Consider the following 247,211-nt stretch of genomic DNA (forward strand, 5'->3'; position numbering starts at 1 on the left):
ACTGAAGTTTTCTTGAGAAAAACACCAGAATTAAAGAATGTTAGTTTCTGTTCTCTGTAGTAGTAACAGTTCTGGGCCCACAGAAGCCCGTCAGTCCCAGGGTGCCTTAGAGGCATCCGCACTGCCCCCAGAAGGTTTTCTAGATGAAAAGCCATCTGCTGACCACCTGGTTCCCAAAGGCTGATCCTTCTGTTCGCCTGTGTCTCTCGTATCAGATGCAGCCACTTCCTGGGTGTGTCCTGGAGGGATAGGAACCAGAGATGTGGCTTTTTGAACTGCAGCTACCATTCATTTCCCGTGGAAATTCATTTCCTAAGCCTCTTGCTGGTTCCCTCTAACATAGACGCCATGTCTGCTTCTTGCCTTTTCCTGAAGGCTTGATGTGGACAAATGTCATACCCATAGATTTAAAATTAAAAAAAAAAAATTTTATTGTACTTTTTGGCTGCATTGGGTCTTCTTGCTGCATGTGGGCTTTCTCTAGTTGCAGTGAGCGGGGGCTACTCTTTGCTGGGGTGCGTGGGCTTCTCATTGTGGTGGCTTCTCTTGTTCTGGAGCACAAGTTCTAGGCGAGTGAGCTTCAGTAGCTGCAGTACACGGGCTCAGTAGTTGTGGCTCACAAGCGCCAGAGTGCAGGCTCAATAGTTGTGGCACACGGGCTTAGTTGCTCCGCAGAATGTGGGATCTTCTCAGACCAGAAATCAAACCCATTCCCCCTGCGTTGGCAGTTGGATTCTTAACCACTGTGCCACCAGGGAAGTCCTTAAAATTATGTTAAGTGATGTTTTACAGAAATGAAAGGTATTATAGGTAAGATTTTTTTTTCCCACTTTTTTAAAAATTAAATCTGTTTGCACAGGGTCTTAGTTGCGGCAGGCAGGCTCCTTAGTTGTGTCCTGCAAACTCTTAGTTGTGGCATGCATGTAGGATCTAGTTCCCTGACCAGGAATCGAACCTGGGCCCCCCTGCATTGGGAGCACAGAGTCTTAACCACTGGAGCACCAGGGAAGTCCCTTTCCTCCTCTTTTAATTTCTTATGTCTGTTTACATAAACTTCTTACCAAGAATTTGAAGTGGTGATCATTTAATCAAGAGAGGCTGTCCAGTCACTTTGTAGAAACAGCTTCTAGCCTCTGGACCAGTTCCATCCAAGTGGTGTCTCATGTCAAGTCTCAGCAACACACTTGATGCCAGAAAAATGTCTTGTCTTCCCTGGAAGACCAGGATCTGCCCTTGGTGGGGCCTCCTGGTTCTCCACTCCCCTGAGGGCTGGCTGTGAGGTGGGTTTGAGCTCAGGGAGCATTGTTTTTCCTTTTCCTACACAAGCGAGGTCATTATGCTTTTGGCCGTGTGTCAGAGGGCCTCCCTTGCCAAGATTCTAGCACCCACGTCGGGGTCAGTACTGTCCTGAAGGCGCCTGGCATCTGCACAGCAAGGTGACAGTCAGAGTTTCTGACTCAGGTTCAGGGCTTCCCTGGTGTTTCCCATCCTTGTAACCTACAGAGGTACTGGCAGGTACCCTGTCCCACATGGGTTGGCCTGTGCCCCAGGGAGGTCATGGGCAGCAGGTGCTGAGCCAGCTCTACGGGACCAGGTCCGAGAGCCGTTCATCCCAGCTTCTCACCACATGAACCCGGTCCTGCCAGCCTGATGTCTCCTCAGCTTCCTCAGGTGACATCGGGGCCAGGGGCCCATCTCTCCCATTTTCCCTCCCCCCAGGCTGCAGAGGGCATCCACTTGGGCACAGGTGCCTCCTGCTCAGAAGCTGATGCTGGGAGCGCAGACTAATCAGAGTCAGTCACTGAAGTGTCGATATGCTGTCTCCCCTTCGCACAAGATTATTCTGCGGCCCCTGGATCAAAGCCAGCCTGTGTTTACACCGCAAGCACCGCTATAGCCCAGGGGGCCATTCCGAGAGTGTCTGCAGGGCCACCAAGCCCATCCCCCACCCTCTCTCCTGGCCACACCAAGCCCTCCCACACCTGTTTATTTAGAACAAGTGTTGGAGATGACAGGTGATGCCTCCCTCCCCAGGAACAACCCACAGGTGGAGTCCCCTCCCCAATAAGCCTGGATGTCAATTTCTAGCAAAAGAATTGTACCAAGTGGCTGGGTCCTTAGCCAGCACCAAAGGAACAATTTATTGTTTTCCTAGACCTGCTTTTCCTGCTGTCACAGTTGTTCATTTCCTCTTCCTTCAGATTAGAAGTGCCTCTTTCTACCTGACTCGTTCCTTGACTGAGGTCTGTGTATTATAGATTCTGATGCTCCCATCCCTCCAAAGTCTTGGGGTGAAATGGTCACCCTGGTAACTCCCTTTCTCTGTGAGGCCCCCCTGCTGTCCTGCACAGCCGATTTGTGGGTTATTCTGGCTCCGCTTCCCTCCCGTCATTGGCCTTCTGTGCTTGACATCAGGGGAAAGCAGCAGAGCTCAACTCTGAATGGTGCTCTGTTGGAAGTGGTGTTGGGAAACTTGAAGACACTAACCACTCATTTTCTGTTCCCACAGTAACCCCCGCCTTGACTCACGAGGGCTCCTTCCAGACTATCAGCCTTGTTGTCCTAAGTACATAGCTATGTGGTTTGACTGCAGGTTCTCAAAACATGCTCACAACACCCAAAGGCCCAGTTGGCACAGCTGGTGAACTACTGGCCCCGGGGCTATGACCCTAAGAGGTAGCCCAGCAGTCAGTGCTGGATCCCAAGGAGCCAGAATACACCGAATACACCTTTGGACTTCCAGTGATGCCAAGCATCTTTTGTTCTCTATCACTTAATAAGCAGCAGAATGAAATGTTCTCTTAATTAAAAATGTCTCAGTTCTGTCCACGAGGATTGTGACATAAAATGCGCCAACTTCCGGGATGTGCCCAAGTCATGATGGCTGGGATATGCTTGAGGTTGGAATCTGTGTGTCACTGGGGAGAAGAGCTGGTTCTCTTGCTTTATGACCGAGAAAGGATATCTGACTTGGTCTGGAAAAATCAACACCAAAACATGTATAAACTGCATTTAAATGGTGGCTTACTGTGTTAATTTAAGCAAAACAGTGGCAGGTAAAGATGCTATGAAAAATTCAAAGTACTGTAAGAGATAGTCTGGGGTTATTTGGTGCTTTAGAGCTCCTTTCACTTCCATTAGTTTATAGAGTTGACTGAGTGTAAACTGCTTCTGGAAATCACACTGTACTGCCTGGGGTGTGTGTGTGTGTGTGTTTTTCTGGCTGTACTGAATGGCATGTGTGTGTGCGCGTGTGTATGCCCACAGTGACATGAACCCTTTAGATCTGGAAGATTTGTTTCCAGAGGCACAGCCATACCCACTTGCTTTCAGGAATTGCAGCATTCTGCAGGTGTCAGCCTGAGACCTAGCCTGGGGGTGCTGTGTTTGATGCTGAACCCTGTAGTCATTTTCCTTTCTGGTAAGTTTAAACTCAGGGAATAGAGGAGTGGTTTTGGTGACAAGAACATATTTATTATTACTTAATTACTCGAGTTCATGTCCTTCCGCAGAGCATCATGGTCACAGTAACAAGGGTGTTTCTGTTCCTGGTGATGTGAGATCTGGACCCGCACCCACCATCACACTTGGATGCAGACCCAGTCCTAGGAAAAGCCTACCGCTGAGAACAGACTGGGCTGTGCTATTTCTAAAGGTAAGTGCCCCCAAGTGATTGCTTTTGTTAGTACTTGTATTCTGACTGTGTCCCTAGAAAAGGGAACCACCCCAAATGCTGAATTTTTAAGTCTGTTCTTTCATCTTCCATGCCTAGAAACCTGTTCTCTCCATAAGCAGTTTCATAGGCACGAATGAGCCGGGGGCATGGCTAGAAGATGGAAGTGTAAGATTATTCACAGCCAGCCTTTCCCCATGGGACAAGTGCAGCAGATTCTCCAGCAGCTTAAAATTTTTATCAAAACCTTCATTTCTTGGAAAGAGAAAAGGGTGCATTTAATTACACGATTTTGGAAACTGGTTGACATGGGCCTTGAAATCTCTTCCACACCTTTTAACTGCATGTGGTTCTTGACCCAAGTAAAAGGAAGTCAAAGTGAAAAAAGTCAGACACATTTTGAGGCCTGATTTTTCCTATTGTTTGAGTCCAGAACCTCTGTGCTGCTTGTTTTCTCTGGTTGTGGTGAGCGGGGCTACTCTTCATTGCGGTGTACAGGCTTATTACAGTGGCTCCTCTTTGTTGTGGAGCACATGGTCTAGGCATGCAAGCCGCAGTAGCTGCGGCACTTGGGCTTGTGGGCTCTAGAGCACAGGCTCAGTAGTTGTGGTGCATGGGGTTAGTTGCTCCATGGCATGTGGAATCCTCCCGGACCAGCGATCAAATCCATGTTGGCAGGCGGATTCTCAACCACTGCGCCACTAGGGAAGTCCCATGCTGCTTGGTTTTTAAACAGGAAGACTGCACTTCCTTAGTATGAAGGTGTCCCTATTTCAAGGAGAATTTTTCACTTGTAAAGAGGTTTGTGCATCCCCTCTCCAACCCCTGGTTCCCTTCAGACACGGCACTGCCTGTGGTAAGACCACCCCCAAGGTTGCACTTTTTTTTTTTTTTTTGTACCACATGGCATGTAGGATCTTAGTTCCCCAACCAGGGACTGAGCCTGGGTCCCCTGCAGTGGAAGGCGAAGTCTTAACCACTGGACCACCAGGGACATCCCAAGTGGGTTTTTTCTTTTTTAAACAACAACAAAAAAACCCATTAAGTGTGTTCTTGTTCTTCTTTTATTTGTCAATCTGCTTTTACTTTGTTCTTTTTTATTTTTTACTTTCTGGCTGCGCCGTGCAGCTTGTGGGATCTTAGTTCCTGACCAGGGATCACACCTGGGCCCCGGCAGCGGAAGTGCAGAGTCCTAACCACTGGACCGCCAGGGAAGTCATGATCTACTTTTAGATGTGATTTTCAGGTGGGGACCTTTCCAGTGGACATTAGGTAAAAGGCACAGCATGTGGATGGATGTAGATGATGTGAAACATTCATGCGTGCATGTGAACGTTTTCATTCAAGTACATTAATGCAGAGATCCCTGAACGGTTCCCAGCTCTAAAATGGTGAGACATAGCTGTCATCTCCTGTCTTCTCTGAGCGTGTTTAAATGGCTGAGGCTCCAGCTCTGTGGAGGCAGCTACACTGCTGTCACCGTGTCAAGTTTTAACCAGTTGTGCTCTGCTGAGTCGTCCATTCAGTCCATCTCCTGGATAAAAGAAAGGACAAAAGCAGGGGTTAGTTGGTCTCCCTTCCGAGCCAGGACCCCGTACCTGCGCCTCTAGGGCCACAAGCAGCAGAAGTGCAGCTGGGGCTTTGCAAACACAGCTTTCACCAAGTCACTTATGGCGCCAAGAGGCATCTCAGTGGGTCTGAGGACCAGACCAAGGTTCTGTTTCAGCCCCACAGGGTCTGGAAGCTATTAACAAAGGCTTATCTCCTTCCAGCAGTTCAGCCTGGTTTCACAACGAGGTGGGGTTTATATTTCCGTCCGGTTTTTAAATGCTCGTGTAACTGAAGGCCACGCAGAGAGAACGCTTTTAAGGCTCATCAGAACATATTGAGGATCACGTGCCTGAGCAATGCTTCCCGACACAGAATCCCAAACACCAGTATTTTCAAATTTACAGGTAAGGTACATCCACTTCCCTTCCAGTTGGTCTGTGAAGCTGAAGCACCAGAATTTCTAACATCGTGGGTGGAGAACAGATGTGTGCATTTTCTACCCACTTTTGACAGCTCATCCTCCTTGGTAAGCATGCATTTTAATTTAAATTATACTCATTTTGTGACAAGGTGAGGCAGAGAGCAGAGTGGGGAAGCCCAGCATGCGCCCCGCCGGCCCCTCTCTCCTGTCCCCCCCACCCCCCTGCCCTGCCCCCAGCGGCTCTCACAAGCCTGTGAAGGGTGCACAGTCGGCCTCTGCCGCCTTGTGACAGCAGCTTGTTTCAGAGATTGCGGGACTCATGGGCATAGAACCAAGCCTTTCCTCTTGAGCAGGAAGGGCCGTGACCACCTTCCCTGGGGTCTGCTCCCAGCAGGCAGCCCTGCAGCGAGGGTCCCAGAGCTCAGAATAGGCCGAGGTGGGGAGAGGCGGAGACCAAGACAGGTTAGCAAAATGCTAAGGAGCTGCCACCACTGGCTCTTACGTTTCGGACTAAGTTCCGCACGTAGGCGAGCAGGTTCTGATTGATGAAGGTCACTGTGGTGCAAAAGACGTCTCGGAGCAAGGCTGGCGAGTGGTCGACCACCTTTTTGGCCACGAGCATGGTCAGCAGGAGCAGGGTCTTCTCGCGGTCCACGTCTGCAGGGTAGGGCCGCATAAGCTGCTCCAGCACGGCCACCAGGCACCGCCTTCTGTCCTGCATGGGTGGAAGCAGAGATGCAGTTACCACGCACTTCTCTCGGTTGGGGGGGGGGAGGGAAGTGCCATAAAGCTGAGGAGGCAGGAGGAGAGACGGAGGCAAAGCCAAGGGCAGGCGAGCCCACCCCCCGCACCTGGCAGGTCCTCGTCTGCTCAGAGGTACCCTAGATCAAGATCAGTCACCACCCAGGGGTCTGGGCCCAGCACACGGGTGCAGGGAGGGGATGGAGACCGCCTGCCAGGAGAGGCCTCTGTGGACCACCAGACCTGAAAGGACCTTCCACACGCCAACACGTGGCAGCGAGAATGGCACCAGTGGCCTGTGTCTGACCCACGCTGGCCAGTGAAGCTCAGAGGGAGGCGCTCTGAGCAGACGGGCCTCTCCAGAGGCAGAAGGCTCAGTGGGCTGGGCCCAGCACAAGGGTGTTTCTAGGTCTCAGGGCCCATGTGGCCTCGGCAGTCAGAGGAGTGGAACATGTTGTTGCAGGAGGAGTCACATCCATCTGGTTAATCTTTGGGCGGGTTTTGTCCCCAAACTCTTGAGTCTGACTTAAGGTTTGTTTTCAGATGCCAAGTGACTTAGTTCTTCCGAGAGACAGTTCACCAGGCTAGTCCTCTCGCCAACTTCTGTGACGAACTGTGCCAGCTCCTCTGCCTGCCAGGAGGCAGAGGACAGACCCTGCGTGCTAACCGCCTGAACGGCCGCTGTGGGTGTCTCACTCACCTCCTCCGACAGGCTCCTGTTCCTGAACTGTGCGGCCAGGCCGGCCACCAGCCCCGGGTGGATGCTGCTCTCTATGCTGTCCCCAATCTGGGCGAGGTGCCTGGCGATGTCCCGGACCGCTGCTTCTTGACTTTCAGAATCTAATGTGCAGACGAGATGGATTCATACGATGCTCCACCCACACCCTCCTCCTGCTCCAGGTTCCTTCTTGGACACATCTGAACAAAAGCTTCCTGGGGGTGCTGGTGTTTCCAGCTTAGAACACAGCACCGTGCACGGGGTGGGGGGCGCTGAGTGACCCGCTGCGCGCCCCGCCCCAACCCCACAACACAGCACGCCCTCGCTGTCCTCATCCTCCCCACCATCAGCCCCGCGGTGGCACCGCCGCCTCCAGCCCACCCCCCACCTGTCACGCAGATGGAAGGTGTGGCAGCACTTTTCCAACAGCATTTCCTCACTTTGTGTCACATTTTAGTAATTCTCCCAATATTTCAAACTTTTTCATGACATATTTGTATGGTGACCTGTGACGTCACTGCTGTGACTTGCTGCAAGCTCAGGATGGTTAACGTAGCCATGAAGTACTTTTTAATTAAGGCATGAATGCCACTAAGCCAGCACTACTGCACACGACATGCCACCGCGTAGCGTACACATAACGTCTACACGCATAGGGAAACCAGGGTGTCCGTGTGCCTTGCCTTCTGGTCTGCACCCGGACCCCCATGGGCAGCTCACTAACTCCAGGGGGCTGGCGTCCCTCACACGATCACCTCCACCTAATTTAATGATGCCTGCGCACAGCACATTCAAGTCTTGCTTGGGGGAACTTTTTGGAATTTTCCCCTGAAGTATTTCCAGCCTGAGGTTGGTGGAACCTGCCGACAGTGCCTGCACAGCCCTGGGCCCTCAGACTTTTGTGGGCCTGGCTGTAGCCCTGAGATGTGTCCATGTAGCCCCCATAGCCCTCCTCTCCTTGAAACCTCCTCCCAACCACCCACCTCTGCTAGGGGCCACGTCCCCACCCCCCTGCTGTGACCCCCGTGTTTGCTCCAGCTATCGCTGTCCCCCTCCCCACCCTCCCCAGGGCCGGCACCATGCACTTTCCTGATTCCCCCCCCCCACCCCCCCGCCACCTTCTCCACAGCCCCTGACACCCCTGCTCTCCCACCTCCTCCCAGTCCAGCTGAGCAAACAAATTCACCAACAAGTGGCAGCCAGGCCTCTGTTCTGCCTTTTGCTTCCAAACCTCGTCAGGCTCCTGACACACATGCCAGTTTCCTACCTGAGGGCCCACCCTGGCCCCTGCCCTGTGCGTCCCGTTAGGCTCCACGTTCTAAGGGGGGGTGCTGGTGTAGACGGGCCGCCAGGTATAGCAGCCCCGACGACAAAGCCACTCCTGCTCCCATACCTTCCTACTCTTCCCAAAGGTGGCCCAAGGCAACCCTGGCTAATGCCACATCCCTGGCCACCAGAGTTAAGACAGCTGGAGGCCCAGAGGCCAGAGGGGCCATGAGAGGGCAGTAACCTCCCCCTACCTGGCAGACTCCAGTCCAGGCCTCCCGGGGTCATCAGGAACACCTTGGAGCCTCCCTCCCAAGAACAGGCTGGTGTAAGAACTTGAGAAAGTTCCTCACGGAGCCCCAGGGTGCGCTGTTCCCAGCCCACATCCAGAGGGGCTCCCAGACGTCAGGTTGTCAGCTCCCAGCGGCCTCCGTGGAGGCGGCACTGGTGGAAAAAGCTGAGGCTGGGACGACAGGACGCAAGCCTAGAGTCTGCGCCCACGGAGGATGGCCTGGCCTGAGGAAAGAGCCCCGGGTGCCCATCATCCTGGTGACCAGGTAGATCGTCACGGCCATGACACACACAGAAGTAGCATGTGGGGGCTGCACAGATCCAAAGAATCCTCAGGAAACCAAGTGGGTTTCATCTGAGCAGACTCAGCAGGCCGCCTCCACTGGACACAGGGTGGACCTGAACCCAAAGGCCCTTCCAGCATGAAGGCCCCAAAGCTCGGCTCTGGGCCGCAGATGCTAGCTCGGCACTTACCTGTCTCCGCCGCCCCCTCGAGGCGGCTGCACCTGTTGCCGTCCGTCTGCAGCTCATCATCCTGGGCCGTGTGCACAGACAGCTCGTGGCCCAGCGCCTCCAGCTCTCTGTGGAAGCTGGAGTGGGAGCAGCTCTGGAGGAAGCTGAACACGAGCAGGTTTGTGGTACGCTCATCCTGGAGGCTGGCGCCGTTGCTGACCTGAGAGGAAAGGCCTGTGGGCATGTGGTCCTGGGCCGGGCACCCGGGCCCAAACACCCTCCCAGTGGGCAGGGGCCACTCCACAGCGCCTCCTGCAGATGCCGAGGAAGCTCCAATCCACCTGCCCCGATCAGGTGGTACGCCTCCAGGGAAGGGAGGTCAGGCAGGTACACGTTTAGGTGCCATCCTTGCTCCACACGCTTGTGCCAGGTCCCACGTATCTTTTACCAATCTGAGCCCACGCTCACTGGCTGTGCATCCAGTACTTAGAAGCTCTTCCTCTTCCATCATCTCCTTTGTGGGCCCAGGATGGTGTTGTGCAAAAGCAGATTTTCAATAAATACACCCTAGGCAATAGTGACTACAGACAACACCAGCAAGGGCAGGCCTGGCTGACCTCAGGTGGGTAAGCCCCTTGCCAAGCTCACAAGTGGCACTGGGGGAACCAGGAGGGCCACTGCACATGGCAACAAGAAGAGCACGTGCAGAGCAGGGCCAGGTGTGCTCAGGTCACCCCCGACCTGGGATGAGAGGGCATTGTGAGAGGTTAGGGGTGCCGAGAGCCACCCAGATCAACACATGCAGAACACAGCCTGGGCTGGAAGAGGTCACGAGGAGAAAATGAAGGTTCAGGTAAAATTTACTTCTAAGTCCGTAATACTTTTCATTAGAAAATATTAGAGGGACATCCCTGGTAGTACAGTGGTTAAGAATCCACGCGCCAGTGGGGGACACCGGTTTAATCCCTGGTCTCAGAAGATCCCACGTGCCGCGGAGCAACTAAGCCCGTGTGCCACAATTACTGAGCCTGTGCTGTAGAGCCTGTGCTCTGCAACAAGAGAAGCTACCACAATGAGAAGCCTGTGCACTGCAACAAAGAGCAGCCCCTGCTCGCCACAACTAGAAAAAGCCCCCACACAGCAACAAAGACCCAACACAGCCAAAAAATAATAAAGTTCAAAAAAAAAGCTTAAAATGGTAAATTAAAAAAGAAAAAATTTCTGAAAAACAATCTGATTAGAAAAATCAGGGACATCTCTGGTGGCGCAGTGCTTAAGAATCTGCCTGCCAATGCAGGGGACACAGGTTCAAGCCCTGGTCCAGGAAGATCCCACATACTGCAGAGCAGCGAAGCCTGTGCAGCACAACTACTGAGCCCATGTGCCACAGCTACTGAAGCCGCAAGCCAAAGCCTGTGCTACACAAGAGAAGCAGCAACAAAGACCCAACACAGCCAATAAATAATTTAAAAAAAGAAAAAAATCATAAGACTTTTAGGGGACAGTTTTTAGAGGGCAAATTGTCTTAAATAAAATGTATAAAATAAGGTGCTTATGTATTGCTATTCACCCTTTACTTCTCCAGAATTACTCATGAAGGGGAAAATGTATGTAACAGGTGTACTATATTAAATCTACAGTGAGGCCAGTGGCACAAGGCAGCTGAGAAACTCAGGAACGGCTTCCTCTGCCTCAGGAGGTGTCCTGGTAGGGATAAAAGGGGGGCTGAGGCAGGGCTGTGGCTGAACCGTGCCCCCCAGAGAAAGGCCCAGGTACTGACCCCCAGGACTTGAGAGCAGGACCCTGTTTGGAAATGGGGTCTTTGCAAATGTCACCTTAAGGCCAGGTCATCCTGGATGGAGGCCCTAATCCCATGACTGGTGTCTTTACAAGAGAAAGGGGCAGATTCACAAATACCACACAGGAACACCAGTGCAGAGGGGCTGGCGCTGCAGGGCCGAGCACCACTGGACACCTGGAGAGGCCACAGCAGACTCTCCTCAAAGCCCCTGGAGGAATCAACCCTGCGACACCCTGATCTCAGAATGCTGCAGGGGAAATACCCAGTCGGTGGGGTTTCGTTGCCGCAGCCCCAGGAAACTAAATCAGCCATCTGCCAGGCCTTCCTTTGTCGAGAGGTTAGTAGACAGGGTCTGACGTCTGGGTGCGCAGCAGTGGTTGCCACCAACTACGCCAGGCCAGGTATCAAACCTAGGATTAGTGACTTCTGCCGTTCCCACCAGGCGGGAAGGACAGCATCCCATGTTAGAGGCTGCAGGCCCTGGCCAAGCGTTTAGCGCCAGCCGATTGGGAAGCGTGGGGACAGACTCCATTCTGAGCATGTCAAGAACAGGCTGGACCGGACCCCCCAACAGGCAGCAGGCCCAGAAGACTGACTGCATTTAACACCAAGAACAAGCAAAGCTGGTGACATGTCAGGGATGGACTAGTGATAAAAGCTGAAATGAATGTCTCAGAAGGTGGAAAGTTTGATAGTTGTTTACCCTTTTAGACCACAGGAAAAAAAATGTTAAGAGAATGATCAAGCCTTAGGAAATCTTCCTGGACATATTACAAACTTGATCTAGAGGAGGCAAAAATAACTCTTGTGCTATAAAATCAGTCCCAGTACAGAGAAAATGATGGAAAGCTGTCTGATGTATGTGATAAACTAGACTAATTCTGGTGTCCAAACCTGAAGAAAACAGCACCAAAAAAATTAAACAAAACAAAAACCCAACACCAATCTCACTTATTTTCTTTGTTTTTCTAAATATCAAAAAACATCAAAGAAGAATGGCACAGTATGGATGAACAGTACCAAGTTAAAAAAACCTAAACCAAGCCATTATGCTCAGGGAAATAAGCCAGCCACAGGGACATGCACTGCTCCACCCCTCTCATCTGTGTGGTCCCCAAAGTGTGGACAATGGGGCTGAGGGAGGGGGCAGTGGTGGTGGCACGGCAACGTGAATGCACTTAACGGCACTGAGCTGAACACTTAAAAACGGTTAAAACAGTAAATTTTATGCTATGTATATTTTACTGTAATTAAAAAAACAAAACAAAAAAAACCCTGGAAACAAAATCAAAGGAAAAAAGTCAGAAAAATCTATAACAGGATGAAAATCCTGATGTGGGGAGGGGAAGAGGAAGCTGCTGGGCATTCCTGTGTCTTGGTTTTCTCAGCTTGAAGGGAAAAAAGGGAAAGCAAAGCCCTGGGAGCGCGTGTACCCCGCCTTCCGCACTGTCGTCAGGAGAAGCGCACGAGGACAGCTGCCGAAATTCTGCTCAAGTAGCTGTTTCTCCTGAGCAGCCTGCAGAGGGATGTTTGAAAAGCACACACCGAGCCCCCAGGCGCTGTCTGCTTAGAGATTCAGAAACCTGCCCGAGCTCACCAACCAAGTAAGTTCTCAGTCCCGAGGCCACCCCCGCAAGGCTGGTGGGGACACGGAAGGGCCCTGGGCTGGGCACCCAAAGACACCACACAACCTGACGAAGACAGGAAGGAGGTGAATAAGAGCTTCTGCTGGGCCAGGCTGCCACTTTCTCTTCTAAACTCTCTCAAAGTACAAGGCGCCGTCTAGGCCCCAACCTGCCAGGCAGGGGACAGGCCATGTGACCTCGGGTGACTCTTGGGAAGCCTCCTTGGGAGTAACAGGGCACAGGAGCAGGCAGAAGCCCTGAGGGGACGAGAGGCTCCTTCTGCAGCCCCCACCCCCACCCCCGCAGGCCTTCCCCCAGGACCACCGTCCGTCTGACCTTCGAATCCATGGCCCAGGCAGCCTCGCGGGCTCTGGCTCACAGGGGTGCGGGTCGGCAGCCTGGAAGAGGACACACACGTGGTGGGTGCGGGGCTCCACAGGGACACGCCCTCCAGGACCCCTGGGGAAGGACAGGGAATTGCCTGGGCCCTGCTCCCCTTGCCCGTCAATGGTGCACGACCCAGGCCTCAGACCTCCATTTCCTTGTAACTGAGACCCCCAACCTCAGGTCCAACCCCCCACCCTGAGCTCACTGGCCAGGCACAAAGGGTCGTCTGTTCCCGAACTCTTTCTAAGGAAATACAATACTTTGAGCACTGGGCTTTCTCCACGAGAAACACCTGGATGTTTCCAGGGACCCGTCATGTTACTCCCATGGCCCCATCACAACTCTCCCTGCCAACCCTCCCCAGCTGTAGCCCCAGAGCACCACAGGGGTGAGAAAACGAGGCACGGCCAGGCCCAAGGCCACATGGCTGCAGCGCAGGAAAGACCAGTCTTCTACAGAAAGATGTGTATAAAGAAAAAGAAAGTGTATTTGACAATCACACAGAAGATTAAGGCTTCTGAATGGCATATAATTCCACACTAAATAACCCGGCATAAACAACTAAGCAGACAGAGTTTTAAAACATTATGCCCCCATCATGGAAAATATAAAAGAATAAGAGTTCTGTGTGTATCGTACGTAGAGATGTCCAAACAGACACGTTTCTGCAGAGCAGTCGCAATAAGATAATCCTGTGTTAAAATGTATGCACCAGTGTGTGTGTGTTTACACACAGGATTCGGCTAAACCCAATGAACTGGTCCTTTTGTAGGGCAAAAACAGTCAAATTTGGCAATTCCATATGGTTCCTAAATACACAGGAGGTAAAAACAACACGAAAGACAACCACCTTATCTTCAGGGACAAAGGGTGAGGCTCCCACCCGAGGGGAGGCAGCAAAGCCAGAGCAGTGAGGAGGGCACGCGGGGACCTCGGGGGTCCTGCATCCCCAGGCCGCCCACCTGGAGCTGGAAGAGCCTGCCTGGGGCCGGGGGGCTGTGGAGGCTGCAAAGGACTCAAGTGAACGTGGACAGATGGAAGCAGCAGGACCTGGCTCGGGGCCTCCACAGGTCTTCAGGGCAGGAGGCAGAGCTGCAGACAGAGCCAACAGAACAGGCCCCTGGGGGAAAGGTCGCAGAAGCCGAACCACGTCCATAGTCACAGCCTTGGCCTCTACGTGTGCTAGCAGGAACTGGCTTCAGAAACCCGTGGGGAGGCCGCCATCCAGGCATAACTCACACAAAATCTGCCTTCTGCCCAGACTCCCCCTTCCCCCCCTTCCGCCCACAACCTTGATCCACGTCCACATCACTGACACTGTGGTCATTTCCCGCCTCGACAGATATTTTCACAAGATGTCTTAATGCCTTTATAGAAGTGACTCTTGAACAACGCTGGGGATCAGTGGGCACAGAATTTAGTTATACCTGTGATCTGCATTCTCAAATTCCACCGACCACAGAAGTGGGGCCCATGGAGTTCAAACCCATGTTGTCCGAGGGTCAGCTGCGCACGTGTGTCTTTGTAGCTCTCCCTCTGTTTATAAAGATGTGGAGTCAGAGCAGAGCACCAGTGCTGCCCAGACCGGATGGAGCCACAGGAGAAAGCACCACTGCAGGATGGTTGGGCCCCGGGGTCGTCCTCAGAAAAAGTGGGTGTGGAGAAAGGGGATTTCCTTTTTTTCCTTCTGAAATAACACTTATTGAAGATTTTATGTAACTCATTTATGGGGAAAACAGAAATGTTAAAACCACTTGAAGAGACCCTCACCCACAAGCACCTGTGGCAGAGCATCTGCATTTCTACGGACACATCACCTGCATCAGCAGTCGTTTTCTGCAACTTACGGAGGCATAAAATAGCTCAAAGACAAAACCAGAAACAGTGAGCTGGCCAGAACATCCAGGCTTTTTGCCCATTTCAGAGTCGTTCAGAGATTTCCTGACAGTCTCTGCCTGGTAATGATCTCAAAGATGATACTTTGACACACAGAGGACGGGTCTCACAAGAATGCTAATCAACCAGCCAGGCCTCCTATGTTTCTCTTGCCAATTTAGATTAAACAACTACTAAGGCCACAAGATCACCTTCTGTCCGGAAATTCTCACCAGGAGCTCAGGCTGGACTCTGCCACCCTGAGGGCAGGAGCCAAGCCAGGCAAATCCCCAGGCTCCACCTGCAGCTCCTCCAAACATGCGAAACTCGTCTGTGGAGAAAAGGAAGCCCAGCCGGGGGGACAGGGGCCGCTGGCCCAGACCCTGAGCGCAGCAGAGGCTCCGAGGCAGGCAGAGGAAGCCGTGGGGGGAGCCGGGGGCCCCCACTGGCTGCGGCTCCCTGTGCGCTGGTGTCCTCTCTGTCGGTCCCAAGTTGGAGGCTGTCGGGTATCGAGCGAGTCCTGAAGTTATTTTTAGCTTCCTGGACTGTCCCAGAGAGCAGTCTGACCTGACTTCCCGGGCTGGTCCCTACGGGGTGGGGCGGGGCGGGGCCGGGCAGGCTGCTCTGCCCTTACCCACTTGTATATTCAGTCCTGGCCTCTCTTACTCGGGTCCCCAGTAATCTCAGGTTCCCTGGCCCACCGGAAGCGAGCTTCCCACCATGGTGGGCGGGGACCCCAGGGCCAGACTGGCTTTCCTGGGGGGCTCTGCAGGCTTTGCTCCCAAAAAGGCAGCTCAGCTGTGTGACAAGTGGCATACCACAGTCAATCACACGAGCATCATTCAGAAACAGGACATTCTGAGGAAGGCTCTCAATTTGTCCAATTTACTACATCCTGGTAAAAAGAATGGTAGGCAGTTTCTCAAAAAAATTGTACACAGAATTACCATTTGCTCTAGTAATTCTGCTTCCGGGTAGTGTACAGAAGAAGCGAAAGCAGGTATTTGCACACCCATCCTCCTGGATGTGCCACTCACAACAGCACAGGTGGAGACAACGCAAACGTCCACCCACAGGTAAGTGGACGGACACAGGATGTCCATTACACAGTGAGTCTCGTTCAGCCTCAAAAAGAAAGACATCCTGGCACCTGCTGCACAGGGAGGAGCTTAAGGACCCTGTGTCAAGTGACATGAGCCAGACACACAAGGGCAGCTGCTCCGTGCGTCCACTTCTCTGAAAGTGGACTACTGGCCTGGGACAGGGGCTGGAAGACAAAGGTTCTGGAGAGAACGGCAGGGTGGTGGCACCTCAGTGCAGGTGGACATTCAGAAATGGTTACAATGGAAATTTTTATGTATGTTTTAGCACATATACACAAAAAGAAGGAATTTTGGGACTTTCCTGGCTGTGCAGTGGTTAAGAAGCCACCTGTGACACGGGTTTGAGCCCTGGTCCAGGAAGATTCCACACGCTGCAGAGCAACTAAACCTGTGTACCGCAACTACTGAGCTTGTACTATAGAGCCTGCGAGCCACAACTACTGAGCCAGTGTGCCACAACTGCTGAAGCCTGTGCACCCTAGAGCCCGTGCTCTGCAACAAGAGAAGCCACTGCAGTGAGAAGCCTGTGTACTGCAAAAAAGAGTAGCCCCCACTCACCACAACTACAGAAAGCCCGCACACAGCAACGAAGACCCAACACAGCCAATAAATAAAAATAAAAAAAATTAAAAAAATTTAATAAAGAACCTATTTTAAAAAAAGAAGAAGAAGGAAATTCTGGCACCTGCAACAACGTGGAGGAACCGTGAGGACGTTACACCCAATGAAACAAGCCCAACGCAGAAGGACACACAGCATCTGGCTCCACTTATACGAGAAATGATGCCTGTTTTCTAGAAAACTATTAACTCCTATTAATGCCATCAAGCTGTACGCTTGAAATGATTAAAACGGTAAAATTTTACATCTATTTTACCACAATAAAAAAAGTCTGGAAAAACCTCCACAGATTCTTCTTTTTGAGCCTATGCAAATAACTGTACCACCACACAAAATGAGAAGACTTACCAAGAATTCTGTCCGGAAGAACCAGTTATCATTTCCGTGTACCAAGTTTTTATGGGTTACGGACAGTTTAAGAAAGAAAGTTTCCTTGTGTATCTAGAAAACAGAAATTGTTCAGTCTACTGTTTGGACCAGAGCTTGCGCTGATGGGGATTGAGCCTCAGCTGCTTTTTGTAACCATCAAAGCAGTGCTGTTGGTCACTTGGAAAGGCATGACTAGACAAGAGAGGAAAAAAGCAAGAGCATTCTATACCTCAATTCCTGTCAGATGGGCCCATAATTTTTCATTCCACCTTCTCCTCTAACCCCATCAAAATATTCTGACAGTACTTTTTATCTACAGTTCCTTCCCTTCCTCTAGACCTTAGTTATCAGATGCCTCTTCTTCTCTAGATTAAAACGAATTTTCCCTCTTTCCTCCCCTCTCTGCAAACCAGAGAGGGTGCAGACACAACTGTGGAAACATACAGCTTAGCAAAGAAATACCTTGGAAACAGGGAATTTTGCGTGAACTCAGAACAGCATCTGCGTCTCCCTGCCCCGTCCACTCACTGTCCCCCACAGCCTCGATACCTCCCACAGGACGGCAGTCATCTCACAAATCAGGAAAATCTTAGAAAAAGATGAACTTGGCTACTTATACATAATATTTCCCAGACACATTTTTCACACACAGATTAGCCATCTTTCAGGAATGGTTTAGATACTGGGTTGGCCAAAAAGTTCATCTGGGTTTTCCGAAACATCTTAAGGAAAAACCCAAATGAACTTTTTGGCCAACTCAGACCTTTCCTATTGGCAGCAGAAGCATGGAAAAGTTGACACTGGGATGCCTGGAAATCTTAAGACTACATAATTTACTAGGACATGATTTAGGAGATCTAGACAGATAGAGAGAGAGAGAGAGAGAGAGAGAGAGAGAGATAGGTAGATAGATAGATAGATAAATTATCCACAGAAACTAGAGCAGTAGGGGACTTCCCTGGTGGTCCAGTAGTTAATCTGCCTTCTGACGCAGGGTTCCACCCCGGTCCGGGAACTAAGATCTCACATGCTACGGGGCAACTAAGCCCACACACTTGAGAGCGCTCGTGCCTAGAGCCTGTGCTCCACAATAAGAGAAGTCACTGCAGTGAGAAGCTCACGCACCACAACGAAGAGTAGCCCACTCTTGCCGCAACTGGAGAAAGCCTGTGCGCAGCAACGAAGACCCAATGCAGCCAAACAAAAAAGTCAGCAATATTCCAAGCAAACCACCAGTTTCCCGCCTTGGTCTGTGGGTCCCAGCGGCTGGGTCCACACCACCTGCATCCAGAAGAGCCTAGAACCCCCAACACGCTCTGGGTGAAGCTCTGAGTTGTTGAAGCCAGGAAAGCACAAAAACCCGTTCCTGAAGTATCACTAGTATAAAGTGCCTGGTACAGTCCTTTCCACAAGGCTCTGATTCTGTCCTCTGCTGAGGATACACGCAAAAAGCCCCAAGTCATCCCCAGAGGCTCGAGGCTGCCAGGGGTGATTCATGTATTTCTCTAACCAACATCAGAATGGAAGGCAGTCCTTCTCTTTTGGGGTACAGCATGTAACAAATGTGATCAGTGTTTCTCCTGGGAATAAAGGCGTCCCCATATAGCATGCAGTTTCTGAAACATTTATATGAGTATGTAACCAAGGAAGCCTTACAAAAGTAACACTACAAACAAATCTAATTGTCTAATCGCTCTCTTTTTATGAGGTAAACAGCCTTTGGGATTCTCCAGGGGCACTCTGGGAAGTCTCAATGATAGTTTTAGGTGTAAAAGATATCTTGAAAACATTTTTTTCTGCATTCAGGGTCCAACCTTTGTAAGTGCTGTCAGAGTCCACCTGAGCACTTAAGATGGGGTCATTGATGCCTGAGAAACAGGATGTGGTTATCAATGAACAAAACTAAGATCCTCATAAGTGATCAACCTTTGTTCTTCGTGGGGCTGTTGTTCCCCTTAAAACATACAGCATCAAAAATTATTATTTTCAGGACTTCCCTGGCGGTGTAGTGGTTAGGACTCTGCACTTTCACTGCAGGGGGTCTTGGGTTTGATCCCTGGTTGGGGAACTAAGATCCCGCAAGCTATGTGGTGTGGCCAAAAGAAAAAAGAATTTTTTTGTTTTGACAGTAAAGGCAAGACCACTGAAACAAGCAAACTTTGCTAAAATTGTGAGATTTCACTGCTTCTTCTCAGACTCAGACATCTAAGAGATTTGCAAAAATATGAAACGATGTTCTAACTAAAAACATTGTTTTGTAAAATACAGTTTTTTTTTAAATTTATGTTAACAAACAATGGAGGGGCTTCCCTGGTAGCACAGTGGTTAAGAATTCGTCTACCAATGCAGGGGACAAGGGTTCGACCTCCGGTCTGGGAAGATCCCACATGCCATGGAGCAACTAAGCCTGTGTACCACAACTACTGAGCCCACGTGCCACAACTACTGAAGCCCATGCGCCTAGAGCCCGTGCTCCGAAACAAGAGAAGCCACTGCAATGAAAAGCCCACGCACCACAACTAGAGAAAGCCGCGCGCAGCAACAAAGACCCAATGCAGCCTAAAAATAAATAAATTAATTAAAAAACCAGAAAACAAAAAACAAGCAATGGGCATTGATATTTTCAAACAAATCAACAATATTTAAAAATTTTCTCCAGTTTTACTTTCTCACACAGAAAACAGATAAAACCCACTTAAATCAAAAGATTTTCAGTCTTCAGTAATTTTTATGTGTAAGAGTCTTAAGAGACCAAAAAGTCTGAAGGAAAAAAAAAAAAACTACCCCTTTTCCTTGAAAATAAAAGCATATATACAACAGTTTTTTGAAAATAAAAGCATATATACAACATCCATTTTAATTACAACTCTTAACCCAAGTGACTGACTCTATTTCAGAGAACCAGCTGCCTGGGTGTCACACAGTTCAGACACACTCAGTGACACCAGCCGAAGAGAAAGAGTCTCCTGAGTACATTGAAAACACTTAAAATTACACCTGGTACCCAATGCTTCAGTATCCTGTCTTATTTAGAAATTACCTAGGTAGATAATGATTGCCGTCATTAACTCAATTTAATGTGTGTCCAAGCTGTGCCTTGGAATACTGTTAAAATAAAAACATTGCCAGAATTCTATTCAATTTAGTTGAAAACAAATTTACATTTCTCATAACTTTAAACATTATGTAAGACTAATATATTAATGGATTTGATAAATAAACCTGTACAAGTTTTGGAGAAAACCAATTAGAATGAAATGTATTATATCAATATTATATTGATTATTACATATAATCAATATTAAGTATAATACTGATAAATCAGAGAAAATACACAGCTTTTTAAAACCCCAAATTATTAATTTATTCTCATTTGCCAAAGATTTATCTTAATTATGTGAACCTATACGCTTTTTTTAATTGAGATATAGTTGATGTACAATATTATATGTTACAGGTATACAACACAGTGATTCACAGTTTTTAAAGGTTACACTCATTTATACTTACTGTAAAATACTGGCTATATTCCCTGTGGTGTACAATATTATCCTTGTAGCTTATTTATCTTATACATAGTAGTTTGTACCTCTTAATCCCCTCCCTGCTTCTCTCTCTCACTGGTAACCACTGGTTTGTTCTCTGTATCTGTGAGCCTGTTTAATGAACCTGTATTCTTAGAACATTTCTGAGTCTGCTTCTGTGCACTTTAAATTTTTTAAGTCTAATGCATTTCAGTCGTTAGAAATGAGATTACCTGATTTTCTGGAAATTTTAGAAATATTTGATTTATATAAGCATTTATTTAGGTCCACAAGCAAATGAGAACAGAGTTCCTCCAATTTAAGACACTTCACAACCTAAGTCCCCAGTGATGAAAAAAATGTTTCCCACATTCACACACGGAGAGGCAAAGGCCTCTCTGAATCACAGACACACACAGAGCACATGGCATTGATCCTACAACTTTAGTGCCAGGTCAAGAGTAAACACAGAAACACAAAGGCTCATGGGTCCAGATGTCAAGGAGTAGTACTCTGTGGTGGCACAAAATTCTGAACTGAGCTCATAAAAGACCAAGGACACAAACCACCTTCTGACCACCTGGATTCTCTGTCCCCGCCTGTTCCACACAGAGCAGACCTTCAACACCTGCCCACAAGGACCACAGCCAGTGAGGCCACCAACCGAGTAACTGGTCCATGTGCGCAAACCCCAAATCCAGCCAGTCAGGACAGAAGGGGCTGTTCCACCAGCCCTGAGACGTGGCCTCTGGGGACTGAGACTCACCAGGCACACGTTCAGGGATGACTCCCAAACTGCCAACCAAAATACAAATACAAAACGATAAAATGAACACATGTCCAAGATTTTATTTAGCTCATTAATTAGTGAAGGAATACTAAGATGATACAACCGGTTTCTAGATAACGTAGATTTCTAAGGCGGCTGCCAGTTCCACTGAGGTCACGTAAGAAGGGGTCAACGCACAGCTGCGAAGGCCCAGGGCAGTGTCCACAGGGGTTCCTTCTCACGACTCGTGGCGGGGTGGGAGCTGCCGCTCACGCAGAACATACTGCAGCCTCACTCCCAGCCACTAGCCCCCTGGATTGCCAGGACAGAGGCTGGAGTGTGGGACGCAGTCCCTCTGCCTCTCTTTGTGCTGAGCTCCCTGCCCCTCAGGCCTCCCCACAGAAACTGGGCACATCTTCAGAAACCCCAATGGCTCGTTCCACTACTCGGTCCTCCCCCTCCATCTCCAAGGCCTGGGAACCACTGGTTTTCAACCCTGGCTGCACACACTGAGATCAACTGAGAGGCTTTAAGTGCTGGTGGCACTCCCCAAACACCCACAGACTCAACACAATTCCCCTCAAGCTCCCGGCTAGCTTTTTGCAGAAAGTGACAAATGGTTCCTCTTTCATAAGGAAATGCAAGGGGCACAGAATAGCCACTGTAAAAAAGGACAGAGTTGATGGACTCACACTCCCCAAAACTTATGACTGAGCTACAGTAATGGAGACAATGCGGTACTGGCAAAGGATAACATCATAGATCAATGGACCAGAAATAGTCCACAAATAAACTCTAATACCTGTGGTTCACTGACCTCTCACAAAGAGGCCAAGATCAGGGTAAAGAATAGGCTTTTCAACAAATGCTGCTAAGACAACTGGGTATTACAGGAGCAAAAGCATGAATTCTGGCCCTTACCTCATATCATATACAAAAATTAACTCAAAATAGAAAACAGACCTAAATATAAGGACTAAAACCATTTAAAAAAAAAGAAAAGAAAAAAAAAACCTCTCAGAAGAGAACAAAGAAATAAAACTTTATGACCTTGGGTGAGGCAGTGATTTCTTAGATACAACACCAAAAGAACAAGACATACAAGAGAAAAATAAACTGGACTTCTTGAAAATTAAAAACTTTTGTGATTCAAAGGACACGATCAGTGAAAAAACCCACAGAATGGGAAAAAATGCTTGTGAGTCATTTATCAGATAAGGGACTTGTATCCAGAATATATAAAGAATTCTCATAACAACAATAAAAAAAACCCAATTAAAAATTGGGCAAAAGATTTTAATAAGCTCCAAAGATATACAAATGGTCAACAGGCACATGAAAAGATGCTCAACATCATTAACCACCACAGAAATGCTAGTCAAAACAATGAAAGGGAATTCCCTGGCGGTCCAATGGTTAGGACTCTGTGCTTTCACTGCTGGGGCCTGGGTTCAATCCCCAGTCGGGGAACTAAGATTCCCACAAGCCATATACAGGCAGCGTGCCCCCCCCCCCCAAAAAAAAGAGAGAGAGAGGGAGAGTCAGAAAAGAAACAAGAAAGGAGAAAACCCCACAAGGAGATACCCCTTCAACCCTTACTAGGATGGCAGAATCAAAAGGATAACAGCACGTGGTAGCAAGGATGTGGAGAAGCCAGAACCTCACACAGGTGTGGGTGGAAATGTAAAATAGTGCTGCCACTTTGGAAAAGTTTTGCAGCTCCTCAAAATGTTAAAGCGTTATAAGACCCAGCAATTCCACTCCTAGGTATGAATATATACAAGAGAAATGAAAACACACGTCTACACAAAAACTTGTACACGAATGTTCATCGTGATGTTATTCAAGGCCGTCAAAAGCCGAATGTCTATCAACTGCTGAATGGATAAAGAAAATGTAGTACATCCATAAAATGGAATATTACTTGGCCATAAAAATGAATAAAATTTGAAACACTGGATGAACTTTGAAACATTATGCTGAGTGAGAAAAAAAATCTAGTCACAAAAAAACCACAGACTGTATGATTCCATTTATATGAACTTCCCAGAACAGACAAATCCACAGAAAAAACATGATTAGGGTCGCCTAGGGCTGTGAGGATAAGAGAACTGTGGGGTGACTGATAATGCGTATGGTTTCTTTTGGGGCTGTTGAGATGCTCTAAAATTAGATTGTGGTTATGGTTGCACAACTCTGAGAATATACTGGAAACCACTTTACATGGGCAAATTTTATGGTATGTGAAATATCTCAATAAAGTGGTTTAAAAAAAAAAGGCACCCCAATGGAGGGTGGGATAAAGAGGGAGGAGCCATCCCCTCACACAGGCCCTTGAAATGCACCCCACCCCACCCCCACCCCCGTGCTGTGTGCTAGTCTCCCACTGCTCCAGCCCCTGAGAGAGCTGTACACACAGGGTGGGGCAAGATGGCCAGCAGGGGCCAGGTGTCCCGGGGGCCACTAAAGAGCATCGAGGTTGGCCTCTGTCCCAACTGAACTACCTTCTCATTAAAGCCAGAGAGGAAAAGGATGTCCCCAGGACCCTTCTGGTGACCTGTAGCCCTGGACCCAGAAGAGGCCTCTCTCCATGCATGGCAGCCCCACTCCCAGCCACCACGTCCTTCCTCCAGGGCAGAAGGTCCCCAGGCCCCACGGCACTCATGTGCCTGAAGGTAACCAACCCCTCTTGAACCTGCTCTGTGACTCAGAGGGGACTTGTTTCCTCCCAGCCCGAGCTGACAGGTCACTGAGGGGAGAAGGTAACTGCAAATGAACCACTTCCTCGCTGTCTAAGTGGTAGCTTCTAGGACCCTGGACACAAATACACAAAAGCCAACCAAGAACTGAATTTGCAGCACAACCTCCAGAAGCAGCTGGTCTGTGGTGCGTCCAGATGATGACATCTGCTGGTCACTGGAAACTTCCCCATTTAGCCCAACACAGGCAGGAAGAGGGAGGAGAGGAAGGAGGGAAGGGACCAGGTCCGGGTGGGGGCTGGGAGCCCCAGGAGGGTTCTTGGGGAAAAGCCCCATTGAGGGTCCACTGGGGCCGCCTCAAGCTTACCCCGCCTCCACTGCTACCTGGAGGGAGGGTGTGTGCAGAAAGGCCAGGGCCTCCCCACTCACCCCTCACTTCCCTAGGTGTAATAGGTGCAGGGGTGGGAGGCAGGGCAGCAGCCAGGAACCCAAGCAGCCCTGTGGGGAGAGCCAGGGCTCTGGGGTCATAGATTACCCAAGCTTCCCCGTTTCTGATCAGCGTTTGTACGGACACAAAGCTCTCCGCCCGTGTTTCTAGCACAGTGAGCTCTGTGTGTCACAGCTCATCTTTTTCAGACCTGTTTTTGGGCGAGCACATGTGTGACCTCTGCGGGCCCAGCCAGGTGCAGCAGCCCGGGTGCTGCTGTCAGATCCTGTGCAAAGGAGGCCCAGTGTGGTGGGGGACTGGTCTGGGGGCCTGGGGCACTCCAGGCCTGCACTCTCTCCACAGCCCCCACCTGACACCCAGCCACCAGAGGTACAGCCACAGAAGCACTTGCCACAGCTCTGGACTCAGGGCCGACAGCACAGAGGCAGTGTCCTGGGCACCCCGGCACAACACATGGTCCTCGATCAGAACACAGGCCCCAACCCTCCCCATGCAGCAGGCGGAGAACAGCTGGGATACCGCTCACTGCTTCTGCCAGGCCAAGACCACTGCCCGGGAGACCCGTCACCCTCATCCTTCCTGCTCAGTGCTCGGGCTCCTGGGCAGGCCACTCTCATCTACTGTGAGTGGCACATCCAGGCCTGGGTCAGCAAAGGTCTGGGAGCAGGGCCCCCTCCCCCAGCACTCCCCCACTGCTGGCAAGCTCCTATTCATCCCTGAGTCCACCTCAGATGACCTGACCTCCTCAGACAAAACTAACAGGACCCAGCTCCTGTTCTGGCAGCTCTTTGTTCCAAAGCCTGAATCCCCTTGTCCCACAGTCGCCATTCCCACCACACAGCACGGCGTCCCGCGGAGCCCCAGGGCCCAGCCCAGAGAAGCCCGCCTTTGGACCCCAGCAGAAGGGCTACTCCTCTTCGCCACGCTCCTCCCTCGGGGCCGGAGGCCAGAAGCCGCCCCATCCTCTTCCCCGCGGCGCCTTCCTAGAGTCACCTTAGCCCATGCAGCCGGAGGGCTCCTCCCACCCTCCCCCAGCTCAAGCACAGATCCTCTTCCAGGAACCGTCACCAGTGGTTCCCGGCGGAATCGCGGGCCCGGACTCACGGTCTGCCCGAGGGTGGCAGAGAACCAGACCCGGGAGAGCACCCACCCCGACCTCCCTGCGCCCCGATGGGTGGGAAGGGATTAAGAACCACGTGCCCCTGCAGAGGCCGCCGAAGGAAGCCTGGGCAGCGGGAAAACCCGCAGGAAGGACATGTCCTGGGGTCAGTCGCCTGAAAGTGTCTCAGGGGTGAGGCCCCCCTCAGTGAAGACCACCCCCTCCCGGGGACGCCTCCCCCTCCCCCGTGAGGGCCTTCCCACCCCAGAGGCGTGTCCGGCTCGCTGGATGAAAGAAACGCGCCCCAAGCGCCGCGCCCCGCCTGCTTGCTGAGGGTCTCGGACCACCTAGGGTTTCCGGTCACTAAGTCACTCCACAACCCACTTCCGCCGCCGGCAGCTTGTCCAGGGAGGCGGGAGCCGGGGAGCTGCCTCGGCCCGGACCTGCGGCCGCCTTACGCGGAGGGAGCGGCGGGACGGAGCGCGCGGGGGCGGAGAGAGGGGTCCCCGAGGGCAGAGGGCCCGGCCGGGTCGCGGGGACTGCGGACGCCGCGTGGTACTCACCTCCCACCGCGACGCGAGGCGGCGGGATGGCGAGGCGCGAGGCGCTAGGCGCGGAAGGCAGGCGCGAAAAAGCCGAAGTCCCCGGGGGCGAAGCGCGCAGCCGCTGCGCGCCCACTTCCTGTAGTTCCGGCCCCGCCCCACACTGCCGGCCCCGCCCCCACGAGGCCCCGCCCCCACGCTGCCGGCCACTCCCGCTCCGGCGCGGCCTCGCGCCAATCCCATCATCCCCACCTGGCGGCGACCACGCTTCCTGGCCCCGCCGCCAGGTGCCCGGAGGCTGCGCGCGGAGAAGCAAGAACAGAGGCCCGAGAGACCAGGGCAGTCGCTGCGCGGGAACTCAGGAATAGAAACTGAACTTTAAAAAGAAGAAGAAAAGATCGGGGAGAAATATAACCAGAAACCATAGGCTTGTTACAATAAAATCATAAAATCATAGGATTTTCTACTTTTTTGTACTTTCCAATTTTTCTTAAATGACTGGCACCAATTTTACAATGAATAAAATCTATGTAATAAAGATCACATAATGGAAGTTTTTAAATCTAGGCGGTGTTATCTATGTCCCAACTTGATTAATCAGAGCTGCATATCCAAGTGATTAAAGTATTAAACAGCAAGTAGTTCTTTTAAATGGGGCTCCTAGCAGCCAAAACGAGAGGAGGAGGGGTAATTTCACAGCCCTGCAAGGAAAGGATGGAGCTGATAATTTCCACTTGGCACAAGAGAGTCCAACCTTATCTCACACCTAACTTTTTAAATGAAATTTCTGGTTTTTATATACAGCTCTGAAGGAAGTGTGAACGAGGACAATTTAGAAAATTTGAACAAGAGCAGGTTCATCCCAACAGACCAATGACTGGTGTGACAAGCCACCCACCAGGGGTCCCAGCTCAGCCCACTCTCCCCGCAATGGATAGCCGGGGACAAACCTCCTCACCTGGCTGCCCAGGCAGCCTGTGTAAGCCATCAGGCCTGCAGCGAGGAGGAGGTCAAGGCTGACATCTCACATCTCGAGGGCCACAAAAGCCCAGCCATGGAGTCCCACACCACAGCATCTTTGATCCCCTTTTCAGCCCCACAACCACTTTCTGGGGCAAAGAGCGAGTTATTTTTCCATTCTAAGGGTAGAAAATAGGTATGGAAAACCACAGCCAAGATCAGCCAGCCAGGTAGTGGCCAAGCTGGGGCCAGAGGCCAGATTAGATTCCTGGTCCAGTGCTCATGGCATGGCCTAGTGGCCTCCAGTAATTTTCTCCTGGGGGTGGGGGTCAGGGAGGGCACAGGACCCTTGGGATTACCTTTAGGGGAGCATAAGGGAAAAGGGAGGGGCGGGATCATCCTAGTGGCTTGTGGGGGAAGGAGGATGGGAAATGTCTTAAACACCCACATCCCAGGGACCAAGCACACCCCTGGGACCACTGGCTCCCCTCCGGGCTGGAGATCCAGCCCCCGTCCAGCACTTAGTCCCCACCTCAGCCAGCAGACCACCCAGACCACCGGGCAGGGCCTCCTCCCAAGAGTGGTTGTGCCTCTCAGCGCCGCACCGCCCCCCCACTTGCAGAGAGGAGGAGAGGGCAGGGTGGGGGTGGGGAGGCCTGAGAACCCTGCTCTGTTGCTTCCACTCTCTTTAAGCATCAAGTTCACCACCCACCTCCAGCTCTGGACCTGGTGGGAGCAGAAAGCCCACCATTCAAGGCTCTGCATGCTCTAGGGGCTGCACCCCGCACAGGGCCCCCAAGTGAAACTGGTGGGCTCCTAATTGTTCCAACATCTTTTCACCCCTAGCCCCTCCCACCCGGCTTCTCCAGCAGCAGAGGCACACTCCCCTCCCACCTACTTCCTGGGACCTGCTGGAGGTGCCTGGAGGAGGGGGCTGTCCTCAGGCTGGGCAAAGAGCTTGGGGCAGAAGACAATGTTCCTGCTGCCCTGCCCTTCAAGACCTGTAGGGGGAGGGAGCAGAGGGCGTTAGTTCTGGGTTTGGTGGGGGGGGGGGTCTGGGAGACTCTGCAGCCTGGCCCTGCTGGATGCCCACCTGGGTGGGTCGGTCACTGGCCTGGGGGGGCAGGTGCTTTAACAGGCAAATCCCTGCCCCGAGGGTATGAATTTGTTTACTGAGGGGGAAAAAAGATCCTCTTCCACACAGAAGGAAAAATAGTGCTTGATTTTATCTTGGCCCCTGAGTCACTTCCTCTCTGCTTCCCTCCTTCCTTCCCACCGAAAATGACCCAAAGTCTAGACCAGGTCACATCATCCATGTACCTCTGCGCCCCTCCCCAGGCAGGACTGGGAAAGCTGTCTTTTCTCAAGGCTTCTTCCGACATCTCCCCAAGGACCTGGCAGGCCCAGGCTGCTCGCCGCAGCCTTCGCTGGGTTTTCCGCCTGAAGCCCTCCAGCCCTCCTGGGTGCCTGTGAACTGCAGCCAAACCCTGCCTGTTTCCAGCTCCAATCAAGGGGCCACTCTGAGGGACAAAAGGGGGGTCAGCACAGGTGGCACAAGCCCCAGGCCCCCCACAGGCGTGGGTCCTGACGCAGACTTCTTTTGAGGAATCTAGGGCCACGCTGCTTCTTATTTTTCAACCCGACACCCAGGTGGTGCCGGAGGCTCTGGGAGGCATCTAGCCAGGCACTGAACCCCATCCGCTGCCACCCCGGAGAGAAGTCCTGTGCCTTTGGGATTAGCTCCGCAGTGATAGAAAGGCCAGCCACGTGCCCCAGGGCCAGCGCACCGAGGAGGGCACATAGGCCTGAACATCAGGCCTCTCCAACACCCTGAGCTCTGAATGTACTTGGGGTAGATTAAAACATCGCAACAGCTTAGGCCTGGAGGCTGCAGACCCCACGGCACCGGGCTGCCAGGACCTCGGGGTCACCCTGACAAGGAGGAGACTCTGCTTCACAGAACAGACATCTCTCCAAGAGGGTACTGGCGCTGCTTTGGAGGGCAGCCTCGTATACCCTGGGTTCTCCACACACGTTCTCAAGGCATGTCAGAGGACGGCCAGACCAGGATAATAAACAAAAATAAAGTTGGCTGAGAAAGCACAAAGGCTATATTATATTCTTGAAACACACACATATGCTGATAGATGCCACCATGGGTGGACACCACCCACCGAAGAGGGTACCCTGACTCATGCCAAGTCCAGGACAGTGACTTAAATACACTCTGTATTTCTTTTAAAACTTTTATTGCGCGTAAAATGGCCCATTCCCCTTTGTAGGTCAGTTGTTATCACCTTTAAAATTGTTTTCTTTAAACTCTCTCCACTTTCTGCCCTACTGAAAAAATTCTGCTCTTTAAAAAGATAGAGAACAGTCTATTGTTGCTGGTCAGAGTGGCTGGAAGTCGGCTCCCGGAGCAAAGGCCAGAAGACGCCACCTGAGCAGGGCTGGACCCCCAGGCGGAGCCACTGGTGACCTCAGACTCAGGTGAGGGGCACTGCTGCCCTCCCTCCGCTGAAGCTGAACCTGGTCGCCCCTGAACGGGCCTTGGGCTCGGGCTCGCTCACACTCTGGCATTTTAGAGAGCTTTGCAGCTGCCCTCCCTTCAAGGGGACTGACAGGAGATGCGTGCATTTCCAGAGCTGGAAACACTGCAGGCAGCCTGTCAGCAGGACACACAACAACCTGCAAACTAGTGGTTATAAAACGGGAGCTTTCTGAAAAAGTGCTCTACTAGAACCTGAAGTCGGAGGCCTGCCAGAGGGAGCAGGGGAGCATTTCCGAGGTTCTCTGCAGCCTCCAGGCCATGCTCTGCAGGAGCAGGTGCTGCGTCCCTTCTGGCCACTGTGTAACTTGTCCTCATCTCGGGTGGACAGGGGCTCTAGGGAGGGGACCTGGCAGTCATGGTACACGCGGGCGGTGGGTAGGAAGGGTAGGCAAAGGCCACAAAGGCAATGAATCCTGTCCCAAGCCCAATTTTATTGGCAGGCTGGGGTTTAAGGATGGGATCTAGAACACCCTCCACTCCCCATCTAGGAAGGAGACTAGAAATGGAGGCTCTGCCTCATCTAGCAGGAGGTGAAGGTCAGAGCCGTGAGGGCTGGAGCCGCGTGTCCCCTGGATCCCAGCAGGGGACAGACGGCAGCCTTGGGACAGACTGAAGAAGACATTTCTTTGCTCCTTTGCAGTGAGAATGACTGTGTTGAAGTTGAGGCACGATGTGGTTCCCCAGGGACATTCCAAGGTCAGTGTGGATACCCCTTGTCCTGTCCTGAGGCCTCTCTTCCCTACTCGCGGCCCTGCTCCACCAGGAGTTGGCTGGAGGGCCTCAGGACTGGCCTGGTGCTCCTCTGTGGACAAGCATGACCCCTGCAGATTCTGACAGCAGCTCTGCGAGCTGGACACAGCCGGCCTCTGGCTGAACCATGGCACAAGCCGGATCCCCGGTGCTTTCAGCCCAAGCTTCCCCACAAAGAGGTGCAAACGGGGAACTGGGCCAGAGCTCTGTGTGTGTGTGTGTGTGTGTGTGTGTGTGTGTGTGTGACCCCAACCAGAGTACTCCCGTGTGCTGTCACTGCGTCTCCAGTTGGCTGGGTCTGGGTCTCTCTGGGCAGGGTCCCACATGTTGGTGCAGCCGGCCTAAAACTTTCTTTAATAAATGTGTTGTGGGAGGTGAGACCTTGGTACCAAAACAGAGGAAACAATGGTTTCTGCAGAGCCAGGATTCCAACAAAGAGGGCCGAGTGGCATTTTTTGGTACCTCGGGGCCTGGCCTCCAGCAGCTCAAGTGCATCCTTGACAAGCGAGCAGTGTAGATGCAGACACCTGGTGCCAGGCGAAGGAGGGCAGGGGGCCCACAGAGGGGGACTCGCTGACCTGAGGGCTCCCGTCAGCCCCACGATGAAGGAGTAACAAAAGGAGTGACAGCACAGTCAGCTAGGACCCAGCTCTGCCCCCTACCCAGGGGCCAGGCCATTAGTGTCCCGGTAAAGATACAAAAGTGAAGTTGCTTCTTTTCAAGTATTAAAAAAATAAGTTAATTGACAAAGAGTGTCTGAAGCGGCCGCGTCTCCTAGGCTGTCAGCTTCGCTCGGTGCGAACACAGGAACAAGGCGAGGAGGAAGGCCTCCCACCTGACGCCCATGACACGGCCGGCCTGTTGGCGGGGGCCAGAACGTGGCAGTGCGGGGAGGGGGGGGGAGCCCCGCCCAATCCCAAAGTCAGTATTTTCCAGTGTTGTGAATTAAAAGCAAATACAGCAGCCTCAGGCCTCAGGCCACAGCCAGGAGAGGCCTGGGGTGTGGCACTGGGCCCATACGGAAGGGGCTGGGCCCCTCACCTGCTGGATGAATTCTGCGCTCACTCTCCCGGGCCTCGGTCTCACCTCAGCTGTGGTGCTGCCTCAGGGAGCGGGGAAGAGAGCTGCGTTCCTCCTACCAGACGTGCCTGGGGGGTCGCCACACCCTCACTGGGCATGCAGACGTTCCTGCCCACGCCCCATGCTCCTGTGCCTCCGAAGCAGGAGGGCAGGGTGGCCTCTTCCGAGGAGGCTGAGCCACCGGACGACCATCTTCACCTGGGGCTCCCCACAGCTCAGACGCCTGACTGCTTTTCAGAGCCACGAGGACGTTTTGAGTGCAAACTCCCAGGAGGCGCCAGGCCCACTCGGACCTCGGATCTGGGTGGTCTGGGAGAAGCCAGCCAGGGTCAGAGGATGCACAGACCAGCCAGCACCAGGGTGGGCACTCAGGACCAGTTCAGGCTGAAGCCTTTGGACAGCATGGCGGCCTCCAGGTCCTTGTCTTCCTCCTTCTCCCGGAGCCGCTGCTCCTCTAGCAGGGCCACCAGGGCGTCTCTCTGCTCCACCACCTCCAGCATCTCATTCAGGATTCTCTTCTCCTCCGAAAGCTCCTCCTCTGTCTTCAGGTGATCTGGGCAGAACCAAACATGTGAGTCCGCAAGGCCAGAGGCAGCGGCCCACACCCGCCTCCCCGCCCCCTCCTACCTTCCACGGCCATCCGCTCGCGGAGCTCCTGCTGTAGCCGGCTCTGCCGGTCCTCCAGCTCTAGCTCCCGGGCGCTGGGGTTTCCGGGGGTTTGGAGGGAAAACAAGCAAGTGATTGGTGGGGGTGGCACACCTCCTCATCCCCTGAACTAGGAGGGGGCTGCGCTCCTGCTGTCCAGGCCCTGAACCCACGTCCCCCAACCCGAGGCCACTCACAAGATCATCAGCTCCGACTCGTAGCGCACCATGGCGTTCTTCTCCTGCACCAGCTTGAACCACTCCTGCATCAGCTTGGGGTCATCCTTCTTGCCCATGCCTGTCAAGAGAGGGTGTGTCGGGGCCAGCAGCGCTGCTGTCTCTGGCCCAGGCGCCTCACACTGGGGCAAATGCGCAGAGAGCCCAGCAGGAGGCTGCCTGACGCCCCTGGGCCCGGCCCAGTTCGCCTTTGGCCACGAGGGTGCCACGCTCCCCAGGGCCCCCAACGTGCACCTTCCTCTGTCCCTCCAGCCGGCCCTCACCCCCCAGCAACTGGAGGTGGCCAGCCTGGACCTCTCCTGCTCGACCGTTTGCTTTCTCTTGGGATGTTTTCAGTGCTCTGCCCTCCTTTCTTTTCTTTTTCATTCCTTTAGCACGTATTTGGTACTTGCTAGGTACTAGGTCTGCTTTGAGGAGACCAATATAATGAAGAGGTAAATGGGAGTTTAAAAGTACACTTGGCCTTCTTTTCCGGGGACACTCACTAGTCAGCTCTTTGCTGGACTATTGCCCCCCTGGGGCCACTGTCCTCAATTCTTACATCCTGACCAGGGAGGTGCCTCTCTCAACTTGCAGCCCCTCAGCCTTCCTGACAGATGCTCCTGTGACCCCTGCATGGCAGAAGCAGTACATGCTCAGGAGGCATGGGGACTCTCATCAGGGCAGGGGACTGCAGGCTCCACACTTTGATCCACACCTAGCAGCAGCTTCTGGGGCTGGTGCCGCCCACACTTGCCTACCTGCACCCTACTTGGCTGACTCTCAAGTTTCCACCAGGAGGGGCCTGACCCTCTCAGGCTCAGCTGCAGCAGGAGGGAAGGAAGACCTGTCCAAGGAGCCACACCCCACGGAGGGGACCCAAGGAAGCCCACGGCTGTAGTGGGTCCTGCCCAGACACAGAAGCCAGACTGTGGTGACTCTTTGTTGTTTTCAGATTACAAGCCACTCAACAGTGTCAGGAAAGCTGGGGACTCTTTTCCTGGAAAACTGCATGTGAACACAGCCAACAACTCTGCCAAGGACTTCAGGTGTTCACGGGCCCCTGAAGTCCACCCACAGCCACGCTAAGAGGCCGGGACAGGGAGGTCTCTCCAAGTGCCTCTGCTTTATGGGTCACTGGTCGGAAGTCCTCCCCCAGTAAAAGCAAACCCAGAAACACATGGGGTGACTCTCAGGGAGCCTGATCCCCCACTGCACGCAAGAGTAGGGGCCATGTCTGCATTGCACTGTCCTGCGTCCTGGCCACTGTGGAGCGCATGCCAGGTGCTGGGGCCAGAGCGCTTCCGCCCACCCGGCAGCCCCCATCCAGCTCCACGTTCCTTCCTGAGCAGCTCTGCACAGGGTGCCCGCGGGGCGTGGAGGAGAGGGCCCGGGGCAGGCAAGCTCTCCGGGGCAGCAGGACACCTCCCGCACCGTTAGAGCCAGCTCCGGAGGGATGGCCGAGTTGGACGCGGCTGGTGGTGGTCAGCGGTGAGCGAGTGCCAGGGAGAGCAGAGGAAGGTTAGCGGGTTAGCCGTGGTCACACTCCCCGGCCCCGCCCACATGCCTTGTCAACGACAATCACCACCACAAGGGACTGCAAACCAGACAAACTTAAAACACACACACTCAGCAAGACACAGGGCAGAGAAGTCTGCTTTTAGTGGTTGTTTGGAAAGAACGGGGGCATCTGTGTAGACCAGTCTTTGTAAGGACAGTATTCCTCGACGCCACCAGCACAAGTTGCTGCCACACGGGACGGGGCTCTGCACCGCGTCCCTGGCCCCTCTGTCTGCGGGACTGGAGACTGAAAGGCCCGACCACGAGTGGTGGCCTGGAACCGTGGATGCCTGCAGCCCGAGAGGCCCCCAGACCTGGACCTGCTCCCTGGCTTCACCCCACCCCCCAGCCCCCACAAAGACAGTCGAAGGGATACTGTACCTTGTAAGGGACTGCCACATACTGGGGGGGTGGGGGGAGTGGGCTGATTTGTAACAGGGCTACCAGGTGTTAGAGGAAGAAAGAGAAAGAGCTGGGTTTCAGATCCCTGTTTGACTAGTGTCGCTATGCCCCCAAGAGGCGGTAGGGAGGAGGTTGGGGGTTACGTTACCTTCCTGGACACAGCAAGGGCAGAAGGAGAGAGGTCTACGCCGTGGAGTCCCGCCACTGGGCTCAACTTCAAAAAGGGCCAAACAAGGAGAAGGAGACGAGACGGACAGAGAGGAGGAGGAGTTCGGAAGTGGAGAGGGACAGGGAGAAGGTGAAATAAATGAAAAACAAGCAGAGGACAAAAAGCATAAAAAGTGAGAAAGGAACAACAGGAGGAAAAGAAAAAATACAAGAAATGGAAAAGCAGAAGCAAGGGAAACATGGTCTACAAATGAATTCGGTCCTTTATCCAGCACAGACACTGAGCAGGAGCAGCCCCAGGCCCGGGGCAGGAGGGCACCCCCTCCTCCTCTGGTCCTTGCTGGGAGGGCGGGGACAGCTGGGAATGACCACGTGGGGGCCTCTTGGGTTTGGGGATCCCTCTGTGAGAACACCCAAAGTGCCAGCAGGCCTGCCTGCCGTTGTGGAGTGGCCAGGCCCAAGTGAGAATTCTCAGACGTCACCACGAGGGTGAGTCTACGGGCTGGGGAGTCTCCAGTGCTGAGCCCACAGAGAAGCTCCCGGCCACGGAGGCAGTGCCCAATCTTTAATGGGCCTCCAGGGCCGACGTCTGCAACGCTCCGACTCTGAGCCAGGGCTCGTTGGTCCAGCGCATCCCCATGGAGGCGGCCCCCACTCGCCCAAATCACTATCCCCCCAGGGCCAGAGAGAGCTGACACTCTTCTTCTGCCCCCTCCCTCTCCTCAGAGGGTCGATGCCACAGGGGATGCTGTCACACTGTGGACTGCACGAGAGAACATGCCAAAAACTCACAGAAACAAAGCTGGGAAGTCGTGGACGGGGCAACTGAGAGCAGACGGCGTGCAGAGGACATGGCTAGACTCGGGGCCTAGGGCTCTCAGGAGGCGGCACTGCTCAGCAAGGGACCATCACAGAACCACAGGGCACACGCAGGAGCCATGGCCCCAGGCAGTGAGCAGGGGCTGGGACCACTAGAAACAAGCCTGTTTAGGTGAACACAAGGGCCAAGCAGACGTGTGTTGGTTGAGAGGCCCTTTACTTTGCAATCGGGTGAGTGCAGGTGCCAGCTTTCTCTTTCTTCTAAGCTCTTCTCAGTGTTCTCCACAGGGCTTTGTGCATGAATCTGATATCGGGTAAAACTTCAGGACTAAGGCCAGAGGCTTAGTGTGTATAGTGCATGTGCGCAGAAGCTTTGTGCGTGTGTGGTGGGTGTGCAGAGGTTGTGTGTGTGGTGGGTGTGCAGAGGCTGTGTGTAATAGGTGTGCAGAGTCTGTGTGTGGTGGCTGTATAAGGGTGGTGGGTGTGCAGAGGCTCCGTGTGTGTGTGTGTGTGCAGTGTGTGTGCGGAAGCTGTGAATGTGTGGTGGGTGTGCAGAGTCTGCTTGTATGGTGGGTGTGCAGAGCTGTGTGTGTGTAGTGCATGTCTGCAGAGGCTGTGTGTGTGTGTGTGGTAGGTAGTGCCTGCACAGTGATCACGTCCAGCGTTTTGAACAGGCGTGGCCATGACCGGCTGGTCACTGGGGCAGGTGCGAGGCTCCTTTCTTAGCAAACACACTTGGCTTACAGCTCATCTACATCCAACCCTCTCTGTCTCAAGGCGCGTGCTCGGGACACCTGGATACGCCCACAGACAACAGGGTCCCGGCCTCTGCTGTTTCCTGGGACAGACGTTACATGCAAACAGGCTGTGGTGGGAGTGGAACAGCATCTGTGCTCATTAGCAAGGGACAGGGACATGACACGCAGCCACATGCATCCAAAACAAGGAAGCATGTGCCTGCAGGCGCAGGTGAGAATGTGCTTCCCCTTCTGGACGTCACAAAACACAGTGTTTAGCCCCCTTTATATAGACCACGTCTTCAGGCGCTCTTCTGGTACAGAAGATGGCAGGAGATCACAGAACAGGACTCAGGACAGAAATCAGGAATGGGGCACCCTTGTGACAACAGGCAGCACAGACGTGAAATGGCCACAGACCCTTAAGGGTGGGTTGTGACTCTTCCATAGCCTTCCTGCGTGCTCTGATATTTCCATAAAAATGTATACTTTATAATCAGAAAAAACACTCAATAAACACTGTTCTAAAAAGCAGAAATTGAGGGGGAAAACCAGCCAAACAAGGGGAGTTCCAGCCCAGACCTATCCTGAAATGAGCGTGCAAGCGGGGCACAGAGGCGCTGGTTTTGATGTGAGAGAGATAGATCTGGTTCACTAGTTGTAAAGGCAGAGGGGTCATCACACTCATGGCAAACAGAAGTTGTCTGCATTAGTTTCTGTGTAACGTCAGGGGGAGGGGCTCCCGTCTGTGTGCGTCACTCACTCTGACCCCAGCCGCCACACCGAGTGCCCAGAGCCTGCATGCTGGGGCAGTTCTCAGCAGCAGGGTGGTCTCGGCACCCACCCTCCCCGACGTCCGGGCAGGCGCCACATGTCACTGAATCTGAAAAGCTGTAGATTATCACTGTGCAGCCAGGCATACCCCATGGACTCCAGAGGGACGTGACGTGCGCATGGCCGTGTGTCAGAGCGCAAAACAAGAGCACCTTGGTGGCTTTCTCCGCCCCCTGCACTGGCCCTGGCGGCTGCCCCGCTGGAGAGGCATCAGCAGTTCTGCTGTCAAAGGAGGGACCCGAGGCTCAGAGGGTCGGACGTGCGCAGCCCGACTAGGACCTGCCCTCACTCTCCCGCTCTCAGCGCAGAGGGCCTTCCAGCGCAGAGGGCCTTCGCAAAGGATAGACAGAAGCTCCAGGCAGACAAGACAAAGGGACGCAGCTCGAAGGACAGGGCTCACACACGGAGCGCACTCGGGTGCCAGACCTGGAAGGGCCACCACGCCACCTCTGGCCTCCCTAACGGAGATGCCCAGGGAGGGCGAGTGGCGGGGCCAGGGACTCAGCGAAGCGGGCCTGAGCCAGGTCTCATCTCCCTAAGTCGGGTGCTCTCCAGCGACCACCCTGCCTCTCTGGTGGCCCGGGGCTGGTTCAGGACCCCGCAGGCTGTGGAACAGAGGGCAGCCGTGACCAGTCCTGGGGCAATTCCCGCCCTGCCCCAACTTGTTCTATCTATAGGATTGGGCAAAAAGTTCATTCAGGTTTTTCCATAAGATCGCATGGAATATATACATTCCACCTTCCCTCTGCTTCCTCATAAAGGCTTTGTCCGAAGCACTGCATCTTCCCTCCCACCCGATCACCTAATTGCAGGGAACATCAGGGTAGCTGGAAACAGTGTAGCTGGTTTGCAAGTTGCAAGGTGGCACGCCGCATCTGACAGGGTGGAAGGCCCTGCCCGGCAGGCCCAGCCGACAAATATCAACAGGGCTGAGGCTATGCCTTGTTAGGAAAACTCAGTATGGAACAAACCTCTAGATTGGGGGGAAAACAAAGGAAGAAAAAAGCATGAGAAAATTGAGATCACACACACACACACACGTGTGTACACACACAGGCTGGGACACACACACACACACACACACACACACACACACACACACACACACACACACACACACACACACACACACACACACACACACACACACACACACACACACACACGAATGCTGGGGAATCTCAAGGATTTAAAGATTCTGAAGCAAAACCAGAGCCAGGCTAATGCTCAGACCAACAGACCAGCCAAAAATCTGCCAGCATCAACTAAGGGGGGCAAACAGCACAGGCAGAGAGGCTCAGAAGCGGGGAGTGGGCGGGTGGGGTGGGCTTCCCTGCCCTCCCATCACAACCCACAGCAAAAACGGAAGCCCCCTCCCCAGCCCTTTATGCTACGTTTCTAAACCATTCATGCTCTTTCAACGTCCCCTTGAGAAGTACAAATCAAGAGGTGAGGTCTTTGAAAACTAGAAATCAGGTGTATATATTTCAATTTTTTTTTGTTGGCTGCACTGTGCGGCGTGTGGAATCTTAGCTCCCCAACCAGGGATCGAACCTATGCCCCCTGCATTGGAAGGCGAAGTCTTAACCACTGGACCACCAGGGAAGTCCCCAGGTGTATGTATTTCTAATTTAAAATTCTCCAGAAGAGATGTAGTCAGTCACCCACCTGGTCTAGTGCAACAAGACTGGTGGCTGGGCAAGTGAGATCCTGCCTCTGTCTTTTAATGGGTCCTTTGAAATCACAAGATTCAGCTTTGTGAAAAGGGGACCTTTATACTCTGTGGCTCAAAAAGAGACTTTTAACAGGTTTGGGGCCTTTGAAAGTTAGCTGAGAGCCATTGTAAGACCCCAGAGAAGCAAGACAGTGTGGTGGGCAGAGGCCGGGCAGGGATTTGGAGACTGGCCTCCTCTGGCAGGGTACCCAAGCCCCCTCTTACCCACACAGGAAGTAAGTCAGTGCCAGGTTTCCCTGTGGCCCTCTGGGAATGCAACAGTAGAGAAGCAATCAGGCTCTACATTTCAGGCTCCGGATTTTAAAAGGGTAAAATTTCCCCAAATAATGAGATTACCAGGCACTTCAAGAAGGAAATATCAGCAGGAACTGAAAAGGGAACTGATTCTGGCATCTACGGCAGCACCTCCACGTGCTGAGCAGAGTCTGCCGAGGCTGGACTTTAAGCAGAAATCACAGTGAGCCACATAGGAGGGAATGCATCGGGCAGCAGGGGTCGTAGCGCATTTGATGTGGGCGTTTACAGTTGAGAGATACACTGGGTTCCTTTTCATATTTATTTCATTTTCCCCTGCAATTTGTTGGAATTCTAAACCCAGAAGGCCAGAAGCTGGAGTCCAGGAACACAGAAATGGAAACAGCTAACATCTTACCCCTTAAGCAAGGAGCAAGGAGAACAAAAGCAGCCACGTGAGGCAATCAGTGTGGCACAGTATTCAGGCTGGGAGGGAAGGGTGAATGCCATGTTAAAGGAATGAGTTTGACAGTTCTTCCCAGATTTTCAATTAAACAAAAAAATCCTTTTCACATACTTATATTAGTTTGGAATCGACATGAACATTTCCCAGGGGTGTCAGGAGGAGGGGAAGGAGCCCAGGACGTTAGTCAGGGGTGGGGTCCATTAGTTGGGGTGCAAGCACCAGCCCTTTTACAGCACCAGTGGCCACGAGGTGGCAGCACCTGGACACCAGAAGCTCAGTCCCTGGAGGACCATGCAGACGCAAACCCATGGACACGCAGGGTCAGAGAGCAGAGCAGAGGCCAGCGACAGCCCATCCCCAAGGAGGCCAGGAGCCTCATTACTGGTGGAGCCTCTCTGAGACCAGGGCTCTGTCTTAAGTTGCAATCAGAATCATGCTTTGGTTTTTAAATGAATGGGCCAAGAAGTGAGTCTCTTAAAAGGATGAGATTACAGTAAAAATTGAGAGAGGATGATCTTTGCCTGCTCTTTTAAGACCACTTTCAGGCATGGAGCCTGCAAGGGGAGGTGAAGAGGTCGGACCACCTGACCCAGGATGCAGGACACCAAGAAGGTGCTGGGCCCCGGGGGCCTTGGGAGCAGCCCCCCAGCTCGGCTTCAGCCTTCCAGGAGAAAAGCTGCATGAAGTCTAGAGGTGAGACTCACACCTGGGCTGTTTCTGTGATCCCACACAAATGGCGAGCTTTGTATAGCAAGACAACAAGCATGCTGAATTCCTTTGAGATGACAGTTCTATTTGAGAAGGCATGAGAATGGCCTGGAAGGCTTGTTAAAGCAGGTAACCAGGCCTCACCTCCAGAGTTCCTGGCTCAGAAGGTCTGGGGCAGGGCCTGAGAATCTGCACTTCTAACAGGCCCCCAGCTGGTGGCGTTGATGCTGCCACTCCAGGGACCACACGTGGAGGACCACTGCCTTAGACTTTTCCTGTCTTTGTTGCAAAGTAGGTCCCTGGGCACAGCAAGAAGGGAGGAACATTCTCAGAGGCATCTGTCAATACAGCTTCAGATCTGGTGAATCAGGGTAGAAACTCCCATGACACCTGTCCAGGGCACCTGGATCTTTGAGGTGGGTGGGGCACGAGCGCGCGCTGATGGAGGCCGTGGAGGCCAAGCTCTCCATGTGTTCAGTTCCCGAGTGTGGCTGGCAGTGAACTTCCTGGGGGAGTTGTGAGGGATGCAATTCTGGGGGAGGTCATGGTGGAGCATGTGTGCATGCAAGCGTGTGTGTGTGTGTCCGTGTGTTGCTACTGTCAAACAACCAAACGATATCAGTGGGACCAGGATGCAGATTTGAGGTTGACAGGCTGGGATAGCTGACCTATCATTTACAAAAAATTAAAATAACCCCGGGCAGCAAAAGCTATCTCAGGTCTCCCCCTGGAGCACATACAGGCAGGGGGGAGGGTTGGACATGCTGCTCTGTTTGAGCTGGAAAAGGGCCTGTGCTTTTCCCATCTGGTTATGGGGCTGACTTCTCGCTGTTGGTGAGCAGGTGGGGTGGGGGCATCAGCAGGGTTAGTTCAGCAACAGGGCTGCATACATACCACCCAGGTGCAAGTCGATGAGGTCAGTGTAATAAGACTCTCCCCAATAGTCTACAACAAGGAATGGGTGAAGAGAGTTACTGGAGCAGATAACACTCCGGTTTCCCCGCCGAGCCCCGAGCAGTCAACAGCGTGAAGCGTAAGGAAAACCCAGAGATGCAGCAAGAGGGTGACGGGCAGCAGCCAGAAAGCGCGCGTCTCCCCTAGGCACCACCGCCCAACACGCGTGCTGTAGCCACAGACCTCCTGGGGTGAGGGGTGGTCAGACAACCACAGGTGACAGCGCTGACAGCCAGCAATCGGTGAAAACACAGGCCTCGGCTTTGTCGGGAACCCTGTTGGGACTCAACCTCATCTAACTAAGATTTTAAAAAATTCAAGGGCAGAACAAAGGTACAGACTTCCTCAGTTTCCAAATAATAGAAGCCCCAAGCTGAGGGGCTGAAGGCAAGACGTGAACACCCTTAGAAAACTGTCAGGAACCAGCCCTCAGCTTGCCCCATCCACACTAACCTCACCGGGAGCAGAAGCACTTTTGCTCGACGAGTCTGAGATGAAGGAGACCCTGTTTCTTCTATGTTCAGGCCCTCAAGATCATCAGCCTGCTAAGAGCAGGAAACGGGCGGCGACGCAAGAAGCCAGCATTCACATTTGTCACATGCCAGGACCCCAACACGGGTGCTACAGGCGAGGGTGGCCCCCAGGACCGTAACAAGACAAAGCGGAGTCACCGCGGTTTGCTACCCTTTCCTCCACATCTCACAACATGATGGCCAGTCCTGGCAGCCTCTGGTTCCACATGAGGGCTCCCCCTTCAAGAATACAGGCACCAGAAAGCAGAATGAGGCTGATCCAGTAGGTTTCAGAAATTAAGAGGGCTTCCCAGCTGCTCCAGACCAGAAACCTCATGAGTCACCGTCTTATCCGAGGCTCTGAACCCAAATTTGCTGTCTGGACATACATGAGCCTCGGACAAGTTGAGGTCAATGGGCTGGCAGGTCCATATCAGAGCTCTTCTCTGCAAGGCCGCTCAGCCACCAGTCTGACCCCTCAGAGAGCCCACTGGGAGAGACCGAATGACCGGTTCAGGGAAGGAGCTGCTGACCAGCACTGCTCAGACCAGATGGCCTTCTCAAGGGCTCGGCCATGAGCAAGCAGACTGGGAGGAGTAATGGGACACAGAAGCCCAAGAGAAGATGGCGTGCGCAGTTGAGCCTCAAAGACAACCTCCGCCAGGGGGGAACAAAGCCCCAGGGGCTTCTGACAAGAGAAAGCCCAGGAAGTGACGTGCTTAAAATAAAAAAAGGGAAGTACTAGGTTCCTGTGTCAAGCTGCTCCATCCTAGGTGTTTCCCAAATGCATTGTGGGAATCTCCCAATGGAGGAGCCACAGCCCATCTTTGAAACAGGAGATGCATATTTGGACGGAAGTGCTGGGAAGCTTAGCAGACTCTGGACCAGAACTGTGGGTTTCAACCTGCTCTCTGGAACACTTGGACTCTTCAAGGGTTGTTCCAGAGTCTCCCAAATACCCAATTCACAACTACTTTTAACTTATCAAAAAACTTAAATAGGACATACCACCTTTGAATCTTTGATCTGCCAACTTGTAACCCACTGAAGCCCATCAACGTGTTAACCTGTGCTGCCAGGTAAACTTGCTTCTGTAAGTCCTGGGACCAGGCTCCTTCTGCCCTCTGGGTGAGGATGTCTGCCCTGCCTGTGACACACGGGAAGGCAACACTTTCTTCATCCACTTCAGTCCTGGCCTGAGGGCAGAGTCTCACTCAGGGAGCCTGTTTCTCAGAGCGTCCTGCCAGGGTGGTCCTCCAGGTGCAGGGTGGTCCTCCAGGTGCAGGGTGATCCTCCAGGTGCCAGGGTGGTTCTCCAGGTGCAGGGTGGTCCTCCAGGTGCCAGGGTGGTCCTCCAGGTGCTGGGGTGGTCCTCCAGGTGTCGGGGTGGTCCTCCAGGTGCCACAACACACAGCATAGGTTCTGGGTTCACTATATATTTGGGAGCATTTATCTGAGATCCATTCTTCATGAGGAATCTGAACTGCAGTTGGATCTGTACCAACTCCACTGTGAGAGCAACTCTGACTTTAAACTTCAGACACCCAGACCGTTCTCACTGTGCACGTCCTGAGATTCTCGTGACTGTAAATGACCTGCCCCCACTTACAGCCACGACCTCTGAGCATCAAGGTGCCCACCCCTCCAGGGCTGGACTGGACACTGAGCAGCTAACCCTACAGCTCTCCACCACAACCTAAAATTTCAAATTTGTGTTTATTAACATTGAGTAATTTTTTTTTTTACTTTAAACTTGAACTCATAATCTGTCTTGTAAAAAAGGGTTCTGCTGCTGATAAAATAAAAAGTTTGAAAACCACTGACAGATGAAATTCTGGTTGTATATGTTTACAAAAAGGTAATTATCTAAACAACTAGAAAGAGGAATTTCAGAAAAATCCCAGACCAATCTTCAGTGGTCCCCTTCCTCTGGCCCCTTGGCCGGCAGCAGCCTGAGCAATGCGGCCTGTTACGCAACTGCCGAGGGGTCGCGCTGGACAAACTGCGGCACAGCAGACAGGTACGTGAGTGCTGTGCGGAACCATCAGCTCTAGGCATGCACCTGGACCTCAGAGCCCTGTGAGGCGCAGGGGCAGAACATCTTCCTGAGCACTGCTGCTAACTGTGACCACTTTCCACCTCAGCAGGAGGAATCTGAGGGCCCAGGGCCCTCCTGGCATCTTCTGCAAGGAGAGAGAGCAGCAAGGATAGGGTCTGTGGGTCTCCATTCCTGCGGGGTGCAGGGCAGCTCCCTCCAGGTGGTCAGGCTTGACCAAGGAGGCCAGGTCAGGGCACACAGGGCAGGGGCCCTGTCAGGTGAACCTGAGTCCCCACTCCTGTGCACAGGGGCCGGCTCGCCTTGCGGGTCAAGTTCTCACGTTTCATCTGGTGGCACAGTGAGTCCAGCATCAGGCACAAGACATCACAGCCTCATCTTCCTGCCTGCCTCCTCTCTTCACCTGAAGGTCATCCTGAGTTGACGGTTAGCTGCATTCCGTAGCCATGAAGGGCCGGGACAGGAAACCTCCTCTGCCTGACCCTGGTTCTCCAGAAGCCACAAACGCATCCTGACACAAGGTGTTCACTTGGAGGCCAGCCATCAGTCAGCCTTCCAGCAAGATTAGAGGCAGTTATGGGCTGCATTTGTGGCCTCCTCTTCCTGGTTTGTCTTCAGTTTATCCTCAGCCTTCCCTCCAGGAGCCCCCCCGCCCCTGAGAAAAACTGTGTCACAGCCTGTCTTTATCCCCGGCCACAAAACTCAAGTGCTGACCCTGGAGGCCTGTGCTCTCTACAAAGGGATGGAGATTCCAGATTCAGGGACTCGGGAAGGCAGGGAGGAGTCGCTCATGCCTGGGATGGTGCTACAGGGGGGCCAGTCCAGTGGTTTCAAGGTCCTGAACAAAGAACGCTTCCTGGGCCCTTGGCTGCTACTTGCTCTCTCTGGGCCCACCCACAGGCTCTGGGGACAGTGGTGTGACTGCACGGCCCCCGTGGCTCTGCCCCCGAGGAAGGGCAGTCACCAGCACATGGCCCTCATGACCACTTCTCAGAGTCTGCTCTGCACGGGCTCTGCCCCAAGTGCCCAACCTCTAGGACAGAGCCTGGTCCATCTGGGCTGTCTGTGGCTCCACCCACAGCAGGGCCCGTTGGGGAGAGGGGCCTGCGCGTGCAGTTCTGTGATGGTTCCTTGTGCACAGCCTGCCCTGTTCCCAGTCACTGTCTTCTCGAGGAGAGGAGATGATGGGGAGGGGAGGGGAGGGAGGAGGCCCAGGGCATCACCAGCAGATGCCAGGACCCTGAGGGCACGGCGAGGACGCACGGTCTTTCCCCTCCTCTGCTTAACAGAAGCCCCAGCTCTCAGGGATGAGGGGACCCAGAAAATCCTGCCAGATACTAGCTGACTCCCAGGCGTGGACGGGAACTAGCCTCCCGCAGGGACCACGTCTCCACCAGGAGCCCAGCTGGTACCTGCTTCCCCACGCAGCGCCTTTTCCACGGCGACCCCTCTCTCTTCCAGCTGCCGCTGCTTCTCCTCCACCTGCTCCAGCTGCCGCTGGATTATCTGTGGGAGACACAACAATGTAAAGGAGGGAGGAGAGTGAGGCAGGCAGGTACCTAGAGCACGGCTACTGCAAATGCACCAGTGGGGGCACCTAAGAGTCTCGAGGAAATCCTGCTTCTACAAGATTAAAAAACACCCAGCACAGAGTTGTGGTTGTCAAGGTGGGGGGCGTGTGGAGGGAAGGACTAGGAGTTTGGGGTTAGTAGATGTGAACTACTATATATGGGATGGAAAAAGAACAAGGTCCTACTGTAGAGCACAGGGAACTATAGCCAATCTCCTGGAATAAACCATCATGGAAAAGAATATGAAAAAATAACATATATATGTATCACTGAGTCACTATGCTGTACAGCAGAGATTGGCACAACACTGCAAAATCAACTATACTTCAATTTTAAAAAAATGGCTCCATTCTGCGTGGAGTGAGGCTTCTCGGGGATGATGGACACCCAGGAGGACCTTCCGCCCCGAAGCAGCAGCAGGGACGTATTTTCACATAGAAAATGAAATAAAACCCAGGGATCCAGTCACACAGGGAACGTGGATCCAGAGTAACATCCAGGGAAAGGACAAAAAGACTGGTTTTGGATGAAATGTGGGATTCAGAGGAATATCTCTGTTGGGATTTGGATTTGCTATTAATGTTTCTTGTTGTTGTAGAGCTTTTGATTATTGTACTAATCTTTACGAACACAACTATATACATATGATTTCGTTAAAAAACCACATTGTATTTAGGTATCTTTTAATACTTTGCAGTAAAAAATTACTTGTTGTTAAAAAAAAAAAAAAACCGGAAGGACTGGGACCCTGAGGACAGCTCATACCTCTAAATCTCAGGCACGCCAGAGGCCAGTGGGTCACAGCTACCTCTTGCTAACAGCTCTGACAGGGAAGCTGGTTGGATTTACAGTGGTCACTCCAGAGCTACCAACCCAGGAAACGCAAAGCCTGGCTCCTCCCTTTCTACCAACAATGGCCCCCACACCTGCCCCCACACAAGGCTTCTGTGGTTGCATCCAGCCAGGGGCTCAGATAAGGGGACAGCTGCTCTGCTCCGCCAACTCCTGCCCTCCTGCGGCCTCCCTGCCACTAACCTGCGCGCGGTGCAGCCGCTTCAGCTCCTCCTGCTTGGCCTGCCTCCGAGCTGCCTTCTGCACACGCCGGGTCAGCTTGGCGTTCAGCTCCTCCTCCGTGTAAGTCCTTGGCTAGTGGGGATGAGAGGGGTTTCCTGGGTCAGGGGCACAGAGGCTGCAGGGCAGGCGGGGCGAGGTGTGCAGACACGCCCAGGCCCTCGTCCCTGTAGGAGCCCCAATGGCCGGGGGAACCCAGAGATCCACAGGAGATGCTCCCCATGGGGCAGGGACAGGAGGCTGGCTGCACACTGATTGCTGGGCAGTTAGGAGGGCAGAGGTGCCTTTACTGCTGAGATCACCTGTTTCCTGTGTAAGGACATCTGCTCTCTTTAAGACAGCAGGGGTGAACATGTTGGTCAATGTTTTCCCCAAGCCTCTTGCTTGTAAGGGGCTCACAGGGAAAGGAAAAAGAAAAGCCAGGATCCTTTTACTTTTTTGTTTTTAATCAAAAGCCACTTTCTTCAGATGAGCACTACTTACAAGGTTTTTTGAAGAAGTCATGCCTGAAGTAAACAGAGGTGCTTTTAAGTCTGAGTGAACCCAAACTAACTAATGCAGCCAGAAGACAGGTGCAGGCGAACTTGGACGGACTTGGGGGTCTGCACACCGAGAGGGAGGACGTGCTCTGGCAGGGCTGTGGGACCTTCAAGAACGGAGAGGAGGGGGACTTCCTAGGTGGCGCAGTGGTTAAGAATCTGCCTGCCAAAGCAGGGGACACGGGTTCTATCCCTGCCCCAGGAAAATACCACATGCTGCGGAGCAACTAAGCCCGTGTGCCACAACTACTGAGCCCATGTGCCGCAACTATTGAAACCCATGCACCTAGAGCCTGTGCTCTGCAACAAGAGAGGCCACTGCAGTGAGAAGCCCGTGCACCACAATGAAGAGTAGCCCCCGTTCGCCACAACTAGAGAAAGCCTGTGTGCAGCAATGAAGACCCGACATAGCCAATAAACAAACAAACTTTAAAATAAATAAATAATAATTTAAAAAAAACCACCTAAAAATAGAGCTATCATATGATCCAGCAATACCACTCCTGGGCATATAGCCAGAGAAAACTCCAATTTGAAAAGATACATGTACCCCAATACTCACTGCAGCACTATTTACAATGGCCCAGACATGGAAGCAATCTAGATGTCCATCAACAGATGAATGGATAAAGATGTTTTATATGTGTGTGTGTATATATATATGTACATCTATCTATATATACACACAGACACCATATACACACGTACACACACACACAATGCAATATCACTCCACCATAAGAACGAATGAAATAATGCCATTTGTGACAACATGAATGGGCCTGGAGATTATCATATTAAGTGAAATAAGTCAGAAAGAGAAAGACAAATACCACATGACATCACTTATATGTGGAATCTTAAGCACCTACTGTATAACACAAGGAAATCTACCCAACCTTCTGTAATAACCTATAATGGAAAAGAATCTGAAAAAGAATATACACACACACACACACACATATATATATGTATAACTAAATCCCTCTGCACACCTAAGACTAACACAACATTGTAAATCAACTACACTTCAATTAAAAAAAAAAAGACGGCTGGTGGCTCACTGACTTCTGGGAGTTGAGCCCTAGGACTGTGGAGGCCAGCCCCGGGGCCAGCGCTCACGCCTTCAGCTGGGCCACACAGTTTGGTTGAATCTGAAGTCTGACTGAGGCAAAGTGGGAAATGTGAGTTATCTCTTGTTGGCAGGGCTACAGGCGATTTTTTAAAAATCTGTATTAATTTTTCTATATAAACACTTTAAATAAAAATAAGTCATTTTCAGTTAGTTTTTTTTTGCTTTAAACAAAATAAAACTCGAGATTTGTTTCATAGCCGCGTGACACAGGGTTGAGGAACCATGTCCCCCACTGAGCAGCCCTGGGGCTCCCATGGGTAGGGGGGTCCGCAGGAGGCTCCCCCCGCCTTGAGGTAACACAGCCCCATGTTCTGGGGGTGTCCCACGCCCCTCAGTTCTTACTGAAGATGCTCAGACCCACAGAAGACTGAGAGGAGGACGACACCCTCACCAGCCTAGGCCTCTTCTCCTGAGTCGCCTGCAGACACCATGGCCCTTCCCCCATAGACTGCAGCTTGCACCCTCAGTACACGGTGCTTCCCGCACAGCTGGGGCTCTCGCGGGATCCTAGGGCTGGTGTCCGAGACTCGCTGTTGGTGTGGATGGGGAGGGCACCTGAGGCCCTGGGGTAGCTGTGGTCAGTGAGATGTGTCCCCCCCAAGACTGGCCTTGGCACAGGCAGCTCGGGCAGCCCACCACTCGGCGTTTGCAGGATGTTTCTCTAATTAACAGAGCCCTGACCACAGGACGGATGTGACTGTCCAACAGGAGACAAACTGGCTGCCACCTGCATGTCTGCCTGCGGCAACAGACTTCTCAGCCAAGCTCCCCGGGTGCAGACCCCGGGGCCCCCATAGGGGCAATGCCGCCCCCATGTCGGGACGTGCGGGGGTACTCACACACATACCCAGGAGTCATGCTCACTTCAGCGCCAAGGATACTGAAGGCACAATAGGGAGCCCCTGCCGGTAGGAGGGATGGTGGGGGTGGGGGACAGCCAGGTCCCTAGAGAGGCCCTGGTGCAGCCTGAGCACAAGTCCTGGAATCCTTGCAAGAAGGAACCTGATGTTCTGCAGAAATTTACTCAAAAAGGGAGCTGAAGGAGCTGGGCTGTGCCTCAGCCCGGAGGGCAGGAAGTGCAGACCACCCTACTCCCCCCCACCTCCTGGGCCGCAGCCTCCATCCCATCACTGTGTCTGAGACACTGGGGCCCCTCCAGTCTCACTGGACCTGAAAGAAGCTATGGGAGCCCTTGGAACTCAAAGGAGGGGTTAGTGATGGGGGTGCCCTGTACACTGAGGGGCCACAGCGTCCCCTAAGCCTGAGCCGTGAGAGGGGCCAAGGCAGACCCACGATGCCCAAACTCAGCACAGAGGCCAGGCGTTTCCCGGACCAGTTCCTTAGAAACAAAAATGCCCTTCAGACCCACAAACAGATGCAGGAGGTAGCATGACAGTGAGCTGACCCCATCTACTGTCCGAGCCCTGTCGCCCCACCCCAGCCTTCACAGTCCCTTCTCCTGTCACCCCAGGACTTCCTAGGACAAGGGAACGGGTGGACAATGCCAGCTACTTCCTAAGGATTCAGTGACTCTCTGGGCTCCGAGTGTCCGTCTACTGCTCTTGCCCGGAGGAGAGCTTCCTCCATGTCTCGGCCTAGATACAGCCTGGATACAGGGCAGGCTCAGGGCTCAGCTGCACGTCGGCTGGGGTGGGAACGGGGGAGCTGAGCAGGGGACCCACCTCTCTCCTGGACTTCTGGGAGGTCCGCTCGAGGACATCGTCGCTGGAGAGGTCCGAGTCCTCCGAGCAGCTCAGCGGGCGCCGGGGCCGCAGCTCTGGGGGGCAGAGGCAGAGGAGGGACAGTGACCAGCAGCCGCTCTGGCGCTCTCCCCACTTCCACACCCCACGTAGCCCAGGGCAGGGGAGCGGAGGTGTGGCTCTCCCCAGTTTGGGTCTGTCCCACACCCGGAGCCACGAGCCTGGATGCTGACGTGCGTTTAAGCGGGACAGGCCCACGTGTACTGAGAGGCCCCATCCAGTGGCAGCGCCCTGGCCTCTCACCTTCAGACCCTCCCTGGGGAGTCACAGACTCCATGAGGCCCCTGCCCTGCTAAGTTTAGTTTCCTTCTCCCTAGGAAGCCCTGGGGGGAGGGGGGCAGCATGGGGAGTGTGTCTTTCGAGGGAACTGTGGGGGCTGCAGAGCTTGCACCCTGCACCCTGCCCAGGAGGGGCCCCCGTGCCGCCGCACCTGCTCTCGTGACAAGAGACGCCCCGGGCTTGCCGGTGTCCACAGTGGCCCCGCTGGAAGGGGTGCTGGGGCAGGACCTGCCATCGCCCTTCTTCTTCCTGTCCTTCCTGTACCCGGAAAAGACGGACTTCCACAGGGACCTGGGCTTGGTGGCTGCCTCCTCCAGGGCAGTGGGGCTGGGCCTCTCCTGGGGCCGGCCCTCACCCTTGGGCTTCTTTTCTTTCTTGTTTCTTCGGGGGGAGAAGAGGGACGATCTCTTCTTGCTCTTCCCGCTGGAGCCCTCGGATGAGGTGATCGAGCCATCCGGGCCCCCCGAGTCTGAGGGAGGGGACAGAACCTCCTCACTCGTGGCTTCGGGCCTTGGGGTGGGCTCCTCGGGGCCCTTGGGGGACACAGTGGTGGCTCTGCGGGGCACCGGGGTCCTGGGGGCGGCGGCCACTGTGTCCATCTCCTTCATCCTGCTCAGCTGCCGGGCCATGGCGTCCCTCAGCGCCTGGCTCCGCACCGACTTCTCCCGGGCCCGCATGCGCTCAGCCGCCAGCTCCTTGGCCTCGGCAGAGACCAGCGGCAGCTTCCGCTTCTGCAGCACGATCCCGCTCTCTGCCCCTCGGCTACTCTCCGGCCCCGGGCCGTTCTCCTGGGCCAGGGGCTGCTCGGGACGGGGCCAGCAGGAGGGGGGCGTGAAGAAGGGCTCCTGCAGACTCGAGTCCTCCGTGCGGTCATCATACGTGTCCTCCACGTCATCCGCAAAGGGGATCTCGTCCACGCTCTCCACAAATGACTTCCGTGCCTCCTCCCGGGAGGGCTGGGTGGGCTCCCGTGGGGGCCGCGTGCAGGGGGCCGGTGGTGGGGGTGCCGAGGCTGAGGGCTGTCCCGCCAGGGCCAGCTTCCTGTGCAGGGTGGCGGGCTCCTCATCGGGCGGCGGGGGCGGCGGGCTGGAGGGGGGTGTGAGCATGGTGGAGTCGGAGGTGTTGAAGCTCTGGCTGCCTGGCGTCCTGGTGCGGGAGGAGCTGCCCTGCAGGCCCAGCCCTGAGCTGCTGGACAGGTCTCTGTGCTCCTCCCGGGAGCCCTTTGGCTCCCTGTCAGGCGGGGACCCCGGGGTGGGCAGGGAGGGCTGGGCCCCCTCGGCTGAGGGCAGCCCCAGCTTCCTGGGGACCGGTGGGGGTTTTAGGAGCTGGAGCCCCTCGCCCTGGGGGGACTTCTCAGCTGGATAGGCCTGCAGAGGCACGGGCTGGAAGGTGGGCTCGGACCCTGAGCCCCGGCGCACGGGTGTGAGCCCCAGGCTGCGGCGGATCTCGGCGCTCTTCATCCAGAACTCTGCCACCAGGTCACTGCGTTTCAGGGCCTCGTCCCCAGGGAAGGGGCTGCCCACTGTGTCCTTGGTGACCCCGTGGTTCTTCGACAGGAGGGGGGCCAGAGGGGTGGAGGTTCTAGCCGGCACGGGCTGGAAGCGGATGGGGGACGCGGTGGGGGATGGCACGGTGGCCTCGGGGGACGCCTCGGGGGACGGCTGAGGCTGGGAGCAGATGGGGAGCAGTGCCGGCGGGGCCAGTGGCTTCGGGCTGGCAGGCGAGGGCGGCGACCTGGCTTCGGGCTGGGATCGGACAGGTGAGCTGGCTGTGGGCTCCCCGTGGAGGGGCGAGGGCTCCGGCACAGGGTTCTCTGTGGGCAACCCCACCGCTGCAGCTGCAGAGACGAGTGGGGCTCGGGCACCCTGCGGGAAAGCAAGGTGAAAGGAGCTGCTTAGAAGGCGGGGTTCTGGCGGGCGCACTCTCCCACCAAAGGCCTGAGCTTTCTGAAACACCTTCTCCATCCCGGGGCCCACGATCAAGGGCCAGAAAGATGCACCCCTTTCTGCCCTGTCAAGCTTCAGAGCCCCTCACCCAGTGAACACGCGCAGCTTTCAGGGTCGGTTCACCCCAAACGCACCCAGTTCTTTGGGCCCTGAACTGACACCGGCCAAGGATGCTAACAACCAGCCCCAGAGCTCCGAGGTCTCACATCAGTGAGACTAGAGCAGCATCCGTCAGTCTGCATCCCAGGCTGTCCTTCCTGCCATGCCCTGGCCTCATCTCAGACCAAATCTCTCAAATCACCTTGCTCCTCAGGACCCAAGAGACCAAGCCAAGTAGCCCCAGGCGTGAGCTCCGGCCACCCTCAGACAGCTTCCCCTGAAACGCACTCTACAGGACACAGTGTTACTATCTATTTACGGAGCACCCTGCAATGTGTGGTTCAAGTACCACTGGTAACTTGGACAAGTATTTTTAATTCAGAAAATCATACATTCATTTTAACATAACATTAAGAAAAAACACATCTGTTATACCAAACCAGTGATTCCACAGATATTATTCTCTTAACTTAAAAGTCAATTTATTTTTAAAATGGTGTGCTGTGTGGACACAAAGACGACAGTGGCGGGAAGCTCAGCTGTGGGACTGGTGTGCAGCAGGCCAGATGGGGCCGGAACCCAAAGACCACTCCTGTTTTCAACAGCCCCATCAGCACAGGGAGCGAAACACTGGGTTCACACCAAGGCCCCAAAGGGGTCCCATCAGCTCTGCCTCCAAAGTGGGCCCCGAACCCTTACCTGTGCCCCAGGGCTGAGGGCTGGGGAGGACAGGACCACGTGCGCCTCAGGGGACTGGGTGGGGCTGGAGACTTGGGAAGGACCTGAGAAAACAGATACAGTACTTGTGAGAGGAAACAACCCCCTCCCGCTGCAGCGAGGTCGCTCCCAGGGCATCCCAGCCTCAGCTGTGTCACAGGTGCAGGACCTGTGTCCAAAGGTGTGAGCTGTACAGGTAACGCAGGGGAAGGGGCCATGCAGGGAGAGGAGGGGCTTGCACTCAGACCTCTCTCAGGGTGCCTTGCCGAGGCTGATGGAGGCTCCTCCTCGCCTTCAGATACCCGCAGCTCCAGCCCCGCTCCCGCCACCACCTGGTGCACCTCCGTGTCTGCCTCCGACGGGATGTCGTCCGACCAGTGCTGATCTGCCGAGAGAAGTGAGCACAGACCTCAAGTGAGGCTGTGCTCCTTCCTAGGCTCCCACCTCCTCGGAGAACAGTCGCCAGGCCATCAACGGCAGCATGAGGTCCAGCCGGCTCTGCATCCAGGCTGAGCCCTAATCACGGGTCCCCCTCCTGAGACTTGGCCAACAGCACAACACCCTCTGCAACACGGAGCCCAGGATGCCCATGACGCCCCCTCTCTTTTGAGGGTGTCGGACCCTTCCTGAGCGCATGGACAGCCCTACAGTAAGGACCAGCCTCGGGGACTTGAGGCCCACCCAGCTCAGCCTTCTGCGCTTCCCAGCCCTGCCGCTAGCCCCAGGCTCCTCTCAGCCGGGCCTGGCCCATTCTCACCCCCAAGCCCAGTCCCTGTCCCCCTTCCGCCACAACACTGTCTCCTCTACCAGCTTCCAGAGGCAGCGGCTGGATTAAAGGCCGTGCAGGAAGCCCTGAATCTGCTTGGTTTCTCCCTATCATGTCCAGAGAGTGGGTGAAAGGACATGCCTTCAGGTGAGTGGCAGAACAAGGAAGGAACCAGGAGCCCTAATGGCCACTCCTCTGAGCGCCTTGCTTTTGCTTCAATGTGCATTGTTCCATCTTCCCTGAGCTCAGGTCACTGTGACCCCGTCCCCAGGGGAAGAGGGTGAGCATCATGATTGGGGGAGGCTCTGGGGTCCCTGTACCATCATCCAGCTCTGCACCAGTGTCCCCCGCATCACCGTTCTCCGCTGCCTCCCCTTCGATCTCTGCCGGCTCTGAGTCCACATCTTCCTCCTGGTCATCCTCATCAAATGGGACTGCAAGGCAGAAATGTTCAAAGGAAGGAAGAGGAGAGAGATGGATCTACAGACGCATAGGCAGGCAGGAAAGCGGCAGTGGGATTCCCGGGGCTGTCACGTGACGACCGCGAGGAGAGGGGGAAAGCCAGCCGGGCGGGGTCTGGGTGGGGGTCGGTGGGCCAGGAGCTCTCTGAGAGCAGGGGAATGAGGGGCCAGGCCAGGCGGGGCCTCTTGAACACACGGTCACAGGGCCAAGCGGGAGGGGAGGAGTGGCCCGGGCCAAGCCGGCTTTCCTCTTCCTCCAGCAGCTGCTGGGAGAGCCTGTTCGAGAAGCTGCTCCTCAGGCCCAGGTTGGCAGGCACCCAGCCGCAAACGTGGCATGAGCTGCTTAACCCTCGAGGAGCACGACGAGGGGCCACTGCTAACCTTGAATTTCAGGGAGGACACAGAGCCCAGGCAGCTGGGGGGAGGGGGTCTGTTCACGGCCCCACGGCTCAGCCTGGCACCAGTGCCGTGTGCGGGGGGTGGGGGGGGGTGACTGGATGGGCACAGCTGCAGCCTCTCTTGGGAGAATTTAGACACGTACATTGTTTAAGCATAAGAGAGAGTAATGAGGAGATACGGAAAATTCATTTTTTGGACTTAAGACCAGTCCTTCAATGCCGCAAAATGCAGCAAAGCTTCCTTTCTCCTGAGGAAGAAGCCTCACACACGCTCACACACACGCACACACGCCTGCTCCCAACCCCGCACACGAAGAGCTCAGACTACAGCTCAGGGTACGAGAAGACAGCAGGAAGCAGCCACAGATGCCATGGGTCCCCGTGCTGCCTGGACCAGCGGTCCCTCCTGTCCGGGCGCCCTGGGGGCTCTTCTTGGATCTCCTTTCAGGAAAGGGGGCTGGCCTTTGACCTGCACATACTTGGGCCTGAGGGTCAAGCCTGGCAGGCTGGGCAGCAAAGGAGCTCACTGACATGTGAGGCCAGGCCAGGGGACCACCAGACCCCCTGAAGGCCAGCAGCCCAGCCTCATGAAGCTGCGTCCCCAGCACCCGGGGACTTGCAGGGACCGGCGGTGACCATGAGCAGCCACAGGTTCGGAGCACAAGGAAACTGGGAGCCAGACACCCGTGACGGCCACTGGAGGCAGGCACCTCTAGGTGCTGGGATGTATTTCTTGACCCAGGTGGCAGGTGGGTGAGTTCTGTTGTTTTTAAATAATTCCTTAAGCTGTTTATTTATCCTCACCACCCCTGCCCTGCACTCAGCTTATTAAGACGAAGTGATGGTGCACACACGCTCTGGAGAGCACGACGTGATCAGTCTGGGGTGGGCGAGGCAGGGTAGGTTGTGGGGCTGGGAGCCCCACGTGGCTCCTTTTGAGTCGCCAGCACAGCCCACAGAGCAGGCAGTGCCAGGACGCCCTCCTGTGTTGATGGCATTTGCCGGGAGAAGCCTGGGGAAACCACTCAAGTTACCTGCACAGACTGAGACCTTTGTGTGTTAGCACTACTGCTAGTCACTCATCAAACACCAGAGGAGGGGAATTCTGAGGCAGACAAGCCCCTGCACCTCGTGCTTTCTGTGGAACAGTGAGCTGGCCACTGAACAACACCATTTTGGAGAGGATCTGATGGGGACAGAACCCAGGCCCACCCCACAGCAGGCGCCCACCAAGCCCACACGTGTGCTCAAATCAGTCTGTGAGCAGCTGGGCATCTAGAGGGAATTTTACATGTTTGTTGGCAAGTCCACTGAAGCAAGCGTGACATGGATTCCCCAGCCTGGCGTGGCTCCAGGCACATGACACTGGACAGCCTGAGCCCAGTCCTGTACCCACGGCCCCCAGGGGTTCTCCTACTCAGAGAAACGTCTGCACAGACTCGGGGGGTTAAGAGTCTATGGTCCTCGGCGGCACCCTGAAAGGAACAACTGTCACACAATTCAAAATACATGAGAAGCATCAATGTGGCAGCAGCATTGCTGAAAGAGACACAGCTTGAGGGAGGGAACTGGGGTTCACACAGGTTAGGACGGAGCAGGTGCCAGAAGCAGCCACACACATGGAAGCAGGCGGCACCACACGCTCAGCTCTGAGCTACTCAGCTGCCGCTGGGGCATCCCGACACCTCAGCCTCGTCCAAACATCCTGGGGACGAAACTAACTAGGAGACGGTGACCGGCAGCCTCCCTATGGCCCAGCGTGAAGGTGCTTCCTGACCTGTGAATCAAGGACAGCAGGTGGCTGGCAGGTGACTGGTGGGGCAACCACTGTGCCCGCCCAGAAGGGGTACCTGGCCCTTCTGCCTTTCACGACCGGGGGAGGCCAAGGGTGTCCCATGTCTTGCTGGAATGCCAGAGCCCCTTGCTGAGAAATGACCCCCAGAAAAGTGCACTGAGGACAGACGAGGTCTCTTGACAACCTCGTGGTCTGACAGCTTACAGAGAGCCCTGCACCCCGGCCTGCGGACCCAGCCCAGCCCCCACCTTCAGCTGAGCAGCACCCGCACCCCCAGTACTGACTGCCTCCCACCGCGATACTCCGGCAGGCCTGCTGACGGCTATGTGAATCCTCCAACTCACACCCCGCCGCTGCCCAGTCTCATTTCTGCAGACTTTGAACCTCAGGGCTACACATGGCCCTCCGGCTTCAGTCTCACCCGATCTACACGAACGGAACAAGGTCTGTCTCCGCCCTGCCTGCGCTACTGCTCTGCTCTGGTCTTCCCAGGAGGGCGTGGGGTGAGTGTCTGATCCATGCATGGGCGGTGGCCTGAGTGAGGCATGCATGTGCCCCCACCCTCCGCCACGCATGCACGAGCGGCAGGGCCGGAAGTCCGGTGTTAAGGGACTAGCAGCGCTGCCAAGAGAGTGGTTACGGCGAGTGGGCAGAGAACAAACATCAGCAGACTACCTCCGGACACCGACTCCAGCCAGGCCTGCACTGCTGCACGGCGAACGGAGGGAAGGTCGGGCACTGAATTTAAAACAGACGATAAATACAAAGTTACACAGGAGTAAGCGTTCCTGGTGAGAAGAGCGGAGGTCCTCCTGGAGCCCACACGTTAGAGAGACAGATGATGTTACGGCCCAAGGCCCACCCGGCACCGACGAGGGGCAGGCGCTCTGTGTGTGCTGGGCGTCGGGACAGGGAGAGCAGAGAGAACACAGGGGTGTGGGGACAGGGGCGGGGGGTGGTCAACGCCAGCACAAGGCCAGGCTGGCGTCCCTGGTCAGCAGGCTCTCTCTCAGCTCCTGCAGAGCTGCTGGGCCTTTACGTGGCTGCAAACATGGTTAAAGAGGTGAGTCTTGCCTGGGGTGAAGGTGGCTAAGTTTCATGAAGGCAGGGCCCACCTGCTCCACACCCTTGGCGCCCTGCAACATGTGCCCCCTACAGGCAATGAATGCAAACATGGAGACAAGTGAGCAAGAGACAGAGGGTGAAGACACCGAGGTGGGCACACCAAGGCCAGTGCATGGAGAGGGACGCCCCCAATGGTCTCCAGGTTTTCCTTTCATTCCTTAAAGGAAGCCAGAACAAGGTTCATCATCATCCTGCCTTGGGACGCAGACCACCTCCCCTAAAACCTAGAGCTGGAAATGATGTTACTTCGGAGGCCTCCTTGATATAAATTTTTTCTTAAAAACTTCATTTCAGTGCAAGATGTGGTCCCTTGACCCCATCCTATCTGTGCACACTCACACCCAGACACACTGCATGAGGAGAAGCACAGGACATTCCTCCAAGGGGAGAAAGAGGAACCCTGCCTAGTGACACAGGCAAAGACAGCAAATTCTCAGTTTTCCCAAGGGCAAGTTCACTTCACTGTTTTGCGTCAGTGGAGTCTCTTACCCCACAGAGACTTCACATATCCTTCGACAAAAGCCCAGGGAGCAGACACGCTCGCCAGCTCTTACTTGGGACCATCCTGGTGGCCCTGCCCTACAGCAGAGTCCTCGGCAGCCCGGGGGGACGCGGGGCCAGAGGTAGTTACCTCTGGAAGGAGGGGACTCAGGGGCCGGTGCTGCTTGCTCCTCCTGGCTCTCACGAATGTGCGTCCAGTGCACGTCAGCCTGGATCTCCAGGGGATCAGCTGGATTTATGAGCTGCTGCAGCCTCAGGCTCCCGGCTAACGTACCAGGTTCGAGGGGTGGAGGAGATGAGGAAGGGAGAGGGGAAAGGAGGGAGGGAGGCAGGGGAAAGCAAACAGTCCGGAGAAGGAGGGATCAAACGCCACAGAAGAGGAAATAGAAGGAAAAGTTACTATATTTACCAGGATCAGTTTGAATCAGAAAGAGACAAAAATTGAGAATAAGCACACGCACACACACGTGTACACACATACACGCCTGACTTCTACACGTTCAATGTGATTCAGTCCCTCCAAGCCTCATGTAACTGTTGATGTTGATGAAGAGAGTCCTACGCTCCCCTCCAAGGCAGAAAGTACATTCCTTTCTGCAGCTCTTTTCATCTTAACTGCATCTTAGGGACCCAAATGTCCAGTTAGGAGAAAAGAGCAGGTCACAACTGGCCTCTGCAGCACCAGCCTCCTGAGGTCCCGAGTACGTGGCTCTACTGGCCACACAGCCCGTGCCCGCCGCCACCTGCTGTGTGGACAGAGAGGTGGGGCAGGACAAGGCCTTCCTGCCATGAACCAGCTGGCTCACACAGGGCAGACAGTGACTCCGTTGGGACTCTGATTTTTATCTTCTGCAGCTAGAGAGAAAAACAGCCCCTTCTATGACAGGCCTCACGCAGCATGCTGGGCTGAGGCGGGGGTGGAGTCAGCGGAGGCTGGGGCTGGGGAGGAAGCGGAGTCCGTCCTGCAGACCCCAAAGCGCTGGGAATTCACGGGAGCAAGAAGGCAATCCCTCTTTGCCTTTTCTGAGGCCGAAGCCCTTTTCCCTAACACTCTACTGGTGCCCCGCTGATCCCCTCTGGACAGAAGACCCAGCTTCTTAGCCAGGTAAGACCTCACCAGTGGCCCCTTCAGGCTGTTCTTGCTCTCAGGGCCTAAGGAATCTACGTGCACCCCTGCCCTGCAGGCTCCCCATAATCAGTGCTTGGATCATGCCGTACAGCTGGGTTAAAATAAGGGACAGCCAGCAACTTGGGGGAGGGGACCCTACAGGAGGGAGGGTGGCTTTTCAGGCAGCAAGAGCAGGTGCCACCTGATCTGAAGGACTCTCCACGGTCTAACTGGGCTACCTGGCTTTCGCTTCATCATAAGAACAACAACCTCCTAATCTCCAAGCAACAGGGAACGTAATATGGGCAGAAATCACCGCTAAAGCCACCAAATGTGGATGGAGGCTGTGCTGGGCTTGGGCTTGAGGTCGAAGTCCATGTGCTCTAGTGGGAGCTGCTGGCCTCTAAGGACTTTCTTTAGGGTCCAGGGCCCTTGGTGGTGCTGGACGGTGATGAGTCACAGCAGTCACTAGAGAGGATGACTGTCTTCAGACCAAGGTGATGAGTCAAAGAGGAAATGCAAGCCCCTTCTCCACCTTCCAGGAGAGCTGGGGAAGAGAGCGAGCCTTCTCCCTGCGGTATGCCGGCATCCTGCCAGTGCATGTAGCCTTGGGGACTTACTGCCCAGGCACAAGAGAGGGGCTCCGGGTGGCTGTGCTGGCCCCACCACTTCTGAGAGCTGACTGGGACATGAGGTGCTCGGCTCACGTAAGAGGAGGAGCCAAGTCTTAACCGGATGAGGGACTGGTAGCAAATGGTCAAGGGGCACACAGGGGCCCAGGGGTGGCTGCCTCGCCCACCGCTGCAGCTCTAGGAAACCTCATCTCTTCAGGTGGGACCTGCTCCAGGGGACTGGAGACTGGATGGCTGCCAGGGGCCAGGGAGGAGGCGGGAAGAGCTACCTTCACATGTACCCATGTCCTCTTCCTCTGGAAGGTGCCCGAGCGGCTGGCCTTGCAGGAGTTCTCTGTCCCGGGGCCAGTACTCTCCTTCCACACCCACAGCAAAGCACCATGTGGGGGCAGACGGGGAGGAGAGGACAGAGAGAAGAGTCATCTCCGGGCTCCTCTAGTTCAAGCCCATTCCCATGGGCTGGAGCTTGATGCTACTTCCATGTCCAGGAAATCAGGTCTCGGGAGGGAAGCAGAACCAAGCTCCCCTGAAGAGGGGACATGCCCTGACCCTCAGCTGTGTCTGGGGCCACAAGCCACTGAGTGACCTTCTCCAGGGTGGGCTGTGCATGTGATCCCCCCACTGACTGGCCCTGGGCCACTCGGCTCTGCAGAAACGGCCGGGCAAAGGAAGGAACCCCAGACACTGCCTCCCCACCGCTCCTCACGTAAGGTGGGGTGCGTAGTCCCCAGGTGCTGCCTTGGGGTCCTGCCCCCGCCTCCAGGTGGGAGGGAGGCTTACAGGAGGACCAGGGCCAGAGAGGGTGCTCAGGGAGCCCGAGGAAGGCCCCCACCTCTGGGTGACACCCCTCTTTGAGCACCACTGGTAATGCGCACCCTGCCTGGTCAGTGCCTGGCCCGCGTTGAGCTGGAGCAAACGACCCAGGGCTGGAACTAGTCGCCAAGCACAGGGAGCTCCAGGAGGAGCAGAGACAAGCTTGCAGGGTGAAGAGCTGTCTAGAGCCAGCCCCGCAGGCCGGGCTCCTTGGCTAATGGCTCACGTCCTCCTCACCCTGTCGGCACCCCTGGAGGGAGAGCACGGCCTGAATGGACACGAGTCCCTGGGGGACTCAGGTCTCTGCCTGCCTGGCCCCTGCTCACCACTCCAGACCCCGACCCGGTGCAGCCAAGACAGGGAGAATGGCCTCTGAGAGAGGCCAGAAAAGGAGCCCAGGAAGCTCTTCCTAACCACTAAAGGTCACAGAGCCAGACGAGACAGGACCCAGCACCTCGAATGCGAGACAAGAGGCATCTCAGCGCCAGCCTGACTGACCTACCCGGACACAGGCCCCGCATGTCACCATGCACCACGGGTGACCCCGCCCAGGAGGCCCCTCCCTCCTCAAGGCTCTGCAGCCTCCGACGTCGCGGACCAGGAAAGCCCCAGAAAGCTAAGTTCCCTTCATTCCTTTAGCTGGAAAAGGAGAGGAAAACGAGTGACCTGACCTGGAGGAGGCCCTTGCCCGCCTCCACGTCCAGCTCTACTCGGACGGCCTGTCGTGGGTCCCCTGGGGCCTGTGGGAGGCACGTCATGTGACCCAGGCCACAGAAACCTCCCACACCAGAGCCAGGCATCAGGATCAGAAGAGGCTTTTCTCTGACCTTCACTAGACTCGTCCTCCTCCTCTTCGTCCTCCTCTTCATCCTCCTCCTCTTCATCCTCCTCCTCCTCATCCTCCTCCCCAGCCTCAAAGCTCCTGGAGGCTTCTAGCTCCTCTTCACTCTTTCCTTTCAGAAGAGCGTGGATCCTCACGGCCTCCTTCCAGGGAACACCACCCAGGTCCGAGGTGGGCAGCGGAGGTTCCTCCTCCTCCTCCTCCTCCTCCATGTCGGACTCAGAACTGCTGCAGGAAAGACACAGAGCCCAGTGAGGGGACAAGAGACTGAGAAGGGGGCGGCTCAAAGGCAGGGGCACAGGCAGAGGGTCCTGGCAAGGCACCCGCTGGGCAGGAAGACACCTCGGAGGCAGCACGCGGGGGTAGAGAGGATACATGGAGGGCAAGATGGGTCACACGGGCCAGGGCAGCCCCACTGAGCACGTGCTCAGAGCTTGTGACCCTGGGGACTGAGGGTGAAGAGCACCTCCAATCCCACGGACACACCGTCCGGTTGGAGGATTTCGGGTAGGGAGAAGGGCCAACAGCAGGAGGCAGGCTGGCGGAGGTGCTGCTCACGGGAAAGGGAGCCCCAGGCCCCGCTCCCGACCACCAAGGCCCGGTGTGCAGCCCCGAGGGTGAGGGGTGCCTGTGCAAGCCCCCCGTCCCATGGAGAGGCAGTCACTGCGCGAGGGCCCAGGTGCCCGCTCCCAGGGCTAACAGCGCCCACCCTGCTCAGAGGGTCTGGGCCGGCCACCCGTGTTTGGGAGGGAGATCCTAAGCCCCAAGGTGCCCTGCCTGATGGGAAGGCTTGACTTCCTGGAGCCTCTGGTCATGGTAGAGGGTCTAAGAATGCTGTTTGGGGTGAAAGCTTTGGGTGGCACTGGGGACTCCGTCACTTTCGTCAGGTCAGAAGTGAGGGTAGTCTCCCGGGCTGTGTCCCTCAACCCCTCACTGTGCCTCACGGCTCTGCCACGACAGCTGTGTGACCATGAGCTGGCTGGTCATGCTCTCCGAGTCTGCGTCCGAACCGGGAAGGGGGTGTGAATACCTGCCTGTAGGGGTGATGTGGTGGAGTCAGAGATTTTATCAATCGCCTCACACGTGTGCTACACGCTGGTCCTCCAGCCATCCACTCACTTGTTTACACATTTACACAGTCATTTGTTCATTCAGCAAATGTTCTGAGCACATGCTAAAGTTCAGCCAGTGGATTTAGAGAGAAAGAGCTGCTCCTCACTGTTGGCAGCTCAGTCTGGCAAATCCTACTTCCTTCCTTCATTCAAATTCATAAACTTTACTGAGTGCCTTCTGCTCACAATGCCCTTCCTTGATGTTGCAGGGAACACAAAGGTGCCACAGAAAAGATCCTCAGTCTCAGGGGAGGTAAGATGCAAACATCAGGACTCAGTAAGGTGGGTGGTAACTGCAAGGGGTGGGGGTCTGTACGAGGCAGTTTCACGTGGGAAAACACAAGAATGTGGGCCACAGAAAGCTTGGCATCTGGAGTCTGATTAGCTTTCAGTGTTTACTTAGCCATGATTTTTGCCTTATCGTTGTGGTTTAACTTGCTTACTCTCTTATTAGCTAACAACAATGCATAACCCCGTATGTGCCATTTAACATCTTTCAAACATGAAATCAGGATAGAAATGCCTTCGGCACTCATCTCTAACCTCAGGTCAATTTATAACACTTCAGGTGGGACAGGGAAGGCCAGCCTGCCCTCCTTCATGCCGGGCACAACAGGACCCCAGCTGCTGGCTGGCAGCTCTCCGTGTGGGGCTCAGGGCAGCCCCCTCCCCGTGCCATGTCACAGGGGCGGCTAGCATGGTATGGCCCCGCTCGAAACTGTGACAGCTCAAGGACCATGGAGAATAGCAAGGCAGACACAGAGCAAAAAAAAACAGGGCAGAAAGGTCAACCCTCGCCTCTCGTCACATAGAGTGGCTCGGTCCCCTTCTGAGAAGCTTTGCCACGTGCTTCTGGAGGGTGATGCAGGCAAGCCAGCCTCCCTGCCTTCTGAAGGACAGAGATGGACAGGTGTTGCCTGCTGTTCCTCCACGGGCCCTCAGAGCCGCTCTCTGGGTCTGGCCAGGCTCCTCACACCATGTGAGATCCACAGCGTAAGGTCAGTACTCAAGGCTCATTTTATGTTCTCCAGCTGCTCCCTGTGCCTGAGTTTCTGGGTCTGGCCCTTGAGAGGCAGGAGGAAGGATCTATGTGAGGCAGACTCCCCGCCTGGACCACTTTCTGGTGGGAGAATCCTTACAGCAGAACAAAATGCAACAAGACGACTGACTTCCCTGTCCCTCGGTGGGGAGAGAGGACCTTAAGACGCAGCCTCCTAGGAGACACGAGGGCCAGAAAATCTGGTCGTCAAGACTAGCTTTCCACAACAGCAGGGATCTGTTTCCACATTTGTAACTACATCCTGCCCCGTGTGTAGCTATCTGATCCAGGCGGCCTCCCCTGGACCATACCCTCTCTTATCACGGGCCTGACACAGCCGAGACAGGCAAGAGCAGACAAGGGACAAGGCCAGGAAGGCCACACTCGAGCTCACAGGGTGGGAGATGGTCCCTGTGACGTCCCATGGCAAAGCCCATCAGCAGAGCTGACGCTACCTGCTGGAACCACGAAGCAGGAGTCTCCCTGCTGCGTGTGTCCACAGTACTCCTCTCACAGCGCCTTCCCCAAACCTTCTTGGGCGCCATCTTCTCACAGAGCCTGTGGTGGGCTGGTGGGAGGACACAAAGCCAACAGACCAGCTTCTTAAGGCCAAGGTCTGCTCCACACTTAAAAGAGCCAGCGGAGGTGCAGATCCAGGAAGGAAGATGTGCACTTCACTTGGATCATCTCAGCTAATCACATAGTAGCCCAAGGGCATGGCCACTGTTATCACTACCGTTTCCACAAATGGGGAAGCCAGGTTTCCAGAGGTTGGATGGTCTGGGTAAGAAGTCAGGAACCCCCAGTGTCCTGGTCACCACGTCAAACCCAGGAGGAAGGTCATGACCCAGCGCCTGGCTGCCATGGTCGACCCGGGAACTCTGGCAGCTGCCGCGTGGATGGACACCACCTGGAGCTGCTAGTGGCTTCACTTTTAAATTAACCCGCTCACAATCAGACCATCTCCAAGCAATGCTCAATCCTGTGTGGCCACCCCGAGGTCCCATCCTCCTTACCAACCCTGTAAACACTGAGCAGACTGTGGAGGAGACCTGCCTGGTCCTGAGATCTGCACGTGGTGCAGACCACTCTACACTCAGGCCGGCATCCTGCTTGACAACAGCTGACGCTGTCACCCTTTGGGCTGGCCTGTCTTCCATCTTTGACCTTTGGTGAGTCCTTTGCAACCAAGGCTGCCCGTCTGGGAAGCACACCTGGGCTCCGGCCCTCCCTGACATAGGAAGGGGAAAACAACAGAAACCACACACCAGCCTCTTCCTGCCCCGGCACCCGGGCTCTCCTGGAGAAAACCGAAGTGCCGTTTCCAGGTTCCCCTTTGGAAGATGCTCCTTCCCCTGCTGAGGAAGGGTCATGGAGCTTACTAGGCCTCAGCCAAGATTCTGTGCTTATGTGAAGGAAACCACGAAGATGACGGGAATCACCTGGGTGTCCATCAAAAAGCAAGTGTTCCTGGTCCCTGCCCCACACCCACTGAGTGAGACCCTGGTGGAAGGTGGGCAGAATTATCTGCTTACCAAGTGTCCCAGGCGTTTACCATCAGGGAAATTTGGGAAATTTAGAGCAGTGGTTCTCACAGCATAATCTCCAGACCACAGCACCACCCAGGAGCTTCTGAGATGTGCAGATCTTGGGCTCTACCCCAAATGAACTGGGGCAGAAACCGCCCTGCTGTCTGTGCTCTCATGAGCCCCCGGGTGATTCTGATGCAGGCAAAACTTGGTCACCACTGCCCCAGGGCAAATTAGAGCCAAGCCCAATTTCTGGCACTTAAAGCACCTGTTTAAAGAAACCCAAACCGGAATTACTGCCCTGCTTCTCCTAGTGAGGGGCGCCTGTGCTGTGCTTGGAGCCACAGGTAAGATAGTGATTACAGCAACTCTCCACTAGGCACAGACACTCTGCTCACTATTTTATTTAGTTTAATCCTCAGAACAAACCTCTGAGGTGCAGTGTCCTTTGCAGATGAGGGAAGGAGGGCAAGAGAGGGTAGGAAACTTGCCCACAATTAGCAGGAGGTGGAGCTGGGCTTCAAGTCCAGATTGCCTGCAGTCACATCCCAGCAGCACCCTGCGCTGCCCCCACCGCAGACGCCCAAGGTAAGAGGAGAGTGAGTCCCCACCTGGACCAGTCAGTTCCTGAAAGCTCTGTAATCTCTCATCTTCAAGTCCAATGTCTCCCCAAGGAAGGACAGAGGCATCTGACAGTTTCCCTGGGGAAATAATCCAGCTCTGGCGCTGCACCCTTACGAGACCATTGTTATATTTTACATAGCAGCTATGCTTAGTGCTTTTTGAAACGTGAATCTGAGTACCACGGGGCACTTACTGCACCCCTGGGTGCTGACTGACCTATTCTTCCACCACACCTGCTGACTCAGCCCAGGCTACATCACCTCCACTCTTGCCCTGTAATCTTTCGGTTTACAGATTACAGTCTACAGATTATATGTTATTCCTGCAGGACAAGGTGTGCCCCCACATGCAAGCCCAGCGCTCCACTCCGTCCCACCTCAGGGAGCTCTGAGTCCTGAGGGCACTGGTGGGGGAGGCTCTGCAAGGGGGGCTGTATGGGGTCTGCCCGTCCTGACTCCACTCCACCTTCCTGTCCTGTTCTCTTCCAGCCTGTGGGGGTCTCCTGCTGAGCCCTGACATGGGCAGGCCTACAGGTAGCAGGAAGGCCCAGATTAGGACAGAGATGAGGGAGCGTGCGGGGTGCTTTCCCCAAAGGTGCATGCAGCTCAGTGGGGCCCACAACCACCGTGCACTGTGCAGGGCTCTGGGACATGGGTTTCTGCTCCTTTCTACACAACAGGAGAAGGAAAGAAGCCCAGAAAGGTGGGGCAGCTTCCCCGAGACTGCACAGCAACCCAGTGGCTGAGTCACCACAGAGCTTCCATGGAACCCACCCCCAGGGGCACTGTTGCCCCCAGCAGAAGCCCCCTCTCCCAACACACCTGTAAACAACCAGCCCAGGGCACATATTTTCTGTTCCTTTTCAAGGGAAGAGCAGTGTTAAGGCCTCAGTACATGGTAAGTTATGAATCTCTGAATTAAGACAAACAAAGTGGTCCTTTCTGACTAACAAGACAGGGAGACGGAGCACCAGGCAGCAGGGGACACAGAGAGCCCGGGACGTGGACCAGAGATCCTGGGCTGGAATCTCAGTCAATCCTCCATCCTAGCCCTGGTCACCATCAGTTTCCTTATTACAAGGGAACAAGATCCACACCCTGTGTACATCACAGGCCCCAGAGGACGATCAGGTGAGGAGATGGATGTTGGAGTCCTGTGTAAATGGCTTGGCGCCTGCCAGGTAAAGGAACAGCAAGGGCAGACGCTGCCTATGAGCACTTACACGTGCCCAGTTCTGTCCCAAACACTTTCTACCCCGGGACGCTCACACGACTCTGCAGGAGGTATTGGTGCTGCCTCCTCACACAGACGAAGACAGAGGCAGAGAGGTCACGTGGCCCGTCCAGCCACAGCCACAACGCAAACCCAGACTGTCTGGCTCGGGGCCCCGCTCCCCCCCCACAGTGAGGCCCCACAGGCTGACCTGCTGGGCGCGTCCTCCTCTGTCCCCGTGTCCAGCACGCTGCTCAGGTTGTGCTCGGCCTGCGTCTCCTCGGGCACCTCCTCCAGCCCCTCCGCCTGCCGCACCGACAGGCGGTAGTTCTCCAGCTCAATCCTCTCGGGGGTGCCCCGAAGCCTCTTGGCAATGCTGGGTTCCTCCAGGCCGTTCACGCTGGGGCCTGCACAACAAACAGGAAGCAAATTTCTAGGATCAGCAACAGGGACGACGGGAGGAACCTCTCCCCGGAAGGAGGGGCAGCTGTCCCGTGAAGCCAGGGAGCTGGACACAGCAGCGGTCAACAAAGTCGGGGCCCCAGAGAGTCCAGAGGACGCTGATGTGAGGAGGCAGGAGGCAAAACACCCCAAGTCTGCCCTACAGGAAAGCGACAGCCTGGGGAGCGGCATACACTGGCTGAGGGGGAGGACCTAGGAGGGGCCTCGAGAGAAAGCCACCTGTCGAGAAGGGAGTCCTCCCCGCTGTCCCCACCCTCTCAGTCCAGGACCCGCTGCCCCCACCCCCATGGCCCAGGACCCCGTCGAGTTTCAAGCACCACATCTGGCTGGTCCCCTGAGGTGTCCAGGTAGCTGTCCTGTAGAGCTTCTCGCACTGTGGGTTTGTCTGTCTCATGCTTAGAGTCACTGTAAAGGCTCTTTTTTTCCACAGGAACACCGCATGGGTGACGCTGGGCCCCTCCCACTGCACCCACGCAGAACAGTCAGGCCCCCTTGTTCCTGGTGACACCAGCTGGACAGCTTGGTTGAGCTGGTACCCACCCACATCTCTGTTGTAGAGAGACCTTTCCTCTTTGTAATTAATAAGTCATCTGTTGGGGGCGGGGGGTGATGCAGGGAGGCCCTGGACTACCTGTTCCCAGCACCCCTGCATCCAGGGGCTGAAGATCCACTGGTGACCTTGCCTGCTTAGTTACTGCTCTAAGAGGTCCACGATAATGGTCTCTAGAGTCTATCAATCCTTTGTGAAGGACTCTGAGGACCTCAATGGGCTCGCAGACTCTGAGGGCTCAGGTGTCTGATGTCACCGTATGCTCCCCCTCCCCCCCATCCCCCCATCTCCATCGTTACCCTTCCTGATGCACCTTGTGATCCTATGTTCGGGCAGAAGAGGCCCACCGACCACTTTCCTATGCCCACGGTGACAGGACGTCACATGTGGGTACACAGTCAGACCAGTTGAGACACCAGACTCCACCAGTGACCAGGTGAAGGATCTTAGGAAAATCACACAACCACTGAGAGCTCATTTCCTGATCCGTAAATGAGGAAAACCCCAGCCGCAGGGTGAGTATGAGTATGAAGTGAATTATACACATGTGCACACATGTGTGCAGGCGCCAGCGCTGTGCCCTACACACATTGCCTTCCTTGTCTGTGCACACCTGGCACACGGCAGTACTCAGCACAAGTGAGTGAGCTGATTCATCTCAGGGCCAGTAACATTTTCACCACCAACCTGTATAGGTTTCTGGACACAGAAAGCTGGGAAGAGGTTCTGGACTGAGGGAGCAGCACAGGGAAGGGGCCCAGGTGGCGTGACACAGGCACCAGGGTGGGGCAGGGCATGGAGCCTCACATCCGGCCAGGGCAGGCACCTGGCTTTGGTGACACTGTAGGTTCTAGGGAAAGACACTGGGTTTGGCAGGTGAAGTCACACCAGCCAGTGTCAGGTGACAGGTGGTCTTCAGGAGAAGCCCAGAACCCCCCGATGAATGGAGTGTGAACACGGATGTAGTGACTTCTGTGATGTGAGAGGTAGTGCAGAAAATGTCTGGAAGCCTGGTCCTTCTGCTGTGCACAATGCTCCAAACCTCCCCCACAGTATCATCAGAAAGACCCCTGTGAAACCAGGCAGTCCACAGAATAGTCTCAGCACGTGTGCTGGAACTACCAGGATTTCCCTTCAAATCAGTAGAGATTCCTTTCTGAAAAGCAAGACGTGAGGCGTGTTCCCGTGTAAATCCAGGTAAACATATAACTGTAGGGTCTGAGCACACACCCGCCTGTCCCAGTCTTGGCACCCTGGGAGCCTCATTTTGGACACCCCCAGACCATCCTTCAACACCCAGCTCAGGGCCCCCGAAGTGTGAGCCCTGATGCTGGATGAGGGCGTGTGCAAGGTTAGGAAACACGTGGTCTCCAGGTAACAGCACGAAAGAGGCAGGGAGCACAGCAGGTGAACGCGGGCTCGACAGTCTCTGCCTGCCGCCAAGCCCTTGGAGGCACAGGCTCTGACCTCGGGGCCAGCCTTTCCACACACCGGCCTTCCGGGCCTCTTTCTTAGTCCTTATCAAAACCCTGCTCAATGAAGACAAGGCCGAGGGTGCCCGACTATAGCACCACTTGGTTCCGTCCTTCCCGTCATGTACTTCTGACAACTGCGCTTCAATGGAAAGGGAAATAAATGGGAAGCAACTGCCTAAGCACAAGGTTTTAGAGAACTCCATAAATCTGGAATAAAAACCAGCATTTCTTTTAGATGGGAGAAGAAAAACAGAGTAAGAACTGTCACTTCAGGGACTTCCTAGGTGGCGCAGCGGTTAAGAATCCGCCTGCCAATGCAGGAGACACGGGTTCGAGCCCTGCTCTGGGAAGATTCCACACGCCATGGAGCAACTAAGCCTGTGTGCCACAACTATTGAGCCTGTGCTCTAGAGCCCGTGAGCCACAACTATTGAGCCTGTGTGCTGCAACTATTGAAGCCCACGCGCCTAGAGCCTGTGCTCCGTAACAAGAGAAGCTACTACAATGAGGAGCCTGTGCACCACAATGAAGAGTAGCCCCCGCTCGCATCAACTAGAGAAAGCCCATGTGCAGCAATGAAGACCCAATGCAGCCAATAAATAAATACGTAAATAAATAAATAAAATGCAATATAAGTTGTTTTTTTAAAAAAAGAAAGAACTGTTACTTTAAGGAAAATAACTCACATCACCAGTTTGGACTAAGCAATTTCAAGGTAGAGAATGAACACCCTCATGGAAGACTCTCGGGGGCAATGCACACCGTCTGCCAGGAATTCTGCATGAACCTGGGAAAACTACGCAGGCGAAAACACTTTCTACTCTGAGTGTTGCAGGCCGGTCATGGCAGAGACAGTCCTAACAAGAATGGGTCCAGGCATGTAACAGGTGTCAGGACTGGAGCACACACACGGGGGATCATGGGAGCATAGAAAAGGGGTCGTGGCCCACCCAGGGATCCAAGGAGGGCGTTCTGGAGGAACACAGAAGTAGCCACCAGCTTTAAGGTAGGTAACCGGTTTGCAAATGAGGTCACTGAAGTTCAGAGACAGTAAGTAATCGGCCCAAGGTCACACAGCTAGCAAGTGGTGGGGCCGAGATCTGAGTCCCAGGAGAACAGCATCCACTCAAAGGCTTGGCATGCTGTCCCCGAGGCACGTTTCCTTAGAGTCCTGCTCTGCCTTCCCTGAAGGGGTCTTCACCACCATCTCCTCGCCACAGTGACCTTCACCACAAAGGACACAGACTCCATGGGAACATCCTGGAGCAGAGCATCAGGCGTCTGGAATGACATTCTGTCCTCCTTACAGGGTCATTTCTCTGGGGTTACCACAGGCTCTGTGGAACAGTGGATCACCTAGCCACAAGCCCAGAGTCTGGGGCTTTGGGGAGGGGAAACGTTACTTTAATTCTGGGCTTGGCCACAACCAACAAAAAAGAAGCCAGAAACACTCACTCAGATCATTCACACATCAGTCCCCACAGAAAGGCTGCTGTGGGCCATGAAAACTGTAAGATGTTCCCACTGGAGACTGTGTAAAAGGCGGAAAGAGTGCAGTCACTCAGTGGTCAGGCCGCAGGCCCCTCTGGTCTTCATCCATTTTCAGTGACCAAGAAAAGCAGGACATTCCTCAGGGCTGGGTCCCCATGGAGGCCATTTCCCCAAAGGAAAGGTGGCTCAAAGAGGATGCTTGTCAAGCGCCCAAACTCACCAACTGCCAGAATAAACTCAGTGTTCCTGGGCCACAACCCCAAAATGCCATGGGAAATTAAAACAAAGAAACCAACAAAATCAGCATCTTTGATTCTCTGTCCTGAGCAAAGGGCCATTTGCCAGATTAACCAGGTGGTGACGATAAATTAAGATACTGAAGGAAGTAACGATCGAAGAGGCCTCGACAGCGGCTCTGACACCATGACAAACACAGGACTCTCCCCACCCTTCCCCAGGTCTTCACCGTCTCATCATCTACAGAGGAGCCCAGGAGAACGGAGGCTGTAGGAGGGCAGTCTGGAAAGTCAGAGTGAGCAAGGGGTCAGGCTAGCCGGCCAAGACCCCCAGCCTCTCCGTGTCACATGCTTTAGATGTGGCAACACACAGGGGCTTCCCAGCTGAAAGCAGGACGAGAAATCTGGAATAATTCCTGGACTGACTGTTCACTAAGTCCAGGCGGGCAGATATCAGGTCACTGGAGGCCAATTCCAGCTCCACAGACCAAAGGGAAACAGCTCCACCCTAAATAGGAGAAAGGCTCTGGGCCTGACCTACAGGCCCCGTTTTGGAACAGTCACTGCCTGCATGAGCGCCATACATCATCTAGAAATAAATATTTCCCTCACTGGACAACCTGCTCTCAGCTGATGTACAACAGCTGCCAACACCCTCAGCAACATGCACAAAATCACACTGGGGAAGAGGGCACCCTCCTCCCGCAGAGCCCCGTCCTCACAGGATTGTGAGGGGGGGATTCCCTGCTGCAGTTTTGCTGCTGCACGCTCCTGTTCTCCTTGTCCACTGGGAACACAGAGGAAACCTGTGCCGTGGTGGCCGCTCCAGGACAGGACTGCTGTCCGGCCCAGAGAAGGATGCCTCTGCAGGGCAGGGCCTTCGGAACGGACCCTGTGATGTGAGCAGCCTGGTGGCCTTGCAGTGAAGAACCAGCCCAGGGACCAGCCCACTGCTCCCACCTCACTTCCACTCAGGCTGCTGGGTGAGTTGCTGCTCAGCCATCCAAGAAGCAGGCAGCCGCTCTGCCCAGGACCCTGTCACTGCTCCTGTCCAGCGGGACAGTGCAGTCTAGTGTCTATGGGAGGAAGAGGAGGAAGCCCATCTCGGGAGGAAAGGTTCACTGGGGCTGCTTCTTAGAAGGGGCCTGGGACCACTAGTTTGGGCAGATTCTGCTGGGCCAGCCTCACACTTGAGGCCTCGCACGGCAACTTCTCACTCCAGAGGATACCTCACACTTGGCTGGCACTGCAGCTGTGTGTGGAGAGGGCGCCCTTGTCCTGGAGGCCAAAGGAGGGAGTTCTAAGCACTGCCTCCGCATGGTGACTCCTGCCCCCGCACGTGGACCCTCTGACAGACTCTTCTACGGCTTCCTGCTGGCAGGGAATGGGGTTCACACCATCTCCCGAGGTCACAGGACATGAGGGTGTCAGGTGCTTCTTTGCTCAGGAAGCAGGTGATGAGGGGGTAGGGACACCCCCCGCTGTGAGAGGACTATGACAGGGGCTGCATGCCCGGCCGCCAGTCCCACAACACTCTCGTCAGTCGCTCCGGCGCTATTACCACCCAGAGATCTCACATCCACAGGGTCTAAGGAGGCTGGCGCTGGACCACACTCAGGGCTGTGTTACTGCGCAGGGCTCCTTCCTCCCACCCGTGTGGGATGGGATCACCAACTGCCCCTCCACACCGACCGTCTCCTCGTCATCCAGGGGGACCATGTTCTTATGTGGGGTACAGAGAAAAGCAGGTCACATAGACACAAGGGGGAGATACTGAATTACCAAGAGTTGGGCAGTGACTGAGAGGCCAAGGAGGGGAAACGCAACGGGGACAAATCAGAACTGTCCCAGGAAACCCACCAGGTGGGAGGGGGCAGCCTGTAGCCTGGGCAGCCGCCTTAGGAAGGCCAATGGGCTTGTCTATTGCCACAGCCATTGGCTCTCCGTCTGCAGGACCCCAGAGACCTTTTGCTTTTATTCCAGTTTCCTAACATTACCTAACTTTTGCTGTTATTATTACCACATCTCCCAACGGTGCCTTTTTGGCAGGTGGAAATCCTGGCACACGTCACTCTATCTGGCCAAGGCAAAGAGGTTTCTTTTAAGGCATAAACCCTACTCTCCATTAAAAAAAAAAAACCTTACCAGGGCTTTATGCAGTTCTTTTGACAACATACCTTTCACATGTTGAAATATCTTGCCGTTGAAACTTGACATAACCCTTAACAGTCAGCTTGGGTCACCCCGCAGAACAGCCACCTCTTTGCTGTCTAAAGCGCTGGGGTTGTCCCTTAAATCCCTGAGAACTGAGCTCTAGCTGAAAATGCTGCCAACCCCACCGGGCTGCCCACCTCCACATACCTGTGCACAGGTGCAGCCAGCAGATCAGGAAGGTCCCTACAGCTCAACGTAAGTGACCTGTCCACCAATCCACTCGTGGGGCTGATGTCTGAACTCTTCAGAGGCAGGTAAGGAGAAGAACGGCCCACAGGTCAGCCCAGCCCTCCTCGCCTCCTCCTCCTGCTGGCCCCTCTGCACCCCCCAGGGCTCCAGCGCATCTTCTTCGCGCCATCTACCTCCTGAGCACACCCCAAACCGGAGGCTCTGCTACAGGGGTTTCTCCCAGCCGCCTGTGACTCTGGTGCCATCAATGCGGCTGAGCAGGTATTCGATACGGTGTTTAGAGTAAACAATCAAGATAAAAGTTCTCATCCTGTATCTGAACTACAACAACACTTTACTACACTTGTAAGGAATTGGTTGAACATAATCTGGTCTTGATTTCCTCATCCTAACACACAGTGAGGGCCCCTGCGTGTCTCAAGGAGCTCGATGTTGTCCCAGGCCCCAAGAGGCAGGAACACCACCTCTGTGAAGACAGTAGCCATCCCCTTAGTGCCTGAAAAAGAGAAATTCCTGTGAAGATGCCAACGTCTTACAAGATTCCATGCATGAAGGCTCTAAAAAGACACCATCTCAAAAGATGTCCTAAATGAATGTCTTCACTTCACTGTGGAGAGCAGTTGAGCTCTAAGCAGCTTGCTCATTGGCAGACGAGAGTGCGAAGAGCAGGGCCGGGAAGGCAGAGCAGGACCACGAGTCTGCGTGCCAGGCACTGCACGACAATGTGCTTTCCCCAAGATGTACCCTCCCCCCCCCACCCTGGAGGCACTTCAGTTCAGAGTGTGTCCCAAGCTGGCTGCAAGGGGCCCTCAGGGGGCCAGCTGTTCAGCCCCAGAGCTGGCCTGGCCTCTGAGCCGTCGAAAGTGGGAATCGAGGCCCTGCCTGTAAACTGTCAACAGGGACAAACCCACCTCCCAATGGCAGTCCCTCTGCTCTGCAACAGGTTCCTTTAAAGACAACATCTCACAAACAGCATCCCCTCAGGCACTGAAGATCTGTTTTTGGAAAGGAGCCAAGTACTTCCAGCAATGCCCACAACCACCACCTGAAATGCACATCTGTCCTGTCACACCTGTGCTCTCATCTGTCAGCCGGTCCCTGAGACTGGCCTGGAAGAGAAACACGTGTCAGGGGACAGGGGCCTGCAGTGCTTGTGCAGGAAGAGTGCAGAGCCCTTTCCTGCGACCAGCCAGGCACCCACAAAACACCATCCCTGTGCTGACTCCATCCTGCAGAAGGGCTGTGAGGTGGCACGGAAGCCCCTGGGGGGTAGGGGGTGGGTAGAACCAGACCGTCCCTAGGCCCATGTGTGACCCTAACTCTGCTTAAGAGAAGCTATAATCCTGCTCAGTCCTCTGACTCTCAAGTAGGTGCTGAAGGTTCAGCTTAATGTAAACCCTGTCTATGACTGCTTTTCTTTCGTTGCTATAGTGAAGAGCCCCCAGGGTGTCATGGAGTTAGTAAGTGACCTCATAGCCCATCCAGGCAGACTGAGGAAAAAGCAAGGCCAAATTTAGCCAAGCCCTGCAGAGATTCAACGTGCTATGTGGGCCAACTCCCCGCCCACTGTCTCAGGACCAGACCCAGCAAGCCCTCCTCACTGTTCTTCCTGCTTCCCCAAATCTCTGTCGGCTGGGAACACATCTCAGCAGGCCATCCGCTCCTAACCCCGCAGGATGTATCTCCCAGTCAGCAGAAATAATCCTCACTCACTCTCAATCTGATTATCTCAGCATTTTCTGGAATCCCCACCAACGATCACAGTTGATATTCCTGTAATCCTTGCAAATAAATGAGTTTCCACACGTTTTAGCTTATTTGCTCTTGCCAACAACCTTATGAGGTAGAGAGGAGCAGAGAGACTTTCTTCCATTTTATGATTTTATTAGATGGAGAAACTGAGGCTCAGAGAGATTAACGACTGAAGATGGCAAGGATAACAGGCTGCAGGACTGGAACTCAAATCAGCATCTTCTCAAGATCCGCACTTGTTCCCTTTAGACCCAGCTCTGCTCTCTGAGGCTGTGGTCACCTCAGAAGAGAAGCACATTCTGGGGAGCAGAGCGATTCACTGTGGTTCAGGAAAAACCACTGGACTCCTGTTCTAAACCGTTTCCTCAGTGTCTGACTGCTCACACAGTACCGGCACAGGTGCCAAAGTGTACACAGCGTCACGTGCTGGTAGGTGTGTGTCCACAACCTAACAGGGGTGGGCAGACCACCATTGCCCAGCGTGGTCTGTATCACTTTCTTTGTTCTCACGCACTCGCTTTCCTGGTCTCCTACAGGGAACAATCAAATGGAGGCTAATTTTACATCTGTGTCCTGTCCTTACTTCTCCTGACTTTAGTCTAGAACGGGGGTGGTCAACCAGGTGATCTTTTCCTCAGGGGTCACCTGGCAATGTCACAACCTGGGAAGGGGGCTGTCCTGACATCCAATGGGAAGAGGCCAGGGATACTGTAAACAGCCAACAACACACAACAAAGAACTATCCACCCAAATGTCAACAGTGCTGAGTGCAAGAGCCCTGCCTGGAAGTCACAGCAGACTATCTCCCACCACTCACTGAACAGGCCAACCAGCCAGCCAGATGCTGGACCATGGCCCAATGGACAAGGTCACTAGGACAGAGCAGTGATGCTGCCAGAGTGAGAGGTCCTGACCTTCAGAGGGCAGGGCGTGGAGGGCCCACCGGGAAGGGCTACACTGGGCACACAGGCCTGTGTGGATATGCCCGGGGCTACCGTGCAGACGCCCCGCCCTTCGCCATCCTCCAAGACAGCTCCAGTCACGGGAGTCTCTGCCCATCCCTGCCACCCACTCAGGGGCTGCCCGAAGACCCGCCCGGCCCTCCAGTGCGGGGCCTGAGGACAGAGGCTGGGTACAGGAAGCTGACCGGTACGTCAGAAGGTCTGCTCACTAAATCCAGGGAGAAAACCAGACTTGGAGACACGACATGGGAGAACACAGCTTTTCTGTGTCCCCAACTCTCTTTTCCAAAAACATCCTCTACGAGCTCACAGGGCCTGTCACAACACGCCTGCCCGAGGCTGGGCCTGGACATGCTCAGGCCTCTGGAGCTGCTTCTGTGCCCAGCCCAAGCTGATCCAACATGGCAGAACCGAAACTCCTCACAGCAATGACATGCACGCTTAGCCCGGATTTAAGTGTCATTTTACATGAGTGGAGTCCAGAGTGGCCCAAATTCAGACAGGTAAGAATGTCCGTGTTTATCTCTTGTCATGAGTGCTTCTGCTCAGTGTCAGGGCAGAAAGAGGCAGACCCTTATCTCTCCCTTTCCTTCTGCCAACCTCACTCGGGGCTGGGCCAGGCAACTACTGTGAATGGCAGCTCTAAAGTAGTAAGAGAACGAAATCGTCAGCTCCACCACCCCCGGACCTTTTAGAGAAGTAGAGAAGAAATAAGCAACAGATATACGAGTCAGAACTAGCTACACTGGGGCCCTAAAGGCCTCCCCAATACTGAAGAGCTCCCCAAATACAAGCCTGTCTCCTCTGGACTGACAGGAGGGTTCCACATGGAGGGACTGCTCCAGGCCTATTCTTAATAACACGACTTTAGGCTTCATTTCATTTAATTGATCAAAAAGAGAGCTGATACGGAGAAAACGAAAAGGAGTCGATTCAGCGTCATTATTCTCTTCCTCGGTCTCTTCTGATCGCCCCCTTCGTGGACCAGAGATGAAACCTTTTGCTCTCGAATCTACCCACTTTGCAAAGGCACATTCCCAGCCCTGGGGTCACTGCTAAAAAGCTGGGGACACGTATTTCCTGAGAATAATCAAACGTGTGCTCACTGATGACATGGGCTTCATGCATGTTTTTAAAAAGTCCTCTTCGTGGAGCCGACACGCTGCCCCGTGCGGATGAACTGAGGCTAGAGGACAGGGGAGCGGAGGGGGTGGCACTATCCGTCCTGTTTACAGACTCCACCCAGCTCTGCCCGGGTCAGTTACGTGGCCCTAATCCAGTCTGCACAATGCTACCTTCCTCACAGCCTATGGTGACATCAGACGAGGGGTGCACGTACAGAAGACATCTGGACAGTACCTGGCACGCAGTAAGCGCTACATGCTAGCTGTATCGTCACTATGCACCTTCCTGAATTGTCCTCTATGAGTTCGCGTGACATCACTTGGGGGAGGCTAACAGGAGTGAGCACACTTTGCATTTCTCTCCCTATTGCTATCTGAAGGGGACTCCAGCGGAGGTGGGGGCCCTCCTGGTTGCAAACACGACAGCCTCTTGGCATGGTGTTTGCAGCTGCCCAGAACACGGCTGTCAGCTCTCAGCAGCCAGCGAGGGCAGCAAGACTCTGGCCTTTCCCACTGGCAGCCGGCTGAGCCCCCTCACCCCGGGGCCCCGTGCTATGCTGAGGCCCTAAGAAAGGTGGGCCCCGCTGAAGGCAGGCAGGGAGCTGCTTTAGAGTAATTCACAGGAGACAGAACTTAGGGCAGAACCTTCTCTTTTAAAGGAAGAATCTGCTAACCAGATAAGTCTGTCGGTGGCAAATGGTGGGAGGGAAATCTTACAGCTGGTCTCTCCAACCCTTATCTTCTCAGATCCTAACTCAGTTCTAGAAAACTGGGAAACAAGAATAAACAGGCTGTTATAACCATATCATGACAGCATTAGCTGTTCTTCTGCACTGGGTTGAGCTCGGGCGTCTCAGACTCTCTGTCCCTAGGTCCCTGATCACACTTCTTAGGTTTGATTTCCGAGCAGCCACCAGGTGCCAGGAGGACCACCCTGTCGGGAACTCACTTCCACAGATGCCCAGCTTTTTCACCCTAGAAGAACACGAGAACTTAACGAAAACATGTTTATCTAGGCCTCTGCACTGGAACAGCCCTGATTTTGTCTCGTGTTTGCGGCCCAGGTGCTTCTGAGACCCCGGCCCTTGCCTGGCAGCATGGGTCTGCAGGGGCCCCCAGTGGGGCCAAGCTTTCTCAGGGAGTCAGCTGTGATGGAGGCCCAGTCACACCGGGACCCGGGGTGCAGGAACCTCAGAGAAGCAGGCACCTGAGTGTTGGGCCTGAGCTCTTCCCGTGACCAGGGCCCCTTAACACAAAATAACTACCGCAGACCTACAATTTCAGGCAAGGACACTATGAAATAACACCAGCACAGTGGAAACAACCCTGACATTTTACAGAAGTACAGGTTAGGAACTCAGTCACTTAATGCACACACTAGGGAGAGTTTCATGTGATTAATGCATAGTTACAGTGAGCTGGCAAGTACAGGAATAGAGGTAAAGAACATATAAGAGGCAACAGAGATTCTGACTCAGTTGTAAGGATTTTTCTAGTAATCACTAGCATGGCCCCGGGAGCCTGTTCTTAGTACGCAGAGCTGGGGCCCTGGACCCCCTTTTGCCGGAAGATATCCCCAAACGGCCCTTTATGCCAACGAGGGGCCTCTGTGAGTGATGGGGGCGCTGTGACCTCACCTGTGGACACCATCAAGGGCGAAGTCAAGTTTGCTTGGCTTGAATTAGGGTTTGGGTGTGGGGGCAACTCAACCTCTGAACCATTGTCCTTTTTGGAGCAAAGCCTCACCTCCCCCACCCTCTGTCCCCAGAGCAACTGTGGAGCAAGAGGCGTGACACCAGCACACACACCCTCCTCCCCAACTGGCCAGCCCTGAGCACAGATCTACTTGCTGGCACTTGCTGGACCTGAGGTGCCAGGTAAGGACTGGTTTTGGAGTCTCGGTGAGGTTGTAGAGTTCTGTGAAAGGCCTGGAGCTTGGGGATGAGTCTTCCTGAAACCCTCTGTTGGCTGTTACACCTCAGAAAGGTGGAGGCTTGTCTTCAGTGGGTCCCTCAGAGGATAGGACAGAAACAGAGGACAGCCGATTCTCACTGCCCATCTGCACACAGGAGCCTTCCCGGGCAGTGTTCCCAGTGAGGGGAATGGCCAGGGAATTGACAAGAAAAAAAGAGGATGGGTTTCAAGAAGTTTCAGAAAGAAACTGGACCCAAAGGGAATTCTCCAGGGTCTTCATCCAGAATCTTTTTCTAACAGCTTTTTTGTAGGGACCAGGACAAGCCTGACTGATTTGGTGGGGGGTGGGGGGGTGGCGAGGGCAGAGCAGGCCAGGAGAGGCAGGTATTCTCCCTGCTGGAACAAGTTCCCAACCTAGTGATGGTGCTGTAGCTACACAGGGACCCAAGGGGGCCATCAGGGCCAGGCGCGGGGGGCGGGGAGGGGCGGGCGGCAGCCAGGCAGTCCCTTCACACCTGGCCCCCGTCTCCTAGAGCACAGCATGTGCAGACTGGTGCTGAGTGCCCCCCATCAAGGTGCCCACCCTTGGCCCCATTCAGCACCCAAGCCGGCCATGCTCCTACAGTCGGCGGGCTAGTCGGCAGGCCAGCTGGTGCCAGAGGTCCCGCTGCCAAGGTCACAGTGTGTGTGAGAAGGGGGCTCAGCCCTCCAGGCTCGAGCAGCCAAGCAGAACTGTAACCCCTGGCTTAGTATCCAGGTCACAGAAAGAGACAAGAGCTGGGAGTACAGAGCAGGACTGTCCCTGTCACCAGACAAAAGCCTCAAGGCAGAGGAGAGGCACCTAAGTGCTGCGGTCCCCATGGTACCGGCTAGTCAGAAAGAGGAGGGCACGGCCCGGGCCCAGGCAGATGCGGGCTTTGCAGGGAGTTTCTGTCCCTCACCTGCTCCTGCCTCAGGTCCCTCACATGGGCTGATGGAATGGGGGACACAGGTGGCATCTTCTTCCACAGAAGGAGACAAAATTCTTCCACATGGCACCCCCAAACAGGGGCCCTTCTGCTAATGGAATCTATATTTTAGGTATAAATACCCTGTTTCCCCATTTTAATACACCTACACTCTCTTCCAACCCCAGCCCAGGAGTGAGAGTCCTGAGACACAATAGTTTCAAGCCCACTCCCGAGACCTTCCTGAGCGACCCCTCCCCGCCCTCCAATCAGAAAAAAGGGAGGAAAAGAAATACTCAGAAACCTGAAGATTGTTTGGAATTTATTCTCTTAAATAAGAATGGTAACATTTGTTAAAAAAAAAATTAAAAGCACAACAGCTTAGTTTCACAGTAACGGAAAAACAAAGTTACACAATTAAATAAAAACAACTCACAAAGAAACACATCAAAACTCACAACAGCACAGGTTAAAAACAGAGGCAGACAGGAGGCTTCATCGAAGGAGGACGGGGGTGGACAGGCGCTCCTGCACAGCCCTGGCCTCTGCACCATGCCTGGGGGCCCCCTTGCTGCCTGCCCCCCACCCTCTACCCAAGCTTAACAGCCCAGGAAAAGTGGGCTGCAGAATCCCTTAAGGCCATGAGGAGATCCCTTTCAGGAGGGACTAAAGGACTCCACCGTCCTATAGATACACTTAACACCAAAAGACAGCAGGAAGCTGTGGTAACGGACCCGGGGGAGCCAGACACGCCTGAAAGCAAAGCAGTCCTCAGGGTCCCTGAGCGAGGGCCTGCTCTCCTGGTTTGCCTGAGCCCCTCTCTGAGGTTGGGAGTGTGCACTGCTCACTTTCCTGAGACACTCGCCCCTGCCGTCTCTGCCTCCACCAGGGTGCCTGGCTGCTCTGCTCGCTCCAAATCCCGACCAGAACACCGAGCCAGGTCAGTGGCATGGTCCCCCCAGTGTAAACCAGAACCAAGGAATAGGAAGCTTTAGAAAAGCTTCACTAGTATGGTTATTATTACTTAGGGCACAATACATAAACATGTACCTGTATATATGAAACTAAACCAGTATAAACACCTATGTGTATATACATAAATGTTCACACATCACCATCTACTGTGACTCAGTGTTGGGGACTGAGGCTGGATTCTGAATTCTCTTTGCTTTTCTAATAGGTTTTCCAGAAATGCCTATAAGGGAGAGGATCTGGGAAGCAGTGGGAAGATCTTGTAACTTCCTCCTGACGGCAGGAACCCAGGATTGGACGGAACTCCTTGTACCACGTGGCTATTTCAGCTGGTGTGGGAAACACCTGTGCTTCCTAATGACTCATTCAGCATCCAAACTATGGAGCCCGAAGGTGACCATGCAAGTGTGTCTGGGGGTGAGGCAGGCACCGGCCACAGCTAGGCAGCCTTTAAAGATCATCTTTGCGTAAGATGACAGACAACAAAGCCTTTCTCCCATCCCATGTCTGTCACCTGTACTGGAAGCAAAGCTCTTCTGTTTCCTATGACACCCCATGCCTGTACACTTCAGTTCTGGTTACCTGCTATATGAGGTGTAAAGGGAATTCCTCTGGATGAAAAAAGGATCTAAAAACCTGCAACTGAGGGTCTTGTATTTAAGGGGGAAACATCCTATTTGGAGGTTTTCTTTCTCTGCCTATTGTTATCCATGTGTTTCCTAAAGTCAGGACAGGTACTATGAGGCCAGGGTAAGAAAACCTGTGCCACGTCCACTGACTTGCAGCAGTAAGTACAAGAATCTTGGAAACAAAGCACTTACTGATTTTGAGAACAGAAGAAAAGGTTTCTACATTAAAGCATGTTACAAACAAAGATGCTAAACTAGGCAGCAGCCGCAGGCTAGGCTAACAAAGACAGATGATGCTGGACTAGGTTCTAATTCACGGGTTGTGTTTGTTTTTTTGGCAACAGCAGTCATTTTGGTATAAAGAGGGAAATGCCACAAGATAAAGGGGGCATAGAGCAGAAGCACAGTGGCATCTGGTGCCAAGCACATCCCAGCTCCTCCAGTCCTGCCTCCTGAGGATGTGGACCTGGGCGTGGACCACACCCCACATATGCTTGCTCCTGCTCAGACTGCAGCCCAGGGGCCATGCCAGGACTTGGCCCAATGACTGCCGCCCACAAGACACACCCTGAAGCCTGGAAACTCCTGAGTTTTTCTAAAGGAAGTTCCAGTTAACCAATCAAAGCTTTAGTTTAGAATTTAAAGAAGGAAATCCCTACTAAAGGAGAAAAAGAAATCAATTTCATGCCAACTATAACGTATACCCACAATCCTGCTCCTCTTCTATGGAGGGAAAAGTGCTGGTGCTCTGGGACGTGCCCACACTCAGAGCCATGCTCTCTGAAAGCTCAGGTCTCCAGAGGCAGGTGCTCATTGGGCCCCAGCGGCCCTGGGCACTGGCCTTACTGCTGCCTACAGGGCACCTCTAACTGGGGTTCATATCTTGAACCCCTTGTGCTGTGACAGCCATGTCAACTTCTGAATCAAGAAGGTCCTCAGGACTTTGATTCTGTCACCACAACTCCAACTCTCATCTTCTCTCCCTGCTTCACAGAATGTTCCTCTTTGTGGAACCCTTAATCCTCCACAGCTCCTAAAAATCTGAAGCCCACTACACTTTCAAAGCAGGCAGTCAGACGGCAAACTGAACCAGACCGAGTGCACGACCTTGGCTCAGGAACAGCCTGACCTCCGCTGGCTTCGTTCTTCTTCAGATGCCCACAAAGAGAGCTGAACATCTTAGCTGTTTGCTGAGTGCCCAGGTGGTGCTCACCTGCTCAAAGGCACACACCCGTGTCTCTGCCAGCTCCCCCGCTGCAAGGGCCATCAGCACTTCTCCACAAAGACAGATTATAAAGGGGTTCAAGGGGTACCAAGTCATTCGTGGCTTAACCATGGCTGTAAAAGGTTGGCCCGACCTGCAGGGCACTTAAAAACTTGCCTGGATCATCCGGGCATATGTAGCAGCAGAAGCTGAGTTCACCTAGGCACCCATCACTGCACCCAGGGGCACCACCCAGCCTCTGGGCCACCTTCCTGCCCCAGAGCAGCACCATGGAGCTTGCGTTAGCTCTGAAGCATGGAAAGCTGAGTGGATAATTCTTCTCTTCTCCCATTTTGGTAATTCCATTACCAATTCCCTCTCCATAGTTTCTGGCCTTAGCTGATAATCTTTAGTTTTCACATGGTCATATCTATGAGTTTGTAAATGGCTGTTTGAGACCTATTTGCTCTGAATGGGAGGAAACTTGTGACAAGTGAAAACAAGGCCCTGATGACTTCCTTTCCTACCGGCTACAGTGACCCTGGGCTGTGACCAGTCAGGGGCTGTGCAGGGGATTAGGACCACCCACGTCTGTGGAACTGTGGACACACCTCACAGGCTGGTTTGGCAGGGAGTAGGAAGAGGCGATTTTAAGGAAAAAAACCCACAATTCTTTACAAGTCTGGTGCCCACGAGCCCTTCCTTATCCTGCCCTTCGAGACCAGAATAAATGTGTTTTTAAAGGTAGGGGTGGTGGCACTCACCTCCTGACACAGGAAGAGGTTAGTGAAAGCGGGATGAATTAGGGCCTGATCCCCATTAGGAGTTCAAATGCCCCAAAATGACCAGGACAGGTTATGTCCTTCAGCAGCTACAGGTGAGATGGGAGAGGAGTGGCAGCTCACCTAGACACCCGAGCAGGGAATGCTCTGCCCAAGGAGCCCACAAAAAGGGTCATCACTTTGGTAAGTGTTAAAAGCAGCCTGTTCTGAACTCCTGTTCCCTAGACAGGGCCTGGGCCAACCCCCCACAGTGTCTCATAGATGTGGACAGGTCCCAGGGCTCCAGCAGTAGAACTCTGAGATTCTGAACAGACGGTACCAAAGCTTGGGTGACGCCGCTTATCAGACGGCACCCCTACTGGCTCACAGTCGGCCAGTGAAACTCCCCTCTGATTTGTACCAGCACCTCCGATAGGCCATAGAGAAAGGGGACTCCAAATGCAAGCAGCTGGCACATGAAAAAGGAGTCCAGAGGGTTTTGGGCCACCTGATGCCCAATCGAAGAAATGTTGCTTTGGAGGTGCTGGCTCATCCCCTTGGCCTTGTCACAGAGGCCGAGAGAGTGACGCGCCACCCAGCCAAACAAGGAAGTGAGGCTACCTGGAGTTCTCTCGGCAGGGCTGGCACTGGTGCCGGGCCGTCCGTTGGTGTCTGCGGCGGAGCCATCCTGCAGGGGTCCCCTGGCCTCCTAGGAAAAGTCCGCAAGAAGAGGAAGAGTGACTGAGTGACACACCCACATCTCAGGAGACAGTGACACCTGGCTGCCCGTCTGCTGCCCTCACCAGGCAACCCAGAGCCACAGGAGTCAAGACCTAAGGTGCCTTGCACCCTGCCCCCCACAGGTTCTCCGCAGTCCACAGAGGCCCTCCTGGAAGCATTGCTCAGCTGCACGCCCACACAGCGATACCACAGGGCGGAGAGAATACCCAGCTCACTTGGAAAGACAGGTGGGGGAGCTGATTAAACCCCTTTTTTTTTTTTTAAAGAAGGTTCTTAGATAAGTAATTCCCAGAATAAAGGAAGTTAAAGGAATTGGCTGCAGAGCATTTCTTTCTAGCCAAGTCCTTTTCTGGCATCCTTCTCTCAGGAAAGGTGCGATTTTCAAGGGCAAAAGGCTTTTTTTATACAGAGTGAGCAGAAGGGAGGGTCTGGTGGTGCTGGAACATTACCTTCCTGAAACTCAACATTAGACTAGACCTGAAAAGTTCCTCCCTCCCCAAACCGGACTATGACCATTTCTCAGGCCCTCCCACTCACAAGAAAGGCAATTCAGTGGCCATTCAGGGCCTGCTGGCCACACCCTGACCTGTCACCACACTGAAACAGCACCTGCCACCCCACCCTCACCCCCCTAGCAGCTGATTACCATTACCTTTCCAGACCGAGGAGCCACTGCTGGTCTCTTCCTCTGTGCGGAGCCAGACAGCCGGTAACAGTAGTGTGGTTTGCAGTAGAATTTACCTGCAGGCAGCAAGGGGCAGGGGAAGAAGGAGTGAGAAAGTCTCTGAAATTCTCAACTTGACCCCTGGTCTTGGCACACTCATTCCCCTCGCCCTGGCCCCGGCCTTCCCCAGGCCCAGAGTTCTTGTCCAGGGAGGCCGGGCCCTCCTCTCCCTGTGCCCGGATGCGTGGAGGCCACAGAGCCATCACCCAATCAGAGCCCAGAGCAAAGACTGCAGCCTTTGCACAGCAGGGCCAGCAAACAAAGTGGCAGTGTGTGCAGAACAAAGATGTGGTCACATGAAGAGCCAGAGGAGCATTTCTGGGGAAACCAAGAATGAACACAAGTGGTGGAGGCAGGAAGGCTGCCGGGGGTGGGGCAGCACCGAACATGAACTCTGCCGGCGCCCTCCCGCAACCACCCGTGAGCCAGTGCCGGTCAGACTGCAGCTTTGACCCTTAGTGGGTCAGGATCAGCTTTAAAAACAATGCAAAACAAACCAAAAAATCCTACAATGGATTGTGACTAGAATGAAACAGAAAAAAGCCTAATGAAAAGCAACAGCATGCACAGTGGTGTCCTCAGGGTCAAGTAGTATTTCTCACAGCTCAGCTGTGCCCACCTGGGCTTTCCGGGTCCTAGGGTAATATATATGTCCTACTGAGGGCATGATCAAAAGTTTGAAAAACACCAACCTTGGCTTTTCCCATGATGCTGGTGGTAGGATTCAGTCACAGTGGGTTGTTTTTCCCCGACTCTTTTTTCCCACTTACAGCCAAGGCTTTTGAAAATTAAAGGATAGACCCTACTACAGAAACTGTCAAAACAGGAGTAATCCCACTCATCTTTCTCACTTGCAGAGAGTGGCTCCTTTGACAAATGAACTTTCTTATTCTCAAAGTTAAAACAAGAGGACTTAACCAGAAATACAATAGAAAAGATCAATGAATGATTTTTTTAAAAAAGATAAACAAAATTGACAAACTTTTATTAGACTAATTCAGAAAAACAGAGAGAAGACTCAAATAATAAAATCAGAAGTGAAAGAAGATATTAAAACTGATACCACAGAAATACAAAGGATCATAAGAAACTACTAAAAACAATTATATGCCAACAAGCTGGATAACCTATAAGAGATGAATAAATTCCTAGAAACATACAACCTATCAAATCTGAGTCTCATGAAAAAACAGAAATTCTGAACAGACCAATACTGAGTAAGGAAACTGATCAGTAATTAAAACCCTTGCAAAACAGAAAAGCCCTGGACGAGATGGTTTCACTGGTGAATTCCACCAAACTTTTAAAGAAAAATTAACAACAATCCTTCTCAAATGCTTCTAAATAACTGAATGGGAGGAACACTCCCAAACTCATTTTATGAGACCACTGTTACCCTGATACCAAAGCCAGATAAGAATGCTACAAGAAAAGAAAATTACAGACCAATATCCCTGATGAATACAGATGTAAAAATTCTCCACACAATATTAGCAAACCAAATTCAACAGCCCATTAAAAGGATCACACACCATTATCAACTGGAATTTATTCCAGGAATGCAAGGATGGTTCAATACCCATAAGTCAATAAATGTGATTCACCACATTAATAGAACGAGAGAGAAAAACATAATCATCTCAATAGATGCAGAAAAGCATTTGACAAAGTACAACATCCTCTCATGATAAAAATGCTCAACAAACTTGGTATAGAAGGACAGAATAAAGGCTGTATATGACAAGCTCACAGCTAACACCATATTCAACAGCAAAAGGTTGAAAGCTTCTCTTCTAAGATCAGGAACAAGACAAGGATACCAACTCCCACCATTCCTATCCAACACTGGAAATCCAAGCCAGAGTAATCTGGCAAGAAAAAGAAACAAAAGGCTTCCAAATAGGTAACGAAGAAGTAAAACTGTCTTTGTTTGCAGATGATATTTTCTTATATATAGAAACTGCTAAAGACTCCACCAAAAAAAACTGTTAGAACTAATTTAGTAAACAACAAATTTAGTAAAGTTGTAGGATACAAAATCAACATATAGAAAACAGTTGTGTTTCTATACACTAACAAAACATCAGACAAAGAAATGAAGAAAAAATCCCATTCATAATAACATCAAAAACAATAAAATTCTTAGGAATAAATCTAACCAAGGAGATGAAAGATCTATACACTGAAAACTACAAGACTTTGATGAAAGAAACTGAAGAAAACACAGATAAATGCAAAGATATCCAGTGTTCATGGATCAGAATTAACACTGTTAAAATGTTCAAATTACCCAAAGCCATCTATAGATTCAATGTAATCTCTATTAAAATTTCCATGGTATTTTTCACAGAAACACAAAAAACAATTGTACAATTTGTATGGAACCACAAAAGATCACAAATAACCAAAGCAATCCTGAAAAAGAAGAGCAAAGCTGGTGGCATCATACTTCCTAATTTCAAATTATACTACACTAAGCTATAGTAATCAAGACAGTATGGGGACTTCCCTGGTGGTCCAGTGGTAAAGACTACGTGCTCCCAATGCAGGGGGCCTGGGTTCGATTCCTGGTCAGGGAACTAGGTCCCACACGCCGCAACGAAGATTCTGCATGGCGCAACGAAGATCCTGCATGTGGCAATGAAGATCCCATGTGCCACAACTAAGACCCAGCGCAGCCAAATAAATAAATATTAAAACAAAACAAAACAAAACAAAAACCAGTATGGTGCTGACATAGAAACAGACCAATGGAACAGAATCAAGAGCCCAGAAATAAACTCTGTATACACAGTCAACTAATATTTAACAAGAGAACCAAACATATTTAATGGGGAGAGGATGGTCTCTTCAATAAATGGTCCTGGGAAAACAGGGTAACCACATACAGAAGAATGACACCTATCTTACACTACTCACAAAAATGAACTTGAATGGATTAAAGACTTAAATGTAAGACCTGTAACTATAAAACTCCTAGAAGAAAAAAGGGGAAAATCACCTTGACATTGGTCTCAGCAGTGATTTCCTATATATCATAGCAAAAGCACAAGCAACAAAATGAAAAAGCAACCTATGAAATGTGAGAAAATATCTCCAAATGATGTATCTGACAATGGGTTAATATTCAAAATATATATAGAACTCATATAACCCAAGAGCAAAGTACCTAACAACCTGATTAAAAAATGAGCAGAGGAACTGAAGAGGGAGTTTCCCAAAATAGACACACAAATGGCCAACATATAGATGAAAAAGTGCTCAACACCACTAGCCATAAGGGAAATGCAAATCAAAACCACAAGATATCACCACATATCAGACAGAATGGCCATCATGAAAAAGACAAGAGGTAAAAAGTGTTGGTGAGGATGTGGAGAAAAGGGGACCCTTATGCACTGTTGATGGGAATGTAAACTGCTGCAGCCACTACGGAAAACAATATGAAGGTTCCTCAAAATATTAAAAACAGAACTACCACATGATCCAGGAATTCCATTTCTGGGTATTTGTCTGAAGAAAACAAAGACATTAATTATAATAAAAGATATGTGCACCCCCATGTTCATTGCAGCATTATTTACAATGGCCAAGATATGAGAACAACCCAAGTTTCCATCCATGGATGGATACAGATGTATGCGTGTGTATACATATACGTATATTACATATATATACATATATATGTACACACATATATACACATACACATACATATACATGATGGAGTATTATTCAACCATGAGAAAAGAGGAAATCCTGCTATTTGACAACCTGGATGGACCTTCAGGGCACTACGTTAAGTGAAATAGGTCAGACAGAGAAAGACAAATACTGTACATCGCCTACATGTGGAATCTACAAAAGACAAACTCTGAGAAACAGAGAGTAGAATGGTGGCGAGCAGGGGCGGGGGTGGGGAAATGAGGAGATACTGGTCAAAGGGTATGGACTTCCAGTTAGAAGATTAACAAGCTTGGGGCTCTAATGCACAGCATAGTAATCAAAGCAAATAATACTGTGTCGTATACCTGAATGTTGCTAAAAGAGTGGGTCTTAAATGTTCTCACCACAAAGAGTTAGTAACTCTGTGATGGGATGGAGGTGTTAACACTGGTTTTAGCCTAGGTCACAATGTGGTGGTAATCACTTTACAAATCAACACGTAGTACACGTCCAATTAAAGCTCAAAAAATGTCAAAGAGATAAATGAGATGGCATTTTTCTGCTTCCCTTCTCCTGGTGATCTGATTACATCCCTCTCTTTTCCCCTCGAAGTAACTGACTTCTATTCTCCTTTTAGTGGTACTTCCTCTCCCAACACTACATAAATCTTATAGAAAAATAGAGCTTGTGGACTTTCGTAATTTCAAATAATATTCATATACATAGTATATTTTCTGAAACAGAGTTTCCCACTAGCTCCTGGCACGTAACCAGAACTCAGAGAAAGACACCTCCTGTTGGGCACTTGAGAGAAGAACCATCAACCCCACTGCTTACTTCTCTACAAGGGGAGTTGAGTCGTGGATTATTTTTAGCAGCTAGGACACAATCTCCTTTTACAATCTATAAAACATTTCACTTTTGTGAATTTTGGCCAAGATAAAATGTAATTAGGACAAGACAAAATGTACTGGTACTTGGATCACACACTACTTTTACTTTTTGCCTGGTTTTGTGTCTCATTCTTTAAGGAATACCCCTCCTTCCTCCACATGATTCTGACAGGGCTGCCAACCACATGGCCTGACATTACCCAGCACAGAAGTGGGGTCAATCATAATATCCTCTTTCCCTCCAGCCCACCTCAGGACACAGTGCTCTAGGATATGGCATGTGGCTAAGTCAGGCTAACCAGATTCCTAGGGATGGGGCAAGAGAAGGAGCAGCCCTGCTCCGCAATATGTCGATCTTATGTGTAAATTTTAATCTCATCTGGGTTTCCATGACTTGTAACCAAGAGTCTTGTTTATTGTAGTATGAGAAAACTACAATCAGTTACAGTTACATTCATTCCTTTCTTTTACTTTTTCCCTGCATTAATTTGCTTTTTTTCTAGTAAAAGCAGAATCCTAGATTTAAAAATACAACTCAATAGACTGACCTACCAGGGAATCCTTTTTGAATTCTGCTATGGTATCCTAAGTTAATCAAGAAAAAAGGCTTAGGTTTCAAAAACAAGTCCCACAAGCCTGACCAAAATGTAAAATAAAATTCCAAAACCTTGTTTTCTCTAGGAATGCAGCAAACCCGAAGGGAGGAACACACAATGAAACCGGAGCTCAATGCTGGCATTGTCCCAGCCACTCGGTGGTACACGGGCCTCTCAGCCTCGTGTAGATGTGAAGACCACACTCATCTCGTGGGCTGAGACCCATCAGAGACATCATCACATGTTCTGTGTTGCAGCATCTCAGTTAATGCACCTCAAGCCCCTTCCCAAACCCAACTTGGTAACACTTTTTGCTTCTTACGTTAACAACAAAAAGAGCTAGTTTTCATCTAACATTTTACCATGTGCCAGACACTGTGAGTGCTTTACAACTATCAACTCATTTAATCCTCAAAACCCTGTGAGGCACAGAAAGGCTAAGCCACCTGCCCGAGTCCCACACTAGAGAGTCTCAGATAGAACCCTGGCTCTACACAACAATGCCCGTCTCAATCAGCAAGTATGGCCACACTAATGTCACAAACCAACCACAAAGCACGGTTGATTCAGTCAAGTCACTGATTTTAGATGGTCTAAGCAAATTAAGGAACCTTGATAATTAAATGTGGGAGTGACTGGAAAATGGAACTGTAGAAAAGAGACGGCTAAGGGGTGAGCCCAAGGGAGATGGGCTGCGGATTCCTTCCCCCAACAACTCATAGAGCCGTCAGGACAGGTCAGAGCCAAGGACACTCTGGTCAGGAGGAAGAGGAGCAGGAGGGGGAGGGAACGTGTGGGTGACAGGACGCTGCCTGTGACAGTGGGAGGAGCACATTCCAGCAAAGGACACAGTGAGTGCAAAGTCCAATCGTCTCAGTGCAACGGAGAAGCACACAGGGGACAGACGGCAGCCAGGAGGACGCAGGGAGCCATCAGCCTGGGGATTGCGGGCTCCACCTGTGCTGTAGGGGGTGGTCAGGGTGCTAGGCAGGAGGCTGGGAATATCTGCGTGTCTCTTTAAGATCCCTCGGGTCACCCTGTGGGAGCAGACGCAGGGGGTGGGGGAGGGGGGCAACGGCAGGGGAGGCAGTGCGTTCCTTACTCCTGAGGGCAGCCCTTCACAGACCTCCTCAGCAGATGGTGTCAGTTTTCTCTCCTTGAGAGGACAGGAAAGACTTGATACTCCGATTTAGAGCTGTTGTCTTAAGAGCTGGCAATAGGCAAAATAAGCTAGGCTGTGGCAAGAGAAAGAGTGGCTTAGGTTTAGGACAGACAGCATCCTTTTACAGGGGCTGGAGAGACCAGGGTAAAACCTGGACGCCTCTCTCAGGTGAGTGAGTCCCCACTGACCAGGCTGGAGTTGATATGGGCCAGAGGTGCTAATCCCAGGATGTCTGACCTGAGATGCCTCAGAGGTCAGTGTGTGCCCATCACACTTACTGCTGTGTGAACCTGGACAAGCAACTTACAGCTTCTCTGAAATTGGTTTCCTGATTTGTAAAATCACAACAATACAACTAGCTACCTTGTGGTGGTTGTGAGGATGAAACGGCACAATACATGTTAAGGGCCCAGCACAGGCCTGGGTTAATTCCCTTCTAAGCCACAAATTCCCTGCCTTTTTCTTTCTTACCTGAGGCTCTTCGGTTAGATTTCTGACCCTCATGAGGCTAAAACCTCGGGAACCCTAAGATTCTGTTCTTTCCCCCAGTTCAGCTCTCACTGAGGTGGGCAGAGCTGAGGAAAAGTTCACCTGGGCTGAAGTTTGGGGAGCTGGTCAGGCCCACTGTCAGGAAGGCCACACTCAAGCAAGAGGGTCTGCTCGTCCGGCCCTCACACTGTGGTTACTCCCCCTGGGCTCTGATGCCCTCTCACTGGGCATGCTGGCTCCTCCATCCTTCTGCTAAGCCCTCACTACCACTCTCCAGAGCCCAGTGCAGGACAGGTAAGCCCTTTCTGATACTCCTGAGCTTCACGGGTCCCTCCTCTTCTGCACTTTACAGAGTTACAGTCTGCACCACGCACTGTAGCCCTCAGTCACTCCCTTATGCCATCTGCTCCAGATCCATCACTCCACCAGGATGCCAGCCCCTCTTACACCCCCATCCATGCCCTCAGGAGAATGTGGCAAACGTGTGGCACACAATCTGTGGGCAAAAACACTTGTGGATCAATTCAGTGGGCCTGGAAGGGATCTTTCCAAGCAGACCTCGCAGACAGAAACACTGGGTAGGCTCCATGTGCCAACCCCATCAGGGAGATCAAAGGCATTATCCAAAGACCAGGTGTGTGGGAATACTGATGCCTAACAGTACAGGCAACTGTCTTACCTCTTCCCTCACTGGCTATGGTTTTCATTAATGTAACAAGAGGACGAGGTGCCCCAACAGTAAGAGTCCGCTTTTCTCAGGTGAGGCTTCTTCTGGCTCCTTCTCACTCACTATTCAAAGAGCCTGATGACTGGCTATTTCCTCACCGCAGGGAGTCCCTCTCCTGTGTGACATCACCCTACAGTCTCCTCAGTCAAGGAGCCACCTGTCAATGCAATAGACCTACTGCCACCCCACGAGGATCTACTCCCCCCTCCTATTAATCTAGGTCTTTCCATTACTGTTGAATCAGTAAGATGGCCTCTCAATAAAAGCTCTTCGGCTTCCTGCAGGAAGGGGCCTAGGAATGATCGATGTCCTGGGTGACCTTTTCCAATGAACCCCACAGGGTCCTCAGGTGGCACACATGCCTCTCCACCAGGCTTTGTTACCTGTCTGCATAATTCTCCACCTTCTGCCTTACCAAAGCCATTCCACTATAAAACCAACAAACATCACAAATATTCATAACACAGTAAACCAGACTGAGGCCTGAGCAACGTGCTCTCAATTCACCAGAGACACTGATGCGAGAGAGAGCGGGTGACATGGCATAACTCAGGCACCCTTGGGAAGCCGAGGTCGGAGAACAGTGGCAGGGGACACCTAGGCAAGAAATGTGGCTTCTATAACCTTGTGATTCTTCTCTAAAGTAAATACAAAAAAGACTTATTCTCCTTGGGTCCCTAAAGGTTCCACCATGAGATAAGACAGCAGGTGTCTGTGAAGCCAGGAAAACGATTTAGGTAAATGCATGTCCTTCTCATTATCATAGTCACTGAGTCATCTACGATACAGCCTGGTGCCTCTGAGGTTATTTATATATTTGTATTATTTGTATTATCATAAATAACAGTAAAATTAACACATTTATTTATTTATATTATTTATATATTTCCTTTACTTATAGGAAAGAGTCTTGGAGAAAACAGACTGGGGGTTGGATGAGAAGGCTCAGGACAGGCAGAAAGGAAACCGCCTATGTAAGAACGCAGCGGTAGGCCCCGCCTCTGGGTGCGGCCCCCAGAGTGGACTCACCATCCTCGAGGGCATAGGCATAGGCCGAGAGGCGCAGGGTAGTGGCGCAGAACTCGCACTTGAAGCAGCTCCGGTGGAAGAACTTGCCCTCGGCGCTCAGCCGCTCCATCACGTAGACCCGCTTCTGACAGAAATAGCAGGTGTCGCTGCCTCCCACGTTCTGTGGGAACTCCTTCTTTATGGAGCCCTGGGGAGGGGGGACACAAGTCAGGCAAGGCCTCCCAGGCCCCTCCCCAGGGTACACGACCCTCACTAAGCAGTTCTGCTTGGAGATGGGAGCCTCGCACCAGCGCAGGCTGGTGCCTCAGGTGCCCACACAGCCCTTGGCACCAAGTCTGTTCTACATAATTTCATAACAATCAAACCAAATTCTCTTGACAGATTCTGATTTGAAGGTGTTCCCGGAGTTTTCCATGGACACAGGCCCCTGGACTCTAGAGCAGTTTAGAGATACTGAGTATGCTGTTCGCACAACATTCCAAACAATGATTTCAGTCCTAGAAGTTCAGTTACAAAATTCAGACAACCTCAAAAAAATTATCACATGGCACATAGTGGCCACAAGTGTCACTGAACTACTTAGAACAAAGCAGGCTGTTCACCAGCACTGTCTTATCGAGACAGTGCCCTTAGTGTATCTTACCAGTTCCTTCTTGTCTAGAAGGGTTTTGGGCTGTTCTTTCCTTTGAAGCTGATTGGCTATCTGCTCAGCCAATGAGCTCACTCCGCCCGTGTACATCTTTATATACTTCTATTGGTTGGAGATTGTAAAATGACCAGAAAGAAGGGAAATGAGAAGGAAAAAAAAATAAATTAAGAAGACAGGAAAAAAAAATCTTTGAATGAATACAAGGTGCAGCAACAAACATGCCAACACAGTGCCCACGAGCAGGGGACTAGGTGTCAGTGTCCACACACTGGCGTCAGCACAGGCGGGAGCAATGGCTGCAGAGACAGCGAAATTCAGGAAGGAGAACCTGGTCTCTCACGTCTCTCTGGACCAAGTGCGGGGGATGGGGAGGAGCGACGACAGGATGGATGCACACAGACGAGAGTGAGAAGGGCCTACGACCCAGCGACTCAAATGACATAGGAGAAACCTAAGAGGACACCTCCCTCCAGACAGTGGGCACCAGCTTAACGGCACATCCCAGGTCTAAAAGAGGGCCTGGGGAGTTATTTCCTCATTAGAAAGAAAGCAAGGTCAACTCCCTGTCTGGGTAACAAACGCCACCAGCCCAGTGTCACTGGGGATGACGTCCATCCTCATTACTAACCACCTCGCTCAGAGCCCCCGTTCTGTGTGCCAGACGCTCCAGGCTTTACCAGGAAGAACCTTCTCTGCCCATTCTCCCTGTGGAGAGTTCTGTGCTCCCCCAGACCCTGACACCAAGCCTTCTGGACCCACTGGGACACCGCTAATGCTGCTGCAGGAGGCTGCACGGCTGCTGAGGAAGGCAGAATGTGTTTCTAGTCCAAGAGGGATTATTTCTTCATAGGTTGAATCAAGATAAAAGAAAAATACCCAACTACCTCAATCCTCTTCCTAGCAATGTTGGAGAAGAGGCAGGAGAAAACTACAAATTTCAATGGCAAGCCTTCCTGCGGGAGCCCAGCTTTGAGCCCGTCCCCAGGGAATGAGGCCAAGCCTTGCCCACAGCCCATCAGGGACTCTGTGTCCAGGCTCCCTCCCTTGCGCACAGCCCAGACACCAGGTGTGTGTGAGATGCCTCTCAGCAGCCATGTGCCCACCGGGTCTGAGGACCCCCCACTCTAATTCCAAATCCAAAATGTGCCGGGAGAAGTTGTGCTGGAGATGCCAACAACCTGTCAGGAAGCAGTTTGAACACAGGAAACCATGTGTTAAGAGAATCACAGGCCCGAGCAATCGCATGTCCCGGGCCGAGCAGAGCAATGCTCTAGGGGAACTGACCCTGCATAAATAAGAGAACAGCAGCACCACAAACAAGCAAACGCTTCTCCAAGGTTCAGCAGGAACTAAGGAGTCGATTATATTTTCAATTTAAAGTAAGGAGATTTCCAAAGATAAGTGCCATTTGCTCATTAATTCTACTGCTTATACCCATCAGTGGTCGAGAAACACTAACGGTTCTTAGACCTAAGCCTTCTTTAGATTAGAAACATTAGGGCAGTTTAAGCCTGGAACAGACAGACACCCAGGTACAAGCCAAGCAGTGCATCTAACAGCTGACACCAGGGAGCAGAAAACTGCAGCAGACGAGTGAGGGTGGACCAGATGCCACATCTGAGGCTGGAACACGGAGCAAGCCCAGGGGACCCCCATGTTCAGCCAGGACTCTGCTCTCCCACCAGAAACCAGCACTCTCAGCAAGCACAGCCCAGGATGCCTGGTGCAGAGGCACTTGTCACCTTCAGTTCTCAGCGACGTGATAGTAGTGACAAGCACACCCCTAAGAGAGGTGGAGACTCAAGTTCTATTTGTTTCTGGCATGAAAAGCAGATGATTTTCCTCTCCCCACTCTTAAGAAACAGTCAAAATGTAGCAATCTCTAGACTTATACTGTGGCCACCACATCATTCTGCACAGTCTGCTACCAACCCAAGAATAGGAAACAAATAGAAAGGGCAAAAGACCCTGCAATCTCTCTGTAAAGTCCTCCACAGCTGGATCAGTTCCATCACAGGAAATAGCAGAGTTCATTCCTTAAATGATTACAATTCAAGAGGCACTCAGAATACTGTGTATCCACCCTCCCTTTAAGAGATTTAATTATACTATGGTTCATATTTTATAACACATTAACAGGAAGAGATCTGGAGTTAAAAAAGCTAATGGCTGAAAAAGGCTCTATCATTATTTGATATAGTTGGAATACAATGAAAGTGGGTTGACTTGGACAGAACTTGCTACCGTGAAGCTAGCAGCCTCCTTAACTCAGGTGGACGCCTACCAATCTCACATGCATGGCGGACACACACAGCTGGACTCCTAAGGAGACGGGCTGACATTTGTGTGGGTGAACAGAGTGGAGGCTGAAGAGGAAGCAGCTTTGTCAAGCCCGGGGCCGTGCTACCTGTCGGAGGGAGTCAGAGGAGGGAGAGGCAGGGCGGCTGGCGGAGCGGAGGCTTAGAGAAAGCTCCCACTGGTCAACAAAAAATCGACGAGAAGGCTCAGGTTCTGGCTATAAAATACAAGATGGAGAAAAAAAAAAATCAAAGGAAACATTAAATTAAAAGTTACACGCTGCCCTGAACATAAGGAACTTGGCAGTTTCAGAACCTTCATCTGGATAACAAATGCAATAAAGAAACACTCTTAGCTCCAGAAGCCCCAACGGCTCATTCCAGGCCCCCACTGTGCCTCACGCTCACAGCCATGCCCTGAAAGCCTTGTCTGCACCCCTGTTCTCCAGTGCACAGTGATGCCAGCCAGGAGGCAATGTTCTGCTTACACGTTCTGTGTGCCCTGCTGAGCCCTCATGGCCTGAGCTGGAATTTCTCTTGGGCAGAAGAAGACTCCACCAGCTCCTCACCCTGCCATTCTCATGAGAAGCAGGTAACGGAGACAGCAGATCTCGAGCGAAGCTCGCTCTTTCTACATAAAAGCCAGGAAAGCAGCGCCCCCTCCTCCTGGTGGGGCTCAGAGAAACCGAGCTTGCCCTGGAGCCAGCCCCTAACCCTCTGCAAGGCCGCATGCAGCACGTGGAGCAAACATGGGCCCAGCAGCCAGGCACCCTCTGATTCCCGAGTGAGGAGGGGCTGAGAGCTCAGCCAGCAGAAACTATTTTGCTTCCTGCAGGTTTGGGCTGAGACACCTGCGGGCTGTAGGGAAGAGTCACCCACTGGCCCTCAGCTCCCCTACTTGAGCTCACACTAACTTCAAAGCTTCGGGTGTGATGGGGTGATGGGGGGGTATCATCAGCCTCTGCTCCAGAGGCTCAGGGAGAAACTCCCCAGACAGCAGAGAGCAGGCGAGCGCACAGCTGGACTGGGCATCGGTGGAGGGAGAGTCCAGGAAGGAACAGGAACAGTGACCCCCAGGAGTACCTGGACTGGAACCATGCACCAAAGAATGTGGAGGCCAGCCCATTGGGGAAATGAAAGAAAACTCCTGCCAAACCTACTGCTTCCTGAGCTCCAAATCCCACCTCTCCTCTGTGCCCTGCGGCTCCAACTTCTATCAGTTTCTCCCACCAATCTCTCTTTCATTCACCAGACTTCCCTCCATTCCTCCTTGAGGCACTGTTTCATTTAGAACCATCAGGACCTCATCAAATAGGCATTCCCCAAAACGGAGGGCATTGCCCTGTTCAGTGAAAATGCCTAGTGTTTTTGAGAGGAACCAGCTTGGGAAGAAGGAAGAAAGAAGCTGGGCACAGGCAGTGAGGCCACAGGTGACACAGAAAGCCACCCCTCCCCCTCCCCCGGCCTGCTTCCTGCCTGGCAACGGGTAGGAAGACAGCTCTACCACTACTTTCCTAGTGGGTCCAGGAGGGAACCAGACTTACTGCTCAGCCATGAGGGCATTTCTCAGAGAGCAAAGGCATAAAGGGAGGCAAAAATAATGGGAAAAGGCCCGTGTGAAATGAACAGTTAGAGATGATTCTTCGCTCTGGCTGCAGAGCTACACCCACTCAAGGATCAATTTAAGGGTAACTTTCATAAAGTTAGCAGGTTTTAAAACAGGTATCTCTGCGACTCATTGGATTACACGATGGCCAGGTGTGATAAGTCGTCCCTCTCTAGCTTCTCGACCAGACGAGCTACAGCTTTTCATTACAGATCCCACATCTGGTGGTCACCTCCCTTCCCTCCCCCGTCCTCTTCATACCTGAAAAATCCCCAGGCTCCTGGGAGCTTTGGCTTTCTTGGTATTTCTACCTCAAGACTCTGGACTCTGAAAAGAGCCAAGCAAGTGCCTCCTGCTTACTGACCTCCAAGACCCTTCCCCAGCAATCAAAGGCGCATATCTGGGCGTGGGGAAGGGGGGGCCACTCACAGGGGCACAAACTCTCAGGCTTCCTATCTGGTCTGACGCTGAGTGGCTGGACGCTCCACCCTGAATATTATTTCCATGGGTCATCACTGCCAGCGAAGAGAGTTCCAGCTCTTGGCTGGGTGACCAGAGTATGGAAAAAGCAAGAGAGAGGGGCTACACCCGCCTCCCCTCTGCCCCCCCACCCGACGACCCCCAGCGTGCCGCATCTGTGTGGCTGCCAGCATCCCATGCTTTACCCTCTCGTGGTGGGGACTCTGCTTCCCACGGCTGTCAGCATCAAGATCCCTGCATGTCTGTAGGCAACAAAGTAGAAACTTAAGCTCCATCCAAATGCTCTATCTGGACCTACTAAGTGACAGTGCCAGAAAGTGAGAGTTCATTCCAACACATAACTGCTGCCGCCTACTGGTGCCCACCCCAAGTGACCACAATCCCATCTACATCAAACCCCACGACCCAAGGACAACTCTGCACAGCTGTTTCCCCACCTGGCCTCCAATGAGGTCAGCTACGTGGGTAAATAAAGAACTACGGTTAGTACAAAGGTGGAACAAACACATTTCTTTCACACAATGGCACACGATGAGAGGCATTCAGTGGAAGGTTAACAGGAGAGGCAGGTTAGAGGGTGAAGCTTTCCACAACAAGACATCAGAAAGGAAAGGTGGGGAGATGGAAACTGGCTAGAGTAAATGACTGTGACGGCAGTCCACAGGAAACCCCGTGGTGGGAAGTGGGCCCTGAACAGGAACCTGGGACCAAAGCATGATGTACTAAAGGGCGAGGTGAACACAGGACCGTGACACAGGCCCACGCTGCCTCCGCTGCCCTGAGGAAACCACTAACACAGTGAGCGTGGGGCTGGGGAGGCCAAGGCCTCTAGTCACACTCTGGATAACCCAGGATTCACCGTATGGTCCTGCACCAGTGGAAAAACTGACACAGAGGTTCTAATGTGGCCACTCTCTTGTCCAGAGCCCACAAGTGTGTGGTCTCCATGGCAGGTGAGGCCAGGGCTCCGGGGTCACCCAGTCGGGGTCAGCTCCTGGCTCACTGCTCACTGTGTGACTTCACACAAACTACTTGGCCTCCCTACCCTGTGCCTTGGTCTCCTCATCTATGAAAGGGTGAGGATAACAGGACCTGCCTCGTAGGGTTACTATGAGAAGAGGCCGAGACAACACAGGAACAGCACTCAGAATACTGCCCGACTCACAGGAAACGCCCCCTGTTGCTTCTTAGGCAGAGACAGGACCCAGGGTGGTCACTGCCCTACAAGGGCTCAGCATCCCGACCCAGGGACATAGGTTGGGCCCTTGCACATCAGACACATTATGGGGTCACCTTCTAAATAGGCTACCCATAGCTGAGAAAATGTCTTTCCATAGATGCTGGCTTTAAAAATCAGTGTTTTACTTTATAGGGACATACAACACAAGTCAAAAAAGCCATTCTATAAACGCACTTCACGTGAGCATGCTGGCGACAAAGCACGCAGGGTTAACTCGCCGTGAAGCAGTTCTCAGTGATCTGCCTGGGGAGTGAGCGTGGTAGACAGAAAGGACGGGTGCCCTTGTTGGCAAAAGCAGGGTAAACAAGAGGCAGGCCTCTCAAAATCAGAAGGAACCCAACTCACAGACTGAAGCCCTATGAAATGCCTCCCAAAGTTCATCTTAACTGTACCCCCTTGGGCAGCAAGAAAAAAATGGCTGATTTCAATAGGGTTATATAAAAATGCTCTCCAGGGCTTTTAGACCTTGCATCTGGGTCAAGGTTAGTTTAAATTTTAGTGTGTGGCTGTACAGTTGTACTCCTGTGATGCAGGACTAGATTAAACTACCCAGGGTTTGAACGTACGATGTGCAATCCTGAGGCCCACCGGGAAAGGTCGCTTCTGCGACGGTTATCACTGAAGTGAGGGGATCCTGACTTGGTCTCTCCCCTGGCCACCCAAGCAGGCAGGCAGGCACACAGGATAGCGGAGCATGCAGAGGGGGGTCACCTGCTGGCCGCCACGTGCCCGACAAGGGGGCGGAGTAGGGGGAGGAGAGAGTGTGATCACTTTTTTGGGGCAGGTCCGAGAACACTCCTTTCCCCGTCGCTTTTACACCAACAGACACAAACAGAGAGAACACAGGTGAAATAGTGGCCACACTGAGGTTGGTTCTGGAAACATCCCAGAGGCCCGTCCCCCCCACTCCATCCTCAGCACAAATCGGAGCGTTCAGGGAGACGCTTGTCCCTGCCTGCCGTGGCCTCAGGGCAGAAGCGCACGGTTTACAGATCCCAGAGTTGTAGCGGCTGCGGGGTCAGGACCTGCACGGCAGCACTCTCTAAATGCCAGGGGCCAGGGCATATTCTTCTTTGTTGGCTTATCAGAGAAGTTGGGGGGTAGAAGAAAGTGGCTTGGTTACAAGTGGAGAGAAGGGGCACACAGACTACCCGTCACGGGAGGACGTGGCGACTGCCTGCCCACGGCTGGGGCTCCTGGGCACCTGCAGCTGCAGAGCAGCACCTCCCGGGCCACCCACACTCACGTCCTGCCACTGCTTCCCTCTGCTCAGTCCCCTAACTCACACTCGGAAGGTTCTGGGAGGCGACCATGGAAATACAAGAAAGAACAGGAAACAGGATATAAAATTAACACCTTTCACTAACTGACACCACACAATGTCAGTGGATCATTTGCCCACAGTGTCCACTTCCTGTGAAGCCGTCTCTGAGCGAGAGAACCCTTCAGTACTTAAGAAACAGCCAGATTCCCGTGTCAGAGGATCCTTCAGTTTCCCCACGTCCAGAACTACTGTGCGGGACGGCTCCCAGCAAAGCCCGGGAGGGAACTGCTTCTCTGTCTGCTCCCACTCCACTGACCCTTTGCGGCCAAAACCAAGGCTGCTTAACTGTAGACTCTGCCCGCAGGGCCCATTTCTGAGATCAAAAGGGGATGGGGTGGGGAGGGAAGAGCCAGATGGTGTCACAGGAAGGTGATAAGGAGCTGGCATCCCCACTCTCCTCCACACCATGACCAGCTCGGCCTCACTGCTGTGCTCGCCACACCCACCTGCCTCAACCGGAGCCACTTCCAAGGAAACAGCAAGTGAGTCACAGGAAGGTGTGCCGTCAGCCCCCACTCCCCAGGGGGCTAAGGAGCCAGCCCAGGGCGCACCCCTGGACTTCCTGTGTCTCTGGGCTTGTGTGGCATCTGGCACGGCCCTCCAAAGTTCTATCTTTCAGGAGATAAATGCACAAAGCAAGGCTCATGACACCATCCCCAACTTAGCGCTGGGGATAAGTCGCATGTGAACATAACAGATCTCATGAGGACGTGAGAACTATGTATCACGGTCCTCTCACAGCTGAGCACATCACAATCCTGCTCTACACATAGAATCTAATGGTGTCCAGCTACCCTGCTGCTCCCTGTAACCAGCATGTCTGGTGTCCCTACCCCAGACCAGCCTTGACTTTAAGGGTCTGTTCTGCCTGGAGAGCCCGGTGGTACGTACTCATCAACTCCACTGACCGTGACTGCAAATCACCTGGATGCATTTCGGCAGCACCCGCACAGGCTAGAGGCTCCCAGCAGCTGCAGCAACAGGGGAAGCAGGGCTCTGGGTGCCCCTGCAGTCCAGCGCCCGGTGGGAACTGAGCCCGTCTTCCCCGAGACAGAGGCAGAGGCCGAGCCAGCCCCTTGGGTCCCTGCCCCGGGCTTCCAGGGAGGCCCATCCAGAGCCACTCCAGGATGTGTCACTCAAAGTCACCTCTTTACCCACCAACTGTGCTCCCATCTCAGGCAACCTCCATGACTAGTGTAAGAACCTGGGAATCTAGCGAAGAGTTCACCTTCCCCTTCAGCAATCCTCATCTAAAGACTAAACTTCAAATCATACCTTCCACCTAGATGTCAAAGGTCTACCCCAGGCAAAGGGTAAGCAAAGAAAACAGAAGTGAATTTCTAATGAGTTTTTCTCAGGAGACCTACCCTCCCCAAGCATGGGGAGAGCGGTCCTGTGGCTTCATGGTGACTTTGGACGCTGCTCCCAAGCTTCCACCTCAGCCTCACAGGCCCTGCCTTTCTTAATGCGCATATTATTAAAAGAAAGGTTAGAAAGAAACATCCTGCCCTAAATGAAATTCAACTAAGACCTAACTCACCACTCCCCGGCACCTCCTAGCACAGGAGGGAACCAGGGTCAGCCCACCTGATGGCTCAGAACCCCAGTCCTCAGCAATTCCAAATCAGGAGACAGCAAACCCTGGCCGCCCCAACGACTGACATGCGGGAGGAACACAGCAGAGACGTCCCATCTCTGTGACAGGTTTCCCATTACCCGCCAGTCGCCAGCCCCTCTTTCTTTCTGCCCCACTCTGCACTACGTAGAAGTAGCTTTACAGGAGACCCTGCAGAAACGTTAGTGAAAATTTCCAAAAATAATATTTTAAATGTAGACAAAGCACCAAGAAAATGCCCACGATCATCTTTGTCCACAGTTTGAAACAAGGAAAAAAACCAGTTTGAGACTATTTCTTACATAACATTTTCCTGTTTAACACGCAAGGCCCACTGCCCTGAGCCCCAAGTTCGACAAACTCAGGACTGTCCTCCAGGGGTCACATGGACACATGTCAGCCAAAGGTCAACTTGGGACAAAGGTTATAACAGCAAAACTCCAAAGGCTCAGGTACCTGAACACAGGTACCACACAGCTTCAGCTAGTCTGAACACTAAATCAACAGCCCACCCTTTTCACTCGTTTCCCAAATCCCAAAAAAGTTAGTCATGTAACACTATCAGTACTGTCTGTTAAACCTCCCCCAGAGTCACTACTCAAATGCACACTGAGATTCTGACCCTCGTGACCTAGGGTTCTACAGTGCAGGCTTCCACCCGGTTGGCCCAGAGGAGGAATGGGTGGGAAGGGCCAGCACCCACTCTGGTCCCTGGGCAGTGCCTTTACCTGTTTCCACTGGGGGACAGGAGCAGGGCGACCCTGCTCGGGCAGGCAGCAGGACGGCTGGCTGAGCCCACGCTCTTGTGTCGGCTGTGACACACAGGTCAAGTATGGGTAGGGGACAGGACATGGAGACAAAAAAAGAAAATACATTAAGGTAACAAACACAAAACTGGTTCTCACGGAGGATAGACACACATCTAAGAACTGAAGGAGGAATGTGTAGAATTAGTTCTAGAAAGTTACACTTACAAAGGAAAATACCCACCCTCCCCCCCTCAACTTGGGCAAAACCAAATGCGAAAGAAAAACAGAAGCTGTAATCCTGATTACCCTTTTCCCAAGCTCACTCTGAGCCAAAACTACTAATTCTGGTTCAGAAAATGAATCTTTCCACTCAAAATGAGTGGGGGCAAACTTCCTCTAGTGAAGAGCACCCCAGCCTTCCCGAGCCACCCAACAGCCTCTCACATTCACAGTCAAGCCTGTACATTCTCTGTGGACCTCGAATCTAACCCAGCAGTAAATGCAAGAAGACATTAGTGACGGTGGGCCCGGCACCCAGTCCACAGGTACAAGAGCTGACAGGCATGGAGAAGATGAAAAGGAGATGCGCTCTCCACACCAGGAGTTTTAGAAGAAACTTTCAGTGTGGATCTCACAATGCCAGCACCTCCTCTTGTGAGAAACCTTAATGACTTTTAGACAAGCAAGAGGAGAAACGAGACCTAACAGACATGGCAGTCCAGCCCTCATCAGGACTCGTGGGAGTGAGGTTAGTGTCCACAGAGAATCTTTACAACACTTATACTCTTGACCTAGTTCAAGGACAGTCTAGGAAAACAATCTGCAACACACAAAGGAAGCTTTACAACAAGAGTGTCTACCTCTGTGCTTATGATCAAAGATGAGAAACAACTAAACATCCAGCACCAGAGGAAGAGTTAAGAAAAGCATGGAGCACACGCTTTGGAAGAGGCTTGTAAAGAGCTTGGAACATGGAAATATGCCCAAAGTTACATGAAGAAAGCAAAATAGGGAAGTGTATGTTAAGAATGACCTCACCTATGAAAACAAGAACGCACTAAAAAAAGACCAGAAAGAAACATGGCAAAACATTAACAGAATTTTAGGGGCCTTAATTATACTTTTCAGCATTTTCCTCAACAAGCAGGTACTTCTTCTATTACTTATGTATGTATGTATATATGTGAACATGCACCTACGTACAGAGGTTTGGACACCCCATTTTAAAGGTCCCAGGGTGGGCCTGACTGGTGAGGACAGCAACCCTCATCCCTGCCCCACGCAGACACCAGTCTCGAGCACTAAGCCCTCGGGTCTGGGATGTTCCCTGTCTCACTCACTAACTGCCTTCCTCTATGGCAGCCCAGGTCTGGGCGGGCAGGGTGTGTGCAGGTTTACCTGTCTCCTCACGCTCGTGGACTGTGGGGGCGCGTTCTCCTCAAACTTGGCCAGCAGCTGGGTTGCCATGTACTTCACTTTGTTCTGGTTGCCAAGGGCCACATCCAGCCTCCGGTCAGTCAGCGTGCTCACCAGCGTGGGCCTTCCTCCTCTGTAGCCGCGGGGTGCGTCCTCCTGATGAACATGAGCCCAGAGAGCCGGCCTGTGTTAGAGGAGACCCCGCCCCCATCCCCCAAGGGTCTGACACATAGACTGGTCTTTCCTTTAGGTTGAGCTTAGCGATGGCCTAAAGATGGCCTTGGGCAGTATGAAGAGGTACTCAGGCTTTGGTTAGTGTGGTCACATCCCAGGAAAGCCGCTGCCCTTCGCCATGTGTGGGATTCCAAAGGCATAGGAAGGCCCAGTGCACACGTGTATGTTCCCTGGATGCGCTCCAAAAAAGTAAACAAACGCAAAAGGCCACAGAAAGCATCTGTGCACAACAATTCTCACAAAGGGTGAACTGAAAAGATCTAGCAATACTAATTAGAGAATTAAGTGTTTAAGCCAAGAAGGGCAATTCAGTACAATCTTTCTGACAAATTCCAGATATTTCTCACCTCTTCCGACTGACTGGTCTTTCTCCTCTTCCCAGCACCATCCAAGTCCTTTTCCTTTTTGTCCTGCACCAAGAGCAGAGGGAAACTGCATTCCTCTAGTCCTGCACTTCGTCATTAGTTCTGCAGCTGGAGGAAAAACCCTTCCACTTACCTTGGGAGAGCGCTTTCGAGAAATGGTCTGCCCAAGCTTGCTCAGGAAGGAGATGGGGGATTTGGTGCTGGCTACCAGGACGGCCCTCTCCTCAGCATTCAGGTCCAAGGCATCTGTGGACAGAAACCAGCAGTGTCCAAGAACAGCCCTGAGGGCGCCTCCTCACAGTATGCTCTCAGAACCTTAGGAAGCTCTGAGGGTTCGTGCTCTCTGAACCCAGCAGGAATGCAACAGAGAAAATGTACATGAAGGCCTGGACACTGGGCCTTCTCTCCTCCATCCACACAAACAAAACCAACACTTGCCCCAATCCACTTCAGCTACAAAAACCTCCACTTTTGCTTTTCAGAGGCTGCAATCTGCCTATGCTTGCTGGTTACAGCCGAGTGCCAAAGCCTCACTCTGAGATGGAAATTCCAGGCAAAGAGAGAAAGGGAGGGACATGGCGGGAGAAGATGGGACTTGGGCATGGGTTCTACGGGTATACAGACACCTGCACGCAGCTACACACAAAGGCAGGGCTCTCCCTGAATGGGCATATGATGTTAAAGAGTTGTGCATTTCTGCTATAAGCCACAGACGTCTACAAGTACATGGGCTAGAAGACACTGGAGAATGGTACCTAAACTATGTGGATTCCAATGTTTTATTAACCACAACAATAATGTCGAAATAATAATTGAAACTAATAATACATTGCTAACATTTATTTAAGTGCTTCCATTCACCAAACACTCTTCTTAGCATATCACAATCTAATCATACACATGTTATCCCCATCTTACAGACAGGGAAACTGAGGCACAGGGAAGTTTAGTGACAGGTGGAGGCAATGGGATGTAAAGCAGGTCAGGTACCATGGCCAACACTAGCAAGCATTATGATGCTTACTCAGTCTGTGTTCTGACAGCCTGAGCGCCAAGGGAAGATTTTTGGAAACACTGAAAGGTAGGAGAAGAAAGAGAAGCCAGAGAAGGAACAGTTACAGAAGCAAGAGAACGAGGCAAGTGTAGTCTGGGATAACAGAAGCCAAGAGGAAGAGAGAATTTCAAGAGAAAGGACATTGTTCCGAATGCTGAACAATGCAGAGCAGCTGAGTGCCCGAGAGGAGGCAAAGGAGGGAGGAATACGCATTTGGTGATTCTTCACGACCACGGACAACAATTTTGGCAGAGCAGGAAAAACAGAGACCAGGCTACAAAGCGTTACAAAGATTAGGCAGTGAAGAAGTCTAGGCCACAGCAAAAGCACCTTTTCAAAAAGGCTGGTTCTGGGAGAAAGGGAACAGGGTGGTGGAGTCAAGGAGAAGGTTCTGGATGGGAATGCTCACAGCCTCCACATCTGCCGAGCATGACCTGGGTCCGAACGAAGGGCTGAGAACACCGCAGAGAAGCGAGTCAGCTGGAAGGAGGAGAGCGGGGCAGGGATGGGGTTGGGGGGTAGGCAGGGGAGCCGCAGGGCAGCGTCCCCGTGGGCCCTTACCTCGGGAGGGGAGAGAATCCCTGAACATCTCGTAGAACTGGGTCAGGTACATCACCATGGACAGCTTGTCCGGCTCCCCGACCGAGGCCATCTCTCTGCCTGTCATGATGGGAGAGATGCCCAGCTCCTTCTCAGCAACATCGAAGGCCAGCTGGTTATTCTTCTCCACACTTTGCTCATCCAAAGAATCGAAATCTCTGGGAAACAGGATGAGGAAAACGTGTCAAAATGGGCTGCTTGTCCTCAGACCAGAAAACATGATATCATGGAGTCATCACTTCTTGGTCTTTTGGCTAAAATCCAGGGTGCAGGCCTCACTGAAATCAGAGAGCAAACCTTCACTTCCCCATCTCCTTCCTTTTACTCACAAAATGCAAATCATCCTCAAGGAAAAGAAAGGATTAAAGATCTACCCATAAAAGAGGGGAAAAGTTGGAAAATATAACATTTTTCCAGCAACATAAATTTCTTACTAACAGGTGAGCTCAGGAGAAAGAGCTGTTTTTGTTACGTTTCTCCTGCGCCCTGCACGCGGTCAGCATGTGCCAGACTCACGCTCATTAACGATAAAGGTTCTGCTTGGATCTAGTTGTGTCTAAAGGCCCGGATCCATCACCCTGGGTCCTTCGGCACTAACAAGCTGTTTATGTACTAAGCCAGTGCTAGTGAATCTTACTCTGCCTTCTACTCAAAGGGAAATTCCAAAACTTTCCTCAAAAGATTTTTCCATTGCTAAATATCCTGAGTTTTCCTAAGTATTTAGATTAACAAACTTTCCCACTGGGTTTTAGGCTTCTTGCTAGTCAGTCAAGAAGAGACTGATAGCACCCTTCTTTAGGTGATTTCAGATTAACTGGGCAGGCCTTATTTTGTGTTAACCTACTGACTCTATAATCGTTTTTCATTTTTTAAATTCCTTTACTCTGTACATGAAGCCTATTACACTATGGAGGCCTCATCCTGAGCGAAGTCACTGCAGCCTAAACAGTGCCAAATGAGCTAGCTACTCAGGGCTGTGTGTGCCATTAGGAGGAAATCCCCGGGCCCTCAGGCAGCCTTCGGTCCATTCCCACAGGAGTGTCCCCCACCCCCACCCAGGTTCCCTTCAGGTACTTCCGCCCTCATCCTTTCTCTCTTGCCCTCCCTCTGGACTAGAACTGACTCGCCTGGGCCTTCCCCTGAGCGCTTATGTGCTATTCACCACATCTCAAGCCTCCCCTGCCCCCACCAGAGCGGTGAATAAGCCCTACTTCCACTTACTTTTTACCAGCCTCTGAATGAGCTAAGGGACAGGGGCTCCAGAGGCCACTTATCTTTATCCAAGCAAATCAGAAATCCCCACTCCTACACACTAGGCGAGGCTGTTTTTATTTTATTAACATAAATAGGAACTAGGTCTTTCAGGACTCCTTAAGTAATCATTAAAACAAAATAAACACACAAAAATGGGCCTGTAAGTCAACCTAATGATGAAAGGACAGACAGCCAAAATAATTCCACATGCTCTTCTCATTTCTGAATCTTCTTGTTTGGCTTCCATGGTAATGGATGCCTACGGGGGAATCTGGGTGCACCAGTCACCACAGCTGACCTGGGTTGTCCTGTTGCATTTAGGTGAGTACAGTATGGTCGAAAGAGGAAATGTTACTGCACAGGTGGGTAAGGCCACCTGATTGTCAAGGGCTTGACAGAACACGCTTGCAAAAAGTGCAAGAGACAAGAGATAATGCCGATAAGCCCCGGTGACCGGAGGAAGTGCTTTTGCTGGTAGTGACACACGTACCTTCAGCCCACGCTCCAGCCAGGCTTTTCTCAGGACCAGCAGCACTGGACAGAGAGCTGGCTGAATGCAGAGCTCAGCCTGGGGCCAAGAAACACAGTTTTCCTTCGTGTGATGTTAATAGGCTCAGGGGGTGCTATAACCAGTTTCCCACCTTCTGAGTGCTGAGATTTTACAAACAGCTAATCATTCCTGGGTCAAGATACATAATGCTCGACAGACACAGCTTTAAATATAACCGAATCAAAATCAGTCACTGACCTCCAGAGGAAGTATCTTACTATGTATCACATTCTAGAAAAAGGTACAGAATCTGGCCACTTGGCAGCAGGGTACTCGGGGTTCCGGAGGGAATACAGAGGACACAGAGTCTGACTCACATCAGATCAGGGCGGTATCTGTGGATGATCGCACACAGGGCCAGGCCACTCTTCCATGACATGGTGAGGTCTGTCACGTTCACCCCGGCATAGCCATCTGTCTGCCGCTGGCACCAACCCAGCAGCTTGCTGGAGCGAGCCACAGACTCTACAACAACAACAATGTTATTATTGGAAGTGTGGTCACCTGGTAGCTTTGACAAAGAATCCACATAACCAGTTTGAAAAATCAATGAAGGCAGGGACGAAACAGTCATCACTGGTTTTCAAAAGGAAGAAGCTATTTAACTGGTATCACAATAGTGGAATTTAATTTTATTGTTATTATTATTATTATTATTATTATTATTATTATGGCTGCACGGCATGGCTCGTGGGATCTTAGTTCCCCAACCAGGGATCGAACATGGGCCATACCAGTAAAAGCACAGAGTCCTAACCACTGGACCGCCAGGGAAGTCCTGTGGAATTTTAGGTAGACAAAAAACTACCAACTTATCCAGACTCTGAGGTCAACATCCTTGCTCCCAACAGAATGACAGATCACAAGTGGGTGATCTGGACCCACTCACGCTGAAGCCCAGGGTTCCAGCCACTCTCCAGGACAGGGACTTAGAGGGAACGGTGCCATCTGCTGAGCTGTCTCTAAGATCTCCCTGGAGAGCTGTCTGGCAGCTGACAGAGGAAACGCCTTCTCTTCAAAGTAACACTGGGAGGACCCCAAAAAAAAGGTTCCATTCCACCTAGCAGCACATTAAATACTTGCTCTTACACTTTCCAATGTGCTGAGCAATTTGAAAGTGAAGAAACTTTGCAGGACCACACAGGCAAGGCCAAAGACTACAGACCAGGCCGGGTTTGACACTCAGTATGACAAGGAGTCATGTCTTGAAAAACTCAACACATAGGCGTATACTGGGATGTTTTCCAATCACTGATGTGTCTTTTAAAACACGCAGAGCCTTTATAAAAATCTATTTTTCATAATCACATCAGAAGAGCACTTAGAAGAATGATACAGAGCATTCAGAAGAATCTGTGAACTCTTATGCATGTCTAAGAAAGTCTGTTCCTTTCCTTAGGCAGCTGAAAATATTTAACCTTGTACTAAGCCATTTAGTGATTTGTCAACACAAGATAAAAAACTGCATATCTAAAAATCCTGTTTCATTTAAGTCTTTCAGGGAAAATGTACCCTGAAATGACACAGAGAACCACTGCCAGTGTCACCATCGTAACTCTCTTGGCTTCAGAAATTAACTTTATTCAGGTAGTTCCCAAGTCTGTGTATCCATCAATCCAATATGTATTGGGACAACTTCAACATTCCAGGCTCTAGATTAACAGTGAATAAAGACGCACTCTCTAGGGAATTCCCTGGTGGTCCAGTGGTTAGGACTCCACGCTCTCACTGCAAAGGGCTCAGGTTCAATCCCTGGTCGGGGATCTAAGGTCCTACAAGCCCCGCAGCGCAGCCTTAAAAAATAAATAAATAAATAAATAACACACTTTCTGCTTCTAAGGAGATGACACCCTAGTGGAGGAAGATGAAAATGTTTCCAGCTGCCTGCTGGTGGTCACATCTGCCTTGATATCCCAACAGTACGTCAAATTCAAGCCTTCTCCGTCCCACGTGCTTGTGCAAACTCTGCCAGTGTTTCTGGCTCCTTAATACTCTCAGTGGCCATTCCTGATGCCCCGCTGTAAGCCAGGGGCTGCAGTGAACACCCCAACACATCCCTGAGTCCCCACAGCCAGCGGAAGGTGGGGATGGTGAGCCCCCACTTCAGACGTGGAAACCCACGTTCAGAGATACTAAGTATGCTGTCCAGCCACACACTTCACGGACGGGCACAGCTGGACTGGACATGGTCTCCCTTCTCATCTGCGGCATCAACACCAGGCCGGCCAGCCTAACCACAGACACACCTCTAACTACCTGCCCTACCCCATGTGCCCTTCTCTATCCCAGCTCACCTGCAGCTGGCCAGTCATTCTCTCTTTTTTTTTTTTTAATTTATTTTGGTTGCATCAGGTCTTGGTTGCAGTGCATGGGCTTCTCTCTAGTTGGGGCATGCAGGTTTTTTCTTCTCTAGTTGTGGCGTGTGGGCTCCAGAGCACATGGACTCTGTAGTTTGCGGTAAGTGGGCTCTCTAGTTGAGGCATGCGAGCTCAGTAGTTGTGGTGCATGGGCTTAGTCTTAGTTGCCCCTTGGCATGTGGGATCTTAGTTCCCCAACCAGAGATTGAACCCATGCCCCCTGCAGTAGAAGGTGGATACTTTACCACTGGACCACCAGGGAAGTCCCAGTCACTCTCTTTTTAAAGAACTCTTCAGGTGCCTGACCACACTCAAAGCATAGCATGGGCTCTCCACCATTACTGTGTTCTGCAATGTCGTGGTCCTCAGCTACATGGCCACTGCTTCTTCCCTAAAGCCTTCTCCCAACCTTGGTTGGCATGTGTGCTCGCAAGCGCCACCCCCATCCCCCGCAACAGTGCAGCATCTGATTTCTCTTTACACCCTCGTGACACCTTAGACCAGGTTCCCCAGCCTTGACAGTACTGCTATTTTTGGCAGGTAATTCCTCGCTGTGGGGCTGACTTGTATACCACAGGGGGCAGAGCAGTAGCACCCCCTCCAGTCCTGACAACCAAAAATGTCTCCAGCCACAACCAAATGTCCCCTAGAGACAAAAATCACCTCCGGGTAAGAACCACGGCCTGACCCAGTACTTTGCACACCAGCAATTCAGCCAACTACACAGAAGGCTCTCAACGGCTGATGGCCATCACCAGGACTCACCATTGCGGGCCAACTTTGGGGTAGTTCGGGAATTCACGAGGTTCTCCATCTCCAGATGAATATCTTTTGTTTCTCCAGTATCATACAGATGACGCACCTGGCAGGAAGTTTACAAGTTGTAAAGAAGGAAAATCACACACCAAGTAACAAATTCCCACCTGAGAGCAGAATGACTGAGGTGAAAGATTGGGCAAAGTGTAGTCAGAAGGTATAACGCCGACCTTATCCTTTCTGGGATGTGGTGGGTCACGTAGATACAAATGTATGTAAGAACTTGTGCTAAGAGACACTCAGCCACAGAGGGTCCTCACATAGTCTCTGCCGGGCCATTACTGCTGCCCAGTGACAACGGGTTTCACCCGCAAACACAGAGGCCTAGATGTAAGGTGAATAAAAAATTACTCTAGAACAGGCAAACACGTTGACTGGGCTGCTTTCTCAACACTGTTGGGCTCTTTGGGATTATTATGCTTTGTAACATGTCACTGTCAGTGCAGTAACAAGGCTTTAGACGTACTGAGTTGGCCAATAGTATCTTTTACTTGCAGAAGGTCTTATCTTTCCATGTCCTCTCGAGTGACCTGTCCTGTCTGCCCGCACAACGATCCCAGGAGACGCAGGGATGATGATCTCCATGGTACAGATGAGGAGACAAGTTCAGGGAAGGTGAGCGGCCCCCGGGTCACGGTGACTGGTGGCAGTGACGCAGGTGCTTGCTGCACGTCCTGACCAGAGAACGAGGGCTGTGTACCTGCACCACCCACAGGAACCAGGAGTGGAGCCCTCCCATCACCATATAACCTGCTGCCCTAGCTGCTCAGTCTGCTGATGGAAAATGCCTCCTTCAGCCAACTTGGGTTTTGAAGGGATATTGTGCACGCTTGTATTCACAGGGTCTGACTGGTCCTGACAGTGGCCGGGACGTGGATGACTGGCCAGGGGCACTTACCTGGCTTGGCCGGAGGAAGCTGACGTTAATGTTGGGGTATCTGGTGACTGGGTCTATGCTGTACTGGCTGAAGTTCTTGCTCACGTTCTCAGGGGTGGTCTGAGGCAGCAACCTATAAATGCTTTCCCTGCAGCAACGAACAACAATACGCTCAGAGCAGTGACAGCACCAGAAATACCTCCCTCTCCTTTGATAATATTTCTATTTTTTGACAGTCCAGGGCAGGACAAATCCTCCTCCTTGACAGGTTCCCTCCATTCCCACTACCTCACTGTTTCCACAGACCAATGAGAAGGGCAAGTACACTGCTGTGGGCAGGGAGCAAAGCCAGACTCTAATTTACTGCGGTGCTCTGTTTGGACAAGTATGCCAGTATTTAATGTTTAAGAAAATCAAGTATGCCAGTATTTAATGTTTAAGAAAAATCACTGATGAAAAAAACTTTGCACAAATTTACCCAGAGTACCTTAGGTAAGAGATTTAAAAATGATATCAATCACTAATTTCATCCAGCAAATCCTACTTCTCCAGTTCTGGTCACGGCATTTGCTCTTTATCAGCAAGCAAACCCTAGGTCTTACCTCATTTGCAACTATCTGCTTCAAAATATCTGACATTTGAGAAATGTTTACAAGCAGTTTGGTGTCTTCCTTTGAATTCAAAGTCACTTTTAATTTCTTCTCTTATGTTAGTACATCCCTTGCTACCACACTTAATATAAGTCTCTCTAGCTTAAGGACAGGAGGATTCAATGCACTATTTACACATATTTGTTCATGTAACTGTCACAAAGGAATCAGAGAGCATCCTTCAATGTTACACAAAGATTCAGATACCACTGGTCAGCAACAAATTTGCTGTGGAAAGGGATAGGAGGACATCAGTTGGATTGGATAATCTTTAGGGTTCTATGATTTTATGAATATCTTGCCTTGCCTCTCCTAAATATGAAAACATCATTAATTAAGGAAGGAAAAACCTGAACTCTGCCTGAAGAGCAAACCACTGACACCCCATCTCATAGTGGAGGGACACCGCTCCAGTTACCTCTCTGCCAGGACTTCCAAGGGGCTCCTTCCCAAAGACCAACTGCGCACCATCCAGGCCGAGTCCATAGCGGCTAGAAAGCCCCGAGCTATTCCTGTTCCCATTGGCCAAAAAGGCTACGAAGGAGACAGAAAACAAAGAACTAACATAGATTACCTTTTAAAAGAGGGAAACTAAACTAAGGAGCAAAGAAAGTGTTTGCCGTTGAGAGCAGTCATATCCTGCCCTTCTCTACTTCACAACCTGGCAGACGGGCAAGTCACAAAACCTGCGGAATTCTCACCCACACTTAGCAAGCTTGGGCTCCGCGCAGCCTGGAGTCCTCCCCAGCTCCCGGGTATGACTCTACACCACACCACGATGCAGACACTCACTCCCCCGCCTGGGATCCCAGATCTGTACCTAACTGTGATGCCTCCTCACCCTGGCCTCTAAGACAAACCGCCCCCTCCCCTGCTGCTCCATACTCACCTCCAGGAGGCTGTCCCCGACCAAAGCCACCAGCAGCTGGTGTCCATTGTGCTCCCGCACCAGGGCCGCGTTCTCAGAGGCGTACATGCATGTGAAGTCAAACATGGCCACATCGGGCTGCCCATAGTGATTGATGGCGAAGTCCAGGGAGGGCAGCTGCTGCTGGGTAGAGAAGTCTGCCGCCTCCCTGGCGTAGCTCAGCAGAGCCTCTTGGTCCACATTCTCCCGGGAGAGCAAGAGCTCCGTGTCCGCGTAGTCCTATCTCCAGAGAGAGAAAAGGCTCGATGGAAACACCCAGGCAGGGGCACCCGAGTCCACCGGCCACAGCCACACCACGTGTGCCAGACGGAACCTAGTTCTGCAGCCTCCCCCTCCCTATTCCAAAATCAGTCTTCTACGCAAATTCAAAAGAAAAGGGGGTAGGCTGTTTCTAAAGGAACACAGGTTTTGCTGCCTAGAGAAACAAAGTCCCTGCTTTTCCATTTACTTGGAACAAGTCACTACTTCTTTAGTCTAGTCCACTCCATCTCACGGAGTTGCTCTGAATACCAAATACAATGACTTATGCGATGGTGCTTTGTAAAATAAAAAGCATTCATAGTTCAGACTACTATCAGCAATCACCATCTTCCGGGCAGCAACCGGACCCCCATGGGACACTCAGCTTTGTGTAACTCATCGAACCCAAAGCAAAAACCCGAAAGCTTCAATGGCAGAGGGATGAGGAGATGGGGGCAATAGCAGTCCAGGGGGCCAGGAAGAAATACATTGAAAATGGAACAGAAGTTTTCAAAACAATACGCAAGATTCTGAAAAACCCCACAGTAATCCACCAACAAAGAAAAACAATGATGACAGAAAAAGGGCTTTCCACAGAGAGGACTAGAAACTCCTTTTCTGCTTTGGGGGTTCCTGGCACACCGAGCCAAGTCTTTCTCCTCAAGTGGGACCTAAGCTTTCCACGTGTCCCTGAGGGTACTTTCAGCTGCCACTACAAGATGTAAAAGCCAAACACAAATACTCAGGTCGGTCCTGGAAACTGTTTGTTCAACACTTCGTAAGTGGCCACTGAGGGCTCTAAGTCTTAGCTTAGCATACCAATGGGTTCACCACTATTTCTTTCTGATAAAGCATCCAGCCAAATATATCTTGCTCATGCTTTTGGCAGATTGGGCTATACCCACTGCTCTATTCTGTTCTCCTCACATGCATAAATGGACACGGAGTTGAGACACAGACACAAGCCCACGAGCGAGAAGACTGTGCTGCGGGTGGTGCTCCCAGCTCCCCAGCACCGGCCACAGACAAGGCAGCAGCGTAACCCAGACTGAAGTCACCTGACTCATCGTCATCCTACAAAGACAAAGGACACCCTGATATTCAGCTGCCAGTCTGTGCTGGGAACTGCACAGGCCTCAGTCAGCACATCTGGTGCCTCTTCTACCCACTCCTCACACAGGGACAGTAATTCTCAAATCCAGACCAACAAGACCAAGTACACTTAGACTTAAGAAACTCTCCTTAAGGAACTATCCCCTTAAGGAACCATCCACCTGTGGTTCTCTGATTCCATATTCAGACCATTATCTCAGGAAATGTCATACAATTAGTCATCTGGAAAAAAGGCTTAGCTGGCCCTGGCTCTGGGTGAACAAGAACCCTCACTGTCAGACCATGAAGAGGTCCAAATATAGCCTGATCCAGGCACTGTTCCCTGGACCTCTGTAGCCATGTCTGCAGTAAAACCAGAACCGTTCTCAGGCTCTCATAAACACCAATTTTTGCTTCTTGGTCAAACTCCCTTCCCTCTATAATCCCCTCCCAAAAGGTGATCTATTAACCAACTAGTAATTGGTCATATATGGAATTCACCATAACCACAAACTGAATCACCTGAAATTAAAATGAATATTTATGCACAAAATGCTACCTGAGATTTGCTTTGCACAGCCCGAAGCGGGAGTGGGGAGTAGGCCGGGTACTCCTGGAATGGTGCTGGCCGTGTGCTGACAACTGCTAACACTGGATGACAGGCACACTGGGGCTCATTACACGAGTCTCCCCACTTTTGTTCAGACTTGAAATTTTCCATAACAAAAGATTTTTTTAAAAGTTAAACTAAAAAACACTGGAGCAATACAATGTACATGGTCCCAGGAGATGAGTGAGGCACTCATTTTCATTTCCTTGCAGGAAAAACTCATCAGACAATAAAATTCTTTCTCTGGTAATCACATGACCCAGTACAACATAAAAAGAGGTTTAAAAGAAATCCGTAACTCACATGCAGTATCACCCCTTTGTCCAATAAACTCTGCTTTTTGGCCGTCATAACAAAATAGTGTGTGTCATCTTTGTAGTAGACGATGTTCTCCAAATCAATCCCTGCAACAGAGAACACACGTGCACATAAGGGTCTGCTGAGATGAAGGTGGGTTAGGGCAGCCAGAAAAATTATACTGGTCCACAGAGACCAGGGCTGTGGAACTCCAGGCAAGGAAAGAGAAAACAAAAAAGGCATCTGAGCCTGATCCTCACTGCCTGCACATTTGTTCATGAAAAGAGGGGGAGCTCTGCACTCACACTGCTCTGCATCCACCTGATACCCTGTTATCCTGACAATGACGGTCAATTGGAAGCAGAAACACCAGAATGGGAAGAAAGGAGAGGTTAACCTCTAGTAAGAGGGCCTAAGTCAGTGCTCAGGTTAAACCTCTTTGATACTCATCAAGGCTACAGGGAATCTCCTAGACTCTCATGAGCAGCACAGACAACTGGATGCCTGGAAGCAGAGTGCACTACTGGCTCTTTAATTCGACTAACCTGAAATATAGATGCAACGGGAAGAAACCATGTTCTGGAAAACAGATAAGTGGATTTTTGCCACACATTTTTGTTGCAGCAAAATGTCTAAGTGAATCTAGCTATTCACAGCTATCACACAACAATCTCATTTCTATTGAGCATGCAGTTTACTTCAAAACCAAACAAACTCAGGAAAGAGAAGACACACTCAACACCTAGACTCAGGTTCTCAACAAACCAGAGCTCCCCTCCAACAGCTGACTGTGTCAGGCACCACCATGCACAGCCAGGCAGGGGGAAGGGCTGGAGGAGAGCTAGGGGGAGGCAGGAGGAGCAGCCCAGTCCCTGTGACGAGGACAAAGGACACCAGAGTAGGAGACAGAGACACGGAAAGCACAGCCCTCAGAACGAAGCACAGCAGTGAAGTAGGAGCAGAGGAGCAAACAGCACAGCAGTGACACCGATGACCCCCACCCTACCAAACCCTCCAGGAGAAAGATCACAAGTAGTATTTAAATTTCTATCCTTTTTGCTGTGGCAGCATCGACACCAACCTGTGGCTTCCCTCAGTTCCTGGAAAAATTTTTGGTTGAATATAAAAGCCACACCACTGATCTCTTCCACTTTGGCTTCTGCTGTTGTATTTCGGTTAATAAAATTTGCTGTAATGGCAATGGCCAGTTTGCCACGAAATTCTTTCCGACGAAATCCTGGAGGAAAAGAAATTTTCAGAGGTGGCAAAAGCTGGCTAGAGAAGAAGAAAGATGACATCAAACAAAAGGGGTGCTGATGAAGACATTAGGGGATGTGAGGGACGGAAATCAATGGGAAAACTTTAGCACAACTCTCCTCTATCTGGAAATAATGTGTTTACCTCCCAAGACTGTAACAACCCTGGAAAGACGTCAAAGTCACCCACAACTAACACACGCCTGGAAGTCTGGCAGACCAGAATAGTACTCAGTATGAGTTAGTCTGTTTAAAAAAAGGGGACGCCATCTGCTTTAATAACTTAGGTTTAATCCTGCAGTGCCCCTGCTCACAAGAAGCTTGTCTCCCAGTGCCCTGGAGAAGTGGCCCAAGTACCAGCTGGCAGGGCAAAGCCAGGACTTGCTGTTCACCCAGCATAGGCAGTGCATGTATGAGGATCCTCAGGAGCGGGGTCTCTGAAGACACAAGCTCTCAGCAGGGTTCCTCTGCATGAAGTGGGCAAAGGAGAAAGGAGTACTGCCCGTACCTTCCAAGGTGTTCCTGCGGCCATCCCCTCCAATGATGACTTCAAACTCATATTCTGATACAGGATGGGTTTTCGGGTGTACCAGGGCCCGCCAACCTATCCCTGTGGACCAAAGTCAAAATGAAGGTCATTACCCAGACCCACTCATACATCTAAGACATCTCTAGATACCCAGGTGTGCAGATTGCACAAAACCCCACACCAAAAACACACCAGGCATAAAAGCATGGGATACAAAGCAAAGAAAAAAAGAAACCTTGAGAAAGGCTCACAAAGGAACATCCCCACCCCACAACTTTCTATAACAAATCCAAGCACCTGTAATGTCCTAATACTATGTCGGAGGCCTCCTCACTAAGTCACAAGCTCCTCCAAATACACAGGCTGTACAAATGGAGAAGCCCCTTTAACAAGCTCTGAAAACAACCCGCAGATTCCCATTGTCTCCTCCCTTCGTCTTGTCTTTTCTCACCACTTCAAGGCCCTTTTATATCTCCTTCATTTGTCCACTCACGTTCATTTTCTTGGTCCTCAGGAGGCTCCACAAGTCCTTGGAATTCCACATTGACATGGATTTCAATGCCTAGGATCAAGGCTACTTTCAAAAGTATTAGTTGAAGCTGACGGATACCTGGTGAACAGGAAGATTACCCGAGTGAGGGCCCACAGGGGAGAGAGGACCAGTCAGCATCACTGCTCCAGTTGCCCCCACCCACCCATGCAGTTTCTCCGAATGCTCAAAGCCACCTACAGCAGGAGGCTTTTCTGAGCCATATTCCATAGCGTCTTTCTTTCTTTTTCAAGAGCACATACAATTCAGTGCAAGAGATGTTCTAGAGAGACACACAGGGCCATGCCCACCTCTTGGACTGGGTGTCCCAAACAAATAAAAGCTCTGACAGTCAGAGCCACAATGACCGAGCAGAATCTGCAGTCCTGACAGGCCTCACCACAGGAAGCAGAAGATGGGCCCCCCAGGGGTGCGTCCAGTTGGACACAAAAGGCAGCACTGCTTCCTGAATTGTCCACGGCATCTCTCTCTCATCCGGTTCCCTCACTGAAGTGCACACACTTGTATACACTAAGAGAGGTTCCCTCAACCCAACCTCAGTCTCTTACCACTCCCCCTCCCATCACTGGTCTATAGCTGCAGAAACTAAGGCTCAAGTGATGGAAAATCTTGCTCATTAAAACAGTGAGAGTATTTATTTGTTCAGAGTCCAATGAGTAGCTCCCAGGTGCCAGACACGGCAACAGCCTCAGGTACACTGAAAGTCTGGGCCCTGATGTAGGACCCAACCCTCTCAGCTCCAAGACAAATCCTGCCATACACAAGGCAGACAAGTCCACTGATTTAATGACCTCAGTCCTCTGTTAAGACCAATTTGCCTGTAAAGTGTAACCAATGTGCTAGGAATACATGCTAGTCCTCCAGGAAGCCATCTATTTCCCCCACTTTCCACCCTCCGAGTCACACTCCCAAGGACTCATTAAATCCCCTGCTAGCACATGTTTTATACCTGCAGACAACTGCGTTCCAAGATGCTTTACACATTACAGCCCAACCAGAGTGCTTCCACTACTAGTGGAATATGGCATCTGATGGCCAGTGTTTGATAAACTGGCACAACTGTTTCAAAGAGCAAAAGGCTGAGTAGTTGAATGTTCACAGCACACATCTGAGGAGCTCAGAACAACAGTTCCTTGATAAGGCTGCCCTGCAATCACTAATGATGATCAACAGACAAGACTTCAACTTTGTAACGTAGACACAGTCTGTTCTGAACCACTTTTCAGAGTGGCACAAAAGCAAACGCGCTGTCTGCATTAACTACGATTGCCTCAAGCACAGGCCCACGCTGAGCCTGGAGGGGACAGGAGAGCAGGAGCACTCTGCGCTGCGGCCCTCAGGAGAATCACTTGGCCAAAGGAATCCCAATATCTACTGGCCATTCACAGCCAGACTAGGAGTCCGCTTCTTCCATCACTGTGGTTCCCCAGGACCACCCCCAGAGAGTTTGTTCCCACATTAGGAGAGTACCCACCTAGCACATCACAGCAAGCCACACACCTCACGCTTCTCCCACTGGACTAAGAGCCACCAGAGGGTCAAAGCCTAAACTGGTGGTATGTTTCCTAGCCTGGCCCCAATCCTTTCCTGCCCACTGCCAGTGCTCAGTAAGCACTCAGGACCTTAGAATTCCTTAAGTTTAACTCATTTTGTAGGAGACACATTGGTAGTTAAGGATCTCAGGTTACAGAACCATTGGAGGGCAGGAATTTTAACTCCAAGCTGAGTGTGTTTTCTACACAATAGATAGTAAGGATGGTAGGACACATAGGGCTTCTGAGTATGAATTCCTCAGGTAATCTTCCTGCCTCTTTCTCCAGAAAAGTGGGTAGAGGGTAGGGGCAGGATCCTACACGAGAACTGGTTTTACTTACTGATGTGGTCGATGGCTCCAGCACAGAATTTGCCGTAGAACTTCTTGGCACCCAGACCTCGCAGATCATGTATGGTGAACGGCCAGAGATGCAAGACATTGTTGCGGGAGAAAGAATCTCGTTTCTCAATAACCACCACCTTAGCTCCCAATAGGGATAAATCGATGGCTGTGCGGAGACCACAGGGGCCAGCTCCAATGACGAGACACTGAAAGACACAGCTGCTTTCAGGGCAAAGGCAGCACCACTTGAGCTTAAAACCACCTTTCCCCAAAGCCCCCCAATAGGGCTATTCTCCCATGATCAAGGGACCTCCAAATCCACGTGGGTCAGAGTGGAGCACCTGCAGGGCTTTAGACAAAAGTTGTGAGCACTCTGGATGGAGAAGACTTAACTGTCAGTGCTGCACAGAAACTCAGACAAGGCACCTGCAGATCATGTTTACCTGAGTCATCATATCAACACACAGTATAAAGATCACCTCTCACATCTCACCAACAGAAGAAAACCTTTCAGAAGGTTTGTAAGTCAAGCAGATTTCTGTCTACGGACACAGAGATCATTAACTACATAGCCAAGTAATCTTAGGGTCCTGGAATGGACCTACCACTTGAGAGACTCCCAGGAGGTAATTTTCAAGAGCCAAAGTTTTATGTGCTGAAGTGAGTTCTAAAATCACCAACTTCAGACTGAAAATCCAGGGAAATGACCTTGAAGATACATATTCTAGAGAAGTACTCAGGGTGAGACCACACACTTATCTTAACTAGTTTGCATGCACGTTCAGAAGAAAGACATGCACTGTCTTTCTGTCTCCAAATTCCTTTTATTCTTAATAAAACTCTAGAGCACACTCATAAAAGTCACACCATTGAATTACCTGAATTTTGTGGATGAGTATCTACCCAAATACAAATGCACACAGGGCAAACTAAGGCTCATGACAGGACAGTAACAACTGTCATAAAATCATCTGAAATTTCATTTCCCTGCTAGCTTTTCCTAACTTCTCACAGGGAGTGCTCTTATATCAGGAGGAAAGCAGGAAATGAATACCTTCTCCACTCCCCAGACCTCCCCCACTCCCCAGACCTCCCCCTGCACAGGTGACTGGACGTCTCAGGTCTTTGCCTAGGCCTACCTGTTTCATGGAAATTCTATTTCTCTAGATGAAAGAAATACTTTGAAGAAAGCAAAAGAAATACTTTGGTTTACAAAGCCCTTGCTTATGAAAACAAACTTCTGGAAAATGGATGAAAAGAGGTCTGAAGCCTGCGGAAAATCCCCAAGTTGGCAAATACTCTATACATCTTAGCAGACACTGAGTCTGGAATGATGACTTTGCCAAGCACCAGGCCACCATGGTCAGATAAGACACTGACAGGGCCTGGCTACCTCTCTTCTCAGTGGCCTGCATCCTCCTAATAGTGTGAGATTCAATTAAAGCAGCAGCAAAATCAAACAGTTCCTACACCATTTGACTTCAGGGTTGTTCTCAGTAGCTGAAACCCTAAATGTTCCCATGTGAACCCACAGAATAAGAATGGGGCGCATGGAACAGTCTAATGAACACGGGTAGTGGATCCACAAAGTTCCAACGTGGTGTGAACCTCCCTAGGCTGTGGCCTGAGCTACCTCCACCCAATGCCCTCTCCCTCTCCAGCTGTGTACTTGGGTCAGTGACCAGGGCCTGGGCGGCCGCACCTACCTTGGTGTTAGTGCAGGCCTTTCCCTTCTTGTAATCTTTGTGGCTACCTCGCTTGTCCAGCTTTGCCCAGAGGGCCTTGGCTTTCCAGTAGTTGAGCTTGGACTTGAGTTTGTGGTAAAAGGAGCGGTGGTCCTTAGGCTTCAGTTCCAGGTGGTCGCAGAGCTCTTGGAAGGCCTTGAGGGTCCCCTTGCAGGTGGTCGCCTGCACGAAGCGGTCAAAGAGGACGTGAGCGCGATTTGTCGCCTCATTCTTACTCTCCTCCATGTCTCCCCACTCTCAGGCCCCTGACAACCGGGGCAGTGGGAGGGCGGTTGATCCACCTGACGCAGTCACGTTAATCTAATAAAGAAAAAGGAATGGTTAGCAAATTCATATTTGTATCTAGAAACATCTTCTAGGGGACAGAACTCTTTTCAGAGTGCCGTTTCTAAGAGTTAAACAAACGTGATAAGCTACCAGCCGTCTACATTCCAGGCGCCATCTGAGACACCATGGGTGGAGAGATAAGGAAGACCACGGCTGCTTTCAAGGATCTTACAGTTCTGCAGGTAAACAGAAAGTCAGATGTGCCCTGCTAAGTGTCGGAGAGAAAGGCTCAAGGGATGTGGGAACACAGGGGAAGAGCACCTACGTCGTGAGGGAGGGGTCCTCATCCAAGATGAGCCTCTGAGGGATGACAGCTGAGTGTCTCAGGGTGAAGTAGTGTCAGCCAGGCAGGGAGGAAGCGTAGGACGTGGAAAAGGAAGTAAACTGGAAGGCTTGCAAGGGACTCTCACAGATGAAAGCGTCAGGAATGATTCCCATTGAGTAAACGGGATTGCAAACAGAAACACTAATTATGGGGGTTGGGGGGACCCTGCTGCGGCTGAGCTGCTTAGTGGAGGGGCTCACTAGGCAGTCGGCTGAGTGTGAGGCTCAGGGGGCACAGCACACAGGTGGTAGCTGACCTATGAAGGCTGGCCACATCACACAAGGGGTGTCATGGGAAAAGGGGAGCCCTGGGCTCTGGTACAGATCTGGACTCAGCGAGGGAGGGGCTGGCAGACTCTGAAGAGCTCCTGAGGCACAGCAGGAGAGGTCTGAGAGGACCACAGGGCTGCGCCAGAGTCTAAGAGAAGAGCTAAGGTTGGGGTTTAGAGACTGAAGTCCTGCCAGACAGATGGCAGGGGGCAGACAGGAGGACTTTACAGCCATTCCATTTTGTCCACAAAGAAACCTGACAGCAATAATGATGCTGTCTATACCTCCCACTTATCAAAAACACCTACCAACACCTACCAGCTGGGAGAAGCTTCAAGAAGGCAGGGGGCGCCGCACGCACTCCTTCACCCACTCCCTCCCTTGGGACCACGGTTACTTATCATCACTACTGAGAATTGTTGGGAGGTGGGAGGCAAAGGGCCAGAGGCCAGAACAGGACGAGCAGAGAAGCAGGGCAGGGCACCGAGACGAGCAATACCGCAGCCCTGGGTCCACACGTACTGGACCCGGGCTGCATGACCTGGAAGCAGTCACTGCCTCAGTTCTCCCTCGTGTAAGATGAGGTGAGAGTGGATGACCTGAGTTCAGTGTGAGAAAGCCCTCCTAGCCACAGGACTCACTCCTGGGGCTCCAGCCGACTTTCCGCCAAGTGACAAACAGGGCTGCACCAGAGCTCTGCTTTAAAGAGGATTCGCTCGTAGAGATGGTGGGGGACGGAGGAAGGCAGCTGCTGATCTACTGTGTGTGGGGGGTGGTGGTGGAAGGGGGAAGCGAGAAGTGACCCACTATTTAGTGAACCAGCCCCAAGGCAAAGGAAGCCACCAAACTATGTGCTGATGAGACCATCTGCCTGCCTTCCCAGATCCAGAAGAGATCCACATCCCGTCCTGAAGCTCTTACAGGGCTTAAGAAGCCCCCTTGGGAAGTAGGAATAACATTCTGCTTCTCTCCACACCTCACCATGTATGATAAGATTAAACCAAATCAACTGGAGGTATGGGTGGTTTCATGAGAGAAGGCAGTACCTAAATACAATGAACTGCCATTTTCCCCTTGTGTTTTCTGTGTCAACAGATACAACACTCTTCACGTTCTGTCGACTCGAAGATGGTAATTCTTTACCTGAAACACACTGACTTGGCTTCTCACATCACTAACTCAACAACCCCTCCTAGGCACACTGCTAAAAACACAGCTTATCCCAATATCCATGCAGTCAAGAGTCCAGCAAGAAATGGAATTAGCTGGAACTAACCTTCAGTTACTCCTAAGTAAAAGTTTATTCTAGGTAGCACTGAGCAGCAAGAGAAATATTTTAAAGTTTCTAAAAAGAGCCCATTCTTTTCCTTACAAGCCAATGCTTTACTTAGAAATTGCAGGTAGTCAAAAGATGGTTTGTAAGTGGCAGAAAAAACCAGATGTGTTCATCCAGAGGCAGAAGGAAGGTAGTAACAACTAGAAACAAAGGTCCCAGGGTGTTTGCCCCGTCGGGGGCCCTCTTTGCCTCCTGCCTCCCTTGTGGGGACCTCTGTAGCTTTACTCGCTTTGCTTGCGTGGCCAGGAGACAGCGTTTGTGGTCTTGCCCCTGCATGCCCTACCTGTGTGCACAGCTGACTCTACCAGAGTCACAGTGTTTAGAAAGCTTTGAACACACTGGCTCTGATGTCTTCAACTCTCACCAAGAAAGAAAATGATTTTTCTTTGTTCCTGAACAGCAGCAGCCACCTTCCACTCCCTCCCAGGATTTGAAGCCCGAGGTACCACCGTGTTCTAGCTGACACCAACACACTGAAGATCCTGCAACATGCATTTCTAAAAGCCTTTCCCCTGTCTCACCCCTCCCTAAAAGAGTCTTGGCATTTATTTTCAAAGAAGAATTCTGATTTGTGGGCTAACATTCCCTTGGTTGGCTGTAGCCCACTCTGTGGGAAACATATATTTACTTCCAAAGAGCTGAGCATTTGCTCAAATTAAACCTCACCACAGATGAACACTTTCATTAATCACTGGCCCCGAATCCTTCTGCTGGTGCAAAACACTTTCAATGAACAGGTTTCAGCCACTCCTGGACAGCTGCAGAGAGCCTGCTTGCAGGCGGCAGGTGGAGTAAGTGCCCAGTGTAAGGGAGTTCTACCCGCAGGTCACTAATGACAACAGATAAGCAGAGGGAAGCTGGTTCCTGGGACAATGCGACAGGCACCCGAGGTAAGACTACACAGGATCAATTCCCTCGGGCTGCCTCAGCTTTCCTCCTCTGCAGGCCAAGTGGCCCCAGCAGGAAGACACTCCCGTGTCTGTCCCGCAGCTCTGCTGACAGGACAGCCTCGTGCAGCTTGGGGACTACCTGGCACTGAGTTCACGCTGACAGTGGCTGGGCAGTGGCAGAAGAGCCATCCCGCCATCGCCCTCATGCCCTCATTCCTGAAAGCCTCTCCTGGACCCAGTAGCCTGGAAAAATCAATAGTCATACTCTCAGGAGCCTACAGACCAGGAAACCTGGCTGGAAGGTGCCAGAAATCCTGGGGACTGAAAAGCCAAGGTGTGGAAGGAAGGGACAAGGGAAGTGAGGAGCCCGAGGAGGGACAAGGAAGAGGTGAGGCCAGGTCTCTGGGAGTCGGTGTGATTTCTGCCACCGGCAATGGCCTGTGTGTTCCATCCCACGGCAGCTGACTGCTGACTCAGAAGAACATTCCTTGGCTGTGGAGGAAAGTGCTAGAGAGACAGCCTATGAAGTACATGCAGGAACAGAGTTTATGTTTCTATTTATAAGAGTAAAAGTTTGTCACTGACTCACTGTTGGTTTAAGAACACTCAATCTCTAGCTCTTAGAATAGATGGGTGGTTATTTGGGTGGGGGGGGGGTTATCCTTAAAAATAGAAAAAAGAAAGAGAATCAAAAACAAAATAAGAATTATACATCAAGAGTATGAAATTAGAGCCAAGTTTGGTTAATTTTTTCCCTAGCCACTGCACCACTAATATACCAGTACACGTGCAAATCCGACTCTTACAAAGGAATCTACAAAATGCTCCCTTCCTAGCCCACTCAGTCAGAGGCGTTACTTGTCTAAACAGACCTTAGAAGGAAGGCAGATAGGAAGGCATGTTTTAGAATGTCATTAGGAGGAAACTGAGATGACAAATGCACTTCGGATTATAGAGATTCCTTCATGTTTTGCAGAAACAAGGACCATAGCGGCCAAACTCCCTGAGTTCCTGATCAGTCTTTGTGCAAAAGGGCCACTCAGGCCACCAACATCTATGGATGGGTTCACTGAGTCCCTCGCCTGGGGCAGCTGATTAAATCAGACTGTCCGGGAATGAAACTCCTTGCTGCCCCAACTGCTTCCCAGCTCCTGTCCCAAAGGCCTCTTATCTCTCATGGCGCCGAGATGAGGTTCTCTGGGTCCCAAGGAAGCAAGCTCAAAATACAAGAAGGAAAGCAGTCCTTCTCATGATTGTTTCTGCCTTCATTCCATCCTCAGTTCTTCTGACTTTCCATACTATTTAGCATCAAATGGTCACTCAGCGGGATGCTGAGGACACCAGAAACCAGCCCCATGACCCACCCTCCCCCACCAGCCTGTGGGTCTGCTCTTATAGTCCCACACACTGGTCCTCACCCACACCTGCGATTCCACAGCACATGACTGGACCAGCTCTCTCCTCCACCACCTTAGGGCGGGGACCAGGTCTCTGCAGCTTCAGTCTGGCTTGCAGTGGAAACACTCTAGTTTCCGTGGCATTGACTAGGGAAAAAAACCCCTCGTGGGAGTCTGTCTGGGGTCTCTGCATGGCTGGGGGAGGTGGAGGAGAAGTGGATGGGTGTTACAGAGGGGCGTTCTATCTAATGTGCCACACAGTCAGCCTGGATACGGAAGCACAACTAGCAAGAATGTAGCACTTGTGTTATGGGCTCTTGCACTGCCTTATTCTTGGCCGTGCAACAGCCCACTCTAGATGGGTCTGAGAAGAGCCTGGACCATGACCTCTGGGTTCTCTTCCAAGTCTCCAATTCTGAAAGACGCCAACCCCTAATGTTGTATCTTCTCAAAACTTCTATTTTACTTTCTTTGATAGCAACCTTTTTCTTCAGGGAAAACACCAACCCAATTGACCAATGAGACAGACAGAAATTACCTCTGCCCATAGAGAACAGATTCGTGGCTGCCAAGGGGGAGGGGGACAGGGAGAGGAATGGACTGGGAGTTTTGGCGTTGGTAGATGCAAACTATTACATTTAGAAAGGATATACAACAAGGTCCTAACGTACAGCGCAGGGAACTATATATATTCAATATCCTGTGATAAACTATAATGGAAAAGAATATATATATAAAAAAAGAATGTGTCTATATATATATGCATAACTGAGTCACTTTGCTGTACAGTGTAGATTGGCACAACACTGTAAATCAGCTACACTTGATTAAAACTTCTAAATATATATAAATGGGATCATAAAACAATAAAATATTGAAGGGTCAAAAAAATAAAATAAAATATATCTAAAACTGCACTTAAAAAAAAAAAAAAAAGAAATGACCTCTGCCTTTGTTACCCCAAGCAAACACTAAAAAGTCCAAGTCAGAACCAAACACCAGTAAACATAATGGCTGTTGCTGACACAAACGCCAACGCCTGGCCCAAATAACCCAGGAAAACAAAGAGTCAAAAAGAACAAGGCCCCAGCCCCAGTGTCTCAGGAAGAGTGTCTTTACCTGCAGAGTAAAGTTCCTGTTTTTCAGGAACTGACGTAATGAATGCAAAATGTTTAGCAGTGCCAGGTGCACAGCAAGACCCAGTCAAGGCAGGAGTGTTCATTATTATCTAGTAGTTTAAAATCCCATCAACAAAAGGTTATACTCCACTAAACAGGTGGCTATTCATATAACAGGAGGAGAGAACTCAGACAGCTCTGTCTTTTGAAAGAAAGAAAAATGTTGTGAAACTTCCTTTGTCCCTCCCTCGCTCTTCACCCTCCCCACTCCACCTGTTCCAGATGTGACAATGGCATTGGGTGGGAGGAGCTGAAGGATAAGACCCGTGTTGGCAAGTTTCAGCCAAACTCAGATGTTCAAATAGGAAAGATACAAGGACTGTCGGTAACAGTGGAAACAGCTGACACTGAATAGTCACCAGTGGTCAGATCCACACTGCATCTCAACCTTCACCACAATCTACCACCTGCTTTTTGCAGATGGGAAACTGCTGCTTAAAGACGTTTAAAGGTCACACAGCAGGAAAGCGGCATAGCCAGGTTTTGTATGCAGAGCCCAAGGTCTGAGCCACTGTCCAAACACACGAACTGGGACTTCCCTGGTGGCAGAGTGGTTAAGGATCTGCCTGCCAGTGCAGGGGACATGAGTTCTATCCCTGGTCTGGAAGATCCCACGTGCCTAGGAGCAGCTAAGCCCATACACCACAACCACTGAGCCCACATGCCAGAACCACGGAAGCCTGCGCACCTAGAGCCTGTGCTCTGCAAGAAGAGAAGCCACCACAATGAGAAGCCCACGCACCGCAACAAAGAGTAGCCCCCACTCACCGCAACTAGAGAAAGCCTGCACGCAGCAATGAAGACCCAATGCAGTCAAAAATTTTTAAAAATTAAGAAAATAAAACAAACACACACACAAACCACTGGCAACAGGTTAACATGGCACCGAATCTGTGATTTCTCCGCTGTCTGGTCTGCCTACTACCACCTGCCATGAATCACAAAATATACGATTGTCAAGACGATCTGAAGGACTACCCAGTGTGACCAGCCACCCCACACCTGCATTTGCTATGAACTGTCCACGACACACAAACAGCTCCACGGACAGTCCACTGACAAGCGGCTTTCCACCTCATGAAGCGGTCTTCACCATCTCTGAGCACCTTGAAATGTTAATTTCTCAAGGACACAATTTCTATGTAGAAGACCAAAGTCATTCTGTCCATAGTTTTTTACTCCATAGTCCAAAATTTACCTGTTCGAAGTATCCAGAACAAAATTATGCCTCTTTTACAAGCCAAACAAATATCTGCTATCTTCAGGTTCTCCTCAGTTCCTTCAACTATTTCTCTTTTGACATGGCTTTCAGCTTCTTCACCTCAGTGTTTTTCCATAAGCTCCTAGGACCACGTCGATACCTATCTCATCTGCCTCCCCAACTCCCGTGACGATGAGCATGCCCACCTGAAGCAACCCTGCCCCTGTGCACTGATCCCATCCCTTACTCAACCACACACACTGCCTCCTGCACTGGTCCTCCCCTCCTGCATCAGTCCCTCCCCCAAAATGAACTATTCCCATTGACGTGAAACCTCTCATCTTTAAAAACCCTGCCCTGTCCCCTTCTCCTCTGACTAGTTTACTCCACTCCCCAAAAGCACTGTCTGTGCTTGTGGTCATGACTTCCTCTTTTCCCACTGTCTCTGGGACCTACAACAATCAGGCGTCATTCCTACTGCTCCACGGAAACATCTCATCAAGGACGCGAGTGATTTCCACACTGTCGATTCTCAGGCCTAGTTTCCTCCACCAATCCACAATTTGAGTCACAGCCCACCCCTCTTCTCACCCTGGGACACCACCCTCCGGGTCCTCCTCTGGCCTCTACAGCTACTTTCCTGTGTCTTTTGCTGGTCCCTCACATATCCCCACCCTTCACATGTTGAGATGGCCACAGGGTCACTTAGTCTTTGGGTCTCTTCTCAATCTATATCTACTCCCTGAACATCAGTGGCTTTCAAACTTTTTAAATCATATACACAGTTCTCTCTATATATATGTTTATGTAAATATAATTTTTGGAAAATGTCACAAGTTATCTTTACTACTGAAATATTCTGATGTTTTCTATTCTATCTCATTTTTTAAAGTTGCTGGTCCCCACTGTATTGCTTCCATGACCCATTAATGAGACACAACCCACTTTGAAAAACTCTGTCCTTGGGGCTTCCTAGGTGGTGCAGTGGTTAAGAATCCACCTGCCAATACAGAGGACACGGGTTCGATCCCTGCTCCAGGAAGATCCCACATGCCGCGGAGCAACTAAGCCCGTGAGCCAAAAAAAAGAAAAAAACTCTGCCCTTCATTTCCTCCAGTCTCATGGCTTTAAGTACCATTTTACGGTAGAGATTGTCAATGGTGCATAAATATCTATTTTCTCTCCTCTGAACCTGTAAGACCAATTGCTTATTTGACACTTCTACTTGGAAATTTGACAAGCATCTCACACAACCTTGATTCCCACTCCAGTCCCCAGCCTGCTTCCTCCTCAGTATTTTCTGCATCTCAGCAAATGGCACCACCATCCACCCAGCCACTCAGTCTAAAACCCTTAGAATTATGCTAATTTCTGTCACATCCCATAGTCAATTCTTCAGTATCTTCTGTCTGTTCCATCTTCAAAATACAGGCCCAATCCAACCTCCCTCTGCCATCTCATCACCCACCCTCATCAAAGTCACGTCATGCCTCACTTGGGTTCTTGAAACAGCCCCTCCCTGCTGCCACTGTCCCAGTCCTGCCTCCCCCGAATGCTTTACAATAAATAGCACCCTGAGTAGTCTCTCAATGTTAGTCCAATCAGGCCACACCTCTGCTCTAAGGCTCCACAGCTTGCCAGCTCAGAGTTAAATCCAGAGTCCTCACAACGGCCTCTGAGGCCCAGAGTGACCTGCCCCACTCCCGTCCCCCACTCTCCTTAGACTCTCCCCAGACTGGCCTCCTTAATTCTCACCAAGTACCCCTGGCAGCAGCCACCCAGGTCTCTGCCTTCCCATTCTCCCTGCTGATGCTCTCTTCTTTCTCACTTTCTTCAGGACTTTCTTTGCTCAAACACCATCTTAATAAAGAATCCTTTCCTGACCACCCCCCCCGCCAACAAAAGAACACCCACCTCCCATTTCTCTTTACCCCCTCACCTTGCTTTATTTTTCCTGAGGCATTTGTCACCGCCTGACATTATGTATGTGACTTATTTGTCCATTTTCTCCAGCAGAATGTAAGCCCCAACCATAAAGAAAAGAGCTTGACCAGAATGTGCCCCTCGCTGCCAACACCACTGTACAGAACAACCCCCAAGTTTTATTGCTAACGTGACGCTTCTAAAATGCGCCCTGTCCAATATTTATGTGCTTTGCTTTCAAGACCTTCTGGGACCTTTTAACTATCTTTACTAAATTCTCATCTTGTTTGATTCAGCTCCCATCTTACCATTAAAGCAAGCATTTTCACAATAGCCTATAAGGCCCTAGAACAGTGTTTCACCAAATTTTGGTCTTAGGACTCCTTTATACTCTTACAAATATTAAAAATCCAAAGATCTATCAATACTTACTGCATCTGAAGTTAAAACTTAGAAAAATTTCAATGTTAATTCACTTTAAAACAATAATCCATTACACAGTAACATAATTAACATTTTTTTCATAAAATCTTTTCCAAAATAAAAATTTAGTGATTAGGGTGATAATGTCTTACAAATCTCCTCAATGTCTGGCTTAAGACAGCTGGATTTCCATGTCTGCTTCCTGCACTCCATCTGCTCCAGTATCACATATCATGCAGCCTCTAGAAAAATCCACTGTACACTCATGAGCAGACAAGAGGGGAAAAGGCAAGTATCTCCAGCTTAGTAGCACTGTGAAAGTAGTGTAAAGCTCATGGACCCCCCTGAAAAAGGGGGAGCCCCTATGAGATCCGCACCCCATGCCCCTGCCTCTCTCACCTCCTGCTACTGCGGCCCCCCTGCTCATCCCCTTGACCACAATGGCCTCCTTGCTGCCCTGAAGACACATTCTAGCCTTAGCCTGGACACTCGCTGCTCCTCTGTCTGAAATACTCTCCCCCAGACCCAGTCACACATTGAAAAAATACTACTGAGCATCTGTTGTGTGCCGAGCACTTTTCTAGGCTCTAGAAACAACACAGTGAACAGAGGGAAAACCTGTTCCTGCCTCTCTGGGAGCCAGTCCTCTGAAGGAGCTGACAGGTGTGTGATGCATCCTCACCACCCTTGACTGTTATTCAAGTGTCACCTCTTCAGTGTGGCCCTCCCTGACCACACCATTTAAAACTGATCCCCTACCCAGCTTATCCTCTTTCCCTGTTTTCTCCCAAAACACTCACCACAATCTGACGTACTATAAATGCTATTTACTGTTTGTCTTCCTCTCTAGAATGTGAACTCTAAGAGGACAAGAATTTTTGCCACTTGGCTTTCTGCTGAATCGTCACACCCAGAACACACCCTTACTCAGAGCAGCGCACAACTACCTCCTGAATTGATGAATAGACAGGTGACATCGGGCATTCAGGCAGAATTCTGTTGGGACGTGAGATGGAAGTCGTATCAAATGAAAACGGGCTGAGAACCACCAGGTTGGGAGCAGAATATGCAGATGTGGGACTCCTACAAGGGGACCCGCACCCTCTCCATGGCCACACCTGTTCTGGGCCCTCCCTCCAGAGGTAGGCCCGGCAGGCCCCTGCACCCATGCCAGCAGGAGAGGAGGGCTGGACAGGAGCCAAGCCCTGGAGGCAGCTTTGTTTTCACAGCTAAATAGTTTCAGAGTAACTGCCCCCATGAAAAGAATCTGGTTCCAGAGAAGAGTGTATCAGTGTCATGAAATGCCACATGGCAGCTCCCAGCCCACCTCCCACCAAAAATAAGTGAAGCACCCATAACCTTTCTAAATCCAAGGTGTGTGTGTGTGTGTTTAAAAACTGTGTCAGAAATCCATGCTGCTGTCATTAGCCAGGGTGTGTGCAAAGGCAGCGTTTCCTCACTCTGGGCCGACAGCAAAGCTGCCCCACCCACCAGCTTCTAACAAGGCTGACCAAAGATTATCTGGAAAGGGAGGGGGCAGACAGAAACAGGCAGCTAGACACTTGAAACACCAGCTTCAGAAGTGGGATGGAGATGGGACTTTTCCAAACTGTAGAAGGAAAAAAAGTCAGCAGCGCAGACTGATGTGGCCACATCGAACCATTCCCTCCAGCCTGGGGTTGGGGTGCAGGGGTCTGTACCACCCAGGGAATTCAGGCCCCCCACACCATCCCCACTCCATCCACTCTCAATGCCCGCCCCCCGCAGGAGCGGGAGGCTGAACCTTCCCCTTTCTAGCCCCCACTCACTGTCCTCGCGTCTCCCTGCCCCAGAGGAGGGTCCCGCCAGAGGCCCTTTGTTCTCCTGTGAAACTGGCTCCATCTACTATCAAATATTTCCCCCATTTTGGCCATTTTTAAGTGCACAGCTCAGTGGCATTAAGTACATTCACGTCCTGTGCAACCATCACCACCACCCACCCATCATACATTTTAAACTTCTTCCTCCCTCCCAGCCTGCATGCTGGGGTCTCTGCCATCTTCCCATACACCCATACATACACCCCTTACCCTGTGTGCCTTCCCGGCTGCCAGCCCCTCCCTCCTGCTTCCTGAGGGCGCCATCTATCCCAGCTGTCCCCACAGCACGACCTCCTAACGAGGCCCCGTCACCTTTCCCCTCCCTCTCAGTCTGGCTTCTGTCCCCATCACTTCACCAAGGGCGCTGTTAAAGGCTCAGACACTTCACTCCTTATCTCACTTGTTCCCTCTCATTTGCTCTTCCTGGAAACCCTCCTCTCCTTGGCTCTGTCTCCTGCTTCTCAACCACTCCTGTTCTCACGCTGCTCAGCTCCCTCAAACAGCTACAACTGTTTCAGCTGCCCCTCTCTTCACAGACTGGACCACCCCTACACTTCTATCTTTGCTGACCTTGCTCCTGAGATCCAAACACTAAGGAATATCTTTATCCAGACATCCCACAGGTACCTCAAACTGAGGAGTGCACCAGGGGGCACTTCTGTTCCCTTCCCCAGCTCTCACCCCCTCATGAGCTGCCACTATCCACCCACCGATGGAAACTGGGGGTCATTTCAGACCCTTCTCAGTGTTCACCCTGCAATCTGATCAACCCAAAGCAAAGACCTGTTGATTCTAACTCTCTAGGACCTCTGCTTTATAAAGCATCTCCCTACCAGTATCTTGGGGGGAGCACCTGTGATCTCTAGCTGGGACCATTACAACAGCCTCTTAATTTTAAGCCCCCTCCAATCCATCCCCCACACAAGTGCCTGAGTGTTCTTTTTAAAGAGCAAATGCGATCCCCTGCCTCAAACGTGATCTGCTACAGCCCTCCACTGTTTTTAGGAAATAATCCAAGGCCTTGGCAAGGTTCAAAAGGCCTCACAGGTCTAGCAGCAGCACTTGCTCCCGCCTGTCCTCAGTCATCCCTGCAGCCTCTGAGATGCACCTCAAGTGTGGTCACGCTGCTCCCCGAGCACAGCACAGCCTTCCTCCGCCCACCACCACAGCCCCTCTGTGCTCCTTCTCACCTAAGCACATCCCTCCTCCCTTTCCACACTGGTCACTGCACTGGAATACAGCCCACGTCTGTCTGCCCGTCAGCTTGGGGGGCGCTAGTCAGCAGGAGGAGTCATTCATTTCTGCATCTGTGCTCAGTACATCTGACAGCCAGAAGGAGGAGAAAGAGAAACAAAAGGCTCACGTGGGCCACAGAGTCTAACGTCACAGAACACAGAAAGAAGAAAACGTATGTGTGATGATGTGTTTGTTACTAACTTGTTACTGATTTAAGGGGTGAGAGAGAGACAAGGAAGTGGCCAAAGCTGAGTTCCCTAAGGTATCTCTGGACAGTTCTCAATTAAGAAAAGGACTTTTGTTTTCAATTCACATTTCAGGACAGTATTTACCTTTTTCAGATACTAGAGGATCACTGGTCACTGGTATTGTGATGTCCAAGCTCCCAAGGGTTAGACAGTGCAAAGGAAAAAATTTACCAGATGCCCACAGGGTTCTTGGAGATGGAAACAGGGAAGGAAGGAGGAGATAAAGTATGCTTCTTCTGGGGAGACCGGCTGTAAAACAGGAGCAGTGAGACGCAACTGTTTCAGCAGACTGGCAGGTAACGAAGGAAAGAGATGTTAAATCTCCAACAAGGCAGATGACGACCCCTCCGCCTCCACCCCACACACCAAGCAAACCCAACCAGATCTGCCTTGGCTCCAGGCCACAGAAGACAGTGGGGCTATTTGGCTCCAAGACCATGACTTTTTCCAACTATTTTCCTGGAGACCATCACAGCTGTTCTCTCCAAAGCAGAAATAAACTGAGAAGGCTAGTCTTAAACCAGCTCTATAGAATATACTTTCCCTTCCCAGTTAGCTTAAGAGGGCATGAGCTCTGATACCATTGACCATCACTCCTGCAGCTACAGCCCTAACTCCTTCATGAGGGAGAAATAAAACATTCAGAGAAAGGGAATAATAACAAGTTTCATTTCCTTAAGCTTAAGGGATACTGCAAACTCCCCAAGCTATACTCTGGCAGGCTTTTGAAAGGGCACAGCCCACAACTTCTCCTTACTTATGCCACCCCTGCCCTGGGGATGACCCCCCACCCTGTCCAGGGGGTGCTGAAGTACAGCCAAGACTTGAGTTTCTTTTCTCCCAAAGACCAGTTACCAAAAACCAATTGGCATGAGACCTTTGGGCTCTAAAATTCCAACTACTCTGGGCTCAAAGCCAGCAACCTACCAAAGTTTTTCTACAGAAGAATAATCTTCACTCAATTCAACACCAAATGAGATTAGGCAGTAAAGCCCCCAAAGGGCCTAAAGGCTCTGTTCCACATCTGCGCATGTCCTAAAGTGCCAATAGCACCTGATGGCTGAGAGGTGAAGGGCTGCCTTCGGCATCCTTCTCTGGTCCAGCAGTGGCGAGCTTCAGGTGACATGTTGTTCCTTATCCACCACTGGATTTTCTAAAACCCTTGCCCAAGTTTTCACAGGCATGAGTCACTGCTACTTGACCTGCTGGCTCTGGTACACAGAAGGCAAACACTTTGGTTTGCTCCACGGCCTGAAATCTAACATCTGAGAGAACCCAGGTGCTCCCTAGGGGATATCACCAGGCATTACCTACTGCCTGACCCTCTCGCCCATTGTGGCTGAGGCAGGTCTGCCTCCAGGAAGCCATCCTCATGAGGAATGCCCTCTGCCCTCTTGTGATCTGAACAACCTCCCTGCCTCAGCCATAGTCAGGACCACTCAATGCCGAGCATGACCAAGTGATCTGGGTGCATCTCACCCTCTCAGTTCCCCCTTTTGGGTACAGACTGAGTATATCACCTTCAGAAATATCACTCACTCGGGACAGGAAAAAGTGAGTGTATCGATTCAACTTAAATACGTATCTGATGCAGATACTTGACATCAGACATAAAGACCTTATTAAAGGACCCTAACTAAGCAGCCTTATATTTCAAAAGACATCTGACCAGAAGCCCCAGAGTATCTCAAATCACAGTATGAGTGCAGCAGGAATTCAACAAATGTCATACTAGGATGACCTCAAAAGGGCAGCCTCTCTTTGTGCTGACTGCCTACCTCCTGTGGGGCAATTTAACCCATTTGTTCACGTTAAAGCCTCAATCTCTCAAACAGCAAGTTTGTTTTTTAACAACCTAGTGTGTGACAGGCACTGACATACAACAGTGAAAGTGGACAAGATCTTTGCCATCATGAAGCATACAGCTCCTGAAGAGGAAGTTAATAATAATCAAATAGTGAACCAAACCTGCTCCATATACTGCAATCCAACTGCATAGAGTGGCATTTGGGGTGAAGGCAGGGAAATACGTTTACCTCCTTTTCAATCATCTGGATAATTTGGGGAAGAAAGCAGAAGAGGATACAGAGTTCAGAGAATATACAGACAACAGGAATCATTATTTAACCACCTCTCCTTCTTCAAATGGAACCGCTGAGAAATGGCCATACTGCAAGATTTTAATTTCACCAAAATTCCTGCTCACCCTGTAATCAGGTGCTGACAGAGTAATAAAATGGCCAAATGGCTAGGAGGGAAAAGGCATGGGATCCAAATAAACCACAAGCTGGGTAACTGGCCTCCAGGCCCTAGAGAACCTGAGCTCCTCACCTGACAGCCTCATGCCACAAACAGATGGGCTTGGCTTATTCCAACCAGGTCATGCTGGACGCCCTGGGCAGAGTGAGTGCAGAGGAGCCACGTGAGAGCCCAAGTTGTGCTAAATTCCTAACATTATAACCATATGAACTTTCAGCAGGGCTTCTGTTGCCCTCAAAGAGCAGCACCCAGGCAAAGAAGTAGCACAGTGCTTAGGACTGGAAGGAGTGTTTTTCTAAACAATTTTGAGGTGTAACTTACATACCATAAGATTCATCTGTTTTAAGTGTACAATTCAATGATTTTTAGTAAATTTACCAAGCTGTGCAACCATCGCTACAACAGAGTTTTAGAACATTTCCATCAATCTCAAGGTTTTTTTTTTAAGTAACTCCCAAATGTGAAGATGATTACATTTTCGTCAGGTCTGAGGGCTAATGAAGAGGAAGGTAGTATCCACTGCTGTTGCTGCCAATTCAGCAGCATGAAGGGAACTCAGCAGCCACAGAAAGGAAGCCACAGCCATCTTGTGTCTGCATGAAAAGCTGGGCTCGGCCTGGGGACCTGGCCATAGAATTTTCTTAAAAAGTCACTAATGCTGAGAGTAGTGCTTCCTAAACCACAAGGAGGAACCCCTTAATCTTTTCACCTTTCCTGGCACCCTGACCACGATGGCTCAGTGGTGCTAGTGCACAAATCTGTTCACCATGACAGACTGTGAGTACTAGAGCCAAGGACTCAAAAACGTTTCAGTTAAATCTTCAAACAGGCATTGTGTCTTCGTCCTGACAGCTGTTATGCTTTTGAAAGCACAGTGTAAAGAAACGGGTCATGAATATCAAATCTAATAATTTTCCAAATCACTGATCAAACGAAATGAAATTTATGAAAAAGTGCTCTGACGTTTAAAACATAAATGCATAGGCCTCTTAAACTGATGTTACTCTTCCAAACTCATCCCTCCCTCTGACTTGCAATCCCAGTAAAACTGCCATCCACCTGAGCCGAGGCTCCAGGCGCTGGCCTCCACATCTGCCCTACTCCCCACGTTCTTCTCATCGTCCCCAAAATAGGAGGTCAGGGGCTGTGCTGTGCAAGGTACTGTAGGGAATGAAGAACAGGACCAGATGCATGGCCATCTGTTCTTCCTAAATTTCTCTCCACACATCCCCTCCTTTCCAACCTTGTTGCCTTGAACTTCATTATCTCTACCTGGACTCTACCTAGATCTCCTAAATGTATATCCTATCTCAAAGTGGGGTTTTTTATTTTTTTAATGGTTATATATATATATATCTAATTTACCATTTTAACCATTTTTAAATGTGTAATTCAGTACATTCACAGTGTAGTATAATAATCGCCAGAACTTTTCATGACCCCAACAGAAACTCAGTACCTGTTAAATAATAACCTCTCATCCCCTCCTTCCCGCTACCCTCTGGTAATCTCTATTCTACTTTCTGTCTTTATAAATCTGCCTATTCTAGGTAACTCATATAAGTGGAATCATATAATATTTGTCGTTTTGTGTCTGGCTTGTCTAGCTTTTCGATGTTCATTGGTGTTGTAACAAGCACCAGAACTTCATTCCCTTCCACGGCTGAAAAATTCCATTGTATGTGTTAAACATTTCTTGCACGTTCTCCATTCTTTTTCCAAGGTCCTGGATCATCTTCACCATCATTATTCTGAATTCTTTTTCTGGAGATTGCCTATCTCCACTTCATTCAGTTGTTTTTCTGGGGTTTTATCTTGTTCCTTCATCTGGTACAGTCCTCTGCTTTTTCATTTTGTCTGTCTCTCTGTGGCTGTGGTTTTCGTCCACAGGCAGCAGGATTATAGTTCTTGCTACTGCTGTCTACCTTCTGGTGGATGAGGCTACCTGAGAGGTTTGTGCAAGCTTCCTGATGGGAGGGACTGTGGGTAGAGCTGGGTGTTGCTCTAGTGGACAGAGCTCAGTAGAACTTTAATCCGCTTGTCTGCTGATGGGTGGGGCTAAGTTCCCTCCACGTTGATTGTTTGGCCTGAGGCGACCCAGCACTGAAGCTTGCAGGCTCTTTGGCAGGGCTAATGGCGGAATCCAGGAGGGCTCACACCAATGAGTACTTCCCAGAACTTCTGTTGCCAGTGTCCTTGTCCCCATGGTGAGCCACAGCCACCCCCTGCCTCTGCAGGAGACCCTCTAACACTAGCAGGTAGGTCTGGTTCAGTCTCCTATGGGGTCACTGCTCCTTCCCCCTGGGTCCTGGTGTGCACACTACTTTGTGTGTGTCCTCCAAGAGCCGAGTCTCTGTTTCCCCCAGTCCTGTGGAGGTCCTTGAATCAAATCCCACTGGCCTTCAAAGTCTGATTCTCTGGGGATTCTGCCTCCCGTTGCCAGACCCCCAGGTTGTGAAGCCTGACGTGGGGCTCAGAACCCTCACTCCAGAAGGTGGACTTCTGTGGTATGATTGTTCTCCAATTTGTGAGTCACCTACCCAGCAGTTATGGGATTTGATTTTATGGTGATTGTACCCCCCTACTGTCTAACTGCAGCTTCTCCTTTGTCTTTGGATGTGGGGTGTCTTTTTTGGTGAGGTCCAGTGTCTTCCTGTCGATGACTGTTCAGCAGTTAGCTGTGATTCCGGTGCTCTTACAGGAGGGAGTGAGAGCACGTCCTCCTACTCCACCATCTTGAGCCAATCTCTTCCATTGTATGTGTATGTTCATCCACCAATGGACACCTGTGTAGCGTCCACCTTTTGATTATTGTCAATAATGCTGCTATGGACATGGGTGTACGAGTTTGTAGACCTCATCTCAAGTTTGAAATTCCAATTTATATGCCATATTTCTTTCAAAGTAATCTTCCTAAACAAATCTCATCATGCCACACCTCTTATGCACTGTGAGACACCATCTCGCTTACAGATTAAATTCCTTGGCTGCTAGTAGTACCTGCCTCACCTCTATCCTCCTCACTCTCTAACTCCCAACACACATCTGCCTGCTGCTCCAGGAGCCACCTCACTCTTCCCGGTACGTCTTGTTTCACTGCTGATGACACGCTTCCCTGCCAAGCACTCACATTCAACCTCCTCAGATCTTCTCTGCACCAAGGCTGATGATGGCTGTGAACCAACTCACCACCAACCATCAGGGCTTCAGTTCCACAGTTCCTCTGAGTCCTTCTCTCAACAACTTCACTCCACCCTTCTCTAGGTAGAGTTTTCCTCTGCTCCCACTAGACTCTGTGCTCTTGGAGGGAGCAAGTTTCTCTCAGGTTTCTATTCCCCCAGCATTTAACAGATTGTCAGAGCCATAACAAACATTCAGATCTCTATGGAATGAATTTTTGGTTTATGAGTATATACTCTGAGTGTTCAAGATACACTGTATTTTTAAAAAGCAGTAGAAATACTTATGGGTCCAATACTTTTTTTTAACCACAAGTAAGTTGAGTTGCTAACTTCCAAACCTACAACGTATTAATTCCCCAAGAAAGGAGCAACAACAACTTTTTTTCAAAGGCTTCCCTCCTCAAACATGCCTGAATCCCACCTGTTTCCAGTTTCAGAAGGAACACACCTCCTTAAAGCCAAATGGCTACTTGTAACCAAGAAGTCTCATATCCAGAATATGTAAAGGATTTATAGAAAACAATAAGAAACAGATACCCAATGACAAAACAAGCAAAAATCTGACCAGGTTTTTCACAAAAGACATCCAAATTGCCAGAAAGCATCTCAACAGGTGCCCAATATTATTAGTCATCAATGAAATGTCAATGAGAACCACAATGAGAAACTACTGCCCGCCCATCAGAATGACTAACAACCAGACACTCGGAATGTAAGCTGAACAACCAGACTATACACTATACAACCACTTTGGAAAACTGTTCAGTAGTAGTTCCTGAAGTTGAACAAACCCTACCATAAAACTCAGAAAGTCCACTCTTGGGGATGCTTCCGAAAGAAATCAATGTCTATGTTGACCAAAAGACAAGTACAAGAATGTTTATAGCAATACACACACACACACACACACATTATATAGACCATTACAGTTCATAATACTCAAAAATGCAAACAACCCAAATAACCAAAATACAAAATGAGAAATAAAAAGCAGCCATGGAATACTATGCAGCAGTGAAAAAGAATGAACCACTGCAACATGCAACAATGTGGATAAAATGCATAGATCAATGGTGAGCAAAAGAAGGCATGTGGACACAAAAGAGAACACAGTGCCTGGCTCCATCTCTGTAAAGACCAAGGACAAATACAATTCAAATCTATGGAATAGGGACTTCCCTGGCAGTCTGGTGGTTAGGACTCCTCAGTCTAACTGCTGAGGGCCCAGGTTCAATCCCCGGTTGGGAAACTAAGATCCTATAAGCTGTGGCCAAAAAAACAAAAACAAAAAAATCTATGGAGTAGAAGTCCATCAAGAATAATGGTTGGGGGTGGTGGGGTGTGGTTACTGTCGGGGAAGGGGCAAGAGGGCGCTGTTGGAATTCTGATCCGGATGGTGGTCACTTAGTGTGCCAGACAGTGCTGTGTCAGCTTGGTTCAGCTGGGAACTATGTTCTGAGTTAGAACTGGCCAAAAATGGAACTCACATGAGGTTTGGAAGACAGACTTGATGGAGCAGCCATTCCTCTCCAAAGGTCTCAGCAGTCAGATGTGGTCATGGACAGAGACAGAGATGCCCGGGGTTCCAGCCTGTCCTCACTCTCCCCACTCAGCTCACTCAGCTCTACCCTCCACTCAGCTCTCCCTTCTCACCCTGCTGACCAACAGCAGCCCAGAACCACCACCTGATGGACTGCACTGGACAGCAGCTCTCCAGGAGCTCTGACCTGTCCACCCACACTGGTGCCTCAGACAGACTGGGAAGTGACTCCCCCGTGACCTCCAACCCTCATCTGAACTTTCACTGCCCAAACACCTCCTACAGTGGGTAAGGTCTAATTTCTAAAGTAAATCCCTTATCCCCTAAATTTCATGTGGCTTGACTCCCAGCTGAACTCTGTTGGATCCATACAGAGGTTTATACATATATACACCTGTGTGTGTGTGTGTGTGTGTGTGTGTGTCTGTATGTTGTATACTTAGGATTTGTGCACTTTAAGAACATACGTTGGTAGTGCAGTGGTTAAGAATCTACCTGCCAATGTAGGGGACACGGGTTCGATCCCTGGTCTAGGAAGATTCCCACATGCCGCGGAGCAATTAAGCCCATGTGCCACAACTGCTGAGCCTGAGCTCTAGAGCCCGTGAGCCACAACTATTAAAGCCTGTGCGCCTAGGGTCTGTGCTGTGCAACAAGAGAAGCCGCCACAATGAGAAACCCGTGCATTGCAACAAAGAGTAGCCCCCTCTCGCAGCAACTACAAAAGGCTGGGCGCAGCAATTAAGACCTAATACAGCCAAAAGATAAATAAATAATAAATAAATAAGAGATTATTTAAAAAAAAACAAAAAAACACCACCATTCAAAAAAAAAAGTCAAAAAACAAACAAAACAGGAGTATTTTTTCTACGTCCTGAGAGAATAGTAATCTGAGGGCCACCCAGCAGTGCATACCAATGAAATCTATACTATGCCCCTCAAACCAAGGAAGAACCCCAAACAGCACTGCCTGGCTAAGGCCCAGCAGACAGCCAGGAGCCCAGTGGCTGCTGCTAGAGCCTGGGTGGTGTGTTTCTAGACACCAACAGGACAGGCGCTTCCTGCCTGGCTAGCTGCTGACTCAGTGGAACAAAGTTCCATCGTCCAGAGGGGGGGTTTCCCTTTTGAAGGGGCAGACTCACCACAGTCAATATACACCTGAATTCAAGTGAATTAGGGGTCTCAAACGGGCGGAAAGGCACCTGTGGGGGCAGTGGGCGTGGAGGTGGCCTGTGGATCTAGAACCAGCACTCTGGTGCTGCTACAGCGGTCTTGGGTACAGATGCTCCTCTGCCCCCTGGTACCCACACAAGGATCAGTGTCTATCTGGGCATCCCCAAAACTGCTGTTTTCCAGAAGACCAACGTGTCTTGCCGACTTCTACTCCATTTAGCAAATCATTTATTGAATCTGTGGTATATGTCAGGTCCTACGCTTGGCACTGAATTTACTTTGGTAAATAAAAACAAGTGCCTGCCCTTGTCTGCTGGAGGATACAGACAATAAACAAGTAAGCCAACAAGCATATACAGCTGACTTGCACAGTGCAGGTCTGAACTGCGTAGGTCCACTTAAAACATGCAATGTTTGTGAGTAGTAAATACTACAGAGCTACATGGTCTGTGGTTGGTCGAACATGCAGATACTGGGATGGGACTTCCCTGGCGTCCAGTGGTTAACACACTGCACTTCCACTGTAGGGGCATGGGTTCAGATCCCTGATTGGGGAACTAAGATCCCGCAAGCTGTGTGGCACGGCCAAAAAAAAAAAAAAAAGAAAAGTAAGAATCCACAGATACAGAGGAAGCATGGATCAGAGAGACAACTATAAATTATACACAGATTAAGCCCTGCGTCTTAAGGGTCTACTGTAATTACAAAACATGAGAGTCAGGAAGGAAATGAGCAGGTTACAGTGACCTAGACGAATAGAAGGGGACCCAAGATAAGTTGGTCATGGAAGCTTCTCTGAGCAGGCAACTTACAGCAGAGTTTGAACGACAAGAGGGGGCAGCACAGGCTCCGGCTCAGGCCTCCCCTCTAGAGTGGATGATGTCCATCCCGGACTCTCCCCACACTGTGCAGGCAGCATTTCATGCTTCTCAAGGCATTTCCACACAGGTTATCTACTTTCTTCTCACACAAGTCTATGAGCAGGGAAGGCAGGTGCTCATGTCACCACGGTCCTGAGCTGTACAATGAGCTACCTACGGTACCATGGTCAAATGGTTAAATTCTCTCCATTACCTCCCTTTGCTTCCTTTCACCATTACTTTTAAATAAGTAACTCTTCTACTACAGGTCCTTCCAAGGGCCCATCAATCCTCTAAGGATATTATTTTAAGTTGGAAAATGCCAAAGTCTAGCTTTCCTACAACTACTTCAGTCCCATACTTATTGTAAAAAGACAAGTTCAGTCCAAAGCAGGAAAAGAAAAAAAAAAAAGATGATTGCTATCAGAGGTAGACTGCTTACTGTACCATGTTCCACATGACGTCTATCATGGTGCCCGTAAGGTTTAATTATACTCCAGGAACCAGTTTATATGACCATCTCCAGATCTGTAAGTTCCTGGGGCAAGGACCATGCCATACCTTATTCCCAGCATTAAAGCGGTCAAGATATGAAGGACCCAAACAAACACTTAAAAAAAAACCACTCTTCTCTTTGCCCTCTTGTAAACGGTTACAGCAACTAGATTTCAAGCTAAATGTAAGACTTTACAATTACTCCCTGCTTTGGAAGGAGGAGGTTTGAGAGACTTTTTGGCCATCTCTTATTGATTATAATACCTATTACCATTTTACTGAAATTTCCTATGTGCCAAGCTACTGTGCTGGCACTTCACAATAATCTTTTCATTTGGTCCTCACAAACTCCTATAAAGAACTTTTATGATTCTCATTGTATAGATGAGAAAACTGAGTCTCAGAAGGTAATTAACTTGCCCAGCTAGTAAACTGAAAATGACAACAGTTAAACACAGGAGTGCCTCACTCTAAAGCCCAAATTATCCCCACCCCTTCCGAAAAGACCCGAGTGTGTCAAAAACAGAACACAAGGACTTCCCTGGTGGTCCAGTGGTTAAGACTCCGCACTTCCAAAGCAGAGGGCATAGGTTGCCGCAGGGTGAGGCCTTTTGGAAAAAAAAAAAAAGGAACACAAATTCACACCTCCATAGAGAGACCAGAGGACCCAATGGGAAAGGACACTGTTCTGGGCCTTGGACGCTCCATACTTTGACTTATTACACCACCAAGGTCAGCAGGGCTCAGCTGTGAACACTAGGAGCTCCATACACTTCTGAGAACAGACCTGGGAGTGGAGGGGGCTCCTTTACAATGCTATCCCTGCCAACACTAAACTTGGCAGATAACTATGCTGAACTCTGGTGCCAAATACAATTTTGGACAAAAGATCTGGATGTCAAAAGGTCTGAGTTCCTTGGTCTAAGACAATGCTTTGATAACCGGAGTCTGAAAGGACTAAATGGAAGGTGGACAGAGGGTGAGGCCACTTCTCACCAGTAAGGTAAGGGTACTGCTCTCCCCATAGTGCCCCTTGCTCTAGATGAAATCTCAAGGACATTCCGCACTTGCAGCAAGACCCACTTGGGTAAAAAGTAACGCACGATAAAGATACATCAACACAGGCACTGGAGCCCATAACTCTGAATGAATACTATGCCCCTACCCCTGGCTACCATGTACAGTAGTGGCAGCTCCCAGTTAAGGGGAGGGGGTGCATGGGCTGAAATCCAGCCTGCAACCCCACTCAGCAAATCATATACCTGGCGAGGAGCAGCCCCCACACAGAAGAAGGAGCGCACACAGAGGTGCCACAGCAGAGAATGATGGCCGTGTGTCCCTGCCACCCAAGGCCCTTGAGAGCTATCTGGACCACAGACAGTGAATTCAGCCAGGGGAAGGGCTCTGACTCAACGCTGTGTACCTTGTGAAGAACCAAGCAAAAACTAAAGAACAAACCCAGCCACCTGTCTCTGCAACTCTGAAAGGTGGCATCAGACAATCATTTCCAAAGGAATTAGGCAAATACTTCTTTCCACACTTAGAAATGAAAGGTCTTCCTGCCTAGAGAGTGACTCAGGAAACTAGGCTCCTATCTTTATATTAGAGTAACTGCCCTCCTCTAAACAAATGGTCCCAGGTACTACTGCCTGTCAACAGGCATCTCACTCAAGGCAACATGGAAACATTAGACACCCATGGGAGAAACACCTGGAACCATCAACCCCACTGCACACACTAAAGATGTGAGCCTAGTTAGGCAGACACTGGAGTATATGCTGTATTTACTGAAGGACTAACACTCCTCCAAGTAGCCCTACAAGTCATGTCATCACAATCAGCAGTCCTGTACTGCTTCTGGGGGGAACACGCCTCCAGATCACTGGAGAAGGTCCCTGGGCTTTACACCTCTGAGGCCAAGGATAAAAGCCTGGTCAAGAAAGTGCCACAGTCTGGGTTTGGTTTGGTTTTTCAAACATAGAGCAATTTTTCTTCTTTTACTAGCAAAATGAAATAATCAAATTGTGAATAATGTATTTGCTAAATCCTTTGAAGATTTTCACCTTTATCGTTTATGTAAAGGTATACACATGTACTATATTTTCAAGACAAATGAATAATAATTTCATCATAAATTATAAAAATTATAAAAACAATAATGTTGGGACTGTAGTGACTGACTTGCTCTAGTTAAGTTGATCTGCATAATTTATTTAATGAGAATAAAATGTCATAATTAATGATTACTCAAAGATAATCTAAAGTTAATGACCTTATTTTTTGTAATATAAAAAAAAATCTCAAATCCTACATGTATCTAGTCAATAAGCGATCGTTAATATTGAATATCATTCAGCTTGCTATGGTTGGGTTGAACAAAAGTGAAAAAGATTTAGCAACTGTAGTGGCTAATAAGTGATCAAGATTACCACTAGGACTAATGCCCACTCTTCTCAAAGAGAACTGATCCAAATTTACCAAACCCCTTATTGTTATTTTCAGTAATCAACACCAAATGTATAAGACCCCCGAGCTTCTTACGTCACTGCACTATTATCCCCGAGATGCTCTGAACTTCCTGTTCCTCCTTCTCCCTTCAATCCTCACATCTGACCACTGTGCCTCCTCTAACTATGGCTCCATGCACAGCCAACTCCCCTACACACTCAGCCTCATCTCCAGAGCTTCCTCTCTACCTTCACTTCAAATAACTCTCCCCTAACGCACATCCTCTTTGGTGTTCCCAAGCAGGGGCTTTGTATGAGGAGCTGATGTGCTTGCTGTCCTCTGACCTCCACTGTCTCCTCCTGACACTACCACTCCATTCTCTTATACGACACAGCACTTTTGAGGACCAAGGTCTGGTTTTTTCAATGTATCAATCAGCTGCCATTTTAATTTCCTTTCTGGGTCAGATGAACACAAATTCAAAAACAAGCCTTCTTATATTTGACAAGTATTTGTGAGTCAGCCTAAAAAGAGAACTGACCCTGATGAAGGCCATTAAATCCGTACAACAGGGACTTCCCTGGCGGTCCAGCGGTTGGGACTTCGCCTTCCAATGCAGGGGGTGCAGGTTCAATCCCTGGTCGGGGAGCTAAGTTCCCACATGCCTTGGTGCTAAAAAACCAAAACATAAAAAAGAAGCAATATTGTAACAAACTCAATAAAGACTTTTAAAATGGTCCACATCAAAATAAAAAAGAAATCTTTAAAAAAAAAATCCACACGACACAACCTGAGAAAAGCCAAACTCAAAGATCAGAGGGAACAGGGAAGGACTAGTCCCATGAAATATTCAAGTCCAGTGATAGAATATACGAAAGAACACAACATTCTTGGGAGAAAGGGCAGCCTCAGTGGGGATAAAAAAGGGAAACAAGACTGAGGAGGGGGAGAAATTAGGCAGAGAATACTCAAGCAGTTGAAGAACATTTTCTAGATCTATGGACTAATTTCTCAAAGGAAAAGCTGTAAACTCTGCCTCTGACAGGCCAGTGTCAAATGTGCACAGAGAAATGTGCACCCTAATCAGGGTGAATTACACAAAACACGACCAAAGCCAAGCAAACTCTCACCTTGTCAGATCCTGGCAGAACGACAGTCAATCCACTACCCTCCACCTGCCCACTGAAAATGCCCAAGATGCCCAGCTGTGTGCAGAGGTCACAGGATGAGGCGGGGGGGGGGCATCTCCCCCCCCCCCCCCCACCTCTGGCGCAGCACGGCTTGGCACAGCAGGGCCTGGAGCAGCATGACCGCACCCACAGGCGGCTCCTGCTCTCTGCGACCAACGACGAGTCTTCCTCTCAGTGGCTGTGGGGAAAACGAGACTCAGAGTTGATCCACAGCATGCTTCTCTGGCCTGCCAGTGCCTGAGGAGACCCAGGGCTTCACCGTTAAGAGACATGAACTGGATCACTAATGCCACTGTCACCAAGTGGAAAAGCAGGTGTCCTCAAGAGTGGACACAAAGCCTTCCTACCAGCAGTGACGGTGGCAGCAGGTTGAGGTTTCGAGTGCCCCAAGCACATCCCCATTCTCAGTTTTTCTGGAGGAAAGTGCCTAGGGCTTAGAGAGGCCCAATAAATCCTTACAAAGATGAAAAGAGGGAAAGCAGAGAAGTTGAGCATTGAAGTTGGGCTTCAAATGCCACATCAGGGCAAGAGCTGTCATTGTTCATAAAATTTAGGCAATTCCCAAAAACATGATGGGAAAGAACTACCATGAGCTTCAAATGTGCCACTTCTGGGGTGTGTGAACTAAGACAGGGAGGAAAAGGAAAACATATCGCATTTTCCCTATACTCTGATACTAGCTATCTGTTCATAAGAATCACCAAGCAACTTGAAAAAAATATACCAATGTTCAGCCCCAACCCCAGAGCCATCAAATCAGAATCTCTGCAGCAGTGGGGGGCCCCCACCCTGATCTTCACATGCTACCAAGGCAGAGAAGAAGGGAGACAGAAGGCCACCCTGGGAACATGGCACACGTGTTGCCCACCTTCAGACAGGCTTTCTCCCCCACATACACGTCACCACCTTGTCGGCAAAGTCCTACTATCCCCAACCTTAAAACAAGGTAATAAAAGAGAAGAGCTGCCCAACAAATGAACTGAGTCGTGCTCCACCGGACTCGAGGGAATGCCTTGCCTAACCTCTGAGGGTGTTTCGTTTAGAAGATGTAAACCAGCTGTGATGTTCTGTCCCTCCTGGGTGATGTTACACCACAACTGTCTGAAGACGGCCCAGTGATTGTATGTTTGCAAGGAGCACAGTCCACGTGGGTGAAGGCAGATTAATGAGTGATGTGGCCGCCAGGCCAGCTGGATTTTCCTTTCTCCTGACAAGTCAAGGCCCTGGGGGCCCCGCATAGAGTAAATATAGCCTGGTCCCACCAAGGGCTGCTCTGTGGGTTAGCACGGATGTCTGTCCAGTCCTGTCCCTCTTACCAGAGTGGTGAGCCCTTTCCGGTCAAGCTTTTTGGAAATGGTCATTAAGGTCAGTGCTAATTCATGTCTGACCATGAGTCTGAGGAGAGAAAAGTGGGTTGAAAAAAATGTGTCCTGAAGTAACTTTTTGAGTCTTTTAGCCATGATCACGAGTAAACCTGAGACAGGCTTTCAGATGCTCAGAGACAGCAACAGACCCCTGACAAAAAGGACAGCTTCACTCAGGGGCTCCATTCACTGGTGCCATTGGCTGCAGAGACTCCTGAAGGAGCCTGGCCTCTCCGTGAGGCCCCCAGACCCTCAGAGCAGCTGGAGGTTGCAAGGGTCCTGCAGTTCCAGCAACTCTCCAGGGCTGTATGTGGGGAGCCCAGCCCAGGGTCAACCAAGGCAGTCCTGCCAGGCCAGGCCTGCTCTGCTAGAACCCCAGTGGCCCAACTGCACCACAGCAGGCCCAGAAAGGTCCAAGGTGAGGGCAAACCTCATCAGGCCCACTTAAGAGTAAACTCACAAGTAACTTTTGTTTCTTGGGCTCTTTAAATCAGAGGCAAAACTCTGAGGCTGTATCATTCCCTTAACGCAAATGTTACAGTTGTCATTCTATAGCTAAGTTTACCTCTGTGATGAAAGCATGCTGACAGCAGGAGTTCCCAAGCTCTGTGAGGAACCAAGTGAAATTTTTCCAATTATTATTTATTTCCCTGAAATTAACTCCTCTTCCTACCCTTTCTTGGGCCACTAGAATAGTTTCCTTGAAAATGCTCTATCCTTCTCAACAGAAAAGATTAAGGCAGAAAGAACAAAATCCCTTCAGTGCAAACAGTACTATGTCCTACGTGTTCTCATGAAAAACAAAGGCTCTTTCCAGGTATGAGAAGGCTCCCTATTCTAGGTGCCTGTGACTGAGCTTCAGGAATAAATCAAAGCTATCTGCAGCCATGGCTCTGCTCCCACTCTTTTCTATCTCCTTTGATAGCATGAACTAGAAGCAACAAAAGAGCAAGAGCTCTGCTGTCTGTTTTTTGGGGGCCGGTCCCACAGAGCAAACAATCAGTTTGAGTTTTATGCCATGACATCATCAGCCACCAATCAATGCAGAGAAGGTGGAGCAGGTTTTGTCTATGGAACCAACCACTGCAATTGTCAAATTGCAGGTGTGAGGCAGGGTTTCCTTTTACCCTGTTTTTGCTAAACTATAAAAGAAAGTGAGAAGAGGGGGAAAACTTTCTATGGAGAAAATAAATCCCCAAATTCCCTAGGTGTTAGCAACAGATCATTCAGGACCCTATACCTGTGCCAAGGCTGACGGTAGAGGCGCTTTGTTCTGTGAGGCGCTGAATGGAATCTTCCCAGGGCTCCCTGCCAAAGAAAATAGTCAGAGTTTTAAGAAAGTTGTTTTGTTTTGTTTTTTAACCTGAGCACGCGTGCGCGTGTTTTCAAACAGGGTTCCAAAGTAGTAAAGGGAGTGTAGAATAAAAAGAAAATATTTTGATTATCCAGACATTAGTTAAAATCTCTACCCAGAAACTAAACAGTTTTCACTTGTGCATCACAGCTGGAAGTTCCCGGGAATTGGTTATTTTCAGTCCACTTTTGTCCCAGAAAATACTACCTATCTTATGAATGAAGCCGTTTAGCCAAGGTTAGAATATGCAAGGAGAGAGGGGGTGGCAGAGGACACAGGGCTCCAAGAGTGGGGGTGAAGGAGCAAACTCACAGAGCAAACATTGTTTACGACTGCACAGCCAAGCTAATGTGGTCTCTCTGCCTGTTTGAGCTAATTATTACATTAAGTCCCAAACAATCAAGTCGAGGCAGGGGGAGCAGGCTGACCCAGCCTCCGCTTTGTGGATAGCACGAGGGCAACATTCCATGCAAAGTTCACCCTAACAACAGTCTAACCCAACTCTCCTGGGAACCCACCAGCCAAGAGTGCTGGGCACAGCCAGGCAGCGAGGAGGACAAGCTCTCAACTCGGATTCAAGGCCGAAGCGACCAGGTTTCCAGTGGTGGGCACTATAACAGTTCACATACAGCTATATGAGAAGGCATGAGGGAGGCATTTCAAGATGCATTTTTCAGTGAAAACAGGGTGCAACCGCACATGTTAGGAGGCACAGGCTGCTGGGTCCTCACACAGCCATCTAAGGATGGGGCAGCCATGCTGGTGGGAGGCGGAGCAGTTACTGAGATCACCGTAGGATTTACTTCTGACAGTGTCACTGCACTCTCTGAGCTCCTAAACCTTAATATAAATGACAAATATACTATCAGAGGCCATTAAACATAAATGTCTCATGAGCAGTGGGGCTCTTTTTGTTTTATTTAAGCAGTATGACCAGATGTAAAACTAAGGTTAAGAGTAAGCCAATCAATGCATGCTCTGATGTGAACTTCAGGCCAGAATTCCCTGCTCTCCTCCCAGATTGCCACCCCGTCTCCGCCCTCTCCTCTCCGGAGCAGCCACCTTGGTGCAGGTCGCCACGTTGCCTGACTGGCTCAGCTGGGCCTAAGTCTGAAAACCACCTGGGGGCCTGTGTTCTCTGTCCCTCCCCCACTGAGGGACATGAAATCAACATTCAGGATACCCTGGCTCAGGTCCCCCCAGAGGTGCACCCTGCAGCACACATGCCAAGAGCTGCTGTGAGCCCCTGCAGGACAGTCACTTGCTACAGGAAGAAGCGCCTCCCTCATTTACACTCCTGCAGTTCCCCAAATAAAACAACAGCAAGATTAGCAGGGGAAATTGCTCCCTTCCACCGGACAAGCTACCCTGTGAGGCCTGGACGTCAAGGGGTAACGTGGAACCCAAGGCTCAGGGGACAGAGGGACTCCAAGAGAGGAGCAGCCCCTCCACATAGGCCTGCCAGCAGCACCAGCGTGACCCCATCCCATCATGTGCGCCCCCAGCCAACCAAGAATGCCACTCCAGCCCAGCCCGGCACATCAAAGACAGGAGAAAGAAGGGGTGAGAGAGAGAAGAAGCTACACTTAGCTGGCAGACCAAGATAAAGGGATGAAGTGAGTCATAAAGGCCAAGCACCACAAGAGCACTTCACTGCCTCTGGAGACAGTGGAAGGTCCGGCCACGAGCCATGCCAGGGCAGGGCCAGGGCCACTGGAAGCTTTCGAGAGAGCACAGCTACTTTCTCAGGTCACAGGAAAAAGGCAGAAACAGGTCCAGAGGGAAACACAGCAATACCCTTATGAAGTTGTTCAAAATCTATTCTGAAAGTCAGGACAGAAAATCCTCCCCGGTAAAAACAGGGTACTAAACATGAGGAGGAAGTAGTGGCAACAGGTATAAAGGACCCAGGGCAGGTGGCATCTAGGCTCTAGGTCTTTTCCTTGGAGGCCCCTCTGGCCACCCCAGGAACAAAGGGACTCTCACCGGCTCTAATCACAGCTGCGCCTTTTACATCTACCCTAGAGCCCTGAAGGCCAGGGAAGACGTCATTTTCTGTGGTTTGGCAAGGGGGACCCCTACTTTTTAAAAGAACAGAAAAAAAGAGGAATGAGGCAGCTTGTCTATTATATTATAAGAGCTGGCACCGCTGCACTGGCTTTTTTTTTTTTTTTTTTTTTTTAATTTATTGGCTGTGTTGGGTCTTCGTTGCTACACACAGGCTTTCTCTAGTTGCTGCGAGCGGGGGCTACTCTTCATTGTGGTGGCTTCTCTTGTTGCGGAGCACAGGCTCTAGGCACGTGGGCTTCAACAGTTGTGGCACATGGGCTCAATAGTTGTGGCTCATGGGCTCTAGAGCACAGGCTCAATAGTTGTGGCGCACAGGCTTAGTTGCTCCGTGGCATGTGGAATCTTCCCAGAGCAGGGCTTGAACCCATGTCCCCTGCATTGGCAGGTGGATTCTTAACCACTGCGCCACCTAGGAAGTCCTGCTCTGGCTTTTTGACCCGCAGCTCTGCAGCTGGTATGCCTCCTGTGTGAACAACGGTCCAGGCTGTGCATTTACTGTACGAACATGACCTGGGGAGTTTCTTCCATCTAGTGTCAGGAGAGTTGCCTGGTGAATAGGACACAGCCTTCTCCACAAGTGTCAAAGATCTCTCAGGAAAAGCCTCTGTGAGAACACCTACCCGCAGTCCCAGAATATCTCAGCACCTGACACATGGAACCATCTTAGTGCCACAAACGTGGACACACACACACATACATTCACACACACACACACCCCCGGAATTACCAGGGGACACACATCTAAAACCACCAGGCAGTTTGGGAGCATTCCTCTTATCTGGAACATATGGTAAAAACCTGTTATTTTGTGGTGATATCTGTTTCTTTCTTCCTTTTAATGAGGGTTAATTTACTTTCTCTTCTTTGTTCCAAAAGCAACACTCTACTTCGAGCCCGGTTATCATAGGAGGACCACATCTGAGCTGAGGGAGCAGTAAGCTGGTTCTTAGAAGCTGCCTATTTTTAGTCTCTGGTCCTTCCTGCCCTCTTCCCAAGGGAATGCACCTCCCTCTGCTCTCCCATGAACAGCTCTGCCACAGCACAGGACACTCACACCAAGCAGGAAGAGGGGGCTGGAGAGCCCTGAGGCTGCCCCTCCACACGTCAGACTGCAAAGTGGTACATGGAGGAGCCTGGAGAAGAAGCAGGAGGGAGGACATTTTTAAAATCACAACAAAAGTGGGAGCATGACTTAGAAGAGAAATACTGTGCAAAAGCTGTTTGTCATCCATCTAGGATCGGAGCACAGCTCTGCCATGCGGCTAGACGGGACACCTGTCCTCTGTGTCTATCAGACACAGTAACCTCACAGCCCACAGCCCCGCTGGCAAGGCTGAACCAGCCGAGACAGCCACTCACCCCGCAGAGATGGAGGCCGCCCCCTGGCACGACCCCGACTCCCCCTTCTTTGAGCAGAGAATGCAGAGGGAAGAGGAAAACACTCAGACACCTGCCTCACTCTAAACTCCAAGACACGTCCTCCTTTACGAGACCTCAGAGGTAGCTGTTTATACATGTAGCTGTTACGCAATCGCCAATCTGAACTGAAGAGTGAATTCTGCTAATTCTGGGTTTTCCACTGACCTGTCACTGTAAAATTGTAAGTATAGGAAGAAGCCTCAATCCCCTCAAGACTTAAACATTTTTTAACATGACTTGTAGCAAGGTTCAAACATAGCAAGTGAAATATTAATAGATCCAATACATAAGACAAGGTAAACCCTCTATTTTATTTTAAATCAAGAGTAAAGAAAATGAAGAAAAGAATCTGGAAAAAAATAGTGTGTGTGTGTGTATAACTGAATCACTTTGCTGTACACGTGAAACTAATACAACATTGTAAATTAACTATACTTCAATTTGAAAATGGGGGGGAGAAATGAGATCACTTTAAAAAAAACAAAAAGAGTAAAGGAAATGACAGTCCAGCTGGTAAACTTAACGATTTCATCTTCAAAGAGCCTGACATTTGTGAATTCACTCACATACGTACATCCAGCTTTGCGTGGGACAGACACTGTGCATTCACCAGCAGACAGCGGAACACGATTTGTCAGCTCAGACCTGGCTCTCCAGGTTCTCAAGCCTCCGCTCCATCCCTAACTACATGCACCGTATTATAGCAGGTCCCAAAGCTGACCCCCAGATGCCTGTACCACCCCTCTCCCCTCCCACCACCTGCCCTAGAAGAAATCATTTTGTAATGTGGCAAGTCCCCCCTCCCCCTCCCTTCCCAGAGGAAATGCAAGAGCTTGGGGGAGGACACAACCACTGTGTTGCCACAACCTTGCTGACTTTCTAACTGTATTTCTGAGAGCTACCAGGGCAGTTCTTCAGGTTAGGTTCCACTGTTTAGTAGTTCTGTGCATCCGTTTCCAGCAGCATAAACCCTGGGGCAGAGGGGGCAGTGGGGGCAGGTGTTCCAAGGCAGCCTCCCACCTCAGCCAGGCAGCTTTGGTACCAGGCACCTTCCTGAGACCAGTGTTCTTGGGGACACTGAATACAGAAGACAGGGACCTTGTTCCCCAGAGCTTAGGGCACATTCTGGAAACCATGAGACAACAAGGCGGGGCAAATGGATCATGACCCTTGGAAAGCTGTCACTACTTCAGCCCTTTTATAAAACAGTGGATGTCTCAAAGGTGAGCAAGAATCCAATTAAAGTAGCTTCAAAACTTCTAGCAATTGTTGAGTCCATGAACGCATTTATTTTGTACCATCTGGCTACCACTTACTAAGCATTATGTGCCAAACACTGGTGTGTGCTTTACCTGCACTGTCTCTATCTTCAGAACAACATTGTAAGTATGATATCACCCCCAGTTTAGAGGTCAGACCATCCACTCAGGGTTGTAGAGGATAATCAGGGTCACACACGCACAGCAGGTGACGGAGCTAGAGGATTCATCCACTGAGGGCTGCTGGTCCCAATGCCCACACCCCTTCCACAAATGCTACTGCACTTGGTGCATTCAAATTTATTGTGTCCCCTCTTAATTTTCTTGCTCTTTTAGCAGTAAATTTTTAGGAACATGCACATCACATCTCTCAAACAACCCCCTACACGCTGACAAATTTTTTAAATGAATGGTGACTGCCAGTCAACCCACAGATATTGATTAGTGCCTGCTCTGTGCCAAGATTGTGTCGAGCACTGTTGGAAGACCAAAAAGAAAAAAGAAAGATAAATTTATAAAGGGGTGGAAGAAATAGTGAGACAGTTTACTAACACAAGGTGATAAACACGACAGGAGGCCCGCCAGCAGGTGTGCCTCTGCACACATCCATCACCCAGGAGCCCTGTTAACGCAATTCAGATGCCGCAGGTCTCAGGGGCGGACTGAGAGCAAGCTCCTGATCAGTGAGGAGCCAAAGGATTTCAAAGGTCTACCTGGGCTGGGGTGCTCTGGAAAAGGTAAAGAAGTGAATCAGAAACAGCCTTTAGATTCAGAAGACTGGGTAAAATAGGAGAAGTTTGGGGTACAGTGTTGGGAAAAGAGACAATCATATTTTAGATGAAGCAAAAAATTTCAGGCAAAGGAGAAGCATGAAACATAGGTCATTCAGGGGACAGTTGTCTGTGTAAAAAAAGATAAAAATATTCCTAAACTGTATCACCACTTAGGTGCCAAGAATTACAAAATTTATTCTCTTGAAAAGCCCTGAGTGGCCTGAGAATAAGCTCGAGATAGGGAATAACTTCGGTGTGTTGATCTAATAAAGGGCAACATCTGTGATAAACATCTTGCAGAAGGCAGCCCCAGCTACTCAGTGACGCTCCAAGGTTTAAAGCCATGAACTTGGGCGCACACCCAGGCACTAGCCAAAGAATGTTCATGGGACATTTTTAAATACTTGCCATCCCATAATGAACAGGAAAGGAAATCCCACTGTCAGCTCCACCCTATGTCGGCCTCCTAACACAGGTCTCCCAGGAGAAGGACCAGAATAGTGGTCTCTAACTGGGCCATCTGGTGACGTGGCCCAACTTCCCGGCTGGGTCACTTCCTCTGCTGTCTCAGACCAAGTGGCTCTGCCCGTGCCCAGTAAGCTCCTCAGCAAACAGAAATGAATGCCCAGACACAGGAACGGCCACAGAGTTGCCCTGACAGGAGCGCTGCGCTCACCATTAGGAATGGGAATCGGAACCAGGGCTTGATTCATAAGTCACACTTATGAGACTGCTCTCAACCCATCTGTACATATACAAGATGGAAATCACAACCCGAGCCCTACCTACCCTGCCACTGCGAATCAATGTCAGCAATGTCTGTGAAATGCTTCATAAGCTGTGAAGTACTATAAAAACACACTTCCTTACTCTTAAAGGGTCTGAGAAATCAGAGAGGCCCTTTATGACACTCTTCCTTTCTTGTCAGCACCCTATTGTCTATATCTGGTATTTAATATCCCTTTCGCCAAAGGAAAAACTCAAAGCACAAAGAAGAAGCCACAGACTTGCTCAGGATCAAACACCAAATACGTGATTCTGGAGCAATGAAAGCCACGGCTCAAGATTGCCATGAAATTAAACATTTTTCTGTTATGGGAAAAGAATTAGCAACCTCCTAATTCACCTCTGGAGGTTCAATGTTTTAACCCTTCCTAAAGGTGCCCTGCAGAGTCAAACCACTGGACCGGCACCCATGTGACCCAACCCAAGAGCCTAGGTAGAGCTGATTGAGGCTGGACAGGACTGCAGCACTGACCCAATGGCTCCTTGGACCACACCAGCTGTGCGGGCAAGGATTCAGCTTCCTGTTCTGTAAAGACAGGCCCAGACTAGCTAAGTGATTAGACCTTTTGCAGGTAGCCGGTCCCCAACATCCACAACAGGTAGAAGCTTCTCTGAAATAGTTAGAGGCCCAGCACTCTGGAGACCCCATTCACCTCTCTCCAGACCCTTCAGACAATCGTGTGTTCTCATTTCCTTAAGGCCCCATTAAGTCCCAGCATCCAGACTAGAAACCTCTGGAGAAAGTGACTAGCTCCAACATGCAAAGGCAGCCTCCTCAAATCTCCCACCACATTCCACTCTCTCAGCCTTTTAAAGCTTGCCACAATTCTAGAATTGAGACGGCATAATTAAGCCAACCTGGGTACATTTGGGGGAAGGGAGGGAGGAGTGGAAAAAGAAAGAGGAAAAAATCAAACCACCAATCAGTGACGCTGCAAAAAACCCTGAGCTTTTATGATGCGTTGTTGAGGAGAGGAGCCCACAGATAAGCTGGCACGTCCTGCGTGGCAGGTCCACACTCAGGGAGCTGAGGAGCACAGTCCCGGCAGAGTACCTGACGCGCAGGAGACAACTGTCCGTGCGGGTCATGTATAACAACGGGAAGCCTCAGCTCACCCCAACTCTGTCCCTTCCCCATCCATGTGACTCTGGGGGAGTTTCTTAACCTCTGTTTCCTTCTCTGGCCTCAGAAGAGGCTGGAACATATGTAAAATGCCTCTCACAGTGCCAGACACACAGAAAATACTCAATAATGGCTGAACACAACAATCCTGGTGGGGGATCTGCCTTCCAGCCTCATGTCAGGAAATTGACAGCAACGTCAAATTCGAAACCTGCATTCAAGAGATCTCATGAATGCACTGTTCTTAGTGAAAAGTAGTCTTCTGACACCTTCCTTCCTCTTTACTATGGAAGTCATCTGCTTCCAGGCACCTGAACCTGATCTGAAGATAGACAAAAACATTCAGCTAACCTTCTCTTATATCCATAAGGCCTGAACCAGACTCCAGAGGAAAAAAATTGGAACTTGACCAGCTAAAATACACTGAACACAAGAACCCCTCTGAAACCAGCCCTCAAAACAACTAGGGAAAGGGGGGTGGGGGGAGGGTGGACACACACAGCAACTCCATGTAAGCTAGAATGCCCTTCCCTGGGAAAGAAGGGAAATGAACGGCAAGGCCAGACCCCAGGTGTAGGTGACTCCTGAGCCCCACAACCTTCCTAAGGCGTTGTGTCTTAGCCATCCCAATAATCGGTTATGATGCTGGGAGCAGGGAGCGGGAGGATCAATAGTCCAATAGTCAACAAACAAGGGGTTTCCCTAGTTCTAGTGCTTGAAAAAAAGAAGAGTCATTTAAGGAACACTCTGGGGAAGAAGTGTGGTGTTTATACAAAATATCATGTTAGGAAACTGACTGTGCAAGGTGCTGGGAACTTACCCCCTGCTACAACATATATAATCCTCTGCTTGGCTTGCTGCTGTTGTCTCTAGCACTAGAACTGTGCTTGGAACACAGAGGCACTTGGACAGACACTGGTAGCAGCAGCTATGTGACATGGTTAAAGGCACAGGCTGTGAGCCAAACAGAATTAGGTTCAAATTCTGATTTAGCAACTTAATCAAGTCTCAACCTCTCTGAAATTCAAAACACACAGCACAGGATTCTTGTTAAGGATTAAACAACAATGCGTTTAGCCACTCAGAATGCCAAGCACACAGCACACTTTCAACAAACGGCAGCTATTAGCTATAATCATCTCCTCTCTCCCGCCCCACTCCTCAAAATCCCCCTGGTTTGAGGCAGAAAAGAGAGGCAGAGAATCAAAGCACTGGACTGGGACTGGCAGCTGCAGCCCTGTTCCATCCAAACCCGAGTCACAGGTGTCTGCCCCGCCCCCCAACACACTCTTTATGCTTGTGTTCCTGTGAAATACATGCCCACTTATGCCCTCTCTACAGGGAGCCTTCCCTCTGTCCTGCTCAGGAGAGGGTGTGAATATCAGTACAGCCAGGGATCCGCAAACTGCTAGTGCAGCAGGAGAAACAGACCACATCAAAAAGGCTCCAACTGAGAACCAACTAAAATCTGAATCAAGACAGCCTCCTACACTCACTCACACAACTTATTCTCACCTATCAGCATCCCATAATATGCTAATTTGACTTTTACAAATTAACACTTTCTCAAGCTGCTGAGAACACCTTTTTCTAAGATGAACCCCACAATTCTGTTGACAGTTCAATGCAAATTTGCTACGCATCTCAATGTGTCAGGGACAATTTCCTGGACAACTTCAGCAGGGGTGGGAGGTGGAAATACATCTGCCTGAAAAGCCCCCGGCTGACATCACAGAGCTGCTGAGGATTTGCACTGGAAAAGATCTGAGGGATCTCCAATTAACTCACTGAGCTGAGCATAGGATTCAGGTTTCCTGAGGACTCGCGTCCAGAGAATATAGGAATTTCAGGCTTTTAGTCATAAGCCAAAATCTTAGATCATTAGGTGGTGTCTGTGAACGTGTACATGCAAAAGGGGAGGAAAGGAGAAAATGAGCAGGAAGATGGACTCCTGAGTGTGTCCTCTGTAACCCTGACCTCCTAGGAGACAGCCAGAGAGGCACATGCACGTCAGCGTCTCACTCTACTGACGTCCCACCCACTCCTCCGAGGACCTGCAATGGTGATGAAGCAGCGAAGCCAAGAAGGGTCACACATCACGACCACCACTTCCAAACAAAACAGGGGTCAGGGAGGGGAGGGGAGAGGAGGAAGAACCCCGAGATGTAAGAACAGCAACCTCCCAAGTGTGCCCAGGCCTGCGCTGCCACTGCTGCTCTCTAAGACGTCACTTCCCGAAATATCATACAGACCCCCACTCACCCACTGGGCTGCCAACTGACTCCTGCAGGTGGATTATCATTCGGCTAGAAGGAGAGACACAAGGACAGCCAGTCAGTATCTGGAGAAAGAATCGCTGTCCCTCTGGACATTTGTGGGAGGTAGGGCAGGAAGGAGTGGACTCGCAGGAAGTAGGGCACACTCATGTGAGACACGCCAGCTACAGCAAAGAGCTCAGACACACTCACTCACTGTAGCAGGACTTCTTCCCTAGCAACAGAACCCCAACTTGATCAGGGCCAGCAACGTTACAAAACCATACTTGCCAGCCTGCCTTGAAGCTAGCTGTGACCATGTTTCCTAAATGCTGGCTGATGAGATGTAAGCAGAAGTGTGTGAGCCTTCCAGAAAGACTCCTTTAAGGGAGTTGTCTCACATGGGAGAGCAACTTTTTGTCTTTCTCTCCATTTTCTCCCTTTAGTATTTTTCTTGGAAACAGAAATATAATGGCTGGAACTCCAGCAGCCATGTCTGACCACTGGGTAACCTAAAGGATGGAAATCATGTGCCAGGGCAGTGGAGTTAGGTCAGTTAAACTCTCACCTGTCAATCCACAGAGTGGACCACTTGCTGCAGCTAACAGGGCCACAACTTCTTTTTAGACGGAAGGAGCCAACATCCTAATGACCATAGAAGTGGCTACTGGCTAAGCCTCCCACCTCTAGGCTTCTTTACATAATGAAGAAAACCTTCTTTCATGTTTAAGCCATATTTGCAATTTCCAGCAGTTCTGAAACTAATCCTAATGGATACACTAACCTTTATTTACTAAGGGAAGCTCTGATGGAGACAGAATGGTGCAGTCTCACATGGAGACAGGACAGACTCCAACTGGGGCCTGCTTATGCAGAAGAGCTTTGGCTGGACTTTCCTAAGTGGTAAGCCTTGCTTCTAAAAAAAGAGCATAGCTTTTTCTTGGAGTTAAGAGGAAGGAAGGTTCATCCCCAAAAAACTATATATTCCATATTACCCATAACAGAAATCTCAGGATAAACTGACCCAGTGAGGTGGCATGATTTGATCTCTTGGATGATATTAACCTATAGATTTTCATCACCAATTAAAATAATGCAAACCCCATGACCATCAACTTCTAACACTTTTAGACCAGCTCATCTACTACCTCCTCCTACAGAAAAGCCCCACCAATGCAGAGCCAGCAAATCTCTAACCCTTCAGTCCATTAACTCACTAGTTTAGCACCCTTACTCGGGCTAGGTGCTCAGTGCACATGGTGTTATGTTCCCCAAAATGCAAACACTTAACAGTCAGAAACAACAAGGGCTGGAGGCAGTTATGGAAGAAGGAAAGGAAAGTGTCCTCCCCACAAAGGTGTCTCCCCTGCTGGCCCAACCTCATCCACTTGTCCTGTTGAAGCTGGAGCAGATGTGCTTCTCTTCCCCAAAGCCAAGGTCAAGTTGAACTGTCCATCCATGGAGAGGACCATACCATTACCACACTGCGACAAGCAGGGCCAGAAGGGACCATGAGAAGGGGGCCTTAGGTGGTGGTGGCCCTGGCCCTAAGGGCCTGCTTTGCACCATGCGTGATTTACAATGACTGCCTCTACCCTTTGGAGAAGGGAGGAGAGGGCAGGATGGTTTTTGCAAGTCAAGTATTAGGTTGAGGAAATAAATTCCCCCCTGGTAGGGACGGAGTTCTTCTAGGACAGAAAAACAAACACATCAATAAAGGGAGGAAAAAAACTGGAAAGGGTACAGAAAAAAAGATTAACTTCACGTAAGACAGACCTCAAGGAAAGGTTACAGGAAATGGACTCATTTGACATGAAGATGAAAAAACTCAGGACACTGTCCCTGCCTTCAAGATTCACTAGTATTCCGGTGCCTAGAATGTACTTTATATGCAAAAGAGCATTTACCATTTACTATTTGTTGACTGATTACCAACAGGCAGCTGACAATTCTCTCTGTGCCTCACAGGAACAGATGAAGAGAAGATGTGCACAAAGAACAGCAGACCAGCTCTAGGTAAGTGGTCCTCACGTCTAGGGCAGAAATGGTCTGGGCAGCTCCTGGGCCTCCCCCAGCCCTCCCCTGTGCAGCACAGTCAGTTCCATCCTTACTCCCACAGAGGCTTATCGCCCCTCCTTTCCTACCTTCCCACTACGCTGTCTGTCTTACTTCATCATTTGCTCCTCACTAGGCAGTGAGCCCACTGGGGGGCACAGTTCATGTCATATTCCATGTGTGTGCTCGCACACACACACATATTGTGGACCCTAGAGCCTGGTTCCTAGAATGTAATGGATGGAGAACAAATGGTGTGAATGAAGCCAGCAAGTATTTACTGTTCACTCCCCATGCGCCTGACATTGGGTACCAGAGTGAATAAGACCAACACTACTGTCCTCGGGGAGCTTTCATTCTAGTCGGGGAGACAGCATGCAAGCAAACCCTCACATACTGGACGAAAACGCGTGCTATGGAGGAAAAACAGTGTGGGAGGAGGAGAGGGGGTGCTGGCTGGGGAGGGTGGCTGCTGTCACCCAGACTAGAGATGCGTGGGACCTTGCAGGCCACTGTGAGGACCACTTTGGCTGCTGACAATACATCTAGGGGTGCAAGGGTGGAAGCAGGAAAACCGGTTTGGTGGTTACTGCAAAAATCCAGGGAATGGATGACCATGACTTGGCTAAAGAAGCATCACTGTAGGTTGTGGTCAGATTCCAGATCAAAATACAAAAGTGGAGTTGACAGAATTTGCTAATGGGTAAAATATGAGGTATGAGAATAAGAGAATCTGAGAAATTAAAAAGATAAGTGAAGAACAAACACATAAACCTCCTTCCTGTTGGGTCCCACTGGTGGCAGAGGCACAGATGAATTAACCCCTCGGCCACCTCACTGTGCAGGAGCATCAGCCCTGGGGAAGCTGGTCCCCTGGCAATGGTCCTTGCCCACACTCGAGATCTGACGCTGGGGGCCTCCACCTCCAGATCCAGCCTCTCACCCCCCCCCCCCCCCCACTTTGCTTCCTACACTCTTGTCCCCATGACACTTTGCTAAGTGGATGGGCACATGGTCTCACGCCCACAGAATCTGCTCCTTTATCAAACCTAAACAGGTCCAGAACAGCTCAACGGAGCTCCTGATAAAGAGAAGGTCTACATTCTTTAGCATATTCACCAACTGCTAGAGTTTCCTCCCCACACTTTGTGCTACTTAAGGAGGCAATATCATCTCCAACATGGCAGGAGGTGGCCCAGACTTGGGGGTGGAGGTGGGAGATTGAGAGATAAGAAAGAGAAAACAAAAGAGGCTGGAGGGTCTGCAACCAAACCCACCCTCAGGCTGTGCCAGCCCTCAGCCATTCAAGAGCATCTCCTGCTCAAGGGGAGGCCTCCATCCCCACCTACACCTGCCGCCACCACATCACCAAATCACCCATCCAGACCTACTCCTCTCCTCTTCCACCCCGCTTTCCAAAGAGCAAAAGGGTACTTGGTATTTCCATGAGATTCATTTTTAAAAATATACTGTTTGGGGTTTCTTTTCCTAGCCAAATCCATACAACCTATGTCCTGAACATTCAGCTTAAGACAGACAATAAGACCTACAGAAAAAGGAATTCAAAATGGGGCAAAGGTAGGAAAGTGCTTCTTACTGATTATTTTCTAGGCCAATGACTACAAGATCGTGGTAAGTGTGTCAATAAAGTGTTTGCTGACTGCTCACAAAGTGGCCAACATACGATGACCTCTGGAAGAGACATGCAGAAAAGACAGCATTCCCACCCTCAAGCGGCTTACAATCCAATTAAGGAGAAAACTATGGCAGGCATGACAGCAAACAAGCAAACGCTTCCTATACTGCGAGGCCAGGCTACCGGGGTAAGGGTGGTCACGATTTGGGGAGCAGAGATGAGACAGAGGAGGCACAGACGAGGCTAGAGGCAGGACTCAGCAGGGTGCACGCAGGGGACTGGGAGCACGGTGACAACTGCCCTGTGGGCTCTCAAAGCCAGCAGGAAAGCTGACTGGGGCCTTGCGGGGAGCAGCCTAGCCTTTGAAGCAGAATGGCTTGGCCACAGCCAGGAGGATGGTACCAAGGAGGATGGAACTGCAGCCAGGCAATGTCCAGGAGGCCTGGCAGTCACTTGAGCATGAAATGAAGGGGGAACAGACTAGAACTATAGCAATGGGAACCAAAATCTGAAAAGGAAAGGGACTTTCCTGGTGGTGCAGTGGTTACAAATCCACCTGCCAACACAGGGGACAAGGGTTCAAGCCCTGGTCCGGGAAGATCCCACATGCCACAGAGCATCTAAACCCATGCACCACAACTACAGAGCCTGCACACCACAACTACTAAGCCCATGCGCCACTACTGAGCCCACGTGCCACAGCTACTGAAGCCTGCACGCCTACAGCCCATGCTCCACAAGAGAAGCCACCACAACGAGAAGCCCGTGCACTGCAACGAAGAATAGCCCCCGCTCTCTGCAGCTAGAGAAAGCCCTCATGCAGCAACAAAGACCCAACACAGCCAAAAATAAACAAATAAATAAATTTATAAAAATAAATAAATAAATAAAGGAAAGTGCTCACAATACTGAGCACAAATTATGGCAGGTATAGTTTTAGATGCTGGAGATATGCAATTTCCAAAGACATTCTGAAGAAAGCAGTTAACAAAGCAGATTAGTTATGGAGGGTACACAAACCAACTGCGGACTTTATTTATCACCTACATCCTGTTCAAGGGTGGGAAGGCTAACAAATACTTTATACCCCAATCAATGGCTTAACTATCTACAACATTCCTACACACAGAATGTTTAAAGGAAGACTCTGTTAGGGACACACACACGAGATGAAATGACAGCCTTCTTTAGCCCTTCGTGGAATTATTTTGCTCCCCTGTGTTTTACATAAATATGGATGAAAAGATCTGAGAATCTCTATCTCCCAAGCAGTAAAGCAAGAGAGTTGTTAACATGAGATCGGCCTACACAGCCATGTCTTATCCTGCCCTGGCCAAGCACACCTTCCCTCTGCAGAAGCCTGAGGAGGTAAGGACAACGGGCTGGGGCTGGAAGTACCTCTGACCCCCCCCAGGCACTGAGGAAGGCTTTCCACTCATCTGAGCCCTCTCTCACCCTCAAGGTGCCCCATAAGCCTCAGGGGTCAAACCTGGCACACTGGGCTCTGCTGAAGACACGGCCACGTGCACTGGGAGCCGTGAAAGTTTCTTCAGCCATCTCCCATCCTAACCCATGCCCCAAAAATGCCACAGACTGAACATCAGCCTTCAAGGTAAGATGCTCCTGGCTTCAGACAATTGAGCAACCAGCTGAGGGTCAGATACCTAGGGATATATTTTAAGGACGTGGGCCCCTCTCTTGCTGCATTTATAACACAGGGCAATTATGAGCCCCTCACAGACTCTTCAGTGCGATGGCAATGACGACCAATATGCTAACAGAGACTTCCTTCTACGCGTCCCAGAGCCAGATGGAGGTCAGTTTCCTAACCCGAAGCCACAGGACATTATAAGTGGAGTACATTCAAAATGGTATTACTACTGGAGTTGGAATTCTGTGCCTAACAAGAATGAAGAAAGGAGCCAGTCGTTACCCCAAAACCAGCCTCTCCTCCTGAGCCCCACTGCAAGACCCAAGGAGGGCAAAGCTGAAGGAAGGCCAGTCTTTTGCTACCACTCTACCACTCTGGTCTGCAGACCCAGCCCTCCTCCGACAGCAGTCCTCCTATCACATCCTTCTGACTGCACCTCTATCTTGCATGGTTGAGGCCAAATACACACAAGCCCAGTCTTCTAGAGATTCACAGAGTAACTGCTAACACAGGACACTGCTCCACACAAGACACCACAGCCCCCAAATAAGGCATCTTCTGTTTGATCATCTGCCCATGTGGCTAATGCATGCATCTGGGTTTTGTTCACCACCTCTGCACATGCCACATGCCCACACTTATCACCAACCATATGGAGGAGTCGAAGGGATTAGCTCCACAAGACTTTGACCCTTCTGAGATTAAAGTCTTAAAACCAGACTCACACACCTTTGCCAGCCGTCACCTACCTCAACACTGTCATAGCCTACACCAGGATCCTACAGACACCCAGCTTCTGTGGGCAGGGAATTTGATCCACAAATAAACTATCCCTTTAAAGATCCAAGGCAGGGCTTCCCTGGTGGTGCAGTGGTTAAGAATCTGCCTGCCAACGCAGGGGACACAGGTTCAAGCCCTGGTCCGGGAAGATCCCACGTGCTACAACTACTGAGCCTGCACTCTAGAGCCCGTGAGCCACAACTACTGAGGCTGCATGCCACAACTACTAAAGCCCGAGCACACAGAGCCTGTGCTCTAGAAGAGAAGCCACCGCAATGAGAAGCCTGTGCACTGCAAAGAAGAGTAGACTCCACTTGCCATGACTAAAGAAAGCCTGCGTGCATCAACAAAGACCCAATGCAGTTAAAAATAAATAAATGAACTTATTAAAAAAAAAAGATTCAAGGCAACTTAAAAGCAGCTGGTTTCTGGTATGAACCAGTCCTTGGAAAGCAAGTCTCACTTCATCTACAAAGGATGAGGTCCAACAATTTGAGTTTTGTTTAAAAAAAATAAAATAAAAGGAAAGAATTGCTCCACACAGATAAATTCAAGACTCTGACACAACTGCTGGTTCAAGAACAGAGCTTGGGGGCTTTTCAAAGCAGCCAGAAGACTGCTGAGTGTAACAGCCCTACTAAAGCTAAGCGTGGCTGTATTGAGGGGAAGGGAAATGGTCCTAAACAGAAATGCCGCAGCTACAGGGGCTCAAAGCAGACACAGAGCTCACTTTGTTGGCTTCCATGCTGCTCAGACCCAGGGCAGATGCAGGAGCGCTGACTGTGCCTGTGCAGGCAGGTGTCTCCTGCCCTGTGGGAGCAAGTCCTCCAACAGAGGAAACTGTGCGGCCAGAGGAAATCCAGGCGTTCTCCTCTCTCCTTTCCCTCCCTCCCCCTCTTTATTTAAAAGAGAAGGGGAGGGACTTCCTAGGTGGCTCAGTGGGTAAGAATCTGCCTGCCAATGCAGGGGACACGGGTTTGATCCCTGCCCCAGGAAGATACCATGTGCCACGGAGCAACTAAGCCCGTGAGCCACAACTATCGAGCCTGCGCCCTAGAGCCCGTGAGCCACAACTATTAAGCCCATGTGCCACAACTACTGAAGCCCACACGCCTAGAGCCCGTGCTCTGCAATGAGAAGCCCGCACACCACAACAAAGACTAGCCCCTGCTCAATGCAACTAGAGAAAGCCCGTGTGCAGCAACGAAGACCGAACACAGCCAATAAAATAAATGAATAAAATAAATTTATAAAAAAAAAAAAAAAAGAAGAAGGGGAGTATTTCTGTGCCTAAGAAATGGTGTGACTGCAAGATCCTATATCAGAAAACGATGAATGAGACACTGCTTTGGGAAAGATCTCCAGTATTCTCCTTACTTGCTGCAAGTAATAAATCCTTCCTTCTCCTGAAAAACAAAACAAAATAATGACTGACTTTTTTAAGGATTTCAGTAATACCTGGGATCTCTAAAAGATCCTGAAATTGGCACAAGATGGTTATAATTTCAGTGCTTAAGAGAAGCTCTGAAGTCACATCATTTCCACACCGTGATCAGAGGTAGTTTCTTACTATATATTTGAGAGGCTTTACTTTTTGGTCTCCTGCCTCAAAGAAAGTCCCTACTCCAAACCAAGTACTGTGATGACAGTAATAATGATACCACCAAAAACAGCAGCTGCAGTTTATTAATCACATCACCACATGCCAGGCATGTTTAAGAGCCAGCTACCTATTTTTCCTCATTTAATTCTCCTTGTGAGGTAGCTACAATTATCAGGCTGATTTTGTAGTTAAGAAAAAGGAGACACAGGTTACGTAACTTGCCCAAAATCTCACAGTAAGTGATATAGTTGGCATTTAATCCCAGGACGTCTGGAACCACTAGACTAAACAGCCTCTGTACTTATATCTGCTAGCATCTTCATCCTGTGACAGCCCTAGGAATCATCACAGAATTATCTGCAAATTACAGATGGGGGTAAAAAAAGAAAGAAGAAAGTCCAGATAATCTGTCCTGCCAGTAAGCTACAGGGTCAGGAGTCAGATCCAGGTCTCTGACCTCCACGTTCTACACTCCTCACTTCTCCACACTGCAGGGCAGCTTGATCAACCAACTTGGGACCTCTGTACAGACGACTGTTCCCGGGACCAGAAGACGTGACACTAGGTCCCAAGGGCACACAGGCAGGAAAGAGTTAAGAACCATCATGCCATGAAGAATCTGCCATTTGCTGCCCACTCCGTGGCTCTTAAACAGAATTTACCCCGTCATGTCCTGCTCCAAACCTACAGACATACTTATTGTCCCCCATCGTGTCTCCCTCTGGCTTCAGTTACCTGATATCATCACTCACTTTACCCAAGAAACAGCCCTCAAATGTGGCCACCCCATCCCACTCCACAGCACACCCTTCTTACTCAGACGTGGTTCCCAGCACCTGAACTCATTCGTGCTTGCTCCCTTGACATATTTCAGACGCCTTCGCCTCCTCCAGTCCTGCTTGAGCGCCTGTGCCTCCGAGCACCCTCGCAGTTCCAAACAATTTCACACTTGTTCATATCCAAGCAGTATTGTTTGCCACTGTTTCTGATTCCCCAACAGAAAATTCCTTAGGGGAACAACCATGCAGGACCTCAGGAGGCACAGACACCAGAAGGCTTCTGAGCACAGGCCTGGGGGTCAGACTGAGATAGGATCCTGACTGCCACACGTTTGGCTGTCCAATTCCTAGTTAGCGCACCTGTAAAATGGAGGTGAAAACAGAAACTACTTCACAGGATATTTCTAAGAAGTAAATGAGAGAATGCATCTCTACAGCGTTTTCCACAATGCCTGGCAAAAGACTACTTAAAGGTTGAGGACTACTTGCTAAAACTAGACAAAAGAAAAGCAAGAGGGGGCTCAAGAAAGTAAAATAATAGAGTAGAACAGGAAAAATAGGATCCAAAGACTAAATCAAATCTGTAAATACTTCCTGGGCACTGACCATGTGCAAGTGCTCCAAGGGGCACAACAGGTGTGTAAGACAAAGGCCCCACACTCGTGGGGCTTACAATCCAGCTAAGCAGTTAAGACAGCACAAAAATAACTAAAAACACAAAAAGCACATGACTGCAAAATGAATGGTACAGCCAGGGGTTTCCAGCTTCTTTCAGTTATGATGACTCCTTTTTACCATCAACTACTTTTTTTGATCAGTATGTGATATAAGGTATTCCTTTACAATACCTTGTTGCTTGAAAAAAATTCCTAACAATAAAAAAATTACTATTAATTCAACATTTTCCAATGAATTTGTATTTTGTTAATCACAACAGCATCTACGTGCACTCCAAAAAAAGCAGAACGTATATATTTGCGATGTCATTAACTCAAACTTTGATGTTTGATGAATCCACTCAACAGATTCACAAGCCTGGCCAATGGGCAGTATACACACACACATACACACACACACACACACACAATCTCTGCCCAAAGCATGGGGAATCACTGGCAGAGAATCCTACTGACAGTAGTAGTTCAGAAGCGAATAGAGACTAAATGACAAAGTTCTAACAGATTCAACTCAATAAACACTTAGCTAACTTAATGACAACAAGCATTTAACTATTATAATAAAAGAGATCCTGGAGGATGGGTGGGATGAAGCTGGAAGGAGGGAAGGGGGAACGTGAGAACCTGCGTGTGCAAACCCGAGCCTGGAGCCTCCTCTGCAGGAACGCTGTGGGGAGGGCGGAGGGGACCGTGACCTGGGCACAAAGTCAACCCACCGTTCGGAAGGGACACAGCTGCTCAAAAGACAAGTAGTGCAGATGCCAGAAGCTCCTGTGCAAAGAGCACGGGCTCCAGTGTCCACAGATCTGGACTTGAATCTGCAACCCACCCCTCACTGGGCCTCAGTTGGTGAAGGCAGGCTTCCGAAGCCCCATCTCCCTACCTTAAAACAGAGACCAACACTGTTTGCCTCACAGGGAGATAATGATTTTGAGGTGAGGCTAAAATAAGTAACCATCGCGAAGTGAGCATACAGTGTCCCGGGGAGCAGATAATGCCACGGTCCCCACGACCACACGGCAGGGAGTGCCAAGGTAAGACTGAGTCCAGCGTTCCTCAAACAGAATCGACTGCAAAGCAGTTTTAAATTAAAATTTACAGAAGAAATGGTAAAGGAGCTCGAGAGGTATGAGATACACTTAGACTAGCATAGGATGACAAATAAGAAAACACCTAAGGATCCAAACTATGAATTCAACATTTTGGATACATTTTAAAATTATTTTATTAATTTATTATGTATTTCTTTAATCACAAATCAAATCAAAAGGTCTCATGGGTAAATGCAAAAATGACTAGTTTTTAAAAACTTTATAAACTAAATCCTACCCCCTACCAAAAAAATGGGTAAATTCAAACATCTTTTTAAGAATATGTTTTACTTTTCTCCAGATGACTTTTAACAGTCCATGGAACACAGTTCAGGAAGCACTGCCTCAGAGTGGGGTGCAGTGCTGAAAACAGAGGACAAGATAAAAAAGAACAAGGAAGACCCAACAAATAAAATATTGTTCTATATTTTTGTGAATACTGATACATTACATGGCTTAGACAGTTGGACTTGGCACCTCTTCCCACTACCCCCAACTTAAGAACCATGAAAACACGTGTTGTGTGCCAGGAATATTACAGGCATCAGGGGATAGAACTTCTCGGGAGAGAGGACGGGACACAGAAAAAGGCAGTGAAGGGAAAATTATTAAATTCTGGTTCTGAATTTGGCCTTTCTTTTTAATTTGGATTTTTAAAAATGTATGTATGTTATTACTATAGAAATCAGATGCTTTTTCAGAAGTGAAAACTAAAGCTTAAAAACAAGTAAGACAACGTGCCACTGCAGTGAATGGACACAGTCCTGACCGCAGAGGCGCTTTATCTGTCCCCCAAAGGGAGCTCCGACCAGCATGGCCTGGGGTGGAGAGTGGAGACCCCCATGTAGGCTCTACGCTGGTGAACTGCTCCACTCAGAACTAGGCCCAGCTCCATCCGACAAGGAGCAAGAAAGCCGCCCCCACTCCTGGAAGGCAGCTGAAGATGCCTGGGGACTGGGATCCGGTCACACAGCTGCCCCACACACCAAGACTGGTCCCTCAGAGCGGCGTTTCTGTGCAGTCCAGGAGGCCAGGAGAGGCAGCGCAGGGACTTTCCGTCTGTGAATCCTGGCAGCCGGAGCAGCAGCAGAAGGCAAACCCAGGGCAGAAAAGAGGACCAAAGGAAAGTCATTAATAATCATACTCTGAGTTTACGTGGCACCTCTTTCTTCCCTGATGAGCTCAAAGTGTTTTGGAGACACTACTTCACCAGGCCCTTCAGGTTCTTTATTTAAACATTCTCACAGCAAGTCACAGTCTCCACCACACGGGAAAGCTGAGAGAGCAAGTCCACTTTAAAAGATTAAGAAGAGCACACAAACCCACACCAATCTGCCTGAGGGGAATCAGCAGAGTGATGAGACTCCAAGCTCCCCTTCTCCTCACTGTTCCGGCCAGTAGCACAGGCTGCTTCTCAAAAATGATTCTGAGAGTTTAGGAAAAACTGAGTATCTCAAAGGTCCCAAAAAATAAGTGTCTAGAATTACACAGAACAGAACAGTCCTGCCTCACTCACAGCACAGATCAAGAGCCCAAGTTGCCTTAAATTATTTCTAAGATGAGCCAAAAAAGGAATAAAAGAGAGAGGGAAATGGGAGGAAGAAAGAGGAAAAGAAAAAGCTCATCTGTTGTGCTGAGATCAAAGGAGTTTCCATTTGTCTCAAGAGTGGGGCACCAGGTGGTTCCACAGGCCTGTCTACTGCAAGGCACTCAGAGCAGTACAACCTACAGGATAAATCACTAGTCATTTTAAACTTCTTTCTTGTCTCTCAAAAAAAGCATATCCATTTCTATAAGAACACTCATTTAGCATTTATTGTGAGTCTACCAAACACCAGGCATCATGATGGGTCTGAGTACAGAAGTGAACAAAATGTCTCCTCTGCTCCAGAGATGGAAATAAAGTGGTGGACACAAGCATCAGGATGAAAATGTCAACACAGACAGACAAGCAGTTCATACTTACACACCATGAAGGGGTCTGTGGGGGAGGGAACAGCAGAAGGGAAGAGGAAATTCCACAAGGGCCCCCTTGGCTAGGTGGTCAGAAAGGCTGTGGTGGTGAGGTGCTGTCTCGCCTTAGGCTGATGATGGAGCTGAGGGAGGATGGGAGCTTCCTGCAGGGGCAGAGGGAGGCACACGTGCATGGCCGTCAGGTGAGAACAGGTGTGGGCCTTCCAGGAACTCTGGGCTTAGAGTTCACGGGGAGAGGCAGAAGAGGACAGCAGGGCAGGCGAGGTCACGTCATGGAAAGCCAGGCTTGGCATTTTAAGGAATGTGGATTTAAGGACTTTGCTTCTTCCTGTGCCCCTCATAGCTCTCTGCCCAATGCCTTTCTCATGGCAGTCACTAAGAGAACACACGCTTCATTCAAACATGAACCACTGACCATTTAACAAGCAACGCAATGACTTAAAATCTTGGCCCTCAAGAATCTTATAGAAAAAAAACATACACACACACAAACAAAAAACAGGCCACCCCTCCACCCTAAATGACAAATGTTCTTGAGACAACAAGAAAAATATCCTGAGACGGTATCTAATTAAACGCCAAATGAAATGTTCAAGTCATATGTCGTTCCCTGGAAGGGGGGCAATTTTAGGCCACAATAGTGACAACAGGTTTCCCAGAGAGGCTAGGACTCCAAGTGGACTCTGAAGTTTCAGGATAATTCAGCTAAGCCACCTGGGAGGATGCTCCAGGCCCACAGAACAGAGTAAACTCAGGTGCACAAGCAGAAATGAGCAAGGCCTGTTTGGGAGAAATAAGCACACAGGTACAGTTGGGCCCACCCTCGACACCCGGACAGCAGTCCAGCCCAGAAGCCTCTCCAGGCCAGCTGGCCCAACCTCAGGGCCTTGCAGGGGACAATAGGAAGGTTCCCACCGGCCAGGCCCCGGCCTGTCTCCTGCCTGGCACACTCTGGGCAAGCGGCCTGAAAGGAATGTGAATGAGACTGTCTGCCCCAGGAGGAGACAAAAAGGCAGAGCTACGGATCTCATTCACTGGGATAAAAAATTAATTGCCAAGGAGGGTGAGAAGAGGAAAAAATCCAAGTTGTTGTAGAATTATGCAAGTGAAATTCCATGCGTAAGCCAGGAAATTCAAAGGTCACAGTTCTCACAGCGACTGTAACCTGAGCCGCCAGCTACGTAGTCTTTGGCACCGCCAGGCCCGAGGCTGCACCCTATCGTGCTCAGTGCACAGCCTCCAGACCGCACACCGCCAGCGGGTACCTGCCCCAGGCCCAGCCCCTGGAGCACCAGGCAGTCCTCAGAGCACTGCTCTGAGCTCACCTGCTCTGAGCTCACCTGCGCAGCCACATCAGGCTGCAGTCCCCGATTCTTTTAGGCAGAGCTCCACCCTGACCCTGTGCCCACTAACTCCAGGTCTTTAATCTTAACTCTTCTTTGGGTTGAGTGACCTTGAGAGGGAGCAGGGAAGAGGGTGCACAGGGGAGGGGCTGCTACCCCCTCTTCTCTACATCTGTGGCATCCCACACATGCAAAGCCTCACGGACTGGGAAACAGGGCAGGGACAGGGCAGCAAGGGAACATCGGGCTTCAAAGGACACAATCAAAAAAGTGAACAGATAACCCACAGAATGGGACAAAATTTCTGCAAATTATTCACCTGATAAGGGCCTTGTCTCTAGAGAATATGCAACTGAGCACATGTTCCTTCCCCAGGGAGAGGGGGACACACAGGCGGGTCACTCAAGGCCCTGCACCCATCCTGAAGCATCCTGTATTATGATAGTGGGGGATGGGGCCCAAACCCCTCTTCTACTCTCACCACCAGCCTGGGGTCACCGTTAAGGCTGTGGGTATCTGCCTGTAGGTGGAAGGACGACCAATAGGCACTGGGTGATCATGGGCCTTTTCAAAAGACAAGGCCCCTGAGGTTCTCCTCCTCCCCACTGCTCAATCATCACAACAGAAAAGACTCACCGCAAAAAAGTTTATGTCCTGGAAATCTAACCTCCCTTCAGGTGATATCTTATGTGAGTAACTGCAATTACAGGCTCTGGACAAAGGATGACTTTCCTGCTACTTTGGCTGCCAAGGTGGCCATAGACAAGGAAAGCATGAGGTCGTCAAGGGGAGGCCCTGCTCCACACTGAGCAGCTGTCTGACCTGAGCACGGCCCTCTGTGACATGACAAAACTGCCCTGCATGACGTCACGAGAAGTAAATGGACTATGGCATGTAAGAGCCACACTGCAGGCCTAACATACAGGAGCTCAGCAAGTGGGAGTCACTAGATTGTTGCTATTTCTTCTCACATCTAACCTGATGACCCACTTCACTTATAAGAGCTGGGTCCAAATTAATGATTTGGTTGTTTCATAGCAATGAGAAGAGCAGCAATAATTGTAGCTGGCATTTAGTGTGCTCACTCTGTGACGAACTCCACACAAGGTTTCATTTAATCCTCACAATAATCCTGTGATATAGATGTTATCACCCACATTTTTGGGTGAAGAAACAGGACAGTAATGTACTCAAGGTCACACAGTTCTAAATGATAGGAAATGGAAATAAACCCAGGCATCTGACTCTGGAGCCCCTACGTGTAACTACATCCCAGCCATCTTTAAGTACCTGTCCCACCAAGAACAAAGCAGGCAAAGGTTCCAAAAACATTCCAAAAGTGACTTCTGTGACAGAACTGCCAGTACTGGGTCGACCTAGTGATCACAAAACCATGTAGAGGGTTCTGAGTTCTGCAGAAGAGAAAGGCCAGAAACAATCCAAGATGCCACCGTCACCCACTGTCGCCTACAGACCAAAGGTAGCTCTGTTCAAAGTGGGGACACAGGACAAGGCTTCATTCTACAAGTACACTTGCTAAAAAGCATCCTGATGCCTCATGGGTAGCACCTGGTGAACAAGCCTCTAATTTTCTCTCACACACTACTTGACTCCACCCTATTTCATAAACTCCACAACTGTCCTGCATTTGGACAGACAGGATTCCTCACCTTCTCCACTGTCCTTACCCAGGTCTGCTCTCCCTCAAATGTCTGTTCCTAGCTCCACACACCCTCTAGGCTCCAGCTACACAGTTTATACCCACTTGTTCAGGTTACATGCAATGAAAAAAATCAACACAATCATTTACCCCAACTTAGAAATGGAAATACCCAATAAAGAAAAGGATATAGAACAAATGAGGCACTCAAATACCATATTTGCAAGTAATCCCAAGTATGTCCCCCCAAAGAGACCCCAGCATCCCCACCGACTAGTGGGAATGAGACCTTGGACAAGAACAGCCCACCTCCTGAGCTGGCTCCCTCCTCAAGGTGACATGCGACTCTACTTACCGCTATACAGGCAGTAGGGAGCAAATGAGACAGCCAACATAACACTATTATGTAAGTTGGATGTCTTACTTCTTTTTAGTCTTGTCTAAACAACACAGGGAGGAGGTAGACTGCTAAAATATCTTGCAGGGATCAGAGTAGGAGATAGTTCACATTTCTTCATTGCATTAACTTATCTACATAACCTAGATACACTTCTAGTTATTAAATTCCATGCCTTATACTAAATAGAGCCAAAAATCTCATTAGATAACACAAAAGAATTAAGATTACAATGGGAAGTGACACTGCTCCATTTTCCTGACTTCTGCTTAAATACAACTTCAGTATGCTGTGTCCAATCTCTAGCTATTCCCAGAAGCCTGACCTGCAATCAGTGTGTTTAAAAGTCATCAGTTTATGGGACTTCCCTGGTTGCGCAGTGGTTAAGAATCCACCTGACAATGCATGGGACACGGGCCCTCTCTAGCAGGCTGGTTATAGAGGCAGAATCAGCATTCGTGAAATAATCAGCGACCTCAGGGCATTCATCCCCTAAATGATGGGGACAAATCAGGAAATAAAGACAGTAAGGGTTTTTGGTCAAAAGTCGGATACTCTTCTGGGGTCCCCCAAGCAAATAACTGCAAACTACCATCCTGCTTTGTCTACATGGTCTTCTCCACCCCGCAGCCAGAATAAACTGCTTTCTGCACAGCATTTTGTTTAAAGACACCTTATGTTACAATTCACTGCACATGTATCTAGCTCTCCTACCACTAATACATTCCTAGTGGACATGGACAATGTTTATAATTTATGTCTCCTTGAAAACCCTTAGCACAAATTCCTGTGTACAGGAAGTGGATAATTTGTACTTGTTAGATTTAAGTATTTACTTCACAAAAACATGAATACCTCTTTTCTGAAGCCACATCTAGTTGGCCAAAAGGGGAGCCACCTTTACACGCCTATAGCAGCCAAACGGCCAAGCTGGCTAAAAGCAGAATCCTTGACTGTTAACATGGTCTTCAAGTGACCTACAGCAGGGACCCACCAACCTGGTTCACATCCACCCTTCTTTCCAGAACCCTCACCTGTTTCCTCATCGTTAAGCTCCCCAAGCCTGCACACCTCCTCCCTACCTTTCCCAGAAGCTGGCCCCTCTGCCCAGGTTCCTCCACTCCCCAGCCTGCAGCTCCAGCCAGACTAAGCACCTCGTCGCACACTTTCTTAGGGCCCTGCAATGGGCCTTCCTCTGGGCCCTTCACACACCTAGGTATGTCTGTGATTATCTGCTTGTCTACACTAAACTGTGAACTCCATGAAGGCAACGTTTATTTAACTCACTATGGTGGTGTGCTGATAAATGCCTAACAACCTATTCTCTAAAACATTTTTGTTTATTTTTATGCACATGCATTTATTAAAAAATTTACCGATATAAAAGATATATAGCATATAATAGTAATAAAATACGTAATAGTAATAAATATATAGAATAAATATATAGTGATAAGTAATAGAGTATAAAACATATAATGCTCTTTACTGTAAATTCCATATAGCCAATTGATTCTCAGACAGAGCTGTCACAGATTTTTTTTGTCTAACTCATATATATGGCCAATCCACGGACTCAACTGACAAATAAGTAAACGTTATTTTCATTTACCTTAAAGAGTAAAACTTGGACAAAAAAGATGTATATCAGGACTTCCCTAGTGGTCCAGTGGTTAAGACTCCATGCTTCCTCTGCAGGGGGCACAGGTTCGACCTCTGGTCAGGGAACTAGGATCCCCGCATGCTGTGCAGCACAGCCAAAAAGGAAAAAAAAAAATAGTATACTCAAACATGCTATAAGCAACTTCTTTGCTCAATTGGACCCTAGTTTTTCAAATACTAAAAGAATTATTTCCTCAAATTTTTTTGTGCGATTCACAATGTACTGGATATGAACACAAAACACTTTACACGGCAAATGTTAACATTTTACCATGACTTTCTTAGACAATGAACAAAACAAATCAAGCCCCCATGTGCAGTGTTTGCTGGTTTCTGGGGCGTAAATACTCCCACCATGACCAAGTTCAAGCTATGGACTTGACACCTCTGAACACAGAGCTGGGAGGAGATGCATGTAGATCATAATTATACAGTATTTCCACCTTACGGAGGCAAGAGACCTGAGAGCATAGTTCATGCTAAAATAATGAGGAAGTAATGAATTTTGAGTATTTATTACCCTTGTTTTCAATACAATTTAACTATTAGTTTATAGAATTCATTTTTTTAATAATAGCTGTATTTAACAACCAACTTGCAAAATTCCTAAAAATTTAACCACAAGGTATGAAGCAGGCTCTGGCAGGCCATGGTTCACTCCTACACTCCCAGTGTTCAGTACACAAAAGGTGCTCATGCATGATTGTGGAAACAAAGTATACTCCTGTAGTTACTTTACCCCTAAGACTCCAGAGGGATTCAAGACTTTCTTATAACAAGATTTTCCTAGAGCTGGGAATTTTGAAGGCCAGAGAGACTAGCACAATCTTCCCTGTAACACTTTACTTTTACAAAGGGCAGGGGGCGGGTCTTTTAATACTCAGTATAAGCTCAAATCTAAGACACCTTCTTTGATATATTCTCCCTGAGGAATTTCTTCCACAAAACACTCAGGCACTGACTGGGAAGATAACTTTAAACCCCTCAACAGTCTGATCTGGTTTAGCACCCTGGGTGGCATTACTCGCAGGGCAATCCTCTTAAAGTTCTAGCTCTTGCACTGGAAAAAACAGAGCCCAGCAAGCACCCACCACTCCTGGCTCCCGGAGCTCAGTTTGGGTGCTCTCCCTCCCTCTCAATTCTGTCCCTGGTCTGCACACCTCTCCTTGGTTCCCTGTGGACCCTGCCCAGCCGCCTTCCCACCATCCTCTCCACTTACCACCCCCTGCCTTTGTCACTAATGACTCCTAGGTCTACGTTAGACCTAACCCTAACGCTCCTCTCTGTTGACCAGCTTCAAGACAAAGCCTGAAGTACTGCTCCTCTAAGAATGCAGCAGAGACTCTATCCCCATCAGCCAGGAGTTGGTGGACTTTCCTCTTTCATAGACTGTAATATGAATAAAAGGGGGGAGAGACATCTCATTTTCCCAAGCATAAACTAAAACTGAATCTGCTTTTTCAGTTACACATGCTGCTCTCCTCCCCAGAAAGCACCGCAGTTACTCCCTGCCCCTCCCTCTCCCTCACCCCAAGACTCCACTAAATGTCTCCTGGGTCTGTATCCCTCCCATCTCTGGTCACAGTTTGCCCTCATCATCCTCCAATGGAAATTATTCCAAACTGCCCACCCAAGGGACCCCTGGCCCTCAGCCCATCTTCCCCAAGTACTTTCACACCATGCCACTTCCCTATTTTAGAACCTAAGGCTCCCTATCAAAATCTAAGAGAATATCCCTGTTCCTAGGAAATAAACACTCAAGTATTTAGGGGTCAATATCCCTAGTTTATACAAAGAGAAGGAAAAAATATGAAAAAGCAAATGCGGCAAAGTGAAAACAATGGATGCTCTGGAACAAGAGCTCCTGGTACTATTCTTGCCTTTTCTGAAATTATATCAAATTAAAGTTATAAAAAAAACAAAAAACTGAAACTCTCATCTTAGTATCCAAGTTTGATAATAAACATCCCCTTCTCAAGGTCACATCTCTAACGTCTTGTTTTTGTCCCTCTCTCTACACCTGGACTCAGGATTTCCCCTGCCCCTCCCTGCCAGACCGCTTCCTTCATTGACTCACTTCTTCCAGGGGTGCTGAGGAAGGAAAAGAACTAACATCTACTGACCATCTGCTACCAGCTACATGCGGCATTTAGTGTATATTATTTCATCAGATGCTACAAGGGAGGTTACGGCCTGAGACTGGCAGAGATTAAGACACTGGTCCAGGATTCCATAGCCACTAAAGGCAGAGCTGGAATGGGAACCCAGGTCGGCAGGGGGAGAATGATAGAGCAAATGGGGTTCAAAGTGTAAATAATTAGCAAAATTGGGACTTCCCTGGTGGCACAGCGGTTAACAATCCACCTGCCAATGCAGGAGTCACAGGTTTGAGCGCTGGTCCAGGAAGATCCCACATGCCGCAGAGCAACTAGGCCTGTGTGCCAGCACTACTGAGCCCAAGCTGCAACTACTGAAGCCCATGCTCCACAACATGGAGTCTGTGCTCTGCAACAAAAGAAGCCACTGCAATGAGAAGCCCACACACCGCAACGAAGAGTAGCCCCCGTTCACCGCAACTAGAGAAAGCCCGTGCGCAGCAACAAAGACCCAACACAGCCAGTGAATAAATAAATAAATAAAATAAAATAAATAAATAAAGTAGTCTTAAGAAAATAATTAGCAAAATCTAATTAGCAAATTTAGGGAACAGGTACAAGGGAGCTCCCAGTACTGCTCTCACCACTTCTCTGTAAGTCTGAAACCATGTCAAAAGTTATCCAAAAAATAAGCTTCTCCTCTGCCCCGACAAACAGGCAGGCACACTGACCCAGCTACAGCAGGAGCCACCTCCTGCCTAAAGCACCCGGAGGCCAAGGCAGAAAAGGTGTGGGCGCAGCAGAGGTGTGGGCACAGCGACAATCACCAGGGGTGCTGACAGTTTGGGAGCCCCTAAGGCATCAGTATCCCTGCGGTTTTTCTCTAGAATCAAGTCATATTCTTGGCACATGGAAAGTAAGACCAGTTTTACCAAAAGGGGGCTGGGAAGGCACCGAACCTGAAACTTGGGTGTCCCCTGGGGCTCTTCCCTTCCCTGGTCTCCTCTATCTAATCGATGTCTTCTTTCCAAAACGTCTCTGGCATCAAGTCCCTGCCTCTCTCTCCACTGCCAACATCCTGTTCTAGCTTCTTGTTATTCACACCTGAATTACTGCCATGACTTGTGGACCAAATCCAACCTGCAGGTGAAAAAAGGGTTGTCACAATTTTTTAATGTTTGGGGGACAAAAATCAACAGATGACTACTCTGTGACATGTAAGAATTAGATGAGGGACTTTCCTGGTGGCACAGTGGTTAAGGATCTGCCTGCCAATGCAGAGCACACGGGTTCAAGTCCTGGTCCAGGAAGGTCCCATATGCCGCGGAGCAACTAAGCCCGTGAGCCATAACTACTGAGCCGGCGTGCCACAACTACTGAAGCCTGCGAGCCTAGCGCCCGTGCTCCACAAGAGAAGCCACAGCAATGAGAAGCCCGAGCACCATAACGAAGAGTAGCCCCCACTTGCCACAACTAGAGAAAGCTCGCACACAGCAACGAAGACCCAACATAGCTAATAGATAAATAAATAAAACTTTAAAAAAAAAAAGAATTAGATGAAACTCAAATTTGGGGAGTTGGGGATAAAAGCTTTGTTGGCGCAAAGCCATGCCCATTCATTCACCAATCATCTGCTTTCCTACTACAATAGCAGTCAGTGGTTGCATCAGAGACCATATGGCCCATTGAAACATGAAATATTTACTTTCTGATGCTTTACAGAGAAAATCTGCCAACTCCTCCCATAGCTGGTTCTGCCTGACTCTCGTCTCTCGCCACTTCACCAGATTAACCGACACAAAATACTACTTCTGTGCCTTTCCTCTGTGTTCAAACACCTCCAATAAACCCCACCTTGCTTATAAACTCACACTGTATCCTGGCATCCATCAGATCAGGTGAACAAACTTGCTTTTAGCAAGAAAAGCCCACAAGGCCATGCCTTTGTTCATGCTGTCCTCTGCCTTTCAGAAAACTCTTCTTTGTCATACTGAGTGAAGTCAGACACAGAAAGACAAATCTCATATGATATTGCTTATATGTGGAATCTAAAAAAAAAGGGTACAAATGAACGTATTTACAGAACAGAAGCAGAGTCACAGATGTAGAAAATAAACTTATAGTTACCAGGGGATAAGGTGGGGGGAGGGATAAGGGCAGACTGGGACAGACACATACACACCACTGTATATAAAATAGATAACTAATAAGGACCTACTGTATAGCACAGGGAACTCTACTCGATACTCTGTAATGGCCTATATGAGAAAAGAATCTAAAAAAGAGTGGATACATGTAGATGTGTAACTGATTCACTTTGCTGTACACCTGAAACTAACACAACCCTGTAAATCAACTATACTACAATAAAAATTTTTTAAAAAAGAAAGAAAACTCTTCCTGCCTTCAACTGCTAAGCTCACTGCTAACTTGTCTTTCAGGACGCTGGGAGAGAAAATTTCCTGGTTTCCTCTTCTCTGCTTCCAAGGCACCCTATACTTACCCTCATCACAGCCCCTACCACACGACACTGAGATCATCTGTTTGTGTGTCTGTCTCCCCAGCTACAGTCAGATTCCAAAGGGCAAGGAACACGTCTCACTCACCCCCAAAGACCCAGACCGAACGTGGCTCCACGGTCCATAAACACTGAGCTCAACCCTGCCAGGCTTGCCTCCTCACTCACCGAGCCCCTGGTGCACGTGCTCACTCTCACTCCAGGCACCCCTGCACCTCGCCTAGACAACCCCACAATGAGCTGGGACACAGCCAACATACGCCCACGACTCAGCGGTCTAGGGTCCAAACCCCAGGCTCCTGTCACTCATGTGCCCTTGGACGAGACACTTGGGTGTCTGTCCTCACCTGCAAAGGCGGGATGCTAGAGCAGCACCTAGACTGCGGGGCTGACAATGCGTGTAGCGCATCTAAACCAGCGCTGTGCATATAATAAAGCCTCAAAGGGTAAGCTACTGTCCTTGTTCTCCTCAATGACTGGAGTCATCGGTCTGTGCCATTCAGCATTTCACTGCTTTTCTTCTTCCTTTACCCAACATTCTTATGCATTCATATTGTATCTTCTGAAGCAGGTCAGATACCTCTAGGAACTTGGGCCCTGCCCTGATACCTAGTTCAGAGCAACATGCAGAGAAGTGACCCAATAGATGATAAATTAATGAACAAATTATTCCAGAAAGTTCAAAGAGTTGCTAATAAGAAAAACAATGCAGAGCAAGGGATGAGGCAGAGAGTAATGAGACAGAGAGCAGCAGTCGGGGGGTACATTTGGGGGTGCTTTCACATTGGTAAGCATGGAGCCACACGTGCTCCCCCAGAGACTATCCCTTTGGTCAATAGCAGTATCAGCTAACACTCAGGGTGTTCACTGCTGCTTATCAAGTGCCAGTAGGATTCTAAATGCTTACAACCACCCAAGCACACAGGACTGTCATGCCATTGCACAGATGGAGAGACTGAGGCCCAGAAAGGTTAAATAACACAAACGAGGTCACACACCCTAATAAATGATGCATAAGTCTAGTTCCAGAGTTCATGCCGCTTACCACTACACAATTTGGTGTGTGTGTGAGAGAGAGACAGGGACAGAGGGAGAGAGAGAGAGTTAAGTTTCACCTGGAAAACCTACTGAGGACCACAGCCCAGGAGACAGCCTCCCTGATAGCTCAAAGGAGCTGCTCCAAAGAGGAAAGGAAGGAGCCAGGATATATATGAACTTTTTTGCTGGGAGAAACATGTAGTCAAACATAAAAATATTACTGCTAATCACAAAGAACAGACATCTCAAGGTAACTATTTTAGTGCTTTTCTATGTATGGGAAGATGCAAGAATCTGGGGTCACTGAAATTCTTCCGGAGATATGCATCTCAACTATCCAGGGGCCGGCATATCCAAAGCACAGAATGCTTGTTTTTCTCCATCCTAAATTCCTCTCAGGCTGCAATGTCAGTGGGCAACTGCTGTGGCTAATGGCTTGATCCTTGTAGAACTGGAATGGCAGGCAACATTTTTTTCTTTACAGTGACATGGAATCCGAGAAAATGTCATTTCTTCTTTCTTCTCTTTTCCTCTGGACTTCTTTCTCAGGTAAGATTATTCAGGCAACCCCTGAAACCTGGGTGTGGAGAAGCGGGGCTTGAAGATCACAAAGCACAGGTACGAACCAAAAAAACAGAGACTCACTCCCACATTTGGGGTTTTAATCTAGTTTGGTGCCACCCTTCACCTGCTAAGAGATCTCAAGCAAGCTACCTAACTTCATTGAGCCTCATGTTTCCCAGCCTGTTAAGTGGGCATCACATTCGTAACCTCCTGAGATTGTTGTAAGGATTAAAGCAGATCATGTCATGCCAGTGTACTGATAAAGCATACTCCTGATAAACTAGTTCCCTTCCCACCTTTCCCATACCTCAATATATGTAAGGTTTTTAGCCAAATCTGTTGCCCTCCTTTACTGTCCTACCAGAGAACAGTCTATACTCCAGCCTGGGTCTTCCTGCCTGGTGCCTAGGCCCAAGCACCTGGGCCTCATAAAAGCCTGCAAGAGCAGCCTGAAAACAAGCACGAGAGGAGAGCAACTGCACCCTGAGCCAAGGGAGGCAGCACAAGTGGAGATGGTCCAGTCGGCTCCTGGCGTGCAAATGAACATTGCATGTGGAGAGGCTGCCCAGCCAGGTGCTGCCAGGACACACCCTGACCGACATCCAGGGCAGAGCATGGAAGCCTGTAGAGGCAGGGCCCAGTACCATCTGCTACTCCGAGGCTGCACCTATGTGGGACATGGAGAGGGCAAGACAGGTAAAAGGGACAGGCAGCCACTTCCACCAAGGGTGGAAGATCAGACCGCCTGGGCAAGCTGTATACAGAAAAGCAAATTCTAAATTCCTTAAGAAGGAATTCTGTTGCAAAACTCCTTTACTGTGAAGAATTAAATTTAAAGCCAAGAAGTACAGATACAATTATATTTTGGAGGTCAATTCACAGTTTCATACACCAACACTGGCGCTTGGCTGTGTCTGGCCCACAGTAACATTCGGTAAGTGAGAGCTGTTCCTATGTAGTTGCCCATGGTACCCACTTGTCTAAAATGCTTAAAATGCCAAAGGCAGAAGTTTGATTTTTTCCCCCACCTCTGCAAGTTTGGTTTTGAGAAAAGCCTATCACTCTGGAAACAAACTGAAACATGTCCATGTCACTAGTTAAAATGCTTCCTTTTCCTTTTTCACAGGGAAACAAATGACTCTGATCAGTCATGACCAAACTGGGTAAAAGGTTCTGTTCCAAACAGTGGTTAGGATCCCACACTAGCTCATTTAGAAAAACAGAATAAATAAAATAAAAATCATCCATAAAGCAGCTGAGCCAGGGCAACAATAGGGTTTGCGCGAGCCTAGGTTTTGGGAATCAGAAATCCGCACCAGCCAAAAAAGTAGAGGGAAGGGGAAGAGTTTCCTCACCTTTTCAGGGAGCAGACCTGTATTCAACACTCTGTCCAGATCCCATGGCCCAGCCCCTAGGTCCCTGAAGACCCCTACACTGTCCTAAGTGTCCCTCTGGGAGGCCCACTTGTGTTCCCCTCTGAAGGCTTCAGAATTACCTCCTCTAACTCTGCAAAAGGAATATGCCAGTTCACCTAAATGCACCTCTCCTGTAGCATTTCAAACAGATAACTCAAAAGTGAAGAGAGGCACAATGTGTAACAGTGCAGGGGAGGCTGGAAGAGAAGAACAGCTGACCCCCAGGATAAACATAAGTCCACCCAAGTCAGCTGCCCTTGACTGGTCCATGAGAGCACAACTCCAGAACCAAATGCCTGAGTCTGAAGACTGAGTCCACTGTTTCTAACAGGGCAATCACTGAGCTTCCTCGTGCAGGAAACAGGGGCCATCACAGCACCCACCCTCTCGGGTGGCCATGAGGACTGAGTGCAGTCACTGTGTACCCACTCAGAACAGGCACAGCACACAGCCAATCGTCTCAACACGGGACTGCAGATGCCATCATCGGGATGCCACTCTCCCCACTTGTCTTTCTCTCCTACTCACAAACTCAACATTGGCAATCACAAGGCAGCCTGGTGGTGGGGGTGGGTGAAGTGAGGGAAGGCAGGGAGGAGTGTGGCTTTTTGTAGGTCAGGGACAGCCTGCGCAGAGGTTTGCCTTCATAACCAAGGGGGTGACAGGGCCTGGAGGAAGTATCGCCTTACCCTTGGTCTTCCCTCTGGGCTGCTCTGCCCCTCTCTCTTCCAAGCTTCAACACTGACATAGGGACTCCTCCAAACTGCTTAAATCAGCAACTGAAAAGAAGCAGGGCAGGAGAAAGGACAAAGCCAGGACCAACCAAAAGTTTCACTTTGCCTCACATAGTTATTTAAGAGTGTAAGGAGGGACTTCCCTGGTGGCGCAGTGCTTAAGAATCCACCTGCCAATGCAGGAGACACAGGTTCAAGCCCTGGTCCAGGAAGATCCCACATGCCGCAGAGCAACTAAGCCCGTGTGTCACAATTGCTAGAAGCCCGCACACTGCAACGAAGAGTAGCCCCCGCTCTCCACAACTAAAGAAAGCCCGCACGCAGCAACGAAGACCCAATGCAGCCAATAAATAAATAAAAATTAAAAAAAAAAAAAAAAGACAGTAAGGAAAAGTCAATAAATGCTACTAGTTAAACACCTGACAGAGTACTGTTCCTCTCCTTCCAGAGTTAATCAGACCTGATCCTTCACTAGATATACGGTCTAATGCAGAAAGACCCCTCTCCTGGTGTTTATTCATACACCCACACAAGCTTGTCTGTCCTCCTCAAGCACAGACACTGACGATGCACCCCTCCAGCCAGCGAACTGACCACTTAGTAGAAGCTCCTGCCCTTCCTCTACCAGGGTACACACCAACAATCCTACTTCTCCCTTCTTTAATCTGATTATCACCACTTTTTTTTTTTTTAAGTTTTGGCAATTTTCTCTTTTCTGTGAAACTCAGCACTGACAAAAAATCAATGACTGAAGGGTTTAGGGGGACAGTTTTCCTGTCCTCCCTGCCCAGTTTCTTGATAACAATTACCACAAGCCTTTACACCTCAAGATGGCTAAGGCCCACACCAAGAAAACAGCAAGTCGTGCAGCTGAGCCCCACAGGGCAGGGATATTGTTCTGTCCCTGGGGTGTACCAAGCACCTCAGGGCCTGACGCCCTTCACCACACCATCCCATTCCACAGGATCAGAGCTGAATTCTGAAAAGTGGAAACAAAGGTGACAGAAGGGGTGGCTAGAGGGAAGGGGAAGTCCACAGAGAGTTTAGGTAAATTTCCAAACAATATCCCCACCATTTCCACAATGTGCTGCATTATGTGTAGAAGTTAAAGACCAAAAAGGAATCTGATTTTTAACTCTGCCATCTAAAGTAGAAACTGAGAGCCTTATTTACTGCACAGATTTTAGCACAAGTGCCATGTCTCCAGGTTTATAATTTCAAACTGCAGCTTAAGTTAAAAAGCTTGTGTACTAAAAGTGTCCCCTGGGTTAGAATATCACAAATTTCCTCCGTCCACAAACCATTTCAATTCTCTCTACCCCTATTCTCCCCATCTGGCCTCATTAAATATTTCACACTCTCCAAATAAAGATCTTTTTTCAGCTCTGTTTTCTTTTCTAAAGTAATGATGTGGCTAAAGAATGCTTCTGGTCCAGAAAAAGTCCAGAATCTTTTCTACTATTCTACTTCAATGAAAAATAATGCCCCCGTACAACCACGTCCCATCAGACCCAGGGAGGCAGCAGCAACAGGTGTCAGGGACTCTGCCATCTGTTCCCCAGTCTCCATTAAAGCATGGAGGTTAGGAGCACACACTTCAGGATCAGCCCAGCTTAGAGTGCCAGCCCTGCTTTCTGCCTTGACCTGGGTCTCACCAAACCCTAGCTCATCTAAAACCAGGGAAAACAACACATCCTACCTTGTTCACTGTCATGAGGAATAAATGAGGTGATGTACATGAAGCACATGGAACAGGCTCCCACACGTAAGCACCTAACAAATGTTAACTATTCTTAGCTAATAATCTAAAATGCACAATGGTCTGGTATCTTTACATTTTCCAGGTTCCAAAAAAAGGAGTTGTTTTTTTTTTTCTCCCCTACAAAAGTATTAGTGAAATTTTTAAGGAAGAAAACTCAATTGAAGCCCAACTCAGGTATCAACTCATGACTTAGAACAAATCACGTCACCTCCGTTTCTTCATCTATAAAGTGGGAATAACACACTGCACTAAACTTGATGACCTCAGAGACAAGAAAGAATCAATGAGATAACAGGCGATGAAAAAGCTTTCACTTCTTCAAAGAAAAGCAATAAGTTAATCCAGAGCATGATTATTATTAAAATGTCACAGCCAATATTATGGGACATACTTACTCTTACCAGTGACATTAGTTTTCTTTCAAGAACATTAGGTTTGATAGCTTTTTAATCAGGTCACATGGAGCCTGGTTACAAGCATGAGGGGATACATGCAAAGCCCAGTTCAGAAGCAGAGTCAATCAAATCTAGGACTGTGCCCTGCCTGCTGGTCAGGTGTTACCCACCCTGGGCCATTTCTTAGATGCCAATGCCAGGAGAAATTAGGAAAGGTTTATAGTTCCACGTGGACAGGCTAAACCAAAGACAACCAAAATCTTTACCCACAGCACTTCTCAACAGACCCAAGAAATGGTCCACTCTGGCCATTTATTCACCTGTGCTGAGCGATGTAAGACCGCTTCCACAGTGCACACCATCCTTTCTGAAAAAATGCACACATGAGCTGGAAGGAAGCAATCAATTTTTTTTTGTTTGGTATTTACTTCTAGGTCCAGAGGTTTGAGTTTCGTTTTTAACCTACCATAAAAATTTTGGTGTGAGAGTTAGGGGTTGGGATGGGAAGAGCAGTGGGGGCTTGGGGGGCTAGTCCAAACTTAAGAAGAGAGGACGCAAACAAAACCACATCCAGTTTCATCAACCACAGGTCTCCCAAACCCAAACAGAAAAGAAAAAAAATCACTTATGGTTATTAAACATCTACCACATGCCAGGCATTGCACTAAGTACTTGGTATTCATTACTCCAAAGCCCCCACACCTGGAAACACCATGAAACAGTGGTCACCAGAACCATCCCAGGTGGGAGGGAAAAACCCCACAATCTAGCAGTCAAATTCTAGACATTTCAAAGGTTAGCGCTGTGAATACAAAAAAAAAAGCCTTAGCTAGGAACCAGGTCCAAGTCCCCAAAGATTCTTTGCAAGAGGAACATCCAATAATTCTGGAATTAACTCATGGTATTTAATATACTATCCAAAATGCTAAAAAATTTTTAAAACCTGGAGCACAAGAATTCACTGTAGGGCCGCAACAATCTGAGTCAAGTTTCTGACTAAGTCCATTTGACAATCAAATAAGAAACTTATACTATCCTCTTGAGGGACCTTTACAGATGTGCTCACAGGAGAACCACCACCACAAGGAACTGGCATCTGTGTAGGCAGGTAATGAGGAGCAGAGCCTTCCTGCTGGTCCAGCAATTGAAGGGCAAGGTCCTGCTCACTATAAAACCCACCTCATTCGCACCCTGGGGTACAATCCAAACGACTGTCTCCCCAGCAAACTGTCAAATGGGACTTGCAAAGTTTAAACACCATCTCTCCATCCACATTCCAGAAAATGAGAAGGTGATAAGTCTTAAAGAAAACACTGCTCACAAGTCGCCTCCATTTCTCGGAACTAAGCACTTATGTCGACGGTAACTGATGCCTGCAGTAAACAGCCGCCACCTTAGACCTCACAGACGGTGTGTAGGGCTGGAGAGCTTTCCCTGAACTGAGTCTAGAGAGAAGTCGGGAGACGAGGGCAGTCCGTGCACCGTAGGGGACGGGGTCACAGGGGACATAGCGAGATGGGGGAAACGGGGGGATGGGGGGCCAAGGGCGACGAGAAGACAGGGGACGGGAGACATGGGAGGACCTGGGGGAAGGGGGGACAGGGGCACACGGGGACGGAGGGACACGGGGAGATGGGGAAACGGGGGGATAGGGGACATGGGCGGACGTGGGGGGAAAGGGGAACACGGAGGAACAGGGGCACACGGAGGCGGGGGGGTCCATGGGGAGACTAGGGGACGAAAAGACGGCGGATGGGGGGCATGGGAGGACCTGGGGGGAACGGGGAACACAGGGGGAAAGGGGCACAAGGGGGAGAAGGGGTACACGGGGAGATGGGGTACACGGGGAGATGGGGTACACGGGGAGATGGGGTACACGGGGAGACGAGCAGACGGCAGATGGGGGACATGGGAGGACCTGGGGGAAGGGGGGCACAAGAGGGACCGGAGACGGGGACACACGGGGGACGGGGGGACACAGGGAGACGAGGGGCTGAGGAGACGGCGGATGAGGGGCATGGGAGGATCTGGGTGGAAGGCGGGCCACGGCAGGAACAGGGGGTCGAGGCCCCGCTGCGCCCGCCCTCCCCGGCGCGGCTCCTCGGCAGCGCATCCGCTCGCGGACACCAGGGCGGCCTGCGGGTCCCCTCGTGCCCGGCCTCGGACGGCGCCCCCGGCAAGCGCGCCGAGCCTGCCGCCCGCCACCCGCCGCCCTGGACCCGGGCCCGCCGTCCGCACCGGGGCTGCGGCGGCCAGAGGGAGGCGCCCGGCCCGCGCGGGTCCCGGCCCCGTCCGGAGCCCGTCTCACCTCCGCCTCATGCCGCGGTGCGCCGGCGTCCCGGTCGCAGTCCGCAGTCCCGCGCCTCAGCCCCTCGGCCGCGGCGTCCGGCGCCCCAGCTCCGCGGCGACCCCGCTCCAGCCGGTACCTCAGCCCCTCGGTCGCGCCCCAGCACTCGGCGTCCCGCGGGGGCAGCACCGCTGCGGCTGCTGAGGTAGCGGCGCTGCCGCCGGGCGGGGCGGGCACATGGGAGGGCGGGGCTGCGGCCCCCGGGGCGCGACCACCAGACCCCGGCCTCGGGGTGCTGATCTCAGAGCGCCTCCGGAACCCGCTTGGTCTCCCGTCCCCAGGGACGCCGTCGCTACCCGCAGGCTCAGACTTTGGCAGAAGCTCATAGCGCTATGCAGAAAGTAAGGAAAGGAGCTGCCGCCACGCCCTTCCTCTTCTCCACCTTCCCCCCGCAGGTCTAGTGGTACATTCCTCAAAGCCCGCCCCTACGGGCCAGAGAGAAACCGATTGGTTAGCAACCTTGGAAGGGGGCGAGGAACCGCGCGAAATGGCCAATGGAAAAGCACGGTGGGCACATCAAAGCCGGCCAGATAGGGAGGAGAGAGGATTCAATTAAAGGGCACGTATTCGTTGCGCTCAGCGGCCGCCACAGAACACAACTGGAATTTTCTTTCTGATCCTATCCAGATGGGAAACAGAGATTGAGGATCCTCAAGTTTTGGGACGAGAGAGCGAAAAGAAAATATGAAGAGAACTGATGAAGGTATCTGCGTGTGCCTTTCGTAGGTTCCTCCATCTCGGTCTCAGGTATCGCATCTAATCCAATGAGGATATTGGACTAGAATTGATCTCTGACGGTCCTTCTCATACTTTGCGAGCCTATGATCCTTTGCATAGGATTAGCAATATTTACATATGTTCTTCAATTTGGGGCATCATCCTAAAGAACTTTGGTTGAAAGTGGGTAGACTTCCTTTCAACCAAAGTTGGAAGTTGACACCAGTTGCTTTATACAGGCAGTTATTAACCGCACCTTTCGTCAAGACAAAGTCAGTATCCTTTCTGGGTACCTCTCTTAAAGCTGAGCATTCTTCTTATGTGTGGAGAGCCACACTCTCCCCAATAATTTCTACTCTTCCAAGAGTCACCTCCTCCTCTTCTTTCTTCCTCCACATAATCAGACAAAGCTTCAGTCAATAATTCATTCACCTGTTGAACTGTCCAGAATCCCTGGCTTCAGCAACAAGTCTTGCCAGTCAGGCCTCATCAGAGTTGCCAAGTGCTGGTCACTATCTCGAGTCTGCAGCAGCCACTCAACTCTGGCAAGGCCAGTGAGGCTCTCAGCCTCTCTGCCTGTCAGATTCAAGACTTTGAACTGTCCCATAAGGGTCCCACCTGCTGTTTTTGAGCTTTACATGGGCAGCAGGCCCGCATTTTGGTACCAAGCCTCAGGCCAACTCCAGCTTCTTTTTTTAGAACTTTTCAACCTCCCATCACCTGCTCACCTTACTCTCACTCAACCCACTTCCAAATTGTATCAGGTGTTTAGGGTACCCTTAGTAGCTCCACTCCCCAGCCAGATAACTCATCTTCCAACTATTATGCAAAGAGTTCTAGAAAGTCCAGTTCCTCCATGAAGCCTTCTCAGACTGATGAACAGAAGCTGCTGGCTTATAGAGTTCCCACTTCTACTTTGTGCTCCCCAAACCCTGATTTTCTGCCCTAGTATGCTATTTTTATTGACATATTTACCTCTCTCCTTTATTGACAGCAGCAGCAGCTGCTGCTTACATTGATTAAATGCTTACCATGTGCTGGCTACTATTTGGAAGTGCTTTGCTCCATATATCATTTCATTTCAGCCTAAGATAGGCTTAGAGAAGCTGACTCGCCCAAGTGCATACTGGAGGTCTAACTCCAGTGCCTACTTTCACAGCCCCACCATGCAATGCTATCTCCTGTATCTTCAGACCAGCTGCATTCCATGCAAAAGATAATGTGATACACCTATATCATGTTTTATATCGACCTCTATACCTATATCATGTCAGCCTCAAAACAATCACGTCAGGGGAGTTGGGAGCAGTTTGTTACAGGCAAAGCTGCAGGTACGCTGATGTGCTTGGCGGCTGTAACAACACTGATGAATAAGGAGTCCAGTTTTCCAAGGTGTGGATTTTCCCCCTGCAACCCCTACTCCCTGAGTGAACACAGGCTTTTTATATGAGCAAGTAGAGAACCATTATAAGCAGCAGTGGAACAAATACAAAATACCAAAACCCACACTGTGGGAGGGAGGAGCCTGTTACAGCAAGTGCTCGCAGTGGGCAAAACCAGCCAAGGAGGACGTCTGAAAACAATGAGGAGCATCGTGTGTTTCACTTTACTGGCTTATTGTTTATACATCGTCAATGAGGTTGTGTCTTTGACACATCTGGCAAATTCAATAGCAAATGGCAACAAAAAATGCCCCCGCTGCCTGAGGTGCCTGGGGACGGAATCAGCCCCAGGCCCATGAGGAAGGGGCTTCTATGTGCAGAGTTGCTGCCCCCAGTTTGAGGAACTTTCCAATTTGCCATTTAGTGAAATATCCTGCACCACTGACAGTTGTGACACAGCCTGAAAACATAAGGTGAGCTAATGATTTCATTCTTTTTAAACTGCTGAAATCCCCACAGGGATGGACACGCCAGCAAAATGGTGTGGGAGTCAGTAAAGTTTTAATATCGATTGAGAAGCCTGAGCACGGCCATCCTGAAGCCAATATTTCCAGGTCTCTCTGCCGGCCCAGCCCTAGTCCATCCAGTTAATTTGCACTCCCATAGTTCTTCCGTCTTTTCTCATCCCCAGAGAGCTCTGAAATGTCTCTGCTTGTCTGGGTACTTAATGGATTCAAACATTTCTTGGGCACCCACGCTGAGCAAAGAACTGTCAGGTTGTGTGAGGTTATCCTGATGGATTGCCCATGAAGCCTGTACCTACTGACTGGATGTGTGTGGAAAATATCAGGCCCCCTTGGTGAGGAGTGGATCAGATCAGCTCCTCAGAGGCGTGTGTTGGGGTTCTATCCCCAGCTAAACATATAGGCTCATGTTGGAACATCCCTGCCCTAGAGCAGGAGGAGCGTGGGGCTGAGTTCTGGGAGAGGGCTGGGGTGGGGGAGAGGGCGTGCATGCTGGGGAGGAAGGTGGAGAGAGGGAGGGTACCCAGAACCAAAGAGTAGGGAGGGTGATGTCAATCCATCATTTGGCCATTGAAATAATTGTGGTGTGGTCAGTCTTACTTTTAAGAAAAAAAAATTCTGATTTCCAAAATAATAGATGTCCATCATTTAAAAAATTTTAATAGAGAAAAGTACAAAAATAAGTAAATAAAATAAAATTTAGCCATTCCTCTTTCCTATACTTCTTTGTGTGTACATGTGTATGTATCTTCTTTTTTGTATGTATCCTTTTTTTTTTTTGGCCATGCCTCCCCAGGGGTCTAACCTGTGACCCCTGTAGTCTTAACCACTGGACCATCAGGGAAGTCCCCCTGTATGTATCTTAAAAAAAAAAAAAATGATCAGGGCTTCCTCAGTGGTTAGGAATCTGTCTGCCAATGCAGGGGACACAGGTTCAAGCCCTGGTCTGGGAAGATCCCACATGCCGCAGAGCATCTAAGCCCATGTGCCACAACTAATGAAGCCCACACATCTAGAGCCTGTGCTCCACAACAAGAGAAGCCACCGCAATGAGATGTCCATGCACTGCAACGAAGAATAGCCCCCAATCACCACAACTAGAGAAAGCCTGCACGCAGCAACGAAGACACAGTGCAGCCAATAAATAAATAAATAAATTTATTTTTAAAAAGTGATTAAACTGCCTTGCAATCTACTTTTCTCCTTAACAAAACAAGGGATTTTCTCATGCCGCGTAGATTATTCTAACACATGATTTTAAATGGCTGCATCATATGGTTATAGCTTAAGTTATTTAACCAAGCTTCTGTTTTTAGTCATTAAGGTTATTTCCGATTCTTCATTATTATATGTAACTACAAGGATTGTCCATATATGAAAATGTGTATATATTTTTATGATTATTTCCTAATATTTCTAGAAATAGGACTGCTTGGTCAAAATGTATGCACATTTTTTAAATGTCTTATATATATTGCCAAATGGCCTTTCAGGAAGCTTATACCAGTCACATTCCCACCAGCAATGTATGATGTGGCTATTTCTCTGAACACTCACCAACTCTGGACATTTCTTTTGTAGTCCTTGCCATTTGACAGATGAAAAACAATATCTTGTTGTTTTGATTATCATAGGGTATTTTTAATCCATCAAGGTGATAAATATGTATCTTTCCTTCCAAGTCTCCTGGAATTTAATAGCAAAATGAGTGTTTCCTTTCCCCCCCATTCAACCACTCTTCTCCCAAATCCCTAAGAACTGATATAGAAATCAGAGTAAAATCTGCTCAAATGACTAGGCAAACTCAGGGCCATGTCACCTGAACCAGTAAAGAAGGTGGTGGAACAGATGCCTCAAAACAGCACATATGCCATAAATTACAACTTTGACATGGGTAACAAATCCTTACACAGAAACTCTTTTAGCTATAAAAGGAGATCAGTCCTCTGAGTTATATTTAGTACTGGCTAATACTAAAATCGTTTGCATTTCTTCAACAACACCCAGTTGTCTAATGGGGCAAGTCCACGATGGGTCATCCTCCATACTGAGTGGCTAATCCACCCAATATTACTCCCAACTCCTGCGTAGCTTTCTTGTCCGTTGGCTTTGTTTTTGTTTTGTGGTTGCCTCCACAAGGTCTCCTCCCCTCTGGCTGTTAGCAGCCTAATTTCCCATTGAAGAATTTACCCCTCCCCCATTCCCAGTGGGGTTTGGTTAGGATTGAGCACAACTCCTCTCTGGACTTAACGTGGGATGCAGGTAGCTCTGGGAGATGCTGGCAGCCCTCTTGGGGCCATGAGGTATTTGTTGCCTTCACCAGAAGGAGTGGAGTTGAGAAACAGAGAGAGAGGAACGAGGCCTGGTCAAATCTGTGAGCCCTGAATCAAGCCTCACAGGAAGCCAGTGTGTGAAACAATACATCCCCTCTTTTTTTTTTTCTTTCTTTTTCTTTTTTTTAACTTAAACCTGTTTTGCTCAGCTTTCTGTCACAAGCAAAGAATGCTGACTGAAACACTGCCTGTGGATGGATTCCGTGGTCCAATAGGAACTCAGTCCATTCAATCCAAGCATTCTAAACATCCCACCCATTACTGCCACTAGTTCAGTTCATCATGACCCCAGGGGCGTTCAGATCCAAGGTACCTCCAAGGAAAAACCAAGCTATGTGGAGCCTGAAGGCCCCAAGATGCCTTGGGCAGGCTCAGAAGCCCACGCATCTAACCATAAGATGAGAGAGTCAAGAGGGAGGAACAGGTTGGTGCAGTACAGTTTGATTCCTGGGCTATGGTCCACTTTTCATGTGGACCTACTGAAGACAAGAGGGTCTGAAAAGCTTGATGTCCTGATCCTCTTCACTGAAGACTGATTTGAAAGCAACCCAGTCTTCTGCAGAAAAGCTAAGAGGATCATGGACTGGGATGTCCCAGAGCTGGAAGACAACCTGGGTCCTGGGGTTTATCCCTAGGCTAACACCTCATAGTGAGGTAAAAAATTAAAAATCTGTCAACTAATTAAATCTTCCTAACTAATTCCTGATTGGGTTGCAAGTTGCACCCTGCCAGGAAAAAGGAAATTTAAATACAACTTGACAAAATTGCAAATCTACTTCTGCATCAATTTTTCCACAATACAATGACAAAAATTGAGAGGTGTCCCCCCTAACTCACTGGTATATACATTGTGTAGCAGCCAGAAATTCTGTGTAAGTATCAATACAAGCGAGCAAAATCAAGATGGGAGTCTATGGAAGATATCTCTAGTCACCAAAGCCACTGCAAAATAAAATCTGGAACCACCACATTGTAATCATGATCAAAAGACAGTTTCCTGGAGTCCTGATGTAACTTGCAGGAAGACTCTTCCCTAAGCCAAGCCACACCAAGTACTGGAGAGCCTCTAGGAAACATAGAAAATTTTGTCAATAGGGTTTTTCTGGACTTATATCTTCATATACTAAGAACTAAGAAAAATTTACCTAAACAAACAAACATATTCACGTATAGGTGTAGTGTATATAGAAATATATATATTTCTCTGAACACAGGCCTTGGGGCTCCTCCCACCATCAGACAGAATTGAAAGCTACCCTGCTGCAGAACTAAAACAAACTCATCTAGTGACTGGTTCCTTCTCCGGTGAGGAGAGAGAGAAGCTCTCCTTCCTTCCAGTCTGTCTTTCCTCTGCTGCTCAGACACATGCTCTTAAAAATAAAAACATCAGCTTCAACACTGCATGAGGCAAAGGTCAAGATCGGCCCAGCTGGGTTATATTTGAATACAACTTATTTTACACAGCTCTGTTTTCAATTGTGAAAGAGAAAAGAATGAAGAGAAAGGCGTGGAGGGAGAGAGGAGAAAGCATGTGACACTGCACATGTAGGAGGTCAGATAATAACAGATGTTGGTCTGATAAAGCCCAAGAATGGAGCTGGGACCACAGGCACACAAGTCAGCGTTTTCAGGTTTAAGAGGAAAACACATCCAAGTGGATCGTCTTTTATGGGAAAGGAAAAGATGTCAAATCTGCCTTTGCCTGGGGCCTAGTAAGGGCACATGCAGGATCCCAAACCCCTTTGCTCCTATTTGAGATCATGGAACCTCGGTTTGGTTCCTTCTCATTCAATCCTCCAGAGTGTCTGCAACAGACAAGGCAGTTGTCTGGGCACTGAGAGCATCCCAAGATCAACAGGACATAGGGTCTGCCCTCACAGAGCTAACCATGGGGCAGGGAAAGTGAGGCACAGATAGAAAAGTGTCTTTGCCAGGTAGAAAGTGCTATCTCGTGAGACTGAGAAGACTCCCATTCAAGAGATCAGGGAAATTTTTGAGAAGGATTATTTGAGTGGGTTCTCAAAGGACAGAGAGAGAAAGGTGTTCCAGGAGTTGAGACTCTTTAACTCATTCTGGTTCCCACATCAGAGAAGGAGCAGAGGTCCTCCCCAAGGACCACCTCACTGCCCCAGGGAGGTAGGTTGGAGGGTTAGAAAGAAAGGGAATTTAAAAGGGTAAATACTAACATGTTAATATCTCAGTGAAGAGAGGGATTGGGTGGGGGGGATTATCTTCCTTTTTGTACTCTTTCATTTTGGGAAAGAATGGACTATGGAACCTACTTTTGTAATGAAAATGTACAGTTTTAACACAACCTCCCCTCCAGCCTCATCCCACAAAAAAAAAAAAAAGAAAGAAAAGCGAAAGGGAATGAGAAGAGCATCCACAGTTCCTCTAGATATATGGTTTCTGGGTCCTGGCGCCCCATCCCCATGACCACAGGTCTTTAACCAAAGCTCACCTGCTGGAAACCCAACCTAGACACATCAGCATGGCGCACCCTCAGAGACCATGTCACAGCAAGATCGCAGAGGTGAAACCTATAAATAGCCTAGGTCCCCTGGGCCAGACCCCTCTAACCTTATCTAGACGAGAAGTTACTTTTATTTCCTGGAGATGTTGAATTCCTGACCATGAAGGCCCAGGGGACAGCTGACTCCACTCACCTGCCTGCCTGCCGGCCCGGACCTCGAACTGAGACCAGGCCAGGGCAGAGCTGCCCTCAGGGGTTGATGCCTCAGCTCTTGGGGGCGGTGGGCCCACCTCCTGCAGGAGCACCTCAGGGTTCACCCCAGGGCGCTGTTCAAATACCACCTTCCAGTGTGTCACAGCCTGACACATGTGGAGAGTGATGGGGCCCCCGCGGTTTGCAGTCCAGAGCTGCTGTCCTGCAGAAGGGGCGGTGGGAGCACTGACACCAGCAAGAGCTCACGGGCTGCTCCTTTGTGCCAGGTCCGGGGCTGGGGCGCTTGATGCTTTAGCTCCAGGTGAACTTCTGTGGCTCTTGCCAGCCCAGCATCCAGACCCTCTCGCTGGGTACCAGTACCTACAACTTCTTTTGTGGGTGGGCATGTCATCAGGGCACCCTGCTCTGGGGGCAGCCAAGGCCAGGCTGACTTCTCTCCCTGGAATTTGAGTGTCAAGCAGAGAGACACAAGAACTGAAAATAACTGGGGCTGATTCATCCAGTCGCAAATACCCTAAAGAAGGAAACTGTGTGTCTCTGCTCTCTCCATTCCCTTCGCTGCCCTGGTCCTCATCCTTCCCAAGACCTGGCTGTTTGCTTTTCATTCCGTTGTATGAGCTAATTCATATCCTTCCAATAAATTTCCTCCACCCTTCCCCAAAGTTAGCCCTAGAGTCTACTTCCATTGTTGGCCACCAAAAACCCACAAAAGGTATGAGTTCTAACCCTCTTAATAACCTCACTTTGTCATTATTATCTCTATTTTAAAACAAGGTATTTGAGCTTCAGAGAAGCTACAAAAACTTGCCCAAGGACACTTAGCTAACAAGAGCCACACTCACAATGGGAACCCAAGTCATCTGACTTGGAGGCATGACAAGAGTGTGGGTTTTGTCATGAGAGTAAAATGAGCCTATATCCCCACTTCCCTGGTTTCTGCAGAAAAACCCTATTAGTGTCTCTGACTTGCAGGAACCCTCTCCAAATCAGAAAAAATGGAGAAAATTACACTCACTTCACAGAGTTATTGAGAGTTGATATTGGGCTTCTAAGTCGCCCCAAGTACAATGTTTTCTCTCTCTCTCACACGCTTTCATTTATGGGGTTCCCCCACATCTCTGTCCCCTCCTGTGTCCTGGTGTCCTGTTCCTCGAAGGCCTATCAGAAAATGCAGACACCCTCAGGGAAGGAGCGTAAGGAGCACATGTATAAAATCTAAACCTTCCACTGAACATGCCTTTGGGAGGAAGAGAACAAGGGTTTTCATTCCGCTTGAGGATGACAAAAACACAGAAACACTAAATGTTTATCTTGAGGTTACACAGCAAACCCAAAGGTAAGAAAGGAGATCCCAGGAGTTATATGCTGGGCCAGTTGGTCTGAAAATCACAGAGAACAGGTGTCCCAAGTTGCTGGTTTTGAATCTGCACCCCCTCCCCCTCTTTCCCTACTCTCTTTCCCAATTCAAATAAATCATTTAAATACCTACATTACACAAAGTTCTAAGCAAGTTTCCCCAGACCTCTGTCCACTACACACCTTATCTCTCCCTTCAGAGCTGTGACCTACTTAAAATGTTCTTATAATTCTTTGAATTGGAGGAAAGTTTCCAAAGACGTGTTCCCTATGCTGGAAAAATTAAATTTCCCTTAAAATATTGGGTTAGCCAGAAAGTTTGTTCTGGTTTTTCTGTAAGTTGTTACAGGAAAACCTGAACGAATTTTTTGGCCAACCCAATATACAGTTAGAAAGAAAGTGTTATTTCCACTAAGATTTCTGATGCTTCTTCAGAGATAAATTCAAGTTTTCCCAGGATTGAGATTGTGAATAGTATAACTAAAAAATCAGTCAGTCAACAGATATTCACAAACTACCTACCTTAAGCAAGGAATTTACCAAATTGACACTAGTTTACAACAAGAGTGAAAAAACCCAAACAGCATGAAGTTATTTAATAATAATTTTGACTCTTGTGATTTTCTGGTTTCTAGGGCCAAGAAAACAGCAGTCTACATTGTAATATGGTAATTTCTGGGATTTCTTTTCTTCTCCTGTACATTCATTTCTTCCAGTCTTGAAGGTTTTATATACAACAGCAAATCAATTTTTAAAATAATAAAACCCATCACTTTTGGGACTTCCCTGGTGGCACAGTGGTTAAGAATCTGCCTGCTAGACATGGGTTCCAACCCTGGTCCAGGAAGATCCCACATGCCATGGAGCAACTAAGCCCATGTGCCGCAACTACTGAGCCTATGCTCTAGAGCTTGAGAACCACAACTACTGAAGCCCATGCTCCTAGAGCCCATGCTCTACAACAAGAGAAGCCACCGCACTGAGAAGCCCGCACCGCAACAAAGAGGAAGAGTAGCCCCCACTTGCCACAACTAGAGAAAGCTGGAGTGCAGCAACGAAGACCCAATGCAGCCTAATTAATTAATTAATTAATTAATTTTAAGAAAACACCAATAACCCATCACTCTAGAAACTTGAACATGGGCATTTGTCTTCCACAGGCACATAGATTATTTAAAGTTACAAACATGGTGTGCCTGCTATTTTGTATTCTATTGTTCATTTTATCATGTCTCTCCTTGTTTTCCTCTACATGTCTCTCTCTGGATGTAAGCCTTCATTAAAATGCAAAATATTCCATTATACTGATGTACCACAAAATTTTAAAACTGTTCCTCTAATGTTGGACATTTCAGCTATTTCTATTTTTTTTTTCTATTATAACTAACACAGTAGAGGATATCTTTCATGTATTTAGAATTTTAAAAATCTTTATTAAATAACTTCCTTGGGAAAAATTCCTGGGTGTAGTATTTTATGGCCTTTCCTATTATCGTGTTGCATTCCCCCCAATTTTACCAATTTACAATGCAACCCACAACAAAAAACGCAATTTCACCACACCCTGAATTGCATTAGGTGTTATTTTTTTAATTGTTACTCCCATTAGCAACAGGTAAAACAGTGTCACAGTGTTGCTATGATCTGCACTTTTGATTACTGTCAATGAGGAGCATTATCTATGTGTTTTTTCTTCTTCATTTCCTTATCTGAGTAAATTTCTTATTTCTTTCTAAAATGCTGGTCATGACCCACCAAACTGATTTCATGATCTGCTGGTGAGTTATAATCCACAGTCTGAAAAAATGTATAGGAGGGTTTTATTTTACACTGCCATCTCTCTAGTATCCCCCAAATGAACTGATACACATGGATTGAGCCAGATCAACTGGACATTTCTCCCCTATGGCCTGTGAAGCAAACTGCCCTTTTTCAGAGACTAGACATTGGTGGACATGGGCGGGCAGGCAGCAATGAGAGCTAAGACCTGGTTTTGCTGTTTCCAGCTCGCCCTCCCGGGGGTGGCTGCCCTCCCAGGTTTGGCCTGGCCTGCCCATGAAGTGCAGCAGCTCTGAGGTGCCGTGTGTGGGAAAGGGCCAAAAGCCTGAGGTAGCAGAAGCTGCTGGGAGCCATGCTTCACCAGGAACTAGCCGAAAGCAGCTCCTGTTCAGCTGAGAGGTTAGAGCAGGGGGTGAAGCGTGCCCACAGCCTGGCTTTGCCGAGGAGACACGGGAGAACCTGAAGAAGGCCCAGGCTGGGTAAACGAAGGCACTGTCTCAGGAAGTCAGGTCACTCCAGGAAGAGATAAAAATAGCTCTGTGAGGAGTAGGCAGGCACTGGGAAAGGGCTCCTCCCTCTTCCGGCATCCCCTCCTCAGCACCCAGGGATGCCGTCCAGGGTGATTCCAGGCAGCAGCGTGGGAGAGCTGCAGTCACCCTGGGGATGCCACCCAGCCACTCCTGCAGTGGCCCTGGCACACGAGCTTCGTGATCCACGTCGGGTGGTTGTATGACCTTTAAACAGGGTCTTAATTCTCTTGCCTATTGACGAGGTGAGTGACCAAGCCTTGCCAAGGGTCTCAAAAGAGAGTACTTTTATGCCTACTCCTCAAGGAGATCACAACCAATCGCTATTCAGCCAAAATTATCACTTTTAAAAAAATTTCCTTTTTTTGGCCGCACAGCGCAGCATGCAGAATCTTAGTTCCCTGACCAGGGATGGAACTCGTGCCCCTTGATTGGAAGAGCCGAGTCTTAACCACTGGTCCACCAGGGAAGTTCCAATCCAGCCACAATCAAAGCAAGTGCCTTAGGAAGCTGTGACTGGTGAAGTTCTGGTCCCAGGTGGGTAAATCACACTTCCTAGTGTGCTTACATTTCTAACCTCTCATGCCCAGAATCTTACAGCCTTACCTAATTTCCTTGAGCATCTTAGGCATTGCAAACTTGAACTTGCCTCCCGCCGGCTTCACAGTACTTATGAATATTCATGAGGTAACCTTAGAATGCAAGTGTTGGAAAAACCTGTCCCAATAAGTGTGCCCTGTCCGCAGTAGTACCTATAGAGAGGAACTGACCATGGCCCTTAGATCTTGCGGGAAACTCCTCAAACTTAGGAGGAGCTCAAGGCATGATGAAGGGTTTCAGGCCTAAGAAGGATAACATTCCTAATTCTTAGGTGTTCTTAGGTTGCTTCTCGCTTCTTCAGAATGAACACCACATTCCTAACCCTTCTTCTATCTAAGTGTCCATTCTTCTCATAGTGGGTGAGAGAGTTGCATGTGACTCTAGTAACTACTAACATGAAGTCCATCATCTACAAAAGGACATAGTTTTCACCCTAGACTTGCAAAAGCATGCATCTCCTTTCCATCTTTCCCTAGGGAAAGCTTCTTGACATTCATGACAGATATACAACCTGCCCATTGGAGAAAATAAGCGATTACCAAGTTCACCTGGGAAAATGTCATCCTGATTGATTAGAATGGTGGATTGCAAACTTAGCTCATTAGAATCACCTAGGAGCTTAAAAAATCCCAATGTTTAGGCTGTATCCCAGACCAATTAAGCCAGAATCTCTGGAGATGGGACCCAGGCATCAGTATTTTATATTTATTAATTGAATTATAATTAACCTACAAAACTATGTTAACTCCTGGTGCACCACATAATGATTTGATATTTCTATACATTACAAAATGATCACAGCCAGGCATCAGTACTTTTTAAAGCTCCCCAGGTGTTCCAACAGGTAGGCAGGGCTGAGAACCACTGAATCTCACTGCAGGGGCCCAGGGGTTCAGCCTTCTGTTTATCTTTCATTTAACAAGATTCACCCTTCCCTTGACAGGAATCTTTATAACAGTGAAACCTCTAAATAGTTGATCACAGTAACAGACCAATAAGAAAGACTTTTGGGGGGAGGGGGCAGGGAGTGGAGGGCAGGAAGATGGGGAGGGATGCGCAGACAAGGAGAGGACTCTGTAGAGAGAGTATTTTTACCATGGAATCATAAGCATTGGATTCTAAACAAAGCCAGTCCCCTGAAAGGCATTCGGCCTTGCCTTGCTTCAGGAACGGCTGAACTTCACACCCTTTGTCAGAGCTCTCCAAGAGAAGCACCTGCGCGGCGGCCACCGCGGCCTTCGGTGCGGTCACACGCGCCGCGTCCATCTCTGGGCTCCGAGCTGAGCGCGCGGCCTCCCGCTGGAGGGAAGGAGGCTCCCCGGGGGAACCGTCGCCTCGCTGCGGAGGTAATAGATGCAAGGACGCCTGGCAGCCGCCGTTTGCCCTGGAACTGTATTTCTCCCAATGCCGGATAAGAACATAAAGCGAATTGCATGGGAGCGGCTGGGAATCTGAGCCCCACAGCTTCTCCAATAGGTTTGGGGTATGTTTGCGGTGCAGGGACTCACACGGTGGGGCGTTGTCTGTAATGGAGGCACCGAGACGGCGTAGCTGCGGTTAGGGTAGCGGCGCGTTTAAAAGGAAACGAAATAATAATTCCAAGAACCCAAAGACATCAGCGATGAAAACCCTTCCCTGTCACAAGCAAATTAAAGGCGTGATTTTTAAAAGGCATCAATCCAGACACCGCATGACCTTGTGGTTCGGAGATCTGCTCCCCAAGGAGGACTGGGTGGTACTCACGGGCGGGCCCTCCTGGCCAGAGGTCCTCAGCACTCGTGCAGGTGCAGGTGCTCCAGCCGCTCGCGCGCGGAGCGCGGCTCCGCCGACCCCGAGACCCCTTCCAGCCGCCCGGCTCCCGGCCGCAGGTGCGCGTCCAGCGGCGGGAGGAGGAGGCCGGGTCCTGCCGCAGCCTCCTCCGCGCTCTGCTCCGCGGTCGCTATGGAAACCAGGCGCTGCCCAAAAGGTGACACAGCGACGCGCCCCTGGCCCTCCCGGCATCTGCGCGCCCGCGCGAGGTCTGGGATGTAGGCTTCCCAGGCGCCACCCTCAGAATGTCCTCTCGAGCCTCAACCAGACCCTCCCCTTCCCTCCCCTCCCCTCCCCCTCCTCCGACCTCTTCCGTCGCCCCCTCCCCAGCCCCACCTCTGTCCGCACTTTAGGGTGGAAATGCCGGCCCCTCCCGGGCCCCTTCCACGCAGAGAGTCCGGAAGCTGAGCTGCCAAGCCCTAAGATCGGAATAAATTCCTATCAGCATTTGCTTATTATAATCGGAGCAGAAAGAAGCCTAGCGATGATTTCGTCTTCAAGCATCATTGGCTTCAGTAGGACATCCATCAAGCTGTGTGGTCGAGAGCAGACCGACTGCAGCCAGCACCCTCAGGAGAGGGCTGACAACTCTAAGAGAAGCGGCACCTGCTTGTCTCTGCTGGTGTCTCCTTAATTCCACCGCCCCTACCTCCTTGATTCGCGTGCCTCTCCTTTCCGTAGCCATTTAGTGCTACGGCCCACGGTGTGGCTCAGAGGTGGTCCCGCTTACCGCCCGAGTCCCTCCTTCATCTCACCACTCTGCATCCATGTCTGTTCTACCTAAATCTGCAGGTGTTTTGCTCCAGTTCCAAAACAAGGGAAGGAAACACATTTTTATAGAGTTCTGACAATATGCTTAGGCTATTCATTGGTTATTTCATTTAATCCTCGTGTCAATCTGTGAGATTTTACATCACTGTTTTATTTATTAAGAACATACCAACACAAAGAAGTTACTGACTTGTGTAAGGCTACACAGCTGGATGAACGGTAAAGTGGAACTCCCACCCAGTTCTGTTTGGCACCATAGCTGAAAGGCACAAGGCTGTCTGGGGCTGGCCCAACCGAATATTAGGGGAAATTCCTAGGATGTTCAGAATCACTAATAATTTCTCCTACCTCTCATTTACTGATTCTATTTCCATTTTTTTAAAGAAATAAAGTGTTTATTTTAGAAGCCTTGAAATATATAGAAACATAAAGGAATAAAAATCATCCATAATCCTAGCACTCAAAAAAAATCATAATTAATATTCCTATTTCCTTCTAGTCTTTTTTCTATCTTTAAGTTAAAACTTCCATGGATTATATATTTGTGTCCCCCCAAATCCATATTTTGAAATCCAATCCCCAGTTGATGGATTTGGACATGGGAGTCTTTGAGAGGCTATTAGATCATAAAGGCCGAGGGCCAAGTCTTCATGAATGGGATTAGTGCCATGAATGGTACAACAGACCCTGAGAGTTCCCTTGCCGCTTCTGCCATGTAAGGACGCAGTGAGAGGGTGGATGTCTATGAATCCTCACCAGACACAGGATCTGCTGGTGCCTTGGTTTTGAACTTCCCAGCCTTCAGAACTGTGAGAAATAAATTTCTGTTGTTTATGTCACCTGGTCTATGGTGTTCTAGCAGCCTGAATGGACTAAGACAAAGAATATATGTATAACTGTATCCTACTTTTCATTTAAAATAGTCTTGTGTAAATTTTTCCCTCCATTGTTTCTTTAAAAACATTATTTTAAATGCTACACAATATTTCATTGTATGAATGTATCACCATTTCTCCTTATTGAATACTTATTTCCAATTTTTATTGATATATAAACTGTATAAACAGTAATAAATATATATAATTATAATAAATTTTTTTCTATATGAAACTTGCCTATGTGAATATTCCCTTGCAATTGAGTCCTAGAAGTGGAATATTGGGTCAAAGATATGAACTTTTGAAATTCATATTGACATTATTGACATCCCCACCAGAGCAGTACAATTGTTATTGATGAGCCTACATGGACAGATCATTATCACCCAAACCCATGGTTTATACTATGGTTCACTCTTGTTGCACATTTTGTGGGTTTGGGTAAATTTACAGTGACATGTACCCATCATAATGGTATCATTTAGAGTATTTTCACTGCCCTAAAAATCCTAAAAGCCCCACTTGAAGGGATTTGGAGATGGGAAGCTTAAATGTGCATTGAAGTTTTCTCATGTCTTTTTATGACTTGATAGCTCATTTCTTTCTAGCACTGAATAATATTCTGTTGTCTGGATGCACCATGTATCTATTCATCTACAGAAAGGCATCTGGGTCGCTCCCAAGTTTTGACAGTTATGAATACAGTTGCTTTAAACATCCATGTGTGGGTTTTTGTATGGTCATAAGTTTTCAACTCCTGTGGGTAAATACCAGTTATGATTGCTAAGTATTTAATTTGGGGGTGGGTGCTAATGTAAGGTATGAGCATTTTTAAGACTCTCTAGTGAGGATTTCTGACTCACTGGCCCTTCCACAAAGTGTGTATGGTACATTCCCCTCACACCTTTCCCCACACCTGGTGTGCCCTTGCCTGGCACTTGGCATTGAAGTTATCTCATAAACCCTTGGGAAATTAGAGTTAGTCTTTCATAGTTTTTGTTTGTTGGTTTTACATTTTAAAAAAATCAATATCTCTATTATTTTAAAATTCTCCATAAGCAAGAAATAATAAAACCCCCACTTTAGGGAGGAAAGATTTAAGACAGAAGTGGTAAACTTTCCTGTCATAAATTAGGGATGCTAGACCTTGGAGCTTATTTGCTACAGATTCTGGTGGCGGCCTCAGCCCTGGATCTCCCTCTAATCCTTGCATTTTATTTGTGTTTTGCACTGACCCCATGATTAGGTAAATTTAATAATGTGGTCATAGAAGTTTGGGCTTGGATGAGGGGTATGTTGAAGGAAAAGCAACTAGAGAAATAGATCTTTCAATGGTCGGGAAATAAGGCTGGCTGCTTGACGTCCCTGAGGGTCTGCCACAGTGAAATGCAAGGAAAGCCAGCCTCCCACTGACTCCTTTCTTCCTGGGGAGAGGACGGCAAAAGAGGGAGGACACCTAAGGGAGGGTGGAGGTGGGGCAACACTGACCCTGGCACATCTTCAACCCTTTAATCATCTGTTATTCCCCACTGAAGAGGCTAACTGTGACACAGTGAGAAGGGAATCTATTCCCTTTGACTATTTTTATTTATTTTTTATTTTAAAAAATTATTTATTTATTTAGGGTGTGCCAGGTCTTAGTTGCAGCATGTGGGTTTTTTTTTTTTTTTTTTTCTTTTTTAGTTGTAGCAGGCGGACTCCTTAGTTGACGCATGCAGGATCTAGTTCCCCAACCAGGGATTGAACCTGGGCCCCCTGCATTGGGAGCATGGAGTCTTACCCACTGGACCACCAGGGAAGTCCCCCTCTGACCATTTTTAAATGTACCTTATAAATCCATATCAGGCCAAAAGTTTTTGTTCTTGAATAAAGGGCTAAAGGCCGCTGCAAAATTGATAAAAATGAATACAACATGGTAATAGATCTTTCATAAATCCTCTTAGTGGGCTACATTAGAGTGAATATCTAAATATAAAGACATATTTAGCACTGATGTCACTAAAGGTAATATAAGACTAATATTTCACCAAGTAGTTTATACATATATGTACACAAAAACACATATATATACACACACACACACATACCCATAGAGAACTTAGGAACTGAATTTATTGCAATGAAATTGACAAAACACCTATACATTTTTTGCTGCTTTTCTGTTCCACAGACTAGAGCTACACAAACGTAGACTGTCTATTTATGAATGAAAGCATCTACTGCATTGTTTTCCAAGTTTAATTTCTGTAAAGAATGCCTGGGGATTAAATTGAAATCCATGGGGACTTCCCTGGTGGTCCAGTGGTTAAGACTGCACGCTCCCAAAGCAGGGGTCCCGGGTTTGATCCCTGGTCAGGGAACTAGATCCCACATGCAGGCCACAACTGAGAGTTTGCCTGCCAAAACTAAGACCTGGCACAGCCAAATAAATATAAATAAATAAATAAATATTTTTAAAAATTGAAATTCATGTATTGGAACACAGAACATTTACGTATTAGTCAGGGTCCTCCAGATGAACCCTAAGACATAAACATGTATATATATCATAGGAACTGGCTCACGCCGTTACTGAGGGTCCCTTGGACCTGCCATCTGTAGATCAGAGAACCAGGGCAGGCTGTGTGTAATGCAGTCGGAGTCCAAAGTCCTGGGGACCAGGAGCTCCCCAGTCTGAGGGTAGGAGAGGCAGGATGTCACAGCTCAGCAAGAGAAAGAGAATTTGCCTTCCTGGGTCCTCCGTGGATTGGATGACACCCACCACATTGGGGAGCGGATCTTCTTTACTTAGTCTCCTGATTCAAGTCTAATCCTTTCCAGAAACACTCACAGACACACCCAGAAATGACGTTTAACCAGCTTTCTGGACATCTCTTAGCCCAGTCAAGTTGACACATAAAATTAACCACAATTGACTTGAGTAATTTATGCCATAAGTGAAAGAAATGACTCCATTCTTTTTTTCCCTTCCCAGTGTTTCACCCGCTGGCCATTTGGATTTGTATAAGACATACTGATATTCCTTGGGAACTAGAAAGTCATTTGCTGCCTCCCTTATTATACAGGTGGGGAAGCAGAGGCTTAAAGAGGTTGAACGGCTAATTCAAGGCCACACAGAATTTTATTAGTAATCTTCAAGTCTGAAGACAGGCTGATGAAATTTGCAGATGACTGAAGGCTAGAAAAGAGCCGATAGAAATGGACTGAAATCTATTTCTAGTCTAGAGATGACGGATAAACATTAAAAACAGCCTGCCTGGGATGATGGGCTAAAGCCAGTAAGTAGAGAATTAGCGTGAATAAATGGATTGGCGGGCTCTTATTGTTGAAACATTGTAAGCAGATAGGGTAGGGGTTCCACAGAGAAAGAGAACCAGGCATGGCTTTCTAGACCTAAAAGAAGCCATTTTTGGCCTAAGCCATTTTGTGATCTGAGCCTGGCCAAGATGCTTGCCCTTCAACAGGTCTCAGTAAGCAATGCTCTTAAGGGAAGAGAGGGAATGCAGGGACGAAGGACAAGCAGTCAGGAAACAACAGTCAGGGACTTCCCTGGTGGCACAGGGTTAAGACTTGTGCTCCCAATGCAGGGGAACTCTGTTCACTCCCTGGTCAGGGAACTAGATCCCACATGCCTGCCACAACCAAGAGTCTGCATGCCACAACTAAGAAGCCCACCAGCTGCAACTAGGAAGCACACATTCTGCAACTAAGGAGTCAGTGAGCTGCAACTAAGGAGCATGCCTGCTGCAATTAAGACCCAGCACAACCAAATAAATAAATAAATAAGACAAAAAACAAAAACAAAAGCATTGTTTTTGAAAAAAAAAAAAACAGTTCAACAATAAAACACAGAGTCCTAGTTCCCCCTGGAGGGATGAACATAACGATCTGATACAGTCTTTGAATTGTTCTTCAGGAAATGAGGCCCCCCCACCCAGGGGGAGGACCACGGAGTGATGATGTTGACCCCCGTGACTTCAATCAATTAAAGCTTGGACTCCTTCAACCTTTACCCCAATTCTATACTGAATTTTCCTCTCCTTAAGCTCCTTCATGAATATGCATGTACCTTTAGCTTAAAACTTCCCCAGTTTTGCTGTTCGGCTGGGACACTGCTTTGGGAAAGATTCCTGGTGTTACCTTACTCACTGCAAGTAATAATCCTTCCTTCTCCCACTTTTTGCCTTGCTTGGGTCTTTAGGCTCGATGCCCACTTTTTCGGGTAACAACATCAACTGCACAGTACAGGCTCAACCTGGCTAACATTCACCTGCATCAGAATACAGAAGAGTTACGTTGTCAAGCATGGGTCCAGTGATGGCCCTGAGTGGGGAGCAGCTGTTAAAATAGCTCTGCAACCTCAGAAGCCACATGAACGGCAGAACCCAGGGTTCTGGGTGCCACCCAGGTCAATTTGTGCCACACGGTACAATGTGCCAAGCAGGATCTTGACAGCCAGAGTCCATCCACCAGCAGATGGTGAGGGCCTGAGCTCTGCTCGAAGGATGCAGGGCCCCAGCAGTTGTGCCTGTGTAGCCTGGAGACTTCTGAAGGACACGATTAGCCTTCAAATCTCTGACTGGCTGTCAAACAAAGGAGAGGTACGTGGCGGGTTCTGTGTCACTCACAGGACAGAAGTAGGGTCATTAGGGAGGCAGGTCAATGAGAGGCAGATTTCTGCTCAATCTAAGAATTTTCCAACATTGCCAACTCACAACAGGATGATTTGGACGTGAGCTCAGGGAAATGCTGGGTCCACGAATCAGAGGAATTGGGGGGAAGAGCTGACTCCCTGATTTCTAAGTTCCTTTCAACCCAAATATTCTGTGGCTCTTCAGGGTTTATTTTTCTTACTGCTATTTCACTCCAGTAGATAATGTTTTAGTGCTTTTGACCTTTTGATTTCCAAAACAATTCAGAATGGTTTGTACTATTAGAATGCATGTTTTAAAAAAAACAAAAACTTTAGTGAAAAACTGAATCCAGAAGTATCCCTGGGAAAAAGTGAGTGGCTACAGAATTTGGGCACTAAGTTAAAATCTGAGCTTGCTCAAAGTCTGGGCAAATAACGGCATGTGTGATGTCATAGATCCTCACCGTTCAGGAAGGGGATGCCCACACTCCACCGGCCTGGACTTCCCAATGGGGCTGTAAGACCCATAATGACAGGAGCAAGTCCTTCCCTTCATTTAACCCCAGTAACATCCATCAGAACATTTTATACAGAGTAGGTGCTGAGTGTGTTCTGAATGATTTGACTTTTTTTTTTTTTTTTTTTTGCTGTGCCATGTGCCTTGTAGGATCTCAGTTCTCCAACTAGGCCAGGAGTTGAAGTCAGGTCATGGCAGGGAAAGCCCAGAATCCTAACCACTAGGCCATCAGGCAACTCCCTTGTTTGTTTGTTTGTTTGTTTGTTTCATTTTTGTGTGGGGGGGTTAACTTTCTTTTTTTCTTTTTTTTTCTTTTTTTTTTTGGCTGCATTGGGTCTTAGATGCAGCAACACAGGATCTTCGTTGAGGCACGTGGGCTTCTCTCTAGTTGTGGCATGAGGGTTTTCTCTCTCTAGTTGTGAGCGTGCGGGCTCCAGGGCATGTCGGTTCTGTAGCTTGCAGCACACAGGCTTAGTTGCCCTGTGGCATGTGGGATCTTAGTTCCCCGACAAGGGATTGTACCTGAGTCCCCTGCATTGGAAGGCAGATTCTTTACCACTGGACCACCAGGGAAGTCCCTGACTTTCTTAAAGAGGGAGTAGGATACTTTTTCCCTGGGGGTCTGGTAGAAGAAGTGTCCTGGTCAGGCGCTGAGCCAGGGCTCTGAACCCGCATTATACTGCTGGGGGGCAGGGCACTGAAACTAGCCTATGGTGGGCCCCAGGTTGCCGTGGTGGTGCCTACTGGTCCCTCCTCATCTTTTCAGAGGAGGTTTCTTTCCTCAGTGCGCCTGTGCTGCAGACACAGCTGCCCTAGACACTGGCTTGCTTCCCTCCGCAGCTGGCCAGTAGTAACGATAACTAACATTTATATTTCACTTGCTTAGAACACAAGCACTGTGTTAGGTGTTCATCTTGCCACCTGTTCTATTAAACAGTTACTCCTCAGCTCTGTTTCCCAGGTGAGGAAATGGAGGCAGACAGACTCAGGGACTTGCTAAAGGTCACAACCCAGCGTGACCCTAGCATTCCTGCTCCAAGTTTGTGCCCCTAACCACCAGCACCCCTGTCCCCCAGCAGATGTCTGTATGTACTTAATCAAGTCACCCAGGGACCAACGTTCAAAGTGAGTTCTTGGTGAAAAGACTCCAGGTGGTAAGTGTCCTCTGCCCTTGGCTTTCCATGCTCCTCTGTTCCCTGGAGACCGGCTCCAGCTCCAAGGCAGCCCTGTGTTTCCTTCCCCACCCAACTTCCTGGGAGGGCTGCTCTCCAGCTCTGCCCCCAGTTCTGCCCCCAGCTCTGCTTGGCTCAGGGCTTTGGAATGAAAGACACAAGACTGAGCGTCTTGGAGTGACTCACCTCTGTTTGGAGGGGTTACAGCCTGTTTTTGTGCCACTTAGCAACTCCCCCTCCATTTCCCTAAACATGCCAGATGGTCTATAGTTTATTTTCAGGTCAATGGGAATTTTCATATACTTTGCTCAGCACCTCCATCCCCATCCCCCACTCCCACCTCTCCCCGCAAGCTGGTACTGCAGGGCCTGGGTCGCTGCTCCAGGGCAGGTGCTGCAGAGATCACTCTTCGCCTGTGACCTGCAGGCAGATGCTGACGTCTCAGGTCTGGTGGAGCCAGGCCAGGACCAAGCCCTGCCTGTGGCTTCCAGGCCTGGGTTTGGGGGGAGCAGGGGTGGGTGGGTGGGGAAAGTCTGTGCCAGGCATCTCCTGCTTCTGCTCCTGTCCGACTCAGCTAAGCCCAAGGGCAAGAAGACACAGAAGGTGTGCGCATGAGAACCTTGCCCTCCTTTACAGCTTCCCACATAGCCAGGAGTCAGCCCCTTTCCTCTGCTCCAACCAGCCAAGTCACTGGCACCAAACACACTGTCTGGAGTTGTGTGAATCCCACACCTGTGAATGTTCTCTATCGTAGGAGGCTCCCGGGCTTGAAGCAATAAATGAGCAAGTCATTACTCTTCTCCACCTGGACACAATGCACCTGCGTGCCTGGGAACAGCCAGGCTCCGCCATGGACTCAGTCAAATCTGCTGACACAAAGGCCAGATGGAGGCAAGACGTAAGGGGTCACACAGGGAGCATCTGGATCTTTCACTCCTGATCTGCCCTGTTACAGGGTGGCAGGAAGTGCAAGGACAAAGGGCACCCAGGATACTTCAAAAATGTCTTCAGACCTAAAATAAGAAGGTCTGGGTTTGAGTTCTAGCTGAACTATCTATTAACTGCATGACCTTGAGCAAACTGGAGAGCTTCTCTAAAGCACAAATTTTGTTACCTGTCAAATGGGAACAGAAACATCAGTTTCCTTCACACAGGAACACGTGAGGATCAAATAACAATATATATGAAAACACTTTGGAGACTTCCCTGGTGGTGCAGTGGTTAAGAATGTGCCTGCCAATGCAGGGGACACGGGTTCGATTCTTGGTTGGGGAGGATCCCACATGCCTCGGAGCAACTAACCCTGTGTACCACAACTACTGAGCCTGCGCTCTAGAGCCTGTGAGCCACAGCTACTGAGCCTGAGTGCCACAACTACTGAAGCCCGTGTGCCTAGAGCTCATGCTCTGCAACCAGAGATGCCACCGCAATGAGAAGACTGTGCACCGCAAAAAAGAGTAGACTCCGCTTGCCACAACTAAAGAAAGCCCGCGTGCATCAACGAAGACCCAATGCAGTCAAAACTAAATAAAATAAATAAATAAATTTATTATAAAAAAAGAAAACACTTTGTAAATTGTAATGTGTTATGAAATTGTAAAGGGTTATTATAAAGTGCTATTTATTGCAGTTAACAATAATAGTTTCAGCAGTTTGTTCTTCTACTCAATTCTTGACCAGAACTGTGTAAACAGTGAAAATGGAGAGCTTTGATTTTTCTCTCACTTTCTAGTCTACTGCCTGCCTTAGGCAGGCAGGCCCCCGGTGGGGGCTAGGGTGGGGAGGCAAGGTGCAGACCTGCAGATAGCACACAAGGTGTGGAAGAAGCACATACCTGTGTGCTCATCATATTCAGGGGCTAGATCCCGACAGAATTCAGGGTGGGCTGGAGGGGGCCAGCACAGGTCACAACAGTAGGACTGCCCCAGGCAGAGCTGACCATCACACAGCGCAAAACACAGAGGATGCTGGCCCATTGACAAGTCTCCCTGAGAGGTGGGGCTTCCTGTCCTGGGCTGCTCAGAAAACGCTGGTCACTTCTACTCTGGACCTTGACTGCAAGGACCTTGAAAGCAAGCCCCCGGTTGACTTGGAATCTGCTGGTGTACCCACAGCCCCCAGGGTTTCTGTTCAGATTCCTAAACATGCAACACTGGCTTACCAAAAAGAAGCCTACAATTTTGATATCAGAAACTTCATCCTTTATGAGTCCCAGCACTTCTGTGTCTGGGACAAGAGTTCCAGCAGTAAGGATGCTGCTGTTGCTGTTACTGTGCCTGACGCACAGGGGACCAAATAAACTGAAACATCGGGAATCTGGAGCTGAGACAGGTTTATTGCAGGGCCGAGCAAGGAGCACGGCGGCTAGTGCTCAAAAACCCCGAACTCCTCGATGGCTTGGGGTGGGGGGTGGGGCTGGTGTTATAGGCAAAATTTGGGGTGAGGGTTGCAGGGTGTGTGACTTTCTTCTGATCGGTTGGTGGTGAGGTAGCAGGGTGGGGCTCCAGGAATCTAGTGCTCAGCCTGAAGTTACCACTCTCCGCCTGGGTAGGGGGCCTCAGTTCCACAGAAGAGCTCAAAGACATTGTTATGTGTATCCCTGGAGGAGGAACCAGGACCCTACCCCAAGGCTGCACTTTTGTTCCCAGACTGCTCCTCCTCAGTTTCTGCATCCCCTCCCTTCCCAGGTTAGCAACTGTTTGAATCTGCCCTTCGGGACTCAGGGAAGATCAAGGAGGCTGAATGAAGCCTATTTCCTACAAACAAGAAGCAGGGGACACAGAAAGGATCTGTACCCAGAAGCCCCACAGGGGTCCTACTCAGTTTCACTGCCAAGGCCAACCTCTAAGAAAGATGCTTAAGGGAGAAACAGCAGGCAGCTCCAAGGAGAACAGCAGAGGGAAAACAGATCATTCCCAAACTGGTCTATCAATCCTAAATGTAAGGGCAGAACCCAGCGTCTTGGATCCCAAATTATTTCAGTTTATTTGGCCTTACCTGTTCCTGGAGGTGATTTTGTGGACTAAGAAAACAAAAACAAAAACAAAATGAATCCCTGTTGATGACTTTCCAGAAAGGATTATCCAGAAGGCTTCGCGCTGTGACTAAAGAACTTAAGAAACAAGATTCTGGTCTTCCTGAGGATCCAAAAGAAGAAAAATAAACTCTCAGTTGATAATCTTTTGGTTTAAATTAGGGATTACGACCAGCCACGCCGTGTTGGTCAGCAGTGAGCTCCGTTCACTGTTTTGTTGATGCCTGTGCAGTGTCCCAGTGGACCCTTCATAGGACTGAGAGACAGCGGATTGGGGCCTCCGCTGGGGTGTTTGGTAAGAGATCCTGGTGTGTAATCTGGTTCCAGGAGGCGAGGTTCACACGCAGGAGAGAACTAATCTGAACCATGAGCAGCAGATGGCCTGTGGGGGCAAGTGATGGGGACAGGACCAGGAGAGTTCTGCAGGGGAGAGCTGCTCTGGGGTTGGGGGGGATAGGAGGGACAGGTGGAGAGGTGCGTTTGTTGCAATACAAATAGAAGTGAGAGTTCTTTTTTTCTCTTGAGAGTAAGGAAAGCAAAGAAAACAGCAAACAGGCAGGAGGAGAAACATAACCTGGCCTGAAAGAGTTAATCACTCCTTATTTTACTTTAACTGCCACTGATCTATAGTAACTAGATTTGCACTTCACAAAGCCAACCTCACTCCCTGATACTATGTAAATTACACTGGGCACCTATCACCCTTAGCTCTGTGTGAGTTACATCCTGCCTCTCTGCTCCCTAACATCCTGGAACCTGTATTCCATAGAAATCACCCCTGTAGGGTTTTTTTTTTTGTTTTTTTGTTTTTTTTTGCATTTCAGAAAGGCAAATGGATAGTTAACAGACTGCTAGACCCCAATTACCAGGCAGCCTGACGCCAGCTATGACGGTTTTGAAATAATGCAAAGGAAAAAGAATGCAAGACTTTCACCATCTGGATCCTTATCACCTACTCCAGACAGCGAGCCCCACGTATAAAATCTTTCCTGACTACCGAGGAGGGGGGGCACAGTTCTTGAGACGCTAGTCTGCTGTGTCTTCCCTTCTGCCTGGCAGAAAAATAAAGCCATCTCTCTCTTCCTCCAAAATCTCTGTCTCCATATTTCTATTCAGCCTCAGTGCACAGAGTATCCGTTATTACGGCAACACGTTCTGGGGCAGGGGGAGCAAGCCAAGACTCGGGGGCTGGAAATGTCCAGGTGTGTTCAGAATTTGAGTTGGAGGGAAATGACAGTTCTTATTTTTCTTTAATTAATTAATTAATCAATTTTATGGGCTGCGTTGGGTCTTCATTGCTGCACACGGGCCCTCCCCAGTTGCGGAGAGTAGGGGCCACTCCTCACCGCGGCACGCAGGCTCCTCATCGCCATGGCTTCTCTTGTTGCGGAGCATGGGCTCTAGGTGCGTGGGCCTCGATATCTGTGGCCCGAGGGCTCCAGAGCACAGGCTCAGCAGTTGTGGCACACGGGCTCAGCTGCTCCGAGGCATGTGGAATCCTCCCGGGCCAGGGATCGAACCCATGTCCCCTGCATTGGCAGGCGGACACAGCCACAGTGCCACCAGGGAAGTCCAAATGACAGTTCTTGAATGAAGATGAGCAAGAATCCTGTCTCTGAGTCCAAAACCTATTGAATCAGAAGTCTCCCGATTGAATGAATGGCCTTTGGGGTGAGGAAGGCGCCCAGTAGCCAGAAGTGTGGGCTGCCTGTGGCCTAGTGCCCCTGGTAGCCCCTCTCCTGTTTCCACTGGGCCACGTGTAGGGCTCCCCACCGCTCCCTCCTTCTCAGCCAATCACACCTCAGCTAGTGCCATGGGAGAAATGAATCTCAGAAATGAATTCATACTGAGATGTAAACATCTAATAGTTTGACTGTAGAATCATTTATTGGAGGTGACTTCAGAAAGCCCTTGGTTCAATCTCTATCTTACAGATGAGGAGACTACAGCCTATCCAGAGGAAGTGACCTGCCAGACTTCTGGAATCAGAGACAGAGACCTGAGAACTAAAACCCAAGTGTCCCGACTTCCAGGTGCCGGGAACCGAGTCTTCCCCCAGGGACAGCCCACCACTCGTCCAGCTGTAAAAGCCAGAGACTTTGGATGGCATTCTTGACACCCATCTCTGTCAACTTCCATCCAATCAGTCACCCAGTCCTATTTCTTTTACCTCCAAAATATCTCCAATATGCTCATTTTTTCCCAACTCTTCTGGTACAAGCCACCATCATCCCTTTGCTTGGACCCACTAGATGCCTAATCAAAGCACTTACTTGCCCTTACATTCATCCTGTGGGAAGAGTGGTCTTTTTCCCTCGTTATTGTTGTGGTAAAATATGCATAGCACACAACTTACCATTTTAACCATGAATTTTATTGTGGTAACAAACACATAACATAAAATTTACCATCTTAACCATATTTTTTTTCTCTGTTTTTGTTTTTGGCCTTGCCACATGCCTTGTGGGATCTTAGCTCCCAGACCAGGGATTGAACCCAGGTCCTCGGCAATGAAATCGCACAGTCCTGACCACTGGACCTCCAGGGAATTCCATTTTAACCATCCATAAGTGGACAGTACAGCAGTGATAAATATATGCACACTGTTTATAACAGATCTCCACATCCACGAACAACATCTCCCCACATCCTACTTCCCCAGCCCCTGCCAACCACCATTTTTCTGTTTCTAAGAATCTGACTGCTTTAGACACCTCATGTAAGTGGAATCATGCAGGATTTGTCTCTTTGTGATAGGCTTATTTCACTTAGGATAATATCCTGAAGGTTCATCAAGTTGTAATATATGACAGAATTTCCTTCTTTTTAAAGCCAGAATAATATTGCATTGTATGCATATTCCACATTTTCTCCACCCTCCCCCAACAGTTTTATTTAAATATTGGGTTGTCCAAAAGTTTCACTTGGGTCTCCCCATAACATCTTATGGAAAAGCCCAAACAAACTTTTTAGCCAACCCAATATAATTGACATACAGCACTGTATAAGTTTAAAGTATATAGAATAATGATTTGACTTACATACATTGTGAAATGATAACCACAATATATTTAGTTAACATCCATCATCTCATAAAGATAAGAAGTTAAGAAAACACCCCCCCCCCCCAAAAGAAAAGAAAAAAAGTTTTCTCTTATGATGAGAACTCTCAGGTTTTACTCTTAACTCACTGCATCCCTAGTACTTACTTATCTTATAACTGGAAGTTTGTAGCTTTTGACCACTTTCATACAATCCCCATCCCCATTCCCTGCTCACGGTAAACACAAACCTGATTTCTTTTTCTACGAGTGTGAGTTTGGTGGGTTGTTTTTATCTCCTTTTCTTTTCTTTTTTAGATTCCACATACAGTTTTTATCTCTCTGACTTTTTTACTTGGCATAATGCCTTCAAGGTCCATCCATGTTATTGTAAATGGGAGGATTTCCTCCTTTTGTTTTTTTTTTTTTTTTTTTGGCCAAATGATATTCCATTATACCACATTTTCTTCATGCATTCCTCCATCGGTGGACATTTAGGTTATTTCCACCCTTTGGCTATTGTGAATAATGTTGCAATGAACATGGGTATGGAAATATCTCTTTGAGATCCTATTTTCAATTCTTTTGGGGTTTCGTTTGTTTGTTTTTTGAATGGTTTGCGGCATCTAGTTCCCCAACCAAGGATTGAACTGGGGCCCTTGGCAGTGAAAGCTCGGAGTCCTAACCACTGGACTGCCAGGAAATTCCCTTGATTCTTTTGGATATATACCCAGAAGTGGGATTGCTGGATCATATGGTAATTCTATTTTTAATGTTTTGAGGAATCTCTATATTATTTTCTGCAGAGGCCACGCGATTTAACATTCTCACTGACAGTGCACAAGGGTTCCTATTTGTCTGCATCCTCACCAACACTTATTTTCTGTTTTTTCTCTTTTCTTTTTTTCTTTTTGGATAGTGGCCATCTTAATAGATGCAAGGTGATATCTCACTGTGGTTTTGATTTGTATTTCCCTGATGATTAGTGATGTTGAGTATCTTTCATGTGCTTGTGGGCCATTTGTATGTTTTCTTTGGGGAAATGTTTATTCAAATCCTTTGCCAAATTTTAGATTGGATTATTTTTGTTGTTGTTGTTGTTGTTGAGTTGTAGGAGTTCTTTATATATTCTGAATATTAGCCCCTTGCCAAATGTGTGGTTTGCAAATATTTTCTCCTTCTCTAGGTTGCCTTTTCTCTCTGTTGATTGTTTCTTTCACTGCATGGGTGTTTTTAATATCTTTTTTAAAATTTTTTTTTTATTTATTATTTTTTTGGGGGGTACACCAAGTTCAATCATCTGTTTTTATACACATATCCCCGTATTCCCTCCCTTCCTTGACTCCCCCTCCCCTCGAGTCCCCCCCACCCTCCCCGTCCCAGTCCTCTAAGGCATCTTCCATCCTCGAGTTGGACTCCCTTTGTTATACAACAACTTCCCACTGACTATCTATTTTACAGTTGGTAGTATATATATGTCTGTGCTATGCATGGGTGTTTTTAAGTTTGATATAGTCCCATTTGTCTATTTTTTCTTTTGCTGACTGTGTTTTTAGTGTCATATCCAAGAAATCACTGCCAAGTCCAGTGTTGTGGGGCTTTTCCCCTATTTTTCTTCTAAGGATTTTATAGTTTCTGGTCTTATGGTTAGTTTTTTAAATCCATTTTGGGTTAATTTTTGTATATGGTATAAGGTATGGATCCAATTTCATTCTTCTGCATGTGGATGTTTCATTTTTCCAACACATTTGTTGAAGAAACCATGATTTCCCTATTGTGTATCCTTGGCATCCTTGTTGATAATCATTTGACCACATAGGCACAGGTATATTTCTTTTTTTTAATTTTACATTATTTTAATTAAAGAGAAAGAAGAAAGCATATTAAAAAGAAAGATGTGGGGACTTGCTGGTGGTCCAGTGGTTAGGACTCCACATTTCCACTGCAGGGGTCATGGGTTCAATCTCTGGTCCAAGAACTAAGATCCCAGGTGTTGTTGGGACTTCCCTGGTGGTCCAGTGGGTAAGACTCCTTGCTCCCAATGAGGGGGCCTAGGTTTGATCCCTGGTAGGGGAACTAGATCCTTGTGCATGCCACAAATAAAGATCTTGTGTGCAGCAAGTAAGACCTGTCACAGCTATGTGGCATGCACTGGTCCAGGTGGTAGGATGCAGACCAAAACTCAAGGTGTGTTGGAGTTAGAAGCAGCCAACATAGAAGTACTTGATGGCATCTGGTTTCAAGACTTAATGAAGCTCAGGTTCTTGATGTCTCATCACAGAAAGAATTCAGTGAGAGACAAAGTGATAGGTAGAAAGTGGATTTATTCAGAGACAAACATACTCAACAGATAGAGTGTGGGCCACCTCAGAAGGTGAGAAAAGGCCACAGGTATATTTCTGTGCTCTCTACTTTGTTCCATTGATCTATGACTGTCTTTATGTCAGTACCATACTGTTTTGATTATTATATCTTTGTAACATAGTTTGAAATCAGGAAGTGGGATCCCTCCACCTTTGTTTTCCCGTTTTCCCTTCTCAAGACTTTTTTTTTTTTGTCTTTTCAGAGTCTTTTTTTAGATCATTTAAACAATTTTCAAGTGTACAATTCAGTGGCATTGAGTACATTTACCATGTTGTGCAACCATCAACACTATCTGTTTTCAGAATTTTTTCATTTCAAACTGAAATTCTGAACCCATTAAACAATAACTCCTAATTCCCTGTCCCCCCGACCCCCACCCCAGCCCCTGGTAACCACCAGTTTATTTTCTGTCTCTATGAATTTGCCTATGAATCCACTTGTAAGTGGATTCATACATTATGTGTTGGTTTATTTTACTGAGCATAGTGTTTCCAAGGTTTGTTCATGTTGTAGCATGTGTCAGAATTCCTTTCTTTCTAAGGCTGAATCCACTGTATGATTATACTACATTTCGTTTATCCATTTATCTGTTATGGACAAGACTGATATTTTATAAACACAAATCATCGTTCCTCTGTACCTTAAGATGCTTCCTAATGCTCTTGGGATAAAGCACAAAATCCTTCTGGTCTTGCCTGATGGGACCTCTGCCAACCTCAGCAGGCTTGTCTCTGCCATTTTCCCCACACCAGCTTTCATTTATTTCCTCTATAAGTTTCATGTCTCAACCTCAGACTTCCATACATGTTGTTTTCTTTCTGTGTGAGACATATTTCCTTCCCTCCACTCACCCCACCTTTTGTGGGGGCCGACTCCTGCTCAGCCCTCAGATCTCAGCTGAGCTATCCCTCCTCAGGGATGCCTTCCCTGACCTCTCTGAGAAGGCTGTCTTGTGGCACCTGCATCCCTGGGGCACTGACCACAGTGGTAATTAATTAGTTCAGTGTCACATTCTTTGTTCATATTGTGAGAATTCATCCTTTTTCCTCCAGACCGTTGAAAGAGTTGTTACTCATTCATCAGGGAGTGAAAGGTGGAGAAAAGAAGGCATTTTGGAACAGTGGTGGTTGCAGTGTCTACATGGGCTCCCACCTGGGAGTGAAGCCCCTGCACCAGGAGCTGCCACTGGAAGCCCTATCGTCTGCTGTCTCATCTGCAGCTAGTGGAGTCCGGGCCAAACATCTCCTGTTGCTGCACCCCTTCGCCCATCTCTCCTTTCACCCACACTGCTGGGGGTTCTTTGTTTCCTGCCCACCAGCTACTTCCAATGCAGGTTTGGCTCTCATCTTCAACATGTTCAAGTTGACCTTTTAAGAAAGTGTTTTTATAGCCCCATCCCAAACTCTGAGCCACTCCTCTAGAAATGTGTACTGTCTCACTCCTCTCTAAGCCTTAAGAAAAGGATTGTGACCTTAGCTCAGAGGAAGTTTGGTAGTTCAAATTGGTCCTTGTCAGAAAATATTTGCTTAGCTTCTACTGTATGCTAGTCATGGTCTTGGGCTCTGGGGGTACAAAAATAAACGAAAAATGGTAGTCTTTGCTTTGAGGCAGTTGAGTGATGGAAATGCACACATACACAGGTACTTTCAATCTAACATGATAAAGGCTGTGCTATAGGTCCTGGGTCCAGGCCTGGATGAGAAAGCCCTGGGCTGCCTTGAAGGGTAAGGAAATGTAATCAAGGTGGAAAAAGCTGGGAAGGGCTCTCCAGCGGCTCTGGGTTGTGAAAGAGCACAGTGAGCATGAGCACGAGGGCTGGCTGCAAGCAGTATGATGGCCAGACCCCAAGGAATTAGTGACCATGGGAGGAAAGCCCGAAGGACTAGGAGGGGCCTGGCTGGAGGAACTTGGGGCCAAGCTAAGGAGCATAGACTCATCCTGTGGTAGGATGGGGAGCCACCAAAGGATTTTAAGCAGTGTTGGAACATGGTCAGATTTGAGATTTAAACAGATCTGCCTATGGGGGAATGAACTTTATGATATTCTGTTAGGTGAGAAAAGTAAGACGCACAACAGTGTTTACAATATATGTCGACTTAAAAAATGCACAACCCAAGAGGTTGAGAATTATGTTTTATTTGGCAGACACAACTGAGGACATAAGCCCAGGATGCAGCATCTCAGATAGCGCTGAGGGACTGCTCAGAAGAGGCAAGAGGGGGAGCCAGGATCTATAGGAGTTTTTGCAACAAAGACCAGGTAGTCAGAACATCAAAAGAGTACTGTTTCTTTTGTTGCTGTTGTTGTTTTGTTTTTTGTTTGTTTGTTTTAATTTATTGGCTGTGTTGGGTCTTGGTTGCTGCACATGGGCTTTCTCTAGTTACTGAGAGCGGGGGCTACTCTTCATTGTGGTGCGTGGGCTCCTCACTGCAGTGGCTTCTCTTGTTGTGGAGCATGGGCTCTAGGCGTGTGGGCTTCAGTGGTTTTGGCACATGGGCTCAATAGTTGTGGATCACAGGCTCTAGAGCGCAGGCTCAATAGTTGTGGCGCACGGGCTTAGTTGCTCCACGGCATGTGGGATCTTTCTGGCGCAGGGCTCGAACCTGTGTCCCCTGCATTGGCAGGCAGATTCTTAACCACTGCGCCATCTAGAAAGTCCATGTTTGTTTGTTTTTAATTGGAGTATAGCTGCTTTACAATGTTGTGTTAGTTTCTGCTGTACAATGAAGTGAATCAACTATATGTGTACATATATCCCCTCCCTCTTGGACCTCCCTCCCACTCCCCCCTGCCCCATCCCTCCCATCTAGGTCACCAAAGAGCACCAAGCTGATCTTCCTATGCTATACAGCAGGTTCCTACTAGCTATCTATTTTACACACAGTAGTGTGTATGTGTCCATCCTAATCTTCCAGTTTGTCCCACCCTCCCCTCCCCACCCCACCCCTGCCGTGTCCACATGACCATCCTCTACATCTGTGTCTCTATTCCCGCCAAAATATTATTATTAATTAAAGAAAACCAAACATCTCAAGTTAAAGGAATGTAGCACTTTTCTATATATAGGATGATGCAAGAGTCTGGGCTCATTGAAATCATTCCTCTGATATGCACCTCAGCTCTCTGGGGCCAGGATCCTGTATTTCCTCACCCTGAATCCCCTCAGGGTGCATCGTTGGGGAGGCTACAATGTGATGGCTTGGTGGCTGCAACATCCTTTGTTTACTGACATGGCAGCAATATTTTTCATTCACATATGCTACTACTTGTGCTCATAAAACTTTATTCAGACATATAAATGCATGTATATGCACTTGGAAATGCACAGACTATCTCTGTGAGGATATTCAAGAAGCAGTAGTTGTCTTGAGAAGGAGAGCTGAGTGGCTGGAGACAGATGAAAAGCAGGCTTTCTGTTTTGCACTGGATATACTTTTATCTTTTTATTACTTATTAAGAATGAATATAGAGGGAAAAAAAAAAAGAATGAATTTAGGCTTGCTTGGGACTGATCTTTAAAGATGGTGACATAGGAGGCTCCTGAACTCCCCTCCTCCCTTGGACGCACAAAATGAACAGCTACACACGGAGCAATTCCCTCTGACAGTAATTCTAGAATCAGCTGTCGACGCCCACACTTCAGGAGAACAAGAAAATGTCCACATCGAAACAGGCATGAAAAGCTGAGACACTCTCTTACTGTAAATCCCACCCCCAGAGCAGTGCCATGCAATCGGGATGGAACCCCAACTCCCAGCTCCTCCTTGAGGAGTGAAGAGCTTGGACCCCACATCTAGCACCCGAACTTTCAAGACTTCTACCTGAGAGATGGGCCCCCAAAATATCTAGCTCCAATAGCCAGTGGGGCTTGTGTCATGGAACCCACAAGCCTACAGCAAATAAAGAAGTTTTCAAAGGCTCAGCTCAGAGGGAGCTGGCAAAACCTGCCCATCTCCCAGCCTTTACCTCAATGGGGCCCATCTGCATTCTTCAAAGCTGCTGGCAGCGGGTCAGGCTCCTAATTTGGCCTACATCTAGGGGTTGACTGCACTCGTCCTCAGAAACCAGGGAAGTCAGCAGACACATGCCCTACCCTCTTTCTCCTGCCCAGACCAAATCAGCATATACCTGGAAGGAGCCTGGACACGTGTCTGGCGCCCTAGCTTTTGTGACTGCTCTCTGGGGGTGGGGGTGGCAGTGGGATCCCAGATAATCTGGCTCTGGTGGCCAATCGGGCTTACATTTAGCAGCTCCATGGTACTGTGCAAACAAAGAAGTTCTTAATGAGCTCAGAAGCACACCACCACCCATGGCTATACATCCAGGTCCGCCTGAGAGGGAATGGGGAAAAATGCCCCCTTCCCAGTTTCTTCCTTGAATGGCCTAACTCCACACCTTCCCAGCTGTTAACTTTCTGGCTTCCAACCAACCTGCATCTGGGTGTTGACTGTGATCACCCCCTTGAGGCACTGATGGTCTTGGGAGTGTGAATGAAAAATGCTGCTGCCACATCAGTAAACAAAGGATGCTGCAGCCATCCAGCCACTGCAGCCACCCCACATGGTGCACCCTGAGGGGATTCAGGATAAGAAATCTCAGGACACTGGCTCCAGAGACCTGAGGTGCATATCAGAGGAATGATTTCAGTGAGAATCTTCCCATACATAGAAAAGTGCTAAATTCCTTAACTTGAGATATCTGGTTTTCTTTAATTAACAGTAATCTTTTGATGTTCCAAATCCCTGGTCTTTGTTGCAAAAACCCCTGTATATCCTGCTTCCTCCTTTACCTCTTCAGAGCAGCCCCTCGGAGCTATTCTGAAAGGCTACCTCCCAGGCTTAAAGTCCTCAGGAAGTCCACCAAATAAAACATAATTCTCCACTTTTAGGTTGTGCATTCTTTCCAGTGCACAGGTGACACTAAGAACAAAGAAGGCGGCTTGGACAATCACAAAGATTTGAAAGACCAGCAGGAGCACTGGCCAGGCTGGTTTATGAGGTCCATCTCCCACACAAAACCACTCTTTCGAAACTGGGAGAAGTGGCCATTCTATGTAACGCACAGAAATCAACACAGAGAGTCAAGGAAAATGAAGAAACAGAGGAGAATATATTCCAAAAAAAAGAACAATATAACTAACACATATTGTAAAACAACTATACCCCAATAAAAACAGAAGAAAAAAAAAAGATAAAACTCTAGTAATAGATCTTAATGAAACAGAGATAAATGACCTACTTGATACGGAGTTCAAAATAACAGTCATAAAAATGCTCACTGAGATCAGAACAATGCATGAATAAAATGAGAATTTCCACAGAGATAGAAAATATTTTTAAAATGCCAAACAAATCACAGAGCTGAAGAATACAATAACAGGCCAGATCAATTGGAAGAAAGGATCAGCAAACTAGAAGACAAGGCAGTGGAATTCATCCAATCAGAGAAGCAAAAAGAAAAAAGAATGAAAAACTGAAGATAGCTTAAGGGACCTATGGGAAACCATAAAATGGACCAAAACGATCTCAGAAAGAAAAGAGAGAGATAAAGGGGCAAAAAGCTTATGGGGGTGGGGATGGGGGATAAATTGAGAGATTGGGATTGACATATACACAATACTGTATATAAAATAGGTAACTAATAAAGACCTACTGTATAGCACAGGGAACTCTACTCAATACTCTGTAAAGGCCTATATGGGAAAAGAATCTAAAAAAAAGAGTGAATATACGTATAACCAATTCACTTTGTTGTACACCTGAAACTAACATAACATTGTAAATCAACTATAATTCAATAAAAATTAAAAATAAATAAAATAAAATAGCTAGAGTAATTTAAAAACAAAACAAAAAACCAAAACACGTATTCAAAGGTTTTCAATTGACTTTGCCCAGATCCATTAGAGGAATCACTATCTACAGCAACTACAGCCTTATGAACTGTATTTCTTAAATAATAAGACTTGAAAGTCGAAATTACACCTTGATCCGTGGGCTGTAGGACGGATGTTGTGTTAGCAGGCAGGAAAACAACATTAATCTCGTTGTCCATCTCCATCAGCTCTTGGGTGACCAGGTGCATTGTCAATGAGCAGTAATATTTTGAAAGAAACCTCTTTCTGAGCAGTAGGTCTCAACATAGGGTGTAAAATATTCTGTAAACCTTGGTGTAAACAGAAGTGCTGCTACCCAGGCTTTGTAGTTCCATTTCTAGAGCACAAGCAGAGTAGATTTACCATAATTCTTAGGGGCCCTTGGCTTTTCAGATGGTAAATGAGCTTTGCCTCCAACTTCAGGTCACCGGCCACAGTAGCCCCAACAAGAGAGTCAGCCTGTCCTTTGAGGCTTTGAAGCCAGGCACTGACTTCTATGAAAGTCCTGGATGGCATCTTCTTCCAACAGAGGGCTCTTTTGTCTACATTGAAAATCTGTTGTTTAGTGCAGCCACCTTCATGAATTCTTTTAGCTAGATCTTCTAGATAACTTGCTGCAGCTTCTACATCAGCCCTTGCTGTCTCATCTCTCACTTTAATGTTATGGAAGCAGCTTCTTTCCTGAAACCTCATGGACCAACCTCTGCCATCTTCAAACTTTTCTTCTGCAGCTTCCTCACCTGTCTCAGCCTTCATACAAGTAAAGAGCATTAGGAGCTTGCTCGGGATTAGGGTTTGATTAAAGGAACGCTGTGGCTGGTTCAGTCTTCTATCCAGACCACTAAAACTTTCTCCATATTAGCAGATATCATATCAAGTGTTTCCTTTTCTTATCATTTGTGTGTTCACTGGAGTAGCAGTTTTCATTTCCTCCAAGAACTTTTCCTTTGCATTCACAACTTGGCTAACTGTTTGGCGTAAGAAGCCCAGCTTTCAGCCCATCTTGGCTTTCAACATGCCTTCCTCACTAAGCTTAATCATTTTCAGCTTTTGATTTAAAGTGAGAGACGTGTGGCACTTCCTTTCACTTGAACACTTAGAGACCGTTGTAGCGTTATTAATTTGCTTAATGTCAATACTGTTGTGTTCCAGGGAGTAGAAAGGCCCAAGGAGAGGATGAGAGATAAGGAAATGGCTGGTCAGTAGAGCAGTCAGAACACCCACAATATTTATTAAGTTTACAGTCCTACAAGGGTGTGGTTCATGGTGCCCCAGACAATTACGATAGTAACATCAAAGATCACACACACCACAATAAATATAATAATAATGCAAAAGTTTGAAATACTGTGAGAATTACCAAAATGTGACACAGAGACACCAAGTGAGCAAATGCTGTTGGAAAAATGGTGCCAAAAGACTTGCTCAATGCAGGATTGCCACAAACCTTCAATTTGTAAAAAACACAATATCTATGAAGTACAATAAAGTGAGGCACAATAAAACAAGGAATTCCTGTATAAATAAGTTGTTAAAAGTTAAAGAAAAGGAGAGAATTTTAAAAGCAGCAAGAGAAAAACAACTTATACAAGGGTTTCCCCATAAGACTATCAGCAAATTTTTCAGCAGAAACTTTGCAGACCAGAAGTGAGTGGGGGAATTCCCTGGTGGTCCAGTGGTTAAGAATCTGCACTTCCACTGCAGGGGGCACGGGTTCAATTCCTGGTGGGGAAACTAAGATTTCACATGCTGTGTGGCGCAGGCAAAAATAAATAAATAAAATAAAAGAAGTAATTGGGATGATATATTCAAAGTACTGAGGAAAAAACCTGCCAACCAAGAATATGCTGTCTGGCAAGCTTGCCCTTCAGAACTGAAGGAGAGACAAGCAAAAGCTGAAGAAGTTGATCACTAGTTGCCTTACAAGAAATGCTATAGGGAGTTGTTCAACCTGAAAGGAAAGGATACCAATGAGTAATAGGAAAATATGTGAAAGTATAAAACTCATTGGTAAAGGTAAATGTATAGTTAAATTCAGAATACTCTAATGTTGTAATGGTTGCGGAAATCGTTTATAATTGTAGTACAAATGTTAAAAGTAAAGGTTATAGTATGAAAAATAACTATAACTACAAAAATTTGTCAATGGATAAAGAACGTAAAAAAGAAATAAATTGAGACATCAAAAACATAAAATGTTGGGGGGGGCGGTTGTAAAAATGAACTTTTGTATGTAACTGAAGTTAAGTTGTTATCAGCTTAAAATAAACTGTTATAAATAGAAAATGTTCTGGAAAGGGTGTAGAAAAAAGGGAACCCTTCTACACTGTTGGTGGGAATGTAAATTGGTGCAGTCACTATGGAAAACCATATGGAGGTTCCTCAAAATTTTAAAAACAGAGCTACCATATAATCCAGCAATTCCACTTCTGGGTATATGTCTGGAAAAAACAAAAACTCTAATTTGAAAAGATACATGCACCCTAATGTTCATAGCAGCACTATTTACAATACCCAAGATATGAAAGCAATCCATGTGCCCATCAACAAATGACTAGCTTAAGAAGATGTGGTATATACACACAATGGAATATTACTCAGCCATAAAAAAGAACAAAATATTGCCATTTCCAGCAACATGGGTGGACCTAGAGAATATTATACTTGGTGAAATAAATTAGACAAAGACAAATACTACATAATATCACTTGTATGTGGGGTTTAAAAAATAATACAAATGAATCTATATGTAAAACAGAAACAGAGTCACAGACCGAAAACAAACTTATGGTTACCAAACAGGCGGAGGGGCAAATTAGGTGTATGGGATTAACAGATACAAACTACTATACATAAAAGAGATAAGCAATGAGGATTTACTGTACCGTACTGTATATCCAATATCTTATAATAAACTATAATGGAATATAATCTGTAAAAACAAAAACAAAAAACGCAAATCACTATGTGGTACACATGAAACTAACACAATATTGTAATCAACTATACACCAACTAAAAATAAATAAATAAATAAATAAATAAATAAATAGAAATTGTTTTATATAAGCCTCATGGTAACCACAAAGCAAAAACCTATAGTAGATGCACAAAAGAGAAAGAAATCAAATCATACCACTAAAGAAAATCATCAAATCACAAATGAAGAGAGCAAGAGAGAAAGAAAAGAACAAATCACCAAACAACCAGAAATCAATACAAAATGTCAAAAGTAAGTTCATACCTATCAATAAGTACTTTAAATGTAAATGGACTAAATTATCCAACCAAAAGACATAGGGTGGCTGAATGGATTAAAAAAACAAGACTCAACTATTTGTTGCTTCAGATGGAAGGATACACACAGACTAAAGTGAAGGGATGGAAAAAGATATTCCACTGAAATTGGAAGAACTAATATTGTTAAAATGTCCATACTACTCAAGATGACCTACAGGTCAAAGCAATCCCTATCAAAATTCCAATGGGGACTTCCCTGGTGGTACAGTGGTTAAGAATCTGCCTGTCAATGCAGGGGACATGGGTTTGAGCCCTGGTCTGGGAAGATCCCACATGCTGTGAAGCAACTAAGCCCATGCGCCACAACTACTAAGCCTGCACTCTGGAGCCCACATGCCACAACTACTGAAGCCTGAGTGCCTAAAGCCTGTGCTCCACAACAAAAGAAGCCACTGCAATAAGAAGCTCATGAACCACAATGAAGAGTAGCCCCTGCTCGCCACAACTAGAAAAAACCCATCCATAGCAATGAAGACCCAATGTTGCCAAAAATAAATAAATAAATACTATAAATAAATAAATTTATTTTAAAAAATTCCAATGGCATTTGTCACAGAAATAGCAAAAACAATCATAAAATTTGTACTGAACCACAAAGACCCCAAATAGCCAAAGCTATCTTGAAAAAGAAGAACAAAGCTGGAGGCATCACACGTCCTGATTTCAAACTATGTTACAAAGCTACAGTAATCAAAATAGTATAGTATGGCAAAAAATAAAAACAAACAAACAAAAAACAGATACACAGATCAATGGAATAGAATAGAGAGTCCAGGGGAATTCCTGGCAGTCCAGTGGTTAGGACTATGAGCTTCCACTGCAGGGGGCATGGTTTGATCCCTGGTCTGGGAACTGAGATCCTGCATGCCTTGTGGCACAGCCAAAAAGAAAAAGAAAAAAAAGAGAGAGAGAGAGAGAGAGAGCCCAGAAACAAACCCACACATATATGGCCAATTAATTTATGACAAAAGGGCCAAGAAAACATAGTCTCTTCAATAAATGGTGGTGGGGAAATTGGATATCCATATGCAAAAGAATGAAACTGAACCACTATCTTATACCATACAAAAAATCAACTAAAAATCGATTAAAGACTTAAATGTAAGGCCTGAAATTGTAAAACTCCTAGAAGAAAACTAGGGTGTAAATCCTTAACATTGGTCTTGGCAATGATATTTTGGATTTGACACCAAAAGCAAAGGCAACAAAAGCAAAAATAAACAAGTGGGACTACAATGAATTAAAAACTTCTGCACAGCAACAGAAGCCAACAGCAAAATGAAAAGACAACCTAATGAATGGGAGAAATCATATATCTGTCAATGGGCTAATATCCAAAATATATAAAGAACTCATATAACTCAACAGCAAAACAAGTAAACAATCAAAAGCAATCTGATTTTTAAATGGACAGAGGAAATGAATATATATTTTTCCAAAGAAGACATATGAATGGCCAACATGAATGGTACATGGAAAGGTGCTAAACATCACTAATCATCAGGGAAATGCAAATCAAAACCACATTGAGGACATCTCTGGTGGTGCAGTGGTTAAGAATCTGCCTGCCAATGCAGAGGACACAGGTTCAAGCCCTGGTCAGAGAAGATCGCACATGCTGTGGAGCAACTAAGCCACAACTGCTGAAGCCCATGCACCTAGAGCTTATGCTCCACAACAAGAGAAGCCACCACAATGAGAAACCTGCACACCGCAAGGAAGAGTAGCCCCCGCTCGCCGCAACTAGAGAAAACCTGTGTGCAGCAACAAAGACCCAATGCAGCCAAAAAATTTAAAACAACAACAACAACAACAAAAACCCACAATGAAATACCACCTCTTATCTAATAGAATGCCTATCATCAAAAAGACAGACAACAAGTGTTGGTGAGGATGTGGAGAAAAGGGAGCTCTTGTGCACTGTTAGTGGGAATGTAAATTGGTGCAGACACTATGGAAAACAGTATGCAGATTCCTTAAAATATTACAAATAAAACTACCATATGATCCAGTAACTCCACTTCTGTGTATATATTCAAAGGAAATGGAAACAGGACCTTGAAGAGATATCTGCACTCCATGTTTATTACATTATTCAGTAGCCACGACATGGGAACAACTTAAGTGTCTATCAATGGATGAATGGATAAAGAAGATGTAAATATACATATATATTTATACTTATATACATTAAATAAATATAATGTATATAATGGAATATTATTCAGCCATAAAAAGAAGGAAATCTTGCCATTTGCAACAGTATGGATGGACCATGAAGACATTACCCTGTGTAAAATAAACAGAGAAAGACAACACTGCATGATACCTTATATGTGGAATCTAAATAAACTGAACTCATAGAAATAGAGACTAGAATGGTGGTTACCATTCTAGTAACCACCATTCTAGAGGGAAATGGGGAGATGTTGGTCAAAGAGTACAAACTTCCAATTGTAAGAGAAGTTGTGGGGATCTAATGTACAGCATAGTGATTACAGTTAATAAACTGTATCGTAAGTTTAAAGTTGTTAAAAGAGTAGATCTTAAATGTCCTTACCACAAAAAAAGAAATGGTAATTTTGTGACAGGATAGAGGTGTTAGCTAATGCTACAGTGGACATCATTTTGCAATGTATAAATGTATCAAATCAACACAGTTGTATAGGGGAGGTCAGCTCTTTTGTTCCTACACCCCTTCTACTTCCTACTCATGGGAACATGATGCGATGACTTGGGTTCCAGTAACCATTATGTGACCATGAGGCAATCTTGAAATGGATGCCACGCAGTAAGGATGGCAGAGCAGAACGATGGAAGAGGCTTCAGTCTCTGATGACCACAGGGACACTCTATCAGTCCAGGCTGCCTAGCTCCAATTTTCTTTTTCTTTTCTTCGTTTTTTGGTTGCATTGGGTCTTTGTTGTTGTGTGCGGGCTTTTTCTCTAGTTGCGGTGAGCAGGGGCTACTCTTTGTTGCAGTGTGTGGGCTTCTCAGTGCGGTGGCTTCTCTTGTTGTGGAGCACGGGCTCTAGGCATGTCAGCATCAGCAGTTGCAGTGCATGGGCTCAGTAGTTGTGGTGCATGGGCTTAGGTGCTCTGAGGCATGTGGGATCTTTCCAGACCAGGGATCGAACCCGTGTCCCCCGCATTGGCACATGGATCACTGTGCCACCAGGGAAGTCCCTCCAATTTTCTTTTACATGAGAGAGAAATGAACTCCTCCTGTGTTTAAGCCACTATTACTTCAGGCTTCTGTTTCTAGTAAACCAAAATTTATTCCTTAATGATACAGATCCTTTTCCAAAGAGATTTAAAGGATTGAAAAGCAATACCCTAGAGCAGGAGTCAGCAAACTTTTCTGGTAAAAGGCAAGACAGTAAATGTTTCAGGCTTTGGGAGGCATACGGTCTCTGTCACAACACTCAACTCTGAGGTTGCAGCATGAAGGTGGCCACAGAGAACATGGGAATGAACAAGCATGGCTGTGTTCCAATAAAACTTTATTTATGGACAGTGAAATTGAATTTCACATAATTTCATGTCATGAAAGATTCTACTTTTGTTTTTTTTTCAACCATCTTAAAATTATAAAAACTGTCCTTAGCTCAAAGATTGCACAAAAACAGGATTTGGCTCCCAGACTATAGTTTGCCACCCCTGCTGTACAGGATACAATTTCAGCAAATAAACCAAGGAATGAGCATTGTAAGTCTTTATTCTGTATTTGTTAGCTATCTGCAAGCTTCTGTATGCTTTGAAACTTTCTTGAATGTACCAGAATTGGACCTATAAAATAATGAGATTTGTTTTTCAACAACATATCAAAATTTACACTTCTAGATGAATGCTTCCTTCCCAGTAATAACCTTGGGAAGTAAGGGACCAACCCCGGCAGTGCCGCGTGGCTTGTGGGATCTTAGTTCGCTGACCAGGGTTTGCTTTTGGGATCTTAGTTCCCTGACGAGGGATTGAACCCGGGCCCCAGGGAGCAAAAGTGCAGAGTCTTAACCACTGGACCACCAGGGAATTCCCCTATTGTGTGAAACTTTATTTGAATACTTTAGACTCGGTCTGTTTGTTTAAAAAAATCAATCTTCTTACTTCATAACCACACTCTGTAAGTCCAATTTCCTGTTGGCACGAAGGAGCTGAGCTGGTAGGGACCAATCTGAGGCAGCCTGGGCAGCAAGGGGCTTGCTCAGGACCCTTGGCCACATTAGTGTTGTGCCTGCAGTCACTGATAAAGGCTATTCATGGAATAAACATGCAGAAACAGTAGAGCAGTGGTCAAGGGTTTGTGGGAAAGATGGAGGGGGAAACTTACTATTAGGGGCTGAAGAGACATGAGGATGATTTTTTTTTTTAAATAATTGTTGTGTTAAGTCTGATCACAGCAGGTAACTTTGCAGACGGGAAAGTGCAGCCTTAGTGAACAAATTCATACTGAAGAGAGGGCAGTGAGGACACAGGTGGTTAAACTTTACAGTAGTACAGAAAAGGCCAGGGGTGTGTGTGTGTGTGTGTGTGTGTAAATTGCCAGTGACACTGACACTGAGGCAGGAGACAGATGTGCCCCCAAGGCAAACTGTCTGAGTTTGTTCCCTGTGGACCAATACTCTGAGACAGGAATAACAGGACAACTGGGAGAGGAGGCTCCGTCCTGCCCAGATAGAGATAAGAGACCACATATTCCTCATTCTTAAAGTCAGGAGACCTCCCCTGACTACACATTCACAGAAAGCCTCCTTGGAGGTCAAAAGGGGAGTGATGCCAAGTGGCCAAACCTAGCCATAGGCCTCTTCGGTGGAATCCACCTTGGCTAAGAGATGCACATGCACACACGGGAAAATCCTGAGATACACAAAATACAGACTCTGAACCAGGCAAATCAAGATGATTGATCAAAGAAAACACAGAAAGAAATGCCCCATGTAAGTGATTCAAACTGTCACGAGGTTGCGACACTCTCTCTGAGCCCTCCCGTGTGTGTTTCCACACCTACTTTTTTTCCTAATAAATACTTTACTTGTTTCACTACTTTCTGTCTTTGTGGGAATTCTTTTCTGCAAAGCTGTAGGGCCAGGGCCTTGTCACTGACAACTGGTCTAGTAGCTAGGATTCTGTGCTCTCACCACCACCGCCCGACCTCAATCATTGGCTAGGAACTGAAACACTGCTCCAAGACGCTGCAGGCTGAGGCCACCCGAGATCAACACTTTCTGGAAAAAAAAAAAAAAAAAAAAAAAAAATTCAACTACTTATCCAACATCAGGTGCACAAGTGATTGGGTTGGTAATAATGTTGATTTTTCTTTCTGGAGGTGTGATCATAAACACCCATGTCCTTTGTGTCCTGCAGGTGCTCTGGGAGGGCAGATGGGGATGTGGATGGCCCCCGGTGCTGTGTGGAGGGCCGAGGCTGGCTAGTGGAGTAAGAGTGTACGAACAGTCTGGAAGTGGAGTGAGAGGGGTTTGCCTTATAACCAGGGAGAGGGTCAGGGAGAGATTGCCCCAATGGCTTTTAGTCGCGCTGGTAGACTGTTTAGCTTGCAGACGCAAGAATAGACCTGCTCTCTCTGTCTCCATCTCTCCCTCACTCTCTTCTCCAGGCAACTGTGCAGAGATTTAACACATGACCCTGAAAGCACAACGCTGCAGCCTCTGAGTGCGCCAAGAGAAGGGCAGGGAAACAAAGGCCACAGCCACGGCCAGCGCCAGCTGCCAGGAGCCCCCATCCGCATGGCGACACAGAAAAATAGTCTGGAGACTTCATTCACCGTCACTCTCCCCTCCGCCAGGACCTCCCGCCTCCCTCGCCCTCACAGCCCCCACCAGGCCCAGCACACAAGCTCTCCTCCTTCTCTGCCTGGAGAGAGCGAAGGCTGCTCCTGATGGGCGGGTGGGATTCCTGGGGAGCTGGGGGGTAGGGCGGGGGCTGGAAGTTCAGGAAGCACTGATGACAGGGACCCCTGGGCCAGCTCAGTACAACTCAGACCACCCTTTGGGCCGAGTCCCACCCCTGGGCCTTGGGTTCTGCCAAGAGGCCTTCAGGGGGAAGCAGACCCATCTCTCCCCTCCTTCCCCAGACTCACTCCCTCTGTGTCTCCCTCCATCTTTCCACTGCAGGTCCTACACTGCAACCTCTTGGACCCACTGCACACTTCCTGTACTATCTTCAACCAGACATTTTTACTTCCCAGGGCCTTGGTTCTTTTAAACACTCACTTCCACCTACTCTTTCGTTCAAGGATAAAATGGGGTTAAATAAGTAACTAGTGAAAAATGAAAAAAAAGCATTATAAAAAATATCACTACATAATTAGAGGAACAGATGTCATGCATCCTACTGATGTGTGTGAAAAGGACAGTTGTTAACTGAAAAACATTGGCAGTATTGAATGGGTTATTTTTAAGATGGAAAATTGAGCTTTTGTCTTCTTCTATGACATCCATTTTGTAGCCTCTACTACTTGTCAAATATCACTGATTCCCAGTAAAAATGTCAGGCTTTTATTGACGATCTTTTCTGGCTGTCATTTTCTTTCTAGATGATAAGCTAAGCCAACATTAAAATTACTTTTGTGTGCTTTTCTGAAGTGTCAAATTTGGTCACAGTCCTTCAACTCTTAAATGTTATCACGGAATCTACAGATAAACCTGAGATGCTGTGGAGCTGAGTGGAAACAAAGATCTCCATCTTGCCCTGCACTGTGCTGTGAGCCCTTGGGCGAGAGATGATTTCTTCACCTGTCACCTGATACTGAAGGCTCCGGTAGCTCCCCAAGTCTGTAAATCTGTCTACTAATGATTTGCTAAGTCTTTCCCAGATGAATACTGAATTAAGCCATTGAAACCCTACCAGATGCCATTTTGCTTCTAGATGGTAACTTGCCTTCACAAATGGAAATTAAGGTACTGGCCAGGTAGCATTTAGGAGGCTTCCAAGTGGGTCAAAATCAGATAATCATTTATAGAAGGGAAAAGTTACAGACATCAACCTGAAGGGCCGACTCACAGCGTTAAGATGGAGACCCTTCTTCAGGAGGTTGGTCACTGTACTTATCTCCTCACAGACAAGGGTGCTCAGGAAGCCCTGGGTCTCCCCATAACGTCTCTATTAACCCTTACAGTACTTCACGACAAGGAACACTGATTCTAGTGTTGGATGGTACTAAGAGTGCATATGTGGTGTCTTAGATTCTCCTGAAACCTGAGCCCCGTCCTTGGTGCCTGCTCTACCTAGAGTCACGTCTCACGTTCATTTCTTTCAGGACTGGTTGCAGGTGTTGGGAAATAGAAACATGCTAACAAGAAAAATGAACAACAGGAATCCTTTCCTCTAGGACCTGAGAGCATTTGATAAATACAGCTCTCACAGCTCCACCACGGGTTGGGGCATTTACAAATCCAGGGTGCAGATGGCAGATCCAGGACCTCGCAGAGGAGCAGGTGCACAGCTAGAACACATGTGCGTGGCACCCGCTCTCGAGGCTGATTTTCATTCCCTCGCTTCTTTGCAATCATGTGGTGCCTGGAACAATTCCCTTGGCCCTCTTAGAACCCATTTTTTTTTTCCGAGGGGATCTGTTCCTTGCATCCAAAGGCGAACAGAAGGCCTTTCTGCCCTCCTCCATTCCTGAGCTGAGCAGTCACTGCACATTTTCAGATCAGGCTGCTCCCACCCTCTCATCCCCGCCCACAGCCCCCCCCCCCAATCCCTTCTCAACCCTCCAACTTGGTCTGTCTTATTACGTTGCCTTTAATGGATCCCCTTCCTGTCCTCCCTCATATTCCAGGTATTTCTTCCTTTTTTTTTTTCTTTTTAATAACATATTTTTAAATACATTTTTATTGGATTATAATTGCTTTACAATGTAGTGTTAGTTTCTGCTGTATAACAAAGTGAATCAGTTGTATTTATACATACATATCCCCACATCCCCTCCCTCTTGAGCCTCCCTCTCAACCTCCCTATCCCACCCCTCTAGGTCATCACAAAGGCCTGAGCTGATCTCCCTGTGTTATGCAGCAGCTTCCCTCTAGCTATCTATTTTACACAGGGTAGTGTATATATGTTAATGCTACTCTCTCACTAAGTGCCAGTCTCCCCTACCCCCCATTCCAGTGTCCTCAAGTCTGTTTCCAGGTGTTTCATCACTTCATTTTCATAGGGTTTTTAAATCCACTCATTTCTTGCTATCACCCTTCAGTCTGGGATGTCATTTCAAGAGCGCCGACAGAGATGGCAAGGAAGGCAGCGTCTAGAGTGAGGAAGGTGGCCAAGTGAGGCTTCACAAATGAGGCCCCGTGTGCAGACCCGCAGAAGCCTCACTGGCCTCACTCCTTCCAGTTCACAAATCAGGGCAAATGAAATCAGGGTCCCCTATGAACCTGTCTTCCTTGTAGGTTGTGATAACTTCTCTGCTTTGAGTGGGTCACAAACACTAGGAGGACGCAGGCAGGATAACCAAAGTAATCTGACTTCCAAGAGATCTGATAGACCAGCGACATCCCTAGATGAGGTTGGACCACAGAGATGCAGGTTCTGAAATGGCCTGGCCTGCGCTTAAGCCTTTCGGGAAGTGACTCAAGGAGACCCCATACTACCCCAGGGTCTGGAGGTGTGGGCTGTGGGCTGCACCGTGTGTAACTAGGCATATTTTACTTTACAGAGCATTGCTGGGAAAACTTCCCAAACATTCGGTTTTATCCTGATGGGCTGCGGGTGGCTGAGATGGAGAGAATGGACCAGAAGAGCTCCGCCCCTTAGAGAGTCTGGAGAAGCCTCGGCAGGCAGTGGCATGATGGCAGAGAGCCACGGCTCCAGGACAGGGCAAGCAGAAGACAGGATCTGAGTTGCCTTTTAGGGAAGCAGCCCTACCAGCAATTCCGGTTTAAAAAATAACTTTGCCAGCACAGATCAAGCCTTGGCTCCTTCTGCCTGGAACACCCTGAGGAGCACATCTTTGGGGTTCAGCCATGAGTCTCTCCAGCCCCTCCTGAGCCTGCTTACGGGAGGCAGTGAGGCTTGTGGGCCCCTTTTGCTGGGGAAGACTTCAGAGGAAGTCTTGGCTTCAGAGTTGGAGAAGGCTGACAATTCTTGATAACAAAACAGACTGTTCCATGGTGCAAGGACAGGAAGAATGCGGGCCCCACCTCCAGGGGAGAAAGATGTGGCTGTGTTTCAGAGTAACCTTTCTGGTTATCTTCCTGCCAGAATCTTTCCCAATTTGCTCTCCCCATATGCAAATGATGGTGTTAGGAAGACAAAAGCCAACTAAAGCGGAAGGAGACCTCTTGTTTCAGAAGATGCACTCTCCACCCAACCCCAGCCCCCCTCCCGCCCCGCTCCCCCCAAAAAACCTAACAAAAATCCAGAAGCCTGCTGAAGGCTTCTGCTATTGTTTCTACTGATGACATTGGATGGGCTCTCATTAGACAAAGCAGGTGAGTCAGCGTTACCTTATTAGAGCCATCATGGGGAATATTCATGACAGAGACTGTTCAGAGGTCCACGGATGACAGGTAGCAGCGGCCTCTGGTCTGGGGATGGCTGAGTGGGTGCCGAGCTCAGACCCCACTTCCTCAGGGAGGCCATCCTTTACGGGCCCAGAGCATACACATTCTATTCACCTGAATTTGGTGGCATGTTTTTCTATGGTTTGGTCTTTTGGCTCCAAATTGTATTACATTTGTCCTCCATTATTTCATTTACTCTAAAAGCTTTCTCTTCATCCCAACTGCACATACTTCCCCCGCTCTTTACCCCCTAAGCGTGCAGCCCAATGCCAAATTCACAGCAGCTATTCACCAAACACCTGCTCAGCTGAGAATAAACACCTGAAGCGGACAGCTCACTGGCCTTGTGCTGGGTAAGGCCTTTTGAGATGCTTGTGCTTCTCCCACCTGCCAGGCTCTGCCTTCCTAGCAAGCTCATCCTCCCCCTTTGCAGAAACCATCTCATACTCCTGACTCTCACGTTGTCTCAGTTCCCTGCCCTTCACACCAGATGATGCCCTTGCCCCATACTTTGTGGAGAAAACGGTGTGGTCAGAGGAGAGCCGTCGCCTCCTACCACCATCTGTGCCTCGTGGGTGGGGCCCCAGCATCCGTCGCATTCGTGCACCTGTTCTTTTTGAGGTCAGCCTTCTACCTGGACTCTGGGAACCAGCCCTTGTTTCCACAAGGTCTTCACCCTGCTTCTTCCCTTTCTCTCACACATTTTCAACTTTTCCCCTCTTTCTCCTCCCTTCATTATTTGCAATCTAAAAGAAAAAAAATGCCTTCCTATTAATATGAAACACATATCTTGCTGCTGACTGTGTGCCAGGAACTCTTGTAACCACTTTATACATATTAACTCATTTACCCTATAATGTAGGCAGTGCTACTGTATTTCAAAGATTAGGAAACTGAGGCATAAATCTCACCAAACTCTCTTGGTGCCCAGGAGAGAACAAAAGCTGGCATCTCAGACTTCACATGCACCGGACTGCTTCCCACTCCAAACCCACTGCTTTCCTCATCTCATCTTACCAAATGAAACCACTATTGACCCCGCTGCTCAGGAGAAAATCTACGCATCGTTCTTAACTCTGATTTCTCTATGAATCCCCCTCTCTGTTTCACCTTCAAAATGCATTTCGCGATGGACCACAGCTAACTACTCCACCACCTCCACCAGATCTAAACCACTACCCTCTCTCTTACTCGGACCACACCCCCTATCTATCTTCCTGTCTTCATTCTTGGCCTCCTCTGGCCGGGTCCATCGTTCACGGCAGCCAGCGTGATCTTTCTAAAACAGGCACTGCGGGACTTCCCTGGTGGTTCAGTGGTTAAGACTTCACCTTCAGCAGGGGATGGGGGTTCCATCCCTGGCTGGGGAGCTAAGATCCCACATGCTTCGGGTCAAAAAAACAAAACGCATAAAACAGAAGCAATATTGTAACAAATTCAATCAAGACTTTAAAAATGGTCCATATCAAAAAAAAAAAATCTTAAAAAAAACAACATAGACACTGCATTATATTGCTCTTCCCCTAAAAATTCTCCAGACTCCAAATCCCTGGCTGAGTCCTACCAGGCCCCACATAACCGGCCCTGTCTGCATTTGCGGGCACCTCCCCCTTCTCCTGAGGTCCACAGGGTACTGCCCCACTGGCCTTCTCTCCTTCCTCTCAACATGCCAAGCACCTTCCTGACTCAGAGGCTTTCCATCCATGGAAACACTCCCCTGCAGGACTCACCTTCCAGGTGGCAACAGCTGGTCAAATGGGCCTGCCCTACCTCCTGGCTCACGAGCCCCTCCGATCACTCTGCTTCACTTTACTTCTGTCCCGGAGCGTCTGTCAGCAGATGAACTTATCAGGTATATTCACTATGTCTGTCTCCAGCTACCCCTGAGTTCCCCAGCCCTGATCCAAACAGAAGTTCCACGAGGCAGGGACCTGTCCTCTTCACTGCCACAGTCCCAAGCCTGGTATGTGGCTTGGCCCCTAGCGGGGGTGGACATCTGGAAGGGACTCCAGCTCTCCTCCTGCTCCGGCCCTGCACAGTGATCCTTGCAGAGAGTAAGGGGTCCCTGGGAAGCCTCTCTCGCCCCTAGGCCTGAGTCCATGGCCACCTGCTTCCTCCTGTTTTTGGCCCCATTTTCTGGGTGCGGATAAGCCACCAGCCCGTTTGTTGCTGGGGGTGGGAGCCAGCACCTCAGTGAAAACACAGGCCACAGTCCAGGTCAATGGCTTCACGTCTTAATGACTGCAGCTGCATTTAATTAAAAGTGGGCTGGTTCGCTGGAACTCGGACCTTGTGGCCCGCAGTCTGAGTTTCGCCTCAGTTTTATTCTCCTCCAAGCTTCAATTAAGTGAGCAACAAAAGATCCCTATCATGAGCCATGTGTGGTGATCTCATCAGCTAAGACAAATATTTTTTTCTGGTTATATTTATAGAACGCTTTCTTGTTTCCTTGGACAACCCTAGCTGGCACTATCTTGTTTGCTTTCTCTTCGTCTAGATCTGCATCTGTAGAGGGCAGCTTTTTATCTGCTGCTCTTCGCTGCCTTGGATTTCTAATTCCTCTGTTTTTCTTCTCGGCTTTCATCTGTGGGGCTCTTTCAAAATCAAACAGTTTGGAATTTCCAGTTACCAAGGCAGTAACTAGAATTAAAAAAAAAAAAAAAAAAAAAGACACCATTTGCTCTGGATGAGCTCTTGGCGATGGTTTTAGCAGCGTCTCGCTGCCTCCGGGGGAGGGGGTCATGGTACTCCTTCCCCCTTTCTGTCAGTCATGTGTTTTCTGGCACCAGTCCCTCCCTCCAGCCACCACAGGGTGGAAAGTGCAGCCCAGCCCTGCAGTGAACCCGTCACCTGGGAATTTACGCACCCAGCAACAACCTGTCTTGCTTGGGGGGCGGTTACCCTGGTCCTGTCAGGGCTGGGAGAACAAGACCCTGTAAGCTGGGGGAAGCCTGCGAGGGCTGAATCCTGCCCCTGTGGTCTGGGATGCAGGGAAAGCATGGGCTGACCGGGCCAAGCAGCTCTGCCTGAGGAGCTTGTCTCTGGTGCCTCAACTTCCTAGCCAAACTCGAGTTTCCCCTGTGCGTGGAAGCTTCTCCAGACGCATGCTCACAGGCGCTGCTGCCCCCAAGCAGGGGGACTGGTTCTTGGGTTAGGGTCTGAAAATCACCTTAGTATTTTTATGTATAAAGCCCTGTTATTCACACACAACACACAAACAGATATACAGTGTATCTATGGTCTTAAAATTTCTTTGGGGGAGTGATGATCAGGAAGAAGATACTAATCTTAATCTTAGTTCTTGCCTTCCTCTCTCCTAATCAAAACTTAGCTTTCAGCAAAGAATCTAAAACACATTCCCTCTAAGTTATGTCTGATAAAAGTTTGAAATAGCATCTCTCATGGGGATATCTGCCCCCCAACAGCCCTGACAACGCCTTGTGATAAAAAGGAATGAAGCCCTAGTCGTGGAATTGTAGGCTGGGGCAAGCAGAAGGATGCTGCTTTCTGAGAAACTTGGATTTATTGACAATTTTTTTAAGTAAAAAATCTGGACACATTTTCCTTCAAAAGATCTTTTTTATAATTGATTTTAGATGTAAGAAGGTTCTTCTTAGCTACAATTTAGAAATAGAAGTGTTGTAACTTCTAGGATCATTTAATGGTCTTTTTGAAGTCAGGAAAATTCTGAAAACTCCAGGACTTGTGGTTACGTAGACTGGGGCCTTCTCAGTGTCCCTGAAATCAATGTCTGTGAAATCAGAGCTTCAGGCTTTGGTCACTTTTACTTTGCAAAAGACAGTTATCCCCTAGACAAAGGGGAGAATGGCCATGGTGCGTGTATAAGAAGAGGGAGGGCTTTTTGCAGCCTCGATGACCTTTCCGCACTTGCCCTGTGCACACAGCAGCTGCATTTGTGTGCCTAGATGCTCTAAAACAGCCCAACGTCCTTGAAGTCATCCTCCCACTATTCTTGGCTTTAACCAGAATCTTACTAATGACCCATGTCCAGTGTCGGCTTTAAAAGTGAAAAAGAGACTGGAAACAATTGGATAGGGTATAAGAATAAATAAAATGACTGTTTGGAAAATAGGTCCTCGGCAAAATGCAGTTAGAACTTCTTACCTTGGACTAGGAAGGGCAGAGGAAGAGGTTATTTTATGGGGAAAAGTGATAAACTCTTCTCTTTTTTCTACATTTTTGGATGCAGATGGGGTATAAATAATATTTTCACTGCTGAGAATCATATAAAAGAAACTGGGCTGATTTTGCAACACAGAGATGTAGAGCAAATACAAGGACAAAATCCCAGTATGTTGTTAGACATGGGTCCTTAGGGGGCTTGGTTTTGTTTCTTTTCCTGGAAAATGTAGAAAAAGCAAGGCATAGCAGGGATGCTTTTGCCAGAATGGAGCTAGTTCCTATTTACTAAGTTCCTGTGAAGTGGTACCTTAGTAGGACCCTATAGAAGCCAGAAAGTGTATACTCCCTCTTTTCTGAAAGGTCCTGATTTTAGGGCTAATTCCTCTGATTCTTTTCGTTTCTGAAGGTTAAAGGCATTGTGACGGAGTGAGTGGGAGGAACGTGAGCCCTTGCCCTGCCTTTGCCATTGACTAACCTGCTGACGTTGGACACCCCACAGCTTCCTCACGTGTGACGACAAGGGCGTTCCTTCTTACCCGAGTTATTAAGTGTGTCAAATAGGAAAAAGAAATGACAGTTTTCTATAGGATGTTCAATGCTACACAAATATAGCAACTGTTATTAATTTGGATAAATCGCCCTTTAGACCTTGCTGTCTAAAGGTATTTCCAGGTGAAAGTGCTGACCGAAACTGATTTCCAGATTTGAATTTCAACACCTGTGAAATCCATCAATTCGAACATCCTCCTGTCTGCCCACCCACTCACCTCTCAGTGTCTGCTGTGGGGCAGTTAGTGTGGCAGGCACAGGGATGCGGGGAGGGGTCAGGAAGGCAGAAGACAGTCAGGACAAGAGACGCACACAGGCAACTGCAATGCAGCACGAAATGTGCTCTGATTCGACCAGGCAGAAGGTGCTCAGGACCTCACTCACTCGAAAGCCCCAGATTCAGCCTTATGGGTGAAGAGGGAAACTTCTCAGAGGAGCTGGGTGCCAACCCAGGCTCAAGCGATAGGACTTAGGCCTATGCAGAGTGAGTGAGGTGGGGAAGAGCCCAGGCCAAGACTCAGAAGCAAAGGAAAGCTGGGTGAACTCAGGGAACTGCAAGTACAGTTAAAGGAGGACGGGGGGCGGGGGTGGTGCAGGTTAGCCAGGAGCCACGTCCAGGTGGCTTGTCCACCTGGCTAAGCGCCTCCCCTCAAGAGCAAAAGAGAGCCACTGGGGATTTCAAGTAGGGAGCGTGAAGGTCAGACTGAACTGTGGACACCTCACTCCTAGTGCAGTTCAGGGGATAAGTGGAGGGCGGGGCTCTCATGAAGACCAGGAAGGAGTGAAGGTGGTCCGCGGGAAGAGCTAGTGACCAGGAGCTTACATGACACCATGAGGTGGGACCAGCGGGAATCAGAAAAGGAGAAAGCAGGAAAGGTAGGAGGCTGAGGTCAGAGGGTGGGTGGTGAACGGTTCCTGGGGATGGCCCTTGAGCAGGGGAGCTGGAAGTGAGTGGTGGCGACAGTCACTGACAGTGAGGACTTGGGAGGCTTCCCCTACAGCTTCTTAAAAAGTTGTGGTGAAACACACAAAACATAAAATCTACCCTTGTGACACTGGAAGTGTACTGAGAGCAGTGAGTGTACCTTGTGCCAGCACTTCTTCCCCCACCCCGTATCTTGCTATTGCCATGGCCCCCACCCACAGGACACGTCATCATCAAAAGTGAAACTCCGGGGACTTCCCTCGTGGTCCGGTGGCTAAGGCTCCGTGCACCCAGTGCAGGGGGCCCGGCTTCGATCCCTGGTTGGGAAATTAATATCCCGTACGCCTCAACGAAGATCCCACTCGGTGCAACCAGACACAGCCAAATAAATAAATGAATATTAAAAAACACAAAAAACTGAAACTCTGTCCCCACTGAACATGAACTCCCCAGGCCCTGGCGCCCACCCGGACCCTGGCAACCATCTCTCCACATTCTCTCTCTATGAAGCCTATTTAAGCTCTTCATATAAATGGAGTCAAACAGTATCTGTCCCTTTATCACTGGCTTATTTCACTGAGCACAATGTCCTCGAGATTTATTCACATTGTAGCCTGTGTCAGACTTTCCTTTCCTTTTAAGGCTGAATGGTATTCCTTTGTATATACTCTTATCCCTTTTAAACTTTTGATTATGGTCCATAATAAAAAGTATTTGATGTCATGACCTAGTACACATGTATGTATTATGTTACTGAAATATTATGTTATTAGTATATGTTATAATAATATACATATTATTGAAATAAACATTTTACCCCCAAACTACCCTTCCTACATGTGAAGTACCCTGATATTTTATTTCTATTTTGTTACTTAAAAAAAAAATCTAGTCACAATCCTCCAAATCACTTTCATGACTAATGGGCTGTGATCCCCAGTTTGTAAACAGTTGGTCTGTTTGACACAAGTTACCCAGGATGCCAACAAGGCTTGGTGGAGTGGAACATTAGGGTTCGGTGCCAAAGCCGTCAGAGGGTAAGGAGGGGTGAAAACCAGCTTCACCCATTTGTCTTCATGAATGGCCTATAATTCCAGCACAATCTATTGAGCAAAGGTCCAAACTATTAGTTTATTTCTGGTGTAAATAGGGTAATTCATAAATTTGCTGCTTTTTTCCAATGGTCGCCAGCTGGCATGGGCCTTTTGCTCTGGTTTATTCACTGCCAGTGGTCATTTCACTCCACTTTCCTATCATGGGGGAAAACCTAGTAAACTGCTTTTCTTCATACCCTTGGATCCGTGCCCCACTCCCCCCCCCCCCCCCATCTGACCTGGGAAACGGGAAGGCGGGGAAACTTCAGCAGCAGGTGATGGTGGCCTCTGGACCCTGCAAGGCTTCCAAAGGCTCTCGCTGTTGCTCAGCTGCAGGAAGAATCCCCTGAGGGAGGGGCACTGTCCAGAGGAGATGTGGCAGGGGAGGGGTTCAGGATGGATGCTGGGGGATTGCCTGCCAAGAGAAGAGAGAAGGGTCCCAGAGCCACAAACCTCAAGGGTCAGGCTTCCCACTGCATGTCTTCGCAGTGCTCTGAGAAGGCCCCTGGGGTTTCACCCTTGTCTCCCAGCCGTTTCTGTTAAACACTAGGTGCCAGAAGAGCTTCACCCTCCCCGCCTTATTAATTAGGTAATCTCTGTGGTATTCCCAGAGGATGAGGTCAGAAATAGTCCCATCTCCATAGCAATGAAGAAATCAGTGGGGTTGGGAGAGAAATCATAGGGAAGTTCACGTCCATCAAAGTTCGCTGAGCACCACTGTGTGCCGTGCCCTGTGTTAGCTGTG

The 247,211-nt window shown here is 49.3% G+C and overlaps 2 protein-coding genes and 2 long non-coding RNA genes across 9 annotated transcripts; 2 read left to right on the plus strand and 2 right to left on the minus strand.

Moving 5' to 3' along the window:
- The first annotated feature begins 3,528 nt into the window (after nucleotides 1–3,528).
- On the plus strand, nucleotides 3,529–7,092 carry LOC130833248 (uncharacterized). Its single transcript, XR_009048440.1, has 3 exons — nucleotides 3,529–3,655; nucleotides 5,629–5,750; nucleotides 6,930–7,092. It is a non-coding gene; the product is annotated as an uncharacterized LOC130833248 (long non-coding RNA).
- On the minus strand, nucleotides 5,067–26,128 carry BID (BH3 interacting domain death agonist). 3 transcript variants are annotated; one of them, XM_057702677.1, is made up of 6 exons: nucleotides 25,998–26,128; nucleotides 12,877–12,938; nucleotides 9,136–9,334; nucleotides 7,087–7,226; nucleotides 6,148–6,360; nucleotides 5,067–5,207 (listed from the first exon to the last, which is right to left on the minus strand). In XM_057702677.1, the coding sequence occupies exons 2-6, from the start codon at nucleotides 12,886–12,888 to the stop codon at nucleotides 5,196–5,198; spliced, it is 576 nt and encodes a 191-aa protein (XP_057558660.1). In that variant the 5' UTR covers nucleotides 12,889–12,938; nucleotides 25,998–26,128; the 3' UTR covers nucleotides 5,067–5,195. The 3 variants fall into 3 exon arrangements, with proteins under 3 accessions (XP_057558660.1, XP_057558661.1, XP_057558662.1); XM_057702678.1 differs by lacking the exon at nucleotides 25,998–26,128 and adding an exon at nucleotides 14,355–14,443; XM_057702679.1 differs by lacking the exon at nucleotides 25,998–26,128 and adding an exon at nucleotides 13,890–13,998.
- A 2,903-nt stretch (nucleotides 26,129–29,031) lies between these two features.
- Nucleotides 29,032–191,304, minus strand: MICAL3 (microtubule associated monooxygenase, calponin and LIM domain containing 3). 4 transcript variants are annotated; one of them, XM_057703526.1, is made up of 41 exons: nucleotides 190,900–191,304; nucleotides 122,561–122,899; nucleotides 120,853–121,060; nucleotides 118,922–119,038; nucleotides 118,408–118,509; nucleotides 117,725–117,880; nucleotides 116,650–116,750; nucleotides 114,366–114,623; nucleotides 113,895–114,010; nucleotides 112,848–112,974; nucleotides 111,899–111,995; nucleotides 109,094–109,241; nucleotides 106,934–107,130; nucleotides 105,452–105,564; nucleotides 105,301–105,363; nucleotides 104,702–104,875; nucleotides 103,283–103,366; nucleotides 100,327–100,425; nucleotides 98,561–98,617; nucleotides 96,400–96,507; nucleotides 93,987–94,094; nucleotides 93,344–93,530; nucleotides 84,710–84,798; nucleotides 83,938–84,025; nucleotides 66,646–66,841; nucleotides 60,905–61,146; nucleotides 59,534–59,620; nucleotides 57,655–57,789; nucleotides 56,574–56,636; nucleotides 53,565–53,678; nucleotides 52,726–52,863; nucleotides 52,461–52,543; nucleotides 49,868–51,581; nucleotides 49,360–49,454; nucleotides 45,968–46,078; nucleotides 44,774–44,867; nucleotides 40,735–40,785; nucleotides 34,288–34,353; nucleotides 32,160–32,259; nucleotides 31,945–32,018; nucleotides 29,032–31,870 (listed from the first exon to the last, which is right to left on the minus strand). In XM_057703526.1, exons 2-41 carry the CDS (start codon nucleotides 122,822–122,824, stop codon nucleotides 31,686–31,688), a joined length of 6,609 nt encoding a protein of 2,202 aa, XP_057559509.1. In that variant the 5' UTR covers nucleotides 122,825–122,899; nucleotides 190,900–191,304; the 3' UTR covers nucleotides 29,032–31,685. The 4 variants fall into 4 exon arrangements, with proteins under 4 accessions (XP_057559509.1, XP_057559505.1, XP_057559507.1 ...); XM_057703522.1 differs by lacking the exons at nucleotides 34,288–34,353; nucleotides 40,735–40,785; nucleotides 57,655–57,789; ... (3 more) ...; nucleotides 98,561–98,617; nucleotides 100,327–100,425; XM_057703524.1 differs by lacking the exons at nucleotides 34,288–34,353; nucleotides 40,735–40,785; nucleotides 57,655–57,789; ... (4 more) ...; nucleotides 100,327–100,425; nucleotides 103,283–103,366.
- On the plus strand, nucleotides 76,107–83,943 carry LOC130833662 (uncharacterized). The gene is made up of 3 exons (XR_009048510.1): nucleotides 76,107–76,268; nucleotides 78,658–78,766; nucleotides 80,931–83,943. It is a non-coding gene; the product is annotated as an uncharacterized LOC130833662 (long non-coding RNA).
- Nucleotides 191,305–247,211: the final 55,907 nt, after the last annotated feature.

Source organism: Hippopotamus amphibius, chromosome 12 (genome assembly GCF_030028045.1).
Source record: "Hippopotamus amphibius kiboko isolate mHipAmp2 chromosome 12, mHipAmp2.hap2, whole genome shotgun sequence".
In the NCBI taxonomy this organism is placed as follows: Eukaryota; Metazoa; Chordata; class Mammalia; order Artiodactyla; family Hippopotamidae; genus Hippopotamus; species Hippopotamus amphibius.

What these genes read in the sequence shown, in the direction of transcription:
- BID (XM_057702677.1), bottom strand. An exon ending in CGAGGGGGCGGCGGAGACAG is followed by an intron (nt 7,227 to 9,135) that starts GTAAGTGCCGAG and finishes TCTGCACATTAG; the next exon opens with ATTCTGAAAGTCAAGAAGCA. An exon ending in ACAGGAGCCTGTCGGAGGAG is followed by an intron (nt 6,361 to 7,086) that starts GTGAGTGAGACA and finishes CCACCCATGCAG; the next exon opens with GACAGAAGGCGGTGCCTGGT.
- MICAL3 (XM_057703526.1), bottom strand. Translation starts at nt 122,824, where the DNA reads ATGGAGGAGAGTAAGAATGAGGCGACAAATCGCGCTCACGTCCTCTTT. An exon ending in GCTTCCTCCGGCCAAGCCAG is followed by an intron (nt 111,996 to 112,847) that starts GTAAGTGCCCCT and finishes ACTTCCTGCCAG; the next exon opens with GTGCGTCATCTGTATGATAC. An exon ending in GCTGGAGTCGGTGTCCGGAG is followed by an intron (nt 53,679 to 56,573) that starts GTAGTCTGCTGA and finishes TCTGCCTTGCAG; the next exon opens with TCCCATTTGATGAGGATGAC.